The 255,857-nt window shown below is 62.7% G+C and overlaps 14 protein-coding genes across 20 annotated transcripts in view; 6 read left to right on the plus strand and 8 right to left on the minus strand.

Annotated features, from left to right (window-relative positions):
- The window catches only part of AP3D1 (adaptor related protein complex 3 subunit delta 1), a 34,604-nt gene extending 3,694 nt beyond the window's left edge, over positions 1–30,910 (minus strand). Inside the window, exons 1-29 of one of the 2 annotated variants that reach the window (XM_032846933.1) lie at positions 30,662–30,910; positions 19,934–20,029; positions 19,298–19,378; positions 18,252–18,332; positions 15,774–15,881; positions 14,137–14,266; positions 13,169–13,308; positions 12,949–13,022; positions 11,653–11,702; positions 10,279–10,328; positions 9,823–9,871; positions 9,356–9,501; positions 9,114–9,262; positions 8,811–9,041; positions 7,986–8,217; positions 6,923–7,068; positions 6,538–6,679; positions 5,820–5,891; positions 5,058–5,133; positions 4,428–4,630; positions 3,904–3,977; positions 3,650–3,830; positions 3,242–3,301; positions 2,708–2,818; positions 1,565–1,711; positions 1,160–1,207; positions 545–734; positions 195–283; positions 29–114 (exon numbers count right to left, since the gene is read on the minus strand). In XM_032846933.1, coding sequence (XP_032702824.1) covers positions 29–114; positions 195–283; positions 545–734; positions 1,160–1,207; positions 1,565–1,711; positions 2,708–2,818; positions 3,242–3,301; positions 3,650–3,830; positions 3,904–3,977; positions 4,428–4,630; positions 5,058–5,133; positions 5,820–5,891; positions 6,538–6,679; positions 6,923–7,068; positions 7,986–8,217; positions 8,811–9,041; positions 9,114–9,262; positions 9,356–9,501; positions 9,823–9,871; positions 10,279–10,328; positions 11,653–11,702; positions 12,949–13,022; positions 13,169–13,308; positions 14,137–14,266; positions 15,774–15,881; positions 18,252–18,332; positions 19,298–19,378; positions 19,934–20,029; positions 30,662–30,757 — 3,338 coding nt within the window. In that variant the 5' untranslated portion in view covers positions 30,758–30,910. Of the gene's footprint in view, positions 1–28; positions 115–194; positions 284–544; positions 735–1,159; positions 1,208–1,564; positions 1,712–2,707; positions 2,822–3,218; positions 3,302–3,649; positions 3,831–3,903; positions 3,978–4,427; positions 4,631–5,057; positions 5,134–5,819; positions 5,892–6,537; positions 6,680–6,922; positions 7,069–7,985; positions 8,218–8,810; positions 9,042–9,113; positions 9,263–9,355; positions 9,502–9,822; positions 9,872–10,278; positions 10,329–11,652; positions 11,703–12,948; positions 13,023–13,168; positions 13,309–14,136; positions 14,267–15,773; positions 15,882–18,251; positions 18,333–19,297; positions 19,379–19,933; positions 20,030–30,661 lie in introns of those variants that run through there. The other variant, XM_032846934.1, reaches the window with a different exon arrangement.
- A 24,722-nt stretch (positions 30,911–55,632) lies between these two features.
- Positions 55,633–113,440, plus strand: DOT1L (DOT1 like histone lysine methyltransferase). 5 transcript variants are annotated; one of them, XM_032847111.1, is made up of 29 exons: positions 55,633–55,806; positions 69,431–69,474; positions 75,999–76,073; positions 78,827–78,890; positions 80,128–80,356; positions 82,595–82,689; positions 83,201–83,263; positions 89,693–89,748; positions 91,815–91,894; positions 95,438–95,506; positions 96,184–96,290; positions 96,692–96,733; positions 97,632–97,742; positions 97,835–98,069; positions 98,586–98,699; positions 99,277–99,368; positions 99,614–99,715; positions 100,046–100,183; positions 100,881–101,006; positions 102,255–102,739; positions 102,915–103,050; positions 103,422–103,568; positions 104,622–104,736; positions 105,631–106,208; positions 106,501–106,703; positions 109,070–109,134; positions 109,536–110,465; positions 110,564–110,694; positions 113,238–113,440. In XM_032847111.1, exons 1-28 carry the CDS (start codon positions 55,726–55,728, stop codon positions 110,653–110,655), a joined length of 4,674 nt encoding a protein of 1,557 aa, XP_032703002.1. In that variant the 5' UTR covers positions 55,633–55,725; the 3' UTR covers positions 110,656–110,694; positions 113,238–113,440. The 5 variants fall into 5 exon arrangements, with proteins under 5 accessions (XP_032703002.1, XP_032703000.1, XP_032703001.1 ...); XM_032847109.1 differs by lacking the exon at positions 110,564–110,694 and adding an exon at positions 111,175–111,748; XM_032847110.1 differs by lacking the exon at positions 110,564–110,694 and adding an exon at positions 111,175–111,748 and having other exon boundaries at positions 106,582–106,703.
- Positions 113,441–116,594: 3,154 nt separating this feature from the next.
- On the minus strand, positions 116,595–118,648 carry PLEKHJ1 (pleckstrin homology domain containing J1). Its single transcript, XM_032847068.1, has 6 exons — positions 118,446–118,648; positions 118,285–118,352; positions 117,991–118,057; positions 117,178–117,268; positions 117,034–117,097; positions 116,595–116,935 (listed from the first exon to the last, which is right to left on the minus strand). The coding sequence occupies exons 1-6, from the start codon at positions 118,537–118,539 to the stop codon at positions 116,870–116,872; spliced, it is 450 nt and encodes a 149-aa protein (XP_032702959.1). The 5' UTR covers positions 118,540–118,648; the 3' UTR covers positions 116,595–116,869.
- Positions 118,649–119,067: 419 nt separating this feature from the next.
- Positions 119,068–128,773, plus strand: SF3A2 (splicing factor 3a subunit 2). The gene is made up of 9 exons (XM_032847049.1): positions 119,068–119,130; positions 123,181–123,343; positions 124,469–124,540; positions 125,558–125,604; positions 125,983–126,092; positions 127,127–127,176; positions 127,254–127,394; positions 127,776–127,844; positions 127,942–128,773. Exons 2-9 carry the CDS (start codon positions 123,218–123,220, stop codon positions 128,719–128,721), a joined length of 1,395 nt encoding a protein of 464 aa, XP_032702940.1. The 5' UTR covers positions 119,068–119,130; positions 123,181–123,217; the 3' UTR covers positions 128,722–128,773.
- A 751-nt stretch (positions 128,774–129,524) lies between these two features.
- AMH (anti-Mullerian hormone) lies at positions 129,525–132,380 on the plus strand. Its single transcript, XM_032847051.1, has 5 exons — positions 129,525–129,939; positions 130,475–130,617; positions 130,984–131,092; positions 131,183–131,342; positions 131,430–132,380. Exons 1-5 carry the CDS (start codon positions 129,525–129,527, stop codon positions 132,331–132,333), a joined length of 1,731 nt encoding a protein of 576 aa, XP_032702942.1. The 3' UTR covers positions 132,334–132,380.
- Positions 132,381–132,609: 229 nt separating this feature from the next.
- On the minus strand, positions 132,610–136,369 carry JSRP1 (junctional sarcoplasmic reticulum protein 1). The gene is made up of 7 exons (XM_032847050.1): positions 136,330–136,369; positions 135,188–135,348; positions 134,764–134,801; positions 134,484–134,604; positions 133,952–134,128; positions 133,250–133,338; positions 132,610–133,143 (listed from the first exon to the last, which is right to left on the minus strand). Exons 2-7 carry the CDS (start codon positions 135,300–135,302, stop codon positions 132,700–132,702), a joined length of 984 nt encoding a protein of 327 aa, XP_032702941.1. The 5' UTR covers positions 135,303–135,348; positions 136,330–136,369; the 3' UTR covers positions 132,610–132,699.
- A 5,560-nt stretch (positions 136,370–141,929) lies between these two features.
- OAZ1 (ornithine decarboxylase antizyme 1) lies at positions 141,930–143,585 on the plus strand. The gene is given in 6 exon segments (XM_032847081.1): positions 141,930–142,161; positions 142,737–142,788; positions 142,790–142,879; positions 142,967–143,139; positions 143,213–143,298; positions 143,384–143,585. Coding segments are annotated over 6 exon segments (681 nt in total). The 5' UTR covers positions 141,930–142,015; the 3' UTR covers positions 143,518–143,585.
- Positions 143,586–145,290: 1,705 nt separating this feature from the next.
- On the minus strand, positions 145,291–149,012 carry PEAK3 (PEAK family member 3). The gene is made up of 3 exons (XM_032847084.1): positions 148,931–149,012; positions 147,993–148,531; positions 145,291–146,741 (listed from the first exon to the last, which is right to left on the minus strand). Exons 1-3 carry the CDS (start codon positions 149,010–149,012, stop codon positions 145,959–145,961), a joined length of 1,404 nt encoding a protein of 467 aa, XP_032702975.1. The 3' UTR covers positions 145,291–145,958.
- Positions 149,013–155,511: 6,499 nt separating this feature from the next.
- Positions 155,512–168,335, minus strand: LINGO3 (leucine rich repeat and Ig domain containing 3). The gene is made up of 2 exons (XM_032847085.1): positions 168,247–168,335; positions 155,512–157,345 (listed from the first exon to the last, which is right to left on the minus strand). The coding sequence occupies exon 2, from the start codon at positions 157,297–157,299 to the stop codon at positions 155,521–155,523; it is 1,779 nt and encodes a 592-aa protein (XP_032702976.1). The 5' UTR covers positions 157,300–157,345; positions 168,247–168,335; the 3' UTR covers positions 155,512–155,520.
- Positions 168,336–181,026: 12,691 nt separating this feature from the next.
- On the minus strand, positions 181,027–185,909 carry LSM7 (LSM7 homolog, U6 small nuclear RNA and mRNA degradation associated). Its single transcript, XM_032847079.1, has 4 exons — positions 185,875–185,909; positions 185,701–185,791; positions 182,557–182,628; positions 181,027–181,299 (listed from the first exon to the last, which is right to left on the minus strand). The coding sequence occupies exons 1-4, from the start codon at positions 185,878–185,880 to the stop codon at positions 181,157–181,159; spliced, it is 312 nt and encodes a 103-aa protein (XP_032702970.1). The 5' UTR covers positions 185,881–185,909; the 3' UTR covers positions 181,027–181,156.
- A 74-nt stretch (positions 185,910–185,983) lies between these two features.
- SPPL2B (signal peptide peptidase like 2B) lies at positions 185,984–200,261 on the plus strand. 2 transcript variants are annotated; one of them, XM_032847044.1, is made up of 15 exons: positions 185,984–186,104; positions 191,155–191,274; positions 191,938–192,120; positions 192,456–192,545; positions 193,098–193,237; positions 193,495–193,637; positions 193,862–193,958; positions 194,662–194,778; positions 195,863–195,944; positions 196,648–196,722; positions 196,803–196,865; positions 196,957–197,056; positions 197,270–197,347; positions 198,464–198,624; positions 199,609–200,261. In XM_032847044.1, exons 1-15 carry the CDS (start codon positions 186,036–186,038, stop codon positions 199,852–199,854), a joined length of 1,764 nt encoding a protein of 587 aa, XP_032702935.1. In that variant the 5' UTR covers positions 185,984–186,035; the 3' UTR covers positions 199,855–200,261. The 2 variants fall into 2 exon arrangements, with proteins under 2 accessions (XP_032702935.1, XP_032702936.1); XM_032847045.1 differs by having other exon boundaries at positions 198,464–198,658; positions 199,609–199,694.
- Positions 200,262–221,412: 21,151 nt separating this feature from the next.
- TMPRSS9 (transmembrane serine protease 9) lies at positions 221,413–249,022 on the plus strand. The gene is made up of 18 exons (XM_032846930.1): positions 221,413–221,651; positions 224,867–224,994; positions 228,098–228,165; positions 228,271–228,450; positions 229,307–229,344; positions 230,178–230,291; positions 232,725–232,896; positions 235,269–235,543; positions 237,510–237,646; positions 238,231–238,549; positions 240,179–240,350; positions 240,784–241,055; positions 241,478–241,614; positions 244,208–244,607; positions 247,331–247,502; positions 248,006–248,271; positions 248,357–248,493; positions 248,832–249,022. The coding sequence occupies exons 1-18, from the start codon at positions 221,510–221,512 to the stop codon at positions 248,991–248,993; spliced, it is 3,291 nt and encodes a 1,096-aa protein (XP_032702821.1). The 5' UTR covers positions 221,413–221,509; the 3' UTR covers positions 248,994–249,022.
- A 646-nt stretch (positions 249,023–249,668) lies between these two features.
- Positions 249,669–250,328, minus strand: TIMM13 (translocase of inner mitochondrial membrane 13). The gene is made up of 3 exons (XM_032846929.1): positions 250,141–250,328; positions 249,986–250,054; positions 249,669–249,843 (listed from the first exon to the last, which is right to left on the minus strand). The coding sequence occupies exons 1-3, from the start codon at positions 250,258–250,260 to the stop codon at positions 249,745–249,747; spliced, it is 288 nt and encodes a 95-aa protein (XP_032702820.1). The 5' UTR covers positions 250,261–250,328; the 3' UTR covers positions 249,669–249,744.
- Positions 250,329–252,776: 2,448 nt separating this feature from the next.
- LMNB2 (lamin B2) overlaps positions 252,777–255,857 on the minus strand; it is a 17,706-nt gene continuing 14,625 nt past the window's right edge. Inside the window, exons 6-12 of the mRNA XM_032846928.1 lie at positions 255,595–255,720; positions 255,077–255,297; positions 254,669–254,960; positions 254,479–254,586; positions 253,871–253,990; positions 253,501–253,614; positions 252,777–252,877 (exon numbers count right to left, since the gene is read on the minus strand). Of these exons, the coding sequence (XP_032702819.1) occupies positions 252,836–252,877; positions 253,501–253,614; positions 253,871–253,990; positions 254,479–254,586; positions 254,669–254,960; positions 255,077–255,297; positions 255,595–255,720 (1,023 nt within the window). The 3' untranslated portion in view covers positions 252,777–252,835. The remainder of the gene's footprint in view (positions 252,878–253,500; positions 253,615–253,870; positions 253,991–254,478; positions 254,587–254,668; positions 254,961–255,076; positions 255,298–255,594; positions 255,721–255,857) is intronic.

Consider the following 255,857-nt stretch of genomic DNA (forward strand, 5'->3'; position numbering starts at 1 on the left):
TGACCACACACAGAGGGGAGGGGCGCACCTGTAGCAGGGTGTCGTGACCAAATACGAGGTGCAGCTGAAGTGCAGCTGGAAGTCCAGCTTCTCGTGGGTCGAGCCCTCATCGTTCTGCGGGAGCAGGCGCACAGAATGAGCGCGGCGCGGGGCACCGTCCCACGGGCTCCCGACACCGCCTCGAGCCCTGCTACCTTGGCGATGAAGGACAAGGTCCCCTTGAGCTTCTGGGCCGTGACGATGCTCCGGACGGTGAACACAAACTGGGCCTCGTTGGAGACGCCTGGGGAGGGGGAAGGCGCGGGCCCGAGAGCGGCGTGGGGCGGTGTCCGGCTGCCGTCCCGCACCCTGGCAGGTGGCAGGGACGTGACCCCACCCAGGGCCTGTTCTTGGCGCTGCCCACCCTGGTCAGAAAACTGGGCTCAGCCCCCGAGGGACAGCAGGTGACAACGGTGGGGGGTCCCCAGGACCGAGCGGAGGAGTCGTGCCAGCAGGAGCCTCCGGCCTGCCCCCAGCCCCAGTGTCCTGCCGGCGGCCTGCACACCTGGGGGCAACTGGAAAGGCACGGGGACCCCGTCGTGGACGGAGGAGCCCTCGGGCCGGGCCAGTTTGGTGTTGAGCGAGTCCAGCACGCTGAGCTCCATGTTCTTCAGGAAGCTGCTGCTCTGATTCTCCAGGACGATGGACACAGTGACCTGGCTGTCCTTCTGCAGGCTGCCCTGGATGTCGTATGTCTGTGGGGCAAGGTCGGGGTCAGCCTTTGCCCCCCAGGCCCTGTACCGGGCCTGCACGAGGAGCCTGAGGAGTGCCAGCCACACTTGCTGGGCAAATGCAGATCACCTCCGAGAAGCAAAACTCCCCAAACCCCCAAACAAGAAACAGGGCTCCAGCACGGCCTGCGGTTCAAGCTCCTCTCCCCCTTCCTCTGCCTGCCGCTGCCCATCACACCGGACCTCGGGCCCACCCACCGAAAGTACCCCGTGCACCTCCCCCCCACTGGAAAGGCTCCAGTGCAGGAGGCTCTAGGAGCAGGAGCCCTGGGACAGAGACACTCACAGCCCCCGCTATCCCCAAGACCCCACTGCCTCCTCCACACACCCAGAGAAGGGACCCCAGTCTGCCCCAGCCCCCAGTGCTCTGAGTTACCCACACTGCTCACCATTTTGATGTAGGAATTTTCAGCCAAGAGGCAGTAGCTGGACATGGGCTGGAAACAAAAGGAAACACAGCTTTGGCCAGACAGAACTTGCAGGTGGCAGCCGCCCACAGAATGGGACCTGTCATGACCTGTGCCAAGGGCTCCAGATGGGAAACGCTGTGACCGTGAGAACGGGGCGGGGCGTGGGGGGGCGGGGGGGCAAGGAGACCCCCGACCCCAGGGCCTGGACAACATGTGGCCGCACCTCAGGGACTCCTGCCACATGACAGCACTGCCTCCCTGACGCCCAGAGCCCCCGGGGCTCACCCACCCGCGCCCACCGAGGCCCTGCTGCCTGCGGCTCCTAGCCTCGGCCCGGCTGCGGGGCGCCCCGGGCCCACGGGAGGCGAGCGCAGTACCCCTCACCGGGAGAGGGTCCTCATCGAGAGCGCCATTCTCCACGGGCTCTGCCGCCCCATCGCTGGCAGGCTTTTTCTTCTTGGGTTTCTTCTTGTCTTTTGATCTCTCCTCCTTCTCCTTCTTGTGCTTCTTCTTCTTATGCTTAGAAGGTTTCTGGAACAAAACACGATCAGGGTCAACTCCCAGACTTCTCTGGCCACTGGCGCCCACAGCGAGGAATGGCCCAGGCCGCAGGGGCCCAGGAGGCTGCAGACACAGCCGGCGACACCCCCCGTGTGGCATGTGGCTTGAGACGCGGGACCCGTGAGCCAAACTCAGGAGCACTTGTGGCACAGCTGACGGAGCGGCCAGCCCGTGGTACAGTGGACGGAGCGGCCAGCCCGTGGCACAGCGGACAGAGTGGCAAGTCCCAGGCCCATGGGATGGAAGTGAGGACACGAAGGCCCACCGCTCAGTGGGACAGTCACTGGCCACAGGCACAACCCACAGGGAGACCAGTAAAAACCCAGACGCCAGCTCCCCACTGCACCCGAGCCGACGAGAACACACGTCCACGAAGAAACCCGCCCGCCCACATTGACAGGAGACGACCCGCAAGAACCGAAAGGTAGAAACTTCAGTGGGAGAGTGAAGGCACAAATCATGTCCGCCACACGCAGAAGCGTCCCTCGGCCATGGACAGGAGCCAGGTGCTCCGACGCACTGCCCCGGGGACGAACCCCGAGCCCACAACGCTCCAGGGGGGCACCAGACACAGTCCACACGGGGTGTGAGTCCACACGTGATACGTCCAGACCAGGCCCCTCCACGGATGGGAATGGGGCTCATGGGGCTGGGGAGGATGGAGGGTGATGGCTTATGGGGGCAGGGTTGCTTTTGGGGTGACAGAACATTCTGGAACTAGAGAGAATGGCACAACCTTGTGGACGCACTGAATGCCACTGAACTACACACCTTGAAGAAACGACCTTTACCACATACGAGTGACAGCAAAACTGTCGTGACAACAGAAGCCTAAAGCACACCAACCGGACCCCGCCCGGCCCCAGCAGCCCCCACCCCCGCCCCACGGGATTCAGCAATCCGTCCGAGTCCACAGCGCGGCCGCGCAGCCCGCTCCCTGACAGCTGGGACGGGCACCACTCCCACCTTCTCGGGGTCCCGCTCGTCATCGTCGTCCTCGTCACCCAGCTCCTCTCTCCTGGCCTCCTCACCCTCTTCCTGAGCGGAAGCGATGACGGCGTTCGCTCCGGGCTCTTCCTGCAGGGAGCCGGGTGGGGGGTCTCAGGTGGGCAGCCGGGCCCAGGCGTCCTCCACCCCCACCACATCCCAACCCAGCCTCCCTGGTTCCCACCAAGGCGTGTGGCCACTGGACAGTACAAGCGGCTAGCAGAGGTCCGAAGCAGGCTGCGGGCCCCGTGAGCGGCCTGAGGCCGGCCCCCCAGCTTCATCCTTAAGAGGAAGCAACAGCTTGAGGCCGTGTCCGGCACCGGAGCCCAGGCCGTGCTGAGGGCCGTTCCTACGGCCACTGACTGGGCCAGACCACAGGCACAGGACCTGGCTGGTCTGTGCAAGGGCACCCCAACATCCCACATCCCTGAACACCTTGGAGAGGCAAACTGACTGAGGCTGATGAACACACGTGCCCCCCGCCAACCCATGGAGGACCGTGGGGGCTCTTACTGGGGCCGGGGTCACGGCAGGCAGCGGCGTGGTGGACAGCCAGAAGTCTAAGTCCTCGCCCTGAAACCATAAAAGAGAGGCTTTGGGCTAAAATAGCAGGACAGGCTACAGACGGCACCGGGGGGCGGGGGGAGTTCCCACCCCCAACCAGATAGGGTGGCTTCAGCCCTGGGACCCACGTGCGCAGGGAGCCAACCACAACGTCAGGGCCAGAGGCCGGGGGCACTCCTAGCTCACTCTCCATTGTAACAAGCAGCCTCCGATGTCCCAACAGCAGTCCGAGAGAAAGCGGCCCAGCCCACGGGTCCACGCTGCTTTACAGCCCCCAGCCCTCCCCTGGCGTGACCACCACACGGGCAGACAGACTGACGGGAAGGTCAGCATGGGGGCTCTGCGGGGCCCACGTACCACCTTCTCCTCCTCCTTCCCTTTCTTCTTCTCGCGTTCCTTCTCCTTGTGCTTCTTCTCCTTTTTCTTGAGCTTCTTGATCTTCTTTTCCGTGACGGGGACATCCTCTTTCTCCGGAGACTTAGAGGTGTCTGCATTTCTGTGTTTCTGGACAGGCAGCTTCTCGCTGTCGGCTAGGGGCCTGGGCAGGCGGGTCAGAGTGAGGGAACAGGGACACAGAGAAACACCGACGGTCTCGGCCCCGCCCCGCTTACCTGTCCAGGTCGATGTCCAGGGCCCTATAGGGGTCGTTGGGGTCTTTGTCGTCCTCATCACTAGGCAGAGCATTCTGAAGGAGAGACGAATGCTGTGTCCCAGCCCAACAGGTCCGTGGAACCCTTCCACCCCTTCTAGAAAGGGACAATCTGGGGGTCTGGGGGACTCAGCTGGTTAAGTGACTAACTGCAGCTTGGGTCATGATCCTGGAGAACCAGGACCGAGTCCCACGTCAGGATCCCCGCTGGGCAGGGAGTCTGCTTCTCCCCCTGCCCTCCTTATGTTCTCTCTCTCTCTCTCTCTCAAAAAATAAAATCGTTAAAAAAAAAAAAAAAAAAAAAAAAAAAGGGACAACCAGGCCCACACCGGAGGGGAGAGTTCATCTTGGGCAGGACGAGGCTGGGATGTGGGCTCCCACTCACAGCTCAAGAGCCCTCTCCAGGGTCTGCGGGCAGAGAAAGCCAGTGACGAGGGAGCTTGCTCTGTCACGGGCGCGAGGGTGGGGGCGCCCCACGGGGCTGACCTCAGGCATCTCCTCGGTGACGATGTCCACCTGCTGTGCTGGGGCGATGTCCTCATCGCTCTCCGTGTGCAGTGAGCCGTGGCGCCGTGGCTTGCCCTTTTTCTCCTTGTCCTTCTTCTTTTTCTTCTTCCTGTCCTTCTCCAGCCTCTGGCGGTGCCTCCGCTCCTCCTCCAGCTTCACGTACTGGTCCGACACAGGCATCCCTGTGGGTGCACACCGAACCCAGCACTCGGCCGCTGCCCTGCCATCGGCCGGACCGCCTCTGGCCCTGAGCACCGCGTGTGGGCAAGGGGGCCCCCAGGGGCTCAGTGGGGAGAGCCCACCGTGGTCTGTGTTAAAGGGAGGCTAGCAGGGGCTTTCTGAATGCCGACGGGCAGGCCAGAGCAGTGGGGGTAGGTGGGGGATTGGGGCCTAGGGAAGGAATGAGGGGGCACCATGGGCCCTTGGCCTCTGACTCCCGTTTACCCTCCCAGCTGGGACCTACCACAGCCGAGGGGGCAGCACAGGTCTAGCCGAAAGCGTGCGAGACAGGAGCATGGCCGGGCCTGATGCCACCTGGGAACTGGACCCGGCTGCCACCCCCTCACCGACAGGGGCTCCCCAGGTGCCAGGGCCCGTGCTGATACTTGCCTGGCACCTTCAGGGGCACCGACAGGTCTATCTGCACCACCGGTATGTGCTCCACGCCTGGCAGGTCCTGGTACCGCTGGAGAAGCACCGAAGTGTTACGGGGCAGAATAGACGACAGAAAGGGACGTGTGTGCAGCAGCCACGGCCCAGCACGGAATGCGCGGTTGGCCTGGGATTTGCGGGATCCCGCTGGGGGCCCTCACATGCCACGGGGCGTCTCGGGGGACAGCGTGGCTCCCTACAGACTGTGGGACTGGTCTGTCACAGTGAACAAGTTCCAGTCGGGGGAGCCTCCACCCGCCTTTCCTGTCTGTGCCACCACTTCAGCTGAGAGGAGCGATGCAAACCCGCGCCCAGTGAGCACGTGGCGGCCCCCAGAGCGGCCAGAGTCAGAGAGCCGGACACCATGCGAGCCGGCGAGGGCGCGCGTGGCAGGCAGGGGCCGTCTGCAGACCCCGAGAAGGCTGAGCAGTCACAGGATGACCCGGCAATCCCAAAGAAGGGAACCGAGAGTGCGTGTGTGCAGCCCTGCCGGCCTGGGGGAGCCCAGCGTGGGAAGGACATGGGTCAAGCTGTGGCACGCCATGCTGCCTTCCCTTGATGTCATGGGCAGGACCCGCCCGGCAGCCGGGCCAGGTGGGGTGACCGGGACAGTGACGCGCTGCCCCACAGCTGGAACTGGATGTCCTCCCCAGGGTGGATGGGGCCCTGGGGGCTGTGGGGGACAACAGTCTCCAGAGGACGGCCTGGAACCAGCCATACCTTCTGGGGGGATGGGGAACTCTTGATGTAGAACGGGTTGTTGGCCTGTTCCTGCTTCCGGGCTTCTCGACGCTGCAGGGACAGGATTCAAGTGCACGTCCATGAACGCACGTGGGACACACACCCTCCCTGCTAGACCACAGACCTTCACTGTCAGCCCTCAGCCAACAGGAAGACCACGGCGGGCGCAGGACTGAGGTCAGGAATGACTCCGGGACGTGGGGGCAACCATCTCCGGTTTCAAGGACAGGAGCTCAGAGAGGCTGGGTGAGCCATGTGAGGCTTCTCAGATCCCAAGAGCCGAGCTGGGAGGTCACATCGTCTGAAGGCTCAGCCTGCGCACGGGTGGGCGTTGGGGCTCTGGGGGGCACCGCTCATCCGGAAACAGGGGAGCCAGACACAGCGGGCTGGGGGGAGGGGAGGACACGGTGCGTCTGCTCTGCTGCAGGCTGACCGTGCACGCTGAAGTCCCGCGGCCCAGAGGCGCAGAGCAGCAGCTCCGGACACCCGGTCAGGCCCCCTCGGCGTGCTCTGGGCTCCAGAGAAGCCGCTTCGTGTTTCGACAAAACCCAACCCAGACTCCAAAGGGTAGCTCGGTGCTCCCTGGAGAAGCACAGCCCCAAAGCCCGATCTACTAGGACCGCGGGCTCTGGGCGAGGCCCTCTGCCCCGGAGGCCCCGGTGGGAAGGCGCCCTGCCTCTGTACAGCCAGGGCTCACCCGGGCCAGCTCCTCCTCGTCGGCCTCCGGCTGCCGCTGCTTGACATGACGCTGCTCCTCCTCGTGGAAGATGGCCTTGGGCTTCTCGTCCTCGGACTCGCTGTCTGAGGGCGGCTCATTGATCCAAGCGTCCAGGTCCAGGCTAGAAGATGCGGGGAGGTCACAGGGCAGCTCTGGCCTGTGCGCCGAGTGCCGGACGCTCTCGGGTCACGCACAAAGCGGGAGCACCCCCGTCCTCTCGGAGACGAGGACATGAAGGCTCAGCTGCTGCTCGAGACCACAGCCACCCGGGACAGACATGCCGGGGAACACCCCCCCGTACTTCTGCTCTCATTGTCCTTTCCGCCATCCCGGCCCATATCCTCTGGCTGGCTGCGCAGCTCACCCTTCAGGAACTGGAACTTTCTTCTGTGCCTTGGGGGCCACCGGATTCAGCTCCCCTGCAAAGAGGGCGCTCACTTCTTCTGCCACTGGCACGTCCTTGGCCTGAAGCTTCTGGATGTGCTTGACCAGCTGCAAGATGCAGGAAGCCTGAGGGGACCACAGGGAAGTCACAGGGGGGTCGCAGAGGCCTGGCTCCGAAGGCCACTGGGCTCCACGGCTCACTGTTCACAGCACGGGGAAGCCCAGCCCAAGGCGGGCGAGCGGGAAGCGCTCTGCCCGAACCACACTGAGAACATCCGAAGGCTCCCGGAAGCCAGGGGCTCCCCGGCAGGGACACCCGGCAAGGAAGAAACCAGCCCATGGCGAAGACATGCAGTCACGAGCAGAGGGGGCACGGTCACCCGCGAGAACCGCTCGGACAGGTCTGGGTGCCCCCGATGAGCCACAGCGCCTGCTTCCAGGAGGCACATGGGCACCTCCGTGCTGCCGTCCTCTGTGGGCTGCGACTCAGGACTCTGCCCGAGCGTGGCTCCCAGAGTGACGCTCGGTGGGGACCACGACCACCAGCTGAGCTGATGGCACGCAGCTGCCCTCAACTGTGGAGCAACGGGGCCCACCGAGTCACCGTCAACACTCATGTGCAGTTTGCAGACGGAGGGCCCTGTGTCGCCCCCAGAGCACCAGCCGTGGCCTGGCCGCAGGGCCCACAGTGCCGGCTCGCACTCCCGCCGGGCCCGCTGTCACGCCGCATGTGCCAACCAGTTCTCCCCATGCAAGAACCCCGGTCCTCACCTGCCTAGAAACCCGCTGTCCACTGGATGCTTCCGTGGAAGGCTGGTGACGGGCTCCCGCTTGTTTGCGGTCTCGTCCCCCCACCCCACCCCACCTGCGGGCCAGCATCCAGCGCCTCCCCCACCACGGGGGCCCGGACTTGCCCACGTGCCCCGCTAGGGTGGAGCCCTGGAAAACTGGAGTTCTCCAAATTGCCCTCGGGGAAAGGCACAGCTGGCCACTGCCCGGGACAGAGGCTCTTCCAGACGCGGGAGCCCCCGAGAGACACTGACCCGCTCCTGGACCTCCAGGTCCGCGCTCTGCACAAACTGTGGCAGCCGCTCCACCATGAGCTGGGTGACGTCCTGGGCTGCCTCCGGCTCTGCGGCCTGCTCCCTCTGCTGCAGGATGGCCGCGTACAGCTTCACCACATTCTGCACGTATACGGCCTGGATGTGGCCGGGCAGGGTGGTAACCTTGGGCCGCAGCATGGCCTCGAGGGTCTGCTGGGGCTCCTGCAGGTGCCTGTGGACAGGGAGAGCCCATGAGCACAGCGGTCCGGTGGGGACTCCCAGGCCCGGGCCGCCCTGCGACAGGCTCCCACATGCGTGCTCCCCCATCTGGGCAAGGAGAGAGAGGACTCTAAGAATGAACAGACGGTCACAGACGGGCCGCAGGGAAAAACGGGCGGAAGAGGAGCAAAAAGCACAGCGACAGGGGCGCCTGGGTGGCTCAGTGGATTAGGCCGCTGCCTTCGGCTCAGGTCGTGGTCTCGGGGTCCTGGGATCGAGCCCTGCATCTGCCTCAGCATCCCTGCTGAGCGGAGAGCCTGCTTCCCCCTCTCTCTGCCTGCCTCTCTGCCTACTTGTGATCTCTCTTTCTGTCAAATAAATAAAATCTTAAAAAAAAAAAAAAAAGGCACAGCGACAACGCCATTTTGGGGCGGGGTGTCTGTGACCGCCCGGCTTCTCGCTTGTTCTCAGGGTGGGATATGCGCGTGTAAATGAACTCTTTTGGCAGAGGAAAAGCCCAGGAAGGAGACTGGGGCAGCTGCCGGGGGCCCGGGGACACAGGGACACGGACGTGCTGACCCACCGTCCCCTCCAGGCTGCACTCACTCGGAGAACTCCCCACAGATCCAGGCGGCAGCGTAGAGCACCTCACAGATGCCGTTGCGCTGGGTGCTGCTGGCCACCAGGTGTGCGCGGTCGAGCAGTGCGGACATCTGTGACACGGCGAACTTGCGGATGGCTTTCACGCGGATGGCCACGTCCAGCATCTGCGCCGCAATGAGGTGGCCGTGGCGGGTGCCCTCCAGCCGGGTCAGCTCCACCAGGACGCTGATGTACCTGCAGGAGGGAGCCCTTGAGATGCGCCCCTTGCGCGGGCGCCCGCCCCCCCCCGGGCTGTGGGGCACGGACCACTGGAAGTTGGTGATGTGCTGGTAGTTGCACTGGCTGCAGATGTCGATGATCTTCGTCAGCAGCTCGTCCCGGTACGTCGTGCCCTCAGCCTTGTCCACGTGGCTCATCAGCTTCTTGACGATCTCCACTAGGTTCTTCTTGGACACCTGGGGGTGGGGGGAGCTGGTGAGCACGGGGCGGGCAGGTGTGGACCGGGCTGGGCCGGGCCGGCAGGGGGCGGGGCTGGGCGGGGCACACACCATTCCATACAGGAGGTCCAGGGCCCGCAGGCGGATGGACTCGTCCTTGTCGTCCAGACACTGCAGGACGAGGTCCTTGTGGGCCTGCACGGACTTGGGGTGTGTTCTCAGGATCTTGGACATGGCCAGCAGCCCCAGGTACTTCACTGTGGAGATGGCGAGATGCAGTTAACCTGGACGCGCCCTCACGGGCTCCGGGGCCTGCACAGAAAGAGCGAGGCCGGGTCTGCAGCCCGAGCCCAACCACCTAGATATGGTCAGGAGCAGCCACGCGCGGGCCCCCAGAGGTCCTAAGCAGCACACCGGGTGCTGGGAGAGAAGCCTCAGTGACCTCACATGTGCGACTCACACACACAAGCCCCCAGAGCTGTGACGGTGGCCCGCAGGCCACGGGCCACGTCCAACATGAGGCCACGGGCCACGTCCAACATGAATCCCCGGCCCCGCAGAGGTGAGGAAGGACTCACGGTTCTGGTCAGAGTCTTCTATCAGGATCCTCAATTTCTGAACGCAAAGCTACAAAGGAGAAGACAACACCAGTCACACCTCCTGAGACAAGAGTGAAGTCGGTGACCCCAGGAGTGCCACACAGCCTGATCCAGCCCAAAGGCCCTGGGACAGGGAGGGACGAAGGACACCTGGCCCCACTCGGGGCAGGCCCCTGCCCGCAGGCACCCACAGGGGCACGTCTGGGGAGCGCCCACTGATGCACACACCAACACCCCAGCGCCTTCCGGGGGCACTAATGATTGTGTCCCCACCCCTGCCCCTCCGCCAGCTGTCAACAACTGCACAGACGCAGGCAGGCCGGGGCCCAGTGAGTGATGACTGGCTACACGGCCAGCTGGCACATCCCCATCCCCCGTCCCCTCCCCCGGCTGCCCCCGACAGCCGCACCGCTCTGTCTGCACCTGGGGACATACCTGGATGCTAGCGCTGTGGTTAGGCATGCCAGAGGACAGCGAGATGAGCACTGGAACAGAAACCCTCACTTCAGGAACTCGCCAGGACCCACCCACATGCAGAGGCCCACTCACACGCGTCCACCGCAGGCACCGGGACACCACACACCAACACCGGCACGCCAGGAGCAGTGGGTCCGGCTGCTCTCCTGGAGAGGCTGGCTCACAAGACGGCATCTGGCTGCTCAGTCTCTATGGCCAGGAGTACAGACCACAGCCTCACGGCGGGTACCCCCATCCAGGGCAGGTCCACAGACCCCGGGCCAACCCCACCTGCCTGGCTCTGAGAACCACCTGAGACCCACCAACCCTGCCACATGCCAGGCCTTCTTCGTCAACCTATGCCCCCAAGCCCCGTGCCCATCACCAAGGACAGCTCTGACCCTGCCATACCCCGTTTTCCCCACCGACCACTGCGGACACAGACTTGGCTCTCCAGTCCTGCATTTGCTGCCTCTGGGCACCAGCTGGTCCCGAACGGCATCCTCCCTCTCCACTAGTGTCATGGGGCCTCAGGGCCCACACGGCTCTAATCAGAGTGTGGACCCTGGACCAGCTTCCTGTGAACGGCTGGATTTCAGGCTGCCCACAGGGCCTTGAGGAAGGACCGGAAGCTGGCTTCCCAAGCAGCTTCGGGCAGACAGGCAGGCAGGGAGGAGGTGACCCGTGGGCCACGACTCTAGCTCCAACCAACAACGTGGGAGGGGGTTCAGCTTGCTGAACATGCAGAAACACATCAGCCAGCGCTCCGCGTGGCCCTCGCTGGAGACGCACTGAAACGGACAGGACTCAAAGGAGAGTTAGACCAGGAGCGCTCCCAGTCCCGCATCACGAACCCTTTTAGCGGCAGGTCCCTATGTTTAGCAGGCACAGGGGACAGCACCACGCCTGAGACTTGCTCCGAACTCCTCAGGGAAGGGGCGTCTGAGCGGCTCAGCGGGTTGAGCCTCTGCCTTGGGCTCAGGTCATGATCTCGGTGTCATGGGATCGAGCCCCACATCGGGCTCTCTGTTCAGCAGGGAGCCTCCTTCCTCCCTCTCTCTGCCTGCCTCTCTGCCTACTTATAATCTGTCAAATAAAGAAAAATCTGAAAAAAAACAAAAACAAACAAAAAAACCCCCCAAAACAAAGAAACCCCCACTTTTCCCTAAGGGGAAAAAGTGTTGCTGGCAGGTGTGCCACAAGCTGTCCCCGCCTCCCAAGAGGCTCCAGAGGGGGCTGGCAGCGACATGTGGCGATAGAGCCTGGGATACTCCCTGCACCATGGGGCCCCACCTTGGCGCCCAGGGTGGGAGTGGGGAGGGCTTTTCACACGCCACAGTGGCCAGGCCTCACCTGCGATGACCGTGTTCACGCACTCGTAGAGAAGGGACATGGCAGACGTGCTGCGGGAGGAGAAGAGTGGAGGCGTGAGGACCAGGCCACCGGAGAGACGCAGGGAAAGCGCCTGTCTGCTCCCTGGTCTCGGAGTCTGAAGCAGGGCTAGGACAGGAGCTGGCCGCCCCACACACCGCTGTCACCCAGGTCGTGGCATTCCCCGAGGGACGCAGGTCTCCCAAACTGCTCGTGGGGCCTCTGACACTTCTGGCCACTGAGCACGTTCCCGGAACCTGTCCACTGTGTGATGCCCGCGAAGGAGAGCTGATCCCCCTCAGCGTCTCTCCCAGCCGGGACCTCACCACCTGGCTCCACCGTGGGGGAGGGGGGGACGCAGGGGACAGTGAGGTGTGCCCGCACACAGGCGAGCAGAGCACAGAAGGCGACAGCTGCGGCACCACCAGGGGTGTCTAGGGGATGTGGCTGGCACGGCCCAGGGCCACCACCATGGGCGGGCACCGGGTATGTCTAATCCGTTCTGATCTTCTCATGCGTGACACTTGGGATCCCAAGTCCCCAAAAGCCAAGAGAGTGGCTGCCATGTGTCCAGAGCACGGGCCAGCAGCCTGTCTGCATCCATGATAGCCAGACTGACGGCCTCCTGCTAATCCCCTCTGGAAACCGTGGCGCCGCACCACACACTCAGGGACGGCGGGCGTCTAAAACCGAAGAGGTCCGCAGCCCAAGCACCTGCTCTGCCCAATTATCTTCCTGTCTGATCTGCTCCTGAGCCTGGGGACGGAGGCCAGGGCCGCCTGCAGAGCACATAGCTCTAGGTCTGATGTGGCCTCGAGATCCCAGTTCCTCCACGCTGCCCGTGGCTACCTCTCCAGAGGACCTGGGGAGCAGATCTCCTACGCTGCCTGCCACTTAGCCCCACAACTCGCACACAGGCCCTGAGTGGTGTGGGGGCTCCGGCGACATTCCAGAACCAGCCAGGGACACAGCTGTCCAGAGCTCTTACAGCAGGCAGCCGAGATCTCCTCACGGGCTACAGAATAACCAGGGGCTCCCCTTTCCTCCGCTTTTACCGTTGCTGTTTCCAAAACAAATTCACAGGGAAAGGATGCACCAGCCCCCAGGGGCCCAGGAAGGCCGGCCAGTGCCCCAGCGGCACAGTTCACTCTTGTGGGCAAAATCATAGCGCGTGTATTTGCTTTTCCAGCCCGAGGCTCTCTCCAGAGGCCTATGCCCAGCGGGAGCGCAGGCCTGCACGGGCCGGACAGTGGGGTCATCCAGGGGCCTGGGGCTCACCTATGGATCAGGTTGGTGAGAGGCTCGATCAGCTTCTTGCCCAACCTTGGCTCCAAGGGGGTCAGAGCACCAAACTAGGGAAGAGAGAGGCCGGCGGGTCACTCGGGGCAGGGGCGGACTGCACAGACTCCGACCCCCATCCACATGCCCGCGGCGCTCCCAGGACATGCCAGGGCCTTCTCACTCCGTGAGAAAAGGGGCGTTCGGGAGGGATACTTGCCAGTTTGATAATTTTAATGAGGACCCAGTTGTTGGTTGAGGAGGTCATCAGCTTGAAGAAGAGCGGGGCGAGGGACAGGTAGTTCTTGGGGTTGCGCCTGGCCAGCTCACAGATGACGTTGACGGCCGCGGACTGCACCCCTGTGGAGTGAAGTGGGGCCCGTTGTCAGTACAAGTGCTACCAATGTGGGGGTGTACCCTTATCCAGGAGGACTGTCCTCCTCAGCAAGCCGGCTGCCCCAAGCGCAAGGGCCCTGCTTTGTGCCTGCCGCTGTCATCACCTGGGGAAGTGGTTTTTGCAACAACCACCGAGGGGACCAAGCTTCCTAGAGCCAAGCGTCAGCGGAGTGGGGGGGGCGGCCCCCGAAGGACCAGACTCCAGTGCAGGACACCCGCCATACCTGCTGCCTCGGCTCCTGCTTCCCCTACCAAACTTCTCCTCCCTGCCCCTTGCCCTGATCGGAGGCAGGTTCCCCTGAAACAAGCGGAACCTTGCCACACGTTTAGAGAAGCTGTGTGATGTGTGCTCAGCCCCGAGAGTCCTCGATGAGGGAAGGACTGCCAGAGAACAGGAGGAAGGCTGGCATGAGCCCTGCGGTGTGGGACCAGACTCAAGGCGTCAGAATAGTTGTGAACGCTAATGTGTGGATAGACGGCCAGCCGGCCAGGCACGTCCCCCGTGCGCGGATGGCGGCTATATATGGAGTGGCTGGAAGAGGGGACGCCCGGCGCCTGGAGCTCGGTGTCCGTGTCGCACACCAGCAAACAGGACCAGCTCCTTTGGAGGCGTGGCGGATTCCAGGGCCGGAGCGGGGAAGGCAGAAGGCAAACCTGGCATCTCACAGTGCCAAAAAGTAAGGAATGCTGTCTGTGGTGGGACGAGGATGGAAGTCCCAGGACCTAGCACCCCTAAACTCTTTCCTTGCAACACCCTCCACCCCCACACCGTCCCATCGTAAATCAACAAACCGGGATCAGGGTCCTCCAGCTTCTCCTTCAGGCGGGGGAAAGCGGGGCGCAGCGACTCGGGGTACTTCAGGAACACCTTGTACATGATCAGCACAGCCTTCTTCCGGATGTACGGCTTGGTGTGTGACATCTGCAGGGACAGAGGGCCGGTCGGCCTCCCCTCCACGCTGCTCCCATTCCCCGCCATCTGCCCGGCTCACCTCCCTGCACCCGCCCTGCTCACTCTCCTCCGCCTCCCCGTGTCTCCCCTCCGCCGTCTGGAGGAAGACCCTCTCTCCAGCCCGTCTGGTTTCTGGCCTTTGAACCTGCGCCACCGTCCCAAACACAGGATGGGGTTCTCGAGTGGAAATGAAACCAGCTTCCCTATGCCCAGGACTCTAGGCCTGCCCTCCAAGGCCGAGACCCTTCTCAGACTCATTGGAACCCAATGAAGGACAGAGAGGGAGGGAACTCGAGCTGGAAGACGAGCCAGTGAACGCCGGCCTCTGACTCCCCCAGCAGCCAAGCCCGTGCCCAGGGCAGGACACCGAGGGGTGTCCAGCGCTCTAGGCTCTCGTCCTTTCGGAACTCACTGTTTCTCTCGTGCCAGGTCCTGCAGCTCTCGTCCTTTCAGAACTCTGCTCTGGCCAGGAAGGCCGCCGGCCCTCAGGTGGGCACACTTACCACCCGTGCGGGCCCCGGGGAGCCACACCCCGAGAACGGGCTCAGCCCGACTCACGAGCGTCCTCCCACGCTCGCAGCTGTTTTCACCAGCACCACACTGGCAACTTCCTGGGCCAGAAGGGCAATGTTCGGGGTCCTGCGGGGGCAGCTCGAAAGCCACCAGGGACACCATGTGAACCAAAGAGTGGGGCCAGATGTGGGCAAAGGGACTTACAGCGGGTGGTCAGCTGCATGCGGCAGGGCTGTGGCGAACCAGCCTCTGATCTAGAAGCTGCAAGCACGTGCGGTCTGAAACCACAAGCCCGGACCTATCCACTGGCAGGACAAGCAGGCCGACCTATACGGACAGAACTCTCCGGAGAGGAAAGCAGCTACCCATCCGCTCTGCCCACATAAAACTGATGGGAACCAGCCTCCCAGTCAATTGGAGATCTGGGTGAATGACGGATGCCTCGGAGAACCAGGACTTGTAAGGACATCCGCATTCTGGAAAAGTGCCCTGGACACCTCGGAGGTCAGCAGTGGCTGGGCTTTTGCCCTTCAAATGGACTGAAGTACAAGAAGTCACTCCACGGCCACAGAGAGACACAGAGCATCAGGACTGGTGCGGGAAGGACCGTGCTCGGCCAGCACACTGCCTGCCGGGAGCCAGTGAGCTGGGAGCCGGCGGGGCACGTGCTGGGTGGCAGGGGCACTCGGCCCCGGCGCCACCCACCTCTGGCCCCAAGCAGGGCTCTTAGAAAGGAGGTAAAGAAAGAATGTGAAGGTGGCCATGGCCCGAGGCTGGGTCCCACGTGGGGCGGTGGGGGGAGGGGGCACAGCAACTCGGTTTCCCATCTCATCTGGGGAACCCGGCCCATTTCTGCACGCCCGAATGTTCTTGGTGTGATGTTTAACCTGTTTTTCAGGCCCCTGGACGGACCAAATCATGTCACAGAGCAAAGGCCAAGAGGCCTGGGCACACTCAGACTCACCAGTGTCATGATGTCATTGGCCAAGTCTCTGGCAAGATCTGGGGTAACAAAACAGGACAGGCCAGTCAGCGCAACGCCAGTGTCGTACTGGCTGGGGCTGCTCAGGTCCTGCAAAGGGAGGGACCAGCGTCAGGAGGCAGGAGCCGACGGTGCGTCACCAGCTCCCGGCGTGGGGTCTGGGTCGGGCCTGTGTGAGGAGCGACAAGCACCAGCCAGTTCCAGGGAGAACGGCCCTCAGTCCCGGCCCGGCCCAGGGTCCCAGCACTCGAGGGGGCCGCGGGCTTGGGGGCCGCGGGCTTGAGAGCCCGGGGTGGAGGGGCCCGTGTGGAAGCCAGGAACCTCTGTCGCTCCCAGGGGGTCTCCAGGACAGCCAGGATGGCTCCTCTGGGCCCCTCCCACAGGCAGGCCGGCTCTGGCCCCACTCTCTTCTCTCAGGTGAGCAGGAGAACCAGCCACGAGAGCCGCACACGCCCACCCCAGAGCCCTGGTCACTCCGGAGGCTCCCACGGCACGGACCGCACCAACGGCCTCACCTTGACGCCAGCAAAACAACATTTGAATCACACACTTCTTCTGTAGAGACTTTCCTTTTTTTTTTTTTTTTAAGATCTTATTTATTTGACAGAAAGCGCACACAAGCGTACAAGCAGGGGGAGTGGCAGAGGGAGAAGCAGGCTCCCCGCGGAGCAGGCAACCCAATACGGGGCTCGATCCCAGGACCTTGGGATCATGACCTGAGCCAAAGGCAGACATTTAACTGAGAGCCCCCCAGGTGCCCCTGAGGAGACTTTCCTAAGGAGCCCCGCAAACTTCACATCGACGTGAACACACCAGAAGCACTCTGAGAGGTCGCCTTCTAGGCTGTGATAGGAACGTGAAAGCACGGCTGCTAGAGTCCGTCCTGGCCCGGGCTGACAGAAGTGCGTCGGACCCACGTACAGAACTCAGGCCCTACGCAGCCACTCCTGGTTCAGCGGGACCTGCAAAGGCCCAGCGAAGGGCCACCGTGGGGTTTTGCAGAAACAGAGATTTGTGGAGAGGACACTCAGGTCGCTGTCGAGCAGGGAGAGCCCCACTCGAAGCGAATGGCGAGTGGGGGACAGGGCAGTCTACATAAATTGTTCCAGAAGTCATGGGTTTATTTAGAACGACTCACACACAGACCACAAACACTGGGGACGAGAATGGAGGAGAACGTCCTCTAACACAGCAGGCGTGTCCCTTGCTCCATTACAGGGACATCTTGGGCTCGGGTGGTCTCTCCAGCAGAGCATCTAGGTGACCTGCCTCTGGCACGTTTCCGTGTAAAGAGGGGATCGCTAGGTCTAAACGGAAGTCACTACAAAGGGGTAGGCAGGGGGCGTGCCTATGCCCAGAAGGCTGGCGAGAAAGCCCAAGCTTGGCCAGAGCCCCTCCACCCTTCTCCTTGCTGCCCCTGCCATGACACAGCCCCTCCCAGCGGAGCTGGGCCCTCACAGCCCCGAAGCACCCACGACGCCCACTGCTACCGCACAACCTGACCCTCGGCAGGCCTCCTCGGAACCAAAGGCTCGGTGCTCGGCCCCGCAGCCCGCCCTGTGCCGGGACGAACCGGGCCAGGACTGTGGTGAGTGCTGCAGGGTCTTCCCAGGAGCCCAGCCCCGGTCCCCAGGACCCGCTCCAGGGGCAGCCACACTCGTGGTGTCTGGCCCGTACACCCAACCATCACCGAGCCTCTGATTCTGATTCTGCCCCTCTCACTACTCCACAAAAGATGCTCAAAGCTCTAGGGCCGAAGAAGAAAAATGTTACTCGGTGATCTTCAAGACCGTCTCCAGACACACAGATCACAACTGACGAAGACTCAGATGCGACATCACTCAGGAGTCCCCGTGGGGGGCGCCGGGGGCACAGTAGGTTGAGAATCTGACTCTGGGTTTTGGCTCAGGTCATGATCTCAGGGTGAGGAGATCGAGCCCCAAGTCGGGCTCTGCACTCATCATGGAGTCTGCTCGTCCTCCCTCTGCTCCTCCCCCTACCCCCTTCCCAAACCCACATGCTCTCCCTGTGCACAAAACAAAAAAACAACAACAAAAAAAACAACCCAGGGGGCAGGAAGGCCCCAGTGGGGAAGGGTGTGTGCCCCGCAGCAGCTGCCCCTGCCCCAGGGAGAAGGCGCAGGGAGCCCGAGGCCGGAGCTGGCCTTCTGACGGCCGGAGGCCCCAGTGAGGGAAGGGGGACGGCGGGCAACACTCCGGCCTCACCTACAGCCCACGAGCAGACACAGACCTGCCACACCACCCTGTGTCTACTGACCACAGAGTGGCTATGTCTGGCAGCCACGTGCTTACGATGGGGTCACAAGAGCAAAAGCCGGGCGACCTCTGAGCTTTCTACATGCCGCTCGCTCGGAGCACCCGAGAGGCCAGCGTGGAGAGCAGGGTGGGGCGGGGGGCTGGGAGGGCACTGGGGGGGGCCGGGCGCAGGAGGGCTGCCTACCTTGCGGATCTGATTGGTCGTTAGCATGATGACGTCGGTCCCCTCGTGGAAGCACTGGGAAGCAGCAAGGTAGCCGATCCGCTGTGAGCCAGACACGAGGGCGTCAGACGCGAGACAAGGGCCACACACCCCCAGGGGAGGAAGCCCCCGGGCCAGGCAAGGACAGCCTGTGGCTGGCCGCAGGGCCACGGCTACGGGGTGCCAGGAAGTCACCCGAGGAGGAGGAGGGGAGGAACCGGCCCCAGAGCTCAGAGGATGCAGCCTCTGCCACGCCAGTTCTCGTGAGGTCGGCCGCGCCGTCCGGCCCTCCGCTGGGCACGTTCTGACCGCCTCCCCAGCAGCCCGGAGCGGCCTCTGCGATGGGACACGGAAGCCAGCCGAGCGCGAGCGTTTCTCTGCATTGCTCTCCCGCCAGGCTGGCGCAGACACCGCTGTTACACTGGTGTCTGGGCACGATGCCTCGCTGCCCGGGCCGAGCACCGCCTCTGCCGCTCCCCCAAGAGGGGCCCGCGGACAGGACAACGGTGTCCATTGGAGGGAGCCCGCCGTGGGCCTGGGCAGTGTCCCACAGTGGGCACTGGCCCATGGACCTGGAAAGAGTCTATCCGCCCAGCTGGCCTACCCAGCCCCGGGAGAACCCCGTGACGCGCTCCGGTGGGCCGCGGCTGCTGACGCACTTCGCGGAAGCTCTACCAGGGACGGAAACTGCGCTGACGCCACGACAGCACATGAGGGGGCTGCGCCCCGGGTCCCTAGCAGGCAGGGCCTCCGTGAGGTGAGGGGAAATGCTCAGAAACCACTGTGAGGCCCTGGGCTGGGGGCCTGGGGCAGCCTCCCAGTAAGACGCTCAAATATGTAACCAACCCTGCGAACCCATTTCGCGGACGTCCCTTAAAGCTGGAAGACAAACACCACGCAGGTAAGAGTTAATAAAGAACACGACAAACGCTGAGGCAGCGGCATGTGCGGGGCCAAGGCTGGTGTGCCATACTCCCTTTCTGCAGAGCGGGGCCTCCCGCCAGGGCACACCGTCCGCCCCGCCTCACCTTGAACGTGAACTTGGAGGCGCTCATGACTTCTATGATGTTGAAGGCAGCCCAGCTGATGTCGTATCCCAGCATCTGTAACTGTTGGAAAGACCGGCACCGTTGTCTCCATGCACAAGCCACAGCTGGAACCCCAACACCGCGCCCACGCCCAGGGACAGGCCTCCCGGAACCCACACCCTGGCGCTAGCCCTCACGTCTAGAACTACACGGTCAGGTTCATCACGAAGGCGGAGGGCGAGTGTCTGCGGCTCAAGCGCCAACCTCCAACGCGTACTGGTCGAGTTTCCAGGTCGATGAGAGCGCGCGGGCTCCTCCTGGAAGCTACAGGGCGCTGGGACGCCCCCTGCCAGCCTTCCCCGGGCCAGGTGGGGTCCACCACACCCCAGGCCTCAGGGTCCTCACAGCACGCCCTCCCTCGACTGGGAGAAATCAGCCCTGTGTGCCACGGCTCGCGCCTGGAGCCAAGGGCACTGATGCCTGTTTGACAGGTGGGTGGCAGCGGGCGGGGAGCAGATAAATGGGCGGGCAGAGGACGGACGGAGGGATGGCTACGCCACCTGACCACAGCGGGGCTGTTGGGTGGGGGGCGCCCCGGGAAACGACATCGCCTGAGTCAACAGGCCCGGTACCTACGTAGGTCAGCTTGCAGACCGCGTTTGCTTTCACTGCAATGTTGTCCTGCTTCAGCTCCTGCTTGATTTCATCGATGCACTGAGAGATATATTTTGCCTAAAAGGAGAAAAAAAATGAAAAATTGCAAGGGCCTGACTAAACCAGTTAGGAATAATTACTGCAGGGGCGCCGGGCGGCTCTGTGGGTGAAGTGTCTGCCTTGGGCTCGGGTCGTGGCGTCAGGGTCATACCCCTAGCTGGTGCCTCCTACACAGAAAAGTTTTACAAGTTTAAAAGAACAATTTCAACACGAAAAGTCGGAACACGGAAATCGTCCTGATTCTCTGGTTTAGCCTTTCAGCGACCTGCACCTGAGACTTGCACCTGCCGGGAAGCAAGCCCCAGGTCCCGCTGGTGCTCCACACCGAGCCCCGCAGCCCCGCCGGGACCACCGGGAAGCCGGCGTGGGGGTCCCCGCAGCCCGTAGCTCGTCTCCAGCAGCAGCGCGGCAGGGCTCACGTGCGCTGCAGGGAGGGGTCCCGTCCCCACCGCACGCACACAGGCCACCTGGCCGCTTATCCGGTCACCGCGGGACGGGCACCTGCATCCTCCCCGCTTCCCCACGGCTGTGAGTCGAGCTGCAGCGTCTGTGGGAACGCGTTTTCGGATTTCCCCAGGTGTCCTCACGGATTCCGCGCATCTACCACTCACACAGGTGTGAGCTGAGGCCGGCTGACACGAGGACCAGCGCCACGGACGCGCCTTCTGGGAGCAGCGAGGCACGAGGCTCCCACCTCCCCTACCGCGGAGACACACAACCCCAGAGAGAGACCTCGAGGCGGGTGGCTGCCGCCGGGCTCGCAAGGAACCCGTCTAGCCCGTGCCCCAGCCCCGCACATGCCCGGCACTTCTTGTCATCTGACCAGAGCGACGGCAGCCGGAACGTCCCCAGCTGTCCACCAGGGGGCAAGATTCCGCGGTGTGCCACCCCCACGGGACCCGCGTGGCCCGCACGGACGGCAGACCCCTGTGCCGAGTGCCCTGGACCTCACCGTGGGGCCCTTGCTCACAGCCCCTCAGCCCACAGCCCGTCCTGGCCCGAAATGCAGGCTCCTGGGGAAAGGAGCTACTCGAGCCCTCTGTCAGCCACAGATGCTCCATGAATCTTTTATGACCGGGACTCGGAGCCATGGGACAAGCGTCACTGCATCCTTCCAACAGGCTTCAGGTTACTGAATCCCACTCGGGAGCTGCAGTGCCCTCCCCCGGCCTCCCCGGCCTGCCATCACTGTTGACAGGGAGAGAACAGAAAGACGGTCACAGGCGTTGGAGAAACCGGCCCTAGCCACAGACGACAGGGCTGGAAGACGGGAGGGCGCCGCGGAGGAGCCCGGCAGCTCCTGAAAGGGTAAACAGAGTCCGGCTCCTGGGTGTCCACCAAACCCAGGGTGCCTGGGTGGCTCAGTGGGTTAAAGCCTCTGCCTTCGGCTCAGGTCGTGATCTCAGGGTCCTGGGATCGAGCCCCGCATCGGGCGGCTTCAAGAGCCAGAAAGCAGACACTAGGGCTCACACAGCAGCCGCCAGAGGAGGGGTGGGGATGCCCACACTCTGGACACACACTCAGCCACAGTCCCACGGACCCCAGGACGAGGCGCACACGGCGCATGGCTGTGCCGAAGCTGCTGGTGCACTTCCCCCGCCCCCGCCCCCGCCCGCGACGAAAGACCGAGCTGGAGTCTCAGCCCAAGTAGCCGCTGCCCCGAACGATGCTTCTCAGGGAGCAGAACAGAATCTAGAGCCTCTGCAAACGACGGGTCACCACATTCAGGATATGACCCGAAGTTCTTCAAAATAACAAACAGGAAACACTACCCAGACGCAGGAAAACCAGCCAGCCAAGGTGCACTGGCCCTGAGCCGTCCCCAAGGACGGAACTAACACCCCGAGATCTCAACTTCAGAACCCTAATGATGCTCTCACGGACCAGAGGAAAATATGCCCAGGAAGAACACGAAAAGGGGCCCCCTCGGCAGAGAAAGGCAAAGGATGTAAGACAAGCAGACGGAAAGTCTAGAATCGAAAACAGTCTCTGGAACAGGAGTCACCAAAGGCGCGGCGCGGCACACGGGCGGCAGCGCGCCAGCAAGCCTGATGTGGACCGGACCCCCCCAGTCAGGACAGAAACGTTCTAGCAAAGAGGAGCAGAACCTCAGGGTCTGTGGGACAAGCCCACAAGGTGTAACACATGCATAACTGGCGTCCCAGAAAGGAAAGGGCGGGACAGAGGATATATTTGGAAAACAAATGGCTAGAACTTCCCCAAATTTGGTGAAAGTCCTAATTCACAGGTTCAAGGAGCTCAGCATCCAGAACAGAAAATGAAAACAGTCACCAGACAAGTCAAACTGCCAAAAATGGAAACTTAGAGGAGAAAATCTTTTTTTAAAAGTTCATTTATTTACATAATCTCTACCCCAGTGTGGGGCTCGAATTCACAGCCCCAGGGACGAGAGTCCCACGCTCTTCCGACCGGGCCAGCCAGGGGCCCTGGGAGAAAGTCCTCAAAGGAGCCAGAGGAAAATCACGTGCTACATGGGGAGAAAGGATTCGGAGCTGTTGTCAGAAACCACGGAGGCCTCTTGACGGTGGGGAAAATACTGACCGGAATTCTCCACCCGAAGACAACACCCCCCGGGGAACAGAGCCGGACCCACGGAGCCCGGTGACATCCGTCTCTGAACCTCGAAGCACTCACCAGGGAGGAGATGAGCCTCACAGGAGAGTGGCGGCTTTCAGGGAGGCCCTGCCTGAACGTTACTTTTTCGGTGGAAAAGTGAGCGCGGCTCCCGGCTCCTGCAGACAGGAGAAGGGGAGTCCTGAGGACAGAGAAGAACCTGTCTCCTGCTCACGGAGGAGGACTTAAACACGACCTTACTCGGAGTGACAGAAAGGTAAAGGAAGGAGAGCGACACACAGACGTCATGCTCATCTCTCATCCACTACAGCACTGCCGACAGGGAGGACAGTATCTATTCAATCCCGTTTACAACAAGAAAACAAAACCGGTCACAGCATGCGCACATGACCTACATCCGAACAATTATAATAAAAACATAAACTAGAAAGATTGTGGAGCCTGAGGTATAAATGACCACACAGCGCTGACAATTATTTGTCCTTTCGTCTGAAAGACTCCGCGCCCAATGTGGAGTCCAGTGTGGGGCCTGAACCCATAACCCTGACGAAATCAACCTGAGCGCAAGAGTTGGACGCGTAACAGACCGAGCTGCCCGGGAGCCCCGACACTGAAAGAGAAGAAAAGAGAAGAAAAAGGAGAGGGAGAAGGAAGAGGAGGAGAGGAAAAAGAAAAGAAAGAGAAAGAGAGAGGGGGACCCCTGGGTGGCTCAGTCGTTAGGCATCTGCCTTCAGCTCAGGTCATGATCCCAGGGTTCTGGGATCAAGTCTGGCATCGGGTTCCCCTGCTTCCCCCTCTGCCTGCCACTCCCCCTGCTCATGTTCTCGCTCTCTGATAAGTAAAATCTTAAAAAAAAGAGGAAGGAAGGAAGGAAGGAAGGAAGGAGAGGAGAGGTACAAGCATGACGTGATTTTTCAAATACCTCAGTCTGTTCTGTGCGAATTCACGCTTCTGCACAGAGCAAACTGAGGCCTGAAATGCGTGCCCTTTCCACATCGTCTTTACAGACTCTAACCTAGAACAAAGGCCATGAACTTCCCTTACATGGCAACTCCTCAGGTCTAATATAAAACAGCCATTTTGACCCTGGCCACTTTGTAGAGTTCCCTGAAGCACTTCATTTAAATCTAACAATCAGGGGCGCCGGGGTGGCTCAGTGAGTTAAGCCTCTGCCTTTGGCTCAGGTCATGATCTCAGGGTCCCGGGATCGAGCCCCACATCGGGCTCCCTGCTCAGCAGGGAGCCTGCTTCTGCCCCCCCCACCTGCCCCTATGCCTACTTGTGATCTGTCAAATAAGTATCTTTTAAAAAAAATTTATCTATTTGAGAGAGAGAGAGACAGAGAGAGAGAGAGATGGACGGCAAGAGAGGAAACACAAGCAGGGGGAGTGGGAGAGGGAGAAGCAGGCTCCCTGCTGAGCAGGGATCCCACGTGGGGCTCGATCCCAGGACCCCTGGATCATGACATGAGCTGAAGACAGACACTCGACGACTGAGCTACTGAGGCATCCCTCGTAAACAAAATTTTTAAAAACTTTTGCTGAACTTTAAGCTAAAGCAGGTGAACACTAGGTATGTAAACCACACCCCAATAACACTGTGTAAAAGAAATCCCCCTGATCATCCAGAACCCCCACCTTAGTCCGCGTGACCTGGACGGACCTGCTGCTTCCTGCTCTGCACAGACACTCACGGGCTCCTGCCGGTCTGTGTCCTACAGCAGCAGCCCCTCCCCCCTGCAGCAGTTGCCAACTGCCCTCCCCAGGGCCCAGCTGCTGGAGACCCCGCAAGGCTAACGGAGCTGTCCAGTTAGGCAAAAGGTCCAAGTCCTTCTGCTGAGAGAGCACCTGTCCTTTGGACCCCAAGCAGAGGCAGGAGAAGACACTACACACGAGGGTACCACCATAGGGGACAAGGGTACCAGGACCCACCCGTGAGCCTCCATGCTGCCTAACAAGGACAGGGGCACAATACATGGCCCACTTTGTGGCCCACGTAAATAGCCTTGGGGAAGCCAAGACTGGAGAGGGACATGAGGTGGGGAGTGGCTGCCATGTCTAAGGCCTCCACCCGCCCAGGGCAGGGGAGGGGTGCATGGACGGGGGTGGGGGGGGGTAGGCGGGGATAGAGGGGTGGGGGGGGAAGAAGCCCATAGTCAAGCCTCGGATGTCCTAACCTTCCGCCTCCCACCCCCGCTCCCTAACCAGCAGATCTAGAGCAGAGGGGTGTGTTTGTGGGCGGCGGGGGGGTGTGTGTGACCGGGACCCCCAGGGGATCTCAGTGGTGGTCATGACTGGGGGTGCTCCTGGCATCGGGAGCACCCAGGACGGCCCCCACAGAACTGAGGCCAAGCGCTGGCCTCAGGCATACCTGGGTCCCCTTCCGTCCTCCTCCCACCGCCCCCAGGGTGCTCCGAGCTGTAGTACCGCAAGCACCACCCGAGACAGGCGCAAGAGCAGATGCATTCCCACCGCCAGCCTGGGTCCTCCCGGACGCCCCCCACGGCCCGGCCACCCAGCACGCCTTCCATCTCCAGTGGGCCCTTCAAAAAGCCCCTATAGACTGGCAGCCAGACAGAAGAAGCCACCAAAGGCCTTAGGCAATGTCACAAGGAACGCAAACGGCCACACGCTGCGGAAAGCACACCCAGCCGTGCCCCGGGTCAGGGAAGTGAAGGGGGCTGTCTGTCCTGCGGGCTCCCAACGTGCTCCTGGGCACTCGCCCCTGCCGCCGGGACCTGTGCGGGGAACAGCGCTCGGGCAGCCGGGCGGCACCCCCAGCGCAGCAATCCCACCCTGGAGGGTCGTTCGTGAAAGGCCCCAGACCGGAAACCGCCCAGATGTCCAGAAGGCAGAGCGCTGGGTGCTGTCAGCCACGGCGCCCACAAGCTGCGGGGCTCCCCGACGGAGACGAGCATCAGGAGCCGGACCGGGAGAGCTAGGCTGGGCAACAGTCCACCAAACCGTTCAGGGACACAAATTTCAGGGATAAAGATATAAGCAAAGCGAAGAAATGACACTCAGAGAACTTCAGCTAATTATCTTAATTGAACTACACGTAACAGGGACGTCTGGGTGGCCCAGTGGGTTAAAGCCTCTGCCTTGGGCTCAGGTCATGATCACGGGGTCCTGGGATGGAGCCCCCCATCAGTGCTCCATGCTCAGCAGGGAGGCTGCTTCCCCCTCTGCCGCTCCCCCTGCTTGCGCGCATGTGTGCGCACCCTCTCTGGCAGATAAATAAAATCTTTAAAAAAATAAAATAAACTACATAGCATCTTATGCCCTACACCTTCACAACGAGTAAGATTAGGAAAGAAGCCCATCTAGGAAACACTCGGCAAGTATGCCTGGGACCAGCCTTCCTCAGCCCCCACACCTGGGAGGGACAGCGGCAAGCTCTGCGCTTGGCCCCCCGAGACTGTCCCCACCTCTGGCCCCGGGCCCCAGCCCAGGTTGGCTGTCCTCTGACCGACCGGCTATGAATGGGAGTTCACGTGCCCCCCTGCTCTCAGGTTCGACTAATTTGCCAAAGCGGCTCGCAGACCTCAGGAAAGCACTTGTCCGCCGTGAGCAGCTGAGCACAGAAGAAAGGCCATGGCCGACATGTCGATCAACAGCCAGATGAAGACGTACACAGGGAGGCGTCCAGAACGGCCCCCAGCGCAGGCGCCCCTGTCCTGGCAGAGTCGCTTTGCACCACGCCATCCGCCCAGGACACGATGCTTTTGCCAACCGAGACTCTCCAACCGCCGCTTACAGATGTGCGTGACAGATCGTTCATTCAGTCCCCAGCCCGCTCCCCTCCCCGAAGCTGGGGGTGGGGCTGACAGCTCCAAGCTTCTAATGGTGGTCTCTCTGGTGATCTGCTCCCACCCAGCAGCCCACCAGGTCCTCTCACTGGAACAAAAGACACTTCTGTGACCCAGGAAATGCCAACGGATCTAAGAGCCCAGGGTCAGGAACTGTGGGCAGAGACCAAACACATAAACAAGGCTGCTCCTGATACCTTAATTGCTTAGGAAGTGACAAAAACTTCCTAATACTGTTATTATTAGGAAATGACAAAGACTTTAGGAGCTCTGCGCCCCGAGTGAGGGACAAAGACCAAAAGATGTATTTCTTACATCATAGTATCACAGGGTCCAACAACATGGTGACAAGGCAGGGAACACAGGGGACATGGATGAAGGGAAGAGCATGAGGGAATTTGGGGAGATTTTTCTTATCAGTGTGGGTCAGCGATTCTCCTGGGCAATGTCTGGGGACGTTTGTGACTGTCACGATGGCAAGCTCCTGGCATCGACTGGGTGGGGCCAGGATGCTGCTCTGTTCTCACAGTCCCTGGGACAGACCCCACCCTCAAAATGACCCAGTCCTGAATGTCAGCAATGCCGAGGGGGAGACCCTGATTTAGGATCACGACCCACGTCATTAAAGAAAAAAAAAAAAAAAAGCTCAGTTCAAATTTACTGTGAGTCTCAAAAGTTGTTAAAATAAAAGAACTTCTCACCAACAGCCACAAAGCCCCGAGTGCCTGACCCAGGCCAGACATAACCTACTCTGTCCCCAGAGCAGACCCGGCCCTGCGTGCCCGACAGGCCCCAGCACCAGCCTCCTGGGTTCAGCCCCAGCACCGGCATCTCTGAGATGACAAACGAGTGCGCGTCCGCAGCTCGGGGCAATTCGGTCGGAACCAACCACACCTCACTTCCAGCGACCGCCGCGCACAGTTCTGAAACACCAGTCCAAGGGGCTCAGGTGTTTACGGCCCCGCAAAACCAAGCCAACGCTCTTCAGACACTAGCAGAGCATGCAGGGCCCGTCCCCAACCAAGGGAAGGCCCTGAACGGGGGAAACAAACTACAGCACGCCCAACCGGGGAAGGGGGACGGGACGCACCTACGACACACGCTACCCGCCCCGTGGGAGGCCCTCCCATGCTGCATCCTGGAGAGCAGTCAGCACCACTACACTAACCAGCAAGCAGCGGAACAGTCTTTTCTAGTAAACCCTATGCCCAACGTGGGGCCCCAACTCATCACCCCGAGATCAAAAGTCGCAGGCCTCGCGGACTGAGCCGGCCAGGTGCCCCAGGACGCAGAGCAGTCGCAACAGACAGTAAGAACTGCCCATGATTTCTACGCACGGAAAGAAACACTCAGAGCACATACTCCAAACTGACCTACAGGGAGGGGGCTCTTCCCTTTATCGTTAATGAATACCAAGAAGGGGCGCCTGGAGGGGCTCAGTCAGTTAAGAGTCTGCCTCGGGCTCAGGTCACGATCCCGCAGTGCTGGGAGGGAGCCCCGCATCGGGCTCCCCACTGAGCGGAGCATCTGCTCGTCCTTCTCCCTTCACCCACTCACGCTTTCTCTCACTCTCAAATACATAAAACCGTAATTAAAAAACACAAAACACCGAGCCCATTTTTTAAAGTACGGGTATGACTCTACAACTTAAAAAGACAGAAAAAACAGCTTTCTCCCAAATATGAAGAGTTCCCAGAAGAATAAACTTAGGGGGCTCCTGGGGGGCTCAGTTGTTAAGTGTCTGCCTTCGGCTCAGGTCATGATCTCGGGGTTCTGGAATCGGGGCTCTCTGCTCAGCAGGGAGCCTGCTTCCCCCCCCCCCGCCCCGCCTGCCTCTCCGCCTGCTTGTGATCTGTCTGTCAAACAAATAACCTCTTTAAAAAATAAAAAAGAAAGAATAAACTTAGAAGTCTATCATATCCCAAGTTCAGAAGGAAGAATACCCGCACGTGGGTCCCCCTCCCAGCCGACACTGCGCTCCGTCTCAAGGACACCTTAACTCAGGCACCCAGAGATGTACCGACCGGACCACAGTTTCAAACTTCTTGGACTCATTTAGGAAACGTGTTTCCACAGTGACCCAGCACGCACACACCAGCTGTCACGAGCTGCAAGAAGTCTCGATAACCAGGTTACTCTGCGTGCAGACGGCCCGGAATTTTCTAGTTTGGTTTTTGTTTTTTGAACATAACCCACTGAACTGCACTCACCACCCACGAAGGGGATGCAGGCTGAGTTTGGAACAGCCAAGCAGACAGCCTCGGGGGTGGTCTGCCGCTCACAGAAGCCACGACACGTCCCTCACCGCATCCGCAGAAGCCCGCAGTGAGGGGGAGGTGGCCGTCACCCCCGCTGGAGAGGGGAGGCTTCCCCAATCTCACCAGGTCAAACGGGCCCCACAGCCTGGATGCGGTCTCCCGACACCGCACAGCGCGGCTGAGCTACTAAGATTCGTGCCGGGTTCCCATGCGGCTTCCAGGCCCTGCTGGGCCCCACTGCAGGACGCGGCACGGAAGTTTTAGCTAAAATCTGCTCCGAGGTTACCCTCTGAGGGAACTACGTGCTGCAGAAACGTGGGTCCTCGCCGGGCGCGGTGCGCAGAAGGGAAGGGCCTCGATGGGGGCCTGAGAGTGGGGACTACGGGAGCAGCAGGTCATCTGCTGCGTGCTGGGTCAGAACGGGGGCCTCCAACACCAGCCTCCAGATCACCACCATCTTCTGGTCAGGGGACCAACAGCACCAAGACGCCACGTCCCCGGAGAACCGCCCACAGGTCAAAGGCAGGACCCCCATGGAGCCCTGACCTTGATGACTTGACAGCGGCCTCCTCCACCACCCACGCACCCGCTGAAAGGGCCCCGAGGGTGAGAGCCGCCCGCGACTCTCAAGGAACCAAGGACCACCCGGGGAACAGCCCCGGGGACAGTGGGCATCCCTCAGACGTGAGCCACCCCACCTGGTGGGCCCCCGTCCTTCCCGGAATCCCAGACAGGAGGTTCTCCCACAGCCACGAACGCACTGAGACAGGAGGTCAGCCAGTGCACAAGGGACCTGCAGCTGTGAGCCGTCCCACCGCTGCCCGGCCACTCTGCGAGGGAAAGTCCAGCCCAAGGCAAAGACCCCAGGGTCCGGGCTGAGCTACACAACGTAACCAACATGGCCAGCGCCGGTCACTCCAGGCAAAACCCGGATGCAGCCGGGGAAGGAAAGCGGGTGGAAATGGCCTAAAGGAACCCCATGACTGCCAGGGGGCGGGGGAGGGAGGGGGTCACGCCCATCCCGAAAACGTGCTACGGCCGGGCAGGAACTGAGGCCCGGCAGGAACTGAGGCCCGGCAGGCCGGCGCGGACCGTCGCCCCAGCAAACTCCCCAACGTCTCCGCCGGGAAAAGGCGCCATTGGGAGGCCTGCGGCGGGGGACCTGCGGCTGGGACCCGCGCCTTCCCCAGGAGAGCCCGCCGCCCGCTCCTGACCCTTGGTGTGAGTGCGGGCTCCAGGAAGCCAGCGGCCTGAGGGCCCCTAACTGTCCCCACTCCTCCCAAATCTAGGTCACAGGCTGGGGGGAGGGGCGGAGGGAAGGAAACGTGCCCACATTCCACGCCGGGACCACCTTCCTCTAGCCCTCCTTCAGGGTTTCCAATCGAAGGCGGCTTCCCCCTTCCCCCTCAGGGGCTTCCGTGTCTTCACTCCGGGCTCGCGCTGTGCCCCCTCCCTAGCAGCTGCGGCCCCACCTTCCCGGGGACACGGGCCCAGGAGGCCAGGCCCGACTCCGGACCCGGCCGCAGACGGCCCAGACGCGCTAGCGGGGCGGCCCGCGGAGAGAAAGCCCCCCACCAGGAGTCCAGAGCCCCGGGGAGGAGCTGGGCCTGCCGAGTCCCCGCGGACACCCGCGGGCGGAGGGGGGCGGGCGTCCGAAGCCCAGCGGGGAAACTGAGGCCACCGGGGCCGCCCGGCGGCGGGCCCCCACGTGATCCGACACGCGCGGGAGATAATGGAGGGCTGGCAACGGCGGCTCGGGTCCCGCCAGGGGCCGTCTGCGGCCCCCGGGGGTAAACTGAGGCTCAGAGGGAGCGGGCGTGGGGCGGCCCAGGTCGCAAGCAGGCAGGGCTCGAGTCGGGCGCGGGGCTTCGGGGACGAGCTGGAGGCCGGGGTCGGGGTCGGTACCGGGGTTGGGGTCGGGGTCCGGGTCGGCACCGGGGCCGGGCTCGGGCCCAGCGAGCCCGGCCCCGCGCGGCGCGCCGGGCTCACCTCGTCCTCTTTGTGGTTGCGGATGCCGCGCACGAGGTCCTGCAGGTTCTTGTCGAACATGCGGTCGATGCTGCCCTTGACCATCTTGAGGGCCATCGCGGCGGACGCCGCCGGGCTCGAGCCCCGGGAGGCCCGCGGCCGGGCACCGTGCGGGGGCCCGGGGGCCGCGCCTGCCGCCCGCGGAGCGCTGCGCTGCGGGCTGCCGCGGCGGGGCGGGCTCCCTGGCCAGGTCGGCTGCTGTCCGCGGGGCGGCGGAGGCTGCGACCCGCTCCGCAACCCGCGCTCTCACTGCCGTACCCCTCCGGCTGGGCGCCGCGCCGCTGGCAAATGGCGGACAAGATGGCGGCGGGTCAGCTGACGACGGGCGCCCGTCAGGCGGCCCGCCCCCGGAAGCCCCGCCTCCCAGGAAAGGCCGACCTCGCCACCTCCGGGTCTCCACGTCTCCCAGGCGACTCCGGCCGCCCAATGGAAACGCGGACAACGCCCTCGCCGTCCGCTCAGCCGCGCCCCCTCCGGCTCCGGGCTCTTCCCTCTCATTGGTCAAGGCTTCCAGAACTCCACCCACTTCCCTACGTCTGTTCTAGCCACGCCCCCGGGAGGGCCTCCTCCCTGCCCCGCCCCTCCACGAAGTGACAGATGTGGGCGGGGCCTGATGTGGGCGGGGCTCCACGTGGAGCTTCTCGGGCCAGTTGCGGGGAAGGAAACCAGCTCCGCCTTTTCCGCGAAGCCCGCGCTGCCGGGAGCCCGCGCTGCGTCGGCCGCCTGTTCCGCGAAGCCCGGGGCTGTGGGCGGGACAGGAACGAGCATGCCCACTGGGAGACGGAGGCCGGGAGCGGGCACTGCCGCGCGGCGGCTCATTCCGCGGGCACCGAGGCCGCGCCCGGGCGTGGGGGAGAAGGGGATGCCGCGGCGGGTGCGCGTCCGACCCAGGCCTGCCGCCCCCCGCGCAGTCGGCGGAAAAGGCCCCGTTCAAGGGCGGCGGAAGGCGACGCGCGCGTCCCAGACGACGTCCGGGCGGCCTGAAGGCGGAACGGGGAGCTCCTCGGCCCGCAGGGAAACGCAAGACGCCCGCGCGCCGCTGAGAGCGGCTGACGTCAGGGGGTGTGACAACACTGTCACCAGTGCGCAGCGGACGCGGGTGTGACAACGCTGTCACCAGTGCGCAGCGGACGCGGGTGTGACAACGCTGTCACCAGTGCGCGGGTGACGCGGGTGTGACAACGCTGTCACCAGTGCGCAGCGGACGCGAGACAACCGGGGTTCTCTGGCGCTCCAAGTGGGAACACAAGACCGCACGGCTCCCCCGGAGATCCGGGCGGGGGCGGCAGCGGAATTCGTCCCTCCAGCTTTAAAGCAAACCCTGCCGGGATGAGGGATGCAAGCGCAGGGGCCCCGGGTTGAGCTTGGCGTGCTCCGCAGACCGAGCCCCGCGGCTGCGCTGTGTGTTCTCTTGATTTACTGACTCTAAAAAGTGGGCTCCACGCCCAGTGCGGGGCTCGAACTCACGACCTGGAGACCAAGAGCGGCGCGCCTCCGGGACTGAGCCAACCAGGAACCCCCGGCTGCATGTTTCAATGGTGACGCGTGGACGCCCCGTGACCCGGAGTCTCCCCACCGCTCGCGACGAGATCGCAGAAACGCCCGCACCAGCCCCTGGGTACGAGCGTTCGCGGCAGCTTCGTTCGCAGGAGCCCGAGCCCGAAACGACCGACACGTCGGTGGACAGAAAAGGGACGCGCCGCTTGTGGTCGTCCTGCGGGGTCAGTGCGCAGCTGTCAAGCGGCAGGTGACCATCCCACGGAGCAGCCCGGGAGGGCCGCACGAACACGGCGCGGGACGAAATACGCCGCACGCAAAGGGATGTGCACGACACGGTTCTGCTGATGCGAAGTTCAGGTACGGGCAGACCGGATGGGGCGCCTGGGGGCTACATCGGTGCCACCTCCGCCTTCGGCTTAGGTCATGATCCCATGGTCCTCCGGTGGAGTCCCGCGGGGAGTCTGCTTCACCCACTGCCTCTGCCCCTTCCCCCTGCTTGTTCTCTCGCTCTCAAGTCAATAAAAAAGTAAAATCTTTAAAAAAATTTTTTTTTAAAGATTTTATTTATTGGACAGACAGATCACAAGTAGGCAGAGAGGCAGGCAGAGAGAGAGGGAGAAGCAGGCTCCCGCTGAGCAGAGAGCCCGATGCGGGCTCCATCCCAGGACCCTGGGATCATGACCTGAGCCGAAGGCAGAGGCTTTAACCGACTGAGCCACCCAGGTGCCCCCCGAGAAAATTAAATCTTTTTTAAAAAAGAAGTAAGTGACTCGCTATTGGTTGCACAACTACAGACGAGAACTGGAGGCGGGATGCCTAAGGTCTGGAACATCCCCGCAAGATGTTCCCATCAGCTGATAGAAAGAATGTCATAGGTCATTGCTGCTGGCCTCGTCCTCCCAAGCTAAACCGCTGGAAATCGGGACAAAACATGAAACACGGGCTTCAGACAGTGGACCGTAGTGCGGGACGGTGAGCCCGGAGAAAAGGGAAGGAACGAGAGAAGGCTTACAGCTGCTCCTGGACTCTGCCTGTAGGTGAAAACCAGGCTGTGGTGGGGGGAGACCCCAACACAACACAAAGATTTTACGAAGTGGGGAGACAGAGATGGGAGATGAGGGAGGTTAAGGCAGTCAGAATTCTCAGGGCAATGTACCAGAGAGCAGGGAACTGTCTTGAGAGAGAGCTCATACGTTTTCACAGGGGCCCCCCAAGTCTTTGGCGGACTATCACTGCACATGGTCCAACTTCCCCAGGCCAGGGTGGGAATAAAAATAAACTTCTAGGGACGCCTGGGTGGCTCAGTGGGTTAAAGCCTCTGCCCTCGGCTCAGGTCATGATCTCAGGGTCCTGGGATCGAGCCCCGCATCGGGCTCTCTGCTTAGCGGGGAGCCTGCGTCCCCCTCTCTCTCTGCCTGCCTCTCTGCCTACGTGTGATCTCTGTCAATCTTTCTTAAAAAGAAAAAAAGGAATGAAGAGCCCACGAAATGTTTTTTTGTTGCTTTTTGGGAGGTACGGAATCACTTTATTTTGAAGGCATGGTACAAATGAAAGAAGGTAAGTCGATGTTTTGGTACAACTTACAGAAGAAGCAGAGGTGACTCCAACATGCAGGGCCTGCCTCAGGGACCAGGGAAATCACCCCGGAGGCTGTGGGAGGACAGCCTGAGGCTTAGATCGGCTACCACCGTTTCCCAGGGCGTGCTGGTCAGGGAGAGACTCCGCCGTGCTGGTTCCAGGAGCTGCCACCGTGTGCGCATTGGTGACAGGGTCGCCCGGTCCTTCAGGTACAGAGCCCTGATGAAGTCCCGCAGAGTGGGCTGGACTGTGCAGTCCCAGCAGTGACGGACCCACGCCCTTTCCCACGGGTAGCACCCACTCCACGGCTTCAGCCATCCTCCCTGTCTTTGGTCTGCTCTCTTGATGTCCTGAAAGAAGGTCCAGCCACCTCCTCGGTTCTGTGGCTTTATCAATTTCTCAGCATTTCCCTCTCCTCGTGAGATTGGTGAAGAAAATATGTGGCCAAGTTCTTTGAAGGCACATTGTCGCGGTCAAAGTAGGAAGGCACGGGAAGGGTAGAGCTCCGGGTTATCCGGCGGTTGGTGGCGGCCTCCGAGCCCTGGTGGCACTTCTGGAGCACCCAGAGCACAAGAAATGTTTAAAATGTGGTAAATAGAGGCGCCTAGGTGGCTCAGTGGGTTAAAGCCTCTGCCTTCAGCTCGGGTCGTGATCCCAGGGTGCTGGGATCAAGCCCCAAGTCGGGCTCTCTGATCGACGGGGAGCCTGCTCCCCGCCCCCGCCCCCGCCCGCCTCTCTGCCTGCTTGTGATCTCTGTCTATCAAATAAATAAAAACAAATAAAATCTTTAAAAAATAAAATGTGGTAAATATAATTTTTATCTTAATTTCCTTAAAGGATAATTGACTCATTCCCTCCCCCACCACTTTTAGAAAGAGGGAGAATGTTCATGAGCAAGAGGGGCAGAGGGAGAGGGAGTCTGAAGCAGACCCCATGCTGAGTGTGGAGCCCAGACCAGGCTCAGCCTCTCTGGCCTGAGATCACGACCAGAGCTGGAACCAAGGGTCAGATACCCTACCGACTGAGCCACCCAGGTGTCCCCATAACTGACCTTTTTATTTTTTGAAAAGATTTTTTTTTTTTATTTGAGAGAGAGAGAGCACGAGCAGGGGGAACAGGAGGCAGAGAGAGAGGGGGAAGCAGGCTCCCCACCAAGCAGGGAGCGCAATGCAGGCTCCATCCCAGGACCCTGAGACCATGACCTGAGCCAAAGGCAGGCGCTTAACCAACTGAGCCACCCAGGCACCCCGATAACTGACTCTTTAAATAAAAAACCGTAATAACAATGTATTGTAAGATTTATTTTAGAGAATATTTAAAGTAATACAACAGTATATAATGGGAACAGATAACAAATGTACTCTGATGAGGGGCTTCCAGAAAGCATGAACCAGTAGGTTGCAACCCTAGAAAAATCACCTAAAATAAAATGAGGATCCATAAATTTAATAAAACAATTACAAGTAAAAATGGAACAATCTTTAAAGTAGTCCATCTAAAATAAGGCAATCATGAGGGAAAGGATTGCAAAACACAAAAGAGACAAACAGCAAACAGCAGGGTGAGCGATTTAAACCTGGCCATGACCCCATTTCTACTAAATGTAAATGTCTAAACACTAGGCAAGAGGCAGAAACTGTTAGCACGGCCGCAACTCTAGGTTGTCCTTTAGATATAAAGGCGTAGATTGTATAAAAGTAAAAGGATGTAACCAAAACAAATTTTATTTTTTTTAAAGATTTTATTTATTTATTTGACAGAGATCACAAGTAGGCAGAGAGGCAGGCAGAGAGAGAGAGAGGAAGGAAAGCAGGCTCCCTGCTGAGCAGAGAGCCCGATGTGGGGCTCGATCCCAGGACCCTGGGATCATGACCCGAGCCGAAGGCAGAGGCTTTAACCCACGGAGGCACCCAGACACCCCCAAAACAAATTTTAAAAGAACCAGATTAAAGGGTTACCTGCAAGTTTTTTTTAAAGTTTATTCTATTTTTTTAGTAATCTCTCTACCCGCCATGGGGCTCAAACTCACAACCCCGAGACGCGTGCTCTTCCGACTGACCCAGCCAGCCACCCTGTCCTTACTCTTAATGTAGATCCACAACAATGACCCAGAATGGATCACAGACCTAAATATAAAGGCTAAAAGTTTAAAACTTCTGGAGGAAAACAGGAGAAAGTTTTTATGACTTTTGTTAGGCTCAGATTTTTTTTTTGATAGGATACAAAATCCACGAACGATTTTTTTGAAAGCAAGAAGATAGACTTCACCAAAATTTTTAAAAAATTGCTTTTCAAAAAAATATTTAAAAAAAAGATAAGGCAAGCACCACCTGGGGAAAGTACTTGCAATACATGTATGTGACAAATAAAAAGAAAATACTAAGAAACGGTAGGAACATAAGCCAACCAATTTCTAAAATAGATTTGAGATAAAAAGTAGATTTGAACAACAGATACTTTACCAAGGAAGATTATGAATATCCAACAAGCACTGAAAAGATACTTGTCATAATTAGTCATTAAGGAAACGTTCCCCAATGGGATATCGCGATCTATCTATTAGAAGGAGTACACGTAAAGGCCTGTGAATACCGGGCAGTTGGAACTTGCAGGCGTGGGTGGAATAAGCCCAAAATGGCGCAACCAGTTTGGGAAATGGCTTAGCAGTTTGTTTCAAAGTCAAAGATGCATTTACCGTGAGTGCCAGCAATCTCACTCTTGGGTATTTACCCAAGAGAAATGAAAACGTGTTTCCCAACACTGACCAGTATGCCAATGATCATGGCACCTTCATTCATAATAGCCCAAAAGTGGACACAGTTTAAGTATCCGTCCATAGACAGATGGGCTAAAAAAACAACATGGCGGCATGTCCATCCAACGACGGTGAGAGAGGAACTGCTGGTGCCCACAACTTGGATGCAATTCAGGGACGTTATACCACATAAGAGAAGCCAGACTCAAAACATCGCATACTGTGAGCTTCCATGCTATGGAATTCAAAGAACACTGGAGAACAATATCGACAGAAAAACATGTCAGGGATGGCCTGAGGGTGGGGACGCGGGGAAGGTCCACTCTAAAGAGGAGAGAACTTTGGGGTGATGGAAGTGTGCTTTATTGTGACTGTGATATACTTAAACAACCACAAACAACTGATCAAACTAGGGGTGCCTGGGGGGGGTTACTTGGTGAAGCATTTGACTCTTGATTTCAGCTTCGGTCATGATCCTGGGGTTGTGAGATTGATTCCTGCATCAGGCTCCGCACTCAGCACAAGCCTACTCGGGATTCTCATTCTCTCTCTCTCTCTCTCTGCTCCTCCCCCCTTGCTCTCTCTCTCTCTCTCTCTCTCTAAATAAATAAATAAAATGTTTTTAAAAACCTGCCATAAAGATGTCCAAGTCCTAATTTCTGGGACCCATGGATACGTCACCTCACATGGAAAAAGGGATTTTATTAATAAGGACTCAGAGATGGGGATGGTCCTGGACTACCAGTGGGGAGGGAGGACAGTGCCCTCACAAGGACCACACAGAGGGGGGCAGAAGATGGGAGTCCAAGAGGTGAGATGGCCCTGCACTGCTGACTGTGAGGAAGGAGGGGGGGCTGTGGGCCAAGGATGTGGCCCCTCTGGAAGCTGGAAAAGGCAGGAGATGTGTCTCCCTGGGGCCCCCAGAAGGAACCAGAATTGCCCATGCCTGGGTTTGTCCTAGTTGGACTTGTGTCCCCTGAGTGTACTGAAGAATGATGGTTTTGCCAAGGGCCCATTCTGGCAAGGGTTCTGGCGGGCGGGCTGCCTGCAGTGTCCGGGCCGGCCAGCAGAGAGCAGTGGGAGCCAGGCTCAGAGATGGCGTGGCTCTTCTCTGGAAGGTTCTTGTTCTCGTCTTGGAGCACCAGCATGGCATCCTGGCCAGAGGTTTGGGCACCTGTGATCAGTTCCAGCTCCAGCCCTAAATCAGTTCTCTCATCTGCAAGTAGCCCATCCGTCCATGCGTCACCCGTCCTTCCCTCCATCCATCCACCCTCCACCCAACCGTGCACCCTCCCTCCCTCCCTCCTTCTGCCTGCCCATCCATTCATTCGCCACCACCACACTGAGTGTCTACTGTGTACTGACTTTGGCAATGAACAGAGACGGAGGACAGATTCACAGCCAAGGGAAGTTTTGGGGAAACGACCAGGCAGATGTCAGGACGAAGAGAGCAGTCAGAACTAACTTAGCACGGGGGAGGGGCAGAGAGAAAGCGGCGTGATTGGAGGGGAGCGATAACAGAAGCTGAGCTGGGCAAGGCCACCAGGCGTCTCCTTGCAGGAGCGTTCCCAGAGGGCCTGTGCTAAACCCCACGTGTGTTCTTCTACTTTGATCCTCAGGACAGTAGGTGAGGGTCATCTCATTTGCTCTTGGTGGCAGAGGCTTAGAGAAGTGCGGTCAATTAGCCAGAACCCCACGGATTTGGACCCAGGTGTCTTATCTGTCTCCCTGCTCCCACGCACTTTTGGGCTCTTTGGTAACCGTGTCCCCATCAACAGACTCTTCTACCCTCGGCTTCACTGCTCTACAGCTCTTCAGTCCAATAACGTGGACACCTTTATCAGTCAGCAAGTGTGGCAATAACGCTGTGTAACAACCTTTGACGATAATCATCCATCCCCATCTTCAGGTCTGCGGGGCATCCACAGAGCGAACCTCATCTTAGCCGGTCCTGGTTCCAAGCTTCGCGTTGTCCTGCGTGTCTTCCCCTCAGGATGTGCTGCTAAATGTTCAATTACATCTTAGGGGAGTGGATGGGGATGGAGGTGTTTGTCACCTTTGCCTATTTCTGGGGTGTAAATACTCCCACGGGGGCTGATCTCAATGACCATTATGACAGATGAGGGCAGAGTTGGAAAGAGGTGTTCAGCGGTGGACCGTTACACAGTGTCTTGGTCCCTTTGGGCTGCTGTGGCAAAAATCCCATAGCCAGGGGGCCGCAGACAGTATGCATTTATGTCTCACAGTTCTGGAGGTTGGGAAGTCCAAGTTCAAGGTGCTGGCAGATTTGGTGTCCGGTGAGGACCTGCTTCCCGGTTCACAGGCAGCCTTCTCTTCTCTGCATCCACAGGTGGCAGAAAGGGTGAGAGAGCCGTCTGGGGTCAGCTTTTACGAGGACACCAACCCCACACAGGAGGACTCTACCTTCATGACCTAATCACGCTCCAAAGCCCTACCTCCAAATCCCAACACACTGGGGTTAGGCTTCAAGATGCAAATCTGTAGGGAACAGTACTGACACAATTGACGTAAATAACCTGAAAATAAAACCTATTTATATCGATACAATCTGAAGCATGCCCAGAGTGCAATCAATGACACCAAGAGGTTGGTGAGACAACTGGGAACAGTGAGTTCTGGGTATTGACCACGAGTGTTCTAAAGAGAACTTATTTAAGTGTACTCTTCTACGACTGAACTTCCAACACCAGCTGTGTCTAAAACCCAGGTCACCAAATGCCTACGTGTTTAGCAATCGGCCCTTATGAGCCAGCGCGGGCTGACTTTGGCACGTTGCTCCAAGTGGGATTGTTCAAACCCTCCTGGGGCCAGGCTACAGCGGGCGTCGTGTTCCTCCCCGGCCTGCTGGGGAGCACCTGCTCCTACCCTACTGGCCAGAGCAAGTCAGGGACGTCTCACCCCATGGGGCAGGAACTGACTTCCTACAATTAGAAGAATTTCAGCCTCACCTAACCCAGGGAGGGGTTGGGAATAGGGAAGACTAAAACAAGGAACCACTTCTCCCTGTGTGGCTCCCTCCCCACCTTTTAAAATAATAACAGCGACGGGGATGTGCCCAGGAAAGCTCCCCTCCTCCCGTGTGTGTCTCCTTTGCACTCACACATCACACTGACGACAGTCTGACCCCAGACATGACATCAGCCGAGAGCCCTACAATCTAACTCCGTTCTGGCATTGTCTACAGCGGACCCTGCAAGTTCAGGGCTCCCTGCCACGTGGCTGCCTCTCCCTTCGGACACCAGTCCCCAGTCCGGGCTCTCAGCTGACCGGCTGTACGTCAGAGGTTCTCATAATCCCCTTCTTGGGTGCGATTAGTTTGTTGGAGCAGCTGCTAGAACTCAGGAACGTGGTTTCACTTGCTGTTTATTGGCTTATTATAAAAGGATGTGATAAAGGATACAGACCGAACAGCCAGGTGGGAGGGATGCCCATGGCAAGGCCAAGTGGGAGGGGCGTGGAGCTATGTCTCCTCCCCGGGGGCGCCACCCTCCCAGCACCTCCACATTTCCCAAACCTGGTGCCTTTACGGAAGTTAGTGCAGCCAAGACGGATCATTAACTCGATCTCCAGCCCTTCTCCATCCCCTGTGGAGGATGAGAGTCGGGCTGCGAGTTCCAAGCTTTTTTTTTTTTTTTTAAATTTTTATTGTTAAAGCAATCTCTACACCCAACGTGAGGCTTAAGCGTACAATTCCAAGATCAAGAGTCACACGCTCCAGCAACTGAGCCGGCCGGGCGCCCCCGACAGCTCCAAGCTTCTAATCACGGTCTCTCTGGTGACCTGCTCCCATCCAGCAGCCCAAGAGGTCATCTCATTAGAAAAAAGACATTTCTGTCATCCAGGAAATGCCAAGGGATCTAGGAGCTCAGTGTCAGGAACTGGGGACAGAGACCCAACGGTCAAACAAAAGATGTTCCTAACGCTCTTATCACTTAGGAAATTCCAGAGTTGTAGGGGCTCTAGACAGGAACTGTGGACAGACACCTCTCTGTATATTTGTTATTATCTCAGAAGATACGATTTACATACCATGAAATGCACCCCTTTAAATGTACAGCTCAGTGGGGTTTTTGTTTGTTTTTAAAGGTTTTATTTATTTGTCAGAGAAAGAGAGCAAGTGCAGGGAGGGGCAGAGGGAGAAGCAGACTCTGGACGTGTCACTCACTTGGACTCACACCCCGTGTGGCCTTCTGTGTCTGGTTCCCTCCCCAAGTGTCGTGGGCGTGGAGTTCTTCCCCGTGGCAGCGTGGGTGGACGTCTCACTCCTGTCTGCGGCCGAGTGACGTTCCCGTGTGTGACTACCTCATCATTTGTTCCTGGATATTTTTATTGTTTCCACATTGGGGCAATTATGGAAAATGCTGCTCTATGTACATGTTTTTGTGTGGGCACGTTTTCATTTCTCTTAGGCATTTAATAGGAACAGAACTGCCGGGTCATACAATGACTTTATGCCTAATCTTCGAGGACCTGCCAGACCGTTTTAAAAAGCAACTGCCCTAGGGCACCTGGGTGGCTCAGTGGGTTAAGCTTCTGCCTTTGGCTCAGGTCCTGGTCTCAGCTTCCTGGGATCAAACCCCGCGTTGGGCTCTCTGCTCAGCAGGGAGGCTGCTTCCCGCCCCCCCTCGCTGCCTGTCTCTCTGCCTACTTGTGTCCCAGTTTCTGCACATCGTTTCCAACACTTGATATCTTCTCTCGTTGCTTCTAGACACCTTAGCAGGTGTGAAACAATAGCTTGTTGTGCTTTGGATCTGCATTCCCCGATGGCTAATGATACCGAGCACCTTCTCAGGAGCTCATCGACCCTTTCTTTTTCTTCTTTGGAGAACCGTCTTTTAGACCCTTGGCTTATTTTCCTGTTGGGCTATTTTTAAATCGTTGAGTTGTAAGGTTCTTTACACATACTAGACCCAAGTCCCATGCCAGGTACCTGCTATGGAGATACTATTCTTTCCCCATTCTGTGAGTTGTCTTTTCATCTTCTTGATGGTGTTCTACTAAGCACAAAAGGTTTTCATTCGGAGGATGTGTGATTTATCTGAGTTATGCACATGCTTGTGTGTGTTTTTAGTGGGTATGTGCTCTCGTTTCTCCTGGCCACACATCCAGGAGTGCAATCTCTGGGCCACGGGTTAAGCTTATGTTTAGTTTCACCAGATGGTGCCCAACAGCGGCTGGGACTTCCAGGACCCCAGCATTATCGAGTCCCACTAACACTTGGTTTTGTCCACAATGTTCATTCACAGAGCACCTATGTGATTGCTACAGTGCCCATCCGGCAGACCAGGAACCTGGATCCTAGAGACGGGGGTGGCCTGCCGGAGTGACCCAGCATCCTGGTCCCTGACAGCGCATGAGTCCTCTGGTTTGGAGTGAGAAAACACCTTTCCCTTCTGCCTGTGCCTGGTGGAGTCCCTGGGGCTAGGCCCCGCTCCTGGGTGAACAGTTTGGTACCTCCACTCCCCCCAGAGGCACCAGTCAGGCTGCTTCAGTCCCTGGGGGAGCTGGGGAGGAGGTCGCAGCAATGAAGCCATCATCTTGCATCACCTGCGGTCCTGGAAACCACAGACACCAGGTTTACTGGGAGGATGGAGAGGCGAGGAGGCAGCACAAGTGGGCGTCAGGCTTCCAGGGAGGAGGCAGGGGACCCTGGAGGGGCCTGGCCCCCGCCAGCGCTCCGCCGGGCACTCAGCCCAACAGCGCGATCCCAGCCCTTGCTTTCCCCGGCTGTGAAGTGGGGTCACGGCAGTCGCCGTTGGTCTAACCCCACGGGAGGAGGGAGGGCAACGAGGATAGTTACGCCGACGTCAGTCATCACGATGCTGGCGTATGACGGAGTTTACTCAAGCTTTGTCCGCGGCATCCCACCCGCGGTCCGTCCATGCCCACCCGGGGTCCGTCCATGCTCACCCGGGGTCCGTCCATGCCCACCCGGGGTCCACAGACGTATCAGAGGCAGGGCGCCTGGGGGCTCAGCCGGGGAAGCCTCTGCCTTCGGCTGGGGTCACGGTCTCAGGGTCCTGGGATCGCACCTGGCCTGGGGCTCTGTGCTCAGTGGAGAGCCTGCTTCCCCCTCCCCCTCTGCCTGCCGCTCCTGCTCCCCCCTCCCCCTCTCTCAAATAAGTAAGTGAGTAAAGAAAGAAAGAAAGAAATCTTTTTTTTAAAAATCAGAGGCTGATGACCCTCCTTCATAACACAGACAGCGGCTAAGGGCCGGAGGCAGGATTTGAACTCACATTCCCCCCAGGCGGCCCCAGGACGAAATAATCCCACGGACGGAAGCTCTGATTGGGCCATTGAGTCACCGTCCGAAGGCCCTATTGGCCAGAGCTCCCACCCACCTGATAGGCTGCTCCCCAACCACAGCGGGCGGGCTTTGGCTAGGGAGCCAATCCGGGTGGAGGATGGTCACATGACAGCATCACATGACGAGAAAGATGGCTGCTCAGGCTGCAGGAAGGGATGGGGGCCATTTCCCCAAAAGGCTGCTCTGTGTCGGCCGGGTGTTTGGGTTTCGGGGCCAGGGGGTCCCACTTAAGATACAGGACTGCGGGTTAATTGGAATTTCCGGTGAAGGCTGAATTCTGTCCAGTTATAAGCATGTCCCATTAAATATTTGGGACAGACATCCCAACATTTACTCGCTCGTTACCTGAGTTCAAGTCTAACCGGGAACCCTGTAGATGTAGTTGTTGGATCTGGCGATCCGAGCTCCTGAGACCCTCGCCGCAGACGGTGCACGGGGAGGAGGGGGCGTGACGGAGGGGAAGAGATTCCCGAGGACTTCGGTCCCCGCGTGGGGGCTGAATCGAGGAGGTGGGTCCCGGCCCTGTTGCTCCCGCGCATAGAGCAGCCCCAGTCCCCCTCAAGATCCTTCCCGTCTTCCCTCCCACGAGCAGGACAATTGAAATACGTCTCCTTTCTGTCTGATTATCACAACGTCCGCCGGAAGTGTGAACGGTGACCTCTTGGGGCTCAGAGCCCGGAGCCCCTGGAGAGCTCATCCCGCATTAGCAACAGCTAATCCCAGCTTCCCTCGCTGCTTCAGAAATAACCCTCGCCCCACCACCATCCCCTTCACTGCTTACAGCCTGTCTGGTAATGATATCCAGGGACACAACGGTGGTCCCAGAAAGTTAGGTTTGTTAACTTGCCACGGCAGGAGACCACGTAATAGAGGATGTATGGAGCGTCTCACCAAAAAAAGGGGAAAAAGGGAACGTGGAAGGATTTGAGGGAAGAGTAGAGTTTATCCAGTATTTACATGAAGCGGAGTTGGATGGGCTCAAAGCTAGACAGAGCTAATGCGCCTAGACAGAGCTAAGGGGTCGGCGTTGAGCTTGGGCTAAGACGCAGATGCAGGGTCTTGTTTCCTTGGAAACTGTCATGTGAAATGTGTCTAGGCAGCCTAGAGGGCCCACACCTGGATGGGAAATCCAGACTATTTCTCTGGGTCAGGGTGACCTAGAGGGTTCAGACCCTGCAGATGAGAGCAATACACATTCCTATGAATGAGACTGAAAAAAGCAAAGATTCTGACAGGCTACGATTTTAGAGAACAATGTTGTCCCACGCTCTTTTTTTTTTTTTTAAGATTTTGTTTATTCGGGGCGCCTGGGTGGCTCAGTCGTTAGGTGTCTGCCTTTGGCTCAGGTCACGGTCCCAGGGTCCTGGGATCGAGCCCCACATCAGGCTCTCTGCTCAGCGGGAAGCCTGCTTTCTCCTCTCTCTCTCTCTCTGCCTGCCTCTCCCCCTACTTGAGATCTCTATCAAATAAATAAATAAAATATTTTTTAAAAAGTTTAAAAATAACTCACAGCAAAGATGGAGTTAAATCAGCAGGACACAGAAGCCAGCTGAAAGGACTCCCAGGGCCCAAGGCTGAAACAGTTTTTTGCAGTGAAATAAAGCAATATTGGATTAAACCCCAAATATAACATAAATATCTATGACTCCATACTGATGTAAATAGATAGACCTCCCAGGCAGAAAAATTAAAAAAACATTCCCATAAATACTCAACCCTCAAGGAGGGGGAGCATAACTTCCAACTTATAAATGTGAGCTATATAGGGGAGTCTGGGGGGCTCAGTCATTAAGCGTCTGCCTTCAGCTCAGGTCATGGTCCCGGGGTTCTGGGATCGAGCTCTGTGTCGGCCTCCCTGCTCGGCGGGAAGCCTGCTTCTCCCTCTCCCACTCCCCCTGCTTGTGTTCCCTCTCTTGCTGTGTCTCTTTCAGTTGAATAAATAAAAATCTTTTTTAAAAATGTGCGCTATACATAACCATTGCCTGGATTGAAACAGGATGGAAAGGGTGTAGTAGGGAGTGGTTTGTAGTGGAGACACCTGAAAGGCACACCTCAACCAGGTGAAGAAGATCAGTAGTGATGTCATATTGGTAGCTCGGACCCTTGATGTGGGATGACCCCTCACCTCTGGGATCTTCTTCCCTAAAACCCATAACTCCAGTCTAGTCATAAGAAGAACACCAGACAAGCCCCAGTTGAGAAACATTCTATAAAACGTCTGATCAGCAGTCCTCAAAACTGTCAAGGTCATCACGAATGAGAAATCTGAGAAACTGTCTCAGCCAAGAGGAGCTCGAGGAGAAATGGCCACTAAATACCATGCAGTCCCCTGGGTGGGATCCTGGAACATAAAAACGGCAAAGAATCTGGAACATCCTGGAGACAGGAAGTAAATGGTGGGAGCTGGGGGGCTGGGGGGTAGTGGAAGGGGAGTTAAGTGTTCAATGGGGACAGAATTTCAACTTGGGAAGATGGAAAGTGTTGGGGATAGAGGGTGGTGATGGTTACACAACATTGTGAATGTACTTAATGCCACGAAAACATACACTTAAAAATGGTAAATTTGATGTTACACGTTTTTTTCCGCAATTAACAACAACAGACTGCAAGAGCCAGACCAGAGGCTTCTGGAGGCTGCCACGTGATCAAAGCAAAAACAAAAACAAAAACCAGAAGAGAGTTTCTTTTTTGTTTGTTTGTCCTTTGTGTTTAATCAGCATGCTCAAAACAACTGGTATAATTTGAAGCCAAAAATTAGACACTTGAGGTTGTCCAGGAGTGACTTTGCGTAATTCCTAAGAGATATGTCCGTAAAGGGAGGGCTTTCTTCAATCAAAGATCTGCTTACCACACGCCCATTGGGTCTCTCCAAATGTGAAAATATTTAGAGATTCCAGGAAAGCTCTAAGCTCTTGGGCTGCCCTAGAACTCCCCACCAACTCGAGGCCCATGAGGACCTGGCGGGGGGGGGGGAGGTGTCCTGGGGTGTAGACTGCAAAACATAGCCAGAGTTAGGACACCAGAGACCCAGACCCCTGGAGGTGATAGACAAGCGGTGGTGGGGGTGGGAGTGGGGGTGGGTATGGGGGGCAGTTTCAGTACCACGGAGAGCTCTGAGCTGACCAGAGAAAGCCAGAAGTCCAGATCCTGCCAAAGTGTGTGTTCTGAAGGGCAAGGGTGCGGGGGTAGGGGCGTAAAATACAGCAGCCTGGTCAAAGGGGATGAGAGGGATGTAGTCTCACACTCCAGGGACTTTATTGTGGTGGAGGGGGTGGCGTGGAGTGCCCTCCAATAGATCTACCTACTTCACTTAGTGAGAGACTGGGTTCTTGCTTTTCTAAAGCCTATATTCAGGGGCGCCTGCGTGGCTCAGTCAGAGAAATGTCTGCCTTCAGCGCAGGTCATGATCCCGGGGTTCTGGGATTGAGCCCCTCATCAGGCTCCCTGCTCAGCGGGGAGCCTGCTTCTCCCTCTGCCTGTGGCTCCCCCTGCTTGTGCACTCCCCCTCTCATTCTCTCTTCTCTCTCTCTCAGACAAATAAATAAATAAAATCTTTAAACAAGTAAATCCTATATTCAGCTCTGCATTGCCTTCCTCCTGCCCACAGACACTTGGCATCCCGCCTGGGACAGCACTGGCTAACAGGCTGGGGTCGGGAGTTAGATCAGCTCAGCTTAATCACTCACTGGCTGCCCGTGACTCCGATAATCGCTGAGCCCATCTACGCCTCGGTGCTTTTTTTCACCTGCAGAATGGGATGTTGGTAGAGTATGGTATGTAGGTAGATGCCCCTCAAAGACGTCCACCTCCTAATCACTGGAACTTAACAGCTATGTTGGGTCACGTGACAAAAGGGAATTAAGGTTGTAGATGGAATTGAAGTTTGAATGAGCTGACCTTAAAATGAGGGGTTTATCCTCGATTGTCTGGGGGGACCCGAGGTTCCTTAACAGTGGAAGATGGTTGGGGAGGCAGCAGCTTGAGATGCTGCGGGCGATGAAGACGGAGGAAGGACCATGACCCAGGAATGCAGGCAGCTTCTCGAAGCTGCAAAAGGCAAGGAAATGAATCCTCCCCTAGAGGCTCCAGAAGGGAGTGAACTAAGCCCAGTGTAGGAGTCAGGCTGCTCCGGAGCGATGATGCACGTACGAGAGTAAACTTGTGTTGTTCCCATTTGTCGTACTTGGGCACAGCCGCCGTAGGAAATGGGTACAGAAAGAATGTCCCTCCTGGCGTCCTTGCAGGACCAAGTGAGATTGTGTGTACCAAGTGCTTGGCTTAGCCCAGGCATACATTCGGCACTCAATAATTGGAAATGATTGGTTGAGTTGCCCAACAGTCCCATTGCAGGGAACTCGGGAAAGCCTGGGCTTCAGAGGAGACAGTGGCCTGCAGCCTGGAGCAGAAGGAGCCGGTGGTTTCTCGGTTCTCTGCTGTCACTGCGGTCACTCCCGAGACTTTAAAGTGGGCCCCAAGAGCTGGAGGCACCACCACTCCCCGCTGGGGGAGATCTGGTGAATCCACTGAGATTTTCCAGAGCATCTGGCAATCAGATGTTGTCCTGTGCTTGTTGGACTTCCCATGACAAAAAATTCCTATTTGTGGGCCCTGTGGGGGTGGCATAGAAGCCATCAGTGTAGTTGAAATGGTCATGAGCTCCATTTCCACTGGGAGAAAATACTCGTGTTGTGGAGACATGGGGCTGGGGGGTGGGAGGATCTGGGATTCTGTGTGGGGTGAAGGACAGAGAGGCAATCCACTGCGTGTTGCGCTTTGAGCTCCGGTAAGCTTAATTGGGGGTCAGGAAACCCCAGGGAGGGGCCAAATCCAGCAAGAGAATGTCAGGGAGGTTCGTGTTATGTGCCTTGCCCCAGCCCCCTGCAAGCATGGTAGGCACGGCAAGGCAGCTGATTCCAAGAGGCCTGTGTTCTGTCGTCTCATATGAGGGCCTGGGATGCTTTCTGTAAAGGACCAGGGAGTAAATGTGTTGGCTCTGAGATCACAGCGCAACTGTGCAGCATGGTGGTGGGAAAGCAGTCGTGGATGATATGTTAACGAATGCATGTGGTTGGGTTTCAAAAAAACTTTATTTACAAAAATAAGCGGTAAGGCTGCATTAGACCCTGTCCTGAACCAACCTTCCTTTTTCTTTTTTTTTGGATTTTACTTATTTATTTGAGAGAGACAGACCATGAATGGGGTGTGGGGCAGAGGCAGAGGGAGAAGTAGTCTTCCTGCCAAGCAGGGAGCCCAAGGTGGGGTTCGATCCCAGGACCCCGGGATCATAACCTGAGCCGAAGGCAGATTCTTAAACGACTGAGCCACCCAGGTGCCCATAGCCCACCCTTCCTAAGAGAAAGTGTGGGTCCTTAAAGCCTCCCAAAAGAGCTTCAGGAGGTCTGGAAACTTCCATTCTTTTTTTCTTTTATGAGATTTATTTATTATTTTACTCAGGGGGAAGGGCAGAGGCAGAGAGAGAGTCTGAAGTAGACTCCTCACTGAGCACAGAGCCCGATGCGGGGCTCGATCTCATGACCCTGAGATCATAACCTGAGCCAAAACCAAGAGCCGGATGCCCAAACAACTGAGCCACCCAGGCAGCCCTGGAAGCTTCAGTTCTTATGCTCTTACTGACATTAGAACACCATGAGGCTGGTCTACTGGAGGACAAGACCAGAGAGTAGAGGTGAGCCCCCACCACCAGCTGAAGCCCTTTAGACCAACCAGCCTACCGCCGACCCACTGAATGACACTCATATGTGAAAAACCGCAGGCAAGACCAGCAGGAGAACTGTCCAGCTGAGTTCAGTCCAAATCGCTAACTACAGAGCAAGGCGTAAACTCCATGATCTTTGTTTGAAGCCACAGAGTTCTGGAAGTGGCTGGTTACACAGCAGTGGGTAAATGATACGCACTGTTAAGCCTCTTGTGAAGGGAGCAGGGATGTGTTTCGACAGCTCTACCAGGAGACCCTGCAAACACACGTGGCAGAGGGTGTGGATGTGTATGCACGAGGGGATCTCCCACTGTAGGAGACTCCAACAATCTACTGCTCGTCCCTCCCAGCTACAACCACTGTAACGTGCTTCTTGTGAGCCAGAAAGAGCCTACTCGTATGCAAGCACGCTTATGCACGGACATTGTATTTAAGTACAAACGTGAGCTTGCTAATCAGTACCTTGCTCCTTTCAATGCAACGCGTCACGCACATCTTTCTCCACGAGGATGTCTTTCCACAGTTTGGAAGGATCTTTAACTTGGCATACGGATTTGCAATCCTCCTTCCCTGCAACACAGGTGCAACTGTCTCTCCAGTCTTGCCAAGAATGATCTCACTGAGCCCAGGACAAAGCAAACGACACAGCAGGAAGGGGACTCCCCGAGGGTTCCATGTTTCTGCGGTAGGAGCCTACCCTTGTCTGCAAAGCCGGTCATTATGATTATAGTTGCTACCATTTTTAAAAAATGGTGATAAAGTGCATGCAAAAATTGTACACGATTACGATGGTGTTACCGTGTTATTTTTTTCTTGCAGCATAGTTAACATACAACATAATGTTAATTTCAGGGGTGCATGTGATTTGAAAAATTATATACATTATGAAATGCTCACCACTGTAAGTTTGGTTACTGTGTTAGCCATTTCCAAGTGCACCCCTCAGGGCATGAAGCACACTCACACTGCTGTGTGACCACCCGCACGCCCCGTCTCCAGAACTTTCCATCTCCCCACACGGAGACTCTGTCCCCATGAAGCACGGACTCCCCACCCCTGCCCCAGCCCTGGCTCCCACCCTGTCCTGTCTGTCTCTGTGCGGAGGGGACTCCCCTGGGGCCCTCCTGGGAGTGGGGTCCCGCGGGATGGTCCTTCTGGCTTATTTCCAAGCCCAAGGTCTTCAAAGTCTATCCATGCTGCAGCAGGTCTCAGGATTTCTTTCCTTTCTGAGGCTGAGCAATGTCCTATCCTATGGTGGCCCACATTTTGCTTGTCTGTTCAACCACCAATGGATACTTGGGTTGTTTCTACCTTTTGGGTATCTTTAGTAATGCTGTGGACACAGGTGTGCAAATATCAGTTCTCCAATTTTTGAGTGTAGACCTAGGAATGAAATTGCTGGGTCACACAGCACCTGTATGTTTAATTTTTTGAGGTCCTCTAAAACAGTTACCCACAGCAGTGGCCCCATTTTATATTACCACCAGCCCAGACCTGGTTTTATTCTATTTTTTTTTTAAGATTTTTATTTATTTATTTGACAGAGAGAGATCACAAGCAGGCAGAGAGGCAGGCAGAGAGAGAGGAAGGGAAGCAGCTTCCCTGCTGAGCAGAGAGCCCGATGCGGGGCTCGATCCCAGGACGCCGGGATCATGACCTGAGCCGAAGGCAGAGGCTTAACCCACTGAGCCACCCAGGCGCCCCTTATTCTATTTTCTTAATTTATTCTATTCTATTCTTTCTTTTTTTAAAAAAGTATTTATTTTCTATTTTTTCCCCTTTCTTCTTCTAATGTGAGAGAGTGCCACATGCAAAAAGGACACATGTGCACTCATCTCAAGGGACGGGCTCAGTTGGTTCTCCCCCACCGGCTCTCCACCTCCATCTCCAAGTAACCCCCCTCCAGAGCACAACGTAAAACACATCCAGACCCTTCTTAGACGATGCCTCAACCCCCAGCGACAACCGTATCCCGCTTCCAACACCATTTGTTCATTCTCCTGGCTTTGCACGTCATACAACTGGAGTTAGGAAGTAAGTCCCTTTTGTGGGCGGATAAGGGCGAAACAGTGGAAAGGCACACTTATGATGAGCACAGAGCAGCGCACAGAGTCGCTGAGTCACAATCCTGGACCCTGAAAATGACCCCGCTCGCTAGCTACATTGGAATTAAAGTGAAAAACTTAGTGAAATAGAAAAGAAAGAAAAAGCTCCCAAATAAAGAACAAACTGCTCTCAAAAAAGAAAGAAAAGGAGGAAGGAAGGAAGGAAGGAAGGAAGGGAGGAAGGAAATTTGATTAAATTTCTTTGTTGTCGCTTCACTGCCCTTCCCTGACCGCTGAGTCTGTGAGACCCACGCACAGTCCCCGCTATCAGCCTCCGCCCACGGGAGTTCTAGGGACCCCCGTCCTCACCAACATGAGATGTTGTCAGTCTCTCTACTTTTGGATACTTGGGGGAGGGAAATGTCCACCGTGATTTAAAGGATAGCAGTATAGTCAGGTGATCAGTTACCAGCTCAGTCCTACATCCTGCTGGTGGGAGGTGTCCTCCACATCATCTGATGACAACGGCGTTTATCTCTGGGTCTTCCTCCCCCAAGCCCCATAACCCTGTAGTAATCATAAGAAAAACATCAGAAAAACAAATTAACAGACATAATGCCTGATGAGTCTCCTCAAAATCTTCAAGGTACCAAACCCGTCACAGTCCAGAGAACACCGGGACAGAAAAAACTACGTTAGGGAAGAATGAAAGAAATGCAAATGAAGCCTGAACTTCAGTTCGTGATAATGTGTTGAGGTTGGCTCCTTAGCTGTAGCCAAGAGGCCACACTAATGTAACATGTGAAAAATGGTGGCGGGGACCGGGTCCAGGGTGGGAGTGCGTAGGAACATTCTGTACTGTCTTTGCAACTTTTTTGGTAAATCTTTTTTTTAAAGATTTATTTATTTATTTGACAGAGATCACAAACAGGCAGAGAGGCAGGCAGAGAGAGAGGAAGGGAAGCAGGCGCCCCACTGAACAGAGAGCCCGATGCGGGGCTCGCTCCCAGGACCCTGAGATCATGACCTGAGCCAGAGGCAGAGGCTTAACCCACTGAGCCACCCAGGCGACCCTACTTTCTTTGTAAACCTTAACTATTAAAATTAAGCACTTTTACAAAGATAATAGTGTCATCCCTTGATTTAGGCTGGCCTGAGTCTCCTCTGGTCTTTACGATTTTCGTGTCTGGAGCGTCTCAGGACAATGAAGAGTTGCTGCTGGTCCCTGACAGGGGCGGCTTGTCCGCACGTGGTTCACTCCAGAGCCGAAGACGAAAGTGCTGGTGCCCTCTGAAGGCTCCACAAGTATTTAGAACCACAGGAGAGGATGGGACGGGACTCGACTCTGCTTGGACCCGACCGCGTGGAGACTCAAACAGCCAGCGTCTGCACGTCGAGGACTGTGGTGGGGTAAAGTTCGGGGGAGTTCACACGCCCCGCCACGCCTCCCCCGATAGCAGGAGCTCGTGCATAAGTACCTCACTCCTTGGACACCCTGGGTGGGCTCGTGCCAAGGTATGTGTTTGCATGTGCCCAGAGTCTCTGGGATGGGGGAGGTCCCACTGAGGCCGCCGGTGTGAGCACACCCGTTTCCTCCTGTTCCATCTCCACTTCCCATGCTGCTCTCTGCACCTCTCGAACCATCAGCCTGCCCTCAAGTCCTCGTTCTCAGAGTCCACTCAACCCAGGGCAGGGACCAGAGGTGACTCTGGAAAGAGCCAGCTGCACAAGGTGGGTGATAGAGGCCAGAGTGTGCAGGGGACAGTCCCCCCCCAGCTCTGAGTGCCCAGTGTATGGGGATACACGCTTGTAATTTCATCCCCAAGACTTGTCTCAGCCCTGCCTCGCTCCACGTCACCTCTGAGGGTGACAAGTGGCTAGGACGGAGTCCCTGCCCTCGCAGGATTCTGGGGGAGCTTGTCAGAATAATGTTGGAGCAGGGTCTCTGCCCCTCCGCGCTGCTGACGCTGGGCGGGGTCGTTCTCTGTGAGCGTCTTCAGGGCATTCTGGGGGCTGATCAGCATCCCTGGCCCCACCCCCTCAATGCCGGCCTCACCCTAGCTGTGACAAGCACAGATGTACCCAGACATGGCCCGGTGTCCCCTAGGGGCAGGATAGCTCGGGGTGACAGCAGTGGTCCCCTTTCGTTTCACGGCCTGCATCTAAAGCTGCCCCTCTCCCTCTCCTTGTCTTACTTTAGCCATCTCCCGTCTCCCGGACACCCTTCCTGCATAATAAATGACATCTTACCGGCTTACTGTTCCTCGCCCTTCCTGGAATGTCAGCTCTATGAGGACATGGATTTCCATCCACCTTCCTGGCTACTCCTGGAAGGGGGCCTGCTGGGTCTTAGATGCTTATGCAATACTGCCGAATAAAGGCGTTGAGCAGAGGTGAGTGGATGAATGAAGGGTTGGCAGGAAGGCAGGCAGGTGCGGGAGATCTCCTTCTGGCTGCATGGGGATGGCAGATAAATCCTAAATAGGGTGACCAACCATCCCTGTGTGTCCAGAACAGAGGGATTCCCTGGGTTTCCAGAGCCAAGACCAGGACAGTCCCGGCCAAACCGGACGGCGGGTCACCCTACAAACCACCCTAACGGTACCAGCAGTGTTGCTGGTGGCAAATAACTTCTACGTAGCAGGCACCATTCTAGCACTTTCTATGCGAACTGACTTGACCCCCTCAAATCTCCTGAGGCAGGGACTGCTGGCATCGGCTGCTCACAGGATGAACCCGGCAGGGAAGGGTGGGCCAGGACCGGAATTCTTTGGGTCCATGGCGTGTGTAAAGCAGACTCTGGGGCCCCACCTTGTCTGTGCAGTCCAGGAAGGTTCCGGAGGAAGTGAGCAGGGAACAACACTGATGACAGAGGGAGGCGTCTCAGGAAGCGTATTCCAAGTAGGGGAAGGCACATGCTGAGGGCCCGGGGCCAAGACCACCCTCCTCCAGGGCCTGTCCTGACGCCCCTCAGATGGTGGGGGACAGGCGGCGGGGGGGGGGGGGGGAGGGATGGGAAGCGGCTGTCTGTAGCCACTCTCCCGTTGGCTGCCTGAGCCAGGGTCTGAGAGGTCCCTCGGGGTCTCTCCGAAGAAGGGAGAGGACAGATGGGGGATGGGGGAAACGGCTGGAAGAGGAGGGAGGGGGAAGACAGGGAGGGAGGGGGTTTCCTGAGGCCAGAGCTTTGGCTGCCTCTGTGCCCTATGGGATGGAAACTGCAAACAGCCTGAGAGCTGGGCAGCCAGAGGTGGCGGACAGGCTCTCCTGTCTGGGAGGAGTGGGGTGGCTCCGGACTTCCGGCTCCTCCGGCTGGGGACCCTAACCCTGTCTCGGGCTGTCTTCAGCTCACAAAGTCCAGGCTGGCTGGCTGCGTGACCCATGGCGGGGTTTGTCCCTCTTCAGACCCCTCCTTCCCTGTCCCCAGGGGACCGTCTGGCCCCCTCACTCTCTTGCTTCTTCCTTTACCCCCAATGCCCCCTGGTGCGTTCTCTGTACAGCAACCCGGGAACCTGTTCCCAGAAAGCTTTTTATGGACAGACACAAGAGAAGTGCTCGACGGATCCTCTTCCACAGGTGAAGGTCCCGGCGCCTCCCCGCTGACCTGAGCTAACCACTGCCCTGACTTCTAACGCCTTGGTTGGGGCGCGGCGGTCTCGAGCTCCGACAAGTGGAAGCCACCGCCCTGGCTTTCGGACCCTGCCTGGTCCTGTCCCCACCGCCGGGAAGGCGCACGCTCGGGGGCGTGGGCACTGCCGCGGGACTCCACCTCCCACCCGCGCGACTCGGAGCGGGTCCCCGCCGTCAGGCCCTCACCCGGCCAACGCGAACGCCCCCGCCGCCCTCCCGGGGCTGCGACGCCGGGGGAGGGACTGCGAAGGCCGGCGGCTGGCTCCCCGCGGGCAGTGACCACAGGCCACGCGTGAGGCCGCCCCACGCAAGCAGAACCCACCGGCCGCGTGTGTCCACACGCACACGGGGCCCCGCCGCGGTGTGCATGCGCACGTGCCCCCGTGCCAGAGCCCCATGGGCAGAACAGGTACCGCGCACCATGCCGCGCGCGCACACCTGTGAGCAGACGCGCGTGCAGAGACGCCGCGCACACGCGGATGCACACGCGACGATGTGTAGACACGGTACAGATGCGGCGCACTTTCGCCGCAGGGCCCGGGCATGGGAGCGTGGCCGTCCGGTCGGAAATCTCCAGGCGGGACACCAGGAAGAGCCGCTGGTGCAGCCAGAGGTCCCTCCCTGGAGGGAACCCGATTCTGTCCTCTTAAGACCGTCCCCTGATTGGACGAGGCCCACCCACAGTCCGCCGGCGACAACGTCCTCAGCCTCACGTCAGCGATTCGACCCCGATCTCGCTGGAACGCCAGCCCCTGGCCGCCGCCGGAGCAAGGCCTGCACGCCCCCCGGGACAGCGGCCCTCGGCATCCTCTTGGCTTCCCCGGCGCCGAGGAGAATCTCTCCGCCGGCGCGGCGCGCGCTGGGAGAGGGAGCGCGGGCCGCCCCGACGCCGGGCGTCCTATTTCATGAGGCACGACCACGTTACCCGGCGTGGGGAGGACGCGCCCCGCCGCTCCGGGGGCGGGGCTCGAACCTGTCATCCCAGACCCGCGGGGTCTCCCCGGGTCCCCGCGGCGGGCCGGCGGCGGCGGCCGAGTGCAGCCGAGGACGTGCGTGCGTGCGTGCGTGCGGGCGAGCCCACGGGGCGGGGCGGCGGGGGGGCGGCGCGCGGCGCGGCGGGCGGGGCAGCGGGCGCGCACCGCCTCCTCGCGCCGGGCCCCCCCGCGCGCGCGCGGCGAATGGTTCGGCCCGGCCCCCGGCTCATTGTGCTCGCCTCACGCCGGCCCAAGATGGCGGCGGCGCTGCAGGCCCCGGGCCTGTGACCACAAAGAGGAGCCGGGGGCCGGACGGGAGCGCCGCGGCGGCGGCGGCGGCGGCGGCGGCGGCGGCCGAGGCCCAGGCCGGGCGCACCCCCCCCCCTCAGCCTCCCGCCCTCCCGCCCGCCCTCCTCCGCCCGCCGCCCCGCCCCCCGCCGGCGGCGCCGCGCCCCTCCCCCAACCGCCCGACTAGCATGGTGCGGCGGCCGCGCGCGCCGACATGGGGGAGAAGCTGGAGCTGAGGCTCAAGTCGCCCGTGGGGGCCGAGCCCGCCGTCTACCCGTGGCCGCTGCCGGTCTACGTGAGTGCCGCCCCCGCGCCCCGCCGCGCCCCGTCCCCCGGCCCGGGCCCCGCGGCGCGCCGCGCCCGCCCGCGGACGGGGCCGCCGGGATCCCGAGAAGCCCCCTCCGGCCGTCCTGCGGCTGGACGGCGCTGCCCGCGGCCGTTTGCGGCGCTGCCGTGGCCGGGCCGGGCGCGGGGGCTGGGGGCTGCGGGGCTGGGGTGCTGACAGTCGGCTCGCCGCGCGCGGCGTCGGTTGGGTCGGGCGCTGTCAGCGGGCTCGGCCCCGCAGTGGCCGCGCCGCTCTGCGTCCCCGCGGTGTCGCGGGCAGGCGGCGGGCCGGCCGGACCCGGGGCCTCCTCGGAAGATGACAGGCCGGGCAGAAATTTACCGGGGCGGCCCCGGGGTACTGCGGGGGCGCGGGTGGGCGGCGCGGGTGTCCGCGTCCCCGGGGCCGCTCGGGCCGGGCAGGCTGCCGTTGGGAGCCGGAGCGCGGCGGGCGCCGTGGGCGGGCGTCTTCGGGGCGCCCTTCGGCGCGCACGCCGGGCGGGGGGACGGGGCCCTCCGGGGGACCCGGCGGGGAAGCCCGCGCGCCCCGCCCCTCACGCGCGCTCCGTGTGTGTCAGTTTTTGGAAACGTCGCGGCCGGGGGCGGGGTCGGGGCGCGGCGACCGCCCGGGAGCGGGTGTTGGCCGCCGGCCCCGGCTTCTCCGCGGTTTCCAGCCCGCCGCGCGCGCCGAAGCTTTCTATTTTTGCTCATCCTGCGGCCGGAGGCGAGGTCGAGCCCGGGCCCGGCTTTTCCGGCTGGCAGCGCCGGGGTGTGTGTGTGTCCGGCCGCCCGGGCAGGGGGCAGGGCGGGGAACTGCCATCCGAGGTGACGAAAGCGGGCAGAACCTTCAGAACTCCAACCGTTCCTGTTCCCCGCCTGTCCCCACCCTGTGACAGCGCCCCGCGTGCACCCGCCGGCTGGCCAGAGCCTTCTGGAAAATGGAGTTATTTTACCTCCTTAGCTCGCGCGCCAGTCTCGCTGCGGGAGCGCTGACGGGTCCGCCCGATCAGGCGATCAGGCCGCTGTCAGCCCTCGGAGCGCTTTTCCACCAGCGCTGCTCTGTCCTCCCCGCCCCTCCAGGCCTGCCTTTTCCCGAAAGTCAGGAAGATGGAACGGACAGCGGGGAGCTTTCTGACCCCGCGAGGCCTGGCTGGGACCCATGTTGCTGTGGGTATCAGAAGTCCCTGTCTGTGGCGCATCCTGCTCCATCTGGTCATCGCCCTGTTCAGCTGGCTGGCGGTGGCCTTGGGGGGGCGTGGTTAGGAATAAAGCCGCTCTGAGCCTGGGGGGCGGGTTTCTATGCAGCTTGACTTCTCACCTTGGGACGTGCTGAGGGAGGGCGGTGGGGCCTGTGCCGCTGTGTGTGACACTTGTGCGTCTCCCAGATTGGCTCTCCTGGGCATCAGAAGAGCGAGGAGATGCACTGTGACCCGCTGTCTGGGTCCTGGACACGCAGAGACAGCCGCAGCGGCCCGTCCCCACCGTCCTATCTGGGGTGGAGCAGGGCCCTCAGCGATTCGTACCCGGGGTAAACAGTGCCTTCCGTGGGGGGCCTGGCGGGACCAGGCTTCCAACCAGTTATTGGTTCTGAGCTGTGTCTTTCCCTCTGGCCGGGACCTCCCTTGGCAGGGGAGCAGGGCCATGCTGCCCGCTGGCGGGGCGCTCTGCCTGACGTCGGCAGTTCCTCTCCTGGTGTGGTTGTCCCACTGCCCGGCCAGGGGGCAGGTGGCCCTGCGCGGTCCTCAGCCAGCCGCCGCAGGAGGCAACACTCTTGGTACAAATTTGTAGTGAGGTCTGTTCACTTTCCGTAACCCTGCTGATGGGGCCGGCTTTCTGGTGGGAAGCGGGGTGGTGATCTCGGAAGAGGTCCTGCTTTGTGGCGATTCGATGGTGACTGTGCTGAGAAAATGGATGACTTCATAAGTCAACTTCCGAGAAGGTCGGATTGTCCCTTGACTACACGTGCGAGATGACTGGGCCGGTTCGTTCACGGACCCATGCATGCTGCCAGCACCTACTGGATGCTTCCCGTGTCCCTGGGGGTGCAGAGGACGGTGGACGGTGTTTGCATTCTCCCGTTACGTATGGGCGTAGGGAGGTAGGAGCTCTGTAAACCCACAGGTTCAGCGTGGTGTGTGCCGTAGATAGCTGGGGGTTGAGGTGGTCCTGGAGGGAGGGGCTGCTGCTTTTGCCCTGGGGGACATGTGGGTGGCTTCTTGGAGACGGGGCATCTGTAGGAGGAAGTGCCAACAGCCACAACCAGCCACTCTGGGAATTGTTCCCCTCAGAAACAGGCTTTTTGGGAAATTGACAAATAGGAGGGAAGGTGGGGGGAGGGGCAGGCTGCGTTTTGTTGCTTTCCTGACTCAGAGTTCTGGGACACCCACCCGCTGTTCAAGGTGGCTCACGTCTTACTGGGAAAACCGGGTCCCGGCTGGAAGGGAGGTCGTGGTATTTTTGGCTGCCCAGCGGCAGGGCAAGAAACTGCGAGGGGGTGGAGTGGTTCATCCCCTCCATGACTTATTAAGCCTGTGGGCGGCGGAGCAGCCGCAGCGTGACTGTCCCCGCCTCCAGCTCCTTCCCTCTGAGCTGTCCTGCCCTTTCTGCCGGGGGTGAGTGGGTGAGCAGAGGTCCCCCCCCATGACTCAGAAGGCATTTTCTGACGCTGACCTGCTGTCCCGGGAGCCCTCAGGTGGCCACCAGGTTAACCCCAGACAAGTCGGCGTGGGCGGAGCAGCTGCTGGGAAGGGGAGAGGGACTCTCGGGTGTGTCGGCTCGTTTCCCTCGTCTGGTCTCTAGGACCCACGTGCCTGCCAGGGCTCTGTGTCGGATGCGAGGGCGCGGAGGGCGCAGGAACCTGGGGTGTTCTCCGGGGCGGCCGTGGTGGGCTGCTGGGGGTCTGGGAGCTCTGCCTTTTTTTCTTAAACTGTCAATATTGAGATAATCGCAGATTCCCTCCAACCCATAAGAAGTAACGGGGGCGCCTAGATGGCTCCGTCAGTGAAGCGCCGAACTTTTGGTTTCGGCTCAGGTCATGATCTCAGGGTGGTGAGATTGAGCCCCAGGGTTGGGCTCTGTGCCCAGCAGGGGCTCTGCTTCTCTCCCTCTGCCCCATGCTGTCTCTCTCAAATAAATCTTAGAAGAGAAAGAAAAGGGAAGAGAAGAGATCCTGTGTTCTTACCCAGCGTCTCCCAGAGAGCCACGAGTCTATCGTTGGCGTGGGTACAGTCAAGCTACAAGGCATTTTGGGGGCCTCTTTTGAATATGGGGACCTGTGGGCTGCCCAGCTTCTGCATCTGGGAGATACACTGGGGCCCCCTGCTGGGGCTGAAGGACAGGGAACAAGTCACTACCCCGTGAGGAAGTACGGTTTCCATGGGAGCCGCAAATGCACTTCTGGGAGCTGCCGAGAAAGTCAGGTCCCCCCATCCCTGCTCGTGGGCTTCGCAGTTTTAAAGACTAAACTTACATGGCCCCGAAATACTGTCCCACTGCGAAGGGGTGAGAACAAGGGGCAGGGGGCGTTGCGCGGAGAACCCCCCCCCCCCCACTCCCCCCCCCCCAGGAGGACGGGGCCGAGCCAGCTGCTCACCTGTGACGCATGATGGCTCGCAGGGAATGTCTGGGCTCTGTGACGCCAGCCAGCAGTGACTCACCAGGAAGGAGGGCTTGGCTCCTGCTGCCACCTCCGCCGCACCCCTCTTCAGGGGCCACGGGGCTGCTCAGAGGACAGGGCCCGCCAGAACTGCAGCCCCCACCCCTCCAGGGCAGGGGAGCCCCAGGCAACGCCCTCCCAGCAGCGCGCCAGGCCTGCGGTGTAGCCACTGACAGATGATCACCAAGAATTGACGTGCGAGCCCCCGGTGTGGCCACAGTCGCTGTGTGGTCTTTAAGTCCCCTCTCTCCTTGTGCCGCCGCTACTGCGGACAGCAGGCCCAGAGCCCCGGGGGTGCCCGCTGCTGCATGGACACCAGGGCTGGGAGCTGGGAGGTCGTCGCCCCTGCGCGTCTCTCCCTGTGTGGGTGCGTGCTGTCTGAAGACCCGGCCAATTGCGAGCAGAGGTCTGGGCAGAGGACCAGCACGTGGCCCCGCGGGGCCCGGCGTGCTGAGGAGGGAGCCCCGCACAGACATGACGAGACCTGGCCTGAGTCTCGCTCCTTGCAGACTGCACGGCCTAGGGTGCAGGCCCCACGCGTGGTTTAGTGCTGCGAGATGGCTAACGCGGTTTGAGCGGGAGCGCCCTCAGCCTGCCCAGGCTCGTGGCGGCCTGACCCTGGTCCTCGGGCTCTGGCCCTGCCCTGCTTTGCAGTCTCTCCTGAGGGCTAAGTGGGAACTGCAGACCTGACCCCTTGTTCACCTCCCAGAGCACCATCAGGAGCTGCCCTCTGCCTCGGGGGAGCTCCCAGACTCTTCTTGCCCGCCCTGGGCCCTGCATATTGACCTTCCTCCCCCTCCAGGCTGACCTCCAGGATGGATCAGTGCCGTCCCACCCCAGCCTTCTCATGGTGGTTTTTTGTTCGTTACTTACTTGAACACATGGTTTGTCTTTTTGGATTCTTGCTTATTTGAACCAGAAAAGGTGCTGTCACTATAATTATTTGAATTGGTGTTTTGCTCCCCCGGCTCAGCTTAACCATGAACTCAGAAGTGACGCTCTCTGTGTCAGAGCGATTAGGAGTGGGCGTTTACTTTGTCACAGGCTCGTGTCATAATATCTGTGAAAGGGCAGCTTCTGGATGAAATTTAAGGTGATTGTCAAGATAGCAAATTAACCATGTTGAGTTTTGAGATGTTTAAACAGATTCGGACTAATGTGTTACATTCCGCACTGTGGGTGTTGTATTACACATTTTCCTTATTTCTGAGTGAGAAATACGAGATTTCAGTGGGGGAAATATACTGTAAAATTCATGGAATTATTAACGTATTCAGAAGACTTGAAGTATCCTGTCCCCGCCCCCCCCCCGCCTTTTTTTAAAGTAAGCTGTAGGCCCAACGCAGGGCTTGAACGCACAACCGGAGGTCAAGGGTTGCATGCTGTCCCCACTGAGCCGGCCAGGCACCCCTAAGTGTGTGATCTTTATGGCACTCCTGCCAAGTGAGAAGACCGCGGCAGTGTCTCCAGCAGGTGCATGGGAAGGCCTTGGGGTGGGGGGGGGCGGGCTGAGGGCCGTGGGCGGGCCCAGAGCACACACACACCCTGATAGCACCTTTCCGGTTTGTCTGCATCTGGACGACCTTCTGCGTCTGACCTTTCTGGGCAGCATTTTCACACTTGGAAAGGTTTTTATTTATTTGAGAGCGTGCACAAGGGGGGAGGAGAGGGAGAAGCGGACTCCCCACTAAGCAGGGAGCCTGCCGCGACCCTGGGATCGTGACCTGAGCTGAAAGGAGTCGCTTCGCTGTCTGAGCCTCGCAGGCCCCCCGGAAAGGATTTCAGACGTGCATAGACTTGAGTTCCTGTGCCCCTTGCTCAGCTGCTCGTGGCACCAGGACCCCAGCCCGGGCTCCGCGCTGAGGACACTCGGGACCCTGCCCCCCCATGTCCCCGCCTGCTCGGGTCCAGCCCGGGGCCCCAGTAGTGTTTAGTTGTCCTTTGTTCCCAGCTGTAACCTGCGGCTGTCCCTCCCAAGGCTGGCCCCTGTCGTGACTTATCCACCCTGCAGGGGGCCCTAGTGTGTGGTTAGAGGCTCCTGCGCTCTTGGCAGGAGTTCCGCGGGTGGACGCTGGGTCTCCTCGGGCACCACATCCGAGGCCACTGGCACCTTCCTGTGGATGGTGCTGACCTCGAGCCCTGGTCTGGGTGGCACTGCCGGGCCCCTCCCCCAACCGTGGTCAGGTTGTTGCTGTGCACCCGGAGAGGGGAAGGGGCCTGTGACTCTGTCCGGGACCCTGGGGGGCCTTGTCTACACATGGGGGACCTCCCCCTTCCCTCCACCGCCCTCCCGCCGGACTGCAGTTCCCCTCCCAAAGCCCTGCGTCTGCCCCCCTCACTCAGGGACTGTGTTCTCCTGCTGGTGGTTCAGTCTGCGAGGACCTTGTCAATCACATTCTGGGGCTGTCCCCGGGAGTGCCTCCAGGCTTTCTCCTGGGCTTGAGGCCTGCCTGTGCCTCTCAGGGGACGCATCTTTACCACCTGGTGCCCAGGCTGTCCCCGCTCATCTTGTGTTTTCTGTGCCCCGGCCCTGGATCCCGCCATTCCTCTGAGGAGCCTAGTTCCTTTTCAGAGCCCTGCGGGGGAGAGAACCGGGGCTGAGGAACAGCGGTGCAAACCCGCATTTCAGTCCGCCAAGGAGCTGTGGCCCACCCAGCCCTCGCCCCTGCTCCGAGGGCTCGTCTCTCCACGTGGGTTCTCTGGGGTGGGGGCCTCCTGGTGGCGCTCGGTTTTCCGCCGGGTGTGGGCAGCTGCCGTGGAGAGGGCCTGGCCCCCCCCCCCCCCCCCCCGGCCCAGCGCGTCGTTGCCCGCCCGCTCCCGGGTTCCCGGCGGCTGCAGAAGTGCATTTTGTCTGGACGACTGTGCTGCTGCCGCTTCTGCTTTTCCACCTGGGTCCTCCTCCCTGCCTTCGGCCCGGAGGCCTGCTCCTCCTCAGCCAGCTTTTTGTCCCCTCCTTTCCTCCTGGGTCACCCTGTGAACCCTGGCCGTGCGCAGTCTGTGCCCTGGGGGCCGTTGCTTGGCCTGCGGTAACGGGTACCACAGGGGGGCGGCGGGGTTGGCACTGGGGAGGGCCCACTTCCTGGTCGGCGGCCCCGGCTTCTCGCTGTGTCCTCACGCGACCGAGAGAGTTCTCTGTCCCTTCATCCCCTTACAAGGGCACTAGTCCCACGGGGGTTCCCGCGTTCGTGACCTCCCCTAACCTTAACATCTCCCAAAGGCCCTGTCTCCTGATACCGTTCCACGGTGGCAGGGCTCCAGCGAGTGGACTGGGGCGACCCAAACATTCTATCCTTACAGTCTCCCTGGGCCTCAGTGTCTAGCCCTGTGGCAGCCCCGAGAGCACTTCCGTCGGTGTCCATGTTCCGCCGCGGCTGCCTGGGAGTCTTGGTGGCAGACCAAGCTGGCTTGGCTGAGCCCAGCCCCTGCCTGTGACGGCCCCGCTTGGGCGCCGTGCTCCGTGTTTGTGCTCCCTTGGGAGGCCTGTGTCTGTCTCGCACACCTCGGCTATGGCCTGGCCCGTTCTCAGGTGTGGTTGGCGGGCTGCCCTCCGCCGCCTTCCCGGAGCCCACAGGGCAGACTCTCTGTTGCTGCCACCCGGCTCTGCCCTTGCTGGGGTGCAGACGTCTGGGCGGCCTGGGGACGCGGCTGGCCTGATTCTCTGCAGGCTGGGATCCCTGCTGCCCTGCGTGAATTTGCTCATTTTCACATGAAAGCCTTTGCCTTCTTGATGCTCAGGTCCTGTGGGTCTGCTGTCCTCACCACTGCTCCCTGACCCCGCTCCCAGGTGCATGGGCACATGGGCAGATGGATGAGGCTTGAGCTCCCCAGCCTGGCCCCGGCCCTGTGCTCTCCACACTGCAGGGCTCCCTTCCGGACTGAGTGTTCTGGATGCCTGTTGACTTTGCACTGTGTCCTCCTCCACCCCCACCAGATCTCTGCCGTCAGAGCCCTGCTGCTGAGGTGGACAGACAGCGGACCACAGGCCTCCTGCCCGTCCCATCCCCCCACCTTCATTCCCTGTCCTCTGCCCCCTGGAGCTGTGTTTGCACATCACCGGCCTGTCCAGGGCAGTTCCTGCGGGTGGGGTCTCGGGGCCCGCAGCCTTCGCTTCACCGGGATCCTATTAGAGATGCAGGTTCCCAGACCCGCAGAGCTGCTGCACGGGCTGCTGTTGTGGGGTCGAGGGTGGGTCTGTGCTCAGGAGCTCTGCGGGGGATTCCGACGCGCTGTGTGGCTGCTTGCCAGCCCGCCTCGGAGGGCTCGGGTTTGGCCTCCGGCTATGATTCCTGAGGGAAGCCGAGGACACTCCCTGGGTGTCATTCTCGCTGCCAGCAGCAGTCAGGGATGTGGAGCCGGAGGGTGGGGTCCCCCTCTCCCCGTGCACACCCCTGTGTTCAGCTCTTGGTCTCTCCTGGCTTCTGCATCCCGCCTCTCACCGTACGCCCTCGGCCCCAGCGCCCTCCAGTCGTGCAGACGCTTACAGTGCAGGAGGTCTGAGCGCTCAGCAGCCTGCGTGCATGCCCTTGCAGAGGACGTCTTGAAGACCCTCCTCTCCACGCTTCCTGGGCTGGGGGGGGGTCTGCACACCTGCCGGGGACAGGCTGGTGGTGGAGCCAGACCTTGAGTTCTTGTCCCAACGCTTGTCCCCAGGGTACAAGAAGGGGCCGGGCCTGGGCTAGTGAGGCAGCTGGGGCTCCCCATGCGCTCTGTCCCTCGGTGCGTGCGCCCTCCATGCACCGTCCGTGCCGGGCAGTCACACAGCCACTGGGGTTGAGGAGCCAAGTGGTAGCAGCAGGGACAGAATTTCGTGTCCTCTGCAGGTGTGACGACTGCCCCATGTGGCGTGCAGTGTAAGGCAGGAACAGGTTGTGGTTGTCACGGATGTTTCCATGAGTCCCCGAGGTGCAGGGCCTAGCCTAGCGCCGCCTGGCGCCTGGTGCCCGCTTCCCAGTTAGCTGCGTCCGCTGAACGGGCTTTGCGTGGAAGGGCCTCTCCCCGCGGCTCTGCGTGGGTGCTCTGATGCCGTTAGTGGCGAGGGAGTGAGGTGGTCCTCTGCAGGCGGACATTCCTCCTGTGGCCAGCGCCAGGCTGGGGACATGGGCTGTGTGTGTGCACAGCGGGGTCCCAATAAGGACACCAGGGTTCCGGGGCTCCTACGATGGAGGAGGAGGACAGGGGGTATTCCTGGGTCACGAGACAGGGGTGCTCATGAATGCGGGCTGCCAAGGGGCCACGCTCAATCTCACGTTTCCGGTGGCTTCTGACCTCTTTCTCCAGAAGCCTGTGGGGCAGTAAGGAGAGGCCGCAGCCCCGACGTTCCTGAATCATTCATGGTGATCGGCGCATCTTAAATTATGTACCTCGGGGCCGCTGGTGGCAGCTGGCCTGTCCCCTGAAGGGTCGTTCTGAGACCTTTAGAAGCCCAGTTGTGAATGTCGTGCTTCCTGGATCAAATTCCAGGCACCTCTGCCTTTCCAGGTCTAGGGTCTGGTGTGAGACAAGTCAGCCGGGCGGGCTGTGTGGGTTCCTGCGAGGCCGGGGGGGAGGGGTGGGAGCCCCGCATGGGCCCGTGCCCTGCTGGGGCACCTTGGGCTGCTGTTTGCCCCCACCCTGCCGTGCACAGGGCTGTGCCTCTCCTCTTGTGACTGCTGGGCCGACTGGAGTCACACCCTTGTGGCCAGGGTGTTGCTGGAATTCCCAAATTCCCGTCAAGTCCTGCTGCCGCAGACCCTTTTCTCGTGGGCAGTGCTCCGGCCGGCCGGTCAGCCTTTGCACAAATGTATCGGTTAGCTGTGGCTGCGTAACAGATTCATCCCCAGTAGCAGCATAAGGCAACACGCGTTTATTATCTCGTGGTGTGTGCTCGGGAATCCCGCAGCAGACATAGCTGGGGGGTCCTGGCGTGGGGTCTCTCATGAGGTTTTGGTCAGCACATAAGCCCCTGGGGCTGCCTCATCTGAAGGCTGGGCCGGGGCAGGAGGAGCCATTCATGCTGGTGCCCTTGCTGGGCTGCTGGCGGGAGGGAGGCTTCCCCTCCTCACCACATGGGCCTCTCCATGGGGCCGCCCGTGGCCTGGCAGCTGGCTTCCCTGGGGCGAGTGACTCGAGAGAGAGAGGGAGAGAGAGAGGGAGAAATTTGGTGGAAAGTTGCAGACTGACGACCTTCCCGTCTGTCGTTGCTTGTCCTTGTGCTGTGTGGGTCTGACGGTCTCTTCTGGAGACCCTGTGACACCTTGCGGGGCCTGCTGGGCTCTGCGGGACGGTCAGTGCAGCCGTCAGGTGAGCTCCCGCCAAGGCCGTGAGTCTGGGTCCCGCGCAGGGTCGTGGGGAGGCAGCAGGAGAGGCCATTGGACGAGTGTTTCCTCGGCTCGGTGCCTCCCTCCTGGGCTGGGGCTGCTTTCCGGGCGCCATTGCTCATGTGGAGGTCCATCAACAGCTTTGTCGGAGTGAAAGTCACGTACCAGATAACTCACGCGTTGAGAGTGTGCCGTATCCACAGAGTTGTGCGATCCTCACGACTGTCAATTCCAGAACCTTCCATCTCCCCCAAAGAAACCCCGTCCCCATCAGCAGTCATCTGCCACCTCCCCCCCATCCCCGGCCCCCGCGAGCCCCCTTCCCGCGTGTGGAGGAGCCCAGTCTGGGCGTGTCGCACGCGTGGACTCACACCCTGCGTGCCCTTCTGTGTCTGGCCCCTTCCCTGCGCGTCGTGGGCTCGGGGTCCGTCCTGGGACAGCGCGTGGGCTCCGGCTGGTGGCCGGGGACGCTCTGTGTGCGGGGGCAGGTTGTGTTTGTTCATCCGCTGGTGGACACTGGGGCTGTTTCCAGCTTTTGGCGGTGAGGAACGCTGCTGCTGTGAACGCGTGCACAGATTTTCGTGTGGATGTATGAGGTTTCTTTTGGGTGTGTGCTTACGGGCGGAATGCTGGGCAACATGGAAATTCCCCTTAAACGTTTGAGGAACTGCAGACTGCTTTCCAGAGCAGCTGCACCACTTTCCGTGCCCACCAGCCGGGTGTGAAGGTTCTCTTTCCCGCCCCAGCGCTCAGTGTCCGTCGTTCGGACTCTGACCATCCTTGTGGTTTTGCCTCGTGTCTGTTCCTGGCTCGGGGTGGAGCGTCTTTTCGTGTCCTTACTGGTCTTACTGGCTGGCCATGGGGGTGTTTTCTTGGCAGCAGTGACCGTGTCAGTCCATGCTTTAACGGCCCTGCTGTGTTTTCGTTTGGAGTGGTTTGCGTTCCGGGTACTCGCAGGCACACACGGGGGGTCCCGCGGGTTCCAGGCCCCGCAGTGAAGCAGGTGTCGCAGGTAAACATGGATTGTGTGGTTTCCCAGTTACGTACCGTGGTCTGTTCAGTGTGCCGTGTCATGATGGATAAGGAAGGCAGTGTGGACTCCTTAAAGAGAAGACACTGCGGGTAATGCTAACGTCCCCTCAACGTTTCAGCGAGGCCGCGTCACCGCAGCAAACGCAGTGAAATTAGAAATGTCGCGAGAATTCCCAAATGGGACGCATGGACACCGCGGGAGCCACTGCTGTGGGAAACAGTGCCGATAGACGGGCTCATCCCGGGTGGGCGCCGGCCCCGGGCTTAGAAAAGCGCCCTGTCGGCTCAGTGCGGCCCGGTGAGGTGTGCCTGTGGGGATACAGACGCTGCCCCAGAGAATGACTTGCAAAATTTTCCTCTTGTTCTGTGCTTTGTCTTTTGGCTTTCGTGATGCTGTCCTTGGAAGCATCGCCATTTCATTCTGATGAGGTGCAGCTTACCTGTGCCCTCTGCCCCCCCCCACCGAGGTTTATGTGATCATTGTGGGAAGCGTCACCGCCAGGCAGGCACCCTGATTGCCCTCCCCTCCACCCTGCCCGCTCCTCGCCGCAGCGGTGGGTGCTGCTGTGTCTCCTGGCCTTGCTTCAGGCCCCTGCAGCCTCGTCAGAGGCACTTGGGGCATGTTGGCGCTCAGCGTCTCCGTCTGCAAGATGGACTGCTGGCCGTGCCCGCGGAGGGCTTGGCACCACCTGCATTCCACGGTCGTGTGACACACTCCCCTGCGTGTGTCGTGCACTCTCCCGAGCTCTGTGGTTGCCACCTCACTGTCGCTGTCAGGTCTCCTGCCTCACTGGTGCCCGCGTGGCAGGTGTGGACCTGGATGGCCGAGTGGACAGGCTCGCCGGGTGACGGGCCCGAGGACTGCGGTCACGGCACGTGGCGGACGGCAGTGCACGCGGGCACGGGGCGTTCCGCGGTGTGGGCTCTCAGGCGAGTGGTCTGGCAGAAGGAACTGTGGCTTCCCCCTTGTTTCCGATGCTCTGGCCAGGTCAGGGAGATGCCCCGGGGAGCGTGGGGGGCTCTGAAGGTAGCAGCCGCGGTTGCTGGGGTGCGCGGGTGAGAGGGGCTCCGTGCTGGCCGGGAGCCGTGAAGACGGGGCTGACGTGGGCGGAGGAGCGGTTTCCTTGTGGGGGTCCCCCAGCTCCTCCCTCCTTGCGCCCTCCCGGCGAATTGGAGCACTCGAGTGTGTCCCCGCGTCCTTGGGACCCAGGCTGGCATGGCTCGCCGACAGAGCCTGGGCTCCCGTGTCAGAGGCCGGGGGTGTCCGCCGGCTCCATGTTCCTTCCTCAGGACACAGGGGCAGGTAGTGCCGGGCCTGCCGTGCCCGCCACCTGCCAGGAGGCTCCCCTTGTGGCCAATCCCCGTTGTTCCTTTAAGACCTTTTGAAGTTGGGCTAAAGCTGGCGTCCCGGGGCTGCTCATCCCCATCAGCGGCCCCACCCCCAGTTTCTGAGTCGGAACCGTCTCGCCCCACCTGCGCCGTGTCCCCGTCACAGGACCGCAAGTGATGTGTGTCGTTTGATCTTTTGTCAGTTGGAGGATGTTACTAAGAACATGAAAAATTGGCTCTTCGTTTGCCTTAAAAAAGTTAAGATTTGGCACAAAATGCCACACGATGTGCGATTCTCTTCACATGAAATGTCCAGAGACAGGCAAGCCCACAGAGATGAAAGTGGACTAGCGATTGCCAGGGGAGGAGGGTGATGGCTGCTGGGGTCGGTTATCCGTAGGGGGACGAGAGTGTTCTGGGGTCGCGACTCTGGAAGTGCTGAAAAGCTGCGGAGTTGTGCACGCGAAGCGGGCGAGCTCCATTCTGTGAGAAGCCCCTCCTCACGGGGCTGTCCCCATGGAAGCAAGGTCAGGGTACGCGGTCCTTGGACTTGTGATGACCCTGACCCCAGGCGCTTGCCCCCAGGCGTCTGTCGTGAGGTGGTGCAAGTGGCCAGGGTGTGTGCACAGCCTCCCCGAGGGGCAGCCCGCGCCGTGCTCGCATCGGGACAGGGCCGGAAAGAGGACTCGATGTGTCTGGTCCTGGGTTCTGCAAGGTCTGGGGTCAGTTGGCTGCACAGACCCCAGTGAGAGGCCCGGAGTGAGCCCTCAGCCCCCTCTTTGAGGAAGGAGCAGCGATGAGCCCATGTGCAGTGGGCACCGTGGGGACCCACCGAGATCAGCTGTGGGGTTAGGGGGTGTCTGTGCTCTGGCAGGAGGACGGCCTTGTAGGTTTTTCCCATGGTTGTGTTACTGGTGTTACCTTGTTTCACAGACGGGAAAACAGAGGCCTGGAGAGGTTCCGTAAGTCAGAACCAGGCCTGTGGCTCCCAGGCTACAGCAGCACCTGGGGGGTGGGGTGAGGAGTCAGCAAAAGGGTGGGTGCGGGGCAGGGAGGGGAGGGTCAGGGCGGAGACTCCATCCCAGGCCCCTGCCCCGCTGCCTGCTGGTCGGGCGGGTTGGGGAGGGCAGTGTTGCAGGAGCAGGTCTTCCCAAGGGCGGCATGTCCAGCCTGGGCAGGGGTCCGGGAGCAGCACGTCCTGGCCCAGGCCAGGGCCGTCTGGTAGGGGGTCCCGGTCCCTGCCCTTGCATCACTGGAGGGTGTAAACGTGTCCCTTTGTCTTTCAGGACAAACACCACGACGCTGCTCATGAAATCATTGAGACCATCCGGTGAGTGCGGTGCCGGCCAGGGTGGGTGGGGTCTCAGGGGTGGGCGGTGCCTGCCGGGGTGGGCGGGGTCTCAGGGATGCCCCCCCCCCCCACGCCAGCCACCCCACCTGGGCTCTCCGGCTTATGGCCTGCTCTCTGAGCCCGCTTTCTGAGCCCGCTTTGCCCTGCACGGCTCCTCGCGGTGAGCGGCCTGGCAGACTTGGGAAGCAGTGACCAGTCAGAGGAGTCCGGGCCTTCCACATGTGGCCCCAATCAGGTCTCCGTGCTTCTCTGAGCCTCGGATCTTCTCTGAGGGGCGTGCGGAGCTGGCAGGGTGTGGGGCTCCCCCACCTCCACTCCCCACCTTGCTTCCTTCTCCTCCCCCTGGGATTTGGTGCTGACTCAGCCTTCCGCGGCTGCTCCTTCTCTCAGTGCCCCGGTCAGCCTCTCACCAGTGTGTTTCTGGGGTGTGCAGAGAAATGCCGGCCCCCCCACCCCCCGTGGGGGTCCTTGACAGAACCCACAGGAAGGCTGTCCGCCCTTCTGTTTCTAGCGGGCTCTCTCCCATGCTGGCCTGGGGTCTGGAGGGAACCGCAGAGCACTGGCCATGGCTGCTGGGTGCAGTTCCGTACCTGCTTCTGGCTCTACAGTCTGTGGTCAGGGACCCTGTTGTCCTCGTGTGTCTGCGTGGCTGTGGTCTCTGTTGCCGTGTTGTTCCTCAGAATCCTTAACCGCGTGGCCACCACCTCGGGCCCCTGCCGTGATGCCTGCAGGAAGCTGCCGTGGCCAGAGGCAGGGCTAGGCGGGCGGTGCCCCGTGAAATGGCTGGGATGGGAGGGCCGGCTGTGATGGGAGTCCCTTTCCTGCCACGTGGTAGCGGGGCCACGAACCCGGGGTGCTCTCGCTGCCCTAGCCTGTTTGATTGGCTTGGGGGCCCACCGATGCCTCCTCGCAAGACTGTTGTCAAATTTAAGTGAACTGATGTGCGCAGCTGCTGTAGTGCGGGCCCGAAAGCAGTCCATGGTGTTAGCTGTTAGCGGGGTGCCGTAGTTCGGTTTATGGTAGTTTTGAAGAGGGCTGCTGGTTGGGACGTGGGAGTACGGAGGTAGCAGGGAGGGCTGGGAGTCAGGCGGCCTGGCGTGTGCCCCGGTGGCCTCTGTGCCTGTTTGTCACGTGCGGAGTGGGGCGCTCATCCCTGTGCAGCTCGGGGCTGGCGTCCTGCCCCGCTGCCGGTCCAGCCCTTTGCTAGTCCACTGTGGCTCTGATTTGCTTATCCTGGTAACTCCTGATGCTCCGCATCCTTTGCCTGTTTTCAAAAGCTGATTTTACTATTGAATTTTCACTGATCTTTACATATTGTCATTACCAGGCCTGTACCAGGTGTGTATTCTGCAAATGTTTTCTTCCGGTCTGTGGCTTACCTCTTCGTATCTTTTTTTAAGATTTTATTTATTTGTCGGAGAGAGAGAGTGAGTATGAGCAGGGGGAGGGGCGGAGGCTGTGCAAGGAGCCCGACGTGGGGCTCGATCCCATGAGGCCTGAGCTGAAGGCAGACGCCTCAGTGCCTGAGCCTGGGCATCCTACCTCCTCACGCCCTTAACAGTGTCTTTGGAGCAGTGGGTAGCTTAGCTTTGAATGAAGTCCGGTTTGCCCACATTGTTCTTTTACAGTTTGTGGGGGTTTTGCCTCCTAAGAAATAATAAGAAATATTTGCCTAATCTGAGGTGTCACGGGTTTTCTCCTATGCTTTCTAGAAGTTTTACAGTTTAGGTTTTCTACGGAGTTTTTCCATCCGTTCTGAGCACATTGTTCATACGATACGGGGTATGAGTTGACGTTGACCTTCACGCATACGGACGGCCGCTAGCTCAGCACCGCTGTGAACGAGACCGTCCTTTCTGTGCACAGTTCTCGCATCACCTTTGTCCAAGTCAGTTGACGGTGCGGGAGTTGGCTCACTTCCAGGGTGGCTTCTCTCCCACTGGCCCACGTCTGTCTCCTTTCACCAGAGAAGACCTTGGTGGCCTCATGTGTAGAGCAGGCGTCCCACCGAGCAGGGCAGCTTCTCCGCCTTTGTTCTTGTTTTAAAGTAGCGCTTCGGGGGAGCGCCTGGGGGCTCAGTCAGTCCAATGGCGGACTCTCAATCTCAGCTCAGGTCTTGATCTCAGGCTTGTGAGGTCAGGCCCCGTGCTGGGTGTGGAGCCTCCTTGAAAAAAAATAAATAAAAAATGTTGCTTCGGTTATTCTACCTCCTGTGCATCTCCATGTAAATTTTGGAATTAGCTTGTTGGTTTTTGCATGATTTTCTTAGGAATCGCACTGAGCCAGTAGGTCGCACGGAGAGATTTGCCATTGAGGCTTCCGGTACGGGGTCTCTCGGTTCATGAACATGGTTTGTGTCTTTGAGCTCGCTCAGGTCTTTCCGTACTTCCTCAGCGGCGTTCTGTCGTCGTGGCGGGGGGGGCGTCCTGGACCCGTTGGTTGGATCCATTCTCAGAGAGTTGAGCTTTTGGCAGGCCTGTAGCTAGGATTCTGTGCTAAGTTTTACTTTCCGGTCGCCTACTGCTTATAAATAAGAATGCGGTTGACTTCCACATATTAACCATGACCTGTTGCTATATTTATTGATTCTGGTAAGTGATTTGTAGATTTATTAGGACTCGTAGAAATAAGTACAACGTCTGTGACTAGGGACAGTTTTATTTCTTCCTTTCAGTCTTCATGATCTTAGTCCTTCTCCTTGGCCTTATCGAATTGGCTGGGACCTTCAGTGCAATTTTGCGTAGAAGTGGTAAAAACTCTAGGTTTTTCGCAGATGCCCTGTGCGAGTTTGAGGAAGTTCCCTGCCATCCCTGATGTCTGTCCTACGTGTGACCATGGCATTGTAGTTGTATTAAAAGAAGTGGTAACTTTTACAGGCAAAAGCTGAAGTACTTATGAAGGAGCGTAGTGTCTGCGGTCTGCTCCCGAGTGTCAGGGACTGGGTGCCACACAGCGTCTGACGGAGGTGTCTGTTCCTGATAAGGGCTCTCGGGGCAGCAGGAGGCGCACGGCCTATCGTTTTCTCTTACTGTGGTGACGTTTTCTCTTACTGTGGTGACCTTAACCTTGCCCACCTGGTCCATCATGTTTCTCTGAGGTATAGGCACTCTTTCCCCCCTTTTAATTAATACATTTCTTGGAGGAGATCCTTGGAGACCTTGCAAACATCCCATTCCTCCTTGGACTTTCACCCCCTGATTTTGGCGCCCAGAGGTGGGTCTCACCTGCCATGACTGGTTCCTGCTGTGTTCTTGAAGGGAGGTTCTCAGCTGGGGCTCTTCTCCACGGAGAGCTGTACTTTCCCACCCGCTTCCTCGTTCTGTGAGCTGTGACCCACTGCTGGGTCACAGCTCACGCCCCCTGTTCCTGTGCTGGCTCTTTGGGGCTCTCTGTGCGCGCCCTGTCCCTTTGGCGTGCCCCCGCCTTCCTGAGCAGGCCCGTATGTTCCAGAACCGCAGCGCTCCTCGTCACCCTGAGGTTCCCGTGTTCGCGACCCGCGAGTCGGCCACAGCTCTCAGCGGCTCTGGCTTCTTCTAGCGGAGAGGAGTTCATGCTGTTTGTCAGCACGGAGTGGTCTCCTCGCAGAGCTGTGAGAATTCCTGACGTGTTCCAGCCGTGAGCGCCTGTGGGATGTGTAGGACGCGCCGCACAGCTGGCTGTGCTCTTAGCGCACCTTCAGGACTGGGAGTCTGGAGTGTATCTGTCCGTTCACGTCCGTATCACGTCCGGGAAATCTTTGCCTGCCCGAGTCACAAAGGTGTTCTCCTTTGTTTTCTTCGAGAAGCTCCGTGGTTTCAGCCTTTGTGTTAGGGTTACGATGTTCCGGTGTACCAGCTGCGGTTTATATTCGTGGGGTCGACATTAATTAAAAAGACTGTTTTCCCATCACGTTGTCTCGGTTCTTTTATCCGAAAGCTGTATAAATGTTCACCGGCCTCTGTCCCGTGCGCTGGGTCAGCGTGTCTCTTGTCCCTGCGCCAGCGCCAGTTCTGGTTACCGTAGACCTGTGGTGGGTCTCAGGATAAGGCCGTCAGGTCCTCTAGCGGTGCTCGTTGTAAAGCTTATGGAGGCTGGGAGCTCAGTCTTCGCGCGCCTGTCTCGGAGTCAGCTTGTCTGTTTCTCCCGGAGCCTCCTGGCGTGTTCTAGGGTCGCTTCGAGGTGGCAGCTCGGTCCGGGGAAAGGGCTGTGTGAGTCTTCTGTTCTGAGCACAGTTGCCTGTGGTTTGTTTCGTTTTCAGGTTTTCTCAGCGGTGTTTTACAGTTTTCAATGTAGAGGTCTTACAAATTTTTCATTAAAATTATCACTACAGGGGTGCCTGCGTGGCTGAGTCAGGTAAGCATCCAACTCTTGATTCGGGCTCAGGTCGTGATCTCAGGGTCGTGAGGTTGTGCCCCAGGTTGGGCTCCATATGGGGCAGGGACCCTGCTTAGGATTCTTTCTCTCCCTCTTCCCCTGCCCCAGCCCTGCATGCACGTGCTACGTTCTCTCTCAAGTAAATAAATCTTTTTTTTTTTTTAAGATTTTATTTATTTATTTATTTGACAGAGATCACAGGCAGAGAAGCAGGCAGATAGAGGGGGGGAAGCAGGCTCCCACTGAGCAGAGAGCCTGATGTGGGGCTCGATCCCAGGACCCTGAGACCATGACCTGAGCCGAAGTCAGAGGCTCAACCCACTGAGCCACCCAGGTGCCCCTCAAGTAAATAAATCTTAAAAAAAAAAAAAATCCCTAGATATTTATGTTTTACTGACATTTTAAATGGCATTTAAAAAATCTGTTTCAAAATTCTCTGTTGCTGGTACATGCAGACAAAGCTCGTTTTTGCTCACTGACCTCATGGCTTGTGGCCTTGCTCAATTTGTCTAAGTTCTAGAAGCTTCTGTGTAAATTCCTTACGGTAGCCCATTTGTTAAATTGTATGTCTGTGAACGAAGCTTCTTTTCTAGTCTTTGTGCTGTCTGCCACGTGGTGCTGGCCAGGGCCCGTGGTGGAGTGTTGAAGGAGGTATGGTGGCCGGCGTCCTCACCTGTCCCCCGACCTGGGAGCGGTCTGTCTGCACCAGTAGTCCGCTGGTGTCCGCAGGAACTGTACCCTCCTGTCCTGTCGGGGTTCCTGACGGATGCTGTGTGTGCTGTCGAGCAGAGAGCTTACCAGAGAGAAGTGCTCGTGGGGCGGGAGGGTGGGGAGGACTCTGATGCACTGGAGGGACCCTTGGGCGGGTGGACGCTTGGAGGTGGGCCCTGTCCAGCTGGCCCTGGTGACAGAGAGCGGAGGAGTCTTGTGGGGAGGGGCCGCAGGGTCTGGGCCGGGAGTGCCGCTCTGTGCACATGTGTTTGGAGGTGGCAGCTGCGGCTTCCTGCCCCAGGGAGGGAGTCGGGCTTGAGGACTCAGGGATGCAGGGACACAGGGACAGTACCTCCCATCCCCACCGATTGGAGCTGGCAGGGAGCCCGCTGGCAGAGCAGAGACAGCGGGCATGCAGGCGGTGTCCCCCCCCACGCCTCTTTCCACCTCTTGCTTCCTTGGGATTTTTACCCTGCATGGGGCTTGGGTCTGGCTTGGGCGTTTTCTGTCTGCTGAGGTGATCGTGTGACTTTCTGTTGACGAGGCGGTGGACGGTGGTTCGTTGCTGCGGTAAACTCCACGTGGTGGGCGCATGCGGGCTTCGGTTCACGCGTGCTTTTAGGGGGTTGTTTTTAGGGGGCGCTCGTGGGGGCGTTGGTGGGTAGACTGCCTGTTCTATGCCAACTTTGTCTTTCTGAGGCTTTGCCTCCCTCTGGTTTCGGCATCAGGGTAATGCCGGCCTCGTGCGACTGAACACGTCACTGCCCTGCTTCCCTGCATGTGCGGCAGGACTCCCCGGCGACGCCAGTCGGACCCGGCTCTCCTGGCGGGAGGCGCTTGATCAGGGGGTCGCCGTCTTCAGCAGGGTCCAGGCTGTCAATACGTCCCCTTTCTCCCAGGGTCGGTTTTGCGTGTTCGTGTCTTTCCAGGAAGTCGCTCATTTTGTCTAAGTTGTCAGATCTCTCGGCTGAGCATTTTCCGCGACGTCCGCGGTGTTCTCCTGAACGTGTGGAGCGTTGACTCCTTTCTCGGGCTCTTTGTCGAGGTGGGATCGGGATCCAGCGAGGGTTAGGCCTCAGGACGGGCTGGCGTGTGTCTCTGTCCCTCTGCTCTGTTGGCTCCCCTCGTCTGCTGCTTGTCATGCGCCCGTGCAGCGGCCCGCTTGTCTGGGGCGCGGGGAGCTCGTGCGGCGGCGCTGGCCGCCCGCGTTCCGGGCTCTCTGCCTGGAGCGGCCGCTTCCCCGGCTCGTCCCGTGTGGCCCGTTGGCCCCAGGAGCCGACTGCGCGGCTTCATGCGGCTTATTCCCAAGCGATGCCTCCCTCTTCTCTTGTGCTCGTTGAGTTGAATAATGAGGATTGTTTTTTAAATGTTTGGGGGTCGAGAGTGAAAAGTAGAGCATGAGACCAGTCGTCACTGTTGGCCCCGCTCTTCTGTTTCAGATGGGTCTGTGAGGAGATCCCGGACCTCAAGCTTGCTATGGAGAATTACGTTCTCATCGACTACGACACCAAAAGGTGAGCCGAGCCGCCTCTCCGCGACTGCTGGGGCCGCGGCCTCCGGTCGGCTCTTCTTCGACGGCGCGAGCTGGCCGGCGGTTTCCTTTGGAGTTGGCTGTCGCCCCGTGGAGTTATTCCGGTAGGAAAAGTTGATGAGATACTGGCAGAGGCTGTCCGAGCAGGGACGTGATTGGAAATGCCACATGGCGGAAACGGTGCCCGGCATGTGTGAAGTCCGCCCCACCGGCCGCGGGGGCTGCTCTCCCCGCGGCCGCCCGCCAGCGGCCAGCGCTCCGGCCCGGGGATGGTGCCTCTGCTGGGCCTTGCGGGGCCCATCCGGGTCTTGGGGGCTCAGGCCTCACTGCCCCTCCAGCCCCTGTTGCCCCTTCTCGTGGTTTCCTGCAGGCGCGTCCTGGGTCTCAGAGCACAGTCGGGTGGGCGGGGAAGGGCGAGGCCGAGTCTGGAATGCCGGCCTGGAGTTTCGTTTCTCTCGGAGAAGGCGGGCTGGCGTTCCCTGCTCCCGCTGTGGTAGCTCTCGGCGGGCGTAGACCGGCTCCGCAGTGTTCCCGGAAGGCGCGTGTCTTCTGTGGGCTTTGCTGGCTCGCTCTCGATCGGGGCCCAGTCCAGAGGAGCCCTGGGGCCCCTCACAGGCCCCGGCACCCACGTGGTGCTGACCCAGTCTCACCTCTGTGTTTGAAGGGCTTCTTGGTCTGCTCATCAGCCCTGATCCCTTTCGCCCGGCCTCCTGCCTTGTTACGCATCTAACCATTCGCCAAGCATTGGGAAGGTAGTGAACCGAGCTCACTCCTCCCTCCAGAGCAGCCCGGCCCCGGGCAGTGGGGTGGCCCCTTGGGCTCCGGTGGTGTGCATGCCGTGGGCAGTGAGGGCCCACACGGAGGGCTGGGGCACGGCTCTCTTGCATCCAGGGTGCGGTGCGCGCGGGGCTGAGCGGTGGACGTTAGCCAGTTGGCCAGGGGAGCTGGCCTTCAGTGATGGGTGGAGTGCTCTGTGCGGGCCTAGAGCAGCCCGTGCTTCTCAGGACAGCATTGCTGCAAGCTGTTTGCAGGGGCTGTTGGAGGCCCTTCCCCTCTGTACTCAGATGGCTCAGGAAAGCCCGGGCATGGCTGTGGGGGGCCAAGCCGAGGGTATCCAGCTGAGGGGCTGGTGTGGCTGCGGGGTCAGGCTCGCGGTGGGGGACCCTCATTTCTCTCCCAAGCAAGGCGGCAGCCGGGTGCCTGTGCACCGTCCCAGGGACGGGCCTCCTCTGGGGCCGGCTGGACCTCGGCGAACCCCAGGAAGTAAAATGACAAAGAGGTGCCTGGGTTTTCCTGTGAGGGCAGCATGAGAAACTAGGAGCCAGAGGTCTCGGATCTTTCATTTTGCAAATTAGGAGGGTGAAGGAGTGTCACTCAGACGCTGGGGCTGGGGACTGCCAGGTCCTGGTTCCCTGTGACCCCACCTGGCCCGGCGCTTAGTGGGGCAGAGGGTAGAGTGTCTGGCCCGTGTCCGTGGCCCGTGTCTTTGGCCCGCCCCTCCGAAGAGGGGCAGAGCCTATTGTTGCTCTTGGGCTCCTGAGTTCTCCTCATTAGCCCAGGGGCGGCTTGGTCACTGTCCTTCCTGACAATGCCTCAGGCCTGGGTAGGGCCTGGTCTTCCTGCTCGTTCTCCGTTTTTCTCGCTTGTCCACTGTGGCTGTCCTACGGGGGACCTTGGCCTTGCCGTCAGGGAACCAGCTTCGTTGAATTGTTTAATTTCTGTCCTAAAGGAAGGGTGTGTGCGAGCTCTTGGGGTGAATCTGGCAGTCCACGAGGATGTGGGGGGCAGTGGGGCAGGCGGCGTGGGGTGCACACGGCATGGTCGTGGCCCGTGTGCGGAGGGACCTCTCCCAGGCTCCTGGTGTCCGGCTCAGAGAGGAAGGCTCCTTGCTGCTGTGTGTGTGTGCGGGTGTTACGGACGGAGCCCCCCGGCTGACGCCCCCTCCAGTGCAGCACAGACGCGGGAGCCCCCTGTCCCCCGCACCGCCTCCATCAGGCCGTTCTCTGCGGAGCGTCCGGGCAGAATCCCTGGACCTGCCCCTTCGAATGCCAGGAGTACCCCAGGATGTCCCCAGACATTTTACCGTGGCCCCTGGAGGCCGAGTCAATCCCGGGGGGACCTCCCAGGTCAGGGGATCATTGAGAGTCCTACCTGGAGTGAGCACGGGGGCTTGGGAGGGTGCAGTCTCGTTGAACAACCCCAGGCAGGCTCTTGGCACCTCACGGGTGCCGCTTCCATCTTTGAAAGTGTTGGGGTCTTCTTCTGGGAGAGCCAGGGGGCTTTCTGCCGCTGGGTGCCCCCCATGCCCATCAAGCTGGGGCTGAGATGGAGGCTCCCTCTGGCCCGGGAAGGAAGTAAGGCCCGTGTGCACTGCCCTGGGCAGCGGGCCCAGCTTGGGGAGCAGGTGGGGTGTGTGTCCGGCCAGCTCTCAGTCACGGTGCTTTAGGAAGGCTGTGCAGAGCCCCTTCTCTCGCTTAACACCTGCCAGGCACACCGTTGACCTTGGCTTTGACCTGTGAGCCCTGACCTCCGGAGGCTGCCACGTAGCCAAAGACCGCCTCAGTGCGACCCTGGGCCCAGCCTTGTTGGCCACATTTGGTTCTCCTTGGTGTCCTGTGACTGTGCCTCCTCACTGGGGACAGCTGGCGCCGCCTGTCCAGGAGCCGACTCTCCCAAGAGGCCCCTGTGGCATGTGCTGGGCTCCACAGCGACTGGCGTCTTGCCCTTGCCTTTCAGCTTCGAAAGCATGCAGAGGCTCTGTGACAAGTACAACCGTGCCATCGACAGCATCCACCAGCTGGTAGGTGGCCTCTGCCCTCCCCTCATGTGCGTCTGCTCGCCAGGGACCTGTGCGAGGGTGTTCGACCCACTGCCCCTCACATTTCCTGGGTGCTTGTCACACACGCCTTGCAGACCCCTACAGACCGCCCTGGAGTGCAGGGGTGTGGCGTGGGGCCGGCCTTTGCTGGGACTGGGCTGGGGGTCAGGTGCGTCCTCAGCCCCTGTCCCTCTGCATGCTGGTGCTCCCCGCCGGGTCTCCCATGCGGACAGACCTTCACGTCGGCGCCCTGGCCCCACGGGCGCCCTCAGCCGGCTGTGTCGTGAGCGTGTTCCTGCCGTCCCTCTGGGATATTCCGATTATGGAAAGGCCTGGGGCTCTGTCCACACCTCCCCGTGCCACTGTGCTGCGGCCTGCGGAGCCCTTGCCTGGCGAAGAACAGACAGCGGGGCCAGGCCAGGCTTCCAGAGCGGTTCTGGAAAGTGCGTCCCTGCTGTGTCTGCGGCCGCACACTGTCTAGGCAGTGTGGGCTCCTGCTGGGTTAGGGTTCTCGTGCAGGAGCCTTGCGGTCGGGGAGGCTGTGGTGGGCTGTCGGGCCCGCAGCTCCGAGGGCCTAGCACCCACTGGCAGGGGCTCTGGGCTGCCTACCGCCTCACTGTTGCAGCCAGGAGGGGAGGGGCTGCTGGATCGGTCTCCTTGTAAGGACCGGGGCTCGGAGAAGTTCTGTGTCAGCCGTGTGGGCGCCCTCCCACTGCCTCAGCCCAGAGCTCTCCCCTCGGTTTTGTCCTGGGCAGGAGGTGGGGCCTGAGGCTTGGGGCTGACCTGGGCCACTCATGGTGAGCGTGTGGCCTCTCAGGGGCTGCATGGCGGTGGCTTGGCCCCCGATTGGGAAGGCCCTCAGGAGCGGGCAGTTCCGCGGTCACGGGCCGCAGGTACCCCAAGGGGGCGGACCATGAGGGGTCAGGGCTCAGTGGTTCCCTGGGGCTGGGAGCCTGAGGACTCCCTCCTCGGGCCAGCGGGAGCTGCACAGGTGCAGGCCCAGTTCTGGCCCCTGAGGCCCCTGACGTGGACCCACCAGGCACTGGCTCTTTCTGTGACCATTTCTTTTCCCAGATGGGCTTTCAGGTGAAGGTGCAGCTCTGAGGCCGACGACCTCTGCTGTCTGGGGAGGCGGCGGGGCTGGGGCCAGGACGCACGGTTGTCATGCGGGGCAGGGGCCACCCGTGTCACGCATGTGGGGCTTTCTGTGCTGTCCTAGTGGAAGGGGACCACGCAGCCCATGAAGCTGAACACGCGGCCGTCCAATGGGCTCCTGCGGCACATCCTGCAGCAGGTCTACAACCACTCGGTGACGGACCCCGAGAAGCTCAACAACTACGAGCCCTTCTCCCCAGAGGTGTATGGGGAGACCTCCTTTGACTTGGTCGCTCAGATGATCGACGAGATCAAGATGACTGAGGACGACCTGTTTGTGGACCTGGGCAGTGGTGAGTGTGGGCAGGCCATGCTGTCAGCGCCACCAGCCTCCCTGGTCCCCAGAGATGGAGCAGCCCGGGTCACCGGCAGCCCCTCGCGGGGGCGGCCCCTCTCTGCGGCCAGCCAGTGCTCTGCACCGAGGAGAGGCCAGGCTGCCGTGCTCCCAAGGGCCCCTCCCTCTCCCTCACCCCTCCTAGCCCTGGGAGACCTGTTCTTGGGACCTGTTCAGAGGGGACCCCAGTGACCACCGCAGACCAGCCCCCCATGTGGCTGGGTGTCCTTACCCCTTTCCCACACTCCCCAGCTCTCACCAGCCCCCCGCCTCTTTTGTGCATTAGGGGGCCCCCGGCACCAACATAGAGGGTCCTGAGGGCAGGGGCCTGTCCTCAGCGTGGCCTAGCAGGCGTCCACGTGAAGAGCCGTGGACAGAGCGGGACAAACGCACACCTCGGGTTGGCTGGATCCAGATGGGACATGTTCGGTGACAGGGCTGGCGATGGGGCTGGCTGTCCGCCTGCGTGGAGCCCCGTGCACAGCCCTCCTCTGGGTCAGCCAGCCGCCTGGGTGTGACCACGTTTGGACACAGAGCCTTGTGCTGCAGGACTGAATGTCCCTCTCAAACCGGCGCGGCCTCGGCGCTTGCAGAGGGCCCAGCACCCCGGCGAGGACGACTCTTTTCACGTCATCATTAGTGTGGACCTTTTTAAGCACACAATTCATGTTTTACTTATTTATTTGAAGATTTTATTTATTTGACAGAGAGCATAAGCAGCAGAGCAGCAGGCAGAGGGAGAGGGGAAGCAGGCTTCCTGCTGAGCATGGAGCCCGACATGGGACTCGATCCCACTGGAGCTGAGGCAGCTCCTTAACCAACTGAGGTGCCCAGGCGCCCCCACAGTTCATATTTTATTAAGAATATGTGTACTTTTAGGGGCTCCTGGGTGGCTCACTCAGTCGAGGGTCCGACTCTTGGTTTCGGCTCAGGTTGTGATCTCAGGGTTGTGAGATCGAGCCCCACCGCAGCTTCCGTGCTGAGCAGGAGTCTGCTTGAGACTGTCTCCCTCTGTTCCTCTGCCCTTCTCCTTGCTCGTGCATGTGGACGCGCTGGCTCTCCAAAAAAAAAAAAAAAAATTCGTAGGCTTCAAAAGTTAGTTGTCTAGAAGGCCACAGAACTTACCTGTGTGTGTGAAAAGGTTTGGGAGTTTTGGAAAACCCCTTCCTGGCTTCTCATGCCCAGCTCTTACCCCTGGCCATGACCCTTGTGTCCTCTTGCCATGGGCCTTGCCATTTACCCTGTATTTCTAAGTAGTGGGCCTATTTTCTTATTTTTCTTTCTTTAAGATTTTTTACTTAGGGCCCCTGGGTGGCTCAGTGGGTGGAGCCTCTGCCTTCGGCTCAGGTCACGGTCTCAGGGTCCTGGGATCGAGCCCCACATCAGGTGCTGTGCTCAGCAGGGAGCCTGCTTCCTCCTCTCTCTCTACCTGCCTCTCTGCCTACTTGCGATCTCTGCCTGTCAAATGAATGAATGAATGAATAAATAAATAAATAAAATAAAGATTTTTTACTTAGGTAATTTCCGCTTGAACTCATGACCCTGAGACAGAGTCACGCGCTGTACCACACAAGCCGGCCGGTGCTCGGTTGCTTCTTTACATTTTCCAAACCTATTCCATTCAGAGCATGAGCTCAGAAGGCTCCTGGCTCGGTGGCTGAGGGGCACCACTGACCCAAGTAGGAGGGGACCGTGGGCCAGGCTTCCGGGCGCACGTGAGGTCGGAGCGCCCCACGCTGCCCAGCTGGGCTTGGTGCTGCGTTTGGCCAGCGCGTGGCCGTGGTTCGGAGACCCCGTTTCCGGTGTGCGGGGGCTGCTCCCGCTGCTCCGCTGCGCATCAAGCCCCGCGGACACCGAGTGGTGGTGGGTGTTCCCAGCGGGCGCAGATGGGCCGGCCATGCCGCGCTGTGGCGGTGACTGGGGAACCTTCCAGAGGGAGACACCGCGCAGGTTCCCCTCGCGCGAGCCCTGCTGTGCTGTCTGTAGGAGGCAGCGTAGGCCAGACGGCCAACCCCTAGCGGGGCCTCGGCTCATGGCCTGGGTCAGTGGCGTATCCTGGTGACCCTGGAGGTGCTCGCACCTTCTCGGAGCGCTGGTGGCCTCTGCCTCTGCACCTGTGTGGCCTGGGCCTCGATGCTGCGTGGGCAGCGCCTCTGTCCCAGGGCCCGTGTCTCACTGTCCCTCCCTCCCTCTGAAGGAGTGGGCCAGGTCGTGCTACAGGTCGCCGCAGCCACCAACTGCAAGCATCACTACGGCGTGGAGAAAGCGGACATCCCAGCCAAGTACGCGGAGGTGAGTGCCTCCGGAGTGGGGCGCAGGTGTGTGTGCTCATCTCTCTTTTCTCCCCAACCTTTGCCGTGACCCACGGGGTATGAGGAGGGAAGGACAGCAGGAGGTGGGTGTTCCGAGGGGCCGCTTGGTCTCTGCCCGCACATCTGGGCCCAGTGCGCGTGCCGCCAGCAAGGGCCACAGCCTTGTCTAGCCCAGGCTGGGCCCGTCTCCAGACGCACCCCGGGTCAGCAGGCATCCCCTAGGTGCCCGTGTCCGCCTGGGGTGGGGTCAGTGGGGTTTGGGGTGTAGGTGCGTGTCCAGAAACGCCTTTAGACTGTGTGGCCCACACATCTGGTGGACTCCACAGGTCCTGCGGTCTGTCCTCCCCTGCAACCCCCAGAGTCACCCAGGCTGCTTCTCAGAAGGGCTGGGCTGTGGGCTGGCGGAGGGGCAGTCCCAGCTTGTCCTGGGGGAGGCAGGTAGGAGGGGTGGCAGGGAGCGGCTGACGGGCTGTCGGATCATTCCCTTGCAGACCATGGACCGAGAGTTCAGGAAGTGGATGAAATGGTATGGAAAAAAGCATGCAGAATACACAGTGAGTGCCACCACCCCGGGCCCCCGCGGCTAACGGTCCGGCTCCGTTCCTGCGCCTCCACCTCCCCTGACCCGCCGTTCTGCCCTGCCTGTCCTCGCCTGGCGTGTGGTGCTGGCGGAGGGCTGCCCGGCCTCACAAGGGCCTTCCTCCTCGGCCCTCTCCAGTCCTCCTTGGGGGCTGCCGCTGCTCCTGCCCCGGGAGCTCTGAGAACGGGCGGCAGAGGGCCCCTCTCCCACAGCCCTCAGCTGCGCGAAGGCAGTTGCGGGCATCGTGTCCCCGGGCACCCGGCGGGTCTCAGGGAGCCCTCCTTGGTGTCTTGCATGTGTGTGTCATGGCCGTGGTGTGGGTCTGGGCAGCGGGGTGTGGACAAGAAGGCCTCTTCCCTGGTCCACCGGCTGGCTCCGTGGCGTCCTCTCCGTTGCCTTCTGGCAGCACGTGACCCCGCCGGTGAGTCTGTCCTCCTGGCAAGGCTCGGGGTCGGGCTGCATGCCCCCAGCTCCCCGGGCCACTCCTGCACCTTGGCCTCCATGGCTTGCCCCAGGCTTATGAGCCCCATGTTTTTTGGCTGGCCAGGGTTCTAGAGCCCTGGCCTCTGTCTGCTCCTGTCCGGGGCTCCTGCATCCCACCCTGAAACGTGTGTGGGCCCGGGCTCGTCCCTTGCTCCCTCTTTCACTGTGGACACACTACAGCCGTGTAGCCTGCAGCCACATGGCCACTGCGGGGACACCGTGGACAGAGTGTGTCCCAACCAGACCTTTAACTCCTTCTCCTCCCATCCCGGGTCCAATGTGCGTGCCCAGACCCCCGAGCCTGCGCTCGGCTCCATGGCCGGCCCCGTTGCTCTCCTTCCCGGGGTCTCTTGTGAGTGTTCACGTCTTGCCCTCTCGGTCCCCAGCCCAGAGCACGCCGTCCGCGGGTGCTGACTGCTGAGCTGAGACCGGTGTCCTGGTCGTGTCATGTGACCACGGGCTGGCGCTCGGTTGGGGTGTGGGGAGAAGGGGAAGGGGAGGTTTCCCCTTCCTTAGGGCAGCCTGATGGCTTCTCCTTCTGTGGGTCGTCCCTGAGCTGTAGTGTTCCAAAGTCGTTGCCAGACCCGCGGTCACCCGCGTTTGCTCCTTGGTGTCTTCTGGTGGCTGTTTTATGAGTAGGGCCGTGAGGCTGAGGTTGGCACCTGGATCCTTTCCTTTTGCATGTGGAGGCCCTGCAGTTTCAGCCCTGTGCTTGCAGGCTCCTCCCTCGCACATGTCTGTCCGTCTGTGCCGTCTCGGCTTCCCTGGCTCTGTCTGTCCGTCTGTGCCGTCTCCGCTGCTGTGGCTCTGTAGCGAGTTTACTCGGGCGCCGTCCACCTGTCTCCTGACCTGGCTCTCCTTCCGTGCTGTGTCGCTGACTCTGGGGCTTTCCCGTCCCCAGAGAAGTCGTGGAGTCGGCGCGCGGTCAGTGTGTGCAGTCCACCTCAGATCAGAGGGCAGGGCGGGGGGCGGCCGGCCGGAGTCTGCGCCGGTGCGTGGGGACAGCTCACATCCGGACAGGGTCGTGTCTTCCTGCCTCCGACGCGGCCTGCCCTCCCTCACTGACGTCGGTCGCCAGGCTTTTGTAGTCTGCCTCCTGTAGATCTCGTACACGTTTTGTGAGTGTTACGTAGAAGTCTGTCTGTCTTGGTGCGTGTATGAACAGTACTGGCTTTTTAATTTCAAATCCGCACGTCAGTTGCTGGTTTGTAGGAAGGCAGTCGGCGTCTGCCGCGTGTTCACGTACGACAACGCCTCTACCGTAGAGTGGTGTTGTAGTGGCTTATCAGCTCCCCGTGTGCTTTTCTGAATTCATTCAGATTTTCTGCGCGGACGATCGCGTCATCTGCGAACAGACGTGACGTCACATCTCCTTCCCAGTCTGTGTGTGTGTTATTTCTCCTGTCTGTTGCACAAGCCGGTGTAACATTGGTATGGCCAGGACGCTTGCGAGGGACACCGTGGCCTGTTCCCGAGCTTCCTGGAAAGCAGCGACTTTCCCATCACGGAGGGGACGTGAGTTGGCAGGTGTTTCGTGGGCGCTCCGGACCGAGCAGACACGTTTCCCCTCCGTTCTTGCTTGGCTGGGAATCCTCACCATGCATGGCGTTGGCGTCTGTTAAATGCCTTTCCCGAGTGTGTTGACGCATCCCTGTCGGTGTGGCGAGTGCAGGTGTCCTCCGTGGCTGGGGGTCCTGCCCGGTCATGGCGTGGCTGGTTTTCACACGGTGCGGGATTTCCGCTCCGCACCTGCGTTGTGGGGAGCGCTTGCGTCGGCGTCCCCCAGAGGTCGCGGCCGGGAGCTCTCCTTCCCTCTGACGTCCTCGGGTGCGGGGTGCTGGCCCCATGGGGGCGGAGGTGTGCCCTCTGCTTCTGTTCTGCGTTTCTGGGGCCAGGACGTGCGCAGGCATGGTGGGGCCTGGCTTCTCTTCCCTGCGTCCTGGTGCAGTTTCTTTTGGAACTCTCCGCCCCGCACCTGCGGCTCCCGGGGTCAGCCGCTTGGGCTGAACCTGCAGAAGTCCAGTGCGTGTCCATTTCCAGGAACTTCTTCCCACGTCTCCTCTGCAGACTGCAGCCCTGGGCGGACTTGCTGAGACGCGGGTTTTTGCGTCTTCAAGGGCTTCTCGTTTCTGGTGAGGGCGCCACGTCCTGAGGAGCGGCCCCCGGTGCAGTCAGCGTGGCCTGCTCGCAGCCTCGGACGGCTCCTGTGGGTGGGGGCCAGGGCCGGGCCAGGCTGGGCCACTGCCTGCTGCCCGCTGCCTGCCTGCTGCTCCTCCCGCCTGCCTCCTTCCCTCTCTTGGCTCAGTGCGAGGTCAGTGGTTGGTACGCAGGCAGACAGAGGGGCTCCCCTCATTCCTCAGGTCCGGCGTGGGGCAGAGCGCTCGCTGGCCCCGCCGCGGCCCCTGCGGGTTGGCTGCAAATGGAATTTGGCTCAGAGGACACTCGGGCACGACCTTGGCCGTGGGTGTGTGGAGGAAGCTGGCTGAGCCTCTGCTGTTTGTTGTCTCTTTCCAGAAGGCATCCTGTAGTGCCGGCCCCGCGGCTGTGGGAGCGTGTGGTGAGGGGGAGCGCCCACGTTTGGCGGGAACTCGTGTCCCGGGTCTGTGAGGCCTTCCCAGACACTTTCTGTGGCTTTGACCAGGCATCCTCGTTGGCAGATGGACAGTCCTGCTCCCGTTGCTTAAGAACCTAAGAGGAAGCAGCCAACAGGAGTCTAAAAATAGCTCCGTGTGCTTTTCCAAGCCCCAGAGCCTGCTTCTGCGGGCCAAGGCTCCCCGTGTGGCCACCGCCTGCTCTGTCCCCTCCCGCCTCCACAGAGGTCCCCCCCAGGCTCCACCTACCAGCCTCGGCCCCGCCTCCCTGTCCTGCAGCCCGCGGTGCCTGGCGCCAGGCCCTCCCTGCCACCCAACGTGCCTCCTCCCGTCAGAACCCCCGTGCCCTCCTCCTTCCCTTGGCTTCTGCCTGAGGGTCTGGCTCAGCGCAGGGTGCCCCCTCCACCTGGGAGACACTTTGTCCAGCTCCCTGCCCAGGCAGACGTCCAGGCCCCCAGAGGCCCCTTAACACAGTAGCCAGGCTGTTCACTATGAGCCCCGTACGCTGTGGGCACCTGGCAGTGGGCTTGGCCCACAGCGGGTTGCAGGCATCGAGAGTGTGTCACCTGGGGCGGCTGTGGCCTCGTGGAGGTGCCACGGCAGGGAGGGTGTCGCACACCGGCCTGTGCCGAGGTGCTTCCTACACTCAGGCCGCTCTCTCCAGGACGTGTGCAGGGCCTTCCCCTGGGCACCCGCCACCCCTCCAGCTTTGTCGATGTCACGACGGTGTGCGTGTGGCCCTTGGGGTGGCTGGGCCACGTCCGCTGGGGCCCCCTGCATCCAGACTTGCTGGCCCACCTCCCCTTTGGTCTTGGGCTGTGTTGGGTCACCGGCAGGCTGGCGCTGCCAGGAGACGGGGCCTGGTGGTTCAGCCGAGCCGCGCTGCGTCTGTGGGCTTGGGGCTGCTCCTGGGTGGGTGTGCCGAGTGCCGGGGCCTGCCCCTTGCCCCCCTGACTCTGGCTGGGGCAGACCTCGGTCTCTTCATGCTCGGATGCTGGGCTCTTTTCCCGCGACGAGAGCATGTGTGCTTGGTGCGGGGATGTGTGTGGCCTCCAGGAGCATGTCTGGGGCGAGCTGTGGGGCTGAGGGGCCCAGGCACCCGCCTGCCGGCCCGGGGTCTCCGCCAGCGGTGGTCATGCGCTCCGACACCCTCTGCACCAGTACCTTCTCCGTGTCTTCCCATTCCATCACGTGTGGAGGTCTGCCTGACCCTGGGGCCATTCACGGGGTCCCAGGGCAGGGGCACAGGAAGGCCACACACACCTTTCCAGCAGCACAGCCGCTGCAGCCGGCCCCTTTCTTCTGAGGGTCACGGCCCGCCTGTGCCCAGAGCAGAGCCACGGTAGGGCCGGGCGAGCAGAGCCCAAGCCCGCGGCCGTTCTCTGGCCTCAACCCAGCAGTGCTGCTCTGGCCTGAGACTGCACGGCCTGGACAGGGAGCCGCCAAGGAGAGGGAGGCCGCCTGGAGAAGTGCCTGAAGGCATCTGTGTCTGCCCAGGCCCAGGTGCGGGGCTGTGCCGGGAGCACCCCGGGGCCCAGCAGGCGGTCGTCCCCAGGGCCGTGGTTTATACAGAGGACAGGAAGCAGAATGAGCTCAGGTTGGGGGAGCGGGGGGCGGGGACACTAGGCGGGAGCTTCCAGAGCCCTCTCTCGGGGTGTCCCACAGGACACGCTTAGTTTCCCCGAAACGAGACCGCACCGTGCGTGTGTGCTATGGTCTCCGGGGGCTGGCAGAGACCCGGCGCCCTGGTTCTCCGCGGGGTCAGTCTCGCAGGCCCGTCTGCCCGGCTCAGGCCGGGAACCCCGATGCGGGGAGGGGAGCAGGCGCTCAGCCCGAGCCGCGTGTCCGCATGGACGGTTCAGGGACCCGAGCCCCCCAGCAGCGAGGCTGGCCGGAGCCCGCAGTCCGGTTCCAGACGCCGCGGAGGGCCAGCCTCGCGAGCCGGCCGGTGGGGAGGGAGGGCTCCGGCCCTCCGCGCGAGCTCTCTCTTACGCACGCTGCAGACTCGAGTCAGTCCCGTGGCCTGGCAGGACTGTTCTCAGGAGTGTGGCAGATTTAGGAAGTTCCACAGGCGGGGAGAGGATTCAGAGTTGGGACAGCTGGGGTGTGGGCAGCCCCCCACAATGCCCGAACACGCTCGGGTGGACCGTCCCCTCTCCCCACCCCTGCGCCCTGCGTGAGCACGTCATGCCCACCACGGGACAGCCTGGGTGGTCTGCGCCTGTACTGTGGGTTGTAGGATGGGCTCCCGGCCTCTGCCCTGGGTCAGCGGCGCTCACTGGAGACTGGGTTTTCTCTGCTCAGGGGCTTCTATTTCTGAGCCACAGCAGGCCCAGTGCCCTGATGGGCTCCTGCTGTCTTCGTGAGGGAAGTGGGGGTTCCTGGTCACCTTGTGGCATGCATAAGGGTGCAGGTGAGGCCAGTCACTGGCCCCACCCTCCCCCAGCCCCCGGCCCCCGCGAGCCCCCGCTCCCGTCCATGGAGGAGCCTGGTCTGGACGTGTCACACGTGTGGACTCACACCCCGTGTGGCTTTCTGTGTCTGGTTCCCTCCCTGCGTGTTATGGGCTCGGGGTCCATCTCTGGGGCAAGCGCGTGGGCTCCTGGCTCCTGTCTGCGGCCGGGGGTCGCTCCCGTGTGTGGGGGATGCGCTGATGGGCATCTCTGTTGTCTGCTCTTCTGAATCCAGTCGCTGAGACCGGGCGGGTGCAGGCTTTGCAGGGACACATGGTCTCGCTTCTCGGCGTACGCTGAGGTGCAGTGCGATCGTGTTTTAAAAAATGATAAAATCAGGCATGTAGGTTTGCTGAATGCCCCAGCTCGGGGCACCTCGGTCACTAAGAACCGTGTGCTCTTGGAGGCCCCGTGTTAGTGTGCTGGGCCATGCCATGCAGACAGCAGGCGTGGAAAATGAGCGAGCCGCGGGAGGCCGGGGCCCGCCGCCATGCCCGCACGTCCGTGGTACAGAAAGCAGGCCTGGCCTCTGCTGCGTGCTAGGCCGGTGCTCTGTCCTGGTGTCGCTTGGTGCATAGGTGCCTCCTGAGGGCACGACCACTGTTCACTGTGGTAGCCCCGGTCGGCCAGCCCACTCCTGTCCAGAACTGCCAGCAGGCTGGGAACCACGTGTGGCTGCGTCCCCAGCTGGCTCTGTGTGGCTCTGTGGTGCGTCCTCTGCTGGGGCTGGACCCTCCCTGAGCCGCCGCCACCCCGGTCCCATATCCTCCCCACGTCAGTGACTGCGCTCATCTCATGTTCTCCGTGTGGGCGGGCTGGGCGCGAAGCTGGCCGAGGTCTCCCGAGTCAGCCTCTCCCCTGTTCTCTTCCTTTCAGCTGGAAAGAGGCGACTTCCTCTCAGAAGAGTGGAGAGAGCGGATTGCCAACACAAGGTAGGGCCCGGCCGGGCGAGTGCCCCCCGGGGAGGGTGCGTGGCTGGCGGAGCTCCTTCTCTCCCCATCCCTGCCTGCAGCCGAGCAGGTGGTCCGGGAGCTGGACCCAGGGCCCCAGGGCAGGGCCAGGTGTGGCTCAAGGCCTGCACGTGCCAGTCCCCTGGCTGCCCGTCAGGAAGGGCCCTTCCCTGCCATCTTGGCCCTGTGTTCAGCACGCGGGCTCTTGCTGTGTCCACACCTCCCCGAGCTGGGTGTGGGGCCGGGCTTCTTTGCACCCGCTGCGGAACGGTGTCCTGTCCCCCACGGCTGAGCTGCTGTGGTTTTGCTGCACCTCCCTCTAGCCCTGCCCTAGGCCTTGGGCTGGGGCGCAGAAGTCAGCTGGAGCCTGCTGGGAGCCCAGGACCTGAGGGGCATTGCACACCCAGAGCCGTCTTCCTGGGGACGAGTCAGCCTTGTTGATGGTGGCCCACTGTTTTGGGAGACCCTGCCATCTGGCCTCTCCCTGTCTTTCCTTCAGGCGCATACTGCCTGTTGCCCCATAGTCCCCACTGTCTGAGTCCTGGGGGCTGGTAGAAGCCGGGTGCCGCTCTTTCTAGGGAGCCTCTGTTTGTGGCTGTCCCACAAGAAGTTCTCATCGGAGGGGTCTGCTCTGCCCTTCCCTACTGGCCGGGTCTTCCCCCTCTTCCTGAGAGACTTGTGCTGACTCTGTGGGCACCCCCATCCATGGGGGCCTGGGGGCTCTCCAGTGCTGGGCTCTGGCCAGCAGTATCTGGGCCGAGGTGTCCCATGTCGTGGTCACGGGGACGGCACTGTCCCCCGGGCCTTGTCTGCCCCTCGTACTGCAGGCAGAATGGGAATAGGCCTTGGTGATGGGAGAGTGGCCCCTTGATGTCCCCCTAGGTGCTCTGCTTCCTGGCAGGGGTATCCCCTCCCCTCCCAGCCCCTTTCTTGTTGGGGACATGCGTCCATGCTTCTGACTTCTCGTGCATGGGATGAGAGGGAGTGGCTGCCTTTAGGGCACCCTTCTTTCATCAGAGCTGTCGCCAGAGCCTTTGCTGGCTCACGTCCTGCCTTCCCAGGCTCCATCCCCAACTAGGGACTGGGACAGGCCAAGTTCGCGCCCTGTGAGAGCTTGTTCTCCCTGGCTGTCTTGTCAGGGCTCTGCCCCTTGGCTCCCAAGGACGCCTGGGCCCCAGCCTAACGCCTCCCGTCCTCGTCTTTTCTGTGCAGGGCTCAGGGAGAGCGCACTGGGCTTGCTCCGCGTCTGTACGGTTTCTTCCCTGCCGCTCTGCCCGTTGGCACCCAGTGTCTGTTCTCGCTGTGCTCGGGTCTTCCGTGACTGTTCTCTTACCTGGTTGCTCTGACTGCTTCCAGGCATCTCGATTTTAAACTGTCGAGACTCAAAACGAGCAGCGAGGGGATGGCTGGGATCAGCCCAGCGTGTCTTCTTTCCCTTTCAAGAGAGGAAGTAAATGTCCGTCTGCCCCCGGCTCAGATTTTATCTGGAGGCACTTCCGTGGGGGAGGAGAGCCGCCCGGCTGAGTCGGGAGCTGTTTCACCTGCGGGGCTGGACGTGAGCCAGCGCTCGGCTGCTCGTGGCCATTCAGAGAGGGCCTCGGGCGGGCACGAGCTGGGCCCAGGCGGGCGGGCAGGGGTGCGTCGCTGCACACGCAGTGTGAGGCGGCAGTGCGCCCGGCCGCCCCGGCGGGTGTATTCGGACCTGGGCCCCGGGTGGTCCGGTGCCAGAGCGCGTGGGCGGGCGGCGGAGGACTCTGCCTCTGGTCCCGCCGGTCCTCAGGCGGCTCCTTTCAGATGCCGCCGGATGCTGTCCGCGCGCCCTCCTACCCGGGTGTCCTCACACCTCCGTCCCCAGGTGACGCGTGTGCGGTCTGCACTCCCACTCCGGGGGTGTCCCGGGGGCGGGCGGGGACCGCCCCTCCACCAGCCAGCCTGCTCGTCCTCTGCGCCCTGCGGGTCCCGTCCCGGGCTGGGGGAGCCGGCGGTGGAGGCGGTAGGCGTGGCGCGCCGGAGCCTCGGCCTCACTCAACTGGAACATTGTTTTGCAGTGTTATATTTGTGAATAACTTTGCCTTTGGTCCTGAGGTGGATCACCAGCTGAAGGAGCGGTTTGCCAACATGAAGGAAGGTAACGCACTCTCCCCGCAACCCCGCCCTGTCGCGGTCCGTGTGTGCGCGCGCGGCGCCCGAGGCCCGCTCGGTCCGTCTGTGGAGCTGGCTGTGACCGCGGGCGCGGCCGGGTCCATGCTGACCGCCCCCACGTGCGGGCTCCGCGGACGGCACCTCCGGGCCCAGCGGACATGGTGGGGCTGACCGGGCCTCCCCAGGCGGATTGGGCCAGCGGGCCCGGGGTCCTTGGGGTGGGGGCCCAGCTTGCCAGCGGGCTACACGCTGTGCAGTCACGCTACGTGTCCTGGAGGTGACGAGTAACTTCTCGGTGCGCGCTCATGCTGAAGGGTTACTCACTGAGGGTCTGAAGTTCGGGCTCAACCTGGGGGCAGTCGGGCCAGGGGGCTCGTCCCGACAGGCCTCTTAGGCTCTCTGGGTTTTCCCTGTGTTTGGGCCCTGGTTTCCCTTGTCTGCCTTCCCGTTCCCGGTGGGGAGGGGAAGGCCCCCTTGCGTGCATCTGTCTCGGACTCGACGGCCTGTGTTCTTGCTTGAGTTGGTTGGCGTGTAGGTGGGATTGCGTTTTCTTTTTTTAAAGAATTTCTTTTTAAGACTTTTTATTTATTTGACAGAGATAGCGAGAGAGAGCACACAAGCAGGGCAGAGAGAGGGAGAAGCAGGCTTCCCGCCGAGCAGGGAGCCCGATGCGAGGCTCGATCCCAGGACCCTGAGATCATGACCTGAGCCAAAGGCAAATGCCCAACCACTGAGCCACCCAGGCACCGCAGGGTTGCGTTTTCTTTGTGCTCATGGAGGCTTCCAGATTTGGAATTGTGTGGGTGCACTTGTGGAGTGAGGTCCTCTACTCTATCTGGCCCGAACCTTCTAGGGAAAACTTTTCTGAATCTTGGCAAGCAGAGACAGGAGGCCGTCATGCGGGGGGCAGCCTCCCGGATGGACTCCTTCCAGGGGAGCCCTCTGCTCCCTGGCTCCTCCCACGGCCTGCGGTGCACCTGAGGGCAGTGGACCGACAAGCCCTCTGCGCCAGGGGTGTGTGGGCCCCACGCCCCGCGCCCGCAGTCGCCCTGCTGACGCTGGCCGCGGGAGGAGCTCCCACCAGCTCTGTCTTAGGCAGCGCAGGTCAGGTGTCACCTTTCCCTGTGCTGTGCCAGGAGCCTTTCTGTACTTGGAATGTCAGACAGAGAAGACCATCCTGTCTAGAAGCTTCTGAGGAGGTGGAGGGAGAAAGCGTCCTGTGAGCACCGGTCGAGGCCTGTGTCTGTGTAGGGGAGTGCTCATGTGCTGTGTCCGAGCACAGCAGAGCGGCCCACTGGGCTCCTGGAGGAAAGAGAAACACCAGCAACTTCCTCCAGTGTGGCCACCCTTGTCGCCGTCTGGGGCACACGGGCCGGGCCACAGTGGGGCCTCCTGTCACTCTCCCGTGGACGAGGGCCGTATCACCTGGTTGTCTGCTGTGCCTCTGGCATGTGTCCTCACTGAGCCGAGAGTCAGGGTTCTGGAAGTTTTTTCATTTTCTCCCCATGCGGAGACAGTCTTGGAGCAGTGGGGGCCTCTGTCTAGCTGAGCTTGGGGACACCCTGAATCCGAGGTCCTTGGTCGTGGCCCACTGTGTTTCAGGATCAAGAGGAGCCCACTCCTTGCGGGCCGAGTCCTCCAGCCAATGGCCCAGAGCCCACGGACTCCCCTCCTCACACGTGCCCGGGTTTAGGGCGGCCAGGCCCTGGGTCGTAGCAGGGGTGCTGCTGTCCTCATTAGAGCTCTGGCCTCGGGTGCCCGTCCTTCTCAAGGCTCTCCTAGCATGAACATGACTGGCCTCCTTGGCCCCCAGTGTGGCGTGCCCTGTCGGAGGAGTGGGCTGCGGGCTGTGGCCTCAGTGTGGGTGTCGCCCGCCTGGGCCCTGTGGTCAGCAGTACCCTTCCCGGGGCCTGGACGGGAAGCCTCAGGACGTGCCCTCATCCTTGGCCAATCCCTGTAGCTTCTAACACAGCTGCTGAAGCCGCTGCTGGTTTTCCAGATTCCGAGGTGGCCTGAATGTGACCTTGGCGCTCCCAACTCAGGAGAGCCTGTGCCTGCCGCTTTCCCTGCCCCTCCCAGCTGCTTCGGGCTCTAGTTCTGAGGAGGGCCAAGCGCCCCCCACATTCCCGTTCCTACAAGAGAGGGATGGGATGGGTTCCCCCCACGTCCCCTTACGAGACGTTTCGAGGAAATAGAGGGCCGCCCCACACCTGCGCAGGTGGCCGCCAGCCGCCCTCAGCCCCAGCAGCTGCATGGCTGGCACGCATGGGGCTGTGTGCGGGGAGCGTGTGCACGAGGCCTTGGGTGCTCCCCGTCATTTTGTAGGGGCCGTGCGCCTCCCCCAGGAGAGAGCGGAGGGACCCTCCACCTGTCGCTGTCCTGCTGCCTGCCCAAGAGCCTGCCTTCTGGTGGTTTCATCCTGGGCAAGGGGCCCGGTGGGCTTTTGTGGGAGCGGGGCTCCTCTGCGTTTGTGGACGGTCCTGATGGACGTCCGGGCTTGTTGTCTCGTGGGGTGTCGCTGCTCTGGTTCCTCCCTTGTGGTGCCCTGTGGGTGGGCTTGGGGGACCTGATGGGGCCCAGCCAGCCTGCGGAGCCCTACGTTCCCCGGCCACCTGACCTGTGGTCCTATAGCAACACGCCCTCGGGCCCCTCCCAGCCCCCCTGCTGTGTGGGCCGTGCAGGGTGCTGTGTTCCTAGCGGGAGCCCTGGGGCCCGGGATGCGGTCCGCTCGGCACCACTCTCTTCAGAGGCCCTCCGGGTTCCAGGCCCTCCGTGGGTCTGTTCAGCCTCTGTCCGCTGCGACCTTTGATAGGGCCCCGCAGTCTCGGACCCTGGCTGCCCCGACCTTGCACCTGGCCCAGTGCGGGGTTTGTCACAGCCCGCTCCCGCCGGGGTTGGTTCTCGGGACATGGGCTGGGTGGCTGGTGCTCTCCGTGCGGGACGTGCTGCGATGGGCACGCGTGACTGTGCATGCGTGGAAATGGGCTCGGACGCACTCTTCCAACTTCAGTGTGACACTAGTGTTTTCTTTGACTTTTCCATTTGGCTCTTTCTCCCTCACACCCAGCAGCTTCCGAGAGCGTGCGCGCATCTGTGGGTTCCTCTGCGCGTCTCTCTCTCCTAGAACCCAGCACGCGGAGCCACTGCGGGGTGCCTGCCACCTCGCCGGGCGGCCCAGCGGTGGGAGTTCAGGGTTTGCCTTGGCCACTCAGCCTCGGCTGTGACTGAACTCGTCTGCACAAGTACGGAGCCCGTACACGGAGGGGGCGCGTGTCCTCGCAGCTGGTGTCTGCCCATGGCCAGCCAGAGCCCCGGCCGGGAGCTGTGCCCAGAGCACTGTCGTCCACACGATCCGCTCTTGGGACGGACTTCCACGGGGAAGGCGCCTCCTGCCTTTGCTTTGACTCGTGGAGCGCGGACAGGACTCGGTGGTGCTGCTGTCCCCGCCCCTGCTGTGGCTGTGCCCTGCTCTGCCGCCCTGCGCCCCACGGCCACCCCATGAGCCGTGGTGACTAGTCTTGTGTTGCAGGTGGCAGAATCGTGTCCTCGAAGCCCTTCGCACCTCTGAACTTTAGAATAAACAGCAGAAACTTGAGCGGTAAGAAGCTCGCGTTGCTGAGTCAATACATGTGACTTTAAGCATCTGTGTCGGTGTGGGGTCCGTACCTGGTGCTCCTCACATCGGGCCGGTCGTTCTGTGTGGGCGTCCAGTCCTGGGGGGATGGGGGTCAGCAGCAGCCCCGGCCACACCCCCTTGGTGCCACGAGCCCCCTAGTCCTGACGGCCACAGGCACTCCCCGACATGGCCCTGTGTCCCTAGCGGGGAGAGTGGCTCTGTGTGGACCTCAGAGGGGCAGGTGTGCCAAGCCCTTTGAGTTCCTGTTTTGACTGGCCTGAGCAGGCAGTGGCTACCCTGTCCCTGCTCAGTGGCGGAAAGCTCCTGGGTCGGGCTGCACGGGCCTCGGGGGCTTGGGCCTCCCGGGGGGCTGGCGGGAGCTCCTGGCTCCACATTGTTCTGAGTCATCTGCAAGTGCTTTCCGATGGCACCCGCCCCACACTTGTCGCTATTTTCCTCGGACAAGCCCCTGGTGTGGCCCTGCAGCCTCCCTCGCTCAGCCGCGTGCTGGCAGCCAGTTGCCCCCGGTGGGCGGTTGGGATAGGCTCTGCCCCTTCCTGCCTCACTGGGGTCACTCCGGACCGGCGGGAGATGCACCGAGGGCCCTCCCGCTCACCCCAGGCGCAGGAGGGGCCCTAACCGTAGCCCCTTGTGCGCAGACATTGGCACCATCATGCGGGTCGTGGAGCTCTCGCCCCTGAAGGGCTCAGTGTCCTGGACGGGGAAGCCGGTCTCCTACTACCTGCACACCATCGACCGCACCATAGTGAGTGCCCTGTGGGGCTGGGGTCCGGGGCTTGGCCAGCCGGCCCTCAGTGTGGGTGGAAGTGGGTCAGGAGGCTGGAGACCCTGGTCTGTCTCGCCTTTGTCCTCAGCCCTTGTGGGGGCCAGACCTTGTCCACGAGGACTCGTGGAACAGCAGCTCTGCCTTGGAGTCCCAGGCCACCGGTGCCAGCCCATGTGGGACAGCTGTGCGGGGCCTGCACGGCCCACACAGGGGGAGCCCTGAGCCCGGCGGGTGCCCTACTAGCCGCCCACCTGGGAGATGCCCCGCCGCGCTCTGCCAGGTGCAGTGTCTGCGGGACGGGCTGTTGCTCTCACCCCTGACAGGGCTTGGGACTGGCTTCTCACGGGACTTTGTCTTGTCTTTTCTTTTTGTGGTTTCAGCTTGAAAACTATTTTTCTAGTCTGAAAAATCCAAAACTCAGGGTAAGTGTGTGTTTTCTGTTCGCCTCCATATTGTGTACGTGCTGCTGGTGGGGGGGTGTGCCGGCTGGGAGGGGCCGTCAGGGCGGGGCGGGTCTCAGTGCCGGGGTCCAGGGGCCCTAGCACACCTGCCTCGTCTGCAGCAGCCCCGGCCGCAGCTCTTGCACACGTTTCTGGGGAACGGTTGAATGAGTCTCCCCAATGGGGTTTGGCCACATGGTGGGCTGTGCCCAAGTGCAGGGCGGAGAGCAGCCCTCGCGTTGTCCCGATCTGAGGCCCGAGCCACAGAGGGGCCGGAACGTTCCGAGCTGCCGCCCGAGGGGAGCCGGGACCCTTGTGCCCACGTCCCTCCCATGCCCTCGCGGCCGCTGTTCATCTGCCTCCAGAGTCAGTGCTGTCTGGGCACGAGTTTTTCTATTTGGTGACTCGGATAAGTATCCAAGCAGGAGAGCCCCGGCCCCGGAGACGGCTGCTCCAGCCACCGGGGGCCCCGCGCCCTGCCTTCTGTATTGAAGGCACTCGGGTCGTAACGTGCTGACCAGTGCCCTCGGCCCCTGGAGCAGGTGGTCACCATCCTTCCTCTTAACGCGGTGCGGCCAGGAGTCCTCACTGGGGAGGACCACGCTGTAGTGCACACACCCCTTCAGCGTGCGGAGCGTGCTGCTAGCAGGAGGGAAGACACGGCTGGGAAGCTTCCCCCGACCCCAGCACCAGGGTCCTGTGCCATCCATGGTTGGAAGGCCACCTGCTTTCTGACGGAGCCCTGGGGGGCGCATGCCCGCGCATGCCGTCGGGCTCCTCTGCGCCTCTGTGTCCTTGCGTGTGCGGAGGTGGGCAGAGCTCGGGCTGGTGGCCACCTCGAGCCGGCCCCGCCGCAGACGCAGCCACATTTGCCTTCCAGGAGGAGCAAGAGGCAGCTCGGCGGCGGCAGCAGCGGGAAAGCAAGAGCGCCACGACCACTCCCACCAAAGGGCCCGAGAGCAAGGCTGCCGCGCCTGCGGACACCCCGATGGTGAGTGTGCACCCCGTGCCCGGCGGAGGGAGGGCTCACGTAGCCCAGTGGGCCTGCCAGTGCTCCCCTGATGGCCCTGCCCCATCTGCCAGGATTCGGGGGCCGAGGAAGAAAAAGCTGGGGCCACCACCATCAAAAAGCCGTCCCCCTCCAAAGCCCGGAAAAAGAAGCTGAACAAGAAGGGGCGGAAGATGGCCGGCCGGAAGCGTGGGCGCCCCAAGAAAATGAGCACTGCGAACCCCGAGCGTAAGCCCAAGAAGAGCCAAACCGCACTGGACCTCCTGCACGCCCAGGCCGCGCCGCAGACGGCAGCACCCTCGCCGCAGGGTGAGCCAGCTGTGGGCGGACCCCTGGGGCGTGCCATCGGCCAGTCTCGGCACCCCGTGTCTCTCTGCCTTGGTGCAGCGAGTGGGGTCCCTCTCCTGTCCACTGAGGCGGTGAGAGGGGCAGAGGCCGCCGTGACGGCGTCATGTGCTGTGTGGCTGGTGCCTGCTTTCCAGACCCTGCTAGGGGCACACGTCATCCTCACGGCCATGTGCCCTGGGGTGGGCTCCCCGAGAGCGCACCCCGGTGGGGCCTTCCCATCATCCTACCCCCGGGCTCTGGGCTCCCCTGGCCTCCCATCCTGGGCTCTCATGACAGACCGCACACAAGGGACATGGCTCACGGGGACATCTTGGGTGCCACGGGGCTTTGACTCCACTTCTCAAAGCGCTGCGACGTGGTGTCCGGTTCCCCGTTCAGTCTCGGTGTGAGCAAGCTGGCCGGTTCCCTGGAGAAACCTGTGAAAGCCCCCAGGCGCGCCAGCCTGCCGTTGACACGTGGCCTCTGTGTGTCCTACAGACGCCTACAAGTCACCTCATAGCCCGTTTTACCAGCTACCTCCCAGCGTGCAGCGGCACCCCCCCGACCAGCTGCTGCTGGCTCCCACCCCACCCGCACTGCAGAAGCTGCTAGGTGAGCTGCCCACGGACCCCTCGGGCCTGCGGGGGTGGGGGTGGGCTGCCGGCCCCAGGCCAGAGTCACACAGGCTCAGGGCTGGCGTGACCTCCCTAGCACGTGGGACGCCCCCAGAGAACCACCCAGCCCCACCCTGTGTCTGCTGCGTGGCGTGGGGAGGGCCGTCGGGCGAGCTCGGTGCCCAGCGTTGCTGAGCCGAGTGCGCACAGACTCACGCTGCTGGGAAGGATCAGGCAGCTGCTTGTCTCTGAAAATTGGGCGAAAGAAACCCTTTTTCATCTTTTGGGAGCTGCCGGTTTTCTCAGTTCGGCATCAGTAACCTGCGCTTCCCTAAGCAAACGGGCACCCACGTGGGGTCGGAGGGCAAAAGACACGGGGCGGCGCTGGCAGGAGCTGTGAGGGGCGCCTAGGTGGGGAGCGAAGGTCTCGGCGTGATGGTGGGCGGTGAGACAGACACCACGGCAGCCAGCGGGGGTGACAGCCACCACAGCGGGTTTCTGAAGGGCGGCCCTCCTCCTTCCTGCTGGCCTCGGGGGCTCGTGTGTGCGCTAAGCTGCATACTTGACCCTTGTAGAGTCCTTCAAGATTCAGTACTTGCAGTTCTTGGCCTACACCAAGACCGCCCAGTATAAGGCCAGCCTGCAGCAGCTGCTGGACCAGGAGAAGGTGAGCCCTGCCCTGCGCCCCTCACCTGCTGGCCGCCAGAAGGCGCCTTGGCCCTAGGAGAAGCCGCGGTCCCTTCAAGGGCCCGTGCATTGTCCCTGCTGGCTCCAGAGAGGCCGTGGGGGTCTCGCGTAACCAGTGAGAACTGCTGAGGGTCATTGGTCTTCTGGGCTGGGGCACGTCCGGCCCTTTGTGGGAGGGGACGTGGCGGGGACAGGGCCTTGCCGTCACCTTGCTGCGCCCCCCAGGAGAAGAACGCCCGGTTGCTGGGCGCCGCGCAGCAGCTGTTTGGCCACTGCCAGGCCCAGAAGGAGGAGATCAAGAGGCTCTTCCAGCAGAAGCTGGACGAGGTGGGGTGCTGGGACTACGCCCGCCGCTGGGCCTCCCGGGGCGGGATGCGGGCGCGGGGGGTTCCTTCCCGGTGTTTGGACTTCCCGCGTCTGCTGACAGAGGGCGTGGAGTGTACGTAGGTGGAGCGCTGCTGGTGTGGGTTCATGCCCTGGGGTCACCCTTGTCCCTTCTCTGGGCCACCATAGGTCCTCTCTGCGACCGCCATCGGCCACCAGTCCAGCCCGCCCCTTCCTGCCCCCCAGACGGCCCCCAGCCCCCCATCCCCTGCCCTCAGCCTGCCGCGGCACGCTCCGGCCTGAGAGCCCACCTCTGCTGTCGTGTGCCCGCAGCTGGGAGTGAAGGCGCTGACCTACAACGACCTGATCCAGGCGCAGAAGGAGATCTCGGCCCACAACCAGCAGCTGCGGGAGCAGACGGAGCAGCTGCAGAAGGACAACGGGGAGCTGAGGACGCAGAGCCTGCGGCTGGTGGGGGCGCCTTGCGGGCGGCAGGGGCGGGGCGTGCGGGTGACGGGCACGGGGTGGGGGGTGCGCCGGGATGGAGAGGGTCCAGGCATCCTTCTCGAGGACCAGTTTGCCACGACCCCCTAGTCTGCAGCGGGCCGTTTCAGGACCCCCACCGCCAGCCTGCCCGCATCCCCAGTGCGTTCCTTTCCCGGGCTCTCAGCACCCTGGACCCTTCCAAAGGCTCGTGCGCTTTTACTCGATGGAGCTTTCCAGGAGCCCAGACTTTGATATCCTCCTGGCACCCCTACAGCCCCATGCTGGTCTCTTTGACGAGCCCTAGGGCCAGGGGGCACATGTCCTGGGACCTCACTGCCCTGGAGACCAGGGCACGTTTGCTGGGCGTGCGGGAGCGTCACGTCTGATGGAGCCTTCCTGTCCCATTCTGTGGGCACCCTCGCCTTGCTCCCCGTGGGCGTGCTTACCAAGGAGCCCGGTTTCTACCCTGGGCTGCCTCCCAGCCCGGCCTTCTCTTAGTGGGTTCCCTTGCCGGACACACAGGTGTTCAGAGACACCCGCCCAGACATTGGCTGGTTCTCCCTTCAGAGCCCAGGGTCTGCCTTCTGCCGGGCGGACAGGTGCCCCCCCAACAGTGGCGCGTGCTCTGCGGCAAGGGTCTGCCTGGCCGGGACTCACAACCGTGACCTCCTCATCCCTACAGCTCAAGGCTCGGTGTGAGGAGCTGAAGCTGGACTGGTCCACGCTGTCCCTGGAGAACCTGCTGAAGGAGAAGCAGGCCCTGAGGACCCAGATCTCCGAGAAGCAGAGGCACTGTCTGGAGCTGCAGGTGGGGGCAAGTGCCACGGAGGCCCCTGCACTCCCGGGGCGGTGCTGCCGGCTGCCCCCGCTGGGCTGTCCTGCTCCTGGGCCAGGCCATCGGTCGTGGTATTGGGAAGCAGCCTGGACGTCCTGTGTCTGGCCTTCAAAGGGGGAGCAGACGGCTTGGCAGCCGAGGGGCCCTGCTTGCTCCAAGGCGTCTCAGGCTCCTCGGAAACCCAGCATTTCACCTGTGCCCCTTAGTGAGTCACTCGTGAAGCCGCCGTGAGGAGGCCGGTGTTTGCGCAGTACATCCCGGGAGCTGCCCCTCTGCCGAGAAGGGTAGCATGTGTGTCAGGGTCCTGCGGGAAGCAGGGCAGGAGGGAAGGAGAAACGGACGGTCTCTCTCCTGTCCCGGTTTCCCGGAGTTGGCCGGCTGGGTGTGTAGCCTTCCGGTGACCACAGGACCATAGCACGGAGTGCGGCGTGGGCGTCGGTGGTACCCGCAAGCTCTGTTTTTGCAAGGCTGTGGCCCCCTTGGGCTGGCGTCTCCCCAGCCTCCTTCACCGCTCATGGGAAGCTGCTCACCAGCCCTCGGGGTCTTCCGAGTGTTGTTTTGTTACAAAACGACTCCGCAATGAATTGTTCCGCATGGAAGACTCCGGTTAAGAGTGTTTCTTAAAGACCTGCTCCCCAAAGCGGGTCTGTGAGTGGTCTGAGGTCCCAGGGTCCGGGCCACCTGCCCTCTGAAGGGCCATGACTCCGGGGAGCCCGGCACAGAGGAGGTTTGCCGACCCCGTTGGCCCAGCCAGGCCTTGCTTCTGCGCTCTTGTGTGTGAGCGGCCGCTAGGCTGCTGACCCCTCTGTGCAGTAACGGCACGTTCATGAGGGGCGAACCACAAAGCAGAGAGACCGGAGGGAAAATCCCCGGAGCCCTGCGCGATGGGAGGGAAGCCCAGAGCCACGGTTTTTGCCGCCGGTTTATACGTAGGCTCCTTCAGCACAGACGGGGTCCCAGCTCCCCGTTCCCGTCCCCCAAGCGCACGTCGGCAGAACGCCCTGGACCCAGCTGTTGTGTCTGGTGTCCCCGGAGCTTCCTGCCCCGTGCCGGGCCGTTGGCTTCCGCATCACCCCCAAAGCCGGTCTGTGTCCTTGCAGGCCCTCCGGGGCTGCGTCCGTCTGCGTTCATCTGTGTTGGCTGGGTGGCCGGGTGGGGCGCGTCCGGCGGGGCCTCACGCCCTGGGCCGAACAGCAGCCTGAGCCTCTCCCCGCCCGGCAGATCAGCATCGTGGAGTTGGAGAAGAGCCAGCGGCGGCAGGAGCTTCTGCAGCTGAAGTCGTGCGTGCCGCCCGACGACGGCCTGTCAGCGCACCTGCGCGGGAAGGGCGCCCTGGGCCGGGAGCTGGAGGCTGAGCCCGGCCGTCTGCACCTCGACCTGGACGGCCCCAAGTTCTCGCTGCCCCACTTGAGCAGTGCTAGCCCGGAGCTCTCCATGAACGGCCACGTGGCCGGCTACGAGGTGTGTGGTGCGCTGAGCCGGCCCTCATCCAAGCAGAACACGCCCCAGTACCTGGCCTCCCCGCTGGACCAGGACGTCGTGCCCTGCACCCCCAGCCACGGTGGCCGGCCGCGGCTCGAGAAGATGGCGGGCCTGGCCTTGCCTGACTACACCCGGCTCTCCCCGGCCAAGCTGGTGCTGAGGCGGCACCTCAGCCAGGACCACGCGGCCGGCGGCAAGCCTGCGGCCGGCGAGCTGCACCCGCGGTGAGTCCACTCTGGTGCCCCGGGGGGGAGGGCCACCTTGGGGTCTGGTGAGCCAGCACCCGGCAGTCTGGGAGAGACCCCGGGGTGTGCGCTGAGCCCGGGCCACTGGCTCTAGACGCAGACCCGAGGCTGCGGGCACCCCCAGAGGAGGAACCAGGGCTGTGTCTCGTTCCAGAGCTGAGCACGCCAAGGAGAACGGCCTTCCATACCAGAGCCCTGGCTTCGCCAACGGTATCAAGCTGAGCCCTCAGGACCCGCGACCGTCGTCCCCCGCGGCCTTACAGATGACCGGGGAGAGGGGCAGCGAGAAGGTGAGAGCAGGACCTTTGTCGTGGGGGGTGTGTGGTGGGTGTCCTGAGCCAGGCCGTTAGGAGAGGCCCTCCAGGCAAGGGCCAGGCAGGGGGCCTGGGATGAGCCTGGGACACGGTGCCGCAGCGGAGCCCCCGTGGGGGGGGCCGTTGTCCATAGAGACGGGAGGGAGAGTAGAGAGTCTGTGGGGAAGTAATGGGGGGGGGGGGTCCTGGGATTTTAGGAGGAGGAACTGTGTCTCAGGACAAGGGACCTCCTCCTGCGCTGGGGACGGGAGTGGGGGGTGGGGATGTCCCCGTGGTCCTCGGGTGGTGCTGGTGGCCTGGCGCGTCTGGCCAGCAGGAGCGAGGCCGGGCTGGTGGTGTGTGTGCAGGGTGTGAAGGAGCGCGCCTACGCCAGCAGCGGGGAGGCCATCACCAGCCTGCCCGTCAGCATCCCGCTCAGCACCGTGCAGCCCAGCAAACTACCCGTCAGCATCCCCCTGGCCAGCGTGGTGCTGCCCAGCCGCGCCGAGAAGGTGGTGAGTGCACGCCAGCCGGGGGCAGTGTTGGCCCCGGGTGACTGGCCCGGGCCCTTGGGCTCCGCAGTGTGGTGTGTAGGCAAAGAGGGGGTCTCGGCGGGCTTTTTCCCTGTGAGACCTGCTTTCTGTTGAATGGCCTGCTGATGGGTGTGGGCCGTACCGTGACCCCCGAGACAGAGCCCCAGAATGCAGAGTTGGTTACAGTAACATTTCCCCATTTTCACCTCCCGATGTTTTTGTGGAGGGTGGTATGTTTGGGTGGAGACGGAATTGAACTCCGGATTCGGTAGAAGTGTGAAGCCCCACTCCCCTCGTCCTCTCTCACATGTGGGCCCCCGTGGGGGCTCCGTCTTGCGTGATGCGGGCTCGGCTCTGTGTGAGTGGGGACGTGATTCGCGTTCCGTCTACTCGGCTGACAGGCACCTTCTAGTGGCCTTTAGTTCGTTCACCAAGTTGTGCAGCCGACACCTGTCCACAGATTGTGTCACACGCGTGGACTCACACCCCGCGTGGCCTTCTGTGTCTGGTTCCCACCCTGCGCGTCATGGGCTCGGGGGCCGCACATGGGGGCGCCTGACTCCTGCTGGTGGCCGGGACTCCCCCACGTGTACAGACCACGTCGTGTTTATCTGCTCTCCTGCGGGCAGACGTGTTGTTCCCACCCGTGGCTGTTACGAGTCACGGTGATGTGAATGTGCGTGTACAGATGTTGTGTGGGTGCGTGTCTCCATCCTGTTCCACACAGGAGTGGAATCATGGTTTGGATCACAGCTGCTGTCCCTGCTCCCTTCGTCCCCAGCCTGACATTTGCTGTTAGCAAAACAGTCCTTTGGAATAGATATCTGCCCCTCCCCTTGTCAGAACCTTCTGACCGCTGCCTGCAGTGCTCAAACCCCGAGCAGGTCGCTTCCCCTTCTGTGCGCCGGCTCCCACATACCTGCCATTCTCCCTGCCTCAGGCCCTTTGCACATCCTCTGGCTCATGTCGGCGACTCCCTCCCTGCCCTTAGTCTCCAGCCCTGGCTCATCTGACAGTGTGGACTTTTTCTCACAGAGAAACACCCCTAGTCCTGTGTCGCAGACCCGAGAGTCCTCGTCCACACTTGAAAAGCAGATGGGCGCTAATGCCCACGGCACTGGAAGCAAAAGCCTCGCTCCAGCTCCTGCAGGTCAGACGGCTTCTCCTGCATCTGGGTCCTGCCTCCAGCCCTGCCCCCAGGGCCCAGCCCGCCCCAGCCTCTGCTGCTGCTGCTGGAAGGAGGAGGAGCCGGGGCAGGCTGGGTGGAGGGGAGGCCCCCAGATCTGGCAGGCTGGGCTCTGAGTAGGCCCATCTCCTCCTGGCCACGGGGTCAGCCCCTATGCCCTGGGGTTAGCGGCTCTAGGCTGGACTTTGGTTCATGTCAGCAGCCTCTGGCCTGAGGCATGCTGCCGTTTCCTCCTGGAGGTCAGCCAGGGCGGGCAGTGAGCCTCACTGGCTGGTGATGTCCTGGGGGAGCAGCCTGCTCTCCATCTGGGCTCTGAGGCCCCTTCAGAGACCCTGGTCATTGCTGGCAGAGGCCTCCGCAAACTACACACAGGGCCGGGTGGCCCACGCGCCTCTGCGGCAGGAGGGCTCTGTCCCAGCCACTCGGCCCTGGGGGTGGTGGGCGTGCTGGTGACACCAGCCCCGGGGGCCGGTCGCCAATTTGCCACCACCTGTGTTAATGCAGGGAGGGCAGGGCCGCCTCGTGTCCAGCAGCCCTTCCTCTGGGGCGGGGAGGCCCGGGTCTGTGTAGGAGACGGACCTCAGTAGGGCTTCTTGCAGCTTAGGGAGCCCCTGGCGGGGGGGGGGGGCGCCCAGGCCCACTTGGAGTTGTCGGGTTCCAGCACCAGGGGTCCTCACGCATCCAGAAGTGCCTGCTCGGGAGCCCCCGGGCTGGCCCAGCCATGCCCAGCTCACGGGTGCTTATCTCCCGTGCTCGGCGGAACCCCACGGAGGGCGGGTTCCCGGGCGCGGAGCTTCGTAGCTGGCAGCTCCCGAGGCAGCGACGTCCGCCCCTGACAGAGCCCGTCCTTCCTGGCAGGTTTCTACACGGGCTCCGGGGCTGTCAGCGGGGCCCTGGCAGGCAGCCCGGCCCCCCTTGCTCCCGGAGCCGAGCCCGGCACCTTGGACGAGGTTTCAAGCTCAGGAAGCCTGTTCGCCAGCATGGGGTCCTGTGGCTCCACCCCGCAGCACCCACCCCTGCTCCCACAGTCCCGCGGCTCCGGTGCAGCCTCCCCCGCCCACCCGCTCTGCGCCAGCCCGCGGCTCAGCAACGCTGCCCAGGGCCCGCTGCCCGAGGCCAACAAAGGGGACCTTCCCTCCGAGGCAGGCGTCTCAGACCCCGAGGGCGAGGCCAAGAGGAGGATCGTCTTTACCATCTCGGCTGGCGGCGGCGCCAAACAGTCACCTCCTGGCAAACCCAGCCCTCTGCCCACGGGCGCCCGCGGGGACAGCGGCCAGGGTCATGGGCCAGACAGCCGTAAGCGGGGCAGGAGGAAGCGGGCGGCAGCCGGGACCCCCAGCCTGAGCTCCGGCGTGTCGCCCAAGCGTCGGGCCCTGCCGTCCGTTGCCGGCCTCTTCACACAGTCTTCAGGGTCCCCGCTGAACCTCACCTCGATGGTAAGTCCAGGGCTGGCTGGGGGGCAGGGACACGGTGGGGAGGGCGGGCCAGCTCGTCTGGCCCACGCAGGTGTCTCACGTGGCGTCTCACGTTCCCAGCCTGGCCAGGATGGCAGGGCCCCAGGAGCACCTGGGCCACCTTCCTCCGAGGGCGGCAGGCTGGCTCTGCCATTGCCCAGCAGCCTGAGGTCCAGGGCAGGTCTGGGCGGCGGGGACCCGAGCAAAGCCTGCGGGTGCTGGCGCCCAGGGAGCCTGTTGACAGGCTTGTGCTGTGTCTGTGCTGGTCCCTCAGGTCAGCAACATTAACCAGCCTTTGGAAATCACGGCCATCTCGTCCCCCGAGAGCCTGAAGAGCTCCCCTGTCCCTTACCAGGACAACGACCAGCCGCCCGTTCTCAAGAAGGAGAAGCCCTTGAGCCAGACCAATGGGGCCCACTACTCCCCACTGACCTCAGACGAGGAGCAGGGCTCCGAGGATGAGCCGGGCAGCGCCAGGCGAGTGGGGCCGGATGGGGTGGGCGCAGGGCGTCCATGGGCGCGGCTTCTGGAAGGAAAGGCCCTCGTGATGAGGTCGCCCTCCCGGGGCAGCATCTGGCTACCGTCGGTGGGTGCCAGGGCCCTGCCCGTGGCCTGTCCGCTGCCATCCGCAGTGCCATAGAGTGGCCATGCTCGAGTAGGTGGTCCCCCCAGATTGCTCACCTTTACATGGCGAGAAGCTGGTCGGGAAGGGCCTGGGCGGTCCTCCCGCCTGAGACGTCACACCTAGGGCAGGCCAGCACCCTGGGCGTGGGGTTGCTGTGTCGCCTAGTTCCCGGTGCCTCGTTCTTAGTGTGTGTGTCACTTGGTTGGAGCAGACGGGCACACAGGCGGCCATGGCAGGCAGGGGCTCAAGAGAGTGGACACTGCACGTGGGGGTGTTTGAGCAAGAACAGTGTCCCCTCCTAACGTGGGACAGCGTTATTCTGTCGAACTCGCGTGGCCCATTGCTTGTGTGAAGAGTGCAGCCCAGTGGGTTTGGGTATGTTCCCAGAGTTGTGCAAACATTATCAGTATCAATTCTAGAACATTCTTATGACCCCCAGAAAAAGGCCCATGTCCCTTAACACTGACTCCCCAGCCCTGGCTCCCACCCTCTTCTCTCTGTGTGGACGGGACTCCTCTGGGGCCTCCTGGGTGTGGGGACCTGCAGGAATGGGTCCTTCTGAGTCTGGCTCCTCTCCCTGAGCCCCGTGTCCTCGGGGTCCCTCCACGTGTGGCAGGGTTGGGTCCCTTCCTTCCTGAGGCTGGACCGTGTTCCCGCGTGGGGATGGACCGCACACGCCATAGTCATTTGTTACGTGCTGGTGGACGCCTGGGGTGTCCGGTGTTTAGCTAACGGGGTAATGCTGCTGTGAGCGCCCCATGCCGCCCTCTGTCTGAAGATGTTTTCCGTTGGGGCCCCTGGCTGGCTCGGTTGGTTAAGTGTCCGACTTGATTTCGGCTCAGGTCGGGGTCTCAGGGTCCTGCGTCGGGCTCCCGTGAGGTCTGCAGGAGGGCTTGCTCTCCTCCCTCTGCCCCTCCCCTGCTCACGCACCACGCATGCCTGCGCTCTCTCTCTTTTCTTAAATAAGCGAGTAAGTCTTGAAAAAAAAGAGAAGAAAATATTTTCAGTCTCCCAGGTATGGAACCGCTGGGCCAGACGGCGACTGTGTTTAATGTTCCGCGGAACCTTCCGCAGCAGCCGTCCTCACGTGCCCCGTCGGCGGGAGGGAGCCAGTGTTGCCACGCTCTCCCGGCTCCCATTACTGTCCTAACGCAATAGCCGTTCCCATGGGTTTGGGGGTCTCACCGGCGCTCTGAGCGTCCTTACACTCTGACCAGGGGCGTGGAGCATCTGCTCGTGGCTCACGGCCGTGTGTGTGTCCGTGGAGAGACGTCATTCCGGTCCTGGTCGTCGTCGGGCTGTAGGAATTCTCTCCTGTGCGGATGGGCGTCTTATGGGACGCCTGCTCCGCGAATGTCCTCAGGTCTCTGGATCTGTCACCTCACGTTCTCGCAGGTGTCTGAAGGACAGGAGTGTTGGGTCTTGGTCCAGTCTCGTTTCTCTCTCGTCTTTGTCCTTGCCCACGCCCGGCGGCTGGTCTAGGCTCATTCATCTTGTTCCTCTTCTGTAGACGCAAATTACGTTTTTAGAAGTTTTATACTCGAGTGCTTTTCTTTCTTTCTTTCTTTTTTTTTTAAAGATTTTATTTATTTATTTGACAGAGATCACAAGCAGGCAGAGAGGCAGGCAGGGGGGCGGGAAGCAGGCTCCCTGCTGAGCAGAGAGCGCGATGCGGGGCTCGATCCCAGGTCTCTGGGATCATGACCTGAGCCGAAGGCAGAGGCTCAACTCACTGTGCCACCCAGGCGCCCTTGAGTGCTTTTCTTTTGTGTTGGGAATGTCCAGCCTCTCCGTTTCCAAATTCTTTGGGGCGGTTTTCTTGTGTTTCTGGAGGTCACGGTGTTCTTCGGGATGTGCCGTGGAAGCATGGGCACGTAGCGTGTACTGTTCTGTGGTCTGGCATGTGCCACGCGCTCCGTGTCATGTGGGTGACACGCCATTGTTGACATGGTGCATGGAGCTATTGTGAGCCTCGGGCATGACACAGAGGTGGCTCCAGCTGGGACTTTGGGCGTCTCTCTGTGTTGCGATGTGACGCCCCCCGTTCCCAAGCTCTCAGCTTCGTCCCCCTCCTGCAGTCAGGATCCCGCTCCCCACCAGGGGCTCGGGCTCTGCCCGGCAGTCACAGTCCCCTCTAGAGAGGTCTGCGGGCAGGTGGGCTGGGCAGTCAGTGTGCAAATGGATTTCAAACCTCCGTCATCTATTTTTTTCTTGATAGAATTGAGAGAAAAATTGCAACCATCTCCTTAGAAAGCAAATCTCCTCCGAAAACCTTGGAAAGCGGTGAGTGGCTATGTGCCCTTCCTTCTAACTCCCAGGCTCAAGGTGACCTGGCCCCACGGTGTGGCCTCAAACCTCAGGACCACCCACTCTGGGCTTCTAGAATTGTCTCTGGGTGATGTCGAATGCCACCCGTGTCCCCATGACGGCTGGTCTCGATACTGCCTGGCGGCAGTCCGTTCCCTGCTGGTCGAACTGGGCCAGCGTCTGACACTCTGCGAGCACGCCGACGCCCCTCAGCCCGCCCGCAGACCCTCCGGTCTCCGGCTCCCCATCCCGTCCCACCTCGCCCCACTTGGCCGCCTGATCCCCCAGCAGGGGCACGTGTGGACCGTAGCACACTTCCCTCGGGCAGGAGGGGCTGGCTCTGAGCCCTGGGCCTCACCGGCTCTGGTTCTCATCAGGTGGTGGCCTGACCGGGAGGAAGCCGGCGCCTGCCAGCGAGCCCGCCAACAGCAGCAAGTGGAAATCCACCTTCTCGCCCATCTCCGATCTCGGCCTGGCCAAGTGCGCCGACAGCCCGCTGCAGGCCAGCTCCGCCCTGAGCCAGAACTCCCTGTTCGCTTTCCGGCCACCCCTAGAGGAGCCTGGCCTGGCCGATGCCAAGCTGGCTGCCCACCCGAGGAAGGGCTTTCCTAGTGCCCTGGCGGGGGCCGGGGGACTAAGCCCCAGCAGCAACCCTCCCAACGGCTTCGCCTTCAGCGGGGGCCTGACCGCCGACCTCAGTTTACACAGCTTCAGCGATGGTGCTTCTCTCTCCCACAAGGTCCCGGAGGCGGCCAGCCTGAGCGGCCCCCTGAGCTTTCCCACCCCACGGGGCAAGGAGGGCGCTGCTGCAGAGCCCGGCACCTTCGTGAACAAGAGGCAGCTGGACGGACTGAGTGGCCCCAAGGGCAGAGAGGCGGGCGAGCCGGGCCTCCCAGCATGTGGGCCCCCAGACAAGGCCTCGCTGACGCACAGCAAGCCGGGCAAGGGCCGGGACCGCGAGCCCGACTTGAAGAATGGCCACAACCTCTTCATTTCTGCCGCCACGGTGCCTCCTGGGGGCCTTCTCAGCGGCCCGGGCCTCGCCACAGCGGCGTCCTCGACGGTCAGCGCGGCTCCCTCAGCCCAGACACACCGCCCCTTCCTGGGCACCTTTGCCCCCGGCCCGCAGTTCGCCCTGGGTCCCATGTCCCTGCAGGCCAACCTGGGCTCGTCCGTACTGCAGTCCCTGTTCAGCTCCGTGCCGGCCGCCGCTGGCCTGGTGCACGTCTCATCCGCCGCGACCAGACTGACCAACTCGCACGCCATGGGCAGCTTCTCCTCTGGGGTGGCAGGCGGCGCAGTTGGAGGTAGGCAGATGCGCGCCTCCCTCGTCTGAATCGCGGGTCCTGCGGGCCGCACACCGTCGCCCTCCCGGACCGTGGGGCTAATGACAACTGCTTTACAGGTTCCCTTGCAGGGCCCCCTAAGGGGCGAGAGGCTGTGCCCACCTGTCCCCTGGGGGCCACTTTGCACCTGCCACCTTGCTCCTTTTCATGAGACGCAGATGTGCCTGTGGTGTGGGCAGCGCACTTGCGCGTGAGTCGGCCTGCGCCAGGCCCTCTGGTTGTGACGGCGTCCCTTGTACCTTCAGGAGAGCTGGCGCCATAGCTAGGGCTGGGTTTCCTCCCCATGGAGGTCGTCTGTCCCACCCGACACGGCTCACGGGGTCTGGGCCGCTTCGGGGGCTGTCGCTGGGCCAGAGCGAGGGGCCACAGCAGCTGCTGTGTGGGGGCACCGTGGAGGGGGGGCCCGGGCCTCCGCGGCCGGCTCCTTGCTGGGCGCAGGCGGGTCCCGGGCTGGGAGCCCCGGGGGCGTGCCTGCAGGGGGCGTGGCCCGGCGCTGGCCTGCCGGGAAGTTGCACCTGGCCACCCGTGCCCTGCTGCTTGCTGCTTTGCCCCTGCCTTTGCGACGCCCACGGAGCTGCGGCCGCTGTCTGCTTCCCCGTTGTGGTGTCTCTCTGCGCTTGGCCGGACACTGCCCACCTGTTGAAGCTGAGTTTTTCTCTCCTGTTTGCAGGTGTCTTTAACCACGCGGTGCCTTCCGCCTCCGCTCGTCCGTTTGGAGCCAGTTTCGGCGGCGGGGCAGCGTGTCGCAGCGGCACGCTGGGCTTAACCGCGCTGCAGGCGGTGGCTGGCGCCCCCGCGTCTTCCTTTCAGGCCCCGCCCCCGCCCCCGCAGGGGCAGCCCACCCTCCCCGCACCCCCTCCCCCTAACGCTGCCTTGCCTCCTGCCCCTGCGCTGCTCCCGGCTAACCCTGAGCCCGTGCTTCTGCAGAACCTCGCGTCCCTCCCGGCTAACCAGGCTTTCTTACCCGCCGCCTCTGCCGCCTCTCTGCAGCCTGCTAACGCCTCTCTGTCCGTCAAGCTCGCCTCCCTCCCGCACAAGGCCCCCCGCCCCTCCTTCACGGTGCACCACCAGCCCCTGCCCGGGCTGGCCCTGGCCCAGGCTGCGCCCGTGATCCCGCAGGCCAGCTCCACGGGGCCGTCTGCCGTGTGGGTTTCCCTTGGCATGCCGCCTCCGTATGCCGCGCGCCTTGCGGGGGTTAAGCCGAGATAAAGACCTTGCTTAGCTAGCCGTTCGTATTCTGTAAGGTAAGGCTAGAGCCCAACCAGGGGGCCCGTACGAGACCCTGAACTATCTGTCCTCCCTTCCGCAGAGAGTGGAGGGGCCCAGGGGACCCAGGCTGTTCTGCCTCGGGTGGAGACAGTTGGCTCTGAGAGTGCAAGGGAAGACAGAGCACAGGGAGGCAAGGGAAGCTGGGCGGCCGGACAGGGCTGGCCGTGCCTTCTGTCCTCCCGGGCGGCTGAGCAGCCACTGTGGGGCTCCAGGGGATGGCCGGCTCCCGCCACCTGGCCCAGCCCTTTATGGCAAGCCCGCCTGGGGCCCTGCCTAGCAGAGGTGGCCGGGAGGAGGTGGAGGAGGCCCATAGCCTGGCCTGTCTAGCTGGATGGAGCCTGCGATCCGTTGCCCTCAGGCTTCATGTCTGTGGCCGCGGGGGATGGGGCCCCCCGGGGGCAGCTCAGAGCTCAGCTTTGCCGTTGGTCTGCTCCAGGGCCCCCCGCAGGCCTGTCTCCCTGAAGGCACCATTAGGGCTTTAAGAAAAGACCGCGTGTGGAGGGTTGTCCAAACTCGGTGCTCGTGCCTGCGCAGGCCCCGGGAACCAGCGGGCACGGGGCTGCGGAGGGACAGCCTTGTCGTGATGCACAGCTCCTGCTGCTCGCGGGGGCGCGGCCCGTGCTTGGCCGTGCGTGGAGTCGGCGCAGGGCAGCATAGGAAGGGCCCGTCTTTGGAAGCGGGTGGACGGTCGGCATGAGGCCTTCCAGGGGTTTTGGTCCATGCCTTCGCTGGCCACGTGTGGGCATTAGAGAGCGAGGCCCTGGCAGCTGCTGCTTGGCGTCCCTGGGGGCGTCCCTAGGGCCAAGGACTCAAGGAAAGGAAGCCGGGCGCTAATGGGGCACTGGGGCCGGGCCGTCCTCCGCCGTCTGCCGCGTGTTTACGTGCAAACAGGCGTGGGACCGCCGGAGTCTGATGGCCTCCTGGTCGGCACAGGTCGGTGGACGGCCTTCCCTGAGGTCTGGGGACAGGCTGTGCCACAGTCCTCTCGGAAAAGCCCAGAAGGCAGAGCGGCTTTGGTGCGCGCGGGGGGTCTCACGCCCTCAGAGAAGGTTTGCGGCCGGGACTGGCTTTGAAGAGCTCCGAGGTGTGCGTGTGGAAGCTCGTGCGCATCAGGCTCCCGGGCCTGGCCCACGGCGGACCGCCGCCTTCTGGTCCCCTGCCCCGTGGCTGTCACGGGAGGTCTCCGTGGGCTGGACTGGGAACAGGGCCTGGCATGTGGCCAGGGAGGGCCTTGGTGCCCAGGCTCTTGGTGGGGGGAGATGGGAGGACAGGGACCTGCTGCCAGGGGCGTGGCACCAGGGGTCCCCGCCAGGAGAGGCGGGGCCTGCAGCGACCATGTTCTGTCCGACTGTCCGTCCGTCCGTCTGTAGGAGGCTTTGGTTCCCTGGCCTGAGGGAAGGTCTGGGTTCCCCTGCGTGGGATGCTGACGCTGTGCTGCCTTTCCTCCCGCGCGGGTCTCCGCAGGTAACTAGGATTTCTACCTCAACCGCGAGACCTATGCAAGGCCGGCCCGGCCGGTGGCCCCAGGACGGCGAGGACGGACCGCAGACAGGGACGAGGCTCTACTGTGAATCGGCGCTGTGCAGACCCGCAGAGGCGCTGGGGCCCGGCCGCGGCTCATGCTGTCGATAGTTTTAGATAAAGTATTTATCGTTTTTTAAAAAGTATAAACAACTCTGACTTATTTTACTCCACCGAAGTCATAAGGCGACCCGTTGAGAAGTGTAAGTACTGTGTGTGAGAGGACCTACCTACCGACGTCCCGGAGGCCTGCCCGCCGCCGCGCCGGCCGCCGTCCCGGTGCTATCTCCACGCGGGCCTCGGCCCGCTTGCGCTCTTGGTGCTGACTGGAGGTTGACCAACGCCAAACCAGGCCGCAAGGCACCTGCCCTATTTATTCCCGCCGCTCTTCCTATACCAAAGGCACGGCCGTCTCCAGGCAGAGGGTGGCTGGCTCTGTCGTGACATTCCTCAGAAGAGGCCCTGTCCCCGAGGGGGCGCCCGCCCCCGCCCCATCACTGTGAACGGCTCCTGCAGACTGGTGGCCGCTCGGGCCAGGCATCTGCGCCTTTGGCATAGGAACGGCCGGCGGGCGCGGGCCCGGTCAGAGCCTCCCCCGTCGTGCGCGGCCCCGTTCTGAGTGGTGCTTGAGGAAGGGCTGGTACCCGACCCCCGGCGGCAGCGGGCCCGGTGCAGCAAGTGCATTTACTTTGGTTCAGCTCGGCTCGGGCTCCCCCCGTGGTCCGCCGGAGCGTGCGGCGAGCTCCCGGCACGGGCGCTGGGCAGTCAAGGGGGCTGGGCTGTCTGTACAGAAGAGAGTCACGCTGAGGAGTGACAGTATTTTATAGAGATGTGATAAAAATTTATAAATTTCATAGACTTGACTTCATATATTTTTAGATTGTATAACGCACAGTAAACTAAAGAAGAAAAAAGTGAGGGGAAAACCTTTCTATTTATTCAAGTGCACACAGTGGCACGGGCCCAGGGCCGGCCCTCCGCCCCCAACTGCGTGCCCGCAGTTCCTGGGGCGGAGTGCTCGGGCCCCGTGCCCTGCCCAAGGCCCTCTGGCCCTTCCGTGCTGCTCCGCTGCCGCCCCACCCGCCCTGCAGCCGCTGTGATGGTGCCTGGGAGTGAAGGTGCTGGGAGTGGGTGCTGGGAGTGAAGGTGCTTGGTAGTGAGTGCCCCTCCCCGCATTCACCGGCTGGGGCAGAGCCGGGAGAGCTGTCCAGATGCTTCCAGAAAGTGCCAGCAGGGTTCTCCAGCTCCTCCAGCGTAACAGTCTGACCAGTGTCATGTCTGTGTACAGTCTTCAAAAGGGTGCGTCTAGAAGTCCCCAGGCCCCTGAAAGGGCGCACGTCAGCCAAGGTCCTGGCAGGGGGCCCTGGACCCCAAGATGGGTGCTTTAGGAAGGGCTGAGCTGAGGTAGGAGCCCTGTTCTCAGGTGCTTGCACCCACCGAGGAACACCGGGAACTTGCCTCTTCCCAGAGGTGGGCTGTGCATCACGGGTGGGCCCTGAGCTCCTGCCTGCCTGGGCAGGTTCAGGGCACCGGGCCGGCCTGGCCCTGCTTCCTCCTGATCCCCACTCTGCTGAGGGGCAGGCAGATGCCTTGAGGCATGCCGGCGAAAGAGGGCCACCGCAGGGCCCTTTCCTGCCCGCAGCTGCCTCCCAAAAGCAGACTGATCTGTGCGGTGCAGGTCTGGCCGTCGACGGGATCCCTGGTTCCCCCAGGCAGGGGCCTGCCAGAGCTCTGCTTTCCTGCCTGCCCTGGGGGTGGCCCAGAGCAATAGTTGAGGCAGAAGATGGTGCTCGTGATGGGTTCTTGAAACTGGCCCGTCCTTCCGTAACTGGCCGCCCTGGCTCTTGCCCTCTGGGTTGGTGCTCCCGGCGCATGAAGGTGCTGTGCCTCTCCCCCGTGAACCCCAATCCCCGCCCCCCAGGACAGGGCAGTGTTTGCTCCCCCCCATCAGGTGCACAGGGCTCCCTGAAAAGATACAGGGTGGATGGTAGAGGTCACACAGGAGTCCCCGGGGTGGAACAGAGCAGCCCCGTCCAGGCACACGGCACGTCACCTCCGGGGGCCTCCTGCGGACGTGCTGTACCGAGTCTCCCAGCACAGACGCTCGTGTGCAGACACGGTCCCTGGTGTGAGGCAGGCGGCATGTGGGGGCGCGAAGCCCCGGGGCTGCTGCTGACCTCGGGCCACTTCAGGGAAGTCTGCGGGTCACAGGTGGCTCTGCTCAGGAAAACCTAACCATGAACACGGCCCTCCCGGGCAGCTGGCCAGGCCTTGCAGCTATGGACTGTGATTTCTCCAAGGCTCACGTGCCCCTCTGTACCCACCCCACCTGCCCTCATTCCCACGGTCCAGCCACACTGGTTTGTCTCCCACGTTTCTTGACCTTGATTTGTAACTCCGACGGGGCTTTGCTTTTGTGTTTCTGGTAGACTGTGTCTCAGCTGGGGGTGCTGGGCTGCTGGCTTGACCCTCTTCTAAGAGAACGCCAATACATTCTGCGTTTCCATCTCTAGACGCTGTAATAAAATACTTGTTTTCACTTGAACCTGGTCTGCTCGCAGCATTTCTTTCTGTGACACAAGGAGAGGCATGAGGGCCAGGGGCCTCGCTCCCCACTCCCCAAGCCAGGAGGACAAGGACTCGCAGCGGGAGCCTGGCAAGCTCCTTCAGACAGTCATGGGACCAAGGCCCACAGCAAGCACCCGCCTCAAGGAGGCCCAGCCCCTCCTGAACGCACACCTGACTAGGTCAGGCCCACCAGGATACTTCTCATGGGCTGTTTTGTTTTTTTTTTTTAAACAAACTGATTTAGGACTCCCAAGGTTTGCAGAACCCTTTCCAGAGTCGTGCCTGTACTCAAGGGGAGGCCTAGGAACTGGGGTCACAGGTCATCTTTGGGTTCAATCAGACCACCCTTCTGTTGTCTCCTGGGGCCTAGTCAGCACCACAGGCCCCATGGGCCAAGCAAAGTCCCAGACTCCACGCCTCAACCTGGTCTGATTCCAGGTCTCTGTGCCTCTCCTGGAGCAGCCCTGCCTCACTCCAACCACCTCGGGGCAGCAGCCCCTCCCCGCATTCACCGCAGCACCATCCCACGTGGAAAAGAGGTCCCTTTATTTGAGTACAACAAGCACACTGGCCTGAGAGTGAAGGCGTCCTGCTCCGCCCGGAAGCATCAGCCAGGGCCTGCCCCAGCGGCAGGAGAATTCACAGTGGCTCCAGGAGGCGCGGCCCCCCACGTCCTTCACAGCATCGTCTAGCTACGTACATTCAGCCTACACAGGGCAGAAAGACTACACCAGCCTCAGAGTCCCCAGATGGATGGACCCGAGGGGCTGGCCGCAGCTTCTAGGAGTGGACACTTGTCCCCCGGTAGCAGCATGGGGCACCCAACAGGTGCCAGACCAGTCCAGGTCGGGGGTGGCGTGTTCCTGGGTTGTTTCTCCAACCCGCCCCTGCCCACCCCCACCAATCTTGGACTTTTGAAGTCTTTAAGCCAAGCACCTGCAGCAGGAAATCCAGGCTTGACCAAGAAACCCAGGGCGCGGAGAGGATGGGGAGGGCTTGTTCCAGACTCAGGCCTTCAAGCCACCCAGCTGGAACCTGGCCTCCTCAGATATGCCGAACTGCTCCAGGGGGTCCTGTGTGGGTGAAGGGACAGCATGAGCCCAGGCCCCAGAGGGCCCTGCCCCGCCCCCACGCCCGGCTCCCACCCCTGGCCCCCAGACTCTCCGCGCACCTTGCCAGTCATCTTCTGGATCTCGTTTCTGTAGAATATGAGGCTTCTCCGCATGAACTCGTAGCTGGGAAAGCAAGTGACACGTGTTCACAGAGCCCTGCTGTGCCCCTGCCTCAGACCCCCCCAGGCAGGCCCACACCCCACCTGGCTCGCCGCAGAGCCCCCATCCACTCCTGACACTGCTCCTCACTGCAGCAGGCAAAGTGATACTTCCTCTCGGGGTCCTCCAGGAAGCCTGCAGAGGGAGCAGCCCCCAACCGTTCCCGCTCACTGCCCCGCCCCACCCCACCCAGAGTCCGCCACAGGCCTCAGCTTCCTGTTGCCTCTGTCCATGTGTCCCCTCCTCCAGTCCAAGGCCAGGCTCATCCCTTCCCACCAGCCGTGCTGGGGACTGAACTGTGTCCTCAAGTCCATACGTTCAAGTCCTAACCCCTAGAACCTAAAAATGCGGCCCTACCTGCATGCAGGACGATTACTGATGCAACTACTTAGAGAAGATCAACTGGGAGCAGGTGGGCACCAACCCTGATCCCACCAGGAATGACTCCACAAAGGCAAAGAGCCCCTTGGACTGCCGGCAGCCCCCAGGAGCCAGGATGGCCTGGGGAAGCGTCCCCTGGCAAGGAACCACCCCTGCAGACACCCTGTTGGGGGACTTGTGCCCTCCTGGACGGGGCGAGCACACGTTTCTCTCGTTTGAGCGCCACACCAGAAAATCGGCCGACTCCGCCGCTCTCAAGACGACCCCGGGGGAATCCTCCGCAGGACCCCAGACAGTGCAGTGCTCCCCAGCAAGAGAGACCGTCCTAGAGGAACTGCGGCTGCAGCTAGAAAGGGGTTGCGCCCCAGGGGAAGAGCCGGGCCCGCCCTCCGGCCGCCCGAGGCAGTGGACTTCGCTCCAGGCCGACGGACGCCGCGGCGGGGCCCGGGAGGGGAAGGGCAGGGCCGGGCACTCACTGATGGAGAAGCCGCTGGGCTCCTCCTGGGTGACTCTGCAGCGCTCCAGCAACAGGGCTCCGACCGGCTGCGGGCAGACGGGGCGAGGGCGTGGGTGGGGGCGGGCCTCCGCGGGGACCCCGACACGCCCCGCCCCCGGGCCCTAGCTCGGCCCCGCCCCCCGCGCCGACCCGGACCCCGACCGGACCCCCGCCCCCAACCCCGCCCCGCCGGCCCGCGACCCGGCCCCGCCCCCCGCCGGGCCACGGCCCCCGGCCCCGACCCTCGGCTCCGGACCACCGCCCGCCGGCCCACCTCGGCCTCGTCCGTCCGGAAGTAGAAGAGGAAGTTGACCACCAGCTTCACAAGCCGCCTTTTCAGCACTGCGGGCACAGGGCTGGCTCATTCGGGCTCGCGGCCGCCCAGCCCCGCCCCGCCCGCCCGGCCCGCCCGGCCCGGCGCCCCGGCCCGCTCACCGCTGCCTTTCTTGGGACCCCGCATGCCCAGCTCGGCCGCCAGCTCGGCCGGCTGCCGGGACAACGCCTGCAGCTCCTTCTCGTTGTAGCGCATGGCGCTGCCGGGACCCACACCGCGGAGCGCGGACCGCGCCCTCCCGGCCGCCGTCCCCACTCGCGCCAAAAAGGTCGCACAGCGCCGTCCCGGAAGCGCTGCCGCAGCCACTGCGCTTGCGCGCCCCCGAGCCACGCATTCTGCGGGTCGCCGACGCGCGGCGCTGGTGTGTGTATGGGGGGGGGGGGTCCTCGGCGCTACGCGAAGCCCGCGTGGGGCGCACGCGATACTAGACGACACGCAAGATCCTCGTAGATAAGCATGAAATAAGCTGGATCCGGGGTGGGAACAGAGGAAGGTCCCCTCACGATTGGTGGCGCCCTTTACCGACGAGTGGAAGCCGGTGAGCCCGGAAGCCGCGCGTTAGGCGTTGAGGGCCTGGTGCGCACGCGCACTTCGAGTTCGGAGCTCATCAGCCCCGCCCCCTTCCCTCGCGCCTCCGGCGCTTCAGGCAGAACGAGCATGCGCACACGGGAGACCGTCCCCCCACCCCCAGCCCGTTGGCCCCCGGAAGTGCTTCCCTAGCGCGCGGGGCGCGTGCGCATAACGTATTCGTGGCTGCGGCGGGCGCCGAGAGGGAAGCAGCGCGGGGTGAGAAGAGGCGCGGGTTGGGGGCGGCGGCCCTGGGGCTCTGGCTTCCCGGGACCGCCGCGGACTTGGGTTGAGAGGCCGGCGGGGTCGGGCCGGGGGCGCGGCGCGCGGGAGCCGCGGGGCCCGCCACTGGGCCGGAGGGGCTTGGCTGCGGGCCCCCCAGGAGGGACTGGGCGCGGACCGGGCAGCACCGCTTCGCCGCGCTCGCTCCTCCCCTCCGCCGCGAGCTGGCGGGGGCTGGGCCGCGGCGGGCGGGCGGGCGGGCGGATTCGCGCCGGTGCTCGCGCCCGTGTGGGCGCCCCGGCGGGGGTCCCGCGTGCGCTGCTCTCCCGCCGCCCCGCCCGCGCCGAGCCTGTCGGCGTCGCTCCTCGGTTGGCCCGGGGTGGGGGGTTGGTCTCCCTGGCCGCTCTCCGCACCCCCCGTCCCGGCCGCTGTGTCCCCCTGCTCAGCTGCGTTGGGAGGATCTTGTCGTTACAGAAAGAGCGAGAGCGGGAGGGAGGACAGCTGCGGGCCGAGCGGGGATCCGCGCGCGGGGCTCGACCCCGGGGCCCGGGACCATGGCTTAGCCGCCCCCCCCCTCGGCGCCCCGCACTTTTCATCGTCGGGAACAGATCGATGGCTTCCTGGGTCTCTTGTCCCCGCCGACACGCCCCCGCGGGGGCCTCAGCTCGGGTTGCAGTGCGCTCCTGAGTCTGCTTCTGCGCTCAGCGGGCCGTCCAGCGGTGCCCCCGGCGGCTGTTGGGGTCGGGGACTGACTTCGCGGCTTGGTTTCTTGTGCCTCCGCAGCACCGAGGTCGGGCGGAACCGCGGTGAAACTGGCAAAGGGGTGCGCGGCCCGCGGAACGCTCTGGGGAGAAGTCGGACTCCCTCCCGGCTGCCCGCTCCTTGCTCCTGGTGGTTTTCTTTCTTGCTAGAAACGGGGAGTTTCCCGGAGTGGTGAGCTCCCCTGCTTGTTCTGTTGGCGGGACCACGTCTCTCAGCAGGAGATGGCTCAGCTCCGTGCTGTGGCCCTGTGGGGGGACGCTCCTGGGTTTCTGGATGCTTCCACGCTTCTTGCTGTTCTCGCTCTGAAATCTCATCTGGGTTCTGTTCTGCCTTTTGTTTCCCGGTTTTGTCCTCCTTCCGGAAAGGCTTGTTGGACTCGGACCCCAGCCCTCACACTGGGCTCTCGTCGGGTCCTGTCTTCCCTTCCCAAGGGTTTTCGTCCTGGGTTTAACTGGCCGTGCTGACCTCTGGCTGCCGTTCCGCTTTGAGGCTGTAACTTGCCCCGTTGAGGGGGTACGTGGAATTGTGCGTGTCTGCGTGCGAGGTCCCAGCGTCTCAGTGAGCCCGGGAAGACGCGGGGAAGACGCCGACCCCAGCCGTGCGTGTCTGGTGTCTGGGCGAACCGCCTCTGGCGCTTTTGCTGTGCCCCTGGGCTGGGCTGTAGGCCTCCAGCTGGACCTTCTGGGCGGGGCGTGGGGGAATGGCAGGTTTTGATGGAATTCCCTCTTTCCAGCCTCACCCTCCTTCCACTCCCCGACTCTGACTCCCTCCCACAGCCCCTGCCCCTGCGAGTGGAGTGGCCCTTCATTCCGGTTCTTCTGAGAGTGAGACCGGCCTGCCCACGCAGCTGCTCGCGGGCGCTTGGGCTTCCCTGGGGGGACGGGGCTGCTGTGGGCAGTGGGCTGCGAGCAGCTGGCAGCGTACTGGGCTCCCTCTAACTGGGTCGCCAGTTCATTGTTGCCATTCCGTCTCCGTGAGCCCGTCACTCCCTGCACTGGCCCTGGTGCCTGTCCCCAGCATGCGAGGGGTGTATCCCACTGCTCAGGAAGGAACTAGGTTCCTGGCCACACGGGGCGGTGGGGGGTTCTCTTGGCTTTGTTACAGTTGTCGATTGTCGCCTTCCCAGTCGCACCTGCACTCCCGCAGGGCCCGTGGGGTGTTTTGGAGTCGCCAGTACAGTAGGGGACGGGAAGTGAGGGCACGCTTCTGTCGCGGCGTCTGGAGCTGTCCGTCCCCCCGCCCCCCAGCCCAGCTGAACGGGGGAGCGTGCGCCACCTTTGTCTTCCTTTTGGGAACCGCCTCCTTGGTCCGCGAGGAGGCCTCCCGACGAGGTGTCACTGGCGACGCTGCGCGGGCCTTTGTCCACCTGTCGGCTGGCTGCCGACTCGATCCGCGCGCACTCGCGCCCCCAGAAGCGCTCGGTTTCCGCTGTTCAGGCCAGCGCCCTCCGTAACGGCCTTGAGACGGGGGTGTCGTCTCCACAGAGGTCTGAAGTCACTCGGACCTGTGAGCAGGAGACCTCCCAGGCCCCTGACCCTGCTGGCGGAGGCGAGGGGGCCGGTGCTGTCCCTGTCCCTGTCCCTCTCCGTGGCAGCTTCCGTCACTTCACCCGGAAACCGCACCTCCTGCAGGTCGGGTGCTCGGCCTCCCCCGACGAGCCCGTGGCCAGTTCTGGCGGCGGGAACCGCGGTGCCCCGGGGGACGCACGGGTGTGCCTGGCCGGGACCCCCAGGTGTAGGGTCTCCTCCTTTCAGGACTCGGCGTTCTCTCCGCGGAGGGCTCGGCGGGTTGCTGGTGCTCGTCTCCCGCTGTCTCCGAGATGAGCGCTTGGTGGCTCTGGGCGGACGGCGTGATGAAGCGTCTGGTGCCGCGACGGGTCTGATCCTGATTCAGCAGCCGTCGGGGGTTGCTTTGCGGGTTCCCAGGTGTGAGGCCGGCAGGACGGCGCCCGGGAGAGATCTAGATTCCTGTGGAGCTGGTCCCGCTCCGAGCCGCACTGCGGGCCCACCGCGGAGCTGGGCCGTCGGCGCCACAAAGCCCGCGGTTCTCAGCATGCGGTTCTTACCGTGCAGTCCTGGAGGTCGGAAGTATAAAAGGGGGCGCCTGGGTGGCCCAGTGGGCCGAGTGTTGGACTCTTGATTTCGCCTCAGGTGGCGTCGTCCGGGCGGTGCAGTGGAGCCCTGCGCCGGGCTCTGCCCTGGTGTGCGGCTGCTCGAGACTCTCTTCCCGTCCTTTCTGCTTCTCTGTCCCGTCTCTCTTTTTCTCTGAAATAAGTGTATGAATCGTTAAATACTTTATTTCTTAGTATAAAATGGAAGTTGTATTCCCCCGGCACCCCAGGGAGACCCGGCTCCCGCCCTTTCCTGGCCCGCCGCCCCCCCCATCCTCCCCGGCAGCAGCGCAGGGTCTGCCCATCTCCGGGACCCCCGCCCTCTGCCTCCCTCTCCTGAGGACCTGGTGAGGACGCCGGGCCCCCGGGAACCCAGGGTCACCCCCAGCTCAGGGTCCTTGACTTGCCTGTCTCTGCAAGGTCTTTTTTGCCGTTTATGGTTCCATATTCTTGGGTTTTGGGGATTTGAATGGGGACACCTTTGTGAGGTCATATTCATTCCTGGGCCCCGTTCCCGTGGGCTGACCTCTACAGAGACAAGGTACTGTGGGTTTAAGCCAGGGGCCTGGAGCTGACTTTGGCCAAGTCAAGAGCGACAGTGTTCGGAGGCCAGAGGGAGGTTCCGGAGGTTGGGACTGACCCGAGTCTGAGAGAACACGGGAAGCACAGTGGTCAGCTGGAACCCGTCTGCTTTAGGTCCTGGGAGAGCCTGCCTTGGCCCCGAGGAGGCCTTGAATCTCTCTTGTGCACTCGGCGGAAGGTGCCAGTAGGTAAATGTAGCAAATTCACAGGTGAGCCACGGAGGTAGGATTTAGCTTGGCGGAAGTGAGCGTAGACGAGCAGGAGTTCGGAGGAGTGCGCACCACGTTTGGGCGGTCCAGGAAGGCTTCCTGAAGGAGGTGAGACTTGGTGAGAGAACTTGGCCACCTCCTCCCTGCTGCCATGCTGGGGCTCTGAGCACTGACACTTCTCGGGCTGCAGTGGCTTCCTCGCCAGTCCTCCCCCGCAGGCATTCATAGACGCACCGCCCGTCCTCCCGCGTCCTTATTCTGGGTTTGTGTGTCCCTGGGCCACCGTGGGCCCTTTGTCTCCTGGAAGATGCGTGGGGAAGAGGAAGCTGACCCTTCTGCCGGGCCATGTCCTGCACTCTCATAGCCTCCCCTTTGGTCTTGCAGGTCCCTGTAGGGGTGCGTAAAGCCCAGCATCCTCACCATGGACTTCCAGCATCGCCCGGGGGGCAAGACGGGGAGCGGAGGCGTGGCCTCCTCCTCAGAGAGCAACCGAGACCGCAGGGAGCGCCTCCGGCAACTGGCCCTGGAGACCATCGACATCAATAAGGTGGGTTGAGCCTTGGGCAGCAGGCAGGCGGTTCCCCCTGGCTCCCTCGGGCTCGGGGCCCCTCCCCCCACTTCTGTCAGCAGAGCCAAGTTCCGTGCCCTTGGCCCTGCTGCCCAGCTTTCTTGGCCTTGGGGTCCTGATCTGCAGTCGAGGGAACTTGACCTAGAGCGGCTCCAGTTAGGCACCCCACAGACCACCTGCTGTTCCAGGGCCGTGACAGCATCGCGGAGTTGGGGTGTTTGGGCAGTGAGCCGCACAGGGCGACACCGCGCTTGGGCGTCCACAGCTGGGGGGGCCCGGAGTCTAGCCCCAGGCACTCCGGACGTTTGGCGCACTGTTGGCAGCCGGGTAGGGTCCCCGTTGTGAGGGCCACAGCTGTGCCCAGACATCGCCCAGTGTGGCCTGGCGGCGGAGTCGCCCTGGGCATGCCCCAGCAGCCAGTGTGTGGTTCCTCCCTGACCTGTGGTGAGCCCCGCCCCTAAGATCGGCTCTGTTACCGTCCTCCTAAGGAGACAAGGCAGGACCGTCCTTGTGGAAGATGACGCGGCCGCTGGGCGGCGGAGTTAGAGTTCAAACCCCAGCTGGTCTGCTCAGTGCCTGGGGCAGAAGTGCCTGCCCTGCGGCCTGTGTTCATGGAGAGTCACGTGTCTGGCCTGGGAGCTCCCGCACTCACAGACCAGGGTCTCCGTGGACCTCTGTTTTAACCCATGTGCTCTGTTCTTCCCACACCTGGCTTCTGCGGTGGTGCTTGGAATGCCAGCGCCGTTGGTGACAGATCTCTGTCCCAGCCACGGAGGCAGCTGCCCAGCAGTGCTGTTTTGCCTCTGCTGTCATCCAGGCCCGAAACTGCCCCCAGAGGTCGGGCTGGGAACCAGCACGGTGGGCCCCCAGCCCTGCCACGTGGCCTGTGTCCGCGGGATCCCAGCTGGTCCCACAGTACTGCCTTGGGCAGAAGACCCTGTGGGGCCCTGGGCTGCAGGCCACCGCTAGTCCTCTGTCCTCGGGACGCCTGCCCAGGAGGAGAGGAGCCGCCCTCTCTGCTGGCCGGACAGAGGGGAGGCTTTGGCTCTTCACCGTGGCGGGGACCGCGGGGCACGATTGCTGACAGCGTGTCTCTCCCTGCAGGACCCGTACTTCATGAAGAACCATCTGGGCTCGTACGAGTGCAAGCTATGTCTGACCCTGCACAACAACGAGGTGCGTCTCTGTGCCTTCTCCGCTCGGGTGGGGCCCTGCTGCTCCCCCGCCCCGGCCCTGTCCCGGTGCTGCCCGTCCAGGCTCTGGCAGGACCCGCCGCTCCCATCCCTGTCCCACCGCGCTGCCCCTGTTAGGTCTGGGACGTCATTCAGAGCGTGGTGGGGGCGGTGGGGCTCAGGTCTGCTTGCTCACCGATCTGTGCCCCCAGAGCCTGCCGCTGCCCAGGGCGTACAGGGCTGCGTCCGGCCCATGTATCTTGAACGCCGCCTGGGATCCCCGTGAGCGCCAGCCTACAGGCGCGGCAGGCGTCACCTCGGACGCTCTGGATCCAGGTGTCGAGGACTCGTTGGTGTGGGTGCAGCGCGCTTCTTTGAGCAACCCGGAGGTCCTCCCAGTGACGGTCTAACGAGTGCTCACGGGGTCCTGGTTCAGTAACGGATGATGTGGTTCATCCTTCTCCCCGCTGTGCCACGTCCTAGCGGCTTTTCAGTTGTGGTTCAGCAGTGCTGAGCGGGCCAGTCGCGCATGTCAGCGTCTGTCCCCCTGGGCGCGGCTTCCTCAGAGCCGGGCCGTTCTCTGGGGGTTGCTGAGCAGCGTCCCCCAGTCACGATAAGCGCAGACGTCCCCAGTTGTGGCCCAGTGTGCCTGTGCTGGTCCAGAAACCTTTAGAGTCCGTCCTGCTCTCTGGGGAGGGATGCCCCGGACTGTGGTCAGAACGGACGCACAGGGTCACGGGGCAAGTTCACTTGTCCACGGCCGGTGCCTGGTGCTCTCCTCCTCCAGCCAGGTCCACTGTGCCCCCCACCGAGGCAGGCGGCGACACTTGCCATGTCCCACAGGCCGTGACCTCTGACGCTCACAGACTTACTCTCGGGCTCTGTGGGCGCTTCCTTCCACACGGCGTAAGCCCCGAGAGCTTGTCCGTTCCGGGGCAGCTGGTGGACGGAGGCCGGCGGCTCCTCTCGGCCCACCCCACGTGCCTTGTCCTGAGTCGTCCGTGTGCTTTTCCCGCTGCAGGGGAGCTACCTGGCGCACACCCAGGGGAAGAAGCATCAGACAAACCTGTGAGTGCCCCAGACCCCTTCCGGTCCCCGGGGCTGCTGGGGGATGCCAGGAGGGCGGGAGCAGCTCTGTCCCCAGCAGTTGAGCTGACAGAGCTTGCTTGAGCGTGAGGCTTCCGGGACACAAGAGGAAAGCAGCGAGGGTTTGCCGAAGACGCCCTAGTAAGGGGCAGTGGGAAATGTGACAAGAAGAGAGGGTGCCCCGGGCCTGTCCTGTCCCCCTTTCATGCAACCCCAGGACCCCCAGCCAACACCCCATGCCCCTGGCCTCTCAGACAAACTCCAAGGTCAGTGTGGGAGTTGGACGACTCCCAGCACTTGGGCCTGTGGCCTTGGTGGCCTGTGCGGAGGGTCACAGCACCATATCCGTCCCACCTGCAGGGCCCGGCGAGCCGCCAAGGAGGCCAAGGAGGCCCCTGCCCAGCCAGCGCCAGAGAAGGTCAAGGTGGAGGTGAAGAAGTTTGTGAAGATTGGCCGCCCCGGCTACAAAGGTGATTCTGTCTGGGCGTGTGCTCTGGCCTGCAGCTGGCACTGGGCGTGAACGAGCCCCTGGCCCCAGCCCCCAGCCCGTCCTTGAGCCCCACGGAGACTGCCGCTCTCTTTGGAGCAGGGGCCCTCCCTCACCTCCCTCTCCCTCTGGTCCACTGGCACCGTGAGCCCCACCTTTCCTGAGCGCTTTCTCAGAGCACCGGGTCACAGTGTCAGGGCTTCCCTTGGCTTCTGCTGGCCTTTGGGGAGCCAGTGATTGTTTACAGTGCTTGTGGGGATGGGTGGCCGTGGACGAGGGGCCCATGGGTCCCTTTCCTTTGATCTTGGGAGGGGGGAGGGTCCACATTAAGAAAGCACTCACACAGTGGACCGTTTGGGCGGAGAGGAGGGTTCCTGGTTCGCCTGCCGGGACGTTGGTGAAGCGTTGGGTCGGGAGTCAGGACTGTGTCCCGGGCAGTAGGAGGGAAGAGAGGAAAAGCTCTCCGGCAGGCGTCTCGAGTAAAAGTGGAAACCGTGTGGGTGACGGGCATTCCAGGTAGGACACAGCAGTGCAAAGGCCTGGGGGCAGGTCTGCATCATAAGCTAAGGCCAGGATGACCGAATCCTTGGCCGGGGGGCGGGGGGTGGCTACCAAAGGTCTTTCGGCCATAAAAGGGCATTTGGTGTCTTGAGTGAAGCAGGGACAATCGAGGGCTCAAGGGGCGTGAGTGTGGCGTGCCACAGAGCTGTACGGAGAGCAGCCTGGAGGTGGGGACACGGCCCTCTCGTGCAGAGGGCACCCTCCCAGCAGCCAGGGTACAGACCTCGCTGGCCGCCCGTGCACAGCGTGCCCAGTCTGGAGCTCCTGCTCGTGCCGTCGCGGGCTCCTGCCCGCGCCTCTCCCTGTGGTCTCAGGCAGGGACTCTCCTGGCTCTGGGCAGTAGTCACCCAAGTACGGGTCCCCAGTGTCCTATCCCCAGTCCGTGGGCTACTCTGCTGGTGCCTTGGCTTCGGGTAGGACAAGGTGGCCTGGACTTGAGAGCCTCGTGTGTTGCAGTGACCAAGCAGAGGGACACGGAGATGGGCCAGCAGAGCCTCCTCTTCCAGGTGAGCTGAAGCCTGAGCCCCGTCATGGGGGGAGGGTCCCTCGCAGGACGGTGCTACCACCTGCTATGTCCCCACAGATCGACTACCCTGAGATCGCCGAGGGCGTCACGCCTCGCCACCGCTTCATGTCCGCCTACGAGCAGAGGATCGAGCCGCCCGACCGGCGCTGGCAGTACCTGCTCATGGCCGCCGAGCCCTACGAGACCATCGCCTTCAAGGTGGTGCATGCGGGGTCCCCCAGCCCTCCTGCCCGTGCCCTGGGTGCCCCTTAGGCACACGCTTGCCTGGGAAGGGTGGGAGAGAACGTGGGGGTCGGGAGCTGGGCGTCCTGAGGTCGGGTGCTCCTGGCATTAAGAGGCTCTCGTGGCCAGGCTGCTCACGGATCCCATAACCTGATCCCGTAACTTTGGCCACACAGACCAGCACGAGCCGCTCCTTCCCCAGGGCGGCAGCCTCGCTAAGTAGTGCGGCCAGTCTGTTACCCCAGAACCAAATCCTGTCCCGATTGGGCCTTTTCGGGGCCAAGGGGCAAGTCCCTGCAGGCCTGGACGTGTCGGCTGCAGTGGTCCGAAGGCCCCCCCTGCCCCCTCCCGACGCAGGTGCCAAGCAGGGAGATCGATAAGGCTGAAGGCAAGTTCTGGACTCACTGGAATCGGGAAACCAAGCAGGTGAGCCACTCTGGGGCCTTTGATGGCTGCCCTGGCCGGCCTGTCCCTTCACCCAGGGCCCCGAAGGCCTCACCCAGCCTCTTCCGTTTCCCTCCAGTTTTTCCTGCAGTTCCACTTCAAGATGGAGAAGCCGCCGGCCCCACCCAGCCTCCCTGCAGGGCCACCCGGAGTGAAGAGACCCCCGCCCCCCCCGATGAATGGTCTGCCCCCGCGGCCGCCGCTGCCAGAGGCTTTGCCCCCGCCACCGCCAGGAGGCCTGCCCCTGCCACCCATGCCGCCCAGCGGGCCCGCACCCTCGGGGCCTCCGGGCCCTCCCCAGCTGCCCCCACCAGCTCCTGGGGTCCACCCCCCGGCACCAGGGGTCCACCCCCCAACGTCTGGGGTCCACCCCCCGGCACCAGGAGTCCACCCCCCAGCTCCCGGGGTCCATCCCCCGGCACCGGTGGTCCACCCACCAACATCTGGGGTCCACCCACCGGCTCCAGGCGTCCACCCTCCAGCCCCAGGGGTCCACCCACCTGCTCCAGGCGTCCATCCTCCTCCATCTGCTGGAGTTCACCCCCAGGCCCCAGGGGTGCATCCACCAGCTCCTACGGTGCACCCCCAGGCCCCTGGGGTCCACCCCCAGGCCCCTGGGGTCCACCCACCAGCCCCAGGGATCCACCCCCAGCCTCCTGGGGTCCATCCCCCACCTCCTGGGGTCCACCCATCAGCTCCTGGGGTCCATCCTCCAGCTCCTGGGGTCCACCCCCAGCCTCCTGGAGTTCACCCCTCAAATCCTGGGGTCCATCCCCCCACTCCCATGCCCCCCATGCTGAGGCCTCCCCTGCCCTCCGAAGGCCCTGGGAACATTCCGCCCCCTCCCCCAGCCAACTGAAGAGCGGCCCCTTTTCCAGGCCAGTCCCGTGTGGTGTGTTCCTGCGTTCTCTGTCGGAACAGAGTGTGGTCCTCTTGTACGGCCCGTGTCGCGTCCTCACTGCTCATTAAACATCTGTCCTGATGCCCAGATTGGACTGCTGTGTCAGCAGCTGGGGGGCCATGGTGCAGAGGTCGCTCGGGGTTGGGGCGTCAGTGTCCTTGTCTTGGTGTCCCTGTGCACCATGGGACGCTGCTGGGTGAGGGCAAGCCCAGCCAGCAGCGGGTCTGGGATCTCTTTTGTGAGGAGGGGAGAGCTGCAGCTGCTCGCTCTCCCACAGTGTGACCGAGCCCTAGGGGAGCCCCAGCTGAGCCAGGGGACCATCCGCTGCCCAGGCCCACCTGCCCGGCGGTCGGAACACCCAAGACACGGGGTCCCCAGCAGAGCCTACTGCCCGGTCCTCTGGGACATCACTCTCTACCCTGGTCCAGGCCTGCCCTCCCCCCGTCCCCAGATCCCAGAGCTGCTGATAGTCTGGGCCAACACCCCCTGCTCCCAATCCCACTCCCGCCTTCCGGGGGACGCTCCTCAAGGACAGACAGGACAAGTCGGTTGCAGGCTGCGCCTCCTATCAGCGTGAGTAGACAGGCAGTGTGGCCAGAACAGAGGAGGCTTTGAGAGCTTCCCGGCCTGCCCTGGCCCATTCTGGGGCGCCAAGCACTGGTCCCCAAGGTCACAGCCCAGGAGGAGATAGAGGCCATCTCCCGCACAGCCTGGCCTCACGCATATAAGCCAGAGCCACCCAGCCCCTCCTGGCAGCCAGGATGTGGGCTCTGCTGCTCCAGCTGCTGGCCCTGGCCTTGTGGGTCGTGGGGCCCCCGTGGGGATCCGGGGCCCCCGCCTCGCCTGGAGAGCCAGGCACGGGCACAGGGGGGCTCATCTTCCGCCAAGACTGGGACTGGCCGCCAGGGAGCCCACAAGACCCCCTGTGCCTGGTGACCCTAGACCAGAGCAGCAACCGGAGCGGCACCCCACTTCGGGTGGTGGGGGCCCTGAGAGGCTATGAGCACGCCTTCCTTGAGGCCGTGCAGCGGGCACACTGGGGTCCCCGTGACCTGGCCACGTTTGGGGTCTGCACCGCCAGCGCGGGGCAGCCCGCACTGCTCCGTCTGCGGCAGCTGCAGGCATGGCTGGGGGAGCCCGGGGGGCGGCGGCTGGCGGTGCTGCATCTGGAGGAAGGTACGTGGGGGGCCATGTCCTGCGGCTGAGCGGCGGATCTGTTCCTGGTCTCCTGAGAAGGGAGACGTCCACACCAGGCCCCTCCCCAGCTTCCCCCATGGCCCTGAGGCGGGTACCCTCGGGCTCCTGTGGAGCTCTAAATCCCCAGAGCTGGGCTCCCGGACCCGCCCCTTCCCACCCTTCCCAGGGAAGGAGCCCAGTGGAGGGGGCTGGTCCAGCCGAGGCGGCCCTGCTGTGAGAGCTGGCCTGTCCCTGGGAGCCACTGGCCTCAGAGCCACTGGAGGAATGGGCTCCCCCCAACGAGAGCCCCAGGTGGAGACCCCAGGAGCCCAGCGTGAGCAGCCTCAGCACTCCCCACCCCCCGCCACTCACTCCTCTGGGCGACCCGAGCTGGGGTGTCAGACCTCTCCCGCCAGGTCCCCAAGGCTCCCAGTTGGGCCGGGGGCTCTCCCTGCAGGAACGCAGCACGGCTGTGGGGAGGGGACTGGCTCCAGGGCCTCAGGTGTCGTCCCCTCCCCGTCTGTCCCGGCCACAGTGAGCTGGGAGCCGGCAGTCTCGCTGAAGTTCCAGGCGCCCCCGCCCGGAGGAGCCGGTGCCCTGGAGCTGGCGCTGCTGGTGCTGTACCCCGGGCCTGGTCCTGAGGTCACTGTCACGGGGACCAGCCTGCCAGGCACCCAGGTACCAGGGCACCCAGTGGGGCAGTTCCTGGGCCTCCAGGAGCCCTCGCCCAGCAGAGGAGAGGGTATGGAGGTGGTGGGTTCGGTTTTTATTTTTAAGATTTTATTTACTATTTCATTGGGGGGAGAAGAGGGAGAAGCAGGCTCTCCGCGGAGCGGGTAGCAGGATGCGGGGCTCCATGCTGGGACCCTGGGATCATGACCTGAGCCAAAGGCAGACGCTTCACCAATGGAGCCACCCAGGCGTCCCGGGAATGGGGTTTTTAAGCTGTGCTGAACAAGGTTCCGAGTGTCCTAGGTGGGCAGCGGACACAGCAGGGCTGGCACCCCCGCCCCAGCCAACTGGGCTGAGCCCGCATCTCCACAGAACCTTTGTTGGTCCCGGGACACGCGCTACCTGCTGCTGGCTGTGGATCACCCAGCGGGGGCCTGGCACAGCCCTGGAGTCACCCTGACCCTGCAACCCCGAGGAGACGGTAGGCTCTCAAAGATGGGGAGCTGGCAAGGGTGGGCTGCCCTAGTTCCTCAAACGCTGAGCTGCCCCGGGGTCGTGCTGGACCTTCCAGGTCCCCCCCTGAGCACCGCCCAGCTGCAGGAGCTGCTGTTCGGCCCGGACCCCCGCTGCTTCACGAGGATGACCCCGGTCCTGCTCCTGCTGCCACTGCCCGGGCCCACTCCAATGCCCGTGCGCGGCCTTCTGGACCAAGTCCCCTTCCCGCCGCCCCGGTGTGTGCAGGTCCAGCCGGGGATTGGGGGGTGGCGGGTGTGGGAAGAACCTCGCACCTGCTCACACCTCCCAGCTCCGCCTTCCAGGCCCTCTCAGGAGCAGGAGCCCACGGAGCCGAGGTCCAGCGCAGACCCCTTCCTGGAGACGCTCACGCGCCTGGTGCGCGCCCTGCGGGGGCCCCCAGCCCAGGCCTCGCCGCCGCGCCTGGCCCTGGACCCGGGCGCGCTGGCCGGCTTCCCGCAGGGCCTCGTCAACCTGTCGGACCCCGCGACCCAGGAGCGCCTGCTCGATGGCGAGGAGCCGCTGCTGCTGCTGCTGCCGCCTCCCGCCACGGCCACCGCCACGACCACGGCCACGGCTGGGGACGCCGCGCCGCTTAGGAGCCCTGAGTCCGGGCCCTGGGCCGCGGGCCTAGCGCACCGTGTGGCCGCCGAGCTGCGGGCCGCCGCTGCCGAGCTGCGCGGGCTCCCGGGCCTGCCCCCCGCCGCCACGCCGCTGTTGGGGCGCCTGCTCGCGCTCTGCCCCGGGGCCCCGGGGGGTTCGGGTGGCCCCAGCGTCCAGGGCGGCCCGCTGCGCGCGCTGCTGCTGCTCAAGGCGCTGCAGGGTCTGCGCGCCGAGTGGCGGGGGCGCGAGCGGAGCGGGGCGCCGCGGGCACAGCGCAGCGCGGGGGCCGCGGCGGCGGACGGGCCGTGCGCGCTGCGCGAGCTGAGCGTGGACCTGCGCGCCGAGCGCTCGGTGCTCATCCCCGAGACGTACCAGGCCAACAACTGCCAGGGCGCGTGCGGCTGGCCGCAGTCCGACCGCAACCCGCGCTACGGCAACCACGTGGTGCTGCTGCTGAAGATGCAGGCCCGCGGCGCCGCCCTGGCGCGCCCGCCCTGCTGCGTGCCCACCGCCTACGCCGGCAAGCTGCTCATCGGCCTGTCGGAGGAGCGCATCAGCGCGCACCACGTGCCCAACATGGTGGCCACGGAGTGCGGCTGCCGGTGACCCCCAGGCGGCCCCGGGGCGCCCGCCCATGTCTGCTCAGACCCCCATCCCCACCCCCAATAAAGACCAGCGAGCACCAGCTGGTGTGTACGTGCGTCTGGGCACAGGCGGGGGGGCTCCACCTGGCCGCTCTCCCTCAGCGCGGACGGAAGCGTCATCCCGGGTGCCCTCGGCCTCCACTCCCGCCCCCACCCCCCCACCCCCCGCTGGAGGGCCTCCCTTCTCTGCCCTTCAGGCCCAGGCTGCCCCCGTCAAAGGAGCCAGCGACCCTGGGGCTGTAGCTTTCAATTTATTTCGCTGAACCTCGGGACCACGCACGGCGAGGAGGGCGGTTCCGAGTATTGGGTCCCAGGACCCATGCCTGGCTCAGTCCCGCCCCTTGCCCGCCCGGTGCTTCTGGCGGCCTGGAGGCCGGTCCTCGTCGGGGCGCCGCAGGGAGTCCCAGGCCTGTCTCCTTTTCTGTCCCGGGTCTCGGGAGTCCTGCGCCCAGTGTCGGTGGCCCCCTTCGCGCACCTCCCAGCGCAGGGGTAGGGCTCCTCGGGGTTCCCTGGCGGCCCGTGGCTTCTCCTGCTTCGGGGGCCGCTTCTCCTTCCGCGGCCGCTCCTCCCTTGGCGGCCTCTCCTTGCGAGGCCTCTCCTTCCGCGGAGGCTCCTTGGGCCCGCGCTTCTCCCCAGCAGCGCTGTCCGCACCCTCCCTTCTTCTGGGAACCTCAGCCTCTTCCTTCTCCTTCTCCTTCGCCGCCTCCTCCTCCTCCGCCTGGGGTGCCGGTGGTCCTAATGGGGGTGCCCAGGCCTTGGGCTTCGGCTGCAGCTGCCAGGCGGGTGGTGCCAGTTGCTGGGGTCAGCGCACACCTGCCCAGCGCGGGATCTAGGCACCTTCCCCCCGCCGCCCATGGTCACTTAATGGAAGCACTTACCGGGGCTGCTGCTGGCTCCGGGGCTGAGCTGGGCGGTACCCATGGCTCAGGGACAGGTGCAGGGACGTCCGCTTCCCCAGCCACAGCATCTTGGAGGGGAGGGGAGTCAGCCCAGGCAGGGAGGGGGGAGCTGCAGATCAAACCCGCCGCCCAGCCCTCCACCCTGGAGTCCTGTCTCCCCTCCCTCCAAGCCTTCAGGAGGAAGGCTCCTGACCTCCGGGGCTGTGGCGCCCCCTTTCCTCCACATCTCCCTCGTGCCAGTTGCAAAAGGGCAGGCCCCGTTTCTCCGTGGGCTGTGGGAGCTCCCTGGCACATACCACCCAAAGGGGGCTCATAGGGCCAGTCCTGGGGGGCAAGGCCCATGAGGAGTAAGGACCTGCTCACTCACGGAGGAGACAGGTGTGCCGAGATACAATCTGGGAGAGGAAGGGCCCCCAGAGAAGGTCCCCGGTGGGGGACAGGGGAGGAGGCACTTTCTCCCCTAGCCGGCACAGAGGGAGGGCGCGCAAGGTCAGGGGCTGAACGGGGGTGCACAGGGTGGGGCGCTTGGGGGACCGAGGACCCCTCGCAGAGACCATGCCAGGGAGAAGGGGACCAGCCGGGGGGAGCCAGGTATAGAAGACACCCCCTCCGGAGGGGAGGTACCAGCCCAACCCTTGGGGGCATGTGAGCTTCTCTGGGAGGGCCTGCGCCCAGGCTCACCGCGGCACAGCTGGAAGGCTGACCCCAGCAGCGCCACGAATGAGGCCAGCACCAGACACTTGTTGAGGGACAGGTCTCCCCAGGGCAGCTCGTCACTCAGGGCCGGAGCCGGGGCTGGCGGTAGCCGCTGCGGGGGCAGCGAGGCCTGCGCCTTCCTGCGCGCGGGGCTCCGGGGCGCTGTGGGGAGCAAGGGGTGGGCTGGGCACGGCCCCATAGGGCTCTGCCCTCCCTGCCTGCAGGCCTGGGCGGGGGATAAAGCCGTGCGTGCTTCAGAGCCTCACTGGGATGCGGGGGACGCTCTAGAAAGTGCCGGCTGAAGCCCAGGAGCGCCTCTCGTAGTGTCATCATGAATTCACGAGGCTTCCAGCCCTGTTAGTTACGGCTGGTGACACGGGACAGAAGCCAGCCAGCAGCCCCACTGCACCCTGTTCCCCTCCCCCTAGATCCAAGGACCCAGCCCGGGGCCTGCCCCGCCCCCGCTTGCTGGGCCATACCCACTCCCCCACCTCACCCCTGCCTTCTGCAAACCTACTTGCTCCTGCTTTCAGCTTCTCTTTCCCGGGTCCTGGGGCCACTTTGGCCACAGGCTCCTTTTCTGTCTTCTTAGGCCTGGCATCCACACTGCCTGGAGGGCTGCCCTCAGCTTGAGAAACCTATGAGAAGTCATGAGTGGCCCGGGCTGTTTCTTCCCCTTCTTTCCTCCAAGGGAACCCAAACCCTTCCCATGGGCCAGAGAGAGCCACCCCTCTGGGCAGCGTGTCCCTGTTTCCAGGGACATCCCAGGCAGTAACCCCAGGGCCCCGGCTACTCACATGGGGCCAGCTGCTAGCGTCGGCCAGCCTGGGCATCGCTATTGGAGGAAAAGAAGGAGAGTCAAGGTTGTGAGAGCTCCCCAGGCCCATCCCACCCCCTGCGGGGCTCTGCTGGGCCAGGGGTGGGGGATCCCTCCCATTCTACAGATTAGAAAGCAAATGGGCTCAGAGGCAGTCCTGCCCAAAGGCACATGGCACTTCGCTGGCAAGCTAGGATTTGAATCCTGCCCTGCGTGGCCTATGACCTGTATCTCTGGGGCTCCTTATATATCCCCCAAGGCACAAATGGACACGGGTTGGAAACAAGGAGCAGAGTTGGAGCCGGCCCAACGTGGGAGTCTTAGTCCTGGGTCTGCCAGTTAGCCACCTGGCTCAGCAGGTGGACGGGGGCTGGGCTCCGTCCTGCCTGAGCCCCTGCGAGTACCTCGAGCCCTGTCCTCCTGGGGCTGCTCAGGGCAGGGGTCGGCCAGCGTGGAAAGGTCCTCGGCTTGGCAGCTGCCCAGGCCTCCATCCAGCTCCTGCAGGGCCCTGGTCGTCATGGAGACGTCTGAGCCCCTGGGATCCTTGGGAGTTGGGGGGCAGCGGCTGGAGAGGAGGCGTCTTGCTTCAGACGTGTCTTGCATTGGCTGAGCCCCTGCTGTGGGCTGGGCCTGACCTGGGGGCACCCCTTGTACGTAAATGAAGGGGCCCCTGCCTCTCATCTCAGCCCTTGCCGGTCCTTCCATCTGGAACCTCCTTTCCAGGGCAGATTCACCGTGGGGTGGGCGTGGCCCAGCGCCCCCCCCCCCCACGTCCCCTCCCTGTGCTGGGACCCCTCTCTGAGGATGCTGAGGCTGCTGGGGCCCTGAGAGGGCTGGGACCCACCCAAGGTCACACACAGATGAGCTAAGATGGCCCAGACCAGAACCCTTGGCCCCAGGGTCGGCTCAGGTTCTCTGAGACCAGACACTATTTTTACCCAGTGCCGGAGGCCAGGGGAACAGGCCGTCGTGCCTCCCGGCCCCTCCCGGACTTTTCGCTCCTGGGTCTCTGAACCGTCCTGGCCCGCTGTTCCTGGCACCCCAGCCCCCGGCCCCTAAATCTAGAAGCTCAGGCTGTAGCCCCCACCCCGCCCCCGCGACGGGCCTCACTCCAGCCATGACAGGCAGGGGGCAGGGCCCCCAGGGGCTTCCTGATCCCAGCACTGGGGCCCCAGCCTCCTCCCACGACTCCCACTCCCATAGGACAGATGGGGAAACTGAGTCTCCAGAGAGAGCTATCCGCCAGAGGTCGTAGGCAGCCTGTGGTCAAACCCAGCTGAGCCGGCTCCCCACAGCCCTGTTTTGGGGCCCCCGTGTCCCTGGCTGCCAGTGTTAGCGTGTTCTGCCGTCTCTGGTCAGACGAGTGACCCTTCCCCTGGGGCCGGAGCGGGCCACTGAGTGAGGGGCCCGAACGGGCAGCGGGCCGGTCCCCTAAGGCATGTAGGGGGGCAGTCGCAAGAGCTGGGGGTCCCCGTGGACCTCAGAGATGCCCTTCCCAGACACGAGGGACCGTTCCCCTGCCCAGGCCTCCCCCTGCCCCACTTACTCCACAGCCGCCACAGTGAGCCCGCTGGACAGATGGAGCCTGGGGAGCGTGGCCCCAAGACAGACGGTGACAGGTGTGCGGAGGCAGGGGCGTGGGCCAATCCGCGGGGCGGGCGGTGGCGGGAAGGGGAGGAGGGCGGCGGGGGATGGTGGCTGGGGAGGACTCCACCCTTGCCGCAGGACTGAGCCTTGGCCAGAGGGTGACCCCACCCCCACTCCAGCACAGAGCCACTGCCCCGCTGGCCACGGTGGCCTGGGCAGCTCACTTCCTGTCCCTGAGCCTCAGAGAAGCAAGTCCTGGAGGTGGGGACAGCACAAAGGGTCACCTTGCTTTCTCCCTCAAACCCGGTCAGCCAGCTTATGAGCCACGAAGGCTGGGTCGGGCTCCCCTGTGGTGAAGCCAACGGGGTACAAGCTCCCAGAGCAGCCAGGGGTGGCCCGTGGGACCTGGACCCTGAGGGAGGGTCCCATGGGAGAGGCCTGTTTCCTCATCTAGAACCAGAATTCAAGACCACTCCATAGCCACCAGCACGGCTGTGCGGCTCCGGAACATTCCGGAACCCGGAAAGCAACCCCCTCCCCTTTCAGTAACCCCTCCCCCAGGTCCCCCCAGCCCCCGGCCCCCACGAAGGCCCCTTCCCGTCTGTGGAGGAGCCTGGTCTGGACGTGTCACACGTGTGGACTCACACCCCGTGTGGCCTCCTGTGTCTGGTTCCCTCCCCGGGTGTCGTGGGCTTGGGGTCCATCTCTGGGGCCGCGCGTGGGGGCCTCAGTCCTGCCCACAGCTAAGGGACGCTCCCACATGCGGGGGACACGCTGTGTTATAGGTTCCTTGGCATCCAATAGGGCTGGAAGCAGTGGGGGGTAGTGGGGGCAACGCCCCTCAAGCCCAGTGTCAGATCCTGTCTTTAGAAAATATAAAATGTGGGGCACCTGGGTGGCTCAGTGGGTTAAGCCTCTGCCTTTGGCTCAGGTCATGATCCCAGGGTCCTGGGATGGAGCCCCACATCAAGCTCTCTGCTCAGCAGGAAGCCTGCTTCTCCCTCTCCCGCCCCCTACTGCTTGTGTTCCCTCTCTTGCTGTGTCTCTCTCTGTCAAATAAATAAGTAAATAAAATCTTAAAAAAAAAAAAAAAAAGAGCTTTTAAAAAAAAAAAAAGAGCAAAGGTCTGGTGAGACACAGGCCCGTATATGTCTAGTGTCCTCAGCGAACGTGCACTCTCTTGGCTTTATACGTTTCTTTTTAAGTTATTTCTACGCCCCACATGGGTCTCAAACACAACCCCATGTCGACGAGTGGCGTGCTCTGTGGACCGAGCCCGCCAGGCTCGTGTTCAGTGACAGAAATTCTAGAGAAATGAAAATAACACTTGGTGAACACACAGGAGAAGCCCCGCGGGGCAGGATCACAACAGCTGCGTCCTCGCCTTCAGACGACCTCCTGGGGACCGTTTTCCTTCTATCACGAAGCCTCAGCGACCCGCGCCACCCTGGGTGTGTCCCGGAGCCCGAACCTGGAAACCACAAAAGAGATAAGAAGAACCTTTTGCCGGCTGGAGATAAGCCCTCCTCGCCTCTGGGTCATCCGTCCCCTCGGGTGCTTGGGTCCCCGTGTTTGCCAAGGGCTCCCTGTGCAACCAGCGTGCGGGGCTTCAAGGCCAGACTGCGGCCGGCAATGCCCTCCCCGGGCCCGGAGCCCGCCGGGCTGGCCGCCACCGGTCAGAACCCTCGGGTGTTTTCCGCCCCAAGCCCCAGGCGCGATGCCTCTGCGTTCCCAGGAGCGGAGGTCGCAGAAGGGCCAGGCTGGACGTGATGAGAGGAGCTGCGACCTTCTTCCAGTTTGACTCTTTGGCATTTTATTATGAAAATTTCCAAATGGCGGAGGACCGTTTCCAGCGGACACACGCCCACCCGCACCCCTCCCACCGCATCCCACCGGGAACTCCCCCCCCCACCCAGCTCTCTCCGTCTGGCTCCAGCCGCTGCCGTCTTGCTCTGCGTTTCATTTTAATGTCGCACACAGGTACGGACCCGCTTCAGCGTGAACTAGAGCCGCCGCGTGTGGCTGAAATTCACACGCCACCGGCTGCTGCTGACCTAGACGCCGAAGGTTCACTTCCTCCGTGTGGGAGCTCCCCGGGGCCGCTGGGATGAGTGCCCCCAATTCAGTGGCTTCAAACCACAGGGATTGATTCTCCGACAGTTCTGGGCTCGGAAGTCCTAAAACCCCGGTGTGGGCAGGGCTGGTGCCCCGGGGGCCCCAGGGAGACCCGGATTCTGCCCTTTCCTGGCCTGCGGTCCCCTCCGTCCTCCCCACCAGCAGCGCAGGGTCTGCCCGTCTCTGGGACCCCCGTCCTCTGCCTCCCTCTCATGAGGGACGCCGGGCCCCCCGGAACCCAGGGTCACCCCCACCTTGGGTCTTGACCTGCCCCCACCTCAAAGTCCCTTTAACCATGTGACATGATCCACCCACATACTCTGGAACTAGGACTTGGACGTTTTGGGGGGCTGTTAGACAACTATACTCTGAAAATCCTTTTTCAAAAATCAGAGCGAGACCCCCAGCCTCCCTGGCGCCCCCAGATACCTAATGTGGCCATAGTGATTCACCAGGACATGAGACATGGGCTCTTTCCCTCCTTGACCTGCTCCCACCACATCTCCTCTGTCCCATCCCTGCAGCTCAGCTCTCACCGCTTCCAAGAAGCCCTCCCTGATACCCCTCTTTCCTATCCTGCAGTCTAGGGGGTCCCTCACCTCTCACAGGCTCCTGTTCCCAGCAAGGCCCAGCCCACAGGTCTGGTCTCTCTCTCTGTCCCCAGCAAGCCCAGCTAGGGCAGGCTGCCTTGAGCACCTGACCCGGAAACTTCCTTCCACCCTGCAGTACTCCGTGAGTGGAGGTGACCTTCCTCACAGACCCAGCATTTACAGGTGCACCCAGAACAGACAGAAAAAGGAGAACGTGACATTGGCGAGACACGGGGCAATGACTTGGGACGTCTGTGGTTGCCATGACGGGGGGTAGCTCCTGGCACCGAGGAGTGGGGGCCAGAGATGTGCTCACCCCCCTGTGTCCAGGAGGGCCCCCAGATGTGACTGGCCTGACCATGCATTGTGGGAGTCCATTGCCACCCGAGAACCTGAACGTTGTGTCTAGTCACCGAGATCCAACTGCGAGCAAACCTTTTGATGCCAGATGAAATCTGGAAAGACACTTTGACCCGGCCTTGGGGTTTCCCATCCTGGTGGTGGCAGGCGCCTGGGTCCCCTCCCTGCCCCCACAACCACCAAAGCCAATGAACATGTTCCTCATGCCAGCTATCCCCACCTCCCCGACAGCAGGCAGAGGGGGCCATCAGATGTCCACCAGAGCCCGCCCTCCTCAAGAAGACGAGGGACACTGTTCCCACATCCCTGCCAGGCGCTGAGAGCCCTCGGATGCCCTCCCCGCCGTTCCCCACCCCGCCAGCGACTCTCCCCGAGTCGGATGCCCTGCCCCACCTGACCCCACAAGCACGCCTTTTACTCTTCAACCTCTGCTTCTTTGCAAGTTGCTCAACTTGTTTGTTTACCAGGAAGCTACATTTTTGCCCCTTCCCACCCACAGTGATCCCAAATTAAAGAGCACATTGGCCAGCAACAGCGCAAAGCCCGCCGATGAAGAGGGGACCCTTCCTATCCAAGTCTTGGGTCTCTCAAGGCTCCTGCTGGTTCCCTGTGGCTGAGGAGGGCTACACTCCATTCTCCAGACTCCGCCCCTGCAGAGGAGGCGCTCTGGTGGACATCTCACCGTTCTCCGTGCTTCCTGGGCAGTGGATCAGAGACGGTTTCGAACCCACTGGTGCTGAGGGTCAGCTGTGGTCTCTGTCACTTTCTGGCCGCAGGCATGGGGGGCAAACACCCTATGACCCAGTGACCAGTGGCCAGTCTGGATTCTGAACTTTTGGCCCAGAATCGCTCATCTGTGCGAAACACTGGGGAGCCCACAAGAGGCAGAGAACCCAAAAACCAAACAAACGAAAGACCCAACCAGATTTCAAAGTGCAGAAGCTCTTCCAGCCTCAAGAAGACAGGGCCTGCGTCATAACGAGACACCAGTCCCACAGATAGTTACGGATACTGCCGCCCCCTGCCAGTGTGGTGGGCTGGAGGGCGCCTTTGCAACAAAAGCGTGCCCCTCTGCGCAACGACTGAAAACCATTGGAAATCGAAGTGAGAATCCACTTGTTTTTAAGTTTCACCACAGGCTGCAATGCTACACAAAGTCACGAATTAAATATTCTTTCCCAGGACTCCTTGGCGCTGCCCCAACACACGCAATTCTTAGAGTTTTGGTGGTGTTCTCGTAATGCGTGTTCGGAAGCTGCAAATAAGACATTTTTATGTGGAATTACTGCATTTCCCCCTGGCAAGGCATTAATAAGACACACGGATTCAGCTGACCTGCTTTGCAGACTAAGCTCCTGTGGGTTTTGCAGTCATTCAAGGTCTCTGGGGAAAGCTTGTGTCTCTAACCCACATGGACACAGCAGACTGAAATAAAAATGAGATAAAAACGAGAGGCATGAATTGTGAAGACAAAGAAACATACAAGAGTTGCTTCAGTCCCGCCTAACTCTCCAGATCCTCCCTTTGTGCCTGAAAAGCAAAACCAGGAAAGGAAGCAGGACCTGCAAGCTCTGTGCTCCACTGGGACCACCGGGAACCGCTCCCACCTCCGGTTCTGGATTCCTGCCTGGGCTGGTGGTGCTCACCCAGGAGGGGGTCTCTGTGGACCTGGGAGGGGTCTGCGTTGACCTGGGAGAGGACTGCGTTGACTGGGGAGGGGTCTGCGTCCACCAGGAAGGGGTCTGCGTTGACCCCGGAGGGGTCTGCGATGACCAGGGAAGGGTCCGCGCTGACCGGGGAGGGGTCCGCGCTGACCGGGGAGGAGTCCGCGTTGACCGGGGAGGGGTCTGCGTTGACCGGGGAGGGGTCTGCGTTTCTCTGGGAGCAGGAGGGCTTGTTGGCTGAGCCTGGAAGCGATACGCTCCATTTCATTAAACGCGAGTGTCTTGAGCATGGAAGGTTCTCTTCAGCCGCGGCGGTCCGGAACCGAGCAAGACCGAACCCAGAAACCCACCGCGGGACCGACCCTTCCGAGGTTATCACTGAAAGGAATTCCGCTCTGGGACCCCCGCCCGCGAATACCGGGGCCTCTGTCACCCCGAGCCTCCCGGGAGAGGGGGCCCCAGCTTGGGGCAGGGACACTAGCGAGGGCGACAAGGGCTACGGCGGAGACGCCGCCACTGCCAGCACCCGGAGACCCGTAGAGCACGACGCCCCCCGACCCCAGGTCCGGCTGATGGGGGCGGGGCGCGTACGCTGCGCTGTGTACGCCACGGCGCCCCGCCTCCCGCGCCCGCAGAGAGTCGCCATTGGCGGAGGGGGCGGTCCCCGCGGCGGTCCCGCCCCCACCCCGGCCGTCCGCCAGTCAGACGCCGAGGGGTCGAACACGTCCGGAGCTGTCGGGGGCTCCGCGGCCCCGCCCCCTCGCGCGTCCGCGTTCCAGGCGGTGTGGGGGCGTGGCCCGGGCGCGGCGCCTATAAAGGCGGGCGGCGGCGGCGGCGCCATTTTGCGAACGGCGAGCAGCGGCGGCGGCGCGGAGACGCTCAGCGGAGGTTTCTGGTTTCGGACCCCAGCGGCCGGATGGTGAAATCCTCCCTGCAGCGGATCCTCAACAGCCACTGCTTCGCCAGAGAGAAGGAGGGGGACAAAGCCAGCACCGCCGTCCACGCCGCCCGCGCCATGCCGCTCCTCAGCCTGCACAGCCGCGGAGGCCGCAGCAGCGAGAGGTGAGCGCCCCGCCCCCGCCCGAAGCTTCCAGAAGCGCCGCCGCGCAGGCCCGCGGGGAGCCGGCCGCGAAGGGCCCGGGAGCGCGGGGTCCGCCCCTGTGTCGAGGCCACATCGCAGGGGGGACGGGCGCTCCGGGGTCCGGGGCCCGGCGGGGCGGGGGGTGGGCGGTCGCGTCCTGCCGTCGTGGCCCGCGGGGGGGTGGGGGACGCGCGGGGCGCCCCGTAGCCGCGCCTCCGCCGGGGTCCGGCCGGTCGCCCCCTCCCCTCGGCGGCGCGCCCTCGGCAGGTGCGGGTCCCCCGGCGGGCCGCGGAGTGGGCGGCGGAGCGCCGGGGCCGAGCTCCGAGCGGTGCAAAATGGAGGCGGCGTTGCGGCCTGTTGGCCCCGCGCGGCAAATGGCTGCTGGCGCCACCGGGCGCGCGATTGTGAAAATCTCCCTCGGGGCCGCGGGCCGCGTCCGCCGCCATGACGCAAGCCGGGCCCTCGGGAGCGCGGGGGGGGGGGTGGCCCGCGGGTGGAGACGGGCGCGGCCGCGGGGCCCCTGCGCGGGGCTGAGCGCCGCGTCCTGCCGTGGCAGATCCTCCCCCGACTGCTGTAGTCACCTGGGTCCGGGGCCTCGGTGGTGCTCCTGATGTCCCTCACCCACCCCTGAAGATCCCAGGTGGGCGAGGGAATAGTCAGAGGGATCACAGTCTTCCGGCCGCCGCCGTCTTCTACTCCGTGAGTACTGCGGGGGGGGGGGGGGGGGGGGGGGGGGGGCGGGGCAGGGCCCGCGTCTGCGGTGCGGACCGGCGCTCCCTCCCGCAGGACGAGCGGCTGCGCGTGACCGAGGAGCTCGCGTCCCACGGCAAGACGAGGGTTCTGAACGTGCAGACGAGGCTCTCGGGCTCGCGGCGCGTGCACTGGAGGGCGGTGTTGCGCGGCGGCTGCCTCTACGTGGAGATCCCGGGCGGCGCCCTGCCGGAGGGCAGCAAGGACAGGTGGGCCGCGGTGCGGGTCCGGGGTGGGGGTGCTCCCGGGCGTGGGGCGGCCCCGCTGACGCCGGCCCTTCAGCCTCACAGTTCTCCTGGAGTTCTCGGAGGAGCAGCTGCGCGCCGCCCACGTCTTCATCTGCTTCCACAAGAACCGCGACGACAGAGGTGCGCGCTGGGGGGCCGGGGCGGGGGCCGGGTGCTCGGGGCGCGGGCGGCCCCTTCTGCGGCTCTGACTCGGTTTCCCCCGCAGCCGCCTTGCTCCGGACCTTCGGCTTTTTGGGCTTTGAGATTGTGAGACCGGGGCATCCCCTTGTCCCCAAGAGACCCGACGCTTGCTTCATGGCCTACACGTTCGAGAGGGAGTCTTCGGGCGAGGACGAGTAGTGGCACCGCCCGCGTCCCTCGCGCGTCGCCCCTGCACCGCGGTCCCTCTGCGTGTGGCGCTTACTGCGGGGCGGCACCGGCCGCGGCGCCGCGGGTCAGGCCTGCTCCTGCGCGCCGGGTTGTCCGCATGTTGTGATTGTGCAAATAAACGCTCACTCCAAACTAGCGGTGTATTTCTCGAGGTTTAATATTGTGTTTGTGATACTGGAGTATTTGCTTTAATTCTAAATAAAAGTTTATATTTTACTTTTTCATTGCTGGTTGGAGATGATTCCGATTGTCTGTGTAGGAGGAGGCTCTCACCGGAAGGCTCTGGAAGTCCAGGTCGGTCCGGAGCAGCGCTGTCCATCTGCCCCTCGAGTGCGCTGAAAACCTGAATAAAAGTGATGACGCCTCCCACACCTGTGTTGGCTCCGTGGTGTTCCCCCGCACTGACCCCGCCCCGGGACCCGAGGGCTTGGGACGGGGTGGGGGGGCGGGTGTGCCGGTTCCGAACCGCACGACCCCCTCGCGTGGGCGGGCACCACCGCACCTCTCTGGGCGCAGCCCGGTTCCTGTGGGGTCTGATGCGTGGCTGCCCAGGACGGCGGCCGCCTCCCCTCACGTGTTCAGTCCTGGGAGGCCCTGGGTGGCCGACCGCCCCACCCCAAAGCTGGGTCTGCTGCTCCCGGGCCCTTATCTGGGACGGCCACTGCTCCCCACGGCAGAGTTCCTGCTGGCCCCGAACAGCCTCACCTCTGGTTCTGTTGGTCTGTGTGGGGTGTGGCTGAGGTGCCGGCGTGCGTCTGGACTTGGGCCCCCATGTCATCGCCCGTGTGGGCTCCGTGGACGCCCGCAGCCACTGGGGAGGGCCTTGCAGGGCTGTTACGGTGGTGGGGGTCAGAGCAGGGATGTGGGGTCTGGCGCCCGCAGAGGGCCAGCAGGGCTGAGGGGGTTCCTGAAGGCCTAGGACGGGCAGCACTGCTGCGCCACCTGCTGGCCGCATCTGAGCGTGGCCCAGAGCCTGGGCTGAGGCGGGAAGAGGGGGCATCTCATGGAGCAGGGGAGGTACCTGCAGGGATGGGAACGTGTCTGGGGTTGGGGGCGCTGTTCAGCTACTGCAGATGGGCCGGCCTTCAAAGGTCTGAAGGGACAGCTGGGCAGCACACCAGTCTGGGGGCAGCGCAAAGGGCTTTGGGGTTGGGGTGTTGAAGGGTACAGAGGAGTCTGAGGCAGATGAGTAGAGACGGGCAGAGTGAGCAGGGGGAGAAACAACTTGGGGAAGTCCTGGAGGTCAGGCGGACAGGCAGTGTGGCAGGAGGGGTTGGCCAGAGGGAACGTGAGGAGCCTTTGAAGGAGCCCCACTGTATTCTGAGGGTAAGAAGGAGCCACGGGAGATGTTTGAGCGGGAGAGGAGCCCTGGTTGTACCTGGGAGTTAGCCATGAGGGGGTTGGGGAAGTGAGGGGGCATGACTGGAGGCCCCAGAGGCAAGGGCGGTGGGACCCTTCAGGGGCCTTTCTCAGAGGCGTACACTGAGACCCTGTTCTCTCCCTTAGGTTACCAGACGAGACTTCCATGCCGGTGTTCCATCGTCCTGTGCGATTAAACAGCTACTGCGGGTTAAGCCTGGCTTCTGCCCTGGGGGAGCTCAGAGCCTGGGGCGTGACACGGTCAGGTGACGGGCCGTGAGATAAATACTTCCAGGTCGTGGTCGGTGCTCTGGGGGCAGGCACGGGGAGGATCGACTTTATCTGATTAGAGGAGGTGAGATTCGGAGTCCCGCGGAGGGAACAGCCCATGCAGAAGCTTGGCGGCTGGACAGAATTTAATTTCACGGAGGAAGAGCACGGAGGCCACGGTGGGTGGAGAGAGTGGGGGAGGCAGAAAGCATGGGACCCCGTGGGGACGCTTGGGCAGGGGAGTTCAGACTCCTCTGAGGCGGGCTGTGCTGGGGGGCTGGGCGTCTCAGGTTCTAGGAGCTTCCCCTCCCCCTGGAGACGCCAACCAGGTCTAGACTCACAGTCACTGGCCGTCCTCGGCACAAGGGGTGCTCCGGGGCGGGAGATGGGGGACAGCGTCCACCTCCTCAACCGAGACAGTGACCCTCAGACTCCAGCACTAGAGGGACAGCCTCGCCTCTGCTGGAAGCTGTGGGGGAGGGGTCCCATACTCACACAGACCTTGGTGGACAGGGAGTGGCCACACCTGGTAGAGGTGGGGGTTGTCCTGGCGTCAGAAAGCCTCTGGAGGCACTGGTCGTTAGCCCCAGCCCCTAGGCTTCCAGGGGAAGGACTTGGGCCCAAGTCCCCAGCATAGAAAGGGGGCTGTGTGTCCACGGTCCTGCACCCTTCTGGCTGTTTCTGGAAGAGGGCGTCCCTCTATCATGGAGGCAGTCCCCACTGGCCTTCTGGCGCCAGGCCTGGGAAGGGTGCCTACCCCTCGGGGAGGCCCTTGGGAGGTGTCAGTCCCACAGCAGCGCCAGGGCGTGGCCCAGGGAGGCCTCCGTGGCCTCCGCCAGGTATGTGCAGCACAGCCAGTCCTCCAGGCCGGGCGCCTGCCCCGCCGCGGCCCGCTCGGCCAGGTGCAGGACCAGCAGCGCACGGCGCACCTGCAGCCAGGGCCCGAGCGGGGCTCCTCGGCCACGCAGCTCAGGCCCGGGGCCCCAGAGCAGCACCTGCAGCGCAGCCCGCGCCTGGGCCGCCGAGGGCTGCAAGTGGGCCAGCCGGGCCGCCAGAGTCTCCAGGCCGGATGCCAAGGGTGTGGCTGAGGGCGCCGCGGGGCCCAGGAGGGCACCAAGCAGGTGGCTTAGCTGCTGCGCGTGGGCGCCCGGGGGTCCCGGGGGCTGGGGGCGGACGCGGCCAAAGTCGGCCAGCAGCAGGCGAGGGGGCCCGGCCACGGCACAGCCCCGGGGCGTCACCAGCAGCAGGTTCTCGGGCCGCAGCTCTGCCAAGGCCGCGCCCCGAGCCTCCAGGTGCTCCAGCGCGGACGTGAGCTGCAGCAGCAGCAGGGCCGCGACCCAGGGGAACTCCGCCGGCTGCGGCCCCCTGCCCACCTCAGACAGCCACTGGGTCAGCGTGCGCTCTGGCACCTCGGCCGCCAGCGCCACGGGGCCGCTCCACGGCGCTCCAGGCAGTGCGCCCTCGGGCACCAGGCCGCACAGCCCCTGCAGGTTGAAGTGTGGGCCCAGCGAGGCCTGCAGCTCCAGGCCCCACGGGTGGGGCTCCTCGGCTCCCGGCTTGGGCACCTGAGGGGCAAAGAGGGGGCCGTCAGGGGCCTGAGCGCGGAGACCCCCGCCGGCGCTCTGCCCGCAGAAGCCTTCCCGCTGCCCCTGCTGCGTGTGCTCGGCCTCCAGAAGCAGGAGTGGGGACGTGTCAGTTCGCTGTCTATCGCCAGCGTGGTTTCAGGGAAAGCTCCGCTAAGGACGATGGGGTTTAGGGGTCAGACTGCAGCCCCTCAGAGGCGTGAGGAGGCGGGCAGTGCGGGGGCCTAGGGCAGGCTGTCCCAGAGAAACACGACCCAGGCCGCGGGGTCACTGGACGTTCCAGTAGCCACATTCTACACCTGCTAAGAACTGTGGACACGACAACCCCCATACTCTGTTTAGTCGGAGCCAAGATGTCCAGAATGTTAGCGAGCAACCGCTGCGAGCGTCCAGGCTACAACAGAGCAGGTGTCTCGCTCCGCGGCTCTGTCCCATCCTGAGATCCATCTCGGGGGGAGGGGGCGGCCCTGGCTCAAGGCCTCAGAAGCCCCAGCGGCCAGAAGCCACAGTGCAGGTCAGCAAAGCTCTTTCTAGAAGGTCAGGGGAGCACCAGCTCTGGGAATTACATTAGGATCGCCAGGCGGGGTGGGGGCTTCCATGCGGGAGTCAGGGTCCAGCAGCCGTCCCCGACCCGCGCGGCCAGCCACACTGCCCTCCCTCACGCTCGGGGTGTGAGGGGGACGGGCCCCCCAGCACAGCCTAACTGCTGAGCATCATCTGAAAAGTCTGCGTCTGACACGAGTGGCTTCACGGGGATCTATTTTTTTTTTCTCCCTGAGTGGCGCATAAAAACGGAAGGATCTTATGACAAGGGCGGTGACAGTTGCGTTGCAAAGCGAGTGTGGTGACTCCGTGCGTAAGGGCACCTTGGGCTCCATAGGACGGCTCAGGGCACGCAGAGGGGCTCGACATGCTGATGGTGGCAGAAGCTGCTACTTATTATACGTGTTATTAATACGGGGGCCACGGAGCCGGTGGCTTTCTAGCACCGGAGTTCCCTAGAAACTGGGTGCAAATGCAGATTGCAGGGCGCCTGGGAGGCGTGGGGGTTAGGACTCCCTGGCGACTCACGTGTCCACCACCGCACACCTCGGACACACGGTTCCCGGGGCTGTGTTAGCGCGCGTCTGTCGCAGATTAAGACGGGAAGCCCAAGCGGCGTGCGTCCCAGATGACACCCAACGTGGGACACCGGGGACGGTTCCGAGGAGCAGGGGCACGGGCGGGGCTCACCTTGGCAGCCAGCATGTGCCACGCCTCGTCGCCCACCCGCACCAGGCGGTAGTAGAGGGCATCCCCGCTGTTCACACATGGCGAGCTGTCCAGGAGGCGGAAGCCGTGGCCGGGGTGACAGGGGCCCGGGCGGCCCCCCAGCAGCCGGGCCCGGAGCTGGGCGTGCACGGTACGGACGCCTTCCAGCTGCCGGGCCTCCAGGAAGGTGCGCACGGCCTCGGGGCGATGCAGGTTGGGCCAGCCGAGGCCCAGCGGGCTGTCGAGCGAACGAGTATGTGGCTCCACAGGGGGACCAGGGACCCACGCTTGGTCGTTGCCAGCCTGGCTCTCGTCCACACTGTGGGACCCCAGAAAGAGCCTCCGAGGCTGCCCTGCGGGAGTGGGGCCGGAGCTGGGGGCCCTGTGGGTGGGCAGGGACCGGGTCCTGGCCAGGGTCTTCTTGGGCAGAGGTGGGGGCAGGGGCTGCGGGTCAGTCAAGGGGGGCCTGGATGTCCGGGGGCGGCAGGCCTTGGAGGGCAGCAGCTGGGCGCGGACCTCGCCTGATGGGGGGAGCAGGGAAGGGGTGAGGACACATGGGGCTCAGGCCCCTCGGCCCCACTGCCCCGTCTGCAGGATGGGAAGAGTGGCCCCGTGGGGTACAGGTGCCCCCGCAGTACACAAAGGAGTGACGCGTCAGTGACCAAGAGGCGTCCAGCCCACACCAGGTGACCCTGTGTCCCTGTGTGGCTCCAGCCAGGTGACCCCACCTCTGGGAGCCCCAGCTTCCTCGTGTGGATGAGCTGGTGCTCCCAGCTGCTCCCTCCCTCAGCAGAGTTTTATGGGGACCGTGACACTGCGAGTGAGCTAAGCCGCCCTCGGGCAGGGGGCTCTCTAAGCCCTCGGGCTCGGCAGCCCCCCCTGCCGCCCCAGTCCTCCAGCCAGGCCCCCCGGGGGCTCACCAAGGTTGCTGTAGGTGGGTGGAGTCGGCCAGGTCGGGGCGTCAGGCCCAGGGGTCTCGGTGGATGGCTCAGGGCCACTCATGCTGCCGTGGGGGAGGGTCAAAGTTGGGGGCCCGCGGGGGTGGGCAGATGCGGGGTGCTGATGGTGTGCGTGGGGGAGCAGGGAGCTAGGCGCGACGGGGGGCAGCCTCGGTCGTCTTGTCTGGACTGGCCTGCTGGTGGCCCTGGGGTGGTGTGTCGCCCTCCCTGGGCTCCTTTCCTCATGGGTGGGGCAGCAACATCACCTCTCAGCCGTCCAGAGCAGCGGGAAGGACCCTGTGCTTTTGCGACATGGACTGAATAGAAGGTCCAGCTGTGAGGGCCGGGCCAGGGATGGGGGGCCAGCTGGGGGCCTACAACAGCCCCAGGTCTCCTTCCCAGAGCTCAGCAGCCCGGCCACGCCCCACCCAGACCCCTGTCACCCCGACCTCCACGAGGTGCTGCTTCTGCCCACCCCAGCACCCCTCCGGGAGCCCCTACCTGCAGGACCCGAGTGATGGGGGGCCGGGGGCAGCCTTGGGGTCGAACTCCGGGCCGGGCGCTGCGGCCCTCTCCAGGCTGACCGTGGCCCGGAAGCCCCATGCAACTGTTGGACCGCAGGGAGGGGCGCCCTCTGCATCACTTCCCCAGGCCGTGCTCCCCGCCTGCCCGCAGGGGACGCGTCCCTCCAAGGTGGGATGGACACGCCAGGCAGAGGACGTGGCCTGGGCCAAGTGTGTGGGCCGGGGAGGGGCCAACACGGGGACGGTCCCTGCGCTGAGGCTCAGACGATGAACAGAGGACGGCAGTGGGGAGCTGGACATGCTGGGGAACCCGGGCAACGCTGGGGCAGCGAGAAACGCCCCCAGGCCGGCTCTTTCCTCCCTGGTTTTCGCTTCCCCTTCTGTGGGGTCATCGTCATTGGAGCCTCCCCCGCCCTCTGCCCGCCCAGCCCGGGACCCAGGGCAGGGCCGGCAGGAGCAAGCGCCCCTCTGAGCTCTGGAAGGTTGGTCTACGATGGCCACACGGGGAAAAGCACGATTGGTGGAAACCCGGGGGTCCACATGCTGGAACTCAGCCGTGTTTGGGCTTGAGGTTTGCCGCCAGGCCGCGGTGTGAAGGGCGCCCAGCTCCCCGCGGCCTCCCCGCCCCCTCCGTGAAGGGAAAGCGGAGCCGTCCCCTGCGGGCAGAGTTGCGATGGCACAGTCCGTGCTGGGCTTCTGTCCCCGCCCCTGTGGTTTCGCTCAGGGGCCATGAGCGCAGAGAGGGTAGGGTATTCTCGTGGGGCTCCACGGCCGGGCCAGGCACAGTGGTGGATCCTCAGGGCAGTACTGAGTGCCCAGGGCCCTGTCTGTGGGGGAAGCAGGTGCAGCCACGTGTGACCAGGTTCCACACGAGTCCCCGGCCCCATTCTGGGCAACAGCGACAGACTGAGCTCAAGGCCTTTCCAGCGTGAGATTCTGTGTTGATCCTGTGTTCTCCCTTCTCCCCACACTCAGCTTCCTGAGCCGACAGATTGACGGTCTCCATCTGTCACCGGTGGGCGCCTCGTGACCCTGGGCCGCTTGGGAACCTTGCGACAGGAGGAGAGGGGAGGGTGTGGGCTCTGAGGGACAGATTTTGCAACTCCAGGGCGGTCAGGGTGGGACCAGAGGTGCCTGCGCAGCCCACACCCTTCTGAGGTCCTTTCCCAACAGGACACCCGTGGGACCCCCAGCCGGCGGCTGGCTATGACCTGCCCCCAGGGGAGCACGTGCCAGGCACCCACCCAAGCACGGAATGTACGGTGAGGCCAGAAAACCGCACTGCATCGTCAAGATACAGAGCATTCCCATGTGAGAGCGAAGAGATGCTGTGGGCTGTCCGGCCTGGGACCTCCCAGCGCTGCGGGTAAGTGACCTGTCTGTCCCTAGAACCCGGCCTGGCGGGGTCCTGCGCGGGACAGGGGGGCTATTTTATTTGAGACGGATTCTTGCTCGTGGTGGAGCGGGGACGGTAGTTCATTTTCTTGGCGGAACGCTGATTTGGATGACCGAATTCCGGGCTTGCCCTTCCATTTTGTGCCCGAGGGCAGGACCTCGCTCCCCCCAGCCTGGTGCCCACCCTGCGTGGCGGCGTGGCTAAGCTGGGGCTGGGGTGGGGGCAGTGAGCGGGCGGCGGGCTGGGACCGGGGTGACCTCTCTGGGGACTTTCGCTCCCAGGATGGGGCAGGGTGGCAGGCTTGCCTGGGGATCGGCTGCCTGCCTCCTGCCCCTTGGTGGAGGGCTCTTGGGGGGCCTTCTCAGGCGGGGAAGGCAGAGCGCCCAGCACCCCGACGAGCCCCGCTGGGTGGGCCTCCCCTGAGGCTCAGGACTGGGGACCGCTGGCCTTGGCTCAGCACCATCAACAAGGGAGAGGCCCTGGGGCTGCCCCGCCTGGGGGACCAGCCCTGCTGACCCATTCTACACTTCCAAGCTCCGGACGGTCAACTAAGAGATCCCAGCTGTTGTAAGCCTCTCAGTTCCCTTACGGGGTGTCCCTGTGCTCGGCTCGGGGACTCCCTGGGGAGGGCAAAGGACGGAGGGGCCTGGAAGAGAGGGGAGCCACACGGAAAGTGGTCTGTGCCGGGAAGATGGGCCTTAGAGATGTGCGGTGTGCGGGCGCGGCCGGAGAAACTCGCTCACCATTCCAGTACCATCTGGGAGGGGAAACCGAGGCAGGGATGTTCAGCGCCCCCCTCCTGGGCCCAGGCATGCTGACTGGACCCCTGTCCTGTATTTTGGGGGACCCACAGAGACCCTGTGAGTGGCCCATCCTCTGTTCGGGTTCCTTTCCGCTGGGCCTTGGAAGGAGGACCCCCCCCCCCCACCCCAAGAACAAGATGGACTCAGGACATCCTGAGTGTTGGACCTGGTTTGAACCAGGGACCTGGGCGTCGCTGCGGAGGGATGGTTTGTCCTGCCGTTGCTGTGGGAGGGGCGCGGAAGGGAGGCTCCGGGAGCTCCAGGGCCCGCGTCCTCGCCGAGCAGCTTCCTGGAAGTCAGGCGTGGAGGGTCGCCCATAGCCTGATGTGTCCCCCTCCTGCAGCGCAAGAAAGGACACTTTTCCCAGCGTCAGATGGGAACCCGGAGACCTGGAGAGAGGCCCTGAGTGGCTTGTGAGAGGCCGCCCGTGGGCATCTCACCCAGGTCAGAGTCTGCTGACTAGTCTGACCCGGCCTACCTCCTTCTAGAAAGGGCAGATAAAGTGCTTGGTTTTAAAGCCTCCTCTGGGGGTGCCTGGGTGGCTCCGTGGGTTGAGCCTCTGCCTTCGGCTCAGGTCATGATCCTGGGGTCCTGGGATCGAGCCCCGCATCAGGCTCTCTGCTCAGCGGGGAACCTGCTTCCCCCCCTCTCTCCCTGCCTCTCTGCCTATTTGTGATCTCTGTCTGTCAAATAAATAAATAAAATCTTAAAAAAAAAAAAAGCCTGCTCTATAAAAACACACACACACACACATAAAAACCCCTATTTTTATTTGAGAGAGAGAGTGCCTGTCCCTGCGTGAGGGGGGCAGGGAGGCTCCAACAGAGAGAGCATCCCAGGCCGGCTCTGCGCCGAGTAGGGAGCCTGACGTGGGGTGCGATCCCAGGACCCCGGGATCACGACCTGAGCTGAAACCAAGAGCAGACACCTGACCCGCCCAGGCGCCCTAAAAGCAGCGGGCTCAGTCAGAGAGCACGTGACTCTTGATCTCTGGGTGTGAGTTCAAGCCCCACGTTGGGGGGAGAGCTGAGTTAAATAATAAGCAAATAAATCTTTTTTTTTAAAGCTACCTGCTTTTTCTCCCAGCCCCCCGAAGCAGGGAGACTGCTAGGAACCCCCCAAGCCTGGAGGGAGGAAGCGCAGCAGGGAGCACCCCACCTTCCCTTAGTCGGGGACTCTGGGCAGATGCTCTCCATCCCTGACCCTGCCTTTGCCCACTGGAAAGTGGGAGCCTAAGAGGACACAGACCTCAGGGCTCTTACCTGCTGGAAGAAGTCAACATGGGCTCTGGGGAGCGGTCCCCAGAACAGCATGGGCGCTTCCGAAGCAGGACCCAAAGCCATCACTGCGAGCCATTCCATCTCCCGAGACGCAGGGCCGGCTTTGGAGCTGGAACCAGACGGTTCCCCCTGGGGACCCCAGCAGCCACTCCTTCCTGCCTCCAATCCTCCCATGAGCGTTGAAAGAAAAAAAGAAAAAACAAAGCCCCAAAGTCTGTTATTAAATCAGCTTCATTTTTATTGGGTTCCAACCAAACACAGCAGGAGGGGGCTGGGGGCCTGGGGGGTTCCGGGTTCATGTTGGGGTGGGAGGTGGGGGATCCCAGGGCGCCGCCGGTGTGCATGTCCTGACGCTGCTGAGAACACACCCCTCCCTTCGCTGATGATGCTAAAGGCACTTGGATGTCATTTTGAGGGGCCCTTGGGGTTGTTATGGCAACCAAGGTCAGGAGGATGTGAAGGGAGAAAACCAGTCGGTTCTGCCCAACTCAGGTGGAGTTCGGGGGCACCGGACACCCCCTTCGGCCGTCGCTACGTCCCGCCACGAGTGGGGTTGAGGCAGGTGGGAGCAGGACCAAGGCCTACCGTGTCCAGCCACACAGCCTGGGAGGAGGGCCATTGTCCCCTCCAGGTTCTGTCTGAATCCTGTGCTCAAAACCCCCAGGCTTGGCCCAGCTTTCTCTCTGGCTCATCTCAGAAAGATCTTGAAGGATCCAGGACCCAGGACAACCATCAAGCCGGTCCGTGGACGTGGCCTCAGATATGTGCAGCTGTGGATTGGACCTCAGACCTACGTTACAGACGAGAACCCAGGGTTCAGGGGTTCTCAGCCATCAGCTCTAATTGCACACCTGGAAGGGAACAGACCTGGTTTCGAGCCTTCCTACGAGGTCCTTAAGAATACTGTCCTATCCTCCTGGGGGGAGGCCAAGCTCCTTACTAGTCGAGGAGTCTCACAGTGTTTCCTGTGCCCCTTCCTCAAACGATGCCCTGTCACCTGGCCCAGGTGGAGGTGGGGGCAGTAATCCACCTGGCAGAGGCAGGGTCATGGATGGACCCCGTGTGGTTCCTGAAGATTTTTGTAAAACATCAGCTCCTGTTGCTTACCCCCATTGATGGGGAACTCACTATCTGAAGAGTAACAGGGCAGTTCTTCCTTAACCCAAGCTTCTGTCTGCCTGTGGCTCCCTTACCCTTTAGCCCTAGCTCTGCTCCAAAATGGCAGAGACTGCACTTAACGGGGACCCTCAGAACCTCACACACTCTCTGGCCTCATTCCCTGCAGGTGCAGTGGGTCACAGCACTGGGCCGGGTCTGGTAGGGCTGCACTGGGGCCCCTCTGAGGCTGGCTGAGGGGTGTAGACTCAGGACTAAAGGTCACTCCAGCTGGCCTGCTGGAGGGGGACACCCCAGAAGCCATGCTCCCCAGTCAGGGGTCAGGACGGCTGCCCCTCCTGTGTGGCGCGGGCAGAGGAGGCAAGTGGCCGCTGTTGCGGGTGGCAGAGGAAGCGGGGGAGATGGCTTCTCCTAGTGGGCAGCCCACCCTGCTGGGCTGGTGGGTGTCGGACTGGGGGAGAGGATGGGGGCAGGGGCCCAGGCTAGCCTGTTTCGTGCTAGGCCCCCAGCGGGAGCACTGCCTGTTCTGCAAGACCTCAGTGCAGCTCTGACACTCCCCCAGAGACAGCCAGTCGAGCAGGAGCTGAGTGTGAGCTGAGTGTGTCTCAGCTATGATCTGTGCACATCCCAGGTGTGAGTGGCTTGTCCTGGGCGTGAGTTGTGCTCTCAGGAGAGCCCTGGGTCCCCATGGCGAGCTCTGCAGCCTGGGGTGCGCGTTCAGCATCAGCTGGGTCTAAGCTGGGTGTGTCTTGAGTGTGAACTGGATGTCGCATGTGAGCTGAGCGTGGCCTGGCTGGGAGCTGTGTCCCGGGTGTGAGCCGAGTGCATTCCCAGTGTAAGCTGGGTTTGTCCCAAGTGTGAGCTGGGTGTCTCAGGGGTGGTATGCGTGTGTCCCGAGTGTGAGCTGGGTGTGTCCTGAGTGTGAGCAGGGTATGTCCCAGGTGTGAGTTGTGCTCTCACAAGAGCCCTGTGTGCTCAAGGTGAGCTCCACAGCCTGGGGCGCCGGTTTAGGGTCGGCTGGGTTGTTTTGGAGCTGTGTGTCCGAGAGTGTGTCCTGGGTGTGAACACCTGTGTGCTCGGTGTGCGGAGTGCAGCAGCCGGGCATGCCTCTCCCGGGGGGCTGGGCGGCCCCCCACGTCCTGGATGTAGGCCATCGTCCCTTGGGGTGTGAGCGGTGTCAGGGGGCCCCCAGCTAGGGGTAGGGGGTGTGAACCATCTGCAGAGAGGGCTGTGGGGGTCTCCGAGCTCCCACCCAGCTCAGGAGGGACAGGAAGACGGGGTGAAACCTTTAGAAAATGCTCGAGAAACTATGCAAAAGATGAGTCCTGATGAAAAAACAGTCCTGTGGTCGGGTCCCTACAAAAAAGGGGGTAAGTCGCGCGGGGCGCCAGCGGCGGGCGGCCTCCGGGAAATGCATAGGTGCTCGTGGGACGGGCCGGCGCGCGCGGGGCCGTCAGATCATCTTCATGGTGAACTTGCGGGCGCCGCCCTGGCCCGCCGTGGCCGCCGGCCCGTCCACCTTGCGGAAGGAGTACTCCACCGAGAAGTGGTTCTTGTGCTGCCCGCGGCCGCGGCTCCACACGAAGAGCAGCAGGAAGCAGAAGAGCACGACGCCCAGGAAGGTGATGCAGCCCATGGCGGTGGACACGAGGATGGTGGTGAGGTCCAGAGGGAAGCGCGCGGCCGCCTGCGTCTCGTTGCGGCCCTCGCCCGGGGTCCGGTTGGCGGCCGGCTCGGGCTGCACGCTCAGCGTGGCGAAGTAGGTGTCGTTGCCGCCCGCGTTGCTGGCCACGCACGTGTAGGTGCCGCTGTCCTGCGGGCGCGCGCCCCGGATCTCCAGCGTGCCCCCGGGCAGCAGGCGCGCGCGGCCCGCGCTGTTGGCCGTCACGGCGCGGTGGCGCGGCGTCACCCAGGCCACGGTGGGCGCGGGCTCGCCCTCGGCGCGGCACTGGAAGCGCACGTCGTCGCCCGCCGCCGCCGTGACGCGCTGCAGCCGCCGCTCGCGGATCTTGGGCTTGCGGCACACGAAGTACTCGAAGAGCGCCGAGTCGGGCAGGCTGCGCAGCGCGTCGCCGCGGACCTCGGCGGGGGTGGCGCAGGCCGGCAGCCGCCCGTCGAAGTTGAGGGTCTTCCGGCGCTGCACGATCCAGAGCAGGCGGCAGTCGCAGGCCAGCGGGTTCCCGTCCACGCGCAGCGTCTCCAGCGTGTTCACCGAGTGGAAGGTGCTCTCCTCCAGCGTGGACAGCAGGTTGTTGGAGAGGTTGAGCAAGCGGATCTGCCGCAGCCCCAGGAAGGCCTGCGGCTCCACGACGGCCAGCAGGGCGCCGGCCAGGTGCAGCTCGCGCAGGCGGACCAGGTCGCGGAAGGAGCCGCGCGGCACCGTGCTGATGGGGTTGTGCGACAGGTTGAGGCAGGTGAGGTGGGCCTGGTGGCGGAGCGCGGCGGCCGGCACGGCGGTGATGTTGGTGTGCGTGACGGACAGCGAGGTCAGGTTGAGCCCCTGCAGGCTGCCGGCGCCCACCTCCTCCAGCAGCGGCCAGTTGTCGATCTCCAGGTGCAGCAGGCCCGGGAGCCGCCGGAAGTTCTGGTCCTCCAGGGCGGCGATGGCCAGGTGCCGCAGCCGCAGGGCGCCCAGCCCCCGCAGGTGGCCCAGCGACTCGCCCGACAGCGCCGTGAGGTTGCAGCGCTCCAGGGTTAGCTCCTCGAGCGCCAGCAGCCCCGCGAAGGCCCGGCGCGAGATGAACACCAGGTGGTTGTCGCCCACCTCCAGCCGGCGGAGGCTGCGCAGGTCCTGGAAGGTGTAGTCCAGGAGGATGACCAGCTTGTTCTCGCTCAGGTCCAGCAGCGTGAGGTTGTCCAGGCGCGTGAAGACCCCGGGCGGGATGAGCTTGAGCAGGTTCCCGCGCAGGCGCAGGACGCGCAGGCGCGGCAGGTTGGCGAAGGCGCCCGGCTCCACGTGCGCGATCACGTTCTCGCTCAGGTCCAGCTCCTCCAGCAGCGGCAGCGCGGCCAGGTCGCCCGGGTTCAGGCAGCGGATGCGGTTGCGGCTGAGCTCCAGCAGGCGCGTCTCGGCTGGGATGCCGTCCGGCACGGCGGTGAGCCGGCGCCGGGTACAGGCCACCGCGCGCGTCTGTGCCGTGCACTCGCAGCGGGCCGGGCAGCCGCCGGCCGGCGGGGGCGCCGCGGGCAGGAGCAGGAGCTGCAGGCCCAGGACGCACAGCCAGCAGGTCATGGTGCGGAGCGTGGGCCTAGGGCCGCGCCAGCATCCTCGTGGGCACCTGAGGGCGGGGCAGGCATCAGCACATGGGGCCCACTGCTCCGACCCCGCCGCGCGCAAGACGCGTCCTTCCACGGAGGGCCCCGCACGGCGGAGAACTGGACGCGCGGCCACGCGAAAGCCAGTCCACCCGCGATCGCGGCGGCCGCCCTCCTAATGGCCAGAAAACGGAAACTGCCCAAACGCGCATCCGCAGATGCGCGGACACACACAGCGGGTCCCCCACGTGCGGGAGCGTCCCTCGGTCACCAGCCGGAGCGAGGCGCCCCCACGCGCGGCCCCGGGGACGGACCCCGAGCCCACGACGCTCAGGGAGGGAACCAGACACAGGAGGCCACACGGGATGTGTGAGTCCACCCGTGTGACACGTCCAAACCAGGCCCCCCCCACCCCCCGAGCGGGAAGGGGGCTCCTGGGGGCCGGGGGCTGGGGGAGGGGATGGCTGATGGGGATGGGGCTGCTTGGAATGTTCTGGAACTAACTAGTGCTGATGGTTACACAACTTTGTGAATACACTGAAAGTCGCCAAAATGTACCCTTTAAAAGGGCAAATTTTATGTTATGTCCATATTCTCTCAATAAAAACATTGCAAGAGAAAGCACTTATTGAACTGGAGAAGAACTTCACAACATAGTGTACAATTTTGGGGTACCCCCCCAACAACTTATTGAGTGCCTTCTGTATACAGGCTCCAAGTCCGCTGAAGGGTCAGGCAGCTGGAGGTCCCGCCCTCCTGGGGGTTGTTGACATCCTCCCAGCGGGGTGGCAGGTGGTCTCAGTATCCTCCCTGGCTACCCCCAGAGGCCTTCCTGGGGCCCCGCCCATGCTGTCCTCCCTCTTCCCTGTATTTGTGTCTACACTGGTCCAACCACCACATGAAATTAGGACGTAGCTTAAAACCCCAGTCATGTCTGCGACCTCCCAGGGGACTCTCCAAGGGCTTTGTCTTCATCACTTGGACTTCCCGAGAGCCCAGGAGTGTGCATGAGACCTGGCACCTGTTGGGGGAACACCAGTGCTCGATCCACACCGACAGCAAGTCCGGGGGACATACCCGGACGCTCTGGAAGGAAGGGTGGGCGGGGAGGGTGAATGGGGCTGCTGCCGCAGACTGGCAGAGGCTGGCTTGCATCCCTCAAAGAGCCATGTTTGAGTCTTAGCCCCGGTACCTGTGAAGGGGACCTCGTTTGGAAACAGGTTCCTGCAGATGTGATCAGTTATGATGTGGTTCTATTGGGGTTGGGCAGCCCTACAGCCAGGGATGGGTGTCCTTGTAACCAGAGGGACAGGGACACACACATTGATGCCAAAGGCCACATGAAGACAGAGGCAGGGACTGATCTGGTGTGTCTGTAAGCCGGGAAAGCCAAGTGTTGTGCAGAGCCACAGAAAGCTGGAAGAGGAAGAGGGGATCCTCCCCGGAGCCTTCAGAGGGGACTGGGTCCTGTAACACCCCAATGTCAGACTTCCGGCCTCCAGAACTGGGAGAGGATAGGTCTCTATTGTTTTAAGTCCCTCCACGTGTGGCATTTTTGTTGTGATGGCCACAGGCAGCTAGGAGAGACCCAGTAAATGATCGGGAAAGTGCCCATGGTGTCTGGGAAAGGGAGTGCCAGGCTGGGGGAACTGCCAGTGTAAAGGCCCTGGGGCAGGAGTGGGTGCTGGCAGTGGGGGAGGGAGCCAGCTGGTGTGTGGCATGGAGCCTGCCCGCCCCACCGCCCTGTGCTCCTCCCTCCAATCTTCTCGGTTGCAGCCAGGCCCTGGGGGTCGAGGTGGGGCTTGGCGGCGAGGGTCCAGCCAGATGGCAGCTGGATGGGGGCTGCCCACTAGCTGGTCAGCTATTTTTGGCCTCGTAGCAGCTGCATCTCCCCAAGCATCCCCGATGAGAGTCTGCCTGTTTCCACACTGTTCCCACAGGACTGGCTGGGCAGGGACTCAGGCTCCAGGTCCTCCATCTGCTGGACATCTGGGAGGCCGGCTCCCGCCTTCCCAGACTCCTCGGGGAATGAACACGCTCAGAGCCCCTGGTCCCCGCCTGCTTCACGCCAAGCATGAATCCCATGTAACTGGGGTTGGGCGGGGAGGGTCTGCACTTTGCAGGCACAATCCAGGTAAGACGAGGTCACCCTGGGCTCAGGTGACCCTCACCCCATGACTGGTATTTTGATACAAATGGGAGACATGGACACAGATGCACAGGGCAGAGGCTTCGAGACAGTGGGTCGGAGGGTGTGGCTTGGAGCCACGGGACACCGAGGACCACCAGGAACCCCTGAGAGCTGGAAGATGCCAGGAAGGATCCCCACCGCCCCTAGAGACTTGCGAGGGAGCCCAGAACTGTGGACAGACCCCTTGAGTTTGCTGCAGGGTCATTGGAGATAGCGAGAAAAAGAAACTGGACCTAACCTCCGCGTCCATCACTAGGGGATTGGTTAAATTATGGTGTGTGTCTGCTGTGGCATCAAGGAGATTCCCGTGTACCAGCAGAGGAAGACAGCTGAGATCTAGTTAAACGGAGGAAAAATGGAACTAACCAGTGTTCATCAACAGGGGATCAAACAAGCGGCAGTCCGTGGCTACCGTGGAACCTGGGAGATGTGAACGCACCCGCCCGGGAAGACAGCTGAGAGGCACTTAGACGGGGGTTAAAAAAATCTGGGTTGTCAGCGACAGACTGCACAAATAAAATGAAAAGAAACACCAAACTGAATTCTAGATGCCCCCCCCATGCCTGGGATTTCACGTACCCCAACGAACAGCCTCGGGAGTGGTGGGAACGGAGCTGCTCACGGCACGAGGAAACCAAGGATCGGTGGGTCTCGGCTCATGGCCTCCAGCAGGGGACCAGGAGGGAGGCTGTGGGAGGGAGCGGGAGCCGGCCGGCTGTGCCCTCCCACCGCGGCTGTCCTTAATTCTGACCTGGACGTCGCAGGGACACAGTCTCTCCCTAAGGCAAACTTCCTGCTGAGGCTGTTTTTCTAGGTCATTCTGCCCATGTTGTTGCCCAGCACGTGGGGAGGCTGGGTCCCAGGAGAGGACAAGAGAGCCGGAACGGATGGTCCCCCACTCAGCTGTCCATCTCCCATGTCTGGCAACTTCCTACCTTAAACTTGCCCCTGACTCTGAGCTTCCTCCCAGGTCCCTGCCCCAGCCTGTGCTGTTCCCTGTGGTCAAGGGGTAACTGTCCTCGCCCTGGGAACTAGGGACAGGGCCTCAACAGCCTGATTCAGGGGGACTTGGGGCCCCTCTGGCTTTGCCCCAAGGAGGGAATGGGTGGTATGATTCAGCACCAAATACAGAGTCCTTGTGGGGACAGAGTTGTCTGGTCTGTTCTTTCTGCAGCGGAGAACCGTGCCCCCGTCTGGCATATAATGAGGCCCCAAGGCTCGGCACAACCTGCCCCGTCCTCTCCCTGCCCTCCCCTCCTCCCTCTCTCCCCGGTGCCCACTCTGTTCTAGCCACCTGGGCCTCCTGGCTGTTCCTCCCACAAACCAGGCCTGGTCCTGCCCCAGGGCCTTTGCACGTGATGTTCCCGCTGCCTGGAACACCTTCCCTGCATGGCTCCTCCCTGACTTTATTTGGTTCCGGTCTTGTGTCACTTCCTGGTAACTCTGTACTACAGTCCTCGTCCTAGTCTCTCTCGATAAAGTAAGCTCTGTACCCTGCGTGTGTCTCGAACCCACGGCCCCAAGATCAAGACTCTCGCTCCACTGACAGCCAGCCGGGCGCCCCCATCCTAGTCCCTCTAAATGCCATTGAGACCCTTGCTTGTCACTGGTCTCCCGTCTGCTGGACCGTGAACGCCGCCGCCACCACCTTCAACACGGCAACACCGCGGAGCCTCGGCTCTGGGCCGGCCCCAGTGCAGGGTCTCCACTGGGACCCCACCGCATGGGGCACCTCCTCCCTTCCCAGTCAGGGACACTGAGTAGCACAGCACCTCGGGGTGGCGGGAGACCGTGTCGGGGGGCAGTGGGCAGCGCGTCCAGTCGTAGCCCGGAGCACAGCTGTTGCTGCCCGGCTTTTTAAAAGGACGATTTAATCGAGGGCGGCTGACAGCAGTGGTGCGTGGGTTTCAGGGGAATCTTGAAACGGTTTTTATTGTGCATAACGCTGGGCCTACTTCTGGCACCTCAGAGACACGGCCATGCAGCTGCCCCTCGGTCCGCGCTTCTGTCCACTAGTCAGTCAACGAACAGCTGCCCGGTGCTGAGCCAGAGCCCGTGAGACGCGGAGCCCTGGAGACAAAGGGCCCCGCCCCGGAGCCGGGTGGGGCGGGGGGAGCTTCCTGAACACCCCTGGCTCCAGTCGGAGAAAGACGCCAGGGGAGGGTCGGTGGGGCCGCGGAGGGGTTCACAGGCTCCCGTTTACCCAGAGCGGGGCTGCTCTACCTGAGGCCCCGCGGAGGGGGGAGGGGCTGAGCCTGTGGTGGCAGGAAGGGCGGGGGGGGGGTGCGCCCGCAGACACCCTGGGGTGAGGCCCTGCGGTTCGGGCAAGACGAACACGGACGTTGCCCGTTTCTTAAGCTGTTTCTAGGTCGGAAAGAATTCTTCTTACACAAGAGCTGGCCCAGAACACGGATGAGGACAAAACAAGGAAGGAAGGACTCGGCGGCCAGAGGGGGGCCCGGCGGGGGCTGGCAGGACGCTGGGGAGCACCTCACCCGCATCCCTCACCTGTTACGGGGCGGCCGAGCCACGTCGATGCCCCGGACGGGAGCACAGCTGGCCCTCGGCCGCAGGCCCCTCCAGCTGTGACCCAGCGTGTCCCTGACCGTCCCTCAGGCGCGGCCGTCATTGCGTCCACAAGGCCAGGGGTGAGGCAAGCCAGGGGTATGGCGAGCCCGGGAGGGACCCTCATGGGCCTGTGTCCTGACCCTGGGTCCCGCAGTGGGGTTCCCATCCAGCTGAAGGTCTGGGCTCCCGTCCTGCTTCTGGGGGTTCTCAGGGCCCTGTGCCCACTGCTCTGCAGGGCAGAGGTGGGTGGGAAGGGCAGCGGGCACAGCGTGGACAAAGGCCCTGTGGTGGGCTGTGGCCGACAGGGAAAGGAGGGCCCTGTTCTTACCCTTTCTCTGCCCCTTGCCTTCTTCCCAGGGCTGGGGTCTTGGGGGACACACGCTCCAGACCCTCCCTCCCTGCCCCAGGGCCGGGTGCCCACCAGGGCCTCTCCTCCTGTCCCTGTCAGATGACAACTCTCGGTTTTCTATCCTGGGCGGCACATCTCCCCCGAGCTCCAGTCCTGGGGACCCGGCCGCATCCCTGACCTCTCCTGGGGGGTTGCTGCAGTGCCCCCCACCCCGCCCCAGCCCCGGCAACGGGGAGCCGTCCCCACTCCACCCCCCGTCCCGCACATGCTGGAATCATGGCAACCCCCATCCCCAGCCAGGCCACTGGCAGGTGCCATCAGCTGCACCTCCAGATCCCAGCCTCTCCTGGCACCGCCAGGCCACCGCGCAGGGCAGACCGCTCCCACCGAGAACCCACCTCCTTCCTTCTTGTGGCCTCAGTGTTCCACCTGCAGAATGGCCCTGGGGGCGGTCAGAGGAGACCTGCACCACAGACGTGGGCTGGGGTCGTTCTCCAGGGGGCCGTTCCAGCCAGGGTGGGGGGCCTCATTCCCGGCCTCCACCCACTTGAGGCCAGGAGCGCCACCCGCCACGACCACCACAGGCATCCCCGGACGGGGAAGTGGGGCACCCCGGGGTGAGAGCCCTGTCTGGAGGTCACACAACACATGGCAGGCACACGGTGCCCCCCCCCGGAAATCAGCTCACCATCAGTCTGTGGTACACACGGGGACGCAGAGGCCCAGAGAGGGGAAGGGACCTGCCCAGGGCCACACAGCAGGTGACGAGCAGATGAAGGCTCAAGCCCAGGACGCCGTCTCCTCTTCTCCACGGCTCTCCCAGGGCCAAGGGACCCCATCCCCCATGGAACCGTGACATCTGCGTGCTCCGCAGACCCGTGCGCCAGCCGGGCAGGACTGCAAGGCCCCCAGCACCGCCGCGCCCTCCTCCCACCCCACAGGAAGGCTTGGGGTCGGCAGCGCGGGGAGCCAGGCGTGCGGTCTGCCCCAGATGAAGGTCCCCGAGGACACTGTGCTGGGTGCTTGACGCTCAGCTTGGGGCCACCCAGACCCCCTCACAGAACCAGGCCTCCTCCCCCCGCGTGCCCCAGATGGACAAGCCAGCACCGGGGACTGGGAGCACAGCCTTGTCTGCCTCCCGTAAGCCAAATCCCACGGGGGCAGCCCGGCCCCGGCGTCCGGGTGGGCGGATGACCTGTGTTTCCCGCACAGCGCCCCACTGCTGTGACAGGCTGTCCGTGGGGCGGCGGTGGTCACCGGGGACCCGGGCCGGGGCGTGGAGGCACTCTGCCACCCACTCACACTCCGGGTGTCCCCTTCTCCTCCTGAGACCTACCGCGTGCCACGCCCCGACTGGTGCCCGGCCCCCACGGGCACATTTTTCCCATTTCAAGTTTTTATTTGTTTCAGTGCCTTTTAGGGCATTCCCAGTGTTGGGCAACCATCACCTCTATCTGATTCCAGAACACTCCATCAGTCCAAAGGAAACCTCGTCCCCGTCGGCCATCACTCCCCAGCCCCCACGAGCCCTCTTCCCGGGCGTGCAGGAGTCTGGTCTAGACGTGTCGCACACGTGGACTCACAGCACGTGTGGCCTCCTGTGTCTGGCTCCCTCCCCGAGCTCGTGTTGGGTGAGAGCGGACAAGGGTCATGAAAGTGAACACACAACATCGAGGGCTTGGGGCAAGTGGGGGTCTGTGGCAGTCTGACGCTTTGTCCAGCACGGCCTGGGGGCTCTCTGAGCCCAGATCTGCATGGGAGGCGGGGGTCAGCCAGGCGACAGTCTGGGAAATGGTGTTCTGAGTCGAGGGACTGTGGGAGCCAAGTCGCTGGCGTGGGGACAAGCCCGGTGCCTGAGGCGCAGCCCTGAGGGGCTGGTGTGTGTCTGCGTCTGGGGGCTGGGAGCCGGAGTTGGCCAGGGTGGAAGCCCGCAGGCCTTGGGCCCCGCCGAGGGGCTGGGAGCCCAGGCTGAGTGTGGCTGCCGTCAGGAGGGGCCCGGAGCAGGACCACGGGGAGTCTGTGTTCGTCTGAAGGTACGTCCGCTCTGTGTGGCCTGACCCCGTCGCCCTGCAGCCCCTGAGTCCGGACCGTCCTGCCTACCCCACAAGGTCGTGACAGCGGGCTCTACCCTGTCCCGCTCTGGTTGCTCTGGGGCCCGGCCTACCCCGCAATCACAGCGAAGGACCCGCCAGCCTCTGGGGCAGGACAACGCCCGGTCCCGTCAGCGCCCGCAGGCTGCCCCGCGTCCCTCCCTGCGCCCACCTCCCCAGGCTGACCGCAGGGGAAGGGACAGATGCTTTGTAGAGAAGGATCCTTCCAGAAGAGTCTGCCCTGGGTGCTGGCTGGGGTAGGAGCCTCGAGTCCTCGCTCGGCGGGGGCCTGCCCGCACTCACTCACTCCATGAGCGCTTCAAGGGCACCTGCTGGCTACGAGGTGCTATTCTCGCTCTCCAGGGCAACGGCTTTGAACAAAAGAGACAAAATCCCCGCCTTTCCGTCTACGGGATAAACAGAAGAAAGAGGTAACAGAGAGGCCACACGCAGACTGTGCTATGAAGATCAACGGGGGGGGGGGGGGGGGGGGTGGGGTGTGCAGGCAGTGGGACGGCGGGCGCCCCAAAGACGCGGGGAACGTGTGGCTGTCACCTTCTGAGGCCAAGAAGAGACAGTTTGCCAACGAAATCAAGGGTAATGATGAGCTGACCTCAGACGGGGAGACTGTCCTGGGATCCAGGGGGACCCGACACCCTCTTGAGAGAGCGGCAGAGGGCAGAGACCGGCAGACCCCGGGCTGCGGGCAGGGAGGACGGAGGGGGGCTGCGGGGCAGGGAAGGGCAGGAGCCGGGTCTCCCTGGTCTCCCTGGACCCTGGGGGGACCAGCCCTGCCCGCGCCAGGGTTTTAGGACGTGTGAGCCCAACGTGTCAGAGAATCGGAGTGAGTGGTTTTAAGCCTACGCAGGTGGCGGTTTGTGACGGCGACCCCAGGAGACTCATGCAGGCTGGAGGAGGTGGGCTGACGCCCCTGCAGAGCTGTGAGCCTGCTTCCAGGGACTGGGAAGAGCGGGGGGCCAGGCTCCTCATGGAGGAGGCCATCAGCTCCAGCTTAAGTGTGGGGACACACCTGGGGACGGGCCCCGGAAACTGTGCCTCACAGCAGCACCTGGGGAAAGGGCCCCCCTCCTCCCCTCCACCCGAAACTGTTCAGGGCTAACCTGCCATAAACTCTCCACCCAAGGAGAAGGCAGAGTGTGGCCGGGGTCCTCGGGCCCGTCCCCTCGGGCAGACGCAGCCTGGCCGGGCCCCCCCGCGCCTCCCACCCACCTGCCGTTCTGCCGAGCTTTATCCCAGGCCACGGGATGCTGAAGATTGCCTTGGGCAAGGCCCAGCCAGGCCCCCCTGGAGGCAGCAGCTGAACTCACGGGGGTGGGGTGGGGGAGGTGAGAGAGATGGTGGAAGCTTGACAGCGGGACCCCATCGGCCCCCACCACAGCCTGTCTCCCTGTCACAACAAGGACAGGAGGGAGCAAGGGGAACTGGGTTTGGCAGGAACTAGAAACATCCCCCATTTCCCATTTAAGCTTCTAGACAGACTGGGCGGGCCCAGCCGCAGCGGCACCGGCCCTCCGGGGCCTGCGTTTGGGAACACGCTGCCAACCCCCCCACCCCATTTGGTGCATCCTTCGTCCTAGATCCAGGCCCTCCTGGGGCTTTCATCCATGACAATTCATTAAGCCCTAATTAGCCTCCGTCTGCTGTTAGTCCCTTAACTTAACTCTTAGGGGGGCTGGGGGCCTCCCGACCCACTTTCCTTGCCAGCCTACACACGGGCGCTGCCAACTACCCTCTCCGGGAGAGGTTTCTTGATCTAGAACCGTTCTTCGAATGCCCACCTACACTGAGGCTGCTCACCCGCTGGCCCAGCCCTGAGGGTGGGAATAATGAAGCCCATTTGGAGAAGAAGAGACTGAGGGTCCGAGTGGTTCAGCTCACTTAGTGTCACGAAGCTTAAGGGTCAACATTTGAACGTGGGTCTGATGCCAGCTCCTTTCATTAAATTCCAGAGCGCTACCGGAGGGCAGAGGGTACCCTCCTGTGGCCCAGGATTGACACCTGGTGGTGGGTGGCCGGGGGCCCACCCGGCACAAGCTTTGCTTGGCGAGCCCCCGGGGAGGCTGTCTACCTGGTGACTAGGTGGTGACTCAGGGGAGCCCAGGAATGACAGCACGGGGGAGAGCAATCAAGCGGCTGCCTCACGTCGCTTTCTGGGCCCACTCAGTGAGGCACCTGCAGATCCCGGGCCTCCGCTGGGGCGGCGGGGAGCAGCCGCCCCCATTCTGTAGAAGAGCACACTGAGGCCGAATGGGCACAGGGCAAGTCTGCCGTCAGGGCCGTGGGGACACCGAGCACCAGACCAGGGCCCGGCGTGCATCCGCGCACCGTCACATCGGCCTCGGCCCTGGAGGCCTTGCGAGGGTCTCTCCGACGCCCCACGTCACCAGCTGGGACGCAGAATGGAAGGAAAGCCAGGATGAGAGCACCGGGTTTAGCCCTTCCAAAGCCCTGTCCCGGGGCTGGGCAGTCCCTTGCTGTCACCCTATGTCCTCCGGGTGGAGTGCAGGAGCAGGGTCTGTGGGGGAAGCCCAAGGGGTCTGCCCGTGGGCTCTTCGCGTCTGGATGCTGCCTCAGCTGGCTGCTTTGGCTCAGAGAGGCCCAGAGCCCGCCTGGGCTGAGACTCCTGACAAAGACAAACCCCTCCTTGCTCACCACCTCGTCCACACTGAGACCTCGTGTCCTCCACCTTCTGTCACTCGCATGCCACACCCTTCCCAGCCTCCACACTTCCTCCAGGGAGCCCTCCCGGATTGCTCCAGGTCTCACTGCTCTTCTGGCCCAGAGGTCCCCCATCAAGTCCCAAATGGTCCCTCGGCCTACTGTCACATCACACAAGACGCTCCCCTCCCACCCTCTCCCAGCTGCAAGAGATTCTCAACCACCTCAGGACACACGGAACCACCAGGGTCTGCTTGTTAATAACGCAAGGTCTGGGGCCCAAACCTCAGAACTGGGGGGCCGGGGTACCTGTGTCTTTAGTGCCCAGAGCGCATGTTAAAGAAACCACTTATTAAGGCGCTCTCCAAAGTCAGGACCGACTCTTTTCTTGGGCCCAGACCAAGGCACAAGCCGCTGTCTGCCCCCCCCCAACTTGTTGAATGGAGCTCAGTGGTCTCACTGACCAGCTCCAGAGGCCCAGGGGCACCCAGGCCCAGCCTGAGGGGATGAAGAGAAGCTTCCCACCACGTCTTTGGTGTCGCTTGGACACAGGCCCACAGTGCAGAGGGCTCAGCCCCATGCCCCCAAATACCTCCCCACCAGGCTGAGCAGTCCCCAGCCCCCAGGACAGAGCCTGTCCTGATGCGGACCCCAAAGGCCCCCATCTCCTTCTCGGCATCTCAGCACCTCCAGGCTGAATCAGACCCGGCAGCAGGAATGAAGCCTTTATCCTCATGGTCCCCCCACAGACCCAGTCAGTGCTCCCTTCTTCCCCCATGGAAGGGGGCGCATCCTTCCGGTTGTCCCCACTGCCCCACAGAGCCGCCCAACCCGCTCCCCGCTCCCCAGTGCCCCAGGGGACGGGAGGGGTACCCCAGCGTGGGGAGTGGCCCCCAAAGTTTCCAGGGGGAGCGCTGGGGGCCTGGCAGAGAGCCATGCCCCCAGGAGGGGTGCGCGGGGCGAGCGCCCCGGGGGGGAGGAGAGGGGCGCGGGTGGGGGCTGCGGGGCGCGGGCGGAGCGGGGTCGCCGGCCCTCGCGGCCACTCACCTGGGCGGCTCCGCCGCGGACACGGCGCGGGCTGCGGCGCGGGGGCCGCCCGGAGCCGACACGAGCCACCGCCGCCGCCGCCTCCCGGGCCGCCGTGCGCGCCCCCGCCGCGCGTGCCCGGCCGCCCTCCCCGGCTCTCGGGGCGGGGGCGCGCGGGGCTGCGCCGGGCCGTGCGCGCCACCCGCTCGCGGAGTGCGCGGCGCCAGGGCCGCAGGTGTGCGGGGCGCGCGGGGCCACGTGCGCGCAGGTGCGGGGTCGCGCGCCAGGGCGGCGGGCAGGGCCCCGAGCAGGCCCGGGAGCGCGAGCCGTCTGTGCGCACCCGCCGGCGTGGGCGCCGGTCTGAGGACCCGCGGGGCCCGGGCTCGGTGGGGCTGCGGACTCCGCGGTGCGGGAAAGGCCGGGGCGCCCTGGCTGCGCGCTCCGGGTCCTGCTCCCTGCCCCTGCCTCGTCCTCAGGCCCGGCCTCCCCACCTGGCTCTTGGACGCCTGCCCCAGCACCTTCCGCCCCAGCCAGCTCCCCGCGGGGCCCAGAGGAAACTGAGCCGCTGGGCTCCGAACGACCCTCACTCCTCATTGCCCTCAGGGTCTTGTCTAAAGTCGGTGTGTTTCTGGCTCTGCCGCATCCCCTTCCTCCCATTCTCTCCCGCACTGTCCCCAGGGAGGGCCCCTGCTCTTCGCAAGCCCGGCTGGCCCGCCTCAGGGCTCTGCACCTGCTGTTGCCTCTGCCTGGAGTGCCTCTCCCTTCATCCTTCCTTGGCCCGTTTGTCATCACTCGTGTGTGTGAGGGACAGGGCCCATGGCCCGCCGCGCCCAGTGAATGTTGGGTCTCCTTTTACACACTGTGACTAGTTTGGGGCCTGTGGGTGCCCCTCTGCTTGGGAAGCTCATGTTCGGAGGGGGCCCACCCCATCTGCTGAGAATCACGGGATGTCCCCGTGCAGGCTCCCGACTTCCGAGCCCGGGGCTGGGATGCCCCGGCCCCTGCACGGAAGCAGGACGGGGCAGCAATGGGATTAGGAGTGGGTGCCCTAACCTGCAGGAGAGGTCTGCCCCGCACTGGCCAGGGGTGAGCCCAGACCCACGGAGGGGACTCACACTGTGGAGTCTGGCAGGGCAGGGGGATGTTACTATAGCTGGGGGCCCCGGGGGCGAGGATGGGTTGGGGCACCCCCTCCCCCATCGTGCTAACACCACCAGTGCTCAGCTCGTTTGAAACTTGGGCCCTTGGTGGCTTGCTGTGCTCATGGTCCCCTTCCCATTTCACAGATGAGCACACTGAGGCTGGGAGACGCCCTTGCCCCCAGGGAGGGGCCTGCAGAGCTGCCTCGGCGCCGGAGTGTAACCTTGTACTCTCCCACCCCGACTTCTAGGCCTGCCGCATCTTCCCCATGGCTTGGCGTCCGCTCGGCCACCTGTGACTCAAGCAGGCTCTGTTCCCAGACTGTCGCGTTGGCTGGAGGCCCAGAAACTGCATCTCAGGAGGCTGCAGGCCAGGTCCCCCACAGGACGGGGGTGGGGGGTGGCCCCTCCCTGGCCGCAGAGAGGTCCAGAAGGAGGATGCGGGTGGCCCTCCCTCGTGGCTCCCCACCCCTAGGCCCAGCCTAGAACGCTGTGCAGAGAGGTTGTCACGAGGGACCTGCTATGTGACCTCAGGGTGGTCACTTCCCTTCTCTGAGCTTCTGTGTCTCCCTTTTGATACCGGCCTCTGCTCCCCGAGGAAAGCGTCATTGAGCGCCTACTGTGTACCAGGCCAGGTGCTGGAGGGAGGAGACTCTCGGGGAAATGAGGGGGCTCACTGCGGCTGGCGGGGGAAGCAGATACATGAAATAATCATGAAGTGGGGTGGAAAGCTCAGCAGAGACAGGCAGGGCCCAATCCGGGCGGGGGGCAGGGAGACTTCCTCGAGGAGGGGCGCTGGGGGTGAGTCCTACAGGCTGAGAGGCAGCCTGGAGCTGTGGCCCGGGTTCAAATCCGGATGCTGCCTCCTCTCCCTGGTCCTGGGTCGTGGGAGACCCCCCTTCTGCCAGCGCATCTGCGATGCAGGGGTCAGACGCTACCATCTGCTCAGCCTGCAGACTCCACTGCCGATGACAGAGGGGACACGGGGCAATGGCCACTCTGCCCAGCTTGTGGTCGTGGCTCCGAAGCCAGCTGAAGGGCAGGGGGAGGCCTCATACCAGCGCAGCTCAGGACCTGTGCGGGGCTGTTCCCTCTGTCCGCTGTGCCCTTTCCCGGACGCCCCCTCCTCCCTCCCTCCTGACTCCCGTCTCCACTCCTCCCCGCTCCGGGTGTCTCCCCCGTTGGGACACTGTGTGATTTACTGACTTAGTTTCTTTGTCGTGTGTTCCTCCTTCTTTATTGCTGTGGCTCGGGGATGCACACAGGAGGCGTCCCCTAGATAGTCTTTGCTCCCAGAGGTGGGGTTTCTGAGCGGGGAAGTGGTACCCTGATGTTCCTCTGCGCACCTACCCCATCCCAAAACCACGGCTTGTCTTCTCCCTTCTGTCCTTGGCCAGCATCTTCCCACTCCCTGTTCCCAGGGAGCCCCTGGAGCACACAGTGGGTGCTCAGCAAACAGCTAGAGCGTGCCCCTTGGCCAGTGCTGTTCCGTTGCGTCTAGCAGGGTGAGGGAGGCCAGCCAGCATCCCCAGCAGGATGCCGTGGGGGAGGTCACGGGGGATGAGGGGACCCGGAAAGGGGGTGCGGCTGAGTTGGGTGGAGCCTGGGAGGGGCGGTAGTACCTGGTTGCCAAGGTTACGACCACCTGTGCTGGGGATGTTGCCATGGAGATGGAGCACCCAGGAGGAGAGCACAGCTCCAGATGTGGAAGCCATGGGAGGGGGTGGGGGGCAGGGAGGTGGCCGCCTGCCCGGGGCGGTTCAGGGCTCTGGTGCGCCCCATGAGGAGGTGTGCCTGGGTCTCGGGCTCTGCCATCTTGTGCTCTTGCCCCCGAGAAAGCCAGCAGGAGCCCTTAGGGGGCAGCAATTATCTCTAAAATTAAAAGCCCTTCTCCTCTGGCCTCTCTCTGCTGCGTGCCCGAGAGGGAGGCTGCGGGGGGCAGGTGGTCGGGGAACCGCGGGTGTGGCCCTGCGCAACGGCCTCACTGTGTGACTGGGAGCGGAGTCATCGGTTCCTGAGGGGCAGACGTACAGCGACAGAGACCATCTCTGGGGTCCCTGCCGTGGGACCTTACGCTAGGGACTGAACCTCTTGTTGGCATCCACTTTGTCTCCCCACGCAGCCTGCGGAGCCCTTGAACCCACACTGGTCCGTCAGAGGAGTGCGCCCTGGACAGCAACATCTGGGCGCAGCAAGTGTAAGCGGGTGCTGTGACGCCCACGACAGCCCTGCGGTCAGCTGTCTCCCTGCCTCGGGGGCCTCCCCTTAGCTGTGCCCCCCAAGGAGCTGACCAACCCAGCTTGGGTCCAGGGACCCCCAAAACACTCCACGCAGGGACCCTACTAAAGGTCGGGGCCCAGTCCTGCTCCCCGGGGGCCTCCAGGCCTGCCCGGGCCTCCCTCCCATGGGTCCTGTAAGAAACTCCTCGGTCTCCATCCCTCTGGGGCCCCTGGTCAGGCAGTCTCGCTATCCAGGACCCCGGGGCTCTGTTTAAGAACCGTAGATTTAACAAAGTCACAACAAGGGGACAGCTCAATTGCAACAAAAGATGAGTATGAAGAGGCCCTCGGGGCGCCCAGCTGGCTCAGTCAGTAGAAGGTGCGGGCTCTGCATCTCGGGGCTGTGAGTTCAATCTCCACGTTGGGTGTGGTGATTCCTTAAAGAAATAAAACACTAAAAAAAAAAAAAAAAAAAAAAGAGGCATCCAGACTTTTTCTGAGGGGATGCTGGGAGCCATAGAAGGTTCTAGGCAGGGAGCATGAGGATTGGCTTTGTGTAGCCACATGGGAGGCGTCTAAGCACAGAAGCCGCAAGCTTTGACAAGTGTCCCCTGAACAGGTGACCCCCCCACAGAGCGAGTCCTTCGTTCAGAATCAAACTCAGCCTCCACCACTAAACACTCTGCTCTGATACACAGAGCAGATAACTGTTTGTTACGGAAATTTTATGTTTTTCTTTTTTCAGCAGGCTCCGCCCCCCGTGTGGGGCTCCCACTTGTGACCTGGAGATCAAGCCGCAGGCTCCACGGACTGAGCCAGCTAGCGGCCCCGGAAATTTTCGAACACGAGTGAAGGCTGGGGGCGTCATGCAGCAAGTCCCTGTGCCCCCGTCATCGGCCGCGGCCCTCGGGCTTCGTGGAGACCCCTCAGTTCTCCCAGGCAGACGTGGCGGGAATCCAGACGGGTGTGATTCTGTCCATATCTGAAATATAAGGACTTAAAAACAACACGAAACCAAATCCAACAATTCCATTATCGTCCTTTAAAAAAATTCACAGTCATTGTTGAATGTTCTCCAGTGTCCGGCTGGCGTCCAGTCCCCCTGTCTTGTGACACACTTTTACTTTGTTCAAGTTGGGCCCAAATTTGGTCGGTTTGCTGCCGTCGGTTGATGCACCTCTATTAAGGGACAGGGTCTCTCCGCGTCTGACCCTCCCTCTTTCGGTCTCCCCGCGGGCAGCCTAGTTGTTGAGGAAGCCAGTCCCTCCGGAGTCTGTGGCCCATTCACCCCGCTCTCGCCGCGGACCCCAGAAAACCTGGCGTCTTACCCCCGCGTCACAGCATTCAGAGACAGATGCCGCCCGGTGAGTGGGACCCACTCTGTAGGTGCCCAAGGTGGCTGAGCATCAAGGGGGCCGTTTTGTTAGGACGGGCAGAGTCTCCCGTGGAGCCACAGCCTGAAGGAAGTGGGGGGTGAGGTTTGTGAGCGTGTGGGAGAAAGCATGCTCAGGAGCTCGAACAGCACACGCAAAGGTCCTGAGGCAGGAGCGAGAGCAACGCACTGGAGAGTCAGCAGGGAGGCTGAGGTGACTACAGTGCAGTGGAGTGAACGCAGCAGAGGGGACACGGGCAGTGTTCCCTATGCCTCTGTTCCCTGAGCGGTGGGGTTGGTGTTACCGGTTCCTTAAGGAATTCAGGATAGGGTCGGAAGGGAGGCCTGTCAACGCTTGCTGATGGGATGTGCGGTGGGGGGGGATCAAGGGTGACCCTGAGGTGTGTGGCCTGAGCAAGTGGGGGGACTGTGGGGCTAGAGCCCAGGGCCAGGACATTTGGGGAGGTGGCAGCAGGGGAGAAAGAAGGTGGAACGCCAGCTTGGGGTGCGTGACTTTGGGAGGCCACGCAGATCCCCAAGTGGGTGTGGCCCTGCTGCTGGGGGGAGGGCTGGGGGCTCAGATTCTCAGCAAAAGGGTGGGGGCCTCCCAGGATGCCAGGAATGTTTTCTGCCTCTGGGTCTACTGGCCCCAGTGAGTCCTGACACCAGCCGGCCGGGGTGGGCAGCGGCCAGCGCAGAGTGGGCAGGCATTGACAGGGGCGGATGGGGCCCCAGAGCGCTGACTGGTCCTGGCGGAGGGCGACAGGCAGGCAGAGGCCCAGCTGCCCGGCTTCCCCGAGAGCCAGAGCTGGCCCCGCGAGGCACAAAGTTGGAGGCCTGATGAGGAAACACTGTGCAGCAAGTGCGGGTCCCCTGCCGTGGGGGTCCCCGCAGAGCTCCCCAGCGAGGGCCCTCCCGCAACAAGAGCTTGCCCTGTGGGTCCGCCTCCATCACTGAATGCCGCTCGGCCCGGACACGTGAGGGGAAAAGTGGGGGATGGGGTCAGTTCCATGTGGTCTGGGCTCCAGGTAGAAGCTTGTCAGACGAGAACCACGTGACCAGTCCAGGGGACCCCGTTTCCCGGGAGGCCGCTGCTTGTCCCTAACTGACTGGTGGGAGGCATCGTAGCACGAGGGGAATGGGATATCCAGACATCTTGGAGTCACGAGGATGTCCACCCTGGGAAGTACTGGACATCGTTCCTGTGGGGTCCGCAGGAAGGCCAGAGCTCCTGGGAGCCAGGATGGGGCCTGCGTCCTCAGGGCCGGCTGTGCTGGCACGTGGCATGCCAGCTCCCCCCGCGATGGCTCAGCGGGGTACCGCGTGGGACAGAGCCGGCCCTCCTGAGGGTGACAGGGACCCTCACTGATCTGGAAGCCACTGCCTGAAGACCGTGGGAGGCTCTGCGTCCATCCCCAAGGACTCAGCCCGGGTCGTACCTGGAAACAACCAGCTCCGATGGGACAACTTGGAAAGGAAGAAGTGTATCCGCGTTTGTAGCCCTGCTTGGCCCCCATGGAAGCTGGAGGGCGGGGAGGTCTGGCCAGAAGAGGGAGGTCTTCCTTAGAACCCCACACTGCATACAGAGACCCCCTACGTCCTGGCCTCCATGCCCCCTGCCTCGGGACAATCCCACAGATGCAAATTCCCAGAGAGGGAGTCCTCTCCCGCCCCCTCGGGGGACAGCCCAAGACCGAAGGGGACACCCCATCGCCTCCAGCCCTGGTTGGAGCCGCGAGTCCCTACCAGCTCATCTGTCCCCGTCCCTGGAGCCCAGTCAGAAGGAGCCCCTTGCCTGCCTCCCAACATGGTGGGACCTTCCGGGAACAACCAGAGTATGTCCCCTCCCGTGTCAGAGCAGCGTCCCGAGCACCTGGGTTGTTCCGGGAGGACTTCGTGGCCCTGACCCAGGTTCGATCTCACCTGCAGGGATCCCTGGGTCATGGCTGTCACCCTCTGCTGGAACCCGGGGACTTCTGCATCCGGACGGGGGCGCAGACCCGTGCAGGCGCCGTCCCCACCGTCCTGCCCGTGTGCACCCGCTGGGGACGGCAGCAGGACCTCAGACGGGCCCCAGGTGGACCTGCCAGCCTGGGCAGCAAGGCCTGGCCCTCGGGGACCACAGGGCGCCGGGCCTCTGGGAGGACACGAAGGGGCTTGTCTTCAAGCCAGGGCGCCTTCCCTGACTTCCACCCTGGCCGGCCGCATCGTCGGGGGAGGGGGAGAGCAGAGCCGAATTACCTCGTGCAACCTCTGTCTCGTTGGAGAAACCACCTTGCGGCTCCCAGGCCCCGGGTCACGGTGCTGCAACGTCCAGTCCTGGTCTTGGAATGAGATTTTCTGTCCGCCCTGAGAGCTCCTGTTAGCCCCCCCGGGGGCTCGGGGCCTCTCCGGGCCAGCCTCCGAGCGAGGAGCCCCGGCCCGTGCCCTTTCCCCGCAGGGATGGGATCCGGTGAGTCCTCAGTGTGCCACGAGGGGACCCCAGGACAGGCTAAGTCGTGACGCCAGCCGAAACTGCTCTAAAGGACAAGGGTGATTGGCCCAGCAAAGGCCAGCACCCGCGAAGCCTGAACCCCGCCCGTAACAGACCCGTTCCTGAAGCGTGGCCTCTGGGGCCTTTCGGTCTCCCTGCAGGACCCCATCCTGCCCATTCTGGAAGCCGATGGGGATTTGGCACCCCCGTGGGCCCCGCGGAGCTGCCATCCCTCCACCCTGTCGTGCCTCCTCCCGGCACTGTCAGCCCAGACACCCGGAGCCTCAGTACGTCTGCCGGCGGCTCAGGTGGTCCCCGTGGCAGCATGGCTCAGCAGTGACCTCAGGTCCTGCCACAGGGACCACAGGGCTCCAGGGACAGGCCCCACCCGCCAGGCCGTGCTCTCACCAGAGAACTCAGGGAGCCCCCACAGCCTGTGGGTGACCCGCTCCGCCGTCAACCCCCCAGGAAGAACGGACGTCCCCTGGAACCAGGGCAGAGAGCTGCCCCGACACAGGCCCGGAGTCCCCAACAAGGACCCGCCTGGGACAACGTCCTGAGCCCAGGAAGACGGGCACTTCGGGGGTTCCTCGGGCTGGGAGGCTTTTCCAGGGTCTGGACTCCGGGGTTCGGGCACTAGCCAAAGCCCCGCAGGAGGTTTTAAGAGGCCCAGACCCCGACCTGCTTGGACAAAAGGGCAGACGATGAAGTGCCTGGGGCCACAGTCCCCACGGGGGACGCCTGACCTAGAAGAGCCCCTCGCCTCACTCATATCCGAAGGGCAAGTGGTGGCCGAGGGGTAGTTGGCCGAGGACTGGGACGGCGCGGGGCCCACCGACGGCTGCAGTCTCACAGAAGCAGGACCTCCGCCAGCCTCTAGCGGCGGGCGCCCTGCATCAGCCCCTCCGCCCGGACGCTGGGCCCCTCCCTGGACCGAGCCTTGGGACCAGGGAGGCTCTGAAGAGTGGACGTCCACCGGCCTCGCAGAAGGTGCCCTCTTTCCTCTGCCCCTCGCTGCCGTCCTCAAGGCAAGGGGACTTCAATGGCTAAGAGCTCCCGCTGCGCCCCCCGCAAAGACCGCCATCTTCTGCGAGCAGAACCAGCAGGGGTAGCAGACCCGTCATTGTCGCCGCAGCCCACGGAGGAGGTCGAGGGAGACCTCCAGGTCTGTGGGGCGGCCGCCAAACCCAGCCCCACCGCCTCTCCTGGGGGGCGCCGTGTTGCCGGGTTCCTGGGCCTTTCTCGCTGCACCCACCACCTCTCCCTGGCCTCTTCCTGACCACGCATCCCGTCCTGATGTCCGCTCCCCAGAACCTCAAGTCCCGCACGAAACGCATCTCCTCGTGCCTGGGCCAGGTAAACCTCTAGCTGCCGGAGGATGGCAACCCCGAAGGGGACCCCCAAACACGGCGAGCCGAGACGTCGGCTGCTCCCCGCTGTCCCTCCAGGGCTCCAAAAACCTGGACAGTGCAGGGACCTCTGGGGTCCCAGGCAGGTCAGCGTCCCACTCACTCTGAGGTCATCACAGAAGAGGGACTGTCGCCCAGTCCTTGAGGGGAACATCAGAGGCGGCGGCCAGGCAGGTTCTAAGAGGACATCCGGAGGCCAGCAAAGAGGGAGCCAGAGGCCGGTCCCGATGGCCCCACACAAAACCCCAGGAAGCCAGGTCAAACCAGACAGGCCCGAGACCAACAAGGCAGAGGCCCTGACCCACTGAGGGAGGAAAGATGCAAAACCTGCCCCCAAAGTCCCCCCCGAGTAACAAATGTTCCCCTTTCGTTGGGGGTCTGGTCACAGGTAGACCCACACCCCCACTGTCCCTGGAGACCCCCACTCTCACGTCTGGGAGCATACGCGCTTCCGTGAACCCCACCTGCTCAGCTCAAACTCCGCGTTTGTTCTTGAACGTTACTCAGGAGGAGACAGACTGGGAGCCTCCAGGGACGCCTTTGGGATGGGCCTGGTGGAGGCCTCAGGGCCGGGGTCTCCCCAGGGGACAAGGCCACAGCTACTGGTCTAACGGGGAGGCCGTGGGGCAGCTGTTCCTGCAGGCGGTGAGGCTCTGGGTGGGCTTGGCACTGGGAGCAGCCGGTCGGGGGGGCCAGCCTCGAGCTCAAGCCATAACCCCGTGGATGTGAGAGCCCCCCCAGGCTCACCCTGCGGGCCAAAGCCCCTTACACCTGGGCCGCCAGCTGAGCCCTGTATGGGTTCATGGGCAGGAGGCCTGGACACGCACAGGGACACCCGGACGCTGAGGGGCCTCCGGGCTTTGCAGCAGATGGCCCCACGCTGCAGCGTCTGGGTGCTTCCACGGGGGCGTGGCGGTCGAAGGCAGGTCCTTCCTTGGCCATCGGGGGCGGGAAGGCACCTGCAGCGCGAGAGGGAGGAGATGGCTCCCCGTGAGCTGCTGGGGTCAGGGCGGGCCGGGCGGGGGGTACCTCCTTCCCCCGTGCGCCCGTCCCCGACACGCATGTCACCCACTCCGCTTTGGCCCGGGGAGAGGATGCTGGGGGGTGCCCACCCCCGGAGCCTCAGCGTCCTCATCTGGAAACAGGGGTGTGACAGGGTCTGGGGAGGCCTGTGCCAGCCTGGGGCGTGTGAGCCGTTGCACGGGGCGGCTGGGGCGTGGAGAGGTGGGGCTGACCAGCCATAACCTCAGGATCCCGTCCACCTTCGGAAGCCTCCAGAATCTGCCATGCGGTGGGGTCCCGGGTCTTTCCGGCTGCTCCGGCCTCCAGCTGGGCCCCGTCCCTCCCTCCGCATGGCCGGGGGCTGCTGGCACCGTCTCCCAGAGTGGGGCCTCGGCGGACAACACCCGAGGCCTCTCGGCCAGCACCCGGAAGCCGCGGGCCGTGGTGACCCTGTGCACGTGCAGCAGCGCTGGCCCCTGGTCCGGCGGCCGCAGCATCCGCCCCGTGTGCCGAGGCTGGTGCGGGCCACGGCCTGGGAGCTCGAAGGGCGGGATCTGGGCAGGGATGAGGGGGATGCCTCCCCGGGGCATGGCCGCCGGCTGGCCGGCTGGTGGGGCGGCTGCGGATTTATACCCCAGCCGGGAAGGCGGGAGGATGGGATCCGGTGTCACCGGCCAAGCTGCCTTGCCTTCATTTCTCCCCCCTCCCTGCTCCGCCTGTGCTGTCTCCCCACGTCCACCCCTGCATCTCCCCGTTTCTGGTCTCCTACCCTGGCTCCTCGTGAACTATTAAAATTTCAGCATGATATTAAATATCCACTCTCTCGTGAGACGTCAGAACACGAACAAGAGGCCCAGACCCCCTCGAGCACCGTCTTCGCTTCCAGGTCAGCACAATCCTTCCAGATCTTCTCTAGACCTTCAAAAGCACAGAAGCACGAGGCCTTCTCAACCACTCTCGTCCTGAGGAAATGGGGTCAGAGCAAAGGAATCGGCGTGCCCAGCTGTGTCACACTGTCCCTGAGTCTCGGGAGTGTGTCACTGGGTCACAAACACTGCCGGCCTCAGAAGCCCCCGACTGGTTTTCCCTGGGAGGCTGCGGGTTGGCTGCGAATCCCTTTGCTGCTGTCACCTGGCTTACTGTGGGGGGCCTCCCCCCACTGCGGGGGCACCTGGGCTGGGGCTGTGAGACCCTCTCAGGGCTGCGGGCAGGGGCCTCGTTTCCTTCCACCGTGGCGCATGTCGCCGGGGAAGGTGGGCGCTGCAAGGCTCCTTCCACCACGTCCTGATGGTCAAAGCAGGTGCCCGGGTGCTGGGGGGTGCAGACACCCCCTTTCGCTGGTGACAGCTGTGGAGAGCGAGGGGCTCTATCTCATCAGCCCCCACGTGCAGAGAGCTTCCTCTTTGCACAAAGTCACTTTCCAGTTGGTCAGAGGAAGCGGAGTTTACGCTGCAGACCCCCGGTGACGGGCAGCGAGGTTATTTCCAGTCTTCTACAAACCAGGTCAGACGGACTCTCTAGGGCAGATATGGTTACGTGGGACAGGCGCATTTTACTCGCCTGCTGGGGAATTCTGCCCGAGCCCCCAGGGGTGAGGTCTCCCTCTTTCAAGGGCCCCAGAGCATCGTGTTCTCGTTTTCAGACTTGACACAAAGCCCTGGGCTCTTCCCCACTCCCTACACAGCCGTGGCCCAGCACCTGGCCTCAGAGTCACGGTGTGATGCCTTTCCTTGAACTTGAGGAGTGGGGCCTCAGAGAGGTGGGACCCATCCTCTAAACCACACAGCCACGGAGGGAGGGGGCCGAGCCCTGCGCTCTGTGGCCACAGAGGGCCACTTCTGCTGGGGGACACGGAGGGTGGGGAGCGGTCTAGAGCATGGGGGGTACAGCAGTGGGACAGGAAGCCAGGCTGCCCCCGGGGCTCTAATGTTTCGCTGACCTCCAAGACCTTGCTGCACACTCCCCCCCCGACCTTGGGGTCAAGGCTTCTGGGCCGACTCAGTAGTGACCCCAAGGTCTCGGCCCCGCTGGACGGGCTCACTGTGTGAGCAAGCAGAAGCCCGGGTGCCTGGAGGCTTGGCCCCTCCCCCACATGGCCTCACTGACCCTGTCAAACAGGCACCAGGGAGTTGCTCCCCGGCACTGAGGTTGGGCAGGCTGGACGCCGATTCTAGGTCACAGCCTGCCGCCCGCAGCTAGCCCTGCCTCTGTCCCCCTCGTTCCCCCCTACCCGCCCGGCTGCTGAGGGTTTGGCTCTGGGATGAGGCCTCTGATAAGGGAGGCGGGGCCGCAGGGAAAGCAGGCGGGAGGGGTGAGGAGTGAGCACGGGGCTTGGCCACGTGGCGGACGACGAATTCGCAGCAGCAGCAGCTGCCCACAGCCACGGAACCCAGATCCCCTCGATCATCTGGAAGCCGGCGGCTTCGGTTTCTTTGGTGGCAACGCCCAACGGTAGCTCGTGTGTCCAGCCAGCCCCCGCTCTGAGCCCGTCTGACCCCTCCCCCGTTCTCAGCCCCTCCAGCCCCCGGCCCCGACTGCCACCAGCCTCTGGTACGTGCCTCACTGGCCGTGAAGGGATGATGGGGCCACAGATCCTCCCAGCCCCCCTGGGTGACAAATCGGGCAAAGGAAGCCTGCTCAAGCAGGGACAGTCCCCTGGGGAGTCCTAACAAGTACACGGAGTTTAGAAAACAAGGGTCAGGGAAAACGTCCCACTTGGAGGACAGGACACGGACAGGCACTCCTGAGGGTGGTCTGGAGCCGTCCGGGGAGGGTGGCGGTCTAGAGAGGCCCTCAGGGGATTGCTGGGACGGGACTAAGGGGAAGACAGAAGCCGCAGGGCCCAGTCGAGATGAACATCTCCCTGCTTTGCTCTCGTGTGGAACCAGGAGGCCCTGGTTTCAGGGGACCCTGCTGGCCAGCGTCAGGGCGCACTGAAAGGACAAAGCAGAAGCAGGGATGGGCCACTGGGGCCTTCCCACTGGCGTGTGCGGCCCAACCCACAGGCTGGCCTGGGGGGGCCACAGCTGCCACAGCGTGTGTGTGGGGGCTCCAGCCTCACATGGCCCTCTCCCCTGGTGCGGACAGCTTGGGCCCAGCACCCAACCGACCAGTGGGCTGTACCTGCCCCCCCGGAGGAAGGGCCTGCCACAAAGCCCAGGCTGAGAGCAAGGTTCTGGGGCTTTGGGACACTTGGGGTCTGCAGTTTTATTACGAAAACAGAAACATAACCAATATAAAAAGGAGAGCTCCGTCCCACGGGGGCACGCGCGGCACGGGAGGGCAGCTCTGAGTCCTCGGGCGGCCGACGGCGCCCGCTAGGCGTCCTGCTGCTGGATGAAGGGGTTAGGGATGGCCTCCATGCCGTCCTGCGGGCAGATGAGCACCACGGAGGTGCCCCTGCACACCACCAGGCCCAGCTGGCGGGTGTCCTCTGTGAGCTTGTACTGGTCGTCGGGGTCTGTGGAGTGAGAGGAAACAGTGGCAATGAGACGGCCCCCAGTGGCTTCTAGACCCGAGGGACGGGGATGAGGGGAGAACTGCGGACAGACAGGGTGGGGAGGGGGTGTGGCCCTAAGGAGCCAAATCAAAGGGGACATGCTGGGTTGAGCCACGGGCCGAGTGCCTCGCCCTCCTCCCAAAGCCCAGCCACGCTGCCCTTGTCTCTGAGATGGCCCTGGACCACGAGGGCCAGGAGGAGCTCTGGCGACAGCGGGCCACGCCTGCCCTCTTTCTACAAGCAAACACGGCGTGGGGGGATTCCGGGGCACCGCTAAGCGGGGACCCTGGCGGCTAAGCCAGCAGGGACCACGTTAGGAGCTGCTGGGAAAACAATTAGGCTGGGACTCCCGGCTCCTGGAAAATCCTGGAAGGCCTGTGGGGGTACCGCTAGCCCCAGGTTCGTGGGCGGTTAGGGCTGGGATGAAAGGCCCAGTGACTGCAGCTGAAAACCTTGATCTCTTCTGCAGGATGCTGGGGGAGGGCCAGGCGGTCCCACGTGCCGGAGACCAGGTCTCTGGGGCACAGCTCTCCCTGACCAGATCGTGCTGGGGTAACCTCTGTGCTACGCCTGATCCCTCCAGGAACCCACGTGGGGGGCTGTTCTGGGGCTGAGACAAGACGGCACAGGCCCCACCACGGTGAGGCCGCCCCGGAGGAGCAGGCTCCTGGGGCCTCGAGGCCCAGCGTGCACCGCAGCACCGGCTTGTTTTCCTGACAGGCCCTTGCGGTGCAGCTCTCACAAAGGAAGACATCATCTGGCCACAGAGGCCGGGCCAGGATCCCCACAGGGGTGGCCCCAGACGGGAGGGGGGAAACTGAGGGCAAAGCAAGAGGCCTGGGGCGCCGGCTGTGCAGCCACAACCGCACTTCCCCCACAGAGGGGGCCCTGTGATTCTGTCACCAGAGTAAGACAGGCAGTCCCCGAGGGGTAGGACTGCCGCCCTCCTGGGCCTCAGGCAGGCTGAGCTGCACTTTGTGTCAGGAGATGGGCAGCCGCCGGTCGACCGCCCTACACTGCCACGTGGGATCTGGAGACTTGGGGTGACAGGGACCAGGACCCTCTGCTAGCAGTGGAGGGTCCACCAGGGGCGGCAGGAGACGCGGAAGACCAGCCATGTGGTTCACAAGCACGGTGTCCGTGGTGTGGGGGCGGCTGGGGGGGCCTGGGGCAGGACGAGCCGGGCAAGGAGCCCCCGCGCCCCGCGGCCGTGCCCACCTCTCATGTACTCCACGGTGCCGTCCAGCACGAGGTTGAGCAGCGGGTCGAACCCCTTCAGGATGCCACTGGCTTGTAGGAACCACCGAGAAGAGAAATAGGCGTCAGGGAAGTGGCTGTCTGGGACCGGTGCCGTCGGGCTCCCCCACGTGCCTCTCCAGGGAGGGAGAGCCGGGACACCAGCTCGGGGGTGGGGGTGAGGGCGGGCTCCAGGCGGGGAGCCAGGAGGTCGAGCCCAACCCGCCCACGGAACAGGGCGGCAAACGTCTTCGCAAAGGGCCTGCGGGGGCAGTTTCAGTGGTGTGGGCCCGTGGTCTGGGCCCGTGGTCTCCACAGCAACCACCCGCTTGGCCTTTTGGGGCAAAGCAGCCCCGGGACACGCAGACGCTCGGGAGTGGCTGCGCCACGCGGAGACTCCCCTTACAGATACAGAAACGTGTGACAAGCATCTCATTGTCTTCAAATACTTAGGATTTTTAAAGACCATTCCCATCTTACCAACCACGGGCCCCGCGCACGGAAAGGAGCGGAGCGACGACCGGCGCCGCCGTGTGATGCGCGGGAGACGAGGGGGACCAGCTATCTGGTCTGAAAGCCCCCCCACCCTGCTGCGCAGGCCTCCCCTTCCCAGGCACAGTGGGAGAAGCGGGTGTGCCCCCATGTCAGTACGGGGGGAGAGCTGTGGAGTCTGTACCACGAGCACGGCTGGTGTGACCCGCAGCCACACGGGTGTAGGGCAGGGTCTGCAAAGTACGGCCCGCAGGCCAAAGCCGGCCGCTGCGCTTCCCTAAGTAGCCAGGCTGGCTCACAGCCGCGATCACTTGCTGACGAACGGTCCGTGGCTGCTTTCCTGCTCCAGGGGCAGGAGTGACAGCTGTGACAGAGACACCCTTTATGGAAAATGTCTGCCAGTCTCCGACTTACTGGGTTGGATCCCCTGGCTCTGTGGCTTCCTCTCCCTGCTTGCCCCCAATCCCCACCCTGCAAAACAAAGGTCACGAGGACACCTGCCCGATGGGGTTATGAGCAGCGGGCACTGCGCCCACACCTGTGGGTCTGCCTCAGTGGGGCGCGAGCCATGTCTCCCACCCCGGGGACGACCCTGTGTCACCCCTCCCGCCAAGTGTGGGAGGGGACCCACGAATATGATGGGAGGTCATTCCTGTAAGGGCGTTACAGGACTAGGAAAACGAGCGAGTCTGCAGAAGTGACTGGGGTCCCCAAACAAACCAGTGCACTTCCAGCTCCCGGAGAGAGAGACTCTGCTCAGCCTGATCTGATCAGATGAGCTGTGAAGGGAACAGGAATTTCGTAAAAGAAGAAACTGGAAGCATGGGAAGGATTTTCCTGCTGGGCCTGAGGGAACAAACTGCCATGCTGGGGACAGTGTCCTGTGGCAAGGGCTGGCAGGCCACCTCGGGGAGACACATGTCCCCAGACAGCTGAGCAGGACATGGAGACCCCGTCCTACAGCCACAGGGAACTGAATTCCGCCAACAAGCAGCAGGGCAGGGGAAGAGCCTGGGCCAGAGAGGACAGGCTCCTCCATACTGCTTTCCCGTGACCTGTGAGACCAGGAGCCGCAGCACCCAGCTCCGTCCTGACCGACGCTGCGAGACGGTAAGTCCGCGCTGTCTGAGCTGCTCGAGGGCTGGCGATTTGCTGCACAGGGTGGAAAGCCCTCACGACCACCCTGGGAAGCGAGAGCCGTCTCACCGCTGTCAGCCGCCCCCACCTGCAGGCACTGCGCCGTGAACCACGCCTGTGCCACCCAGGCACCCTCGCCTCGCCTCGGGATCGCTGTCTCAGGACACACCCCGGAGGACAGAGGCAGCTGGAGGAACAGGACATCGCTCGAGTGCTTGCTGGTGTCGGGAACCGAGCTAAGCCTGCCTGCAGCCCTGGAGGGGCTCACCGCGACCCGTCAGGTAGGCGGAGGGAAGAAACGAGGGAGCGGAGCCTCAGGGAAGGCGAGCTGTCCCAGGTGCTCTAGGTGGTGTGCCGAAGCGCTAGGGCTCCGACCCCAGAGGCTAGGCTGCGGGGATACCCAGGACGCGCTGCCCACATGCAAGCGCAGCACCGGGCCTCCTTCCTGCCCTGGCCTCACTGCGTTTCAGGGGAAGATGCGCAGGGCAGTGTCGGGGAACCTGGACAGGTGGTACCTGGTGCTTACACCAAAGGGGCGTGGCCCCGAGTGGAGGGTCAGGGATGCTTCCCAGAGCAAGAACCTCGAGCTGAGAGCAGGGAAATGACTCTGGCATTAACCCAGAGTTAAAAAAAGAGATAAGAGACCCCAAAAGGAGTGACCTGCACCAATCCCACGCCCCTAACCTCACTGCAGCTTGGGCTCTCCCAGGAACACAACGTCCACCAGTCCCTCTGGAACTTCCCGGCTGGCTCCAGGGAGCTGGTCTACCTGAGAGATCCCCACCACCCCTGGAAGGAGGGCGAGGAGGGTCCCTCGGTCTGTTCTCGCAGCCTCCTATCCCGGAAGACCTCCCCTTCCGCCCGCTGCGCGGCTCGGTCCGGTCTACACGGGGTGCTGCGGGAGGAAGCCGGCAAGAGCTACGAGGCTCACAGGTTTCCATCTCAACCGGCAACAAGCCCGAGCTGTCGGCCCACTGTGCGGCACACCCTCGGCAGCCCTGTGGTAGCGCAGGGCTCCTGGGAGCCACGAGGCTGTCCTTTCCCCGGGACCGCGGCGGCTGACGGCGCCCGAGCGGAGCCCGCGCTCAAGGCTGACTGCAGGGTCAGGTGGTCTACCCGGGGAGATGCCTGGTTGGGCTGTCACATGGCCCCAGCGGCACCCAGGGTCGCCCCGGGCAGGCTCCGCGAGCGAGAAGCGGAGCCCGGGCAGCGAGCATCACGGGCCAGCTGGGGCAGCCACCCGGGAGGAACTGCGAGAGAGGGGCGCACAGAGCGCAAGCCGGGGATGCCCGTCCCGGCGGCACGTCCGCGGCTCGGGCTGTCCGGCCCCCGCCCGGGCCTTGGCTTCCCCGCGCGCGGAACGCGAGGCGCAGCGCCGACGCCGGCGGGGTTGGGAGCCCGCCCGACTTCTCCGGCCCAAGCGCTCGAGGCGGAGCCGGCATCCTCCGCCGGCGCTCGCCCCAGGCCGCTCACGGGGTGCGGGCGGCGGGGTCTCACCTTCGCGGCCTCCCTGAAACTTCACCCGGATCGTCTTGTCGATGTACTTAGACAAGTCCAAGATGCTCTCTTTCTTCTTCTTCTCTTTGTCCTGCAGGGGAAGCAGAGCGCGTGAGGCGTGGAGCGCGGCCGGGTCCCACACCGCCCGCCCCGCCGGCCCCGCCGCGCGCTCACCGCCATCTTGCCGCGCCACGCCCCTCTGCGCAGGCGCCGCCGCGCGCCCTTTGACCCTGCCCCCGCGCGCAGGCGCGGAGCACAGACGGCGCAGGCGCGCCCGGCGCGCCGGGGCGTTGCTGGGAAACATCTGGCGACGCCTGCGGCTGGAACCGGCGGACATGGCGGCGGCGGCGGCGGCGGCGGCGCTGGCGCGGCTCGCGGCGGCCTTCCTCCTCCTCGTGGCCCAGGTGAGGCTGCGCCGGCCCCGCCGGCCCCGCCGGCTGTGACACCCGGCCCCTGTGCCCCGGGCCGCGCGCGGGCCCCGCCCCACCTGGCCTGGGGGTCGGCCTCGGGTTTGCGCGCCCCCCTCGCGAGTGGCCCGCGGACCGGGAGCCGGGCCGTGACCTTGCGGGCCTGTCCCCGGCCACTCTCTCTCCTCCGCCTCGGAGCCCTCTCTAGCTGCAGCGTCACTCGGCGCGTCTGGGTCTGGAGTTTGGGAGTCCCCCTACCTCCCCAGGCCCCGCTCCGTTTCGAGGTATCCAGCCGCCGCCGGGGACGCCCCTGCCTGGCTGCGTGGCCTTGGCCGGGCGGCTGCCAGTCTCCGAGCCTCAGTTTCCCCTTTCGCGCGATGTTCGCGGGGGTCCGCGTGGTTGCGGTAAGCACGGCGCGCGGTGCCTGGCCGTGTCGCCGAGCGGCCAGGAGACCCTCCCTGGAAGTGGGGTCGCGTTGCCGCCACGGACTCCGTCCGGTGACCTTGGGCAAGGGAGGTACCCCCTTTGGGCGTCAGTTGCTCACCTGCGGCAGGAGGAGAAGAGTGCAGTGAGGACGCCGCCGGTGGTGCACGGGGGATGCTGTATGTGCTCCTTCTCCGGCACTTAACGTTAAGGGTCTCGGGCTGGCGGTGTCTTGCCGCCCGCCGGCTGATGGACGTCATCGTGAGCGCAGGTCCTCACCCGCTCTCCCCTGGGTCATGCAGCTCAGGGCGCGGTGTCCCTAACCCGCCCTGCGAACGCAGCCATTCCCCTTGAGCGGTGCACCCCAGCCCACTGCCCCTCCACGGCGGCCTCAGGTGGCCGGTGCTCTCCCGCATCCCCAGTCCCCTCCCAGACTAGACCAGGCAGGAGCGAGGTCTTTGAAAGTGTGTCAGGTCCTGCGTCCAGAAGAGAGCCTTCCCGAGGCGGCCAGCGCGTGTGGGAGGCCTCTGTGCTTTGGCTGCCTGGGACACTTCCCGTCCTTTCCTAGTTCGCTGAGGGCACTCTGCTCTCTTGTCTTCCCCGTGTCCCTGGAATGCCCCTGGTCGTGCTTCTGGTCTCAGCTGAGTTGTTCTTTCCTCTCCCCACCCCCGAGAAGCTCTCTGGGCTGCCCCCTCCCCAGCTCTGGGCTGAGCCCCCGGCCCTGCCCCAACGCTGCTCCCTCACTTTCCTCAGCAGTCTAAGTCCGTCGGGGGCAGGGACATTTTGAATGGGAGCCGGATGAGAAGTGGACACAGGGCAATGGGGGCCCCACGGAGGGAGAGACCAGGTTTGCTTGGGGAGGCTTTGTGGAAGCAGGGACCCCTGAGGGGTGTTCTGAAGGATGAACAGGAGTTTGCCGGGTCTCGAAGGCAGAGGGAGGGGCCGCGGGGCTGAGCGGCGGGACCAGGGGTGAAGGTGTGAGAGCTGACGACTCATTTTGAGCAGGTGAGGAGTCTACCCTGGTTGGTAATATGCTCACACCCTGAGAAAGATGACACCCCAGAGGAGGCCCTCAGGTGCCCTTGAAGGGAGCTGGGGTTGCCCCTTCGGCTGAAGGGCACGGGGGAGGGGCAGCAGGAGTGGCTCCCAGGCCGAGGGTAAAGGGCAGGCGCCCGGCAGGTGGCGAAGGCTTGTGGTGCTCCAGGGCAGGCTGAGGGTTTCGGACTTTGTCTTGTGCGAGCAGAGGACGGTGTCGGAGCGTGTGATGAGAGCACTTGTGCTGGTTGTCCCGGGCACAGAGCCCGGGTCTGTCTGTCTGCCTGCCCCGGGATAGGACAGACGGCACTGTGGTGGGTGGGTGTGGTTCTCTGTGGGAGTTTGGGTCCTGGCGCCTGAGGATAAGGCCAGCTTTCCACCGGCTGGGACGCTGCTTGTGGGCAGCCCCGAATTCACCTGCTACCATTTTGTAACCCTGGGCGAGGGAGTCCCCAAATAGACGTGTGTCCCCCAGTGGCAACAAGATGTGCACATAAGGATGGTAGTGGGGTCTGCTACTCAGCAGATCTGAAGTCGGGTCAGTGCTCTCCCCACCCCTTTCCTCCCTTCTCCACTCCTGCACCTGTCCCCTCTGCCCTCCTCAGCCTGTCCCCTCTGCCACCTGCACCCCCCCACTCCTGCACCTGTCCCCGCTCCTCCTCTGCCTCAGCATCTCTTTCCATGCTTCCTGGGTTCTTATGTCCCCACCCTGTTCTGGAACTGACCGAACCTTAGAAGCACGACTGCTTCCGGCCTGGACTCATGAGCTTTTCTCAGACGCCTGCGGATGCCTTCGTGGTCTCCCCAAAGCGTGGTGTCCCTAGAAGCTCCCGAGCCCGTTTAGAGACTGTGGTGTGTCGAAGGTGGTCTGTCTGGTAGTCCCAGCGATTTCCGGCTCTCCGGATTGGGTTGAGTCCTTCTGGAGAACGTCTGGATCCTCTCACTCTGTACGCTGGCATCTGACGTGCGCGTGGGCTCATTTCCTAACGGGCAGCCGGCCGTGCGGGCTGTGGGCAGTGAGGTCCGTGGGGTGCGCTTCTGTGCTTGCTAATGACCTCTGTAAAGAGAAGCAGCTTTTGCGCGTCCCCATTTTACACAAACAACACTTTTCCCCACAGTCTGGACCCCACAGAACAGGGGTCAGCAGACATGTCCTGCAAAGGGCCAGACCGTGACTGTTTCTGGCTTCGTGGGCCACGTGGTCTCGGCCGCAACCTCGCAGCTCTGCCGGGGTCATGGAGAGCGGCCAGAGGCCCTGCGTGCGGGAATGGGACAGTTGTGCTCCAATAAAACTTCATTTAGAAGTGCAGAAGGAGGGCTGCAGGAGGCTGGGGTGTCGGGGGATCCTCCGTTCCCCACCCTGGCCCCTGGTTCTGAGCCTGGGGTGACCCTCTGGAAGCCGTGTCCGGACAGGTAGAGCGCTTTTGGCTGCGCGGACAGGTGCCCTTGGCGGGTGCAGTCTGGTGGGGAGAATGGAAGGGAGGGCTCCTGGTTCTGCCTCCAGTGGAGGGAATGAGGGGCCACAAGAGGTGCGCGGAGGTTGGCCAGGGCAGATGAGGGAAGGGTGCGGCCTGCCGAGGTGCTCTGAGACCCCTGGTTGGCCTCAGGCAGCCCCCAGCTCCTCCCCTCACGAGCCTGGGTTCTTGGAGCTCAGCGCCCCCTCCGCACGGCCTCTCCGCACACCCCCAGCAGTGCACGAGGCAGCAGGCAGCGGGGTCAGGTCAGAGGTGCCCGCTGGATGAGCCGGTCGTCGGGGACCCTGCCAGCTGTGGGGTCGGGACCCCCTGGATCTCCACGCTGCCGTCAGCTCAGCATGACCAGGGCCGGGATGAGAAGCCCCTGGAGTGGCCGGGCCTCGCCAGGCCTCCACCGTCAGTTTGGCTGAGCGGGGTCCGGTCAGTGGCCCAGGCCTGGTGTCGGGAGCCGTGATCCCGTGGGACCTGCGGCCCCGTCCGCTGCACGCTCTGCCCCGACGGCGGGGTGTGTGGCTTGCGGTGTCGGCCAGACCCTATCGAGTGTCCCCGTCCAGACGAGTGGATCTAGGTGTTTGGCTCCTTGGCACATTCTTGGTGATCCAAGGAGGGAGTTTTCCATCTCAGTCTTGGGTGATCGCAGCCCACAGGGAGCACAAGCTCCAGAAGCGTGGCCCCCGCGAGCCCAAGGTGCTCAGAGCAGGCTTCTGGGCCAGGCGTGCGGGGCGCCCCGAGGTGCGGTGGCTGGACTGACCCCCTCGGCTTCTAGCACCGGGCTTCTCTCCTAAGACCCCTCCTCCCTCAGCGCACCCCTGGCACCTGCTCGCACTCGGGGTGAGCCCGCCTGGGGCAGAGCCGCTGAGACCCGGGCCCGAGTGCTGTGTGAGTCTCTGCTGACGAAGTGCTCCCGAGAGATGGAGCCTGTGCTTGTGGGGGGCTCTGTGCCCCGGCCAGAGCCCAGGGAGGAGGTGGGAGAGGGCCCCCTGTGCAGCACCGGCCTGCCAGCCAGCCGGGCAGCAACCCGGGGAGGGCTGTGGTGTTCCAGGCAGGAGATGTGGGTGGGCAGGAAGTGGGGACACCTTTGTATGAAATTGCGGTTTTTCCTGGAGAGTAAGCTGGTGTTCGACTGAAAAAAAGAGAGTCAGCCCCTCTGGCCCAGGCCCCCCGCCATGCCGCTGTCCTTGAGGGGCGTCCGGTGTCCGAGGACTCCGGGTGGTGCCCCACGCCTTGCTTGCTGGGTCGTCAGGGCCCTCTGGCGTGGCCCTCCCCGAGCAGCCAGCTGTCCCGTGGGCTTGGGAGGAGGACCGTGGCGCTAGCCGGCTCCTCTTCCTCCTTCTGGGAGGCTGGGGCAGGGTGGGGAGACAAGCTCTGCTGGCTCCGGGCCTGCGCGGAGAGCCGGCCATGGCCCGTGGGCGTCTGCATGACTCTCCTGGGCCGCGGAGTCTCCCAGCTCCCAGCCCCAGGCGGCCGGCCTGCAGACCGCCGGCTTCCTGCCAGGACTCTGAGCGGGGCGGCCAGTCCCGCCTGGGCTTCTGCTGGCCTGTGCCTGGCAGGGGCCAGTCATGTGACCGAGGCTGCGAGGTCCCCCCGGAAAGTAAGGTGTGGGACGAGGGCCCGGAGCCGGCTGGCCTTCCCAGTCAGTGGCCAGTAGGTAGTTCTTCCAGGAGCCTGCGGGTGAGGGGCGCCCCCCGCCGCCTGCGGGTGTGCTGGGGGCTCCTCTAGGCCTTGCCCTGTGTCCCGGCCTCAAGCCGCCGCCCAGGGCCTGGGGATGGGTCTGCGGGTCCGCCGTGTCCCCCTCATGACAGAGGCACGGGGTTTGCCTTCTTCCTGTCCCATTGATCCTGTGCGAGGCCCTGTGGGGTGGTGCTGTCCCTTCTGTAGGAGCCACGGGGAGAGGACCTGACAGGGCCACAGTCAGCACCCGGGTCTCCCTGGGGATGCTCGTCCCCACCCTTGCTGCCCTCGTTGTTTTCCCCAGCATCTCCAGCACCTGGTGGTGTCCCGTCTGTCCTGTAGGAGGGAGGAAAGCAGCCCGAGCCCTGGGTGGGGGCTGTCCTCGTTTGGCTCAGACCCTGATGTTTCTGCCAAGCGCTCTGACCCCTGCCTTGTCGCTGCAGGTGGCCTGTGAGTATGGCATGGTGCACGTGGTCTCCGAGACGGGGGGTCCCAGAGGCAAAGACTACTGCATACTCTACAACCCACAGTGGGCCCACCTGCCACATGACCTTGGCAAAGCGGTGAGTGTCCACCAAGGCCCTTCCTCAGGACGGTCTTCCCACTGGGGTCTTTCTCGGTGGGCCTGGCAGGCCCGGAGGTGCTGTGGGACGCCCCCTCCGGACTTGGGGTTGGGTCTGTCCTGCAGGAGGACAGAGGAAGGGCCTCAGCTGTGAAACCATGCGGGGGGTCTGGGCACACTTCCGGGGCTGCTGGGGTCTCAGGTGGCCCCGGAGCGGCCCCATAACCTCTCTGGACCTCAGTGTCCTTGGTCAGAAACAAAAGATGTCCAGGCGCTCCCACTAGGGGCACTGGCCACGTCCCCACACGCTGGCAGGGGGCCGGCTGGCAGAGGGGTCCCTAGAGCAGTGAGGGCGGGACCAGCAGCCCAGCGGTGCATGCGTGATTCTCAGCCCGAGGCTGCTGCTCCCGCCAGCCGGGCAGGCACGGAGGGTTTGCTACGATCGAGGGTTTGCTACGGTGTCCTCTGAGCATTCACCCCGTCCCTCCCGTGTGCCTCGCGCTTGGGTGTGTGTACGTATGCGCTCGTGCATGTGAGTGCGTGTGGGTGCGTGTGTGTGTGAACGCACAGGTCCGTGTGAACGTGAGTGCGGGCACACGTGTGTGCATCCCCCCTCCCCCCACATTCCTGGATCAGCCGGTGTAAACGCGCCCCTCCCCCCCAGTCTCTCCTGCAGCTGCGGGACTGGACGGCCTCCATGCTCTGCTCCCCGCCCGATGTCCCAGCCAGGGGCTTCAGCAACCAGATCCCGCTGGTGGCGCGCGGCAACTGCACCTTCTACGAGAAAGTGCGGCTGGCGCAGGGCGGCGGGGCACGCGGGCTGCTCATCGTCAGCAAGGAGGCGCTGGTAGGGCCCCAGGCTGTGCTGGATGGGGCGTCTTGGAGGGGCGCGGCCCAGAGCGGCCCTGGGGTCCTGTAGGGCTGTCCTACAAGGCCTCAGGGCAGAGCATGGGGGTGCCCAGGGCAGGGTGGCCTCTAAGCGACTTGACCTTAAGGCCCCGAAAGTGAAGCCAGAGCTTTTTCTCCGCTGCAGGGAGGGACAGACACACACACACAGTCCGTCTCTGCACCCTCCAAGAGGGCGGGCTCGGCGCACCCCGCAGTTGGGGGCAGCCTGCCTCGCCCCGGGTGGGCCTTGGTAAGCTGTCCTGTCCCTGCCGCATTCCCTGCCTTGGCCCCCAGGTCCCCCCAGGAGGCAACAAGACCCAGTATGATGAGATTGGCATTCCTGTGGCCCTGCTCAGCCACAAAGACATGCTGGACATCTTCAAGGTAGGGCCTCCTGTCTCCTTCCATCCGCGCTGGTCGGGCACGTGCGTGCCTGGGGGGTGGGTGGTTCACGCCGCGCCCATCACCAGCTCCCCAGGAGAGGGCAGGAATGGAGAACCGCCCCAAGGTCAGAGTGCCCGGGCCCCAGGCCGCCCTGCCCCCGCCCGGCCCCGTCTGACCAGGGCCCGCGTTCGCCCGCAGTTTGTGGGGTGCCTTCGGGAACCGGTGAGCTTCCAGGCACAAGAAGGACAGGAACATTCTGTCTGTGTGGAAGCGTTGGAATGTCCCCCCGCAAAGCCTGCTAGACGTTCCCCACGTGACGTGCCCCTCCTGTGCACATGCGTGTCCCGGTTCAGGGCTCGTGTCCCCACACGCGCACGGGCCCCTTCCACTGACCTCGTGGGAAGCTTTTGCCGCCAGAGTTGATTTTTTGGGGGGTGGGAGTGGCAGGTGAAGGCCTGGGGCTTGGGGCCCTCCGGGACAGGCCCCCTGGGGTGGGTGAGGGGACAGGGACGGCAGCCCCAGCCTTGAGCTCCGGCGCGTTCTCTGAGGCAGAGCTTCGGCCGAGCGGTGAGGGCAGCGCTGTACGCCCCCAACGAGCCCATGCTGGACTACAACATGGTCATCATCTTCGTCATGGCTGTGGGCACCGTGGCCCTCGGGGGCTACTGGGCTGGGAGCCGGGACGTGAAGAAGTGAGTGCCCGGGGAGGCCAGCGATGGGGCCCGCGCTGGGCGGGTCTGTGGGTGGTCCCAGCGCCGTTCGAGGGGATCCCGTCACTCGCCATCAAAGTGGCTGTCACAGCGTGGCTCCCAAGGTCCCTGGCGCCAATGTGGCGCCCCTGTGGAGGGCACGGCAGGGACACACAGTGGGCGTGCAGAGGGAGCCCCTCGGCATCTGGGTGCTGTGCCAGCCGGAGGGCATCCCCTGGACGCGTCTGTGCCTCCCCCAGAAGGTACATGAAACACAAGCGGGATGATGGGCCCGAGAAGCAGGAGGACGAGGCGGTGGACGTGACCCCTGTCATGATCTGTGTCTTCGTGGTCATGTGCTGCTCTATGCTGGTGTTGCTGTATTACTTCTACGACCAGCTCGGTGCGCCCCCATCCCACCGTGCCCCAGGGAGACCGAGGCCCAGTCCCCCAGCCCACCTGGAGGAGCCCCGCTGCTTGGCTGTGGGGTGGATGGATTCCGAAGGAGGGGGCCTTGGGGCCAGGAGCTGTGCCTCCCATTCACTCTGTGAATTCACAACCCCACGGGGCCCTTCCTGCCAGTGGGTATGGGGTGGGCCCCCCCCTCACTGGCGGCCCCACCCGCAGTCTATGTGATCATCGGGATCTTCTGCCTGTCCTCGTCCACCGGCCTCTACAACTGTCTGTCACCGCTGGTCCAGAGGCTGCCCTTCGGCAGGTGCAGGTAAGCCCCGGGGGGCGCCCCCTGCCAGGCCCTGCGCCCCTGCCCCGGTGCCTGGGCCTAGCCCCGTTGGTCTCCCGCCTCCTGGCCCCGGGAGCTCCGAGCCCTACTTGGATGGTGCCAAGGATCCCCTCCCTCCCCTGTGGCCGTGGGCAGGCATCCCGCACCCATCCCGTGCTGGCTGCGGCTCCTGGCCTCAGAGCAGGGCAGAGTGGAAGGGGGGAGTTCTCCGGCCTCCCCCTCCCCGCCACCCCGTTGCAGCTCAGGCCCCGTGGGGACAGCGTGAATGCGTGTTGGTCCCAGGCAGCGCAGGACCACAAGGGCGCAAGCGCTGCTGCTCCAGACCTGGAAGGGGTCTAGTCTGGTTCTGATGGGCCCAGTGGCCCATTGCCAAACAGTGCTCAGAAAGCTCAGATTGTGGGGTGAGGCCTTTCCAGGCTGCTGTCCCAAGGTCAGAGGTCAGGGGCCTGCAGTGGTGGGGCCGTGGGCTCCTGGGGGGCAGGGCGCGGGCGGAGGTCTGTCTCCTACCCTGCTGCCTTCTGCTCTGCCCTTGGGGACCTCCCTCCTGGAGCTGCCGTAAGGCATGAAGAGGGGTGTTCGTAGGGAACGTGCAGTGGACGAGGGGGTGAGGCGGGGGTGAGCGGACCCCCCGGGTGCTGGGCGGTGGCGAGGAGCCAGCTCCCCTTGACGGCCCGCCTGCCCCCAGGGTCCCCAACAACAGCCTGCCCTACTTCCACAAGCGTCCTCCGGTCAGCCTGCTGCTCCTGGCGCTGCTCTGCCTGGGCGTCAGCGTGGTGTGGGGAGTCTTCCGGAATGAGGACCAGTGAGTGCCACCCCGTCTGCCGCCTGTCCTCAGACGCCCTGGGCCTCGCCTCCCCGAGCCGCGAGCGTGGGCCGTGTGGCAGCCAGTGTGGCGGCCGCGTCCGGTGTCGCGCGTCTGTCCTGCTGCCACGGGGTCGCCAGCGCCTGGGATCTGGGTCCGAGATGCCGCCCGCCCTCCTGGCCCCGGGCGCCCCGAGCGCATGTTCTCCAGGGCGCCGGGGGGTGTAGGGAGGCCTGGAGCCTGCGGGCCCCCCTCCCCGCTCCCTGCGACACCGTCTGGCGCGGCTCTGAGCTCTGAGGCGGTGAACCGCTCTTGGCGGTGCTGCCACTTGGAGCCGTGACAGATGTAATTGGCAGAAGGAAAACGTGAAAATATTTTGAGTCCTTTGTACACAAAGAGAACATGAGCTCTCACAGTTTGATCGAAGCCAGAAGACTTGCTTCGTTCTAGAAAGTCAGAACAGGCCCCATTGCCACCGCGTCTGGGCGCCCACTGGCCGCCGGCAAATCTTCTCTTTGTTCTTTGTGGCTGCCCTGGTCACCCTGGCCGGGAGACCAGCTCCGGCTCTGTGACGACCTCGGCACAGATGGGGCAGTGGGGGCGAGCCAGCACGTGGCCGGTGTGGCCCCATGGTGGCAGCTCCCTGTCGGTGCTGCGGTCACACGTGCACCTCTGTATCCCCTCCGCCTCCCAGTCCCTGAGCCCCCGTTTCCCAGGCCGAGAGGCTGGTGTGGAACCTGGCTGAGCGCGAGTTCGACTTTTCTAGGTTGTGGGAAAAGTACTTTTGAAGAGAGATTCAAGTTGCTGCATTATCCCTGTGCCTGCCCCTGATGTGAGTGTGGACGCTGTCCCCAGAGGGGGACAGACCCCAGGGCGTGTGGTGTCAGAGGGCCGCTCCCCACCCATGACCAGCACAACCCGCGGCCCTGCCCGTCCCGCCGGGGCCGGCAGCCGAGTTGTCACCGCCGGCCGGGCACAGACAGCTCAGGAGACCCGCCGCCTCAGCAGATGAGGAAGGAGCGGCGGGCGGGTGACGCCTCCGGCACAGCCCCTGGCCCAGCGGTGACGCTGCTCTGCCTTCCAGGTGGGCCTGGGTCCTTCAGGACGCGCTGGGCGTCGCCTTCTGCCTCCACATGTTGAAGACCATCCGCCTCCCCACTTTTAAGGTGAGAGCCCGAGGACGTGGGGCCGCTGGGGTGGGCGTGGGCGGGACGGTTGTGTCCTGAGAGCCTCCATGCCCACCGCGTACCTCGAGTGGCCCCAGGCCTGCTGTCACCCACCTGTGCTCGGGCGTCCCTGGCCCTCCCCGGGCAGCGTGGTCTTCGGGCTTTGGTCCCTCCTGCCGCCTCCCCAGTGACAGGGCTCAGGGATCCACTGCAGCCCTGCCTCCCAGTGTGACAGCCATGGCAGTGACCACAGGGCCACGAGGACCCCTGGAACCCTCCCCTGGGCGGGGCTGCAGGCTGGGGCTCTTCCAGGGGTGGCCGCTGTGCCGGGGGGAGCTTGCTCCAGGCTGAGGCGCACATACGGGCAAGCGAGCGTGGTCGGTGGCCCTGCACGAGGGCCCGGGCCGTCATCCCCGAGGGGGAGCACGCGGCATGCCATGAGGAAGGTTCGGCACCCCACCCCCTTGGTGACCAACCACACAGCGTGTCCCTTGAGCCTCACGCCTCCCGGCTTTTCCATCCCTCAGAAGCCTCGCCAGCCTGACCTCGTGGTGCCAGGGACAGGCCTGGGTTTGCTCAGATTGTCCCCTCGCGGCTTTGTCCCACGGGGCGCTTCTGAGCCTTGTAGGAGGGTGGGGGGTGCGTTCTGGGGGTCCGTGCACCTGCCGCCATGCCGCGCACCCATCAGGACGTCGCCCCTCAGGCCTGCACGCTGCTGCTGCTGGTGCTGTTTGTCTACGACGTCTTCTTCGTGTTCATCACGCCCTTCCTCACCAAGGTGGGCGCCCCCGCCCAAGCCCTGCTGCCGCGCCCCCCCCCACCGCGCACCCCCCTCTGACGCAGGCCCCTCTCTGTTAGAGCGGGAACAGCATCATGGTGGAGGTGGCGACCGGGCCCTCGGACTCGGCCACCCACGAGAAGGTACGTGGCGGGCCCGCGGCCGAGGTGCTGCTGGGAGGAGGGTGGTGGGCTCGGGTGGGTCCTGGAGACGGCCGCCTCCTCGCCCCCCCAGCTCCCCATGGTCCTGAAGGTGCCCAGACTGAACGCCTCACCGCTGGCCCTGTGTGACCGGCCCTTCTCCCTGCTGGGCTTTGGGGACATCCTGGTGCCAGGTACTGGGGCGCGCCACGCCGTGGTGGGCGTCCTCGGGAGTGTCAGGCCATGGGCGGGCGGGGGCGGGTGTGGATGGTGAGGAGCGGGCGGGGGCGGGTGGCCCCTGGGGCTCCCGTGCTGCACGGGGCAGGTGGACGTGGCACGGATGTGGCTCGTGGCTGCACTCGTGGCGGGGGTGGCGCGAGCCCGGCCCACGCGCCTTGTCCCTGCAGGGCTGCTCGTGGCGTACTGCCACAGGTTTGACATCCAGGTGCAGTCGTCCCGAGTCTACTTCGTGGCCTGCACCGTGGGTAAGTGCCCTCGCGCCCGGCCTCTCACGTCCCCACGACTCTCGAGGCCGCGTTTCCTTCGTTGTATCCTCTTGTCCTCATCTCCTGCTTCTTTCTTCGGTTACCAAAGCCATTGACGTGGAAGCGACCTGTCTGGGGAGCCCCAGTTGCTCTTAACATTTTCCAAACCAGTTGGCTTGCCCGCGTCCAGGCATCGCCCTGGGAGGCCTCACTGGTAGCACTTGTCGGTGCACGTGTGTCCCCCTGTCCCTCCAGCTGGGATGCGCTGTGGCCCCTCCTCGTGCGCAGAGGCCGTGTGCACTGGGCCGGAGCACAGCCCCGTGGGGGAGGCCCCGGCACGACCCGGGCTGACCTTGCAGGCGCACTTGGGGGTTGTCCCCATCTGCCCCTTCCTGGCCCGGCTCGTGCAGCCGCTCGTCCGCTCGCTGTCCCTGAACCTGCCCCCAGGCCTTGCGTCCTGGCGGTGGTTGTCAGAGCGCTGTCTGTCAGGTGGCGTCCGTGGCTCCTTGTTGCTGGACCTGCGCCCCGCGGTGGGCAGCAGACGCCGCCGTTCCCCCGAGGCTGTCTGCTCTTGGGCCGCTGATTTAGGATGCGGGGCAGTGAGGAACAGAGCCCTGGGGCACCAGGCGAGGGTCAGGCCAGAGCCACGGGCAGGATGAGGGGCCCAAGACCAGGCTGTAAACGGTTGTTTCCTTGCCACACCTTCCTGAAGCCCCCCAGGTCGCGGTCAGGACGAGGAGCTGCTGTGCCCTGTGCGGTGGGAGAGCCGGCCCCGTGCCCCGCGCCGCCTCCCCGCCTGTCTCATGGCCGTGCCATCGCAGTCCCCCTGGCACAGCGTGGGGCTTCTGACCGTGTGCCTGCGTTGCTCGTGTGCAGAGTTATCTCTGACTGAGGGCGCGGGAACGGGACTCTCAGGCGCAGTCACAAGCCTTTGTCTGGCGGCCTCTCGGCCCAGAGCTGGGCCTCGCCACCACCGCGGTGTCGCCCCTGCCTGTCTCCTGCCCTCCCCATGCGCTCCCGTCTGTCCGTCTGTCCTGCTCCACGTGCCCACGACAGGCAGGGGCTGGGCTGTGGGGCTGCCCGCCGGGGTAATGCGTCGCCCGTCTCTCCCCACAGCATACGGCATCGGGCTCCTGGTGACGTTCATGGCCCTGGCCCTGATGCAGCGCGGCCAGCCCGCCCTCCTCTACCTGGTGCCCTGCACGCTGGTGACAAGCTGCGCCTTGGCACTCTGGCGCGGGGAGCTGGGCACGTTCTGGACGGGCAGTGGCTTTGTGGTGAATACCAGTTTGCTCTGAGTGTCCGCGAGCAGTAAGAGCCCAATAAGCCCTAACTAGACTTACAGTTGCGTAAAACTCCCAGTTGGATGACCGAGCCCCACAGCCTGTGTCCCTGGTCAGCGCTTCCCGTTCCCAGAGGCCTTTGCTTTGCCGTCAGCCTGTGTGGCTCTGTCCTTCTGGGTGTAGCTTGTGGACACGGCCCTTGCTCTGAAGTGCCAGTCCCAGGGGTGGTGACACGTCATTGGATCGGATCTTGGTTTCCAGGCATTTCCACCATCAGGAACGCAGAGTGGGCCCTCCCTGGCCTCCCATGGCGGGCCCATGGCGCTTGTCTTGCTGCTGCTGGTTTCAGGGCGGGAGGCCCCTCTTACTGGAGCACCGTGCCTTCAATGTGAAAGCACGAGGTCTCGTGTGCCTGTGTCCCCGGGACGGAGCTGACCTCCTCCTGCCGCCCTGTCAGTGAATCACAGGACCTGGCCCCTCCGTGACGGGAGCTCCGAAGGGCACTCGGTGTCTCCCGAGCGTGGTCCGCGGCCCCGAGTTACCGTGTCACATGTCTTGCACCAAAACACTCCTCTCGTCCCGGCCTAGACATGGCGGAGGGAGGGGGGCTGCTGGGCACCCCGACTAATTACCCAGACCCCGTAGCCCGATGCTGGGGCCTTTAGCCCTTCCCTGGACCCTCGGGGAAGCACGCTGGCTTCACCGCCCTCCCTCCTCGAAGGGTCTCAGGCCCAGTGAGTGCTTAGTTCTGGAAGGTTCAGGTGGTGGGGAACAAGCCAGAGATGTCAGAGTCAAGGTTTCTGTCGGGTGGCCGTCCTGGGGTCCCAGTGCTGCTGGTCGTATGTGGTCTGGAGGGAAGGTGGCTCCTGGGCCTGGAGCCAGACCCTCCAGGGACCCCAGCCGGTCTGCCCGCCTCACCCCTGCTGCCCCGGGCTCTTCCAGCCCCACCCAGGCCTGACGCGGTCTCTTCTCTTGCAGAAGGACCTACCTCCATCTCCTTGGGCGCCGTCTTCCGCCACCGGCCCGCAGCCCGGGAAGGACTCTGACAGCAGCCTCTCGCAGCCGCCTCCAGGCGAAGGACTGGCCAAGTGCCCTGTGTCCCCAGAGCAGCCCCCGGAGGTGTCCACGCCCGAGGAGACCGGGGCCGGGGCGCACCCACAGGAGCCCGTGAGCCCCGCGGGCTGCACCCCGGAGCCCACAAGCACGGTGGGCGCCTCGGCCTAGGAGGTGGCACAGACACTCGGTCCCTCGTCGCTACCTGCCGCGCCGAGACCCCGAGACTGGACCTGCCCGGCCCCCCCACCCCAAATTGGTGCTCCGGTCTGGCCGACGCCCCCGCTCTTCCTCCTCCTCAAGCCGAGCCCAGCTGTGTCCTGGACCCTCTCCAGCCCTGCTCCCCGCTCCTGTGGCTGCCGCGAGCCCCTCCCCCGCTCCGGCCCACGAGGTCACGTCGCCGTCGCCGTCACCGTGACAGGAGCAGCACCCAGCTCCGCGGTCTTGCCTGTCCGCCTGGTGTTTCCTCAGCAAGAGCAGGAAGCGCTCGGCTGCGGCTGCCGGTCCGCCCACATCTGGTGCTTCCCGCTCTGCTGCTCCCTCAGGTTCTGGCCTGCAGAGCCCCGTCGTGCCGGCACCGGGGTCGGACGCGCCTCGGGGTCGGTTGGGGCGCCCGGTGGGCCCTGCCCTGCCTCCATCAGCCTGGGCGCCTGTGCTCCAGCTTCTCCGCCTGTGAATAAACGGCCACGACGTGTCGAACTCGGGTGGTGTCGCCTCTTGGGTCTGAGTCTCAGCCGGGCCTCGGGACAGCCGGTCCCCGGTCGCGCCATCCACGGGGCTGCGTCTCTCTGCTCGGCTCCGTCCCTCCAGCTGAGATGGACTCGGGCCCCCATCCTCCCCACAGCACCTGCACGCTCTCAACCCCACCCCAGCCCGGCCTCTAGGGACAACACCGGCCAGGCGAGCGCGCTTTCTGTTTAAACCACCCGGGAGCTTCTGGAATGTGGAGAATATTCTGGAATTGGCATTTTGTCTTCTACCTCACTGACAGGGTTCTCCGAACGTCACAACGGAAATGCCGCCGTAGGACTGGCCGCGGGGCGGCGGCCCCCACGCCATGGCGCGCGCCCGTCCACACAGCCTCCAGACTCGAGCCCGAAAGCTGTTTGCACCGACGTGACGTGAAGCCACAGACCCCCAGCCACGCGGTCCCAGCTCTGTCCCCGGTCTGTCCGCTGCTCCGTTGCAGCTGGCAGGCGTGGGGTCAACCATGATCCATTCCAAAAAATACCAGCGCCAGACAGACTCACACAGCCTTTGCCAGCCCTGCTGCTCCGAGGAGAAATGATGATGATTCAAAAAAAAAAACAAAAAACAAAACGTTTTCCACCTGTCCCCGTGTCTCTTAAGATGACGGGTGACCCGGGAGAGAGACCAGCTGGACCTGCCGGCCCTGAGAGCCGCCCAACGGGGAGGCCAGAGCGGGCTGCAGGGTCCGTGCGGACGGTCCCCACCCCCAACTGGCACGTCCCTCTAGGCCGTGTCACTCGTCGGTGTAGGACCCAGAATCTCCGTTTTCTGTGTTTGACAAACGTCAGGGGATCTGAAGGTGGATGTTCCGGAAGTTTCTGTGTGCAGTCTTTGCCTCGCTTCTGTTTGAGTCTTAGGATTAAACACAGCTTTTGAGAGTTGCCGCCCGGCTCTCGGCTTTTCTGCAGCGCGGCGGCAGGCAGAGCGCGGTGTGGGGTGGGTGTGGGCCCAGGTGTGGCCCGGCCCACAGGGTCGGCTGCCCCGGGGTGTGGGCACCCATCCATGCAGCCCACCACTTGCCCAGGCAGGGGGTCGAGCTCTGCTGTGACGTGGCTGGAGGCCATGTGGGGCTGGGGCCCTGATTCCGGGCACTGGAGAGCTGGGGGGGCCTGGAGGGAGCTCGGTCGGCCCTGTGTCGGGTGACGCCTCGCTTCTCCATGATGATCCAGGATGCGTGGAGGGGAAGTGCCTGTTGTGGGCCTGGGGACCAAGCTGGCCAGTGGCTGGGGTCTCCCAGGCCACCCGGTCACACTGCCACAACCAGTCGGCCCTGCTGCTGAAGCCCACGCCTCACGGCCCATGGCAAATGGGTGGGGCTGGGGCTAGGACACTGCTGGACACAGACACGTTGCGTCTCACATGGTTTCCCAGGTCGGGAAGCAGCCTCCCCTGGGTAGCGTCGAACTAGTCAGGAAGCGGCGGCCCTTTCTTAGCGAGCCTCTGGGAAGGCCGTCCCCCAGGCCCCGCTCACCGTGCGCTGGCCGCGGGTGGCGAGCTCAGCAGTGCCCGGGCAGGGAAGGCCCTACACGCTTGTTTTCACGGTGGGGAGGCACAAGTCGGTGCCGGGGAGACCATGTTCCTGCTCCGTGCCGGGGTTGGGGGGCACAGCTCTGTGTGACCGGGGTGCTACGGAGATGGGACGGGGCTGTGAGAACACCAGAGTTCTTCACTGAGCTCTGGCTAATGGTCTCCATTAACTGTTCATTCCCTCCGCCTTTCCTGAGCTCCGGCTACGAGCCAGGCCCCTGACTCCACTGGGGCGCCTGGGTGGCTCAGACCCACTCTGCCCCAGGTGGACATGGGCCTGCACCTGCCTCTGTCTTGGGAGCACGTATCAGGGAAGGCACCTTGGAGGAGGCAGGCAGGGCCTCTAGGAGGGAGATGAGTGTGGCTGGTGGGACGGGCAGGGGTCACTGGCCACATGGGGAAGGCATGGCCCATGTTGCCTGAAGGCGAGGGGACTAGAGTCCTAGAAAGAGCCCAGCGGTGGCCGCCCTGGGGGAGAGAGGAAGGCAGCCCCTCCCCATAGCGTCCTTGCTCAGGGCCTGGTGCAGCGGTGGGAAGAGCCCACTGGCTTTGGAGTCCTGGCTTCTTGCTGGAGCCCAGGGACCTTGGTCGGTCACTACCCTCTCTCTGGGGCTGGAGGCCCTCTGTCTTCTGCAGGGTCTGCCCGCAGCCTGTGCGTGGGAAATGGGACCGCACTGCGGGCAGCCGGGACCCAGAGGGGCTGCTCCCTCTCCAGCACCACGCTTGGCTCCCCGTGGCTTCCAGTGCTTTCCACAAGAGTGAGTCTCCACTCGGGGCCGGAAGGCGTTGCCAGCAACGGTGGTAAGCCGGCAGGCCCGAGGGCAGTTCGGCGTCCTCAGAGCATCTTGGGCAGCGATGATGGTCCTAACGAAGGTTGCATTCTTGTGGGCTGGCGCCGCGGGAGGAAGCTGGGGGCGGGCGGACAGCTGGGCTGCCGCGTGGCTGTGGAAGGTGCGTGAAAACTGAGGCCAAGCCCCTGCCCCAGCTTGACCAGGAGAGACACCCCCAGCCCCAGCAGAAGGGCATCCTGTGTTCCCCTGCGGGCCCTCACCCGACTGCCCATGGCGTCAAGGAGCCTGGGAAACCCTCCGAGCCGGGGGGCCGTGAGCACAGAGTGAGTGCGTTGGGGGAACCAGGAGTCCGAGTACAGTGTGGATGTTGGTTCGTGGGTGTGACAATGTACGGCTGGAACGTAAAGGCAGGAAACAGTGCAGAGTAACGTCTTCTCACCTCTGTAAACCCAAAGCTGTTCCGCAAGCTTATTTTTTAAACGATCATAGTTATTCACACACAGCCCCTTCCCCAGGCTGTCTCCCCAGGGTCGTGCAGGGCCCTGTCCTGGCTCACCTGCCAGGCGAGCTCACCCGCCCCAAGGCTCACCTGCCAGACCGCCCTGCCCTCCCCGTGGACACCCGAGCTAGGCCGCAGTGACCCCGCCCCCCCTGCAGGTGCCGCCCCCGGCCCCGCCCCCACTCCCTGGTCCGGGCAGCAGGGCCCGCTGGAGCCGAGGCGGCGGCGGCTTCCGCGGAGGGCGGTGAGTCCGGGTCTCCGGAAAGGGCTGGGGCGACCTCTGTGGGCACTGAGCTCCCGGGTCAGGCAGAGCCGCTGTGCGGCCGGCTGGACCGGCGGAGCAGAGGGCCGGGGTCCGCGGATGAGGCCGGGTGCGTCAGGGTTCCGGACACCTGCCGTGCTCCCATCCCAGAGCGCCGTTTCCCGCCTTCGCTCCCCACTGAGCAGGCTGGTGCGGGGCGCGGCAGGAACCTGGGGCCAGAGCCGGGCAGGGCGGCCAGGCCCGCTGCGGGGAGCTGCTCTGCTTCCCCTACCTGGCCCTTAGCATCTGCGTGCCCCGGGGTGCCCGCCTGACGAGAGTGCTGGGGGTCACCCTGGGGGGTGCCAAGAAAATGCCTGACGCCGGGAGGGGGGGGAATGTGTGGCAGGAAAGCCAGCCTGGCACCCGGGGGCAGCTGTCATTGGGCTCTGCAGTCCAGTCAGGAGGACGGGCTTTGCCCAAGGATCGGCAGAGGATGGCCCAGCAGGGCCCTGCTCTGTCGCCCATCTCAGGGACCAACGCCACACTCCCTGGACCCCACGGGGGAAGGCGTGGTCCCTGGCAGTGGTCGGAGCTTTGGGGACTGTGTGTTCACATCAAACACAGGCCATCCAGCCCCCTTTAGTGTCCACATGCTGGGATCCGGAGGGCGAGCCTCTGGGCACCTGGCAGATGTGACTGGTGTCTTGTGCACCAGCACGGTGGGACACGACCATGAGGACGCGGCCTCGTGGACCCCGAGCCTGCGCTGTCTGCGGCCTTGGCCCGCGGTGGTGAGTGTGAGTGCGCGTCTGCCACCGTGTGGCCCCGTGTGTGAGGGCGTGCCTAGTTGTGTGTGCAGTTGCGGGGAGGCTGTGCGTCTGTGTCGCTAGTGTGTGACCACGTGTGTTCTCGAGATTGCGTGTGTGATTGCGCTGGGAGGTTGTGGGTACGGTAGCACGTGTGCGTGAACTCCTCCTTGCTTGGAACATGGGGCTCGCCACCGCTCATGTGGACCTGATCACCAGACCACGGGAGTCCCCCAAAGACGCTGTGGCACGCAGCCCTCTCGTTCCACCAAACCAAAAGTCGGGACGGTGGTGCCGAGCCGACGGCTTGTGTGGCCGGAGCCGTGAGCCCCGCAGCCCCTTCTGGCCTCGGGCCCCACGCTCGACGAGTGCGTGTGTGCTGTGTGGGTTTCACTCGGTGCGGAATTGTGGATGTTCAGGGCGAGCAGTACAGAGTCTTTGGACGATGTACTGGGCGGCCTCTGGCTCGAGCTGGGCTTCCTCTTGGGAACAGCCTGTGTCCAGTGGCCTGAAGAAAGTCCTCCTCTCGTGACCACTGCTGTCCATGGACAGCTTGACACAGTGGCCGAGCTGAAGCCCTGGGTGGGGGAACCCGGGAAAGGCAGAGCAAACTGGCCGAGGCAGGTGCCCCTCTGGCCGTGGCCTGGTGAATCCTGGTCATCCTGGGGAAGGACAACAAAGGCAGGGGAGGCAGATGCCCCCATCCGGCCTTCGCTCTCATCTGTGCGGGCCCAGAAGGAGACACAGGCTGGATGCACGAGGATGCGGCTGTGTGGCTGGTGTCCGGGAGCTGAGACCCCCACCCCAGCATGGGCGTAAAGCCCTCGGTGCCCCATCTCTGCGGCTCACCTGCCTCACCTGGACAGCAGGGACCCATATTGTGATAGAAACCCCTGGAACTGTAAGAACAGCGTGCGAGGAGGACGGGAGGTGGGGAGACAGAGGCAGAGAGGGAGACAGACACACGGAGATGAGCCCAGGCATCTCTCCAAGCCTCGGTTTCTTCATCTGTAAGGGGGGGATGCTTGTGCCGCCCCGTCCCCCCGGGTCCCTGGGAGGGCCAAACGAACCAGAGGCTGCCCCCCCCACCGGTGTCAGTGTCAGACATGACCTTCCGGCGCGTGGCAGCTCCTTTCTTGCCACAAGCACACCTCGTCTGTGGAAGCAGAGACAGGGACGTGGCTGTCCCCAGTTATGCATTTTAACACATGTGCCTCTAACGTCAATGCGGGGAAAATGCCTATATGAGGCTCTGCTGTGTCTCCTGCTTTACCTCTGTTCATCAAAAACAATTTTGGAATCATTTTAATTGCGAAGAAGGCATGGAGGCTCCCCACACACCCCAGCTTCCCCAGCGTTACACCCTCCGTCCCCGCAGAACCAGCACGGGCGCAGCGCTCCTGGCGACCTTGCTCCGGTTCCCCTCATGTTCCAGGTTCCAGGCTGAGACCCTGGGTGCCATTTGAGGAACTGCATTAATTTAAAACTATACAAGTCGTAAGTGGTCAGGGGTCTCTCTTTTTCACCTCCGAGTCTTCATCTACTTTCCTGGGGATCTGCCGTGTTTATCAGCTCCCCTGCCCGGGGCCCTGTGGGGTCTCCGACTCCCAGGTCCTATGTGCGCGTCACTAGCTAGAGGAGGACACGATGTCGTCACGCCAGTAGTTTTCTCACAAACACCTCTTCCCATGAAAGCCTAACAAAAAGGCCACAGACAAGCAGGGGAGAAAAGAGCCCAAGCTTATTAAATTTCCCGTCGGCTCGCTGAGTGATTTCGTCCATGAAGTGGGGGCGGCAGGCGGGGGAGTTTCCTGGCGAGGCCCGAGCCCCCGGAGCGGCTGGGGAGAAACAGGAGAGGCTGCGGGGCGGACAAGGGACGCCTGTTCCGCGAGCCGAGCGGGGTGCGAGGGCTGGGGGGGTCGAAGGTGAGGAGCCCTTCAGGGTTTCACCGAAGTGGGCAGTTAGCCCCTCTCGGGAACAGCGGACCCCGGCGCCCCTTCCCCTGGGAGAGGCTGGACCCGCGCTCCAACTGGCTGGGCCGAGTGGCCACTGGAAGATTCGCGGCAGCTCTCGGCCCTGCAGAAAGGATGGGGAGCTGAGGGGCACGCAGAGAAGGGGCAAGGGGCTGCCTCACCAGCCAGGCCTGGAGCCTGTGCAGTGCGGCTCGGAGGCTGCGTGGCCTGGTCTTCCAGAAGCTAGCCGACCAAAGCGTGTCTCAGGGCTGCCGGGCCGGCTCAAGCCGTAGAACGTGACTCCTGATCTTGGAGTCATGAGTTCGAGCTCCATGTTGGGGCTGGGGTTTAATTAAAAACATCCACATATTTATTATACCACGGTTTCTGCGGGTCATTCAGCTGGGTGGTCCGGCTCGTGGTCTCCGGTGTGTGGCGGTGGGGATGCCAGCCGAGGGGGCCTCGTGTAAAGTGCCCCCGCCCGCCCGGGCAGGAGGGGCCGCTTCCAGGCCTCTGCGCAGCACTGTGGGAGCGTCCTCTCGGCGAGTGGCCTCTGAGACAGCCGGGCAGCAGCCACATGACTTTCGTGGCTGCCCTCTGCAGCCTCAGCCCTTGGCTCGGGTACACTCCCCCTGCTAGGAGCGAGTTGTGGGGGCCAGCTCACGCCCAGAGGGAGGCGAGCAGGCTTGACCACAGAGCAGAGCAGCAAGTCACTGGGGACCCGTGTTGAAGTTGCCACGTCCTGTGGCCTGGGGCCAATTCCCTACTTCTCCCATCAAGGCACAGCCGGTCCCGGCGGAAGGGGTAATAAATCAGGGTTCAGCGCAGTGCCTGCCACGTGGAAAATGCTGTTTACTTATTTGTGGCATTTTTCCCAGCCGATTTTCCCTCTCCTGAGGAGCGACATCCCGGCCGCTGCTGTGAGGCCAGAGTGTGGAGCGAGAGGACTGTCCTCTCGGGCGGGGCGGAGTTAAAGAATGAAGAGAACGAGCCGGTTGTTCTTTCCCCGGCTTGAACTTCTCCCAAAGGGACGCAGGGAAGTCCAGGCTCAGCACCTTGGCGGAAACCATCCTGCAGTCTCTTCCCGTGGGTGCAGCTTGCACAATCCGGGAGAAAACAGATCAAGTGGGGATGTGGAGGGGGATGGAGGCATCTGCCATGAGGATGTAGATAAGCATGGCAGGCGGCAGGCACAGCAGATGCAAAGGCCCTGGGGCAGGATTGTTTGAGGAGCTGTGAGGAGGCCCTGTGGCTGGAGCAAGGGAGGAAGGAGGAGGAGCTGAGGACAGACCGCAAAGGATGGGTGGGATCAGGTCCTGAAGGCATTCTGCCCTCAGGGAAAGCACGGACAGGACTGAGCAGAGGTGGGTCACGGCCTGAGTCTGCTCTCAGCTGCCGAGGATGGAGACAGCCAGCTCTGTGAGGAGACGTGGGTGGTGCTCTGTTGAGCGCAGGGCAAGCATGGCAGAAGTCGCCCAGTTCTAGATATTCTGGGGGCGGGGCTGACACCACGTCCAGGCAGACTGACGGCCGCTGTGGAACAGGGTCATGGGGACCCCAGGGGTTTCGGTCCGAGTGATTACAGACACGGCTGTGGGAGGAGCAGGTGGGGGGGCCGGGAAAGCTATGGGGTCCCATCTGATCTGAGCAGCTTGCCAGCCACTGGGTCGTGGTCATAAATCATCACAAATGTGGTAGCTTGCGACCGCGCATACTTCACACCTTCCAGTTTCTGAGGGTCCGGAGTCCGGGGACAGCTTAGCTGGGCCCCATGCCCAGGGTCACACGAGGCCGCCATCAGAGCACTGGCTGGGCTGTGTTCTCCACTGAGAGCCAGACTGGGGAAGGACAGACTTCCAAACTCATTCGTTGGCAGATGAGGGAGGGTGTGGCTTTGGTGGCCTGGTAGGTGGAGGCCACCCTCAGCTCCCACAGGCCACACAGGCTTGTCCGTGTAGGCCACGTACTTCACCAACCAGTGAGGGGATTGTTAGCTCCAGTCCACTGAGACAGAGTCCTACATCACACAATAGAGTCACAACAGGACAGCCCGTCACCTCTGCAGCATTCAAACAGGTAGAAGCAAGTCACACACTTGGGGAAATGAGACCGCCCAGGGCTGGGAACACCAGGAGGTGAGAGCCCATGGGGTCACCCAGGAGCTCCCAGTAGCCAGCTGGACTGAGTGTGCAGTTCAGAAGAGTGTGGCCAGGAGCTGGGGCATGTCAGGGAGGTTATTAAAACCACAAGACTGGATGGCATCACAGAGAGGAGGGCACGACTTGCAGGTAGGCCATGAAAATACTCATTAAATCTTTAAATGGTCTATTTAAAATTAAAAAAAAAAAAAAGAAAAAGTAGTCACTGCTACACACAAATAGAAAACAAAAGGGGGGGGGGACCTGGGTGGCTCCGTGGGTGAAGCCTTTGTCTTCGGCTCAGGTCATGATCCCAGGGTCCTGGGATTGAGCTCCACGTCAGGTTCTCTGCTCAGCGGGGAGCCTGCTTCCCCCTCCCCCCGCCTGCCTCTCTGCCTACTTGTGATCTCTGTCAAATAAATTAAAAAAAAAAATCTTTTTAAAAAAGAAAAAAAGAAAACAAACGAAGGTGACTAACAATATGTAAATTCATGCAGGGGAAGAAAGCCAAACCCAGACTGAGGCCAGGCCAGAGGACACTGAGTGATGGCGGGAAGCAAGGCTGTGGTATGACATCCTGGAAAGATCGAGTGAATGCAAAGGGTTTCCCGACAAGCAAAATATTTTTTTGCTTTTAACAAAGACAGCCCGTGCCAGGGCTGGGGGTTGGGTGGGGTGGAGAGGGTCGGGTGCGTGTTAAGCGGGTCCTGTCTTTGCGTGCAACGTCGATATCTCGTTGTTTGCGGATTTTTTTGACGTTGTTTATATTTTTTAAATGTTGGGTAAAAATACTCATCTCAACTAAAGTTCCAGGTGCCTCTGCTTAAACTTTGCCCCTGAAGCCAGTACCCGGATCGCTTCACCCTAGGCCTTGGGCTGGGTTTTTGGCCTGAAGGCTGTGCACCCACGTCTCATGCCCTCCTTTTGGAAGCAGTCACTGGCAAGGGTTAGAGTGGCATTAAGGACACGTTGGCCCTAAGCCGAGGCTCTCCGTAGCGTCACTGGGAGGCTAGCGGTGGTTGTCCCTGCCTTGTTCCCAGTATGGCTCAGCTCACATCTTCTTCTTGCTCTGCATTCCCTCAGGAAGCCCCGAATGGCTCCAGACCCTTCCTGGCAGATGAGGACGGCGGGTGGGGGTGGGGGGGTGGGGGGTAGGGTGCCAGGTGTCCTGATTTCAGCTTCTAACTACAACAGTCCCAGCTGACCTGAGGTGACTGGTCAACCCAAACGGGAGTCACTTGCTCAAGTGTCGCCCCATCACTGCTGACCTGGGAGGGCTGTCGGGCTTTGCGCCTCCGACCCGAGCCAGAGACTGTGCGGGCAGTGGTGTACGTCCTCCGAGCTGGAGGCCGGTCAGGCCCCAGGCTCTCGTGGGCCATGCTGATGGTCAGCTCAGCTCTGCACGCTCCGGGCTTTTGTCCTGTGCTTTGGAGACTCTGGCTCCTCCTTCCGTCTATCTGGGCGCGCGCTGCGGATCTTACAGCCGGTGTCAGCTCTTCGTGAACCTTCTACCGATAGTTCCCGTAACTGGGCACAGCGAGTCTCTTGCCTGCTCATTTCTCTTATTTTATAACTGCACGCTCATTCTCTAGACCTGTCTGGGGTGTTCTCATGTATCTCTTGAGCACAGGTGGTAACTTATCCTCCTACATTTCTTTCGGAAAAATAAGCTCTGCCTCATCCTGTCAAGGGGTTTCTCTTAGCTCAAGGTCACTGTGAGAGCCAGCAATCGCCGTCTTGGGTTCGCTCTTATTTTCTCTTAATCAGCTATCTTCCCTCTTTGCACTCAGCTTTTGTCGTCCATTCTCTCCCACCCCCAATCTTTGCAAAACACAAAATAAAACAAATTCTAGAAGACATTCTGTAGTCTGAGAGTCAGGGCATGAAGGGTCTTCTGGAACCTTCCATACCTTCGCTCTCGCTCTCTCTTAAGAAAACTGCCCACTTGTCTAAGACGGGTTGTCTCCATTCCATCTTAGTGAAAAGGGAAAGATACATCGAAAGGGGCAGACTTTGGTTTTGGCTGACATTTTTTCTAAGTCCTAAATGAACTTTGTATCTCAGTCAGAAGATAAATTCTATTTAGGAATATGGGTGTTTGGGGAAAAGTTAAGTTTTAAAGTGACTTGGCTTTATGACTGCTCATTAGCCCGTGACCCATCGGCCTTCCGCTGTTGTCTCTCAACATTCAGTGGAAGATGAAGCAATCCAGAGAGGCCGCTACCGGGGGTCTGCAGCCAGCTTTTTGCAAAGTTAATATAAGCGCACCAACAATTTATTCGTTGCCAAAATTGTCAGCTTTTCACTCAAGTAACACATGCCTTGTCTGTGTCGACTGTTTGCAAAGACACCCCACCTCCTGCCCTAGCCCCGGCTCCTGCCATCTCCTCTCTGCGGGGACGGGACTCCTCTGGGGGGGGCCCTCCTGGGAGTGGGGTCCTGTGGGATGTGTCGTCCTAGGTCTGGCTCCTCTCCCTGAGCCCCGTGTCCTCATGGTCCTTCCGTGTTGTATCAAGTGTGCGGATTCCTTTGGGAGCAGAATAAACATGAAATGGCTAGAGGTGGGAGAAAAGGGTAGCGAGTGATGAGTTGGGGAGGAGAGTCAGGGCCAAGACTTTGAACTTGGTGCTGAGGGAGGTAAGGAGCTACTGAAAGGCAAAGGAGTAGCGCCATCATATTTGTATAGACCAGCGTCTCTTCCCCTGGGCACTGCAGACATCTGGTCCCTCTCTGTGGGGGTCTCCTGGGCACTGTGTGTGATGGGGTGGTGAGCGGCACCTCTGACTCCCACCCCTTCAATGCTGAGAGCACCCTCAGCTGTGACAGCCACAAACATCCCCCAACATCTGCTCAGCGTGCCCTGGAGGCAGAATCACCCGGTAAGATCGCCGGGTCTAGGCAGATCGCTCTAACTGCATGAAAGAGGAGTAGTCTAGGGCAGGCCTGGAGTTAGCAAGAGCATCGCTAGCCCAGGGAAGCAGGAACGGCTGAGTGGGACCGCAGGAGAGGAGGAAGGTAAGCGGCTGGATTTGGAGGTGACCAGCAAGGAGGGGAAGGAAGAGGAAGTGATGGAAGGTGGGGTGGGGTGCTGTTCTAGAGCTGCTTTGGGAGAGGTGGTCCCAGAACTCAGGGGAGGGAGGAGTGAGCAGCTTTGCTGGGAGAAGACACATCCCACGTGGGACACGCTGAGGTGCAGGTAGAGAGGTCCGGGTGTCTGTTCCCACCTGAAGCTCCAGGACAGACACGAACTGGAAACTTCCATGTAGGGGTTGCTGGTGGATAAGTGATCACTGGTGCTGTGGACCCCCCTCGGGGCAGCAGCAGAGAAAGGAGCCGCGGAGAATGGGCCGGGAGGGGGTGTACAGATAGTGGTGACAAGGAGCTTCGGCACGGACTCTGGCATAGGAACGACAAATGCCTCGACATGCTTTGCCTTGTGGCTACTGCCACAGTCCCGATGAGATCTGCCCAGCACGGGCGCCAGCTAGTGAGAACACAAAGGCCTCCCAGGAGGCCGTTCTATCACTCCTGCGGCCTCCAGGGATCCCCTCGTCAGATCGGAAGAGGAGCTTAGGATGGCGTTTCCTCTCCGGACTGCCAGCTGGGTGAGGCCGCGTGTCTGTGAGTCAGCGAAGGCCGTGCGGGATGGGCGCCCTGACGTGGGGGGAGATGGAAACAGCTGGAACTCCAACACCCCTGACGTCGTGTTGACTCTAGTGTTCTTGTCTTACTGAGTCACAGCTGAAGAGTTGGGCGAGGAGCATGTCCTTGTAGAAGTCACTGAGCAGTTTTGGTCTGTCCATGAGCCACAGATCTTGATCTTGGAAGGCCAACAGCCCCATCCTGCAGCCGTTCAAGCAAAGACTGCCTCCTTCGCCTGGGCAGTCCGGAAGGCCTGGCCTCTGGCAGAGCTGGGTCAGTCTGTCCTGTCCTCTCAAATTATTCCCTGCCTGTGCCCCTCACATCCACCCGATCTCTTCCTTCCGGGCGTTGATCTCGTCCTCCTTCCTGCTGGCGGTCAAGATGGCAGCCAATGGCCGCTACTGTGAAGAAGGATGCTTGTTCCCTCGGATTATTAGCTGAACTGTATGAAACTGCTCACATCCCGTTGTTTTTGTAGAAAAAGGGCAGCTTCACGTAGCTGAAACTCAGGGAAGAAAGTTGGCACGCTTCCAGCACGTTCCACCCCTTGGACCAACTGCTGACTGGAGCGAGGGGCGGGCACTGTGACTGACAGGCGGGGCTCAGTGTGGCCTGGCACAGATGGGGGTGGGCACGAGAGCTGTGATTGGCAGGTCTGGTGGCCAGGTGGGTGGGCAACATGAGTGGGCTGAGCCCTCCCCAAAGAAAGGGATCGGGGAAGACAAAAATGATGTTGCCACCCCCCGTGACATTGAACTGAGAACTCAAGGGATAAAGCCGAACACGGGCCGTAACGAGGCCTGAAGAGGTGAACTAGCTTCCTGGGGGTCACAGAACTAGTCTGGCTAGAGCTGGCACGTGCGTTACAGTCTTCCAATGACCAGCATTCCTTCCAGCTGACTAGAGAGCACTCTGGGGGAAGGGCAGGTTCTGACTTCAGGGTTTTTTCCTACAAAGATGCCCAATGTCCTGAATCAACGCCTCTCTCCTGGGTCAGCATTGCCCACAAAAAGCCCGTATTAGCTTCCTGCTGCTGCTGTAACAATGCAGGTCTACCAATGGGGGCAGGACTGGTCGCCACCGGGGCCCCAAGGACACCCAGCTCCTGCCTTTTCTTGGCCTGTAGCCCCCCTCCATCCTCTCTGCCAGCAGTGCAGGGTCTGGCTGTCTGTGGGACCCCCACCTTCTGCCTCCCTCTCACGATGACCTCATGGGGATGCCGGGCCTCCCGGGAACCCAGGGTCACCTCCACCTCGGGGGCCTTGACAAGGTCCCACCTCTAAGGTCCCTTTAATGTGAGGTGACATCCAAGGTCCACAGGACGAGGACGTGGACGTCTTTGGGCCATTATTCCGCCTGCCACAGGGTCTAAGCAAAATGCCGTTTCTGTGAAGTGCCCAGGGACACAGTCGGATTGTTCGGACCAAACAGTCACTGCCTTTTCGGGGCTGTGCTTGGTTCCAAGGCAGATTTTGTAGCCTGATTTTTATCTGCCCTTCACCATGCCTGCCAAGTGCTGGATGAGGTTTCCCTGCCCTTGGAGGCGGCCGCGTGGGGGTCGTGCCGGGGCGCAAATGCGCTGGTGCGAGTCCAGCCCAGGGTGCGTCGGGACTCGGAGGAGCAGCCAGCAGGCGGCTGGGCCCAAGTCTCCTTGTTTGCTCAGAGGCGGGCTCCTGGCTCTGCACGTCCCGGATGTTTCTGCGCGGTGTCATCCCTATGTTCCCGCGGTTCTTGGCTTGCTCCGCACGTCCTCCAGTTTGTGGCATACGTGCCTCCTCTCTCCCCCTGTCCCCTGATTCCTCCCTTCCTCCTTCTGTTTCTACTTTTTTCCTTCCTTCCTTATGGCAAAACACACGAGACATAAAATTCACCATCTCAATCATTTTAAGAGCACAGCTCAGTGGCGTGAAGCTCGCTCACCATGCCCTGCGACCACCCCCACCCTCCACTCCGTCTCCAGAAAGTTCCAACTCCCCGCACAGAGACTCTGTCCCCACGAAGCACAGACCCCCCACCCCCTCCTCTCTGTGTGCACGGGACTCCTCTGGGGACTTCCTGGGAGTAGGGTCCTGTGAGATGGGTCCTTCTGGGTCTGGCTCCTCTCACTGAGCTCCGTGTCCTCGGGGTCCCCCCGCATCGTGGCAGGGGGCAGGCTGGACTGTGTTCCGCGTGGGGATGGACCACGGTGTGTTTATCCTCCACCCACTGATAGACACTTGGGGTGCTTCCGCCTCCTGGCCATTGCGGATGCTGCTGGTGTGAACACAGGTGTGCAAGAGCCTCACGACCCTGCTTCCGGTTCCCATATAGTGGATAATTCTGTCATTCCCATGGTAATTGTATTTCACTGTTTGAGGAGACACCAAACCCGTTTTCCCCTGCGACCGCCCCATTTTCTGTTCCCACAAGACTTTTTTTTTTTTAAGATTTTATTTATTTATTTGTCAGAGAGAGAGAGAGAGTACACACAAGTAAGCAGAGAGGCAGGCAGAGGCAGTGAGAGAAGCAGGCTCCCTGCCCAGCAAGGAGCCCGATGCGGGACTCGATCCCAGGACCCTGGGATCATGACCTGAGCTGAAGGCAGCGGCTTAACCCACTGAGCCACCCAGGTGACCCCAACAAGACTTCTGATTCCACATCCTCATCAACTCTTGTCAGTGTCTGGTTCTGGACAACAGCCCTCCTGATGGGTGTGAAAGCTCTCCCTCTTTAATTCCTCCTTTGTGAGGAGTGTACGGCCAACTGTGAAGCCAGAGGCTAAGACTGCCCCCACGTCTGATGCCGTGTGCAAGTGCTGGGGTGTTCTGCACTGAACTGTGTCCCCTCAAACTTCATGCTGAAGTCCGCACCCCCAATATCCCAGAACTGTTATTTGGAAATATGGCCTTTACAGAGGTGATCAAATTAAAATGAGGTCATGAGGGTGGGTCCTAGTCCTAGATGACTGGTGTCCTTATAAAATGGGACACTTGGACAGACATGCCCAGGGAGTACGTCCCATGAAGACGGAGGCAGAGCTGAGGTGACGCTTCTACAGGCCAAGGGTCACCACGATTGCTGTGACCCGCAGGATCTAGGAGAGAGCTGGGGGCAGGTTCCCCTTCTTGGCCCCAGAAGGAACCAGCCCTGCTGCCACCTTGAATTTGGGATTCTGACCTCCAGAGCCGGGAGACAATCAGTCCCTGCTGTTCGTGCCCGTCAGTTTGTAGAGCCCCATTCCAGCAGCCCCAGGAGACTCGCAGGGAGATCCCCATGACTCTTGGCTGTGACAATTCCCTAGAACAACTCAGAACTCACTAAAAGCTGTTAGAGTTGCAGTCACGGTTCACAGGGATGAACACGGCAGATTGAGACCAGAGAGAGGAGCACACGGCAGAAGGTGGCTGTCTCAGGCCACGCAGGCAGCTCTAGCAGGACACCACTGCCCCAGTAGCTGATGAACAACACACCTATTTACTTCTCATGGTTCTGGAGGCTGGAAGTCCAAGTTCAAGGCACTGGCAGCTCCCATGTCTGGTGAGAACCTGCTTCCTGGTTAACAGATGGCCGTATTCTCACCATGTCCTCACACGGAGCGGGGAGCTCTCGGGAGCCACGCTCGTAAGCGCGCTCTTCCCATTCATGGGGGCTGCACCCTATGACCTAATCCCCTCCGGGAGCCCCCACCTCCTAATACCATCACCTTGGGGAGTAGGGTTCCAGCATACGGATTTTGGGGGCACACAGCCATTAGCCCATGGCCCCAGAACACCAACATGGTGCTTCCACCACCCTCCCCCTGGGCAGTGAGGGGGTGTTGTTCTTGGGACATGTGAGACAACACACATGGAGTATCACCAATCCAGATGGCCCCCCTAACTTCCAGTTTTGGGGTTCAGTTTTTACTGGGGCTCCACTGCATAGTCATGACTGATTCGTTGACTGATTTGCTGATTGCCCACATGGCTGATTTCAGCCTCCAAGAGCTCACCTCCCAGGAACTGAGGGCAAAGTCTGACCTTTCTTTTTGAGCAATCCTAAATTTTGCCTACACATCCTTTTAACAAGCTCTTTGTCCCCTTGAATTCCCCCTCGGCTCTCTTCTGGCAAGACTGGCCTTCTCAAGACTCTTCAAGAAAATTTTTAAAAAGAAAGCTAGCACGCTGGCCCCATGAGTACCCCATGGGCCATGGGGACTAGAAGGGGTCTTGCTTGGGACAGTAAAACCCAAAATGTGGCCTTCTCTTCCAAGGACACCAGGACTCCAGCTGCTGACCTCCATGCGGTGGATGCTGTGTGTTGGCTGAGACTGGCGATCTGTGTTTTCCAGGTAGGGTCAGTCGGATGCTGGGGACCATAGCGTTTTAGCTGGCACCTGTCCAACATGTGGCTTGATGTAACACTGACAGTGACCGCTAAGGACAGCTTTGGCTGCATCCAGTATTTTGTCATGAAGCATTCTCTATTGTTCAGTTCTAAATAGTTTATTTAGGGGCATCTGGGTGGCTCATCAGTTAAGTGTCTGACTCTTGATCTTGGCAAAATATTTTATTTAATTGGCTATGGTTTCTTCTTGGAATCATTAATATGCTAGAAGTAATTTTAGATTTTCAATTACAATTTCATTAGTTCCAGCTATCCAATTAAACTGCACTGCTTGTGAGACATGTGCACTGAGGGTAGAATTTGTGGGTTTCATTGATATTTACTTTGTGGTTAGGTGCGTGGTTAACTTTTGTAAATATTTCGTGTCTGCCTAAAAAAGTAAGTTTATCTCCTAAAATAGGGAATATAGATCCATTAAGTCAACCTGTCTAGTGCTGAGTTTTGGTACTGGGTACACAAGAGTTTAGGATTTTTCTCTCTTCCCTTTTGTGCCTTTCATTTTTTACAAAAAAAACACTAAAAACACCTACCTGGCTTAAAACAACAACAACAAACCTAAGCTCACAAATTCTTTTAAGTTTAGAATATTTGTACTTTCCTCTCCTTCTCCTGCATTTTGTATCTTTCTCGCTCTACTTTTTGGAAGCTATCGATTTCAGTTCTATTACTGAAGTTGCTCTTAAAATTTTATCACGCGTGCTCGTGCTTCATTTAACGAAGGCTGAAATTCATCACTAATCTCGTCTTTTCCCTCCGAGCCTTGGAGTCTTTCAACTGTACTCATCCCTCCATCTTCTTGCTGGTTCAGCCTTGGGATCCGTGCATCCCAAGTTGTCATGATCGTTATTTTACAAACAGTGCTTTTCAGATGTTTCTCCACGCTTGCCAGTCTCTGGGCTCATGGTGCTGCTTGTGTCTCTCCTCTTCCTTCCGAATCCGATTTTATTCTTCCTCAGCACACCCTTTAATAGTGTTTTCAGTGCAGGTCTGTTAGTGCCAAGTTTCTCAGTCTTCCTGCAAATGTCTGCATTTTGGTCTTTTTCCCAACCAGGTGGGTTTAGATAGATGATTATTGATGGACCCCTATTTCCACCTAGCACTTTGAAGATGGTATTCCCTCACCTCTGGTTTCTGTTCTGACATCCGCTGGTGCTCTTAACCAGCATTCCTTTGTGGGTGGCCTGTCTCTACTACCTAGTTACTTCTATAATCTTGTCGCTGTTTTTATTCTGTAGATTTACTCTGAGGATTTATCTGTAATGCTTGGCACTGTGTGCCCTTCAAATCTGAAGATTCAGGTCTTAGGGCTGTTCTGGAAAGTTCCCAGCTACTTTCTAAGACTGACTTCATTTGTCTAGTCTCTCCTTCTCAAACTCCAGGGAGCTATCCACCCTGCTTACCTCTGTGCACATCTCAGACTGCCCCTCCTTGTGATTACTGTGGTAGGCAGAATTCCAGGAAGTTCCTAAGATCTCTGCCCTGGCACACATGACCTGGATTAGCCCTTCCTCCCTAGTGAGAAGAACCACTGAAGATGACGGCACGGTCACTCCCTTAATTAGGCCATGCTAGAGCAGACGTGGCTCCCACTGTGGCCTGACATTCTGTAGAACTCCAGCCCAGCACACTGCTGTGAGTCTCCTCTGCTGGCCCAGACAGAGGGGCTGCCGTGTTGTCAGGGTCCTGTGAGCTAAGACCAGCCCCTGGCCAACAGGCGGCAAGGAAGTGGGGGGCCTCAGCCCCATAACACAGGGACACAAATTCTGGCAACAACAGGGAGTTCAGCAGTGGGTCCTTCCCCAGCTGAGCCTCCGGATGAGAATGCAGCCCGAGTAACACCTAACTTGGCTCCTAGTGAGACTGTGAGGACCCAGCTGAGATGTGCCAGGATCCTGCACACAGAAAGTGCAAGAGACTGTGTGCTGTCGTAAGCTGCTTTGTCTGTGGTAATGTGTGGCGGCCACAGCTGGCGGACTCACGCTCTCTGTGCTGGCCCCCACTTTCCCTCCTCCTGCTACAGGGCTTTATGCATCCTGTCCTCGCTGTGTGGAAATCTGCTCCTTCCATGGCCACTTACTGAGTTCCTGCTTGTCCTTCAGAACTCAGATAACACATCCCTCCCCCAGGAAGCCCTTCCTGACCGCCTCTGCCCCACCCCACCCCCCCGGCTAGATCAAAGCTCCTTTTTATAGACTCAAATCCCCATGGACACATCTTGATTTTCAAACCTTAATTGCAGCTGTAATTTTAATTTATCTGGGTCCCTGCCACTGAGGTTTAAGCTGAGCGCAGAGAATCTCATCTACCTCATTCAGGGCTGGGTACTCGGGACAGAGCATCTAGGCCTGGCCTGCCATAAACATCAGATGGCGGGAAGCTGGATGAATAGTGCTTCTATATTCGAAGCTAAACTGCACCGGGCCCCTTCTGTGGTGTAATGACAGTGATGACAGGACAATTCGGAGGACACAGGCATCCTTAGAAAACCCACGGGCTTGCGGGGGCGCCGGTAGCAGGGGCAGCTGGGCTGAATGAATATAGTGTCTGTGTGTCTGGCTGGGGGCGTGTCAATGAGCTCACACACTAAAGTTGAGTTTCCAGCCCTAATCGCAGAGGTGAATCTTGGTGTCTTTGTCCCGAAAACATTTCATCAAGCGATTCTTGGCGATTCCCTGGCTCCTCAGAGGGCCCTGCAGCTCAAGTGTAAGAATAAAGGGATAAGTGTTACACAGCTCCACTCCCCGCCGCCCCCGCGCATCTCCCCTTTCTCATCAGCTCGGGAGGGTGGCGTTGAGGCACGGACTGGCCATTCCCAGCAGGGACACGCTCCCTTGAGGAGGGGATACCTTGGTCGGGCCCCCGCACAGGGCTCCAGACTTAACAATGAACACACAGCACAGGCTCGTAAATCTGAATTTCAAATGAGCAGCAAATGCTTTTTTTCTTAGTATGAGGATGTCCCAGATGTTGCACAAGACCCATGAAGGGCTGTGTTAGGGAGGTTCTCTACAGACGCACAGCCAGCAGGGAGGAGAGACGCGTTTAAGGAACCGGTTCACAGACCACGGGGCGGGGAGTCGGAAACCGCACGCGGACTGGAGACCCGGGGCGGAGCAGATGCTGCAGCGCCAGCCCCCTCCACTCCTCTGAAGGCCGTCAACGGATGGCATGCGGCCCACCCGCAACCCCGACGGTCACCTGCTGACTCGACCTCTACTATTTGAAAGTTAATCACACCTGGGGACGCCTGGGGGCGCTCAGTCGGGGAAGCGTCTGCCTTGGCTCCGGTCCTGATCCCCGGGTCCTGGGCTCAAGCCCCGTCTTGGGCAGGGTGGGGGTGGTCCCTGCCCAGCGGGGAGCCTGCCTCCCCCTCTCCGCTCTGTGCTCTCCCCGCCCCCTCAGCTAAGTAAGATCTTAGTAAGAAAGGGAAAAGGAAGTTCGTCCCATCTAAAAACCAGCGTCAGAGCAACACCTAGAAGAGCGCTGGGCCGGAGCCCGGTGACGCGAGAAAGTGACCAGGTCGGGGACACACTTACCCCAGAAGGATGGTCTGCTCCTCGGGGACCTGAGCGTCCCCGGGCGCCCCCGAAGCCTCTCTGCGACTCGCGCGACCCGCGCAGAGGGGGGTAGCAGGAGAGCCGCAGCCTGGGCGGGGGGTCCGGTTGGCGCGTCCCTGGAGGGAAGGTGGGCGGCGGGCCGCACTCTTCGCCCCTGACACGCGGACGCCGTGAGCCTTTCCCCGCGGGCGCAGGCGCAGGAACTGCTCGCGATGCACACCGCCTCGGAGCCCGGGGCGCAGGCTTGCGGCAAGGCCTCCTGGGTCCTCGCGGCGTCTCTTGCGAGACTGCGACCACGGTCTGGCCTAGTGAGTCACCACCCCCCCACCCAGCTTGGGTCTCTCGCGAGACTGCCTCAGGCCCAGCCTAGTGGGGTCCCGGCGAGGTGTCTCGCGGGACCATGATCCAGGGGAGGCCTCCGCGGAGTCTCTCGCGAGACTGAGATCGAGGCTCGGCCTAGTGAGTCCCCATCTCAAATCTCTCGCGAGACTGCCATGAAGGGGCGCGAGGAGCACATGGCTGCTTCCGGGCCCTTAGGTGCCGAGGCCCTAGCGAGGCCCAGTGTCAGGCAAGCGGGCAGCGGAGGAGGCCGCGGCCTGTCCCTCCGGGGGGATGCTGGCGGCCGCGGGTGGCTACGCAGGGCCACGAAGGACGAAGCAGGCCCCAGAGCTGGCGCAGGGCCGGGCTCCGTCTCGTTCGCTCGGTGTCCGCGGCTTCTGTGTGGTCAGGCCGAACGGTGGTCCAGGACGTGCCTGTCCCCGTCCCCGACCTGCAGACCTGTCCCCTCCCGCGGCAGAGGGGACCTCGTCAGGGCCGTGAGCTGGGGGTGACCCTGGGTTCCCGGGGCGCCCGGCGTCCTCACCAGTCCTCACGAGAGGGAGGTAGAGGGCGGGGGTCCCGGAGACGGGCAGACCCTGCGCTGCCGGCGGGCAGGGTGCGGGGGGGGGCGCGGGCCAGGACAGGGCGGGAGCCGGGTCTCCCTGCGGCCCCGGGGGGACCAGCCCTGCCCGCGCGGGGGTTTTAGGACTTCGAGCCCCGAACTGCTCAGCAATAAATCTGGTTCCTTCTCAGCCCGGTTTGTGGCGATTTGTTACAAGGGTCGTAGGAAAGCCTCGCCTCCCTGGGTGGCTGCCACCCCAGGGGCGGGCACAGAGCCCACATGCACAGTCTCCGCCAGCTCCCGAAGAACCCATGTTTTGCATTTTTGTTCTTGTTTTTTGTTTTTTTTTTTTTAAAGATTTTATTTACTTGTTTATTTGTCAGAGAGACCGAGACAGGGAGAGAGCTCAAGCAGGGGCCGTAGGCAGAGGGAGAAGCAGGCTGCATGTGGGGCTGGATCCCACCCGAGCTGAAGGCACAGGCTTAACCGACCGAGCCATCCAGGCATCCCGAACCCATGTGTCACCAGGGAGATGGGCACCTAGGGCGCTGTGGAAGGCTGCCACGTCTGCACGAGTGAAACCCTTGCTTAGGGGACAAGAAGTGTCCTCCAGCTCTGACCCTGTGTTTCCGTCCTTTCCTGCTGGGATCCAGGTCGCCTTCCCCGTGTCCAGGAGCCATGGAGCCCACCGCTGGTGACCTACAGCTTGTGCCTGGGCCAACAAAGGAAGTCTCAGCTCCCAGTGCCATGTGTTGCCGTGTGGCCCTCTCCGCTGTGGTGGCCACTAGCATTGTCATGGTCACCCTGGCAGTCCTCGTGGGTAAGTGGCTGTGAACTCGCACGGGTTCACATACTGGGCGACTTGTACAAAGATGTTGAGTGGCTCGGTGGTACCCATGCTCTGACTCCAGGACCAGAGGCCTGAGCGTGCAGGCGTGGACTTGAAGGCTGGCCCTCAGGTCACCAGGAGAAAAGTCAGGCAGGCCAGGAGCTGGGGCCTGGTGTGCACTGGTTGGCTGTGGGGGGCGGGTGGGTGTGTGCGGGCCCTACCGGGCTGTCCCAGGAAGTTTTCACCACGGGGTGAAAAAGGGGACAAATGGGGACAGTGAAATGAACTATTTTAAATATAGAGGAATTTGAGAAGCACTTATATTTTCTGAAGCGTAAAGGACGAACAGTGGGGCGTCTGGGGGGCTCAGTGTTAAGCGTCCGACTCTGGATTTCAGCTCAGGTCTCGACGTCAGGGTTTGGAGATCAAGTGCTGCATCAGGCTCTGCGCTGGGTGTGGCGGCAGCTTGAGATGCGCGGTACAGAGAGGCCGTGATTTTGTACGGTTCACCCAGCAGAATGATCTAGAGACGCCCACGTTAGAAGCAGAAGGGAGAGGCACCAAATAGCAAGAAAGGAAAACCCGTCCACCTGTGTGTGTCAGTTTTTCTGGGGGGGGGGGGGGGGGGGGTCCAGACCCGGGTCACCTCCGGGAGGGACAGCCCAGGGGCCGGCCCAGGGGCCGTTTGTCACCAGATGCCCTTTGATGGCATCTGATTTTGAAGCTGTGGCTCCACCCACAGTGTCGTCTTGTTGTAAAGCACAAAACAGGTCACTGCGGCTGGCCACGGTGGCCCTGGGTCTTCCTGCGACGTCTCTGTGGTTCACGGCCCCGCAGGTCTCCACACGCACGCGTTTCTGGGGTTGAGCTCTCTTGCTGTCTTGTGAGAATTCGTGAGGGGGCAGCGGGGCCTGCATGCCCTTGGGGGACTTGCCCGCTTCTTCCACCGAGTGTTCTAGATTCCCCCGCACGCTTCTCTCTCTCTCTCTTTTTTTAGAGATTTTATTTATTTACCAGAGAGCAGCTGAGAGAGAGAGAATACGAGGGCACAAGCAGGGAGGGCGGCAGGCAGAAGGGGAAGCAGGCTCCCCGCGGAGTAGGGAGCCCGATGCGGGCTTGATCCCAGAACCTCGGGATCATGACCTGATTAACGACTGAGCCACCCAGGGGTCCCCCGTCATGTTTCTACGGTCCCTGTGAAACCGCGAGCCATTGTCATTCCTTCCCACCACAAAGGGCAGCTCTTCCCGTGGTGTCTGCCGCCATGTGGCCGGCGATGGCAGCGCTGAGCCCCGGCGGGGGCTGGTTGCCATGAAAGTCATTAACACTAAATAGTGTTTACGAGTCAGTTGCTGGCGGGGATCATCTCCGGGTGGTGAGTTACTCTGCGCCCAGCGTGCAGCGTCCTTGAAAACAGAGTCAGTTCCCCGTCCCCACCGGCCACCTGCACGGGCAGCTCATGGAGGACCCGGCCTGGACAGTGCATGTCTACAACATTCTGTCATCACAGGAAGCTCGCGGGGCGGCCCTGACCCGGAGCAGGCCTGTTCTGAGCTGGTGGGCTTCCGGCAGCTTCCCCTGGGGCGTGAAGGTCACCTTGCCCCCTCGAAATAGTGATGGGAAGTGGCAGTTTGGGAGAAAAGGTTCTCCTGAGGCAAAACAGTAAGCTGGGAGGCCCCTGTGGGTTTCCGTGATCTGTGTTCCGTGTTGGAGACGTGTGTTAGCGGAGCGGCCGGACTGCCCGGTGTCCCGAGTGCCCTGCCGCGGGGCGTGCCTGGCGGAGCCCTCTAGTGGCCGCGGGTGCGGGTGCAGGAAGGTGGGTGCTCTGGGTGCACGCGAACGTGCGCGTGTGCGTGTCCTCGCGCGGGCATCCGGGGAGCACATGCGTTAACAACAGCATAAACACGGCCCCCTGGGACCCCTGAAACTGAGGCAGGCTTTAAGAAACACACACTTTTTAAACTTTTCTTTAATTAAAATTAAAACGTATCCCCTTCCCACCCAGCTCACGATTTGAGCCGGGGACTCCAGCCTTGGGGGAAGCTGGGTTTCCCGTGCGTCAGTCGTCATTTCAGAGGGAAAACGGGCTCGGTCGGGTGAGGGACCGACTCTTGACCTTGGGCTGTGAATCCAGAGCCAGGTCGGGTGTAGTGAAACGAGAGGGAGGAAGGAGAGGCTGAGGTGGGGCGTGGGGCACGAACACTCCGGTCCACACAGCAGGTGCTCGTTGCTTTCGTTTGTGTCCCCAGTGAGAAAACAGACTGTTCGGGATTGGCTCCGAACCCATGTTTAAGTAAACGGGGACCCCAATACCTACCGCCGGGCGGACTTGCAGTCGCGACTCATAGAATTGGGACCCAGCTTGAAGGGTTAAGGTGGCCACTACTTTCACTGTTTTAATATCCTGATGCTGGTCATTTTTTTGGTTAGCGTGTCTTTCTGTGAGTTCTAACATATTTTCGACACGTTTTCCGTGGTTGCTACTGTGTTCGTTGTTTTTAAACTTCGCGTGGCTCTTAGTCTTGGCTGTCGTGTGCTCCTTGTGATGGGCAGCACGGGCGCGGGGCGGGACGTCTGCAGGCCAGTGGCCTGTGGTTGGACAGGTCCGCGCTGGTGCCGGGCTCTCCACCCGTGCCACGCAGCCCTCCCGTAGGATCCCTGCCTCGGGCCGGCTCCTCTGCAGCCCCTCTGCCCCTCCCCACCCACCAGTGCTCCTGGGTCTGAGTCTCCACGGCTGCGTACTTTTGACACGGTGTTTCCGACGGTTGGAAACCTGTGTTCTCTCGTGGGGTGGCATCATGGGGCTGTGGCTGTGGTCAGGCCCCTGTGGCATCTGGTGGGAATTGCTCCAGACAGCAGGTAGGGTCTCTGGAGGCCATCTCGGCCACTTTTGGCTGAAGCCAGCTTCAGGCCCTGAGCCAGGCACACCTGGTGAGACAGGGGTGAGAAGGAGCTAGTCCTGTCCTCAAAAAACTGGGGGACACTGGGTGCCTTCAGGTGGGTGACCGTAGAGTCCGTCATCCAACCCAGAACACAGGTTGGGGGTGGGAGGGGGCACTGTGGGTGATCACTCAGGGCCTCCCAGGAAGTCGGCCCACCAGCTGTTGGGGTGATGGCCCCTGGGTGGCGGGGGCCTGGGAGGCTGACTTAACTGCACCCTGACCCCGAAGTGGGGCTCTCTCACGGGGCCCTGGTCTCGTCCGCAGCCTCCCTCTCTACACAGGGTGTGGACGTGGAGCACACGGCCGAGCTCCGAGGGGTCCGGTATGCCGGCAGCTTGCAGCAGACCACCTCCGACTACTACCGCGCGCTGACGTCCACACTGGAGAGGCTGGTGAGGGCGGCCGGGGGCTGTGACCGCACCAGCAGAGCCGAGCAGGGGGGACGCCCGGGCAGGGATGAGGGCACGTGGGACGAAGAGGATGAGGCCGCTGTCCCCGGCGCTGGTGGGCTCTGGCACTCAGGGGAGTGTGGCATTGGTGGGGACTGGCCCCTGCTGGGCCCGGAGCCGTGCTGAAAGGTTGTAAGTGGTAGTCCAGTGGCGGTATCAGAAGCCACACACGGGGGTGGTGGGATCCTGAAAGAGGGCAGCCTCTGCGGAAGGAGGCAGGCGGTCGGTTGGCCAAACAGGGTTTCTGCGGGACCCAGCCGTTCTGTGTGTCGTGTCCACCCGAGAGAAGTGAGAGTTCACGTCCACACAAAAAGCCCGCACACCCACGTCCACACCCATGCAGCAGCACTCACAAGAGCCAAAAAGTGGATACGCCCAATTGCCCATCAGCGGGTGACGGCGTCAGCACAGGGAGGTCCCCACGCATGGGAGCGTCCCCAGCTGCCAGCAGGGGTGAGGCCCCCACGCGTGGCCCTGGGCGCCGACCCCGAGCCCATAGCACTCAGGGAGGGACCCAGACACAGAAGGCCCCACGGGGTGAGTCCGTGCGTGTGACATGTCCCAAGCAGGCTCGTCCACCGACGGGAAGGAGCTCGAGGGGCCGGGGCTGGGGAGGGGGAGACTGCTGGGGGAGACGGGGCTGCTTTCAGGCCGACGGATTGTTCAAAACTGGGCTGCGGTGATGGCGGCACAGCCCCGGGAAGGCCCTGAGACCCATCCGGTGCGTTGTACGGCGCAGGGGTTACATCTCCATGGAACAGTGTTCCGGACCTCCTGCTGGGCGGAGTCGGGGTCACCGGGTGAGCAGTCGCTGTGAGAAAGGAGCCCCCTCCTCCGGGGCTGGGAGGTAGGATGAGGAAGCAGGGGCTGCGTTGCCGAGTCCCACCGTCCACTCCGGGCCGGCGCGCTTTTCCTCCAAGGCCAGACGGGCAAGGTCGTGGGCTTCGTGGGGCCAGACCCTCCGGCCCAATGACTGGGCGACTCGGCTTGGCCTAGGCAGCCGGAGAAGTACCAGGGACGGCTGACGCCTGATCTGTGGGCCCTGAAGCACACCCTTCAGCTAGCCTCCACGTGACCCGAGATCCTCCTTTTCTTTTGATTTTTCTCCAACCCTTTGAGGACGGGAACACCATTCCGAGTTTGTGAGCTGTACACACATAGGCGATGACGTGAGTTTGGCCCATGGGTGTCGGGTTGCCGATGTCCGCCCCACACCCTGAAGCAGTGTCCAAAAGAAATAGATCGCAAGCCCCGTGCAGAATTAAAAATTTTCTAGCAGCTATGTTAAGGGAAAAAGGTAAATTTAATTTTAACAATTTTTTTATGTAACTCAGATCATCTGGAATATTATCGTTCCGTGTCACTGACATCGGTAAAGTGGGGATTAAAGAGAAAGTTGTATTCTTCTTTTATTTTATTTTTTTAAGGTTTTATTTATTTATTTGACAGAGAGAGAGATCACAAGTAGGCAGGGAGGCAGGCAGGCAGAGAGAGAGAGAGGGGGTAGCAGGCTCCCCGCTGAGCAGACAGCCCGACGCGGGGCTCGATCCCAGGACCCTGAGACCATGACTTGAGCCGAAGGCAGAGGCTTTAACCCGCTGAGCCCCCCAGGAGCCCCTCTGTTGTAGAGTTTAAGCATGAATTAACGAAAATGTAAAAACCAGTTCCTCTGTGGTACCAGCCGTGTTTCAGAAGCGCCGTAGCCAGTGCCGCCAGTGGTGGGCCTGCGGCCAGGGCAGCAGAGAGCAACCGCTGAAATCCGAGGGCTGCATGCGGGCCAGCCGGTCTGAGTGTGGGCTGCAGGGATGCGAACTGGAAAGCGGAAGTGAGAGAACGAGGTTGGAGGGAGTTTTAGGAGGGAGAACCGTGTACTGCGGTCTTCGGGGGCAGGTCGGCGGCCAGTTTAACAGCCACGCCGGAACACTGACCGTGCGCGGGGCCGCTGTTAGTAACTCCACTGGGAGAGCAGCTAAATTGGGACGTCTTGTCGCCCTCGGTGGAGGTCCATGAGGTGCCGGGGGCCGTAGGAACCCCCGGCCTTGACGCTGCTGGGGCAGCACCTGGAGCAACAGCCACGCCAGCTCCCAGGGCGGGACCTGTCTAAGTCCGGTACTGCTAAGCCGGTACCGTCCCCGGAGAAGAGGACAGTGGTCACTTGAACAGCACACGAAGGATAAGCAAGTTCCAGTGGCATCTGTTTGCACAAAGTAGGATTTTCTTGATGTAAAATTCACATAAATTAACCACTTGTTAAAAGTTTCTTTAAGTGATCTCTGCACCCAGTGTGGGGTTCGAACTCAGAACCCCGAAATCAAGAGTCAGATGCTTGGGGCCCCTGGGTGGCTCAGTTGGTTAAGCACCTGCTTTGGCTCGGGTCATGATTGCGGGGTCCTGGGGCTCCCTGCTCACCAGGGAGCCGGCTTCTCCCTCGGCCGCTCCTCCTGCTTATGCTCCCTCTGCCAAGTTAATAAGTAAATCTTCAAAAATAAAAGTCAGATGCTCTACCGACTGAGCCAGCCAGGAGCCCCCAAATTAACCATCTTTAAAGTGAACAATTCAGTGGCACTTAGTGTAGTCACAAAATCGTGCAACCATTACCTCTGTCTAGTTCCAGGACATTCCATCACTCCCAAAGCAACCCGGTCCCCGACGGCCGTCACCCCCCTCCCCGCCCTCAGCCCCCACGAGCCCCCTTCCCGTGCGGGGAGGGGCCTGGTCTGGGCGTGTCACACGCGTGGACTCACACCCTGTGTGGCCTTCTGTGTCTGGTTCCCTCCCTGCGCGGCATGGGCTCGGGGTCCGTCCCGGGGGTAGCACAGAAGGCCTCGCTCTTCCTGTGGATGGACCATGTCTTGTCCGTGCATCTGCTGATAGGCCGGTATTCTCATCCAGATAGTTTCAAAGTCTGCAGCTCTGTGATGGGCGCGTGTACCGGGAGAAGGGGCGCTCTCCCACGCGCTCTGGCTCTGCGCACGCGGCAGGTCCCCGTGGGGCGCGTCTGCCCTGCGGCCTCAGCGTGTGCCGCTCGCTCGTGTTTCTGTCGCAGTTCGCAAGCAGCTTTCAGGAGACGGAGCTGGAGGCCAGCTGTGTGGGCTGCACTGTGCTGGGTTACAGGTGAGTCAGGGCCGCCTCCGGGGGAAGGGACCCCGGTGGGCTCCCGAGAGATTCCAGAAGATTCCAGCAGGAGCCCCCCCTCCACGGGCTTCTCTCTCCCTGCAGGGATGGGAATTCCAGTGTCTTCGTGCATTTCCGGCTGCACTTCCTGCTGCGAGGCCTGCAGTCCCTGCGTCTGGGCCTGGAGGAGGAGCTGCTGCAGCAGGGACTCCGGGCGCAGCTGCAGGGCCGGGGCATCCCCCTGGCTGCCCACGGCGCCATCCTGTCCGCCGAGCTCACAGGCAAGTAGGCAGCGGACACCAGAAGGATTGGGGCGGCCGTGGGAGGGGCTGAAAGTTGCATCCAGCGTCAGGCTTCCAGGGTTGCTCCCGCCGATGACAAGTGGACGCCCCCAGGGCTCTTTACTCTGCACAGCACAGAGCAGGTGACTGCAGCCGGTGGGGGGTGGGGGGGCAGAGTGTGACTGCTTCTGCCTCGGCCGCCCTCGGGACCTCTGTTGAGACCAGTCGGCTCTGCTGTGACAGGAAGCTTCCAGACGGCGCGTAAAGAGACGGGCCCAGCCGTGTGGTGGCAAAACTGTTATCTACAGAATCAGATGGGCTGCGCTTGGCTCGTAGCCATTGCCTGGCAACCCTGGTGTAGGTATAAGAGTAAACACAATTACGCCCCAAAATCTGATGGTGCAGATTCCCGCCCTGTATCAGAACCACGTTAAATCTGATGACGCGTGCATCGCGATCTGAGAGCCAGACACGAGCTCAGCGTGTTGTCCAGTTAAACACCGATTGCACTGACCCTGCCTGCCCCGCAGGACAGGACGGTCCTTCCCCACCAGTCCTGACGTGCTATCTGAGTCCCGGTAAACTCTCTACCAACGCGGACTGAATTCTCCTTGGTTTCCTGCCTGCATGGCCCACGGAGGAGACCACCAGCCCCAGGTGGCTCTTGAGCGCGTGTCACGCAGCCAGTGAGGCTGGGCAAGAGATTGTTTCATTGGATTTAACTTAAATTGATTTAACTTACAATTTAGGTGGCTCCCATGGTAGGCAGTGCAGCTCTCGGCTTTGCAGTCCGACGTTTTCAAAGAGCTACAGAGCTCCCTGAACGCGCCTACAGCTCTTGTCTGTGTCCCTGCAGGAAGCCGGAAGGGGCCGCTGACAGAAAGAGACTTGAAGTCAGGTACGTCTTACCCTCTCCCAAGGAGCTCCCCGCCCTCTGCAGGGTTTGCCTGATTGCAGGCTTGCGGAAGGTTTCCCGGACTTCTTTCCAGTACACAGAGGAGTCCCTCGAACGCAGTAAATGCTGCTTTTGCGCACCAGTCTCCTCCAGGGGGCCGGAGGGGACAGGTTCGTAGTCCTGTGTGGGCAAAAGGTTTAAAGAGGAGACACTTTGAATTACACATGGTCAGACACAAGGGAGAGAAAACATTAACGATTTTTTTTGAAAAGTGGTGGAAATCTGCTATTAAAAGACAAAAACAGTTTGGAAAAAAAGAAGAGTGGTGCTTGCCGCACAGAGTCCTGAACTAGGGGTGATCCAGGCCCCAGGGGATGCTGGGCAGCGTCCGGGGACTTCTGTGGTTCTAAGGATTGGGACCTCCTGGCACGAGTGGGTAGGACCAGGAGTGCTGCCCAGCCCCCACAAGGAACAGCCCCGAAGTGTGAACTGGAAACTTGAAATGGTTAGCACAGTAGATTTCATGTTGTACGTATTTTACTGCAACTTGAGAAGCTCAGTTTCGTCTGTATTTTGCTCTAGAAAAGCAAGGGTGCTGGAAAACATGGGAACACAGGTGGTACACCTGTGTTTCTGCTGCGTAGCCCTCGCCTTCGTGCTGGCCAGCATGCTTGTGTTACGTCTCTGTACCAATGCTGAGAAAGTTATTTCGGGAATGTTCAGGGCTGAAAAAGTAAAAAAGAGATGTTTTCCATGCTCTAGAGGCTCTGAGACCTCTTGCTGCAGCCTGGAGAGACGGAGCGGAGAGGCAGAACATGGTTCTTCTCTGCCCTCAGGTCACTGTCCTGGGAACGCCTTTTCCTGCCGGAACAGCCAGTGTGTGACCAAAGTGAACCCGGAGTGCGATGACAGAACGGACTGCTTGGACGGATCGGACGAGGCTCAGTGTGGTTAGTGTCCGGTCTGGCAGGTCTCTGGGCCGTGTCCCCTTTCCAGGGTCAGCGACTGGCTCTGCTCTCTGGCCCACTGTGCACGTTACCTGTGGGCACCCGGGCACGGGAGTCCCTGGAGTTGGCTGAGAAACGCGCAGGGGGCCACCCATGACATGGTGGCACAGTCAGGTGCTCCCCGAACTGTGGAGGCCACAGGAACTGGGGCTCTGTCCGACAGGCCGTGGGATTTGAGCAAGGGAGTCTTACGGTCGGAGTGCGGTAAGGGTACGCGACGTTTTCTAGCAATGCTAGCCCATGCACTAGGGTCAGAGCAGCAGTGCAGGCGTGGAGAGGAAGGGGGACAGCAGTCCTAACAGCGGGCGTGACTGTGTAAGTGAATGGATACATTGACTCAGCAGCAGCTAGAAGGTCGGTTCCCCCAGAGGGAGTGAGACACCAGCGCATGAAAGCTGTTGCTTTGCTTGATACAAGTAACAACAGGTTAGAAGAGAAAAGGCAGGGGGGCGCCTGGGTGGCTCAGTGGGTTGAGCCTCTGCCTTCAGCTCAGGTCATGGTCTCAGGGTCCTGGGATCGAGCCCCGCATCGGGCTCTCTGCTCAGCAGGGAGCCTGCTTCCCCCTCTCTCTCTGCCTGACTCTCTGCCTGCTTGTGATCTGTCTGTCAAATAAATAAATAAAATTTAAAAAAAAAGAGAAAAGGCAGAAAACCCCACTCGTGGTCAGTAGCAACAGGAAGTAACCGTGTCAAGCCTGTGACGTCATAGAGTTATAAAACTCAGACAAAGGACGTAGACGTGGGCAAAACAAGCTGAGACCGAGATTTCCTGAAGAGAGGGACATATGAGAATTTGGGAACTGGCAAAACCCACGATGAAGGGGACACTGGCTGCGTGTGGCCCCTGGCTTTGAAGGGTGGTCTGTGGGGGCTGTGGTCGGGTCCACCAGGCTCCCCTGGGGGCCGTGGTCACTGAAAGCTGTCACAGAACTCGGGTGCTCGTTGATGGTGACTGCGTCTTCCTGCGAAAAGGTCCTCAAAGGAAAAGGCGCACAGGCAGAGTGTGGGCGAGAGCAGGAGTGAGCCAGCGTCCAGCTGTCCTCTTCCAGCAGTGCGGTGTGGACCACCCTGAGCTAACTGTTGCGGCGGCAGCACGTGACCGCTCACACAAAGTGTTTCCGAGCAGGGTGGCTCACAGAGCCTTGGTGTCCAGGGTCTGTCCTGGGGGTTGCTCCCACGGCCACGTAGCTCCGGCACAGCTCGCTTTATGGAGGACAGTCCCGGAGCTGGCGGGACCAAGTGCCATAAATGGATTGGCCGAAACAGTGTAAATGTCGCCTGTCCTGATGCGGGAGGCTGGAGGCCCGAGTTCAAGGTGTCCGAGGGTCTGGTTCCTCCTGAGCTGGTGGAGAATCGGGGTCCTGCTTCTCGCCCAGCTTCTGGGGTTTGTGGGATGCCTGGCACTTGCTGGCTTGTAGAAGGGTCACCCAATCTCTGTCGTCATGTTCCCACAGTGTTCTCCCCGGGTGCCCGAGTCCAAATTTCCCCTTTTTCTGAGGACACTAGTCATTGGTTTGGGCCCTCACTCATGACTTGATCTTACCTGGGTCATCTGTGAAGGCCCTGTTTCCAAATAAATCACATTCACCGGTCCTGGGTGTTAAAACTTCATCTTTTTTGGATCACAGCTCAGCCCGTAACCTTTCACAGCTGCTCCAGACACCAGGCAGCTACCGCGTGGCCCCCGCGTGGCCCCAGGCCATCAGTCAGTCAGTCACACTGTAGCGTAAACTTCCTGCGTGACCTAATGCCCCAGGACAAAGCCGCTCTTCGCTCTCAGTATTCCAAGGGCGTAGAGGTGGCCCCCCCCCAGGAGATGGTCAAGGGCCAGACTTTCTTTGAAATGTGAGTGTTTGGACAGGCCGGGGCTGCTGAGTTCAGGGTTACTGTGTGGCCACGTGAGCTGCGGTGGAGACCTCAGAAGCAGGGGCCCCTGGCAGGAGGAGAAGGAGGAAAATGCCCCAGGCAGGGAGGAACACAAGAAAGCAAGGAGTTGACCCTTGGGTTTATGAGTTGGCACATCCCCGCATCAACTCAGAAGTGTGAGTCCCTGCCTGACCCGGCTGTGGCCGTGAGCCCTGCGACATGTAACATGGCAGAGTGACAGCTGCCGGACAGCTGCGCGCGAGGCGGAGCACGGGGTCCTGGTCGGCGTTCTCTGCCACTCCCCAGTTCGTGCAGCCTTTGGGGGTCCGACCTCTGTTGGGCAGCTGGAGATGGGGCAGAGCAGGGGCGGGGAGACCCCGAAGGAGTCGGCAAAGCCAAGTGCCAGGAATCTAGGACGCGTCTTTGAACGAGAGGTCCCGCGTGGGCACGCTGGGAGCACAGTCACAGCTGAGCCTTCTGCGGCTCCTGGTTGGTGACCTCTGTCTTGCAGACTGTGGGCTGCAGCCTGGCTGGAAGACGGCCGGCCGGATCGTGGGCGGCGTGGAAGCGTCCCCCGGGGAGTTCCCGTGGCAAGTCAGCCTTCGAGAAAACAATGAACACTTCTGTGGGGCTGCTGTCGTCGGGGCCCGGTGGCTGGTGTCTGCGGCCCACTGCTTCAACGAGTGAGCCCCGTACCCCTTGTTCCCATCTTCCTTCCCACTCGGGGGCACCACCTTTCCCGGCATTCTCAGAGCCCCCGGGAGCTCTCTTCTTTTCCTTTATTTCTCGTTGTTGAATCTGAATGTGTTCCTGTTACTTAATATTTGAAATCATGGTAAAACACGTGTAACATGAACTTACCACTTTGACCAGTACAGTTCAGGGGCAGGAAGCACACTCACCCCATCCTGCAGCCACCCCCGCCCTCCGTCTCCAGAACCTTCCGTCTCCCCACGTAGCAACTCTGTCCCCACGAAGCACGGACTCCCCACCCCTGCCCTGGCTCCCACCCTGTCCTCTCCGTCTGTGCAGATGGGACTCCCCTGGGGTCCTCCCAGGAGTCAGGTCCTGCGGGATGTGTTCTGGGTCTGGCTGCTTTCGTGGAGCCCCGTGTCCTCGGGGTCCCTCCGCGTGTGGCAGGGGTCAGGGTCCCTCCTTTCTTCTTCCGTCTGAGCAGTGACACTCCATTACGTGGACGTACCACATGGTGTCCACTCTTCTGGTGGCAGGCGTGGGTTGTTCCCAGCTGTGGCTCCTGTGCGTCCTGCGGCTGTGGGCAGGGCGTGCAAGTCTGTCTGCAGGTGCCCGCTTTCAGGTCTCCCAGGTATAGACCAAGAAGTGGGGTTGCCGGGTCATCGGGTAATTCCGTGTTTAACCCTTGAGGACCCTCTACCCCTGGGGGCTGCACCACTTCCCGTCATGGCCAGCTGTGCGGGAGGCTCTGGCCTCACGCCCCCGCCAGCACTTTTCCCGCCTGCCATTTTGACTTGAGCCGTCCGGCGGGGTCGCATCATGGTCAGGATTTGCCTGCCCTGACGCTGAGTGACAGGGGGAGCCCTTCTGTAGGTCTCCGTCAGAGAAATGTTTGTTCAGGTCCCTTGCCCGTTTTTGAACTGGGTTGTGGTTTGTTGTTGGGGATGGTCAGAATCTTTAAGGAGCTGGTCAGAGGTGGGAGAAGGCTCTAGAAGTCTTTGCCCCAGGCATTGCTGTTTGGTAGCTGTGGTCTGGGGAGTCCTAGGGAGAGGGCAGGGCGGCGGCAGCCCAGCTCCTCCCAGAGACCGTGGCCTCTCCCATGGGGTGCTGGCGAGCCCTGAGTGCGCCCTGCTGTCTCCTCGGGCTGACGGTCCGGGGGAGAGAGGCCAGAGACAGGGACAGGGACAGCTCAGGACAGTAGGAGCTGGGAGTTTCCCCCGTGAAGTCTCCTTCCTCCCATGTGTTACGACAGTATCAAGGCAAACGGAAGAGGAGGAAACGATCCTGGCAATACCCGTGTTACCTCCTCCCCGATCTCGGCGAGTGACCTCTTTCTGCTGGGTCCGCACTCCCGCCTGCGGCCTGGGCCAGAGCTGGACCTGTGCGCACTACTGTGTGGGCGCCTTTCTTGGCCAAACCACTTGACACTGTCCCTTCTGACCACGAGGCGTCCCCCCCGACTCTGCTGCTCATGTCTGCATGGATGAGGGACGGGCCCCGCACGCCCATGATGCAGTCACACGCCCGCAGCCGTCTGCCAGCGTCCCGTCCACATCCGACTCGCCCCGGTTGTCCCGAGGGCCTGTTCCAGCCATCGTCGTTTTTTCTTTTTTACTCTAATACAGAAAACGTGAAATTCACCACTTGAGCCATTTTAAGGCAGCGAGAGTTTTGGCCCAGAGCTGAGCAGCGCGTTTGTGGAGATACGGAGCAAGGGTGGGCAAAGCGGGGCGGGCTCTGTGACACGGAACCCAGCCCTACCCCGGGTTTCCGCCGGGGGCTCTGCTGTTCTGGCCACCGGCTGTGGGCCCAAGAGGTGCCTCGTGGGGCCGGGATTAGGGCGAGGAGAGCAAGGCACTAGCCAGGGAAAACGTACGGGGTCTCCAGAAACCGCCATGGTGACAAGTAATATTTCATGTCATGTGGCAAAAAATACCAAAATGAGTGCAAAGATGAAAATCAGGGAATGGAATATCCAGTTGTGAAATCGAGCGCCGACCCCGCAGGCTGGGGCTCGGGGAGGGCGAGGTGGTGAGTGGAGCTGGTCCGGGCCCACCCGGCTTATGTCAGATGTCCCTGCTTCGTTCACCGGGGCCTTCAGCGTCCCTTTGGCTGTTTTCCAGCCGGTCTGTGGTCTCGGTGCCCCCTTAGCACTTCGTCCCCAGATTTGTGCTTGCCGGGGTGTCGACTGTCGGCACCGGCTGGATTTCTTCTGCGTCTGCTTGTTCCTGACAAGCTTGAGTGGAGACATCGGTGGTGATGACTGGGTTTCGGGGCTCCCCCCGGGTGAGTGCCTCCCACACCTCCCACTCCCACCTGTCCCGTGGGTGGGCCCCTGAGCCGTGGTCTGTCTGTCCCGCAGATTCCAAGACCCAAGAGAGTGGGTAGCCTACGCCGGCGCGACATACCTGAGCGGCGCAGAGCCCAGCACGGTGCGGGCGCGCGTGGCCCGCATCACCCCGCACCCGCTGTACAACCCAGACACGGCCGACTTCGACGTGGCGGTGCTGCAGCTGGACGGGCCCTTGGCCTTTGGCAGGCATGTCCAACCCGTGTGCCTGCCCGCCGCCACGCACGTCTTCCCGCCCGGCAGGAAGTGCCTGATCTCTGGCTGGGGCTACCTCCGGGAGGACTTCCGTAAGTGCTGTGCTCCCGCGGCTGGGCCAACCCCTACCCGCTCTGGGGTCCCGGGGTTCTGTGCTCCGAGCGCCCAGCTCAGTGAGGTGCATTCACAGCCCCAGAGGGGTCCTCGTGGCGCCCTTGGGGTCACTGGTGTGCACAAGGAGCGTGCTTGTGGCCGAGGCTGACCAGGCATCGTGCCACCTTACTGTTCCAGCTCAGACCAGAAAGCAATGCCCCTTGCATTTTTGTGTTTTCGGAGGGTAATTTCTGAAAGGGCTCCTAGAGTAGACGTGGGTGCTTGCCGGTGTCCGGAAGTGCAAGGAGGCTGGGGTGCGTCTGTGCGGAAACATGCGGTCCGTCAGCTGCCTTCAGCGTGCGTGGCCGAGTGGTGGCCCGCGTGCAGGTGGGCAACCCCACGGTGTGCGTCAACGAGGGTGCCTTTAGGCGGAAGCCGCGTAACACGAGGTTCCGTATTGGTTCACAAAAACGTGGGGACCAGAGGCTCGTAGGAACCTGTTCCGTGAGCCCCACCAGCCTTGCTTCCTGCTCACTGAACCGGGCTTTGCAGTCACTGCACAGAATGGAACGGCCTTGGGAGAGAGCCGAGTGTCGTCGCGGGGAACCCAAGATGGCCTGGGGGGCCGCTCTAGGGAAGGCCCCCGGACAGACGCCCCAGCTCCAAGCTGGTGGAGGAGGCAGAGCCGCGGGACGGAGGGCGTCCTGCAGCGAGCCCACCCATCGCCGTGGAACGTGCTACGGTCGATGCCGTCTAGAGTGTTCCAGAGCAAACTGGCCAACACAGTAGCCACGAGCCACGAGCCGGCTCAGTGGCCGTGCAGGTTTCCATGGACAGCGCACGGGAGTGGGAGCTCCCCGGGGCCCTCGATGTTTGGGGCAGCTCTGCCCTGTGTGAAGGTTCTGGGGACCCAGCACAGCTGACCTCCCTCGCACAGCCCGCCGCCTGCATTCTGGGGCTTTCCCGGGTCCCTTTCTATCTGACGTAGAAGGAAGGAAAAGTGTTGGCGACTCTTACACCTTCTGGGAAGGGAAGGCGTTGGCCACGTGGACCCCGCGAGGAGGGAGATGATCCAGACACATTCGGGCCTCCCCGGCTCACCGAGCACTGGTCTGGGGCCCGGGCCGGGAGCAGAGCAGAGACTCCCTGTGTGGGGCGCAGCCCAGACCTGCGCCATGCAAGAGCGCTTGCCTTGGGGCGGCCGTGCTTTCCTAAGCTTGTGTCGCCTGCTGTAGGAACCACCAGCCCCTGCAGTGTGGCCCGTACAGCTCAGAAACGCGGTTGTACATTTTATTTCCTTTTAACGCATTTAGATCTGTGTTTAAGTAGCCACGTGTAGCCGGCGGCTACCGTTCTGGACAGCACAGCTCTAGAGGGAAGTAGGTCATAAGGACGGTAGATGGGGACAAAGACAGCAGAGGAAAGTAAGGCAGGGTGGGGTGGGGGTAAAGAGGCAGTCAGGAGGGGCTTCCTGAGGAAGGAGATGAGGGAGGAAGACAGGCAGATTCTATAGGGACAACATTCCAGGCAGCTGGAGCGGCATATGCAAAGGCGCTGGGGTCGGTGGTCAGACTTGGACTTTTCATTTGAGCTGGGGACGGGGGAGGGCGCCCCGGAAGATTTGAGGAGGGGCAACATAACGATTTCACATTTAGCAGAGATGAACTGTAAATCAGCCAGAGTCGGGCCGAGGAAAGCTTCTGCAAAGTAGCACAAGAAGAGCTGCAGAGCTGGGTGAGGGGAGGCTCGGGCAGAGGGGTCTTCAGAGGGAGATGAGGTGTCCAGTCAGATGCCTCCTTGCCGTCTGGGCCTGGAGGTTACCGCTGAGCGCTTGTAGCACGTGGCCTCCGCTGGTTTCTGAGCAGCTGCTGCAGCGAGTGCCCTCCAGCAGGGGACACGGGGTTGGCGTGGACACGTCCCACAGCCCCCAGGCTCATGCTGCCGGTCTCCCCCTGTCCCGGGCAGTGGTGAAGCCAGAAACGCTGCAGAAAGCCACTGTGGAGCTGCTGGACCAGGGCCTGTGTGCCAGCCTGTACGGCCACTCGCTCACCGACAGGATGGTGTGTGCCGGCTACCTGGACGGGAAGGTGGACTCCTGCCAGGTGAGCCTGCGACCCACACCTGCCCCGCCTGCCCCAGGCCCCGTCCACCGCCCAGACGTCCCCTACCGGACTCTGAGCACGACTGCGGACTGCCTTCGTTTTAGCTCCTGCCCTTGGTCTTATCTCAGCAGCCAGATGGGGAGAAGGTGGGGGAGGTTGCTGCAGGTGGCCAGGAAGCCACAGCCGAACCAAGCTGGGCAAGAGGGGGTGGAGCTTGTGTCAGGAGAAGGGGAAGGGCAGAAGGACTGCATGTGGAGCAGGCCCTTGGGGAAGTGCGGCGGCCGTCCTGTCTCCCTGTTCATCTAGCAGGCGCTCACATCGCCACGCATCTGGTGGGTTAAGGAGATGGACAGGTGTTTATCTGGGGTGGGTCTTTAGCTGCCCACGGTGGAACTGGAAGCAGTCTTGGCCCATTGAATTTTTACAGAAGAGAAAGCCGGTTCTGATTTTTGGACGGTCGGCCCACCTCTGCTCCGTGAGCCCGTGGGCAGGGAGCTCTCAGAAGTCCGACTTGCAGGCCTGGGATTGGGGCTGGCTGCGGCCTGCAGGCCGACCCCCCCCGAAGGCGTCCCTTTGTCTCCTAGGGGGACTCAGGAGGCCCCCTGGTCTGCGAGGAGCCCTCCGGCAGGTTCTTCCTGGCCGGCATCGTAAGCTGGGGGATTGGCTGTGCGGAAGCCCGGCGTCCCGGGGTCTACGCCCGTGTGACCAGGCTGCGGGACTGGATCCTGGAGGCCATCACCATGGCAAGCAAGCCTCTGGCCCCCACTGTGGCTCCTGCCTCTGCTACCCCCAGCACGGCCTGGCCCACCAGTCCTGAGAGCCCGGTGGTCCACACCCCCACCAGACCCACACGGGGTCCCAGCACGGCGCCTCCTGATCCGGTGACCGCCTCTAAGCCACAAGGTATTTGCTGGGGACACAGGCGGCCGTCGGCGTCCACTCCCTGCAGGGGTGGGTCGATTGGTATTGGGGAGCAGAGGGGGAATGGGCTAGTGACGTCTGCCGTGGGCACAGGCGAAGGTGTGCCGGTTCCTTCAGACCAGGCGGCCAAGTCAGGCAGCGCACGGGGACGCCCATGGGATGTCCTCCCGGGGCAGCCGGGGACTGGCGACTTTGAGCTGTGCCCTCGGGGTCCTTCCAGACACACCACACACACACACGTGCACACACACGGACCTTTTAACATCCGAGAACCTGCGGTTCTCTTTTTCTCCTCAAATTTTCCTGCACACTTTTGTGTGCTCCTTTTCCGGGAGAGGAGCAATGTCCGCTTACCTGGTTTTAATTTTCATTTGGTCTTTAACTGCCGCGTCAAACACCTAACGTGGGCCGTCCTGAGCTTCTTGCACGTCTAGGTCGGTGGCCTTACGTATCCTCCCCTCGTGCAGGGAGTCTCCAGAACTTTCCACCTGAAGCTCCGCGCCCTCCACACAGCAGCCCGCCCCGCCCTGCCCCCAGCCCTCGGCCGCCTCCGCACCACACCGGTGACTGGCGACCGGCTGTCCGCTCCCTCCCAGGAGCCGTGGCACGTGGGTCCTTTTGTGATGGGCTCGGTTCACTCCGTGCTCCCCGTTTTACACAGAGTTACGGCTGGGCCTGGGGAGACCCCGCGTCTTCACGTCTCCCCTGGGCGGACCTCCCTGTGCAGGGACAGGCGCGTCTTTCCCTGTCTCTCCGCGTCTCCCCGCCTTCCCCGGTGCCCCTCTGCGGGGTGTTTGCGTGGGAGCAGGCCCGGTCCTCGTTAACGGTGGCGGCGTCGGGGCAGACGGGAGATTTCTGCCGTGTTCTCCGCTAGTTTGCAGCCCAGTGGCTCACAGAGCGGCAACTCCCAAGCCGTTCCCAAGAGGCAGCAGACCTGGGCGAGGCCAGCGCGAGGCCGGCCCCTGAGGACACTCCACGGGGCACTGGGGGGGCCCCTCCTGCTTTCTTTCCCTCCGCAAGCTCTCCTGTGGCCTCTTCCAGCAGCGCTCAGTGACGGTCACACCCGCATCCTCACTCGGCCCCTGTGTCTTCGGCCCCGGGAAGGTGCCCCAGTTACGACCTGGGGCCGAGCTGCAGAGATGGGGTTTCTGGACACAGTGGTCTGTGTCTGTCTTCTCTGGTCTCCAAGGACCCAGACAAGATGCCAGTCCGCCTTCATGATCCCCCACACCTGCGATGCGGAGCCTGTTAGAGCCCCGCTTTGTTTAAATGTCAGCTACCCCCACCCCGTCCCCAGATCCCGCAGCGCCCAGTTCCCCAGGGTCCTCCCGTGCACACTCCTTCCTCGCGGTGAGCCCGTCAGCCTGACCTCGTGGGCCGCAGGTCTGTGTCTGGTGGGCTTGGGCCCTCAGACCCAAGATACTCTATGACCGTATCTTCTCCTGAGTCTACCTGCGCCCGCTGTGCCATGTCCTTGCTGCAAGACCGGAGGCCACCATTAGGCCTCAGTTTCTTCATCTGTATAATGGGGAGGCAGCGCTCTGGTGTCCGAGCCCCCATGCTCCCACTCTGGGCTGCGATGCCAAGACCCTCTTCTCTCGTCCCTCGCAGAGTGCGGGGCCAGGCCGGCCATGGAGAAACCCACGCGGATCGTGGGCGGGCTGGGGGCCGCCTCTGGGGAGGTGCCCTGGCAGGTCAGCCTGAAGGAAGGTTCCCGGCATTTCTGCGGCGCGACCGTGGTGGGCGACCGCTGGCTGCTGTCGGCCGCCCATTGCTTCAACCAGTAAGGCCCGCCCCCTCCACAGCCAGGTGTCCCCAGCAGCTCCTGCCCCTGTGCACTGGGGTGGCCCTGGGCTCGTCCAGCTTCAACACAGGGGGAGCAGGAGAAGGAGGGGTTCTGGGGGCCTTCTCAGGAGGAGAGTCTGCGGGACTGGCCTCTGGGGACAGAGGGGGGCTAAGTAGAGGAGGGGACGAGGGCCCCTCCCCCCGGGCTCCCGGCATCCGTGCTTGACGCCCCTAGAGCACCAGGAGCCACTCACTCTCGTCACAGCCCAGGGGAAGGGCTTCCTGCCTTGCCTGGCCCCCAGCTCAGGCGCTTCGGGGGAGCAGCCGCGTGGGCCCTCTGTCCTCCTGGTGCCCTGCCCAGGCACGGGGCGCCACCCAGCTCCCTGGGGGCAGGGGGTGCCGGCAGGTGTCTGAGCGGCCCCTGTCAGCAGCACGAGGGTGGAGCTGGTGCGGGCCCAGCTGGGCACCGCGTCCCTCGCGGGCGTCGGCGGCACCCCAGTGAAGGTGGGGCTCAGGAGGGCGGTGCTGCACCCCCAGTACAACCCCGGCATCCTGGACTTCGACGTGGCCGTGCTGGAGCTGGCCAGGCCCCTGGGTTTCAACCCGTTCATTCAGCCGGTGTGCCTGCCGCTGGCCATCCAGAAGTTCCCGGTGGGCCGCCGCTGCGTGGTCTCCGGCTGGGGCAGCGTGCAGGAGGGCAACGGTGAGCCCCGGCCGCGTGCCTGGTCCCCCGTCTGCAGAGCCCTCACCTCCCCCCTCCGCCGGGGCCCACGGACGCCCACCCACGGCCCTGCCCACTCGCTTATGGCCGTCCCGGGGCTTTCCTGCCGCAAGAGCCTGGGCTCCCTGGTGCTGGGCCCTTCCAAGCGCCCCGAGCTGCCCCAGTTCGTGCCAGCTTTGAAGCCTCAGCACGGCTTTCCTGCAGGTCCCCTGCGGCGCTGGGGAGAGTGCAGGGGGCGGCGGGGAGGGTCTCGGGCGTGAGGAGGGCCAGGGTCAGCTTCCTCCTCACCCTGTGACTTGGCAGGAATCCCTGCAGCCCTGCGGGTGCGTCCACGGGCCGGGGATGGCGCCACCTCTCGGGGCTGCTGCTGGCTGAACCGCGCCGGGGCTCTCCTCTCCTCGCAGCTACCAAGCCCGACGTTCTGCAGAGAGCGTCCGTGGGCATCATAGACCAGAAGGCCTGCAGCGCCCTCTACAACTTCTCCCTCACCGACCGGATGCTCTGCGCAGGCTTCCTGGAGGGCAAGGTCGACTCCTGCCAGGTGAGCGCGGAGCAGCCGCCCACGCCCTTCCACCCGGCCGGTCCCTCCTCCTCACTCCCATCCAGGTTTCCACAGCGCTAAACGGGGGACACACAGACAGCAGGGCAGGAGCTGTCAGGGGACACAGCGAACAGGGAAACCCTTCCAAGAACACAGATGTCTTTCACGTTGCTTCAGAGAAATGTCCTTTCAAGCACGTTCCGGGTGCCTGCTCCAGGCACAGGAGGCTCAGACGTGATCGTGTGCTCCCGGGAGGCGGAGCCGGTGCAGGCTGCGGCCTGGGCCGGCGCTTGTCCGCGGGGCGGCAGTGACAGCCGGGAAATCCACGGCTGAGAGATTACAGACCGGTCTTACCTGGAAGCGCCAGTGCAAAACCCTCGGTAGACGTTGGCAGATTAACTCTAGGAATGCGCTAGAAGGAAAACAAATCATCCGCGGTGCGTCTGTCTCCTAAGAGGGCTGGTCGGACGCGGGAGAACCCAGTACCCCCATCATCACACCCGAGGACTGCAGGGGAGAAACAGCGGCGTCTCCACAGCCCCAGAGAAAGGCATTTGATAATTTTTTTTCCACAAGATTTTATTTATTTATTTGACACACAGAGATCACAAGTAGGCAGAGAGAGAGGGGAAGCAGGCTCCCGCTGAGCAGAGAGCCCGATGCGGGGCTCGATCCCAGGACCCTGAGATCATGACCTGAGCCGAAGGCAGAGGCTTTAACCCACTGAGCCCCCCAGGCACCCCGGCATTCGATAATTTTTGAAAGGACTTATTTTAGAGGAATTTATCTAATAAATTAAAAATAATTTATTGACTACTTAAAAGATGTACACATTGGGGGGCACAGAGGGAGACTCTCACGCGGACTGCTGAACGCGGAGCCGTGCAGGGCTCGATCCCGCAGCCCTGACGGCTGGCCCCAAGCCGCACCAAGAGTTGGCGCCACGCAGGTGCCCCAGCACTTGGTAGTTTTTAGCCACCATTTCTAGTTACATTTTAAGCAGTTGTAGCCTGATGAGAGCTGGAGAACAGAAACCTACCGCAGACCCCAAGCTTGGTGGAGAAGCAGCTTTCCTCGGCCACGGCCGCCTGCTGTTGCCTGTCTGGACTCGCCCAGAAAGTCAGGAGGGAAGGAAGGAAGGAGAGACGGCGTTTGTAGACCGAAGTGTGACCCGCGGGAGCATAACTGACCACCCGAACAGAAGGCCGTACTTGCTAGAAACACACCAGCCGGCGGAGAAATGGCGACTCGCGAGTGTAGCTGCCCGGCTTGAACGAGGGCCTCACACGGGGTCAAGGGCTGTTCTTCCAGCAAATGTCAGCGGCCTGGACGAGGGGTCCCACTGACCGTGGGACCAGCATCCGTCTGGTGTCCAGACGTAAACTCTAAAAGGTGTTCAGGGTTTTCATGGGGGAAATCACGAAACTCAGAAGAAAATTAAAAGGTCTGAACGGATAGAACAGCGCCGGGAGGACCCGGTGTCACGAACACCCGCTTCTCCCCATTTTCTCTACTCGCCAGTGCGCCCCGGGCCGGTCCCAGCAGTGGCTGCCGTGTGACTCGGCAAAGTTACGCACACGGCAGGGCGGGATGATTCTGATAAAGGAGAATGGGGAGGAACGTGGGTACCGCCAGGAACAGCGACGTAAAAGCACCCAGGAGAGAGCGGGCGGTGTCGATAGTCCCAGCCGCGGTTCTGGCTCTCCCAGCTGTCGCTCAAGGTCCACCTCCGGGCGTGCGCTCATGCGGCGGGGGTGCGGCTCCCTGGCTTCCTCCCCACCCGGCACCGGCTTCCCAGCACGGTATCCACGCAGGGCGGCCTCCGCCGGGGCGGCTCCGAGGCTGGTGGGCCGGGAGCAGTGGAAGGCGCATCCCCTGGCCCTGTGGGCGCCGGCCGTGGGCGAGGGTCTCCGCGGCACCCTGCATGCAGCCTCCCCACGGGGTCTCCGCCCAGAACCCTCCAAAGGCGGCAGCGGGCTTCCGAGAGCAAGTAGCTCTGGGGGCCAGCATTTGCCTGACCTTACTTTGGAAGTCACCCAGCGTCGCTGTCCCCAGGGCCTGGGGCTGAAGGCAGTCGCGGAGGCCGCAGAGTGGGGGCTGGGCCGAGAGAGGCCCTCCTGACAGCGCTGGGAAGACGCGGCCTGAGCCTTGCCGCGAGGTGCCGGATTCTTGGAGAAAAGCCCCGTGTCACTGGTGTGCCTCCTTCAGCACCGTCAGGAGCGAGGCCGGCGGAAACAAGCAGCGATTAATTCCAGGCGGTGGGAATACCCGTGACCACGATCGTCTTTAGAGTTTTCTGCATTTTTCTTCACGTCCCCCAAACAAAAGCAAGAACAACTGGAACTCGGAGAGAAGTGACTGGATCAGGGTCACCCAGGCGGGTGTGGGGCTGAAGCCGGGTGTCCTGGGCCCCCACCGCGGTGGTAAGGGAACAGGAGTGCCCGGCAGAGCCCGGAGCAGAGCGGGCGCCCGCGGTCTGCGGTCACAGCCAGCCCTCCCCTCGGTTTCCCCACCTCTGTCACCGTGTCTGCGCCTGGCGGGCAGCTTGGCCGTGGGCTGGCTCCCACCCTCCCCCTCCTCTCTTCCCTTGCAGGGCGACTCGGGAGGACCCCTGGCCTGCGAGGAGGCCCCCGGGGTGTTTTACCTGGCAGGGATCGTGAGCTGGGGGGTCGGCTGCGCTCAGGCCGGGAGGCCGGGCGTGTACACGCGCGTCACCAGGCTGAAGGGCTGGATCCTGGACACCATGTCCTCGGGCCCCCAACCCAGCCCTCAACCGCCCACCACAGGACCCCCGCCCGCCACCAGACCTTCCTCCAGGACGGTGGCTGTCCCCACGGTCCCAGGGGTCCTGGCCAGCAGAGCCACCCCGCGGGCCACTAGCCCGGCAACCAGCCAACCTACCAGTAGGACTGCCACCACCGCGAGCACCACCGCAGGGGGACAGACACCGCTTCCAAGTGCCCCCGGCACCACCGTGGGCTTCCAGCCACCAGGTAGCGGGAGGGATGGAGGGACATGTGGGTGGCAGGGTCCTGCATCCGTTGTGACAACAGCAGACATTTATTCTCTCCCGGTGCTGGAGATCAGAAGTCTGTGTAGACGCTGTCCTCTCCCTGTCCTCACGGGCTTGTTCCTCTGTGTCTGTCTCGTGTCCTCACTATGTCACGGCCCACCTGGGACCTTGTTCTAAGTTTGTGATCTTTTTAAAGACCTGCGTCCCCATGTCCCATCCTAAGCTCCCGGGGGCTCCGACTTCGCTGTAGGATTCTGGAGGACACGAGTCAGCCCACGATAGTCCCTGAAAGCCGGGGACGCAGGCCCTGGTCAGACACTCTTGGCGGGAGGGTCCCCACCGCTCTGTCCATCCAACCAGTGTTCACAAAACCCTCCCGCGTGCGCCCCGTGCTAAGTCCGGGGTGCCGTGGGGAACCCGACGCGCAGGACGATGGCAGCAGGAGTGAGGAGAGCAGGCCGAGCCCGCAGGCTCCCACGCGGGGCCTCAGGGGACGCCCCGGCTGAGGCGCAGCCCTGCTCGGCCCAGCTGGCCCGCAGGACGCTGACCGACCCGCGCCCGGGGGACCTCGGAGCTTCTCAAGTGCCCAGTTAGGCTTTATTGAGCATTAAGCGGAAGTGCGTGAAACACGTCTGCGGGCCCCGGGTAAAGCCCGTCAGATGCGGCCCGTTTCACGGGGGTCCGGCCGAGACCTGCCCGCAGGCGCCGGCTGCGGGGGAACTAAGGGGAGAACCAGGCCTGGCTTCTGCGGGACACGTAGCGGCCCCCGTGTTAGCGACCAGCCCACTTCTCCCACCCAGCCTTGGTTCTGAGAGATGGGATGGTCACCCGAGCGGGACTCAGAGGCAAGCAAGTGGCTCTCTAGAGAAAGGGGAGGCAGCGTGGGGTGGGGCCCGGGGGCCGGAGCAGCAGGAAGGCCCCGGCAAGAGCCCCTTGGCTCGGCTCCTCCGTGCGCACGGCCCCCTCCCCGCCCCGGCTGACACGAGCTCTCCGCTCTCAGCCGGAAGCCGAGGGGCAGTGTCTGGTCTGGTTTCATTCAGGTGGGGAGGCGGGTCGCAGGGACCGGATGTGCTTCCGGGAGCTGCCCCCAGAGCAGGTGCTCAGTGCGGGTCTGTTGCCCCAATTTGCTGCTGGCTCATGAGCTTCCCAGAACCCCCGGCTGTTCCGTGCCCCCACCCCGCATTCTCACAGCCTCCCTCCAGAGACTCTGACCCCCGGGCCTTCCCCTGCTGTCCTCCTCCATCGGTGTCCCCTCCCGACCTCCCTAGGTCCCCGTCGTCCTTGTGTTCAGGGTGTGTGTGTGACGGAACCCGTGACACACAGGGATAGTAGTCCTCTGGCCTGTCCCAACCATTAGGATGCGTCCCCGAGGCTGTCCTCCTCCTTTCCCCTGGCGCACGTGTCCGGTGTCCAGGCCCGAGGAGCTGGAGCTGCCCGGGGCCTGCAGTCCCCACGAAGTCAGGCTGATGCGCTCCTGCCTCGGGGCAGCCCGCGCGCCATCAGAGCCACAGGAAGAGGCAGGCTGCTGCGGGGTGTGGGTGCATAAAGGAGGTTGGAAGGAAGCGTCTTGCTTGGCTAAGGGTACAGTCGACCGCAGGCCGAGGGTCTGCGAGGGGTTTTCTGGGGAGCCGCCGAGTGGATGCAGAGCGTCTGGTCCAGAGCCCCCTGAGGCTCTGCACCTGGGCTAGAAAGCTAGTGTCCCCGGGACCAGTGTGCCCGGCCAGAGGGGCAGCTCCCCCACCCCCTCCCCGCCACTGACTCCCCGTGGCAGGTGCTGCGGGTCCGACGGCAGCGCAGTCTCCAGCAGAGCCGCTCCGAGAGCAGGTGTGTGTCTCCCTGGCTCTGCGTCTGGCCTCCCATCTCGGCAACTTACTGTTCCCATAGCTACAGCCCGCAAGTTCTGAGCCTGGGGTCCAGAAGAGGGCAGGAGGCCCCTGGAAATGGCACACACGGCTGCCCTGTTCCACGGGGGGGCAGCATTTCCAGAAAGGAGCCGTTTCCATCCGATCCTCCAGGCTTCTTGGTCGGGCCCTCGGGACTGAGAGGGAACGGGGCGGGTGGCCTCTCGTCTCCCCCTTCTTCCCTTCTGGCTGCGGCTGGGGGGCAGGGAAGGCACGTGGGGAGTGGGACAGCAGGCTGGGGAAGGGGGGCCATTCTGGAGGAGGAGGATTCCGTGTGGGAATGGCCAGGCAGGTCCCCGCGTGCCCCCATGGGTGGTGACGGGTTCCCACAGCACCTGCTGAAACCACCACTTTGTTCTCTCTGCTGCTGTGCTCTGAGCGCGCCTTGTTCTGGGGTCGCGGCGGGTGGCAGTACCCTGGGAAGAACCAGGGAGGGCATCCAGGGAGACCAGGCAGCGCAGGAGCCGCAGGGACAGGGCAGGGGCCTGGTGGGCAGCAGCCGAGGGTATGCAGAGGCGCAGGGAACTTGGCTCCCGTCGCGGAGATGCGTGGGGAGAGGGAGACGAGGAGTGCCGGCCAGACCTGCAGCCAGGAAGGCGGCCAGTTGAAGTGCATTCCAGATGTTCCTGCAGAAGCACCCAGAGAGGGCTCATTTGCAGGACCAAGCGCCTGGGGGGTTTACCCAGGGCAGGACCCCCAACCCTTTGCCGGCTAGTCCTGCCCTAGGCACATGCACTGTGGGAGGCGGGGGATGGGAGGCGGGGGGTGAGCCCTGCCGAGCAGTCCCCCGACTCCCCCTCAGACTGTGGCCTGGCACCCATGTCAGCGATGACCAGGATTGTGGGCGGCAGCAACGCGGGCCGGGGGGAGTGGCCGTGGCAGGTGAGCCTGTGGCTGCGGCGCCGGGAACACCGCTGCGGGGCCGTCCTGGTGGCGGAGAGGTGGCTGCTGTCCGCGGCACACTGCTTTGACGTGTGAGTCCGGCCAGCCTGTGGGGTTCACTGGGCCGACTTTCTGAGTCACCCCTCCATGCCTTGGCCATGAAGTACCCCCCACCCCCCGGGCACCCACTGCCCCAGGCCATCTCCCCCTTCATACAGCCCTCCCCTGCACAGGAACCACCTCGAGCTGGACCCCCACCAAACCCTGGGCACAGCCTCTCCCAACAGCTGGGGTCAGGCCTGTGGGGACACGGTGGGGCAGGGGTGTCTCTGGGGAACCTTTGGGCCCTCCCATCCCTGGCTCACCCCACTGGGACTTGGCACCAGACCTAAAGGGGCAGGGCACTCTGTAGGGTGGACAGGGCTACGGCCCCCATCCTCCAGGGGAACAGCCAGCGGAAGGGGGCACCGTGCACCTCCGGGGGTCAGGGTCCAAGGGGATGGGCATGTAAGACCCCCAGATACAGCCTGTGGGGTCCCGTCAGTGCGTGGGAGCGGGCAGGGGCTCCGGCCAACGCCTGTCCATGCCCCCGCAGCTACGGGGACCCCAAGCAGTGGGCGGCCTTCCTGGGCACGCCGTTCCTGAGCGGCGCCGAGGGGCAGCTGGAGCGCGTGGCCCGCATCTTCAAGCACCCCTTCTACAACCTCTACACGCTCGACTATGACGTGGCGCTGCTCGAGCTGGCGGGGCCTGTGCGCCGCAGCCGCCTGGTGCGGCCCATCTGCCTGCCCGAGCCCACGCCGCGGCCCCCTGACGGCGCGCGCTGCGTCATCACCGGCTGGGGCTCCGTCCGCGAGGGAGGTAGGCGCGGCCGCCCCCTGCCCAACCCCGCGCTCCGGGCGGCGTCGAGCATGCCCCGGCCCATCCAGCTCCGTGTCGCCCGCAGGCTCGATGGCGCGGCAGCTGCAGAAAGCGGCTGTGCGCCTCCTCAGCGAGCAGACGTGCCGCCGCTTCTACCCAGTGCAGATCAGCAGCCGCATGCTGTGCGCCGGCTTCCCGCAGGGCGGCGTGGACAGCTGCTCGGTGAGCGCACCGGGCCAAAGCGGAGGGCGGCGGGGGGCGGGGGGGCCGCAGTTCTCACCGCTGCGGGCCTTACTAGCCAGGTGCCACCCTCCAGCGTCCGCTTCTGCAGCCCGCCAAGTAGGGCACCGATCCTGGCCTCGAATTCTCAGTCCACCACCGTTTATTGGGCAACCTGCCCCTGGGCCCTGTGTCTGGAACGGTCTGCCAGCCAAAGGAGCGGGTGGTCCTAACAGAACCCACTTCCCAGGAACTAGGAGGCTCCCCGGGAAAGGGGCCCTGGCCCAAGTGCTGCAGTGGGGGAGGTGCTGGGCTGCTCTAAGGCCTTTCCTCTCCTCCAGGGTGACGCTGGGGGACCCCTGGCCTGCAGGGAGCCCTCTGGCAGGTGGGTGCTAACTGGGGTCACCAGCTGGGGTTACGGCTGCGGACGGCCCCACTTCCCCGGTGTCTACACCCGGGTTGCTGCTGTGAGAGGCTGGATCGGGCAGAACATCCACGAGTGACCAGCCGGTGGACGAGAGAGGGGAAGGCGGCAGGACGCAGCTAGAGGGGAGTCTGGGGCGCGAGCGGGAGGTGAGGGGCTGTGGATAACCGGGTGCAGTCTCACTGCGCATTTTGTTGCAATAAACAGTCCCTCGTCCCAAGCCTGCCGGCTCAGCACCTCCGTGTCCCAGCAAAGAACCCCTACCCACCCCTCAGCCCGGGGCCCGGGGTGGGAGGAAGGATGCCAAGAGGGCCAGCGAGGCCTCCTGGGGCGAGGACCACCCTCCAAGGCTTTGGCGACGCTGGAGCTGGGGAGGGAGCTGGCGAGCCTCGTCTTCCAAGGTCCCCTTGGCGCAAGCACCGTGTTCCCAGTCATTGCGAAAGCCCAGCCGCGCAGAGAGGAGGCAGGGTGGGGGGTCGGGAGGAAGAGACTCCGGCTGGCGGGGCGCCCAGGAACACGCGCTACCCCCTCCGGCAGAGACCCCCTGCAGGGCGGACCGCCCGGGTTCTCCCTACCCCCCCCCCCGAGGTCCATATTCGGATTCTCCGCCCAAGGCACGAGGCGAGATGCAGGCGCTTGGCGCAGTCCCAGGCCCCCCCCGACCCACGCCGCGCTCGCTGGCAGGCGGGAGGGGAGCAGCGTCCCGAGCGCCGCGGCGCCGGTCTCCTCCGCAGAAGCACGGGCAGGAAGGACGCACCAGCGGCCCCGCTTCGCAAAGGGCATTTATGGAAATGGAACGGGGGGTGAGGGCCGGGCGCGGCGCGCCGGGGTCACATGTTGGCTCGTTCTCGCTGCAGTCGCGAGTTGTAGGCGCGGGACACGGTGTTCCAGGCGTCCATGTAGCGGTCCATGCACATGGCGATGCACTTCTGCAGGCGGGGAGGGCGCGCGGCTCAGCTCCGGCCCCGACCCGCGCCCCCGCCCCAGGACAGCGGGCTGCGCACGCGCAAAGGTCCCCGCGCGAGGGCCCGCGCACGCGCAGCGGCTTCCCCGCGGCCCCGCCGGTCTCACCTGTTCCGAGTTGTCCAGGGAGCCCCCAGGCTTCCCGATGCACTTCCGGAAGCACTTGTCCGTCATCCTCTGTGGGGACACACGAGCTCAGCCGCGAGAGCCGCCCCCAGCAGACCCCCACCGCCATGGGCGCCCGCCCCGGCCCGACCCCGGACCTGCAGCAGCTCCTGCGCGTTAGCCACGGCGATCTGCACCTTCACCTGCTCCATGATGAGCCCCGGGTCCAGCTTGCCGCCGCCGGAGCTCCCGAAATCGGAGCCGAAGCCACCCTCCATGGCTCCGCAAAGTCAACCGAACCGTGACCGCGTGCGCCGACCCGTACCCACGCCGGAAGTCGGCCGCCCAGGGCGCCACGGGAAATGGAGTCCAGGTGTGCTGGTAGAGGAGCCGGACTACAACTACCACAAGGCAGTGCGCCCTCCACCCGTGCGCGCAAGCGCGGGGAGCGGGTAGCCTCGCAGAGCGGGGTATTTACGCGAGCCGGTAGGTCGTCCCCAGCTCGCCCTGCAGAGGGTGCCGCGCATGCGCGCGGGTCGGCAAGCACGTCACGTGACCCGCGGTGGTGTCTGACGCCGGTCTTCGCCGGGGCCGGGGCCGGTTGGTCAGAGCGCACGCGGGGGCAGCAGTAAAACCAAATGTTTATTGGCGTGTTGTACAAAAGTGTCCGGTCGTAAAACGCGTATTACAAACACGGGAGAAAGGAAAGACCACACGTTTGGCATGCAAGTTCACGGACGCCGGTGGCCCCCTGCCCACCCCCCGCAGGTCGTGCTGGTGCTCCCGCGGGGCGCGCCCGAGGCCGGGCCGCGGGGGGCCTGGCCGAGGGAACCGTCCCCGGGTCCTTTAAAGCGGCTTAAACCTAAGAATGCGGACAATTACGAGCTGCTTCCCGGGCCGGCGCGGACACACGGGACCCCACACGGCTCACCGGCGCCCCCCCACCCCTCCGGGCCCGTCAGGCCCACCACGGGGCGGGCGTAAGGCGGGGAACCGGCTGGCCCCCCATCCGCACTCCCAAGACACATCGCAGGACGTGGCCGAGGCCAGGGCACACTGTCTGGACGACCCCGGCCTCACGCTCCCGAGGCCTCGGCCTCTGCAGTCCAGGCCCGCAGTGGGCGAGGCGGGATGGGGTTGGGGGACGCACAGCCTGCGGCTCTCCTGGGAAAGGTCCTGCGTGGGGCGGGGCGAGCTCACCAGGGCCCCCCAGAAAGGCAGGGAATGATGGGGAGCCGTTTCCGTCCACGAGAACCGACCTCTGGCCTGGGTACCGGGCAGCCATGGAAAGAACTAGACCTCAAGCAAGGGGTTGCGGGCAGATTCTCTGTGCAGAAGCCTCGACCCTCCGGCCACAAGCGGGTTCCGAGGGATGGAAGACGGACCTCCTGAGGCAGGAGGCAGGCGTGCTGGGGACTTAGGGCGGCCTCGGGCGAGCTGGGAAGGGCAGGCCGCGGGCTGCTTGTAAACGGGCTGCCTTCTGGGGGCAGCTGCCTCCGTGGCTCAGTGTGACGTCTTTAAGACTTGAGCTGCGCTTTCTGAAGGAATTTGCCGTCTGGGGCCTCAGAGGTCACCGAGATGGCCCCCCTCAACTCCAGCCCTGGGGGGGGGGGGGGCTGTCCCAGGGACGCTGGCATGAGGCCTGAAGCGGGATCTGGCAATCTGAGTACTGACCAATGTAAAAAAATAAATATCCATTAAAAAAATAACTTCTGTGTATCTGTGTGGGAGGAGTACACACGGTGAGGGACCGCCAAGGCGGCATGGCAGCCGGGAGCTGGGGGGGTCGTGGAGCCGTCCTGTGGAATCAGCCAGCACTGGCCTCTGAGAAACAGCGTTTCAGCGAAAAGGTCGCCACAGAAGCTAGGACAGACCGCAAGACACGCAGAGCATATGGGACGTGGTGGGGGTCAGGACTCAGCCCCATGCACAAGGCACAGAGTGGGAGAAGCTTGTGGGTGGCCCAGGGGCTCACGGTCAAGTCCCCCTCTTCACCGAGGGAGGGCAGGAAGTGGCTGTGCCCTGTGGACAGTGGCTTTGAGACCCGGGGGGACACTTGCTTCCCAGGTGATCCCACTTCCCCTTCCACATGCCCCCTGGCTAATTACCTGGTGACAAGTCTCCAAACGGAGCTGTCCCTGTTCCCTGGGTTTCCAGCTCGCTCTCCTGCCTCGAGGTCCTGCAAGCTTAGGAACTGGACTACAGAAAGCTCCAGAAACCCAAGGGCCAGACAGCCAGGAAGGGAAAAGGCGGCCCACGGCTGAGTGCCCCAGTGTGGCCTGCGGCAGCTCTCCATCACACCAGAAGTACACCAGAGCCCCAGAGCCCAGGCCGAGCAGCCAAAACCCGCACCCAGGCCCCTGCCACACCTGCGGCCGGGCCACCGAAATGCCACAGGGGATGCGCCTGCCGCCCCCCAGGTCCGAACCTGGCCTCTGGACTAGGCTCTTAAGGAGCTTCATTGGACACGGCAGCCCTGCTCTCCGTGCACTCGAGGCCCACAGGGCGGCCCCCAGCAGCCGGTTGTGCGGGGGAGGCAGAGGGACAGCAGTCCCTGAGCCCAGCCCCGGCCCGGCCTTCCAGCCTCCACACCCAACCCCCGTCAGCCATTCCGTCCTCGGCCTCAAATTCAACCAAATGGTGAAATGGGGCACCAAAAAAATGTCTGGCCAGTGGCGATGAAGGAAGTGTCCGAGGGAGCCCACCCGCAGGAAAGACCCCGGACACCCGGCCCGCGTTCTGGCAGTACGCTTAGAAATCCTCTAGAAATGTATCAAGGAGTAAAGACAGCCAATGATAGAAAAATAGTTTTCAGTGGCTCTGGGTAAAGACAAGTGATGAGGCGCGTTCCGTTCACATCATGCGGCAGCCTCTCGAGGTGGTCCTGGGGTCCCCCTGGAAAGGAAGGCCGGCAGCCTAAGAGGAACGCACAAGCCCACTGGGCCACGCAGCTCCCACCCCTGGGACACCAGCTCCCAGCAAACTGATGGGGCCGACGGCTTCAGCCTCAACTGTCCCTGTTCCAGAACCTTCCACGTCTGCCTTGCTTCTGTTCCAAGCACACAGGCCGTCACAAGTCGTACCATGCAGAGGGGCTGTAGCTCGGCCCCAGGCCTCAGGAGCCCTCCCCCACCAAAAACCATCACTGAAGCCCGGGGATCCCAGGCAGGAGCAGCAGTGGCCTCAGAGCCCGCTCACTGGGGACCCTCGGGGCTACACCGGTGCCGCCTGGTGGTGTTTGGGGTTCAACACCCCACTCCTGGGGGCCCCGGGCCACCACCCTGAGGTCCACACACGGGCAAGAGCTAGGAGGCGAGGGCAGTCCCCCGACAGGCCATCTCTGGCAGTGGGCGGTATGGCCTGGGGTCAGCGGGCAGTGTGGCCTGGGGTCGGCTGGCGGGGGAGGCCTGGGCGGTGGCCAAGCAGCTGGTGGGCAGCACGGCCCTGGGGACCCGGCAGGCAGGCGTGCACGTCTGCGGTCGAGGGTGCGTCCACGTGAGCCACCCGGGAGCCTCTACCTGTTGATGGAAAAGATCCTCCTCGCCAAACTCCGCGGCCTCCTCTTCTCCCTCCTCCCCGTTCTCCGTCTCCCGTACCACTGAGGACTGCTTCACAGTTCTCATGGCCACCTCCTGCGCAAGAGAAAGGACACTTGAACACTTGACCCCTTGGGCAGCGGGGGCCACCTGTCTCGGTGACGGGCAGGCGGGATGCTCTGGCCAAGAGCCACATCCCAAACCCCAGGTCGCACATTCCCTGGCCTGTGGGCCAAAGCTGCACCCCAGAGCTCCTGCCCAGCCTGTGGTGCAGTAAGGGTGAGGCAGGGAGCCTCCAGGAGGGACCCCAGGGCAAGGAGACGGTGGCCCCCAGCAAGGCTCAGGCACCTACCTCCCCGTCGGCGTTGACCAGGACGGTCCGGAAGCTCTCGCCCGTGCCCCAGCTGTCCTGGCTCTTCCACACAAGCGTCGAGGGGGGGCTGTGGGCCACTCCCGCACCAGCTGCCCACACCTGGGGACACAGGAGGGCGTCCCCATCAGTGCTGGCTCTGGGCCCAGTACATGCCACCAGTTAGTTCCTGGTCCCTGCCCCTGGGTCCCACTGATGGAGGACAGTTGAGAGGGTATAGGGGACACTGAGGTGCGGTGCCCAAGGACTCATGTCAGCAAACGTAGGCTGAGCAGCAACCAGAGACCCATCAGCCTCAGGGGTCCATACCTGTGATCTTCTGTCTCTGCCAGCGCCCGCCAGCCCAGACAGCCCAGACCCTCTTCCACTGTGGGAGGCTGACAGGTTACCCCAGGGCTCCACAGGGCTCCAGGGACAGTCCAAGGGCACAACGGCACACAGGTGGCCAGTGACCAGACACAGCTGTTCTCAGAGCCAAGTCACCCCATCCCAAACCACTGCCTGCTTCCCAAGAACCCCCCACATCCCAGCCCGCACCACCGCCCCCAGTGGCCACTCTCCCCACCGCCGGCCCTCCCGCAGCCACCTACCGTGACCGTCTGGCCGGCGCGCAGCACGTACTTGGGCGTGAACTTGTAGGAGATCTCCTCCCCTTCCAGGATCTGCCTCTTGATCCTCCAGTTCCCCAGAGACTGGTCCTGACACAGGGGACACGGCGCCTGACGCACAGCTCGGGGAAGGCGCCCCCAGCTCCGCACCCCGGCCCCGGACGCCCCTCACCTTGTCCGAGCTGTTCTTCAGCTGCACGAACCTGCCCTCCAGGTCGATCTCGTCGATGCTGACGCCGCCCGAGGCCGAGGCCTGCTGCGCCAGGTGGAAGCTGGTGCTGCTGCTGCTGCTGCCCGTGCCGGTGCCGGTGCCAATGCCGCTCGAGCCCGGCGACTCCTCTGCCTCCAGCCGCTTGCGCTTGCTGCGGCCCGAGCGCCCGGCCGTGGACACGCTGCTGCTGCTGCTGCTTGACGTGGCCCGCGACACGGCGATCCGCGACGGTGGGCTGGGGGTCAGCTTCAGCCTGCGGGACGGAGGGGACACACTGGCTAGCCCGGTGGGTGGGGGGGCGCTTCCCGCCCGGCCCCGCCCCTCCGTCCCTCCCACTCCGGCCCCGCCCCCTCCCCAGAGCACGCCCACCTCTCCTCCTCGCCCTCCAGGAGCTTGCGGTAGGCGCTGATCTCCATGTCCAGGGCCAGCTTGACGTCGAGCAGCTCCTGGTACTCGGCCAGCTGCTGCTGCATCACGTCCCGCATCTCGGTCATCTCCTGCTCCTTGGCGTCCAGCATCTTGCGGAACTTGTCCCGCTCCCCAGCCATGGTCTCCTCCAGCTCGCGAATCCGGTCCTCTGCGGCACTGGCCTGGCGGGCGGGGGGTGGGGAGGGGGGTCCGGGCAGCCGGGTCAGGCCGGCCTCTGCGGGTCACGCAGAGAAGCGCACCGGGTTGCGGGGTTCTTCCCCGCCTGCTGCGGACGCGGGCGGGCCCCGACTGCGGGCAGGAGGCCTTGGTGGGGTGCGGCCGGGGGCTCCGGAGGCCGGTGGGCCCAACAGCCCCGCGGGCCAGGAGGGAAGGGCCGCTCCGGCTCGCCTACACCCGACGCCGGGAGGGCGGGCCCGCAGCAGCAGCAGGCCCGCGGCGGGGCAGGCCCTGGGAGTCACCTGCTTCTGGAGGCCGGACAGCTGGTAGCTGAGAGACTCGAGCCGCACGCGCGCTTCCTGCAGCTCCTCCCGGGCGGCGCTGGCGGCCTTGTCGTTCTGGTCGGAGCTCAGCTTGGCGCTGTCGAGCTGGACGGGCCCGGACAGCGGTGTGAGGGGCCGGCCTCGGGCAGGGAGCCCCCGCCGCCCGCGCCGCCCGCGCCGCCCCCACCGCCCCCGCGCCGCCCGCGCCGGGCCCGCCGCCCCCGCGCCGCCCCCAGCACCAT

This window comes from Lontra canadensis, unplaced genomic scaffold, assembly GCF_010015895.1.
Source record: "Lontra canadensis isolate GAN:19392208 unplaced genomic scaffold, GSC_riverotter_1.0 scaffold184, whole genome shotgun sequence".
NCBI classification, from domain to species: Eukaryota; Metazoa; Chordata; class Mammalia; order Carnivora; family Mustelidae; genus Lontra; species Lontra canadensis.

Bases quoted from the DNA above. Each gene is read 5' to 3' on its own strand.
- DOT1L (XM_032847109.1), top strand. From the start codon at position 55,726: ATGGGGGAGAAGCTGGAGCTGAGGCTCAAGTCGCCCGTGGGGGCCGAG. The intron at 95,507-96,183 runs GTAAGAAGCTCG...CCTTGTGCGCAG, and splicing joins AAACAGCAGAAACTTGAGCG to ACATTGGCACCATCATGCGG. The intron at 110,466-111,174 runs GTAGGCAGATGC...TCCTGTTTGCAG, and splicing joins GGCAGGCGGCGCAGTTGGAG to GTGTCTTTAACCACGCGGTG.
- PLEKHJ1 (XM_032847068.1), bottom strand. From the start codon at position 118,539: ATGCGCTACAACGAGAAGGAGCTGCAGGCGTTGTCCCGGCAGCCGGCC. The intron at 118,058-118,284 runs GTGGGCCGGCGG...GTCTGCCCGCAG, and splicing joins TCCGGACGGACGAGGCCGAG to CCGGTCGGAGCCCTGTTGCT. The intron at 117,269-117,990 runs GTGAGTGCCCGG...CTCCCTCTGCAG, and splicing joins GCCCAGCGGCTTCTCCATCA to GCTTCCTGGAGGACCCCGAG.
- SF3A2 (XM_032847049.1), top strand. From the start codon at position 123,218: ATGGACTTCCAGCATCGCCCGGGGGGCAAGACGGGGAGCGGAGGCGTG. The intron at 123,344-124,468 runs GTGGGTTGAGCC...CTCTCCCTGCAG, and splicing joins AGACCATCGACATCAATAAG to GACCCGTACTTCATGAAGAA. The intron at 124,541-125,557 runs GTGCGTCTCTGT...TTCCCGCTGCAG, and splicing joins TGACCCTGCACAACAACGAG to GGGAGCTACCTGGCGCACAC.
- AMH (XM_032847051.1), top strand. From the start codon at position 129,525: ATGTGGGCTCTGCTGCTCCAGCTGCTGGCCCTGGCCTTGTGGGTCGTG. The intron at 130,618-130,983 runs GTACCAGGGCAC...GCATCTCCACAG, and splicing joins CCAGCCTGCCAGGCACCCAG to AACCTTTGTTGGTCCCGGGA. The intron at 131,093-131,182 runs GTAGGCTCTCAA...TGGACCTTCCAG, and splicing joins CCTGCAACCCCGAGGAGACG to GTCCCCCCCTGAGCACCGCC.
- JSRP1 (XM_032847050.1), bottom strand. From the start codon at position 135,302: ATGACGACCAGGGCCCTGCAGGAGCTGGATGGAGGCCTGGGCAGCTGC. The intron at 134,802-135,187 runs GTACTCGCAGGG...TTCCTCCAATAG, and splicing joins CCAGGAGGACAGGGCTCGAG to CGATGCCCAGGCTGGCCGAC. The intron at 133,339-133,951 runs GTGAGCCTGGGC...CTCCCCTCCAAG, and splicing joins AGCCTTCCAGCTGTGCCGCG to ATGCTGTGGCTGGGGAAGCG.
- PEAK3 (XM_032847084.1), bottom strand. From the start codon at position 149,012: ATGAGTGGCCCTGAGCCATCCACCGAGACCCCTGGGCCTGACGCCCCG. The intron at 148,532-148,930 runs GTGAGCCCCCGG...TCCCCCCATCAG, and splicing joins ACCCACCTACAGCAACCTTG to GCGAGGTCCGCGCCCAGCTG. The intron at 146,742-147,992 runs GTGAGCCCCGCC...TTTGCCCCTCAG, and splicing joins GGCACATGCTGGCTGCCAAG to GTGCCCAAGCCGGGAGCCGA.
- LINGO3 (XM_032847085.1), bottom strand. From the start codon at position 157,299: ATGACCTGCTGGCTGTGCGTCCTGGGCCTGCAGCTCCTGCTCCTGCCC.
- LSM7 (XM_032847079.1), bottom strand. The intron at 182,629-185,700 runs GTGAGACCCCGC...GGTTCCTACAAG, and splicing joins GTTTCAGGGAGGCCGCGAAG to CCAGTGGCATCCTGAAGGGG. The intron at 181,300-182,556 runs GTGGGCACGGCC...CTCACTCCACAG, and splicing joins CACCGTGGAGTACATGAGAG to ACCCCGACGACCAGTACAAG.
- SPPL2B (XM_032847044.1), top strand. From the start codon at position 186,036: ATGGCGGCGGCGGCGGCGGCGGCGGCGCTGGCGCGGCTCGCGGCGGCC. The intron at 186,105-191,154 runs GTGAGGCTGCGC...TTGTCGCTGCAG, and splicing joins TCCTCCTCCTCGTGGCCCAG to GTGGCCTGTGAGTATGGCAT. The intron at 193,638-193,861 runs GTGCGCCCCCAT...CCCCACCCGCAG, and splicing joins TTACTTCTACGACCAGCTCG to TCTATGTGATCATCGGGATC.
- TMPRSS9 (XM_032846930.1), top strand. From the start codon at position 221,510: ATGGAGCCCACCGCTGGTGACCTACAGCTTGTGCCTGGGCCAACAAAG. The intron at 228,451-229,306 runs GTAGGCAGCGGA...CCCTGCAGGAAG, and splicing joins TCCGCCGAGCTCACAGGCAA to CCGGAAGGGGCCGCTGACAG. The intron at 247,503-248,005 runs GTGAGTCCGGCC...ATGCCCCCGCAG, and splicing joins GCGGCACACTGCTTTGACGT to CTACGGGGACCCCAAGCAGT.
- TIMM13 (XM_032846929.1), bottom strand. From the start codon at position 250,260: ATGGAGGGTGGCTTCGGCTCCGATTTCGGGAGCTCCGGCGGCGGCAAG. The intron at 250,055-250,140 runs GTCCGGGGTCGG...GTGTCCCCACAG, and splicing joins ACGCGCAGGAGCTGCTGCAG to AGGATGACGGACAAGTGCTT. The intron at 249,844-249,985 runs GTGAGACCGGCG...CCCCGCCTGCAG, and splicing joins CCCTGGACAACTCGGAACAG to AAGTGCATCGCCATGTGCAT.